This window comes from Nipponia nippon, unplaced genomic scaffold (genome assembly GCF_047370975.1).
Source record: "Nipponia nippon isolate SJK-2023a ecotype South Korea unplaced genomic scaffold, ASM4737097v1 scaffold_4, whole genome shotgun sequence".
Taxonomy (NCBI): Eukaryota; Metazoa; Chordata; class Aves; order Pelecaniformes; family Threskiornithidae; genus Nipponia; species Nipponia nippon.
Genome location: NW_028262358.1, coordinates 62,978,744 through 63,267,101, shown reverse-complemented (window position 1 = coordinate 63,267,101; position 288,358 = coordinate 62,978,744). Strand labels below are relative to the sequence as shown.

Here is a 288,358-nt window from a genome sequence, read left to right as displayed (position 1 = left end):
ATTGTAATACTACATTATTGGCCATAGTGTATTGAAAGAGAAAAAATGCTATTGTGAATACAAACAAAAAATGTGGATGCTGACATGCTGACAATTTCTGTATGGCAGCATTAAATTAGTGCCAGATACAAGGATTTTATGTCTGGAATGTCAGTGGAGTTCACATACATATATAGACTTTATGTAGGAACCAATGATACTTGTTTTGGGCTTCAGTTTAGTAAACCTTTCTCTGGATAACACTTAAGCATATGCTGTCTTGAAGAGGAAAAAAGAAGAATACTTTTTGGGACAATCAGTCTTTAAAAGACTTGCATGTTCTCACAGACAAGAAGTGGTTAAACTGGTTATAGAAAACAAAGAAAGAACCACAAAATTCCTCCCCAGGCTCAAAAGCTTTTCATCTTTTGCAAAGATAGTAAGGAGAGTATTTTTACCTCTGTTTCCAGTGCAAGAATGGGAGGTTTTACATCTATGTAGCTTGGCAGCTCTGTTAAGAGCCTTGCTATGTGAAAGGTGCTTGTTTATTTTGCTGATGTTGAGTTCCATTCTCTTATATTTGTTTTCTTTTTCTTTCTAGGGTGATAGGGTTGAAGCAACAGGATGAGAGATCTCAAGCATGCTGCTGAATGTTGTGGTCTGACAAAACTACATGGCTTCCTTTATCAAGACAGCTGTGTTTTTACACAAATAATCTTAATTTGGCCTGCAGAAGGATTACACCTGATCCTCAAATGTACTACCTTGAAAGGTCACCTTGACTTCCCCAAGGAGTTTACTTCAAGGCATTCAGGATGCCAGACCAGAAAGCCTCAGAGATGAAGGTATGTTTATTGTTTACTACTTAAGAAAATAATACTGGAATGAAAAGGACACCTTCCAAAATAGCAAAGAAAGTTATTGCTACTCACAAAATCACTTTGAAATAAAGATTGCTGAATGGGCTGCTTCATTTTCACAGTCGTACCTAGCATGGATCACAGGGAATAGTTAAACTGTGCTAAATTAGGCTCCTGTTAAATAGATTTTTATCTCTATTAACTGGCCTCCCATAGATGTCATTAGGATTGTTCATAGAAGCAAGACAAGACTGGGACGATGAGTAATTCACAGCAGTTATATATGCAACACTGCAATTTGCAGCAATTAAAGAAATTGGTCTTTTATTTTAATAACCACTGATGATAGATAATTTGGCCAATGCTCAGAAAAACTCATTATAAAGAATGTCAAAGATGAGCTCAAAGACGCCGCCCTGTTTATTAAAAAACAGTTACACGAAAATCATTATTTTATACTTCCATATCAAGCTGTATGTTCATCACATAATATAAAAAGGGGAGATTTAAGAGAAGAATGGACCTATTGCTATATATGGACATATTATGTGATTTTCTTTGTGATTCTATGTTGATCAATATGTATAAATGACCTTTTATGTCATGAAAATTTTGAAGATGTTTTCGTAGGTCTAAACCCTGAAAAATTAAATATGTTCCTGTCTCCTGTAACTACAGACTTCCATACCCTATCAATTGGCTGGGTAAGATCCACACAAATCATATGCTTTAGTAGCAGAATTCATAGCTGATCATGAGATCAGTAATATTGAGCCTTGGGCTTTTATGTGATTTGAAATCTGTCTGAGGCTGAGGCTTTAACTTCAGAGTGAAGAGTGCCAAAACCTAAGACATGTTTTTAATTTAGTGACCTTATGCAGAGTGGAGAGGCTCACGGTAGCCCATTCATGTCCCACTTTTGTTATTTCCAGTTTTTGGCTTGTTTTTTTCACACTGCCCAAATGTTAACATACAAAGAAAACAGCAATCTCTATAAATAGTAATTGGACACTAAAGCAGTAGTTCTGAAACATTCTAGTCTGTTTTTTCTTCTCAATGTACACACCATCTATAAGAAACAACCCATGTTTTTACATTCAGATGCATACCTATTATGTGGAGCAAATTGCTAATCCACTTGATGAAAGAGTCTTTTTCGTCAGCTTTATTGTTTCACATCTCCTTAAATATGGTATTTGTGTGGCAAGAAGTAGAAGGGAAGCTGTTTTGTGATGTAACTTGTAAACTTTTCAGTATCTTATCCTTTTTTTGTGTGCAATTAAACATAGAAAAAAATGTCCTGAAAGAACTTTATGAAGTCATGGTTAATATCCCAGGCACAAAATGCTGAAATTAAGATGTCCAGAGCAACTAGTATGGTATCATGTAATATTTCCAAAATTTTAGGCAGTCAGATATACCAGGGTAGACATAGGGGTTTGTAGAAATCTCTTTAGCACTGGTTTGTTTTGTGCACCATCGCTTATGTCACCTGATATACCTCTGCAGCCCTCCTGTTTGGGTAAGGTTTTGTTTGCTTGTATCCTTACACACATACAGGGTTTGGTCGGTGCCTCTGTTGTACAGAGTTTTACAGTCTGCGATCAGGAACCCCTGAAAGGAAGCCTTGCTGATCTTGGCTGTGCATCTCCTTAGACTGATGAGCATTGTGTAGAATCAGATATGTGATGACAGAACTGAAGATTATGTAGTATTCATTTATGCCTAAAAGCAGAAGTAATGTAGCATATCCAGTATTACATGTTTTATTATTGTTTCTTGTCAGTAAATATTCAACAACACAGAGCAGGGATCTCTTTCTATAGCACCCAAAGATTGACTGAAATGAAATCTAAAACGTTTCCAGAGACTCATTGTAATGAATGTTGATTTCAGAAAAAGAGGGAGTAATTTGTGTCTGAACTGAAGCTTGTGATGAAACCTACATCATTTAGTAAAAATTATTAATATACTTTTGACCATATGGCTAATTTATTCTTCATGTGAATATACATACTGGAATGTGAACAATGAACAATCTATCTTTTTTCTTCTTCAAAATAGTGTCCCAAATTTGTTACGCGTATGATTATCGTTGTAATATTTGTCATGAAGTCTCACATCAATTTTCAAAAACTTGCAGCTAGGTGAAATGGAAAAAGTGTTCTCTTGGATATTCAAAGGTACACCTGTATGCCAAGTTAAATTTTTCAGTCTTCAGCCACAGGGCTTTTATTCTTAAAATCAAAAGAATTACTTCATGTATAACTAGCTGCTTGTCTATGAGAAGAGAAAAAGATGAACCATTTGTTCTCAAACTTTCAAGTATTTCTATTTGTCCTACAAGGAGAAATCATGTACGGATAATCTCAACACAAGAACTGAAATTTTCAGAGAGATATAAATGGTTGACAGAATGAATTTTAAATGGAAATACTTAATCTGTCTTAGTTATATCTGTCAGTAGTACTTCAGCTAGAGCTACAATCAGTGGTTCAGCTCAATGTTTTTCTGTAACACCCTCTACCACACTATCTAAGTATTGTATAATACCTACATTATGCCCTAAGTATTGTGTAATTTCTAGATTATGTTGAATGGTTGCTTTTAAAATTAGCATGAAATTTGTCAATGTAGAAAAATAACGTAACATTTTGTTTCAAAAATATTGACTATATTATTCATTCTTCATGATGCCTGCTTCCTGATGAATATTTTAAACAATCAGGATAGACAGTAACTACATCAGAGGAATGGGTAGATAGGGGCCGAGGAAGAGAACAGTGAAGAAAAGATTATTTTTATACACATATACAAACTAAATTAATTTTTAAATATAATTTGTGTGTTCATTTTTAGCCAATTTAAAAATGGTTTTACCAGGACAGATACTGAACTGTGAATGAGGAGACAGTAGCTAATTAAATCACTCAAGAGGCATTGGCTTTTTATTGGTGTATGTACTCGATTGCATGGTGTTTCTATAACAGACAAACAAGATGCAATTCCAAAATGCTTAATTTTTCTGTGAGGTGTTGGTAACATAGAATTACATTGGAAATGTTTTGGACAATGTCAGTTAAATCACAAAATCATCATATAAAATATCTTCACTGAAGAGACAGAAATAGAGATCCACTGTCACTGTTCAGCATTCTGGACTAACTCATGTAAAATTAAATCTTCATTATAGTGAATACTAAAAGACAGTTAAGTGACCTGAAAACTCTCTTTCAATCTCCTAATGTTACATATACTTCCATTAGAATAGAATGTAATATAAATTGTTCATAATCAACCATCAAGTTGTCTTGTCAATGGAAACAGAAGTGATTCTCACCTAAACGATAAGATTATAAGTAATGGCCACTGTTCATTTAGGAAACTGGTAATTTTCTTAACCTTACACCATATAGCACCAAGCAGCACCAAGTCCCATCACAGCGAGCAGAAAATATGACCATAGCCCAACAATTTTCCTCTATATTTTGCATTCTTCCTTAGGAAGACTGGGCTATGAAACCATAGACCATTTAAAGTCTTGTGTAGCCCTCCTTTCCTAGAATCAGCCCCTGCAAGACTTAACATTGATCTTTCTCAGCTCATCAATGACCAAATTATCTGTAAAGTAAAACTTTCACCTTATGTTAAGTACGGTGTTATCAACTGTCACCCTGATTAGGATGTAAATTTGGGCACTTGCCTTCATATTCATATTTGAGACAGAACTAACATGCAGCAGTTTTCTGAAGCATTTTCACTGAAAAGCAAGCAGCTTCTTAATGTTCCGTTTCTTTAAAGTACCTCTACCATACATACATTAAAATGTTGACAGCAAGTGACTGGTGAAGTTTCAATTTATGTTTCATGGGAAAACCTCTGCTTCTTCAGATGTGACTGAATCTTACAATACTAGAAATTAAGAACTCAGCTCAATGTTGAGCTTCTAAGCTCTTCTAAGCTACTAAGGTGGCTAGTATACCTTTTAATTTAGGTATTTGCGGCAGAGATATCTGAAGTGCTCCTAGTATTCCACTATCATATTCAATTTAGATAAAAGTATCTTAGTTGTTATCCTTATCAGTGTCATTTGATGGAATATCTTTGAACTAATTGCTTTTTTCCTACAACTGCATTGAGAAAATTTTTTCATCTCGACTTGCTGGAACCTGATCCAGTCACTATCACAAATTTTACATACATAAACTGGTAACCCTGCTTCTGGTTTCCATCATCAGCTTTCTTCTAAATAATGGAGCTAGTGATGCTGTGCAATCAGATCTAACACTTTTCTTCTAGTTATTACTAGATGTGAGTCCACATTACAAAAATGCCATCATAGTTAATGCAAGTCAAACATGGCAAAACCAAAATCTTACTACCTCTAAATTGCTATACTGCTGGACAGTGTTAAAATCTTTTACCCCCTCTTTGCAAATAGTCACAAAAACAGAGTTGGTTTCACACACTGTTTAGACATTTCTTTGGCAAATATCTGTGTTTATGTAATAGAAAAGGAAATTGGAATATGAATAAGTGAATTCATTTCTCATTATTTACCTCTCTAGTGCCGGACAGCTTGAAATTTTTCAGATATTTATCTGGGATTTAGAAGGAGATAAACAACAATTCACATAAAATGAATAGTTACTGCTTGTCGGCACCTCAGGGCAGATCTTTGTTAATATGTCACTTTAAGAATACATGTAAATATATTTTTGAAGACTGGAATAGCTTCTGAGTGCTTTATACAATGATAGAACTGAATGTCAGATATAACTACTTGCCTCCTCAGTAGTCATGATATGATTTAATTTTTGCCAAATGTCAAGGAATTAATTGACACTAATCCCTGATTCTGTTTTTGTTAAGGGCTGTCAGCTCTGTTGGGAATATTTTAGCAACATGGAAAGGCATAAATAGTTGTGATATGGCTAAATAGAGGCTATTTATTTCCCAGTACTTTCATTTCAGTTCTTACCTGGTCAGTAAGTTGTTTCAAGGTATTTTTTTAAATTAAGAAAAAAAACTGCTCTAAAGCCCATTTTTGTATTCTGCTGTGGCTTGCATTATACTGATGAGTCACTGCTGCTAGTTATGTCTGTGGAAATTTATTTTTCAGCAATTAAAAGGCACATGCAAAGAGATAAGATTGTGGTACAGCATAGCTGATTTTAATGTTCTAAGAACACTTTTCAGACTGAAAAATTTACCATAAAATCAATGTGGTCACTAAGCCACATAATGCAGAAGTGCAAATCAATGGTCTGGAAATACAGAAGAAATCATGCACAGGCACAAAGTAATCATAGCCTTCCTAGAAGATACATGGTGAGATCCAGTTAGCTTAAATCACATACTAACTGGGCTTAGGCTAACGGAATTGCTTCCAGTGATGCTGAAAAACATCTTCTTGTCCTGACTGTAGAGAAAATTAAATGCCTCATTTACAAAGACTACTTCATTATACACCCAAAATATAGCTATCCGTACAGGGGGGAGAATGGACAGCCATTTGTTTCTTGGTCTACACAAAGCTAAGAGACTGGGTACTTAGAGGCAAAACAGGTGATGTATGATCTCACCAACAGTCATGAAGGCTGACACTAAAGCAGAACCCATCACAAAGGAATGTAAAGAAGTCAGACAGTGTGAATGTCGAAGAAGTTAGCAGAGTCAGAAGTGGAAAAGTCAGTCAAGTTTTAAAACAGAATTTCAGCAGGATCTCCATACAGTGCTGTTATCTCATACAGGACTGTTATCTTATTTGTAATAAGCCATGCAGGGTTTGGGAATTTAAAAAACAAAACTGAGAACATATACTAGCAAATAAATGCATGAATAAATAGATTAAGTACCTAAACCAGGGGGAACCTGTTTCCATCTGTATAGAGTGAAGAGGAGGAAATTTAGAATGCAAAAAGAAATGTTTTCTAATCCCTAATTAATTCGATATGCAACTGTTTTTGCTTTCTGAGCTATCAAGATCAGATGCCCTTTTCAACAACATAAAATTAACAGCCTCAGTAAAGAAATCCCCAATGAGAATTCTTATCCTGCGATTTATAGGATCACATGAAATGGTCTAATGATCTCTTTTGTCCTTAATCTAAAAGTGTCATAAATTTCATTAGCTATATCTCCCATTTTGTTTGAATCATGGTTTGTTTCCTTATCCCTTTTCATTTTAATATTTTGTGTATCTATATTTGCATTATTTATATTTGTTATTGTTATTTCAGTGGTATCCAGTGAACACACAAATGGCAGTGGGCACAAATTGAAACACAAGAAATTACATTTAAACATAAGAAAAAACTTTTTTACAGTGCGGGTGGTCAAACACTGAAAGAGGTTGCCCAGAGACGCTGTGAGTCTTCATCTTTGGAGATATTCAAAACCCATCTGGACATGGCTCTGAGCACCCTGCTGTAGTTGTCCTTGCTTTGAGTAGGGGTGTTGTACTATATGATCTCTAGAGGTGCCTTCCAATCTCAGCTATTCTGTGAACTATTCTGTGACTATGTTTAGTTGATATTAGTATTAGTATTATGGGGGAGTTGTATTTCTATTTATAGATCTGCTTAGAATTAATTGCAAGAAAGGTGGAAACTCAGGATAATGCAGTTTTCATGTTAGACTTCAGAAATATCCCATATTATAGTACCCACAGTAGGTCGTTCAGAATTTGAATGCATTACAGATGTATACGTTAATGAGGCCCAGTTTATTTTGTACCTTGATGTCCTGGTTTCAGCTGGGATAGAGTTGATTTTTTCTTCCTAGTAGCTGGTATAGTGCTGTGTTTTGGATTTAGTATGAGAATAATGTTGATAACACACTGATATTTTAGTTGTTGCTAAGTAATGCTTACAGTAGTCAAGGACTTTTTAGCTTCCCATGCTCTGCCCGGAGCATGAGAAGCTGGGAGGGGGCACAGCCAGGACAGCTGACCCAGACTGGCCACGGGCTATGCCATACCGTATGGCGTCACGCTCAGTATATAAACTTGGGGGAGTTGGCCGGGGGGCAGCGATCGCTGCTTGGGAACACGCTGGACATCGGTTGGTGGGTGGTGAGCAATTTTATTGTGTATCACTCGCTTTGTATATTATTATTGTATTATATTATTATTATTATTATTATTATTATTATTATTATTATTATTATTATTATTACTACTCCTACTCCTACTACTCTATTTCATTTTACTTCAATTATTAAACTGTTCTTATCTCAACCGACAAGTTTGCTGACTTTCACCCTTCCAATTCTCTCCCCCATCCCACTGGGGTGGGGGGATTGAGCAAGCCGCTGTGTGGTGCTTAGTTGCCGGCTGGGGTTAAACCACGACACTTGATTAGAAACCCCTCCCTTGTATTGATGTGCCAGACAGCAAAATCAAATTTCGCATGTAAGTAGGGATAACCAATGAAAATGCAGTATATACCTGCATCAAAAAATACTGCAGAACAAAAGGGACAGGAAGCACGTAGTCTAGAGCAAGTATGGTCTTGGCATAGCTGGTATCTGGATAATGTGAGCAAGTGATTTTTCTCAAGATAGATTTGCAGACTAATTAGTCCCATTTCCAGCATTTGTACCCAAGGTCAACATTTCTAATTTTTCAAGAATGCTCAGTTTTGGGTAGGATGGGAGAATGCAATGCAATCTTGATGGCCCGCCAGTCGGAAGCTGCTGCGGTGTCTGAGAGCCTGTCAGTTCCCGTCATGCTCTTCCACTGCAGCTCTTGGCTGTCTGTCTGCGGCTGTCGAAGAGTCGAACGTTTCCTGCTCGGCGGCCGGATGGAAGGGAAGTCCCATCTGCTTCCTGGTGCTGGAGGTGTCACGGAGGGCAGGGTGGCCAGCAAAAGCAAATGTACAAAGTGAGATAGGATTTGGTGACCTCTCAGAGCGAAGCTTTGTGTCGTCCCGCCTGAAAGCAATCTCCGTTCCTGTGTATAATTAATTGTATGACTAAAACCATATCCACAGCCCCAAAACAAAGAGGATTAGAGGGTTTAAAGGTTTAGAGATTCTTGATTCTTGTTTCCTCTTTCTTTCTTAAACGTGTCTTACGATACATTTCTGGACTCACATATCACCTCAGAAAACAAGACTTTTACTGATTGTTTCAGATAATTTAATGCTTATGAAACATGCCAGACAAGTTGACAGCCTTAAAGCCTTCCTCTTCTGGAATGATTCTCCTCTGAATTATATGCAGTGCCTCCAGATACTGCTTGAAACCTGTTTCCTGCATCTTAAATCTGTTTTTCTCTGTTCTCTGACTGGTCTTGGACCCTATACTAGTTGGTATAAATCATCATAGTATCCTAAAATTAATTTATAGTGTGCTGGCTTGCAGGATGTAAGGCTTTTGCCCAGAAACTGTAGGAATGTGGAATGCCTCTTGGTATTATAGAAACAGCAGATCTGTTTAAACTAACTTGGAGGTGGTGCATTCAACAAGGGCCATTCCTACTATTTAAATACTTCCTCAGGCACTTTATATTATCAGAAGACAGCTTTTCAGTTAGTCCAGGTAGCTTAGCCAAGAGCCATATCAAGCCAGATCCACGTGACCACATGCATGCAGGTGCTGTACTGGTCTGCATCCTGCATTGGAAGAACATCCCACAGTTATCGGTTGTGCGGTGATTCTCTCCCTGACTGTGGGACATGCACTAAGGTACTTGCATTTTCTTATGAGTTTGCCAGCCTTGGCACCACTGCCTGTGTCGATGACACGAAAACATTTTTTTTAATATAAACAATTTCCAAGTGGAGTTACTCATCAGTAATGGAGGCAGATCTGACAATAAAATAAAAAAAACCACTAAATTGAAAGCAAGAGCTTTTAATGCAAATTTTCTTCAGGACTTGAGGTTATAAGCTATGGATTGATCTGTAGTGCAAATGATAAATCTATCTGCATTTCCATTGTTTAGTTTTTATTTTCTGTGTTAGCCCCAATTTTATGGACTTTGCTGATACTGCACTACAGAATTTATGGGAGACTGGTAGCAATGTCAGTATCTGGATGTCTGAAAAACATAAACATAGAAATTTTTTTGGATTACATCTTGGCTTACATACTATGAAAGAGCAGTAGAAGTAGACTGATTTTTGGCAGTCTTCAGGTAGGTGATCTGCTTCAATGCTCTGCATTTGCTGTTAGCTTCAGTTCATTCCTTTTAAATGCTAGAGGTTTGGGGGTTTTTTCCTTTTTTTTTTTTTTTTGGTAGCCTTATCACTCCTTTTTGTATTTGAAGAGAAATTTTCACCATTTTATTTGCCTTCACTGGTATTCTCAGCAGTACAGGCAATATAGAATGCCAACGGAAAGTTATCTTATGCCTATATTAGGAAGCTCTTTTTTCCTTTTCCCAGAAAAAAGAAACAGCTGAGTTGGTACTATGAATAGTTTTTAAACTAGAAATTTTAGGGGGTTAGTGTTTTTACTCACTTTCTCATAAAAAACAGATTCCACATACAAAATCAATGCTCTCAGTCTGTTAAAATCTAGATCGCCTGAACACTATCATAGTCATTACTTTTCCATAACAAGCAGTTTATCTTAATATAATGTTTATTTTACCTGGTGCCACTGCACCAGGTGCCATCTCTGCTCTCCCCCTGGATACTACCCTGTTTAGCAAATGGCACTCATATGGTCATCCATTTTGGTAGCCAGCACTGATGCCAGGCACGGTGTCTCTGATTTAGGCTAACCGTGGTTTTGCAGACATAGCAAGGAGTGAAGAGAGTCATCACAAGATTGTGAAACTAGTTCGTTGTTATTCACTGCTTTTAGATTTTCTTCAAATGTTGCTGAGTTGCAATTTGACAATACTGAGAAGCAGGATTATTTGCTTTTCCTTGTCCTCCAGTTGTCTTGTTTGATACACATTTGGAAGAAAAATAAATCTCCATTTAATAAACAAATTCAGTTTATTGAACTAGGTTATTAGTCCTTTCACTTGCATATAATTTTTCTGTTTAGCATCTGATTCTTTGACCTCTCCAGAAGGGGACTCAGCAAGACATAGTGAGATAATTGCCTGGCCTAACACCTGAGTCCATCCCATAGAGAAAAATGAAGGCACGAGGTATGTAAGCTTCAGCTCCCATTAAGTATTACTTGAAATTGAAATAAATCTGGTTTTCATTTGAAATTTTTCAGTATTTGAAATTCTGCCATAAGGTTCATCAGACTTGCCTGTAGAAGATAAAATATAGTTTTACTGGCTGTACTCAAGGTGCAATAATCTAGTTCCAGCAGAAAATATCTTGTTTCAGTATGTCCAATCCTTTTTCTCCAGTGTTTCTGCTCTCAACGCAGCAGCAGTTCATCTGCAGCAGCTAGGACATGGGCAGTAGTAATAGGAGAGAATTTGGGAGAAGACGAGGAGGGGGAGAAAGTTATGTGACCCAGATGTTTTGCACTGCAGTATTTAACAATACAAGCAATAAGCAGTGGGGAAGAAATATGGATTCTAGCTGCAGTATGTTCTGTATTTGTGCAAATACAGGGAGCAGGACAACTTAGTAGAAAAGAATACCCAGAAAAATCCATCAATAGGGCATAGGCAATGATAAGCAATATTCTAAGGGGATAAGACACCATATAATTGCTATACCTTAGGGAGGACTTGGAGTGGAAGACATGGTCCAATACCCCTTACCTCTTCAGTTTGCATAATGGTATGATGTTCTTCAAGGACATGTCCCAGGCCTCCACGAGATATTCAGGAGGTCAGGGATATTGATAAGAGAAGGCAGGCATCTACATTCTTTTGGAATTCTAGAAACCACTTTATTAACAACATTTAATAATATCAAAATACTTGGTGGTATCATACTTTTTGGTATCAGTGTTGTGGAAGATTGAAATGACACTGCCTATCATTTGATGGGGCAATCACTGAAGATGTCCAATAGCAGTTTCTGAAGCTGTGTGTGGGAAGATACAGTCATGGCCAAATTGCTTCGCAGGTCACTCTCAGTTAGTCTCCAAAAACTGATCTTGCTGAGGTCAAGATCAGAAAAGAGAAACTATTAGAAAGACAGGACTTAAAGATGTCCCTGAAAACAGAAGCGATGATTGACACTGGACTGACTGATAGATACTTTTGTCCTCAGAGCTGGTGCCAGTTTGAACACCTGAACCAGTTTTGTCACAGACTTCTCTGTAATGCCTAACTGAGGACCAAACAGCCATGGAGATTTTATATCAGGGGTATGCAGTTCCTTTTTACTGAGGTATGGGGTATTTCTTGGTGAGGTCACTGTCTGAACCTGAATCCATTTGAATTGTGCTGCCCTAGGCTTCTTGATCTGAAATGGCTTACAAAGCATTGAAGTGTTTCCATTCTTAAAACCTGAAGTGCTCAGGTTTAAAAGTAATTTCTATTATTCACAGTACTTTCTCATTTACAATGATTGAAATAAAGTAGTTTGCAATGATTCTGAGTGTTTGGACATTTGTTTACAAAGTAACTTTTCTTGTAGTTTCTGAGAGAGAGAAATTTCTTAGAAGTTAACTGGAACCTATTCATATTTTCTTATTAACATTTGCTTCAGCAGATGATTAAATTGAGGTTTAGGATGGAGAGTGAAACAGAGCTATGTGTAATATTGTCTCATCTCTACAAGCAATTATGTACAACAAAGATATATTAAAAAAATAAAACTATGAGATGAGGCTATGAAATGTTAAAATTTAAGATGGCAGTTAGTCTTATCTCAAATCTCTCAAGCTCCTTGTCCAAGCCTGTCTTTACTTCATCAGTTATGATTACACTGACAATCCTTATCCTTCCCCTTTGTACCCTGCTTTCACATCCTATCTATCCCATCTGCTATTTCCATCCCACTCAGTAGTACTCCGTGACTTACTCCCATCACAATTTACTCCCTTCCCTCTCCCCAAGTTCTTTTCCCCTCTACTTTTAATTCCCTAAATCAGACGTATCACTGGGAGACCCAAAGAAGTGTTTGCTGACCTCATTTTAGGTGCTCAGACTCAGTTATAAGAATATCATGTTCAGTCCTTTGGGGATGAAATCTTTGGGGAATTAAACTGTTAAAATGTTAATCTATTGAACATGTGTGAACTTCCTCCCCCGGCCCCCCAGCAGTATGAAATTTAATCAACTCGGGTCAGATTTCAGAGGGTTGGCAAAAGGCACATCCTTGATACAAAGTGTGCTTACTCCTCCCTTTCTCCCTCCCTCCATCTCAGGTTTTAATCTGAAACTTGGAACACTCAGTTTAAGGTCATTGGAGTTAGTTCACATGGACAAAACTTATTTTTCCATAGCCTTGTCCTTGAAAGCAGCTGAACTATTTTTGCTGTAATAATCCCAAAACAAACAAAAAAATCAAAACTGGTCCAATGGAGACACCCAAGATGGAAAATTTTATCCCAAATGATTGAAGCTTGGCAACGCAACAAGCACCTGAAAAAGGGCCATTAAACAGGAGGTGTCAGGGAATCTAAATAGGTTTTACTATTAGCTTTGGCTTTAAAGCATGTATTAAAACTATTATTTTACAGTTCCCAAGGTGTTAATCAAATGCATTCATTTTCCTTCACAGTTGTCTACAGATACAGTAACCTAGGCAGCAACTCTATAACAGATAATAGTGATTAAATATAGATGCTAAAACAGAGCCTGTGCTTTGGTCTTCTAGTTCTCTGTAAGAAGCCCAGCACTATTCATATGCTTTGATGACCCATATGATCCATATGAGTCTGGGAAGTATATGGTGAACTGAACTTTTCCTGTTCAAATGCTTGCTTGTTAAGTTGGCCAGGTGATGGAGAAGTAGAAGGCATAGGCAAAGCAATCAAAAGTGCCTGCTGTTGCCACTGAAGTTCACTAATAAGAAGAGAACCTGTGTGCTACTGATAATGTTCTTGAACAGATTCATATCCATGGAGGTGGGTTCTTCAGACATCCCTTCGTCCAACATATGGCATGAAGGGTTAAATTCCAGTAAGATCAGTGGAAATGGTCAGTGCTGAGTTTTAACTTAGTATTGCCCATGTTAAATGTCACAGCTCTGCAGCTATTGCCTATTTTCAGATCTCTCAGGCTTTGAACATCTTTTGAATCGTTCTTTCCAAAATGTTTCCAAAAACATTGAAAGGATCATTTTTCATTCCAAAGTTAAAAAAAAAAAAAAAAAAAAGGAAAAAAGAAAAAAAGAGAATAAACAAAGCCATTATTTCCAAGAAAAAAAAAAATCAGGTTCTGGTCTAAGTTACTTTGGTGGAAGGGAAGCTGCACCAGTATATTAGGAGCAGAATTTGATTTGTCCTTTGAAATAAAATTACAGTATTTTTGTTGTGAAAAATATTATTACTTTTTTTTTTGTTGTATTTGAGAAACTCATGGGCATAGGAAGTTATCATTTGCTCATGGGACCCCAGCATGTGCTATTCCAATTAAACCATCCAGATGTAAATGAACTGCTGCTTCAAAGTTCACAGGATGTTCACATTGGCTCAATTTCTTTAAGACAGGATCCATACCACTTTTTGTTTTGCCTTAGTTAGCACAGTTGATATCTCAAAAGTACTGCACAGGATTACTTTTGGGGGTTTTTTGACATTTTTAGGTTTTTTCCCTGTAGAATGGCCATCTGTATATATATCATGGTAACATTACTTTTCTTGAGAAAGAAAGCAAAGATACTGAAGGTTCCCTTTGTTAGCAAAACAAAGAAAAGCAGTCCAAATAAAAGATTTTCTTAACTCTGAAGGAGCACTGTCTGCCTCTGCAAAAATGTTGAAAAATCAGCCGCCGTGGCTTAGTATTGCCTTTTGCTGTGTCACCTCTCCCCGTGAAATGCTGGACAGAAATGGTCCCTGAAGTGCGTAAATAGGGGCAATGTTTTCTGATGGCTCTTTGTGGACATCAGCACAGAATTTATTTGTATCCCAAGATAATTTGCTAGAAACTGCAGAGAAATAAGCATACTACCCGAATTATGCCATTCTTAAACCATTTAAAGCCAGTTCAACTATTGGCTAAATTAGTGTTAGTAACAACAAGGAGTGTGTATACTTTGTATACTAAAGCTTTAGGCCCTGATGGTGTCAGGTGGTTGGGAAGGTCCTAACTGTTTGCCGGATGCTTGTGGTTTTGCTTTCCATCAATATTCCATCACAGGGATCACAAAAACATTTGAGTTGACTACATTCAACCCTAATGCAGACAGTGCCTCATGATCTCACTTACCACATGATCACTGCGACCATTTCACATACCCTGTCATCATATAACATTCCTCTGGCAGGAATGAAATTTTTTACATGGGAAACACCTCATGTATTTCAGGTTTTTTTTTTTTCATGTGATATAGCAGGGGAAAACAAGTAAAACAGTCAATTTGCAAAGAGAAGTAATGACATTCACCAAGTAGCCCTTTAGAAATAATTTTTCTAGCTTCAATACCATCAGAAATGTTTACTTTGGATTTTGGGACATTTGAAAACAGATCTCCGCTTTGCAGCAAGAAATCTGAGAGTGGCATATACAATCGTGCCAATAGCCGGTAGTTCAGCGTGCCGTCTCTGACATGGACCTCTATCAACTGCTTCAGAAAATGTTACAGAATCAACTGGCCACAGAAATGTTCTTCTTAACCCATGGTAGTTAGATATTGATATCTGCCCTGAAGCCTAACTCCCTCCATAAACTCCTGTGGGCTTTCAGAAATGCTTATTTTGGATGTTCTTATTGTCCACACAAGTCCAAGACTTTTTTTGAGTCCTGCTGGACTCTTGACCTAAATGATACTTCATGGCATGAATCCCAGGCTGATTGCATGTTCTGGGTAATTATTTCATTCATATTCCATTCCCCACACCACAATTTGGAAGCAAAGTTTAGGTTAAGCAGCTAGCTATGTATGCCAGCTCTACACTGATTCATATTTTTTTTAATGGAAAAGACAACCACTGAGGTCAGCAGTACAAAGAAGATTAACCTGATAAAGAAGAGATCTCATGCAATGGTGAATAAAACTAGCAATATTTCTTCTTTGAATGAAAGCGTGCCTTGGACAACATTCTAGCATTAAGACTGAATGCAGCAAAAGAAAGATCAGGCCAAATACAGAAAGTGATATATTTTGGTTATGAATGTGATACAGAAGCAAAATATGATGTCTCTTTGTTACTTGTTTTGCACTAGCAGTGTAAGTATCTGATATTTAATGTTTGCTTTATGTCACTTGATTTAAAAGAAAAAAGGTCCTTGCCTACCATCAGTGCACAAACCCCTTCTGTTCTGGAGGCTTTGAAACCTTCTTGAACGAGTCCAATGTTTTACACCCACACTGAGTCTCTTAAAGTCTTAGGAACTGAAGTATTGTACAAAGCTGTAAATGAAATACCTAGTGGTAAATATGTACATTGTAGTTAATCAATATAAATATAAGATTTTATTGTGCCTTTAGCCTGAAGATTTTTGCAAATGTTAATTATGAATCTTTCTTTTTAGCAAGTGTTGAATATCACTGAATCAGAATGATAGTAATTTACACTACATCTGCATTTCTTAGAGTAATACAAACACGACGCAGAGCACAGCAGAACTGCACTTACTATAGTGATCTTCTGTATCCACATATTTATTTCCTATTTGATTTGGAGACTGATGCTGCCTCAACATGTGCAGAATGAAAACTTCTTATATGGCTACTGCCATACTAAGGCTGGGGGCTGAGGGCGGGGGGGGCATTTGCACTAGAGACATTGAGGCCCGTGTGGCATTTCCTCAGTGCTGCACAAATGGGTAGATTTTTCATGGGTCAAAAATGCAGCTGGAACCTACCAGTGACTCAGTGTGGCCAAGCAGCTGCAGAAAATACTCCTTTCTGGAGCACTCATCTGATAGTGCCTGTCTTCTCTGATGCCTGACTGCTTATTCCAGCTCCTGCACCTGCTTATCCACTCCTCCCACCTTTCCTGGCTCTCCTCTCCCTTATTTTTTTCAAACTTATGCCCTTCTAAAAGAACCCCATTGAAAACATTTTGTAAAGCCTGAGATGGCTGAGGTAACCTGGATTTTGCAAGGAATCTAATATTCTCTCTCTTATTTTGTTCTCTTCCTTTTTTTCTGTTTTTTGTTTTTCATAAGGGCTTCAGGATAAGGACTGTATTATTTCAATGTTTGCAAATTATCTAGCATAACATGATAAAGTCCACATTTCTGTCAGTCTTAAAAAGTAAGATGTTGTTCAGACACTACAATTCACCACCATTGTCTGTGACTACTGAAACGTGGGACAGGACACATTAACTGCTCAAAAATGCAGAAGAGCAGCATGTATCCCTAAGTTTTTGTTAATTATTCATCTGGATTGTAATTTAATTAAAAATTGCATATAAAAATGCTGTTGTATCTTCACTAACTAGTGTTAGTCAGGGTAGTGCTTCAGTGTTTAATATACTGTCTTACTTTGTTGGCTGAATGTTATAAGCTAACATTCATCTGAGGCAGTGCAGTGTACCCTTCCGCAGTTTGCAGCTGCACCAATATGAGGAGGCTGGCTGTACAGCCGAGGATTTCCACTCTGCGACTGTGAATTCTCACCGAGTACTGTGAGGCATTTCAGAGAGACGAGGAAAAGACCAGTTCAGGAAACAATGCTGGTCACACGGCATTGACCCAGAGCATCCCAAAGAAATGCTCCTCAAACAGAGAGGGCACCTTCAAAGTAAGAGCGAAGAATGAATGTCCTGGCAGAGAGAAGGGACCACTGTGCTCACACCAGTACAAAGTCCATCCTTCTTTTCACACAACAGGGACTGAAAGCAGGCTGTGAATCGTAGTGGATGCTGCCTCCAGCCATCTGTAGGGTTGACCTGGAGACTGCAAGCACTGGGGTTTGGGTGTGGGAAGTGTTAACCTAGAAGAGGTTATCCTCCCCCAAGACTACTCATCCTGAATTTCTTGGCAGCTTCCTTTTCTCCTACAATGTCTTAGTTTGTGGGATCTTTTTTCATGAAGTCTGTGTATCACCTTTGATGCAGAGACAGAGAAGGAATGGGAGCTGTGGGCATGACCAGACAGCTGAAGATGCAGTCACACATCTCCCTGTAAGACTGCGGGCTGGCTCCTGTGCTGCCAGCCTGTCTGGAAAACCATGGCTGCATGTGAAGGGAGAGGAGGGGGTTGGCATCAGCATTTCTGTGCATGAGAAAGGAGGGAAAGTAGGAGCAGAGTCCCCGTGTTGGGACAGGAACCTGGGGTCCAGCTGGGAAGCAGGAAGGAAGGTGGTAATGCAACTACAAAATTAAAAGGGAATAGTGTCCTAATAAGAAAAAAAGAGAGTGTTCCAGGGGTGTGATTCTTATCGTATATATTGTGGGGAGAGTAATGGGCATCTAAAGTATTAGGCATGATCTTTAAGGTAGCGGAAACTGCAAAAGTGCCCAAAGAAAATGTCAGTGCTGCCTGAGTTTTTGCCCTTGTTCCGTTTTGCGTTGCTCACCACTGGAATGCAGATAATTAAATCAAAAGAGGCTCAATAAAGGCTCTTTCAAAGAACCAAGCTTGAAAAAAAGTGATGATGTATCTCAAACAGTTTCAGATAATTCAGCTTCAAAGCAACTAAGAGTGGGCAGCTCCCTCCCAGCTAGGATAATAGTGTAGGTCCAGGCAGTAGAAGGAAGAGAGTTAATTTAGGGTGAGCTAAATGCTAGGCTAAATACATAATAAGAGAGTGAAAGTCTGATTCAAATCACTGGACGTTTTTTCCCAGTGATTTCAATAGGACCAACATTTCACATAATTTGTTTTGTTTCAACTATTTATTTTTCCTTGAAAACGTTTGTATTAATATAGCATTCGGGAAATATGCTGGTTTGATCTCCAGGACACTAAAGAGGTCTACTCCCAGCACAAATACCTCAAGGGCAGCAAGAGATCAAAATGCTTCATACTGCCCTACTTAGGCTCTATAGTCAGAATCTGTTGTCCTTCTTTTGACAAATATTCCGTTTTTCAGGTAATCTTTTTGAAGTCATGGGGCTACCCATTGTTTGAGGGATTCAAAGTCTGGTAACGGAGGAGTCCCTTCTAAGGGAGAAATGCTGATTCTTTGTTCCACACTTGGTATTTTGGATAGCATACCTCACAGCCACGCTAACTGTGATGACTGTTATTTTCATGATGTTGAAATTGTTGGCTAAAGCGTTCATCTGCATAATTCAGTATTTGATTTTTCATCTGGAGGAAGGAGAGGAAGGAAGAAAGGGCAGTCTAATTTTTTTCTTCAATTGAAGTTTTGTTTTCACAAATAATAACAAGCACATTAGCTAAAGAACTAAAAAAATAATTAGCTATTAAGGTTACTTTCAGAATTCTTTAATAGTATAGTGTCATTAAAAGCAAGGAAGATTTGATATAGCCAGTGCACAAAATTAGTCTAGTCTGTGCTTGATATAAACATACATGATATAAGTAGGAATTCTTTTTATATACGAAAGGAAAAACAAATCTCTCAGTTTATATATACTAGGAAAATATTTGTTTGCTGAGTACATGCTGAGCATCTTTCCTGCCTTTTCTCAGAATAGGCCCTTGTCTCTCTGTGGTTAGCCAAACTGGATACATGGTTCATGTAGTTTAAGGATTGCTTAATTTAACAAACCTCTGTCCTTTGTACTTTTCATTTATGCTGGTGGCACATCACGCCAATGGCCGGATGTGCATTACTAATACAGTCTTTTTCATTTTGATTTTGCCAGCTTCATCTGAACCATATGTGCAGCACGGGATTGTTACTAAGGCTGTAGGGTTAGGACATTTAGAAGGAAAACTTCCTTTCATTCCTTTTAGTGAAGAGAGTAGTGGTGAAAATAGTGCCAAAGTAGTTTAGCAGTGACAGAAACATGGTAGAGTCTGATCATCGCCCCCAAGTTCTGCCTTTTTGGTCTAGCACCAGGTGGTGGAACTGAGCTGGCTGACAGGAGCTGCAAAACTTGGCCAACAAGTTCATGTCTCCTAAGGTATGTGGCAAGGCAAGACCTACACGCCTAAGGGTGGCAGAAGAGAATAAGTGGTTGAAGTTGTTTTTTGTTTACTCTAGCCATTTTCATGATGCAGTTTATGGATTGACACCAAAACAAGTTGTGTATCAGTACTATTTCAGTAGGTATGAATTGCTATGTGAAGGAAGGAACAAGCAGGCTGGGATAATGGCAGTAGATAGCCTCTTAATGTAGCTTCGTTATCAGAAAAACTGTACCTGGAACCAAACCCTAAGTCTCAGATTCATCTTCCTTTGTCTTATTCCTCACCCTCGACTCTCCTGTCCCCAAACAACTAAATTCTGTATATATCTGGACTTCAGCATAGAAAAATGTTTATGACACAGCTGTTTAAGTTACCTCTCTTGTATATGTGCTGTATACATATCGAGTCCACTTTGCTATCTCTATTCATGTTTCAGTTGTTCTTACTCAGCAAATTCATAATCCACAGCCCAGACACCTGAGGAGCCATTCCTTATAGTTTACAGACCCAGTTCAGCCATGCACACAAATTAAAAGTGAGATTCATTTAAGAACGAGAACAAAGGCTCATCCATCGATACAAAAGCCACAGGGCTTCCATTTATTCAGCTCTTAACTTTCTTGTTAGCCAGGTAGGGAATGAGCCAAGAGGCAGACACAAGTAAAAAAAATTATTTACTCAGAGCAACTGGAATTAGATTAGCTGTTAGGAAACATTGTACTGGGACAACAGCAAGTTTAATGAAAGTGCTATGGGAACATAAGTACATTGATAGGGGCATTTGAGGGAAGTAAGAAAAGACTTTTAAAAGGATGTGAAAGTGGTTAGATGAAGAGCAAATATTGTTGCAGGTATTCAGAGAGTGGATTGTTCTGCTGACTGGGTTTGACAGTAGCCATGTCTTCATACCCCACTGTTTGGAAAGGTAGGGACAGGAAAAGGCTGCCAGGTCCCCGAGCTGGATGTATTCAACCCATGAACTGTATTTATACATCTCATTTGTGAGGTCTTTCTAAGCAACATTTCTTCCATAAAGGGACTCACCACATAACTTTTTGGCAAGTTCTTCCCGGAGTGTGTCATGCCGGTGATCATATCCTGTGATCAACCGTCTGAACTCAGGGCAGTTTCAGAATGAGTCTGAGCCTTCACAGGCAGTCAGCAGCCTTCGCCCTCCAGAAACCCGAGGAAGTTTCTGGGGACGTGCTGCTTATCCACCTCCCTGGTTATCATGTTGCTCAAGGGCACGGCAGTTCAGAGGAGGACTATACATGGACCAGCCCTCTAGGGACACTAGGGAACAAGAAGAGAATATTAATATCAGGAAACCCAATACTGATTTGCAGATCATCAACTGCCATGTACCTATGCATGAACTCACATGATGGCATCTGTGATGCTAATCCTGAAAGTTACAGAAGTTACAGATATCTGACCTAATTTCCTAAGACCGGTGTTCATTACCACTGTCTGACTAAACGTCTGGAGAATGCTATTACCTTCAGGAAAGATAAACCACAGGGATGGGAAGGGGAATGGAAAAGGCAAAGCTGCCTGCAGTGAAAAAAGATGAAGGGGATGGTTAAGAGGCCTTCGCCACTAAGGGGGCAAGATACAGCTGAGACTAGTCCTGGTCTGTCTAAGGAAACCAATCCAGGAACACACTTTAGAGGAGACATTATGGTTGAATAGGAGGAACACCCTCTATGTGGTGGCTGCCTGCTGTACAAGAAGTTAATGAGAATAACTTTTCAGGGAGAAGGGAGAAAGATTTTTCAGGTGAATAAAAGACTAACAAACTGGTAAGTATGTTTAGAAAAGACACACTGACTTATTATGAAAATGATTATTTAAATGGGATGAAGATTAAGATTTAATAAGAATATCGTGGTTGCCCTAAAACTTTCCAAGAGGAAGCTCTGGTCGTCAAACTAGATTGTTAATACTTGCTACTTTTGCTACCTTCAGTGCTGACCAATTTACTTTGAAATTACTGACACCTGTCCCACCAGGTTTTTACATTAGCAGAACTCAAGAGGCAAAGTTAGTGTTCTTTATTACTAGAATCAAAGCTGTCATGGTATCAGCATTGCGGTAGCCGTGATGGTGCAAGGATATGTGAGAGGCCAAGCTAACAGGGAAAGACACGTAGTTTCCTTGGATAGCTGAGAAAAATAGACAAGCTTTACAGTTCACATGCCTTTCCCAGTCAGCACTCCAATAGTCAAGTTGGGTGAGGGTGGCTCAAGCATTCAGTTCATATCGATGCCTGAAATTGCTAAGCAGAATTCGAGAGCCTGGTTGCTTGCAGCACTGGCTCCCTCCACCTGCTGTTTGCTCTGTCTCCTGCAATGACAAGATAAGCCACCACTGAAGTGTACATGCACATGAGCAGGGGGCAAATTTGGCAGCCAGTGCTTGTCTTTCATTGCAGAACACTTTCAAATCCATGAAAGAAGATCACTATAAAAGATGTTGGTATTTATTTTATGGTATTACTAGTGCAGCAGCTGCTAGATGGTATGTGGCATCATTTGAAATGTTCTCAGTGAAATTTGCTATTTGTTCTAGGCACTGATTGCTTGGATAAACCTTGTGAAAAGTTGGGGTATGCAGTATGATCCCGGGCAAAAATACTTGTTTTATCAAAAATGCTATTAGTTTGAATAGAGCTATAAAGTATGTTAAAAATATTTTCTTAAAGATTTCAGCTCTAATAAATTGGCCAGGCTGTTAGCCTTGAAATTAAACCCAGGTGAATCATAAATCTTGAATAATTTGAATGTTGCTTCTTTTTCTCCTCACAGGATAACCAAAACATATCCACTTTCCTCAATTGCTTTTCAGAAGAATTCAAACATCCTATGATACAATTAAACTTTAAATTTTATGTGGGCATGTGGTATTTATTCCAGTATGTTGTTTCATTTCTAATGATGTCAGATGTCATATGGATTTGTTTTCATTTCAAACAGGTTAAGTATAAAAACAATTTATTGCAAAAAATATTGTGCTATGTGATTTTAAAACCCAACAGCTGTCAACACTAGCACATTTAATGTAATATTTTGTTTTCAATAAATGTTTAAACCACATCATCCTAACTTTGATATCCATGGATAGCATCAAAAACAAGGGGCATAAACATGAATAAAGCTTGTAATGGGAATTATTGCAGAACCAGTGTCAGTGGTTGAAGACTTTTTTGTAGTATTCAGTTTTCTCTGCTGGATTGTTTGATTTAATCTTTTGTCCATCATTTTAGCAAAAAAATGTCACTACAGTCTGTGTTCTGCATGAAAACATCCTTGATAGCTGGAATTTAGATTTTGTGCCCTTCCTGTCCTACCTTCTTTTCTCCCAGAAGCTTCTACAATTGGTGACAATTTAGAAAAACAGGTCCTAACCTGAAGTTGGATTTTCCCAGTTAGTGTCTCTTACATACTTTCAGATAGCAATCTGAAAAAAGATGTTGCCATCATGTGGGATAACAGACTTGCAACTTCATGAGACCTGAGATGAAATATTTCCTTTGAGTCCTTTGGAGTACCGTTTCTCAGGTCTCATGAAGTTGCAAGTCTGTAAAATTCCCCATTTCTATGGGTCAGTTGAGGAATTTTATTTTTCCAGTGCTTGATGAGAGTATTTTGTACACAAACTGTCAGATTCTGCCACCATTTGCTTTGCCATTAACCAAAGGCTGTGCTAGAGCAGTGTTTGCAAATCCCATTCACTACAAATTGCAACGTTATGTTCTGCATAGCTGCACACTTGTGGGGCAAGATTCGCCCTGGCCCATAGTGTCCACAGGGAGCAAAATTGTGTGTATGTTTTGATTCTTATGTATTTCCCTGGACTGCAATCAACTGAAGGAAAGGGCTAGCCATTAAAAGTTAAATACTGCAGAGATGAGCAACCTGCATATAGATGGTAGATATAAAGTGCAGCTTTCAAACTTCTCATAAGATTGGATGGGTCAGCATTGACTTGTTTCTGGTTTGTACACATTTGCCATAATATACTTAAAGAGTGTAGCACTGTTCATAGTGGAGCAGATGTATGCAAACTGTACACTCCATAAAGTGAGGTGAAATAAGGTAAAATAATAGCATGTCTACTTTGAGTTATTGTCTATGTTTAGTACCCATTTTAGGAAGGTGCTTTTCAGAAACTAGGACCTGAAAAAGTGCACTTATTTTATAAGCACATTTTATAAATCTGCTCCAGGAGCTGATGTATATAAGAGCTCCAATAGGCCCTCTTCTTTGCCTGTTACAGGCTTTCTGAGCTCTCAGGCTAAGCACAGGCAGCACATATGAGGGCAGGGGCCTTGGGACCTACTGTAGGTCTCACTGCTGTCAGCTCAGAAAGGCCAATGGGGGCTACAGTCTCGTCAGTATTCCAATAAATCTGTGAGTGCTTGGGGAAGGATAGTGAGCTTTAAAGGGCGTCTATTAATGCTGGCTTTAGGAAGGAGCCTCTGCTGTTTAAAGGGTTCCTGTGTTCTACAGCTGGCCTTATAGTGGCTGAGCTGAGACATGCAGAGGTTCTGACAAGTGAACCATGGAGGAGAGAAGTTGTGGAACAGAAAACCTGGTTGGGAGAACAGGGGTGACAGGGCTGTGAATGAGGTCAGAAAGTGGCCTTCAGAAGAGCAGTATAAACGTAGCTATTGAATACACTGTGCTGGTGTTCATTCCTTCTCCTTGAGAAGGAAGGATGGCCTTAGATTCAGGGTTGCCTTATCACAACCCTGGCCCAAAATCAGTTTCTAAATTTCTGTAAAGACTATAGAATATTACCCAAATATTTGGAAGGTAGAGATGGTAGTAGATGTTAATAATTCATCAGACAAAATGTGTAAATCCCTCCTATAGTGTGAGAGGTCTCTTTAGGCAATCACAAAAACTTGCAAAAGATGCTGACTAACTTCTGCATGTTCATTCTGGCAGATGTGGCTCTTCAGTTCCTACAGGACCCAGGAGAGGTGGTAGCATTCCTCTAGAGTAAGGAAGTTAATCCTGAATATGCTCTCTAGGGAAATTACAAGAAGAGCCTGGATTAGGCAGGCAGCTTTCGCTGGTATGTGTTGTAGTTCTACACACTGTGAATTCAGCGAAATAAAAAAGTTAGATTTAGGTTTTGTGATGAGGGTCCAGGTGCTTTTTTGGAGGAGGCAATTTCATTTGTCATGAGCTGACACAAGTGGAGCTTTGGCTTTGTAAGCTCTGCTCAAAGCATGATGGAAACTCCACAAGCCCAAAGTATGTGACCCTGAATTCAATAGGTGCTCTGCTGGTGGGAGGGCTTGCTGCACTGGACTCTGGCCATCACCGTCAGTCTGTGGGTGTCATCATTAATTGCTAACCTTAATAAAACCAAAAATATATTCTCACTCTCCTTTTCTTAGAAACCCAAATACAAGAGGGACTGACTTTCATAAAGTGCTTTGGCAATACGCATTCTCTAGTTTATCCCATCAGATTGGACTACAGCTGTGCGGGACATGCTGTACTTCCTCAAGGGCACTCTTTTAAATGAGCCAACAATATCAAAACCTCGTGGGCAATGCGAGCCAGGCCTGCACATGCTTTTAGACTTCACATCCATTTAAGCAGCCGTTAACCATTTATCCCATTAAAAATGATAAATGTCAAGCCTCTTCTGTTTTGGGTTTTTTTTATGTAGAAGCTTTGATTTCTTGAACTTCATGTCAGGGCCCTCCCTGCGTGTGCTAAGGGGCCTTCCTGACCCCGACAAGCTGTACGGAGGAGTGCACCTCACCGCTGCCTGTGGTCCTAGAAGCCCCCTTTCAGGTCATCCCTGGGCCTGAGCAGTAGTAACCTCTGTGTAATCTCACATGTAAGATCCTGATTTATCTAATTTCTGTCAGATGCTGCTGTCTGGAAAGAGTATCTTCCTTCTTTAGGCAGCAGTCCTGAAATCTGAACGGCCTGAGAAAAATCAGGATTACTGGTTAATCTGCTAATCTTCCTCCCTGAAGGCATCTTCTAGACAGATTCAGGAAGCACAGGTATTTCAGGACGAGGGCAGTAAGTATTAAACTAGTGCCTTTGAGATTATCACAAAGAAGTTATTCTGTATGATAGACAAACCTAAGAGGTGTTTAGGACTTTCAACTTGAGCACTCTTGATGGAACGGCTGCTGACCTCAGAGTGATAATACCCCTTTGGCCTCCTGAATTTTACACATTTAAAAGTACTCTTGAGGATAACTTCTTAAGCCCGGTAATAGACAGCCCTACCAGAGGGGCTGCGATACTGGACCTGTTGGTCACCAATGCAAGTGAGCTAATTGATGACGTCAGGATTGGAGGCAGCCTGGGCTGCAGTGATCATGCACTGGTGGAGTTCGCAGTCCTGAGGGATATGGGTCAGGCAAAGAATAAAGTCAGGACCCTGAATTTTAGGAAAGCAGAATTCCAGCACTTCAAAGAATTAGTCAACAGGATCCCCTGGGAAACTGCCCTCAGGGTCAAGAGAGCAGAACAGAGCTGGCAGATCTTTAAGAACTCTTTCCATAGAGCGTAAGAGCTGGCGATACCCAGGTGTAAGAAATCAGGAAAGGAAGGCAAGAGACCGGCATGGATGAGCCAAGACCTGCTGGTCAAACTAAAGGGCAAGAAGGCAATGCACAGGCAGTGCAAGCAGGGACAGGTATCCTGGGAAGAGTATAGGGACGCTGCCCAGTTGGGTAGGGATGGGGTCAGGAAGGCCAAGGCGCAGCTGGAGAGGGACACAAAGAATAATAAGAGGGGCTTCTACAGGTATGTCAGCCAGAAAAGGAAGGTCAAAGAAAGCATGCCCCCCCTGATGAGCAAGACTGGCAAACTGGTAGTAATGGATGAGGAGAAGGCTGAGGTACTCAACAACTTCTTTGCCTCAGTCTTCACTAGCAACTTCTCTTTCCACACCTCTCAAGTGGATGGACCACAAGACAGAGACTGGGGGAGCAAAGCCACTCTCCATGGTATTTGAAAAGTCATGGCAGTCAGATGAAGTCCCTGGTGACTGGAAAAAGAGAAACATTGCACCCGTTTTCAAAAAGGGTAGAAAGGAGGATGCTCAGAACTACCAACCTGTCAGCCTCACCTCTGTGCCTGGGAAGGTCATGGAACAGATCCTCCTAGAAGCTATGCTAAGGCACATGGAGGACAGGGAGGTGATTCGAGACAGCCAGCGTGGCTTCACCAAGGGCAAGTCCTGCCTGACCAACCTAGTGGCCTTCTATGATGGAGTGACTACATCAGTGGACTAGAGAAGTGCTACAGATGTCCTCTAGCTGGACTTCTGCAAGGCCTTTGACACGGTCCCCCACAACATCCTTCTCTCTAAATTGCAGAGATATGGGTTTGATGGGTGGACTGTTCGGTGGATGAGGAATTGGTTGGATGGTCCTATCCAGAGGGTAGTGGTCAATGGCTCAATGTCCAGATGGAGACTGGCAACAAGTGCTGTCCCTCAGGGGTCTGTACTGGGACCAGTACAGTTTAATATCTTCATCAGTGACATAGACAGTGGGACCAAGTGCACCCTGAGCAAGTTTGCAGACAACACCAAGCTGAGTGGTGCAGTTGACACACCTGAGGGACAGGATGTCATCCAGAGGGACCTGGACAAGCTTGAGAAGTGGGCCCATGTGAACCTCATGAAGTTCAACAAGGCCAAGGGCAAGGTCCTGCACCTGGGTCAGGGCAATCCCCAGTATCAATACAGGCTGGGGGATGAAGGGATTGAGAGCAGCCCTGCGGAGAAGGACTTGGGGGTACTGGTGGATGAAAAGCTGGTCATGAGCCAGCAACGTGCACTTGCAGCCCAGAAGGCCAACCGCATCCTGGGCTGCATCAAAAGAAGTGCGGCCAGCAGGTTAAGGGAGGTGCTTCTGCCCCTCTACTCTGCTCTGGTGAGATCCCACCTGGAGTGCTGCATCCAGCTGTGGAGCCCCCAGCACAGGAAGGACATGGGCCTGTTGGAGGGGGTCCAGAGGAGGGCTACAAAAATGATCAGAGGGATGGAACACCTCTCCTGCGAGGAAAGGCTGAGAAAGTTGGGGTTGTTCAGCCTGGAGAAGAGAAGGCTGCAGGGAGACCTTATTGTGGCCTTTCAGTACTTAAAGGGGGCCTTTCTTATAAGAAAGATGGGGACAAACTTTTTAGCAGGCCCTGCTGCAATAGGACAAGGGGTAATGGTTTTAAACAAAAAGAGGGTAGATTTAGACTAGGTATAAGGAAGAAATTTTGTACAATGAGGGTGGTGAAACACTGGAACGGGTTGCCCAGAGAGGTGGTAGATGCCCCATCCCTGGAAACATTCAAGGTCAAGTTGAATGGGGCTCTGAGCAACCTGATCTAGTTGTGGAAGTCCCTGCTCATTGCAGGGGGATTGGACTAGAAGGTCCCTTCCAACCCAAACTATTCTATGATTCTATGATTCTAATAAATTGCTTCTTTTAAAAAAAGATAAAAAACTTTTAATTCAGACTTCATAGCTGTTTAAAAAATGCACAATGACTTGTTCATCAAAAAGCTGTTTAGTTTCCTTTTAGATGGAAAGCTGATAAAATGCAGTCACAGTAGAGAAAGAAAGTGGCAAGCTACAGATTAACATGCTGTAGGATGTGTAACATATTGCAAGTTACACAAGCAGTAAGTGGGAAAATACCAAGCTTTTATATGACATGTTCCAAGAAGGATATAACTCACGAAGGAATAGATTAAACATATAATTGAGTTGACAAAATACACTGAATAAATTTACCAAGTGGTATCATGTTCAGTAGAATAAAGAAAACAGAATATAATGGGTGCCAAGCATACTGAACAGGATAAAATTCTTCATGAAACTGATATATAACTCACTGCACCAATCAAACCTAATGAGTCAATAAACAAAGCAATGAATGACACTTGTAACAAGCATGTGAAAGATACTGAATCAGAGGGACCACAGGGACAGATGAACTGTGCAGTAATAGATTTTGCATTGCAAGCACTATAGGTACCAACACATCAGCAGAGGTACAGGTAAGAAACAGAAGCAGAAATAAATACCAACATATCAGCAGAGGAATATGTTAGGTTCCTTTGCCATAGAATGTAAAGAGATGGGAAATTATAACAGTAAAATTATATCATAACACATTATCATTATCACATTTCAACTGCTAAGTACTTTTCTGTAATTACTTATAGATTGTTTTGCTTTCTGTATGACTTGCAATTTTCTGTAGCTTTTATAAACACAAAGAGACTAAGAGATGAACTAAAGTTCTAATTTAGATTCATCATCATCATAGGAATATACTAGATTGCTTTGCCATAGAATATAAAGAGATGGGAAATTATAACAGTAAAGTTATCGATTGTTTTGGTTTATGCATGAGTTGCAATTTTTTGTAGCTTTTATAAATACAAAGAGGTGAAGAGATTAAATAAAATTCCAATTTAGATCCTGAAATTGAAAAATTATATTTTTTCAGCAGGGTAAAGGGTTGTGATCTGGTGCCAATGAGGACAGAAGTTGGATTTTGAAGTCTAAATTATTTTGTCATGTCTAAAATTAGCATATTTGAATATATTTACAATGGGATGGTACTACACAGTAAGGTTCGATGGGATTTACAGTGCTTTTGCTACTTTCGTTCACTCTTCTTGAAAGCTTACTCTGTAATCAGGAGGCAACTATCTTACCTTTAGTGAGTAGTGATGTTGAGAATAATCTCACTTTATGAGAAATATCTGAACTCTAGTCACCTGGTCTAAGCTAGGTTTCTTTCATAATCAATGGATAGCAATGAGGTATTCCAAAGGGCACTTCTGCCTATTCTAAAGATGCATAAATGGAACCTTGTTGAGTCAGATGAGAATACTACTAATAAATGAAGTTCAATGTGTAAATTCACAAACTAGCTCACTGTGCAGGAATTTCCCCACATAGACAAGTATACAGATAGTCCTCTTGACTGCCTTGTGAGTTTAATGGAGTATATTCCTTTCAAGGAATGCTAGTGTCCACTATATCCTTACATCACAAGATATAACCAAGAGAGAAGAGCGCAATTAACTTCTATTAAAATCTATTGATTATTTTTATTCAATGATTTCCATAATCTGGATAGTTTTCCCTTGCCTAAAATTTCTGTAACTGCAGTTTCTTCCCTCCTTTCTTCACAGTCTTCACTCCTCTGCCACACTTTTGTTACTCTGCCATGGCAATAAAAGATATGGCTTTAACCACAGTCCTAGATGAGGATTCTTACAAGCTAGGGTGGTGACAGTTTTGAAGAGGAGTTTGTCTCCTACACAGTCTTGCCTGAGAAGAGTCTGAAGGGAGGAGTGGATTCAAAGTTCACAGAACTTAAAAGTAATTCAGTGACCATTTTTCTTTCCATCTTGTTATGCTGTTAATCTTGCAGCAATTTCTTTTTGTTCTCCTTACCCTCAGGATTCCCTTTCCATCCCCAGTTTGTTTATATTTCTACTCCTTGTAGGCTATTTGTCTTTACAACATTCTAACAAGAATATCTGACAGGAAAATACCTGGTCAGGGCTGGTATTCATTTCCTGAAGATGGCCAAAAGATGTGCCTCTGTTAGACAAGCAATTTTTTTCCCATTCATTTTAGAGCTATTGTTACAATACTTACTTTGTCCATCTAGATTTTTCAAATACTGTTGAACAAACCTTATCAATGTCCAGCCTTTGGTAACAAGGCAGGGTTCTGGAGGGTAGAACCTGGCCCTGGGAAACAGAGAGCCTATCTCCACCTTCAGCACTGATTCTTGTGAACCTAGGGAGAAGGTTTAATTGTGCTGTGCCTCAGTTTCCCCACCTTTAAAACTTAAAAATCAAATTATCAACAGTTTTCTTAACATTTGAGATAGCTAACACAGATAAAAATGCTGGAGACAGAGAAGGAGATGTTCAAGTCTAATACAACAGTATAATTCCAGTATGTTGGGGAGACTGACTTTCCTAAACATCCTTAAAAATTCTGAATAATTTTCCAGAGGGAGGCTGTATGACACATAGAAACTGATTATTCAAATTAATTTTATTTTTCCTCTCCCTGTTGACCATTTCTGTACTTTCATTCTTTGTCAACATAGTTCATTGTACTTGGTGTGAAGACTTAACTTTATTGTCAGTACTGTACAGTATACTATATAGTGTCCTGGCATATAATCATTATTGAAAATAATCTGGAGGAAAGATTTTGCTACATTAATTGTTTGCTTTATACCTAGGTGTGCATTTTAACAAGGTTCAGTCATGAAAGACTTCTGAAACTTGAAAAAATTTTCCTAAGGACAATATACTACAATGTAGACTCCCGGAGGAGAATTAAACTTAAATGGCTCAGAATTAATATAGTCCTTAAATAGTTGTGGGAAGGGCCACTACAAAAACCAGAACACTTTCATATCAGTGATATTTGACTGTTATCTTGTTTACTGCAGAAGAAGCTTAGAGTGAGAAGGTTGGCTGAATGAGTGAGATGTGCTTTTGCTACATTTATACAATTAAATTTCAGGTCACAGCAGACCTAGATCTAGAATTTCTGGCACAGTGTCTTACAGGCTAGAAAGCTGCTAAAAGCTTAAGACCTCCTACCATGATCTGATTTCAGAGAGCTGTGTTAGTTTAACACTTCATTATTTTTTGTTGTGGAATGTGATAAAATAGAGGTGGTGTTCTGAATTTTCTCCTTACAAGAACTTTGTACCACAGAAAAACTACTCAAGTTTAGGTATTTGCAGATAAAAACAGTATATTATATGTGAAAACACAGTTACATATTTAAGTAAGTATTTGCCTCTGGATTTTTGTCCACTGTATTTGCACATAATCTTTGCTCTAGGATGTTTAAACCTTACAGAGTGTTCATCTTTGCCAGGATTCATGTTTGAAGTCATTAATAAATAGTTCATAACAGTAAGAACTCTGTCTTGATAGAAAATTTTTCCTTTGTCTCATGATTAAATCCATGAGATAACTCTATATGACAGAGAAATGAAACAAAAGAAGACTTACTTTTAAAAAAACCATCATTTCTCTTCTCCCACAGAGGGCCGGAGGCTAAAGTGTTTGTCAGGTTTAAAACTCAGGGCCTGAAGCAGGTCTGGAGCAGATTAGGAAGAGTGTCAAAGAGGAGCAAAACCAAACACAATTGCTTCTTGTTTGAAGAATGGTAGCTCTTCAGCTGAAGTTTTTGTGTAGCTCCTGACAGTTTGTGTATGAAGAAACATTTTGCGAATAAACAAATTATACTAAGAAATTACTTATGATTGCTCATAAATGATTTCTTCTCTGAATGCAAAATGGGTCTGTTTCTTTTTCAAAATAGCCATGCTATTATTGCAAGCTTTCTTGCTTCCGTATTCATTACTGCTTACTTTCTTTCCTTGTTAAAGTCACGTACTTTCAAGATCATCCACTGGATGCCTGGTCTTCCTTGCAACTTTTTCTTGTAAAGCACTAAAAGATGAGTTGCCTTTCATTCTCCTTTTTATCTCAATTGTTAATTAACCTATGGAGGAAGCAGAAGGAAAAAGAATAGTGTCTTGGCCCTATTGATGAGGCAGAAAAATAGATTTTAACTGATAATTTCAAATACATAATACATGACAACTCATCGATCAAATTTTGACTAGATTTAACTGAGGTTAGATTTCTACTTTACTTTCTAAAGGAGTTGAAGTAACTTTGAAATAAAAACTGTAATATGTGAAGTTAAATAAAAACTGGTCTCACAATAACTTTTAAATAATTTCTCATTTCATAATGTTCTTTCTAGTGATAAAGGCTCCTGTCTGCTTTCATGGGCAATGAGAAAACAAAAGAGAGAGAGCATAGGGTAGGATCTGCTGCAGCCCATATTGGAGTCTGTAATAAATCCTTCCACTGACAGGCATGAGAAAGGGCTATGTGGGGACCTGCACCTTTTGAGGCTCCAGCAGAAGCTGATCAGATGTGGTTGTCTTGTGGAGGCTCACATTAAATAACACTGATTTCTTAAAAGTCAAACAGTGAGTAGGACATAGCCTTGGTTGTGTCTTTGCCTTGAAGTCCCTGCCTTCAGGTCACGTCTCGACTGCATAGACTAGAGTGCAAGGCAGATACAAAGTTCTCTAGAAATGTAGAGGATAACTAAAGAAAACATAAGTATCACTTTACTCTTCATATAGAAAACATTAAAAAATGAAAACAGTAATAAAATAGTCTTGCTTTTTATAGTAGTTTGTTCTTGATGTGCTCATTCAGTCACTCAAGAGGGAAACCTGAGGACTACTGCACTTCATAAGCTTGAAACAAGCTATATTACTATAATATATATTACTATATTTGTAACATAATCTATTACTATATTTGTAACATAAGCACTGGTGAAAGAATAAAGAGTCATGCACAATATGCTACTATGAAAAGTCATAAGTCAACTTATAACACATGAAAGTAAGGGGTTTATTGGACTGGTAGATAACTGAGAATAATTACTGGAGAATTCTCAACAAAAAAGATAGAAATATGCTTAGGTAAAGAAGTCATCATATTTGGAATAAAAGTGAATAAAGATTAAACATGATGGACAGTGCTTGATGTATTACAGAAAATGCAAAATACCGCAGGTACAGAGTACGTGGTCAGAATGGCGTAGTGAGCTCTGCATCCCAGTCCGTAAGGTACAGCTGTATGTATTTTCTGCAGGCCAAAACTAGTCTGCCTAGGAACTCTTCCAGTGGTCAATGGCCAACATGGAAGCAGAAGATGAAGATGTTATCAGCCTAAACAATCAGGAATCATTAATTTTAAACTTGACACTGGGGTATGAGCAAACATGATATATGAAACAATGATTTATCAAGGAAAGTAAATCAACAGGTTGTAGAAGCTAAATGGTTAAAACCTAGGGCACACAGATATAGCAGTTTTCCATTAAGGGATTATTTGAACTAAATATATAGATAAATAGCAAACTAGAATATATTCAGTAGAACAAGGGCAAAATATAGATTTTATTAGGTTAAAATGACTTATTTACATGCAGACTCAACTGTCCCATATTCATACCCCTGGAAAGTTCTTTAGTTGTATAGGAGAAAGTGCTGGAAATGCTGAACTTTATGTGAACAAAAATAATTTAAGTTGCTTTGTAAAAATTTTCTTCCATCTACAAAAAGAGGAATTTTTATACAGATATATAAGTATTTTACAATTTATCAGCAAGACTCAGGAATGTGCCCTTAAAAGTAACAAACAAACAAACAAAGAAAATGCACATTTATGTACAACTAAAAACCTTTCTAGGGACATAATGTTTCATCTTACTACCATTTAATTTTTTTTTTTCTAGGCCCAAGGGTTTTCACAGGAAAATGCAACAAATTTAAGAAGGAGTTCTTAGTACTTCCTGGAATTTTATTAAAGGTTCTCATGCAATTCCACATGGTCTACAAAAAAACCATAAAAGAAGCATATGCAAGGATTTTTCTTAGAATTAAGAATCCATGATAGGGACAAGAAGTACTTTCTAGAAGGCTCAGATAGCAATATTGCAGAATCTTGATTTGTCACACATGCAGAATGAATAATCAGGAGACTTCTCCTGTTGGTGACAGAGGAAAAAGTGGCCCTCTTGCAAATTAGGCATAGATTTGGTTATGCTTACTGAAAATATAAGCTAGAGAGAAGAAACATCCTATGTGTTCAACACGATTATCCACATTCCCCTGTGGAAGTTCTAACATGCACAGTGGCTTGTACTGGAAAAAAAAATTTTTTTGGATATCCACACCTGGCATAGTAAACACTGACAGACATCTGTGTATTATGCCATGACATTAAATGGTCTATAGTGAAGTAGAGGCTTCTACATGTAACCACTGGGTTCTGCTGTCCCTTCATCTAAATAACAGAAAAAACCTATCAAAGTAATAGAGAGCTTTCAGAAAAAGGATGCAAAATTTGATATCAACCTATGTTTAGCATGATTATTTTATAGAATAACACCAATGAATCATGAACTGTAAGCAGACATGATTTTCAGTTCAGAGTAAGAATACCTTCACTTACAGAAAATAATATCAGAGTCACCAGCGCAAGATGTTGATGTAAATTCCTCATCCAGCGTGGTTTGTGCTATATATTTCATGTTCAATGGTATGAACAAAAGCCTTTCTGCAATATCTAGTAAACATAAAAGTAGGAAAGGGGGAAAAAAAAGATTAAAAAAGGGACATTAAAATTGTTCCTTTTCTCCAAACTTTAATTCCTGGAATCAGTCTTCTTACTAAGATATACCAACATGCTGATCAACATTCTTTTCAGATCTCGCAGCCAGAAGTGCAGTCACTCATCAGAGAATAATGTTTTAGGACATCATGCAACAATTCTCAGTCACTAACTACTTTGTTACTTAAAGCCATTTGACTTCCATGGGTTTTGGGTTATACACATATTTACATGGGAGTAGAAAGGAAGAAAAAAATTTTGGAGGCTTCCAAATTTTAATGCAGGAACTAGACAAATGAGACCAGAATTCCCCTTCATGTCTAGCTTTATGAAGAATATTCTCTGTCAGCCCAAGTAATTTAAAAAATGTGAATATAAGACAAATACAAAAATAATACGATTTAAGCACAGGAAACAGCAAGTTTTAAATCCTGAATGATGTTTCTAATACTATCTTTGATGTCAAGTCACTCAACTTCCCTACTTCACTTTCTCTGTAGTCTTTTATATTAATGCAGGGTTTTTAAATAAACATTAAGGAAGAATTAGATTAATTTGAAATGGAATGAAATTTAGTAGTAGAAAGTACTGATTTTGTTATTAATGAGAATGTCCTCTGTGAGATGGATATTCAATATCTGGTAATAAGAAAGGAGAGAAAAAATGTCAGCATAGGTTAGTTAATTGGAAAATGATGACAAGTCCCCTACTTGTGGCTGCGAAGAAAAGGCAAACACAATTGCAAGATGTATCCAGAGAGGTATTTTCTAGAAAAGATCAGGTAGCTCATGAAAGCCTTCATCTAGAAAATTGTATGTAGTTCTACTGGCTTATTTTTTGGGTGCATTTGTTGAAATGAAATACAGATCTAAAGGAGGCCTGCAGTGACAATCAAGGAAATGGAGAGACTGTTATACTAAATGAGAAAAAGAGCTTGGTTTGTTTACCCTAGCAAAGTGAAGGCTGAGAAGAAATAACAGTTGTTCCCTATAAATGCACTGAGGAGGTGCATTTATACCAGAAAAAGAGAATAACTATTAAACTTGTCATAAATAAACTTAGGTGGGAGATTAGAATAATGCTTCTAACCACCAAAGGTATGAGACTCTAAAAGAAGATCCCAGTAGGAGTAGTGTAGGTAGGCATCTTAGCCACTTTTTGATTCCTTCATGAAAAGGACTATGAGACATGGAACAGCAAGAGATTGATAGGCTTTTATGTTGTCAGATATGCAAATTCAACATTATAATTCCACCTAAGTTTCAGTTATGAAAATTACTTTTTAGTGAGAGACAAGAATATCCATGCTTGGGTAATGGAGGAAAATTCAAGAATGCACATGGTTTTAAGGGGGAAATATGCAGCTTGTTGCTTTTGTGTATTTTCAGTGAGAAAGACATTATGAAGTAATGAACTGGCTGAAGACCATTTTTATTGTTTTACCTAGGATTTGTCTGGAATTGGATTTAAGGTAGCAAGAAATTAGCTCAATGCCACTATTTGTCTGTAATATTTGAGAGTGATTGTATCTGTCCTTGAAAACAAATTGTGCATGGATATTAGCTAATTGACTACCATTCAGTCCAGTTAGCCTCTGGTAATCTTGGTAAACTATAGGAGGTAATTGGATCTATGTAGAGACCATACCTGTTCCTCTTATTGAATGTTTCTGGTTTTCATAACTCATGTTTACCAAATACTGTAGTGTTGATGCCAGGTTGCTGTAAAATAATCACATTCCAGTATTGCTGAGGAAAGCTATTCCCCATCTTTGGTTTGTAAACAGCTTTGGTCTGCTTTGAACTCAGACCAGGGCTTTTTCCATTTTGAGATTAGATCATTTGCACGTATTATGAGGGACTGGGCTTTAAATCAATCCGAAACCATAGCTGGTACAGAATGTGACACCTGACACTTAAACACTGCGTTTTGGCAGCATATGGGCCAAACTGAATTCTTACAAATGTCTGTGCGAGTTTCCAGATTGCAGTTGAAGATACGGATTATTTTGCAAAAATGATGTAGAACCTACATGTTTCAGAAACAGTTTTATTCCCTATATCGTTCTGCCACAGCTCTGCTCAGTGGAAGCATTTGAGCTGGATCAAGAAATTAGAAGCAGAAATGAGTAAAAAAATAAGAGAAAGAACAACAAAGATAAGGATTTTTTCTTTTAGGGACCTTCAGCTTTGCATCTATTTTTTTCTGTCTCTTGTTTGGTCTTATATTACCAAAATTTAATCTTCTCGTGTGTTCAAGATACCATTAACCTCTTTACCCAGACTGTGAAAAAAAAAAGCAAAACAGAAGAAAATGGCATTTGTAGGAGAGGACAATGTTGTTGGATTTTGTTTTTATTGTAGAGTTGTTCTGTTGGTATGAGGGCATAGAAGCAACCTTTAAAGATCAGGTTAAAGATTGGGACACGTACTCTCCTTTTATATGTTAGATTTTACAACATAAAGACATGTAGTTGCTTGCATTTCATTAAGTAATGCGTGACTGAATCCCTTGGAGACACCAACTATCACTTCTGTTCTCCAGAAGACAACTTCAGTCATGACTTCTTTTCCTCAAGATCCCAGCCATCAGTACTTAAAACATCTATTTATTACACTCAGGATATGAAAGTTATGTATAAAAATCAAATGTCAAGGTTTCTTCTGTTTGTTTTTAATTCCAAAGAAAGGCTCTCATTCTTTCTTGCGTGGGGATTTTGAGGAAGATGACAAATAAATTACAAAGCTTGAGAAAATTGCTTCCAGACAACACTAGAAAAGAACAAAAAGCCACTGAAACCATTTGACTCAGCCTTGGTTTCTTCCAATGAAAAAAAAAAAAAGATCCATCTGGTCTCAGAAGCAGAACTATTAAACTTTAGAATGAACAGAGATTGTGATGAGTAAAATACAGGCTAAATGAAAAAGCTTTATGTGCATACATGTGAAAAACAGAGATGTTCCAATGGAATATTTCCACCTTGGGAAGCAAAAAGTTGTGTTCATTTTTTTTTTAAAGTTTTTACAATCAGCTCTTATAAGAAAAATATATAGAAAAAATATAAAAATACCACGGTGGTACACTCTTCTGTATGCGAAGAGCTCTATTACTATCTCCCACAATTGTCTCTTCGTATGATGAGTGTTGCCAGCTCTGTGTTGCAAAACATACAAAGTGCATCAGGGCATCATTAGATCATGTAATGAATGTACCAAAACAAGTAACAGGGGAAGGGCTGCACATCTCCCTGCTGCGTTACTGTCCCTTGGCTTCTTCCTGCTGTGGCCTGAAATACTAGATTCATCTGGTTAACAGGTTGTTTGGCCAACTGTTTCTAGCAGATGTGAGTCAGAACACTCCAGAGATACTTCAGAACTGCACAGCATTATGGTAACATACAGATCTGGTTGGGAGAGTATTTGTGGGAGACCATTGTGAGAGCCTCACACCCCGTGCACGAGACCTGACATGAGGCTTCCACTAAATGGGCTTCTTTGCAAGAGCATGATCATATCAAGAAAGGTATTAGTATGTTCAATATTTCAATTATGGCCTCTTCAGAGAAATTATACCATTATTTAGTATAAAAATATCGATACATTTTAACTGTAACCATGCTGAACAGTACAAGACGTAGATCTAAGAGAAAGTGTGCACCCTGCCCAATCCACAGTATAACTTCAGAGAGAAATGCGTATTTCTTGGAAGGTGGATGCACAATGAAGTGAAAAGACTTGCCCAAGCAGGTGGTCAGTGATACCACCAGGAATACAGCTGCCTCATGCCACTCTCTAATGCCCCAGCTGCTGAAATACTGGACCAACGGAAGTGCTAAAATGTGTTCTCACTTATTAATGAAATTGTAAGAAGCTGTCTTATGCAAAACATGTTCCAGTTTATGAAAGCATTGATTTGGCTTGGGGGATTTAACTGCAATTTTCAAGCATAAAATTCAAACTATGGCTATATTTAAAATAAGTGAAGTTGCAAATGAAAAATACATGTTCTCTCCTTACTAAGCTACAAAGACAACTGAAAAGTGGAAGGTTTTCCTTTCAGCCAAGTCTTCTCAAACCAGGAATGAGTCCCAAAGAGAAACAGCAGGGCTGGCTCCTTCAAAACCAAGGGCCTGAGGCAAAGCGAGAGCCTGGTAGTGCTGCTTTCATCTGGTTCCGCTCAAGCAAACAGACACACTTCTCAGCTGAGGAATGTGAGGCCGTCGCCACCGGGTCAAGTCCTGGGAGGGGTGCGTGGGCAGTGCCCTTTCACTCCACTTTCACAGTGCAGTGGAAAAAAAGACATCCACCAATGTACTTGCACACACATGCCCGCTCACACATGTGCACAAACAGTATGTGCATGTACACCTTTTTTTCAGTATTTGCCAAGCTACCTGGCCCGCTTAAATTTCCTCTTATTTTTTTCGTAATCCAGCTGAGGCAGACTTCTCTGAGCTGGAAAGGAAATATCAATAACAAGAGTTTCTGTCTCACTGGAGCAACACCTGACTGCTTTGTACACATTGCCTGTGCTGCTGGGTAGCCACTCCTACTTCACAAGCACATTCTTCTAGCACTATTTCCATTGTTATGAATTTTTACCATCCTTCATCACTATCTGAAAGGAACTGACATTAGTTTTGGCAGAAATAAAAAAAAGGGGGGCAGAAAAAAGCAGTTCAAATAAACCTATCTGAGCCTTCAAAAACATTTGATGCATTATCAAAACAGAAAAACAGCTGTAAGAAAGTTTTTATAGTTTACTGTGTAATCACAGAGACACCCATTCTATAAATCACTGAAACTGCAACGGGAATGTGGCAAGGGCAGTGCCAAATGACATTGGGATGCTGTTAATCTCAATTCTCATCTAAGTCTATGGTTATTTTTAAGCTGCGTGATTTACCCTGAAACAGTCCTTAAATCAGGTTATGTACCTGAATTCCTTGAGGTGAGCTACTGCAACGGGGCACTTAGAAACATGGTCTCACATTTTGCTGCAAAGCCTCATTGCTGTTTGACCAAGAATTCTTAGGGGAAAACCCTGAAGCAGCACATGAGGACTCTGTTTCTGGTTATCTGTGGAAGTAAATCAGCAAATGAAAGGTCGTGATTCCTCAGTGAAGAAGAAATTTGAGTTGGGTGACATTGATAGTTGATTCTCTGAAATCATCTTGTTTCCCAAGCCAAATACACACACTTATTTCCTTAGACAGAAGAGTCGTACCCTCTCAGGCCATCTTCTTTATTTCACCAGCTGTTCTCCCTGTGCTTGTGTTGTCTCAGCAGTGCATACTACATCCCTTCATTACTTTGACTCTCTCTAAACCATGAAAGCTTTTCCTTATTTCAGTTATTAAACTCCTGAAAAGCCACAGAGTACAGAACTGATGCTGTCTGGCAGTGCTTTGGTTTACCACTCCATTCAGATGCTGTACCAGACCAGCTGTGCTAGAATGCAATGCTCACTCCCACCGCAGCTCACTAGAGCTGGAAGCAAACTGTCAATCACACTTTCCGTTGCCTGCCCTTCATCACTCGAAGTATGCTTTGGTATCAGCACAGAGCCATTTTGACTGAAGGAGAGATGGAGTCACCATTAATGATATTCGCAAGAGGATATTGCTGTGGACTTCCTGGGTCTCCTGGTATTTGGTGTTAATGCACATTTCTGTAGCCCTCACTTTCCCTTTGGCTTGTGCAGTTCTCATTGATTTCAAGTGAATGGATAATCACATCTAAAAATCAGTGTTAAGTCTAGGACAAAGTGTATACCATTCCAAAACAGAGACATATGTCTGTAATTAATTCTGTTAGGATGACAGAGAAGTCCATAGACTTTTAGAAGTAGCTGAATTTAGGTTTTGCATATAATCACTGGCTTATCAAATGACTCTAACAAAGCTTGAGAGCATTTTCCAGGCTCTGAACAAAGTTGGTTTTCATGTCATCACATTATAGCAGCCAGCACACTGATTACTACCTTCTGATAAAATGTAACCTGTAGGTATCTTTTACTTCTGATTTGCATTTAACAATTTTTTAAGCCAGCTAGTGCCATTAAGTCATCTTGCTTGACTTCCTGCATAAGCCATACAACTTCATTCTCTAACAGAAGAAGTAACACTTAAAAATCACTTTCAAGTTCTTTGAGACAGAATGTGTCTGTGTTTGGATGCAGTATAGGTGGAAAAAAAGAGAAAATCAAACAAAGCAGCAATGTACATATCCTTTGTTCACATTTCAACACCCATACATTGTACACTACAAGCACTTTTATCTCTTCTACACAACAAACTCTGTATTTTAAATATATAGTCAGCCACAGCCCACTCATCTGCTGTTAATATTTCTCAGGTCTGACTTCATTGCTACATATGTGAGTTATTTCATGACTGTTATATTAGCTTTTGCAAATTGAGATAAGACTACAGTGAAAAGTGGAGTTTGTAGGAATGACAGATTTTCTTCGTAACTTTAAAAAATACTGGGAAGATTTTCTTAGGCAAAAAAAGCTTGGTATCATTTGAATGTGGCAAAAAAAGACTAATATGTTCTCGGGAGAATTAATAAATTAAATACTTAGACTACACCGTTATTAAAGTTTCAAAGAAAAATGTGTATATTATGCAGGTAAAATGAGAGCTTTATGTGAATTGGGAACAAACCAGATTTTTAGCAGATTTTCACACGTTCAGGATTTTCCATTACAAAACAGAATGAAATAAGTGAAATTTAGAATTTTCTCAGAAGGAAAGTTGTAAAAAGTATTTAATTGATTAGGCCATTTCCTTTAGATAAAATGGAAATTTTCTGATTTCAGTTTGTGTGGTTTTGTATAAAGGCTACTAAAAATAAAACAAGAGAACTCGAAAAAATTTGTGGAAAGGATCAACCATTTTATTTTTCTTCTTTTGAGATTATTGTCTTTGTATGAAGCATCTTGCTTGTGATAAATTTGCCAAACAGAAAAAAAAAAATCCTTATAAGATTTCTAGTGAGCTTGAGATACTAGACAAATATGTTAGAAGTGAAGCCTATGACACACTAAGCTTTAAAAGAATGTCCACTTCCAGCTCAGCTCTACCTGACAGCATAGGTTAGTGGCAACTGACCAGAGAACAGCAGCAACTTTATGAGCAAGTTCCAATGATAGACACAAGATAAATTGATTTGAGCAATAATGTGACCTGGCACAAGCATAAGAACAGTGTTTTGAAATATCTCCTATGTCCTTAATGGGAGCGTAGGAAGGGGGTAATTTCCAGGACTATCAGTGCCACAGAGAAGAGTTTTATTGTGCTGTCAAATAACTAAATAAGATTTCTTACTGCACAACCTCACACTGAAATGATATGACATCATGCATTTGCCACAAAAACATGGTGTGGTCCAGTATGTTCTCCAGATCGTTTCCTTAAGATACAATGACAGGTTTTTAGTTAAACATTTTCAAAAAACCAGGTGTGTAATAGTAGTATTTAATTATAGCTGAATTTCTGTAAAGAGTTTGAAGTAAAACTGGCTGTCATAGTCATTCTGTAATCATGAAACCATGAAAACATAAAGCTGGAAAGGACATCAAGAGGTCATCCAGTCCAGCATCCTCCACTGAGCAGCATCCAGTATTCATAGGCAAACATACAAATACAGAGGCAAGTAAGACCACGATGTTGCATGTACTCTCTGGAGTTATTGTTTGACTTCCCAGCCACGCTAGACATGCACTCCTGCAGAACTTCCAGCATTTGGGTCCTCTCCTGCTGGTTGGTGCATAGGTCTGTTTTATTCTTTTTTTTTTTCTCTAATTTCTGGACTTCAAATGTATGCTATCAAAGAAAATTACAATTTAGATATAGTGAAGGGTAATTGCAATGGAAACCTCTAAACAAAAGAGGTTTTGCTTTTTCATCTCTTATCTGGAACTTGGAGCTCTTCCAGCTTTGCCTTTCAGCATTGGTCCTATTAAATATTGGCCCAGAATGGTTCAACAAACTTGTTTCAAGACCTGTTTCTAGCTTTGAATAACCTAGATTTTAAAACTTCTGAATGTTTGGTGTAAAAATGAAATCAAGTTTCTGTGTGGGTTATTGTGAAAGAAAAATTTTGCCAAATGCCTGCTCTTTTTCTCATTCAGTTACTTAATTTGTGTTTTTTTGATCAGTGCCATGGCCTGCCCTCAACCTTCTCTTTGCTTTGAATTTTCAGAAGAATGGATTTAGTTGTGTGGTAATGCCTGCTGAATGGGAAGCAATTACTGCTGGAGATCTGAATTAGCAAAGCTTTAAATCCTATTGGAGCAAGACTATAGCCAAGAACATTTACATTAGGAAATAGTTACTAAGGTTTTTTTAAGAATAAGTGTCATTTTTAGAACAGACTTCAGCACTTAAAAGTCTAAGTCGTGCTGAAAGTTAGGCTTAGATGGACATATTTTGTCAGTCAAATTGGAAATGTTCCATAAGCCCCCTCAGCTGAAACATGCAAAGTAAAACACTTCTCTTTTGAGTGTTGTCTACGTGCATATTCACATTATGATGTGTTTTTATGTTGCAGATGCCTAAGTCAGGCTCTGTTTTGCCTTAGATACACCTGGAAGGTGTTCTTCCTGCACATGCCCATGTCCTTTACATTGTCTCAGCTACTCAGCTGAATCAGAACACTTAACCAGTGAAAAGAAACATTTTTGCCAAAACAAAACCCTTTTTATATTATTTTATTCACAGCTTTTGGGAGAGAGTTCCTTTATTTTGTTCTGTTTCATTTTCATTTCTCCAGCTCTGTAAAACAATAGGAAAGTTGCACTCAGCTCTGACCACACAGTACCTTTTGTGCCCTTTGTCCCTTGTGTTACCTTGGAATTTCCATTCCAGTTAACTAATATTTTACCTTCATATTTCTGTCATGACCTTGCCATTTTCTGCAGGTAGTTTCATAGCCTGTCCATCTTTCAGCAAGCATGTTTTTGCCATAGGCACCTATGGTTATGTTTCGAACAGATATTGAAGTTGCTCTTCTTTTAATTCCTGGGCACAAGCAGAGTGCAAATTGTACCTGCATAAGTGTTTCTTGGCTAGACAGAGGCTTCCTTTTGAATCCAGGTGGTCAAAGGCTTTCGAACAGTCAAGAGGCATTGGCACTCATACTGACTACTAATCCATCTTTATTGTCGATGCAGAGGAAACTGATGACCCCAGCTCTGAGAGGATCAGGTCTTCTAAACTGACATTGAAAATACTCTTGCACCTTCACTATGTTAAGTTGGAAACGTTAAGATCTTTGGTCCCTGATAGTCACTAGCAAGGCTCAATAAAGCCAGGATTCTCAAGTTCTAGTTTGGTTTAATCATAGAACAAATGCACTTTGGTATTTTCTAATATCTGTGTGCTTCAACTGCCAGGAAATTAAATGGCAATAGCCACCTCTATGAAGAGATTGCCCAGATGGATAATATGTTATGTTAGGAATAGTTATGAGACCACCAAAGTAGTTTCACTCTATAGGAGATAAAGATGTGCACCACCAGAGTTTAAGCAACAATTGCAACATGAATTGCAGTTGCAACATCTGCAGTGCACATACAGGGAAGCTGTCTAGAAACTACAAGCTTATATTAGTGCCATTGCACATATGGTGAAATAAGAACGTAACAGAGAAAAGTTTTGTAGTGAGGGGTAACATCTTCTATTAAAGCAGCACATACATTTTGTCCTCACATTGCTGGGAGGGCACTCGCATTCCCTCTCCTTCTGTTTGCCAGGTGGATAAGAGGGCAGTTCCCTTTGACCACAGGAGCACCTGCAGGAGAGGCTTGGACAGAGTGCTGAAGAAGAACGCAGAAGAACTACAGTAATTGGAAGTAACTTTTCTTTCTCCTTCAGTACTCATCCATATGCATTAATACTGTGGGTGATCCCATGCACTTCATATACTCACCAATTACCTAAAGTTAAAACTCCTGTTATAGCTTCTTCTGAAAGACAGGGTGGGAGGAGTGGAGTCAACACAGTCATTATTGTGTAGATCCAGAAGCGATTCCTACGCAATAACAATGGCAGAGAAGAGAAAGAGGGGCAATGTTCTGTTCTGAGTAAAGGGAGAAAATAAATCACAAAAGTCTTCGATGAACTCTAGCAGTCTGGGAACTGTTCAGATCTTCAAACTACTGCTAATCCGTATGATGAGCAGTAGCATGGATGGGCATGGAGTGGTATGAGCTGAAGCTGTTCCTTCAGTGAGAATGTTTTCATCATCCCTCAAGGCACAAGGTATAATACTGCCAAGTATAATTTATAATTATATTTTGTTGGTTTCCTTCACTTTTGTAACTTTTCCAGTCTTGAAATCAAGAACTTAACCTTTTGCTTTCCTTGATTAAACTTTTGTTTTCACTTTTAAGCTTGCCTGGTGGAAAGACTGAGTCTGGATTCAAACAAGATTCAAAGAAAAGGACTTGTCTGGAGAGTCACTAATCCAGTAAAACTGTTTGTGCAGGCAACAGCCTTCCTCCCTGCTGGAAGCTGAGATATGTCTTTTGCCAAGTATAAGGACTAATTTGAAAGTGGTATGAGCAAGTATTAGGGTTTAGTGGCAGAAAGATCATTTATAGCTGCATGTACACCTCAGATTATCAACATGGTGATTTTTAAAATTAAATAACTTAGATGCCGTTGAAAATGTCACCCCAAATCTTCAATAATTCTAAAAGAAAAAATCTGTTAAATCTCATGGTTTTGGAAAACAGAAACAAACTTTAGAATCAGATGATGATTTACCAGAAAGATTATGTAGTTATTCTTCTGAAAAATGCCCTGGTAACAAGTTCTGGTCTTGTTTTTTAATTGCTAAATGGTTTGTTTTCCTTCACAACTCCAGTATCATCTCACTACAACTCTTCCTAAGATCATCTGTCATCACGAATGCAAATGAGCTGAATCATGAATTTTAATCTCTTATGTTCTGTGGTCCTTCAAGACAGAATTTAGTAGAACATATAGCTGTGAACACATTACTACTCTGATTATAGGACTTGTTCCTATACTCTTATTAGGATTAAACATTTTGCCAGACTGAGGCCACAAGTGATCTGATTCCTATGACCATCCAATTAAAGGTCAACTTGGAAAGCCGGGATCAAATCTCTTTCCTCATAGGCTACTTCAGAAATCTGTGAAAGTGTTGTGCATGTTCATTAATGTCTGTTGCACAGGATTTTTTAATTTGCTTGATAATGCAGACATAATGTCTAACTTTTTTCTCTTGGTTGACACGTACAGATTAAATTAAATTCAGCAAATCAGACTGAAAATCCTTAATTTAGTAGTTTTGTCTATGGCCTGATTGGAACAAAAAATGGAGTAGCTAGTGAAAATAAAGAAGAGCTAATAAAAAATAATCAATCTTTTCTCTTTTACCTCTTTTCCCAAGGAAACAAATGTAAATCTGGCATCTTTTAAAATTTAGGCTAATGATCCATCGGAATGGAATGCTTGTAAACCTAATGGCTTGATCATGCACAGATACTAAATATTGGGCAACCCAGAAATTCTAGTGGAAAATATTCTGTTTTCAAGAACCCTTTCCAAGGTCCAGTCAACCACTGCAACACTGAATATGACAAAAATGGCTTTGAGCACTGCACAGATGAGTTAGTCATAAGAATTACAGATTTCAAGCCTTTTGATGATAGGCAGCCTTCAGTAGAGTCTGTGATACCTGCTGTTTGATGCAGTTGCCCTTTGAACTGCTTAGTGTCATCGTTTCCTATTCCCCTAATCCTGTAATCCTTGTCAGGTGAAGAGCAGCTTAATAACAAATGTGTTAGCAGACAACAGTGGATATCTGGGTCCTGACATTCCAGCCTGGGGTTACTTGGTACTTATGTCTCTCTGCTCTCTGCGCACTAAATTTGCCAAACTCTTGAAGCAGAACAACTCCACTATCTTCCTGTCACCCTTTTATGTAAGCTACGAAAGACTCCAAACTCTAATGCTGCTTGTGATGTTAGAACAAAAGCAAACACGTTGAAGAAGGTGACTTAGGAAGTAGGGAACACCAGACCTACTGGATGAGGGAAGAATGAAAAAATCAGTCCCGACCAATGTTTCTTGCAGGATGGGTGTCCTTTCTTCAAGTCCTACCAAGGTTACCAGCTGGCAGTGACTTTGAGGATTGAAATCAACATTGAAGTCTTCTCTGCATTCTTAGGAATGGTTCTCTCTTCTGTTTCCTCCAGAGCTCAGCTTTGAGTCAGTACCACACTGTAGGCAAGCAGCTTGGTCCTCTCAGGAATATCCCAGTCTGTACTCATGCTGCTTACTGTTTCTCTCAGTGCCTTTTCCACCCTGCATTCGAAAATTTCTGCAAAGCTGAGCTTGCCCTTGTGGAAAGGAGCAGTTCCCCCCTTCCGTCTCCTTTCCAGAAGTTTCAATCTGACTCAAAGTATAGGAGCCAGAGTGAGGTAAACACACAACCTTCTTCTTGGTTGTCACCCATGCAACCTCTTTAACATAACAGGAAATATACACTGGATTTATCCAACAAACTGGAAACAATCTATCATTTGTAATCACAACACTATAGGAGCAAAGCGCTCCAAAGTAAGGCACTTTTTAGTAACAACTTGGATTTAAGAAGAATTTATTGCATTATACAGAAGTTGAGTTTTGTCCACTATTATTTCACCTGTTCTGGGAAAGATTGGTTTGTGCCTTTGAGCATGCAGGACACACGTTCTTATATCTAAATACTTTCTTCTCAGGTTTCACAATGGACAGAGCTTACTATCAAATAAAATCCTTTCCATGTAGATTCTCCACAGCACCACTGGTCTTCAACAAGATGCTATGAGTCATATGAGCTTATTTTAAATGGGTTGGGCTAAACCTGTTCTCTGATGTGGGCAACTCCTTGAATACAGAACTAGCAATATACATCTGAACAATTTTTCTTTAATAATGCTTCTCTAATTATTTTAAATCACTTGGGGATTATAAAGCCTAAGGAATTCCTATTCCTGCCATTGGACAAATAAGATAGGGAAATTGTTCTTCCAGTCTTTGTCTGTGACACTCTCTGCTAGTCTGTAAATTCTTTGTCTCAGATTGTGTCACTTTGCATGTGCTTCTACAGTATCTGGCTCCTGCTTTCATTAGGGTGTTTAAATACCAAGATAATACAATAAAAATGAATATAGTTTGAAGTATCTTATCCTGCAACTGCAGAATCTTGACAGAAGGACTATGATTTCTTTTGTTTATAAATCTGGATTTTAGGGAGCAGAAAATAATGTTTGTTTTTCCCAACCAACTTGGGAAGCAGGAAAGTGTGTGCAGCTGTTGTTATTAATTTTAACTTCAGTAGCCAGTGGTAAGAAATTTTTAGGCAGAAGATTCTCCCATATTTAGGCAGAATCTTATGTATCTCTGTAAAGAAGTGACTAAAATGAACTATTCACACCTATTTCTGTAGTGGATATATTAATATGACTACTAGTATGTTCCAATATGAAATAAGTACTCACAAAAGCTCTTAGAGCAGCAGTTTTATAATCCCACAATGCCAGTAATTTTTGGAACTAAATGCAAAACTAATTTCTTAAAATTAACTTCCCCTCAATAAGTATATTAGCAAAGGTCCAATTTAACTACGAAACTGATGAGACAACATTGGTGGCAAAAGTGAGTTCTTTCCCAATATACAAACATGTTTCCCAATATACAAACATTTCCGTACGTTTCCATGTGAAATGCCAAACCAAAAAGAAAAATCTGTTTCCATGTCATTCTCTTATTAAATTGTGTTGAAATTATTAAATGAAATAGAAGTTATTAGTATGCGAGGGTTGTTTCTTTTTTATTGAATAGGAAAACAGTTAATATAACCTACAAAACTCTACATTTCCTTTCAACCAAACATGAGAAGTGTAGCCTTTTCAATACCCTGTCATAATGTACAGGTGAAATGGAAAAACCTAGATAAAAATGAACCAGGGCAAGAGAGAGAGAATGCTTTCAAGAAATTGTTTTATCTTGAACACCCCTGGTCATCCAATGTACCTGAAAATTAAGGATAGGCAAGCAAACGGTTCAGCTAGTCAGCACTAGTTTGCAGCTATTTTGTCCCAGTCAGCTCTCTCTTTACTTGCTGGGTGAGGAAGGAGGCACGTTCATGGATCAGAGCTATGAATCCTCACTGGACAGCTGGTTGCTGCCTGTCAGCTGATGGCTGGCTACACAAATGAGTCTGGAGCAGTGTACAAGCTTCAGGCAATATTTTGTATGGGCCTGGCTCAGATTAAGTCTGTTCTTATCTTCAGAATCTTTTGACTCCTCCAATACTATTGATTACCCAAACAGCGTGAGAGTAAGAATAAATAAATATAAATAAACGAAAAATACGCTTAAAGTTGTCTCAAATATTTCTCCATTTATTCTCTCAAATATATTTTGGGGTTAAAAAAGCAACCCTCTCAAATATATCCAATACATGTTACTGGAGAAATCTATATGCTTGCGGCACTGAAACCTGCAGCCCCTTGTTACATAAACGTACTTATACTGCTCTCCAAAATCAGCTCCTGGTCTCCTTAGCAACACAGACTGCAAAGAGCTCACCAGCCTGGTGTTCTGCTGCATGTACAAGCTCCCAAGTCAACTGGAAGATTTTTGGTTTAGGATTCAGAACTTCCCTTAGATCAGGTCAAGCTACTGGTGAAGGAGATTCTTCTTTTGCAGACAGTCTCATAAAAGCTATAGTTCATTGAAACATATAAGCAATGAACCAACAGGTGCTTCTGAGAAAAAGAGAATTTTCATGGCAGAATACTGAGCAATTTAATCCCTTCCTCCTCCCCATCCCATGCCTCATGACCATAGAACAAAATATTTTAATACTGAAACTCATTTCTTTAACATAGCTCCCCTTAATAACTTATTCACATAAGGGTGCAAGAACATATACAAGAATAATCCCATGTCTTTCCCAAAGCTTCTAGAAATTAATTCATTTTTCTTGTATTGTAAGACAGAAATGTGAGAAATCTTTTTATTATTACACCTGTCAGTGCTTGTGAGATGCTATTATAAGACTAATGGTTACCTAATACTATCATGCCTCACTTTAGCCACTGAAGATTTAAATTGGTTCTGGAAATGAAAATCTCCTTTTAAATAATTCCTTTCCCAGTCCCTTCTAGTTAGCTTGAGGGTTTTTTGGGGGGTTTTGTCTTGTTTTTAAACTTAATTTTCATGCTAGTTCTTTACACACACATATAACAGTAACTTCATTTAGATTTAAGACTGAGATTGTTCCATTTCATCAGTTGTCACTGCACTCCACTGCATTCCCTGATATCACCAAATTGACAAGGAAATCACTAATTAAGGCAACATCGCATGCATTAACATTCAAATACTATGTTACTCAAAACATTTACCGGCTTCTTGAGGCATTTGCACTGTGCTGAGAACCGAGAGAGGGAACACAAGGATGATCAGTCTCTTAGGTCCGGTGGCTTTGAGCTGCAAGCCCCGGGATCCTGCCTTTGCCTCCAGAATGGGCTGATGGGAAAAGTAATACAGCAATGAGATCACTCTGTACTTCTAGACAATTTCCTTTTTCCTATGTATTTAAATACACAGGGAATAAGCCCTCTATTAAAGTGAGGCCCACTACGTGAAGATGGGCAAAGGTTCAACTGAAGGGAAAGAAAAATATGGTTTTGTACCAGGAGATTTTCCTGCCTGAACAAGCAGGGAATAGCTTTGTGGCTCGTTTGCTGGAAAGCTCTGGGACCTGGAAGAATGGGTAAGCATGTGTCAAACAGACGTACCCAAATCACAAACATCCCTCCACAAAGGAAGTCAGGATGGTTTTGTTTTCCTTCATGGGTTTAAATTATAGGAATAAACCTTAAGGGTCTGTGATTGAAGCCTTCAAGCGGAGAAGTTACACTGCCCGACTGTGCTGGTAATGCCAGGTTACACACGTCTCCCCGGCCGAGGTCTGGGACCATGTTGTGTTTGTACTCTCTGTACTCTGACTCCTCAGCAGCAAACCACGGCTGGGTCTATCACTGCTTTATTAGCATTTCTGCTCGAGAGCAACGCAAAACCACCGGCCCCAGAAAAAAAAACTATTTAATTAGATTTTCCCACCACATCAACTTAGATCCAAGGGACTTGCTGGACATTGTGCTGCCTCCAGGTAATATAGCAGAAGGGTTTCTCCAGCCTGTAACGAACTCCTGCCAGGAGGGCTTTACTCATGTTACTGTAATTCTTTGTAAAATAAAATTTAGTCTGACAAAAAGCAGCTGCAAGTGAACAACAATACTGGTTTCTGATGAAAACTTGAATGACTGGGTTGTATGCTGGGTATGATTTTAAACAAAAATATTTCTTGTGTGTATCTTGTGACTACCTTCAGTTGTCTTATAGCAAAACTGTAGACAAAATAAATGTAAATGATTTTACAAATAGATTTTATAGCTGTGTCACTTACAGGACATGTACTACCTTGAACCTAGCAGGACACGTATCATTTTTCATTGTTAATCTGTAAATAAATCCTAATTAGTAAGAATATCTCAAATTGAAACAAGTAGGATCTCTGATTCTCGTTTTTTCCTCTGTTCGTCAGAATGAATTCAGAGTAGAACTGGTTTCCAGATCTGTCATTGCAAGCAAAATAAAAACCAGAAATAAGACATATAGAAAGACTTTCCCTTCTGTATATTGTTTGTTTCCCAGTCTCTTTTACCAGCCTCTTGACCCGAAAGTAGTTTAGTTTATAGTGAGAAGCTGCGCCAGTCAAAAACATGGAGAAATTTTGAAATGCAGAAAGACAAATGTTTAATCAGCATTGCCTTATTGATTATTTTTTGACAATGATAGTGCATTAGAGAGATCTGCTCGTTTTCATTTTATGTTTTGTGTTTGTACGAGTGATTGTAACTCATCCTTCATTCACGTCAGGCAGTTATGTGGTTATGGAGTGAGGCGAGTCCTGATTTAATTGTCCTTTGCTTATGCAAAATACTAGTTATGAATAGTTATTTGACTTGGTAGTAAGTGGTGGCTAAATATAATATTCTACAAAATAATTTATTAATTAAAGATCAGAGTATTCATACAATTCAAATTGACTTTGTGTGTTCAGTCTGTTTATGAATTAATTTAATTTGCATCTTATGTTTATAGATGGGCTAGTTTCAATAACAAAAAGCAGAAAAACACCTGAAATTATTTTGGAGGGTTTAATATAGAGAATAGGTTCAGACGAATACTTACCTTTGGCTAACCATACTGAAAACTACCTGAATTTGAGAGCACTCCTAAACCAAGTAGAAAAATAATTAGGTTTTCCTCCATAAAATTAAAATCTTCGCTGTAAGTGCATACACACATGGGATTAGAGTCCATGTGAAAATTTACCTCTGGCGTTTCCTAACTTTTGGGTACTTAACTGTGCAGTCTTCATGTTTTCTTAACTTGGTGTTTTTACATTTTTTGAATGGAATGTTTATTTGTGCTGGAGACAGATAATGATCAAACATCTGCCTGTGAATACACACAACATGTACCAGCCAACTGCTTCCAGGCTTCACCAAGGGAGGAACACCCAGGTTTTGGGTCCAGAAACACCAGCCCCTACTCAACCACTGTCTACTTTTTCATGAATAGGCTATAGGATATGTTCCTTCCAGCAGAGGGCAGTGGAATGGTAGATGTACATATATAAAACAGTATTTTAATGTAATTTAAGAGACAAAATTCAAATATTCATTGAAAAAATTGAAATTAAATAGACGATAGCAAGAGATATCATTTGCATTGCCCTTCAGGCATAATGTGATTTTGCTTTGGCTTTATTCCAAGAAATACAGAGGAGACCTTTTGATTAACAATGGTATGCCATTATGAAAAACACTCTAGTGCTTAAGAATTAATAAAATGTGAATTTCTGAACTAGAAAAAAATGTATGCTGCATGCCTTAATCACAAAAAGCCTGATTTTTGCGTGGCCTCGTTTAAGGTGCATCTTTTTGACAAATATTTTTTCTCTGGAGGGAAAGACTAGATTACTATTTTCTGTCAAAAGAATAGAACCCATTAAGATCTTGGACACGGTATTGTTTCTAATGAAAAACTATGCAGCCACATAAAGGAGGCCTGTCTTTAAATACTTATTGTGAGACATGATGTTCCATTTCAGATTTTTGACCTTTGCAAAGCTGAAAATGCTCTCAAAATTGGAAGACCCTGTGGCAGGTTGGAAATCACACGGCTTGAGACTGCAGTTGCGTGGTTGTGAATAAGTAAGACTCAAAGCCTTTATTGATAGCTATGAATTAGCTTTTTTCATTGCATTTTTGTGTAGAATATCCATTCTGAGGGTTCGATGCTCGATGTCTGCAGCTTAGCAGCTTTGGTGGTATATGCCTAAAGCCAGAGGCAAATGCGAAATGAACATGCTTCTTACTCTCATGCAGACTGATCTGTTCTCTTAGAGCTTCCTCTAGAAATCCGTTAAATGAAACTGCTCCTTCTTATAGCTACCTTCATTTAAAGCAAAAGAACAGCAGAATTTTCAGGGCAATTGAGAGCCGCATTCAAATAAAGCGGTGCCGCAACCAATACCAGTATTTGATGGGAATGCTTGAAAAGAAAATAAATGTAATAGCTGATTGAATCCTCGTTTTCTGGTCTGTCTTCTAGATTACAGGAGCCTGATTTAATGTCCATTTAACATAGTTTCAAAAACCAGAATTTGCTTTTCTTAAGTGCTTTTTATTGTCTAAATTTAATCCAAGAAGTTTGTACAGTAAAATCTTCTAGATAATACAATCATCCTGGAAAAAAGCAAACAAACAAAAAAAACCCAAACAAACAAAAAAAACCAAACAAAAACACCTGAAGAAGGCAGAGAGGTAGCAAAAAATGAGAACTTTTAATCTGAAGTTAAAAGATATATTGGCATGATATTGAATTGTCTGTTTTTTCCCTAGGTCAGTATCATATGGAATAACTGTATTCCACATCCTCATTACTGCTCAGCTGAATCAGTTGCTAGTTTTGGGCGATACACAGTGTTGGTCTATTCCTGAAATGGTATAACTCCAAAGACTACTTTCTAAATGTGCTATGATGTCATTTAATACTATAATTTCCTCTAGAATTAACCAACATGAAACTGTTTTTCATGGTTTTGCATGGTTGTCTCTTGCACTTTTTTTAAAGTGTGTGAATGCATTTTACATTTTCATAATATTTTATAACCTTTTTTTATTTCCTTTGCATTTGTGTGAAAGAGAGGGATGGCGATGAATACTCAGGGTCAGGAGAAAGATACTGAGTTCTAGATGTGAATGTAAAATTCTAGCCATGTATAAGCCAGGTTCTGAGCTAAACTCATGAAATGCATTTCAGATTTGAGGTATTACCGGTAAGCAAAGAATCAAATTTCCAATTCCAGCTATTTACTTTATATAAACATCCTGGCTGCAAATTAACCACAAAAATGTTGGATGAAATCATGTTCTTCGTCTAAGTCTACAATGAATATCTAGCCAAAAGAAGTATGTTGTTCTTTACCAGTACATCTCAAAACTCTTGGTGAGTTTTCAGTCTGTTTTGTTTTGTTTTGTTTGCCTTATATTTTCGGCTATCCATAAACATCAGCCTTTGATGTATATCAGCCTTTCTATTAAGGTAGCTCTGGAGCAATAGATTGAGCCTTCTATTAAGTAAATAAATCTGCTCTTAACTTCCAGAATTATAAATAACATGAGGAATGTCAGGGCAACCTTGGGGGTAAGCCAAGTCTCAGCACAGCTGCTATGACCTTGCACGTCAGCATCTTAGCCTTTATCAGTGTTTGATTTGTGTACAGCATGGAATTTCTTGGGTTTTACATGAATTTAAATTTATTTCTTTTTGCTACATATTAGGAAAATTTTAAAAATAGCAAATATTTCCAGGCTGCCTAAGGTTTCTTAGGAAGCTTTCTTGGTAGGTCTCTGACACATAATTCATAATAAAGAGAATTACATCAATTTACTCTGGTACAAGTAAACACTGTAGCCATATTGTAAGCTTCCATGAGCTGAAGCCACTGGGCTCCCTATAAAAGTTTATCTTCTCTGACCTACCACATAGGACACAGAGCCAGAAAAGAAGCTTTGCTTATATGCAGAGCAGTGAATAATGACAGTTTTGTAGGAACTAATCCTCTTCCCACTGCAGTTCTGTACTTCAATTAAGTGTTCTTTAATGAATGTCTAATTTTAAACATGCAATTAGTCAGAGTGAGAACAATAGACCTACCTGTGCTTAATTTCCTTAACGTGTCAAAACTGTACTGACTTCAACAGAAGTATAATCAAGTTCCTACAGTTCAGAAGTTACTGGATAAAAGCTAACTTAGGTCCTCAATGAAAGACTGAATTCAACTTTTCTTTTACAGTTTACTAAGATTTTCTGAATATGTTTTATTAGGTATGTGTTCACTCACATTGCCGCTGGACTTTCTTAAAAACTGGGCCAGCAGCACCATGATGCTTCTCCTAATATCTCTACTGGGTTCAATTATTCCAAGTAGAAAAAATCACACTGCTTTAATTTTACAGCTCTTGAGGTTTTTCTGAACCAAGGCACTAATTTTTGAGGCAAGTATATCAGTAGTATTAAAAAACCTCACAGCTAAGACGTATATAACATCATTCTGTCTTTTATTTTTATCGTTGTTGATTTAATTTCCATCACTTCTGATAGTATATAAGGTTTTTTTACCTGCTGTATTCACTTTATGATTACAACATAGGTACTCTTGCTCAGAACAAATATCTAGCTGTTACATAACAACTGGAAATACTGCCCAATCATCAAATTCTTGTGTGTCAACAGCAATATGAATTCGAGGTGACATCCAAAGAAGTTCAAGAAGCTATTCAGAGAATGCTTTGGTTTCAATGTCAAAACTCTGACTTGTGAAGAGGATAATTTTTTCTTCAGTTACTTTAAGTAACAATACCTGCTTCACATACTGCATTCCAGTCTAGACCTCTGGTTGTACCATATTTGCCAAAATTCATGGTCTGAGTCTCAAGTTTACATTTCTAAACCCTACTAAGGGTACTTACATAATTAACCTATGGATGCCAAGAATTTATGGATGCGTAGAAACCTGGTTTTTAATAAACTTCCCTCTCATGACTGCTGAAGGACTCATTAAAGAAAGACAAGTCTTAATTCAACATGACTGGCATATCTATAATGTGATAGATCCTAAAGTAGTAGATCCTAAATCTATAGAACAAATTTCTATAGACTGTTGTGTAAAGATACATTAGCCTCTGAAAATTTAGCCATGCAATGGCTCTGCTGTTGTTTCCTGGGAGCACAGTGATGCTATTTACCAAAGTGTTTTCTGACACTATGTGCATAAGCTAAAGAATGCTTATGTTTTGAATTATACACATGCACTTTAGCTTTACCTTTGTTTTTTCTGATTGTCATAGGTCCAATTAACACAAGGGAAAATGCTGCTTATATTCTTTTCAAGATATTATACTTTCTACCATTTTAGCTCAGATGGGAACCAGAGGAAATGTTATGTTCCATTATCTTTTAATTTTATGCAAATTCACTGAAGTTAAAATTGTAGGAGGCTTCATTACAATGCACACTTTTCCAGTACTTTCACTGCATTTTCTTTTCTCAGGCTCTGCCTGAAGGTGGATTTGTGTAGAATCCATTTAGCTATACACACTCTGAGTTATCAAAATGCAAAAAGCATGTTTCCTTCAATGAGGGAAGTTTTCCTTTGCTTATCTCTCTGTCACTCGTTCCCCCATCCCTTATTTCTTCAACACACACATTCAGGGAGTAACTTGAAATGTTTGTGTGTCCTATACACAATATTTACTCAGAAATATATGTTTTCAGCTGTGTGAAAGAGAAAAGGTGGAAAACCTTGGAAGTTACCAAGAGTAAGAATGTATCAAATGGTATTCATATCTGTGTGGGCAAGCAACCAAGAGAAGATGTATTTTCTGTGAATATTTGTACTAGTAAAACATAAATGCACAAATATTTGCCTAAAGGTATGCTTAAAAAGTGCATTACTATGAATGAAGTAAATGTACTTAACATTTCAGGCTGTTCTTTTAGGCTGTTCCCCAAGGAGTATGTAGGTCTCTCTTAGTTTGCACTTGGCTCCCAGCCATAGCACTACTCAAGGAAGATGCCAAGATAGACATTAGATTGAGTGGCAAATATTTTTACAGGTTGTCCTAGGGTCTTGGTCCCATTCAAATCCAGATGCCTGAGTTTTCCTCCTGTAGAAAACAATACTGCTAAAGACAGTTGCTGAACACCTCACTATCACACCACTCTGGGACCAGGATACGACTAGGGCATACACCAAGATCTGAGATCTTCTCAGTTGTGCAGCACAAGCTACACTCAGGCCTCCATTCACATTTCTGCCTTGGCTTTGGCACTTGGTCTCTGATAGGGCATGTTCAGTAAAGCACAGATTTCCAAATTTACCTCAGTGTATTTGGCTTCCCAAAGCAGCACAAGGCTTTCCCAATCTCCAACAAGATGTACGTGAATGAAGAAAGTGCATTGCTTTGCCTTGTAGGTGGTTGTTCAGCTATAAGTAAAGCAAGGGTGAGATTCAATCAGATCTGAAATGTAGCATTTTATGCTAGTTTTACATATACTCGTCTGACTATACCTGGTCATGCCAAGCAGCCATTTATTCACTTAATCCAGTTGTTTTTTTCCCCACGTTTTGATTTTGCCACCTAGCTCACCAAAATGACAGAAATGGCAAAGAAAGAAGAAAGAGAAAACAATGCAAAGTGTTACTTTGCAACACGCCCTTCCCCTAGGAAGATGAGAAGCTGCATTTCAGCCACTGTTTGCTGTGGAGAAAGAACAAGCAGGGTGCAGAGGTTCAGTGCCAGCGCATCGACTAACAGGGCAAAACATGCACACAATAGGTGTCAAGCCCCAGAAGCGCAATCAGTCGTGTGTGCTGTTGCTGCATGCGCTGAAGTGGTGATGAGGTTCGTTCTTCTTCAGCCGGATGCTTCAAACAGTGTTGCTAATTCAGCACCGGCAGAGCAGCTGAACATGAAGCAACATCCTTAGTGCATTGTGGCCTAGTAGATTAATTGTACAGCAAACTAGGTTATTTGCCCACCTGCTTTTCCTGCATATTAAATGGGAGATAATGAGTAATTAGCTGTGGTCTGTTTGGAAAAAGTGAGTGGTTTGTTCAGCACTTTGAAATCATAAATCAATATGTGCTGCAAATGTGACGTGCCACCTACAGCTTCATTCAACAGAGAGCAGCATTGGACAGGAAAAAAAGGTGTCTCTCCCTGGCTCTCACATGCTGCCCTCTGCAGAACCTGGTAAGGGGGGTGATTCCTTGGTCTTTGTTTTGAGAACAAATATGATGCAGGGGGGCTTATTCACCACTTTCTGTGGACAAAGTGAGCAAAAACTAAATGAAGCAAGAGGAAGATAGAAACTATGGTTGCCTGGATCACTTTGACTTCCGTGGAGATGCCTATTCTGTTACCTATCAAGTGACACAAGTATTTCCTTTGGCACTCCAAGGTTCTCTCCAGGCACATCATCCTGATGTTTTCAGACAAGCCTTCAAAAAAAAAATTTGTCTCTTTATGGAGCTCTTTCTTAGGGTTTCTTCAAATGCTGGTTTTAGAATCTGAGGCTGAGGACTCCAAGTGAGATTCATTTCTCTAGCTTACACTGATGGACCAAATAAGCCAGTGTATTCCCTGAGGCAGCTTACAGCAGCTTTCAGGGCTCCCCGATTCAGTGGTTTCCTTGAGCCTTTTTAGAGGTACAGCGTTTCTGAGCTCTGTTCAGCCCCGCACTACTCCCTGTTTCTAGTCGTCTCCTTTTCCTCCACTCCAAGGATCTTCCCAGGGATGCTCTGGAAACAGGGAAGATTTACTACTTGTAAGATTGCAGCTGCTTTCAAAAAGCTGCAGAAAAAAGAGGTGAATTACATTCCCTGCTTTCACTATTTACCAGCACTGTCTAACTGTATACTGGTGTAAAAAATTCTGTTCAACAACTGATAAATCCTAACGAATCCATGCATCGGTATTTTATATAGATATAGTCACAAGAAGCTGTGGTTAGGTTTCCATTTTCAGGATTGATTCTGCCTTTTTGTTTTCTGCTTATGCCATATGCATAACACTCCAACTCAAGGAGTTAAACCAGTCTTTACAGTGAATATAGAATCACTGATCTATGTGATTTTATAATTATAATTCTGATTTTTTTTTCTCTTCAGCTTGCAGTAATGTATGTGCTTGGAGGGAGGGTGACCGAGATGGAAATTCACCTACATTCAGTCCACCACACCTTGCCCAAAATACATGGATGACTGTTACAATACTGTAGTTATCCATAACGGAGACAGAAAGAGGGAGAGAGAGAGAGAGTGCTTTTTTTCTTGGAATGAATATTAGGCATTTTACTTCCAAAAATTCCTTGTGAGTTCAATAGACATAGTTTTATTTATAGTTTATTTTAGCTTTATCTTCTATACCATGTGACCTACAGTAAGGGGACACCAGCAATCTTCACAGCAAAATGGAAGGAATAAGGAGAGACTGGTTATGCAGGAACAGCTGCTTGTTTTCAGCAGCATCACTTGAGAGTTTTTCACATTCTCCTTCTCCGCCTCTCCCCAAATGTTCAGCTTGCTGTGTGCAAGCTGGGTGTTTACAGTTCAGGACTATGGAGGAGGAGGAAATATTTTGCCTGTTGTTCAGTGACGTCAATGGCTTCGCTCCCAGTCACTTGAGGGACGCTGGTGCTTAGCAAATGTCAGTACACTGCTGCTACTGCATGTGCCTTACAGTCTGCTTGCAGGAATTTAAGGTCTCTCCTTCAAGATAGATCCAGTTGGTAGATGAGATGGGTGTGAAAGACAAAGAGCAATAGCCATGGGAAGCTGTTCTGTTGCTTTTTGCATGGGAAAACAATACATGTTAGTTTTTATTGTGGCATTAATACGGCATATTCATTAGCATTAAATGCTGAATTTAGTATAAAACTGTCCTTTGTCCTGCACCAAGTTCTTCTCTCTCACACTCTCTTTCTCTGTATTAAATCAAGGTTCTAAAAATAACACAGAAGATACTGACAATTTTATAATTAATCAGGATAAACAGTAAACTCAACATCTGACCATATTCAGTCTTTCTCTGATGTGCTCTTGTCATGTATTTTTTTACCAGATATTGATAACTGAATTCCAAATGTATTTTGCTGAAGATTTTTTAAGCTCAGGGCTGACATTTTTTTTTAATGCATGTTTTGTGAAAGTATGCTACAGTCGATGTTCCTAAAGGGGCTGCAATTGGAAAGCCACACTTCAACCACTTTATTTGCATTACAAGATATTTGAAATTATTTTTGGCAAACTTTGCTGTCTATATTTGTGATTGAAAAATTGATATCTGCAGCCTTTGTGTATGTGTGCAGGAAACTGGGTTTTTAGAAAACACTGAGAAGTTTTTCCTTGGTGCCAGTGCTTTATGTTAATTTTTTGTAACTGAAATTGAAGAGGTTGGTTTCAAAAAAAATTATCCATAATATGTCTTAACAGAGCTGTGACTCTGGATGGGACCAAAAGCTCAGCCTACTAATTATCATCTTGATGTGAGACCCCGGATTTGTTTCATATGAATGAAATAAGCACTGTGAAAACGTCAAGCATTTTGAGGGTTTATTAAAGCTTACAGCATAGTGTAGTACTATACCAGTACTTTCAGATAAAGGGAGAACATAAATTGATACTTCCATTTTGTAGGGAAAAAATGGGAAGACTAAGAACAAATAACAGTGAATACAGATACTAGCACTGGGGTTATAAAGGGAAATAAAAGGGTGAGACAAACTGGTATCAGTGCCTTCTAGGTCTTGACTTTGCCACTGATCATCATCCATTGCCTACAGGGATACACAGAATCACAGAAAAGAGGCCATAAGTAGCCTGGCTTCCTGTGCTGAGAAATAACTTGTAGATGGTTTGAGTTGATATGAATTTAAACCTGCATACTTTACATTTTAAGTTACTCATACGTATGAATCATTCACTGATCAACAGAAGAGGGCCTTACCCCATAACGCTTCCACAGACACATGTAGATGAATGAAGAACGAAAATAATTTTTTTTAATAACATCTATTCAAAAAATGTCAAAAGAACACAAGATTTCAGAAAAGATGCTCAAAAGCAAGGAACAACACTGAAGTAGAGATTTCCCATTATTTGGCTTACCTCTGCATATGATTTATAGTAAGTCTTTAATTATAGGATCACATGATTCCTTTTTTTACTTTTCCTCCAAAGTGGTTAATTTTTCCTCCAACCAGCCTGGACCTCAGCAAGGGGAAGAGGTGAAGAATGCAGCTGTTTCCCTTGACCTCAGTCCTAGAGTTTGGTCCTACAACAGTCTGCAGAAATTCAGGAAAAGTCTGTGTTGCTTTGAGTATGCTCAACGCAGGCAGAAGTTTTAGAAAGAAGCTAAAGAGCTCTGTCAAGTCTATTTTAAACATACATGAACTGCAATTTTTCAGATTTTTACAGCTTGTCCAGTTGAAGTGGTCTCTCTTGAGGAATAAAAAGACAGCAAGAGAATTAATCTACCATCTTCATTTCAAAGTGGGGAGGCCAAAAAGATTCTGAACAAAGCTGTTGTAAGAAGTTTTAGATACAGGAAAGAGACCATTTGGTTTCCCACATAATTTTATTACTTAAAAACTTGGCCCAGAGATGATACTCAGCGGGGAAAATTTCATCCCAAACAAAGAAAGTGTTAAAAAGCCAGACTGCACAGACTAAAGTTAGGGTTTAAGAGGCTGAGATACGAGCACAGATGATGTAGAGCAAGGGAGGAGAGTTTAGAGGCTCTCTTTAGAGTTTAGATATAAATCAGGATGGAATGTAAGGAAGGGTTTTTTCCTGTCCTCTTGGTTAGGATAATACTTTCAGAATGGTAAATGATAGAATAACTAAGAACAAGTGTTTGGACAAGTTTTCTTCTCAGTTTCTGGATGTTCAAATATTGCCTAAAACATCACTTCTAAAAAAAAATAGTCTCCTGAGGTCTTTATTATCTGGGTACAGAGTTTAACATTTTTGTTCAGCTGTAGGAGTCATGTTTTGTTTATACAGCAATTTTGTGCTCAAGATAGGGGAAAAGAAGGCAGAGGGAGGGGGCATGGTTGTTTCATTTTTATGCCAGAATCCTTGCAAAAGATCAGAATTGCAATATTGTTTTCTTTTGTCAAACAACATCTTTTCCCCTAAGATTTACAGCTCCAGTTACATGTAGTAGATAGTATGACTGAGGTATTTTATACACATGAATTTATAGGAGCAAATATTTTCTGGAAAAAATATATATACCTGCTTTATTTGTTTGCTTGCACAATCTAAATCACCACACTTTTGACCTCCTCAGATCCCAGGTGTTTTGGTTTTGCTTCATTAATGTATACTGTGTTTTTAAGTAGCACACAACTGCAGAATATGGCCCAACAGACAACTGTCAGAAAAGAGGGTGTCAAGGCACCAAGACTAGGATCCTTCTTCAAGAGGAGGATAATCAAAAGATCAAATACAATTTATTTTTTCTGATTTACTGCTCTGGGTGTGGTCACGATGATAAATACCTGGCAAGATTTCCAAGTATTCTGGGAAATCTGTTTAAAATCAGTGTCGAATGTTGGCTTCACCATCCAAATACAGAGTAAGGGAAGCCTCTCATACTTCCACTGCTGTTATTCCAATCACTCTGTAATCTTTCAAAATGAAAACAACTGTTAAAGGCAGATTTGTCAGCATCTATCGAGGTGGTGTCACCACCACCTCTCTTTCAAGGAAGAAGCTACTGAATTCAATGAGTAGATTATTCCTGATGAAGAATGTTTGGTATATCTTCTGCAAAGTATTGCCAATTTATTTGTGAATCCTCCATCAGCTTTTCTACCAAAAGCAATAAGTCCTAGAATTCTGCTGTATCTGTTAATTACAGAACACCCTGGCACTTCACTTAAGAAGCATTTTTTATAATATAAACTCAAAACAAATAATCTTTTTGTAGACCAAAGGCTCACCTTTCTTTTTTCTGTATAGTCATCTTACCTCATGGATAGTCCTCAGTTTTGGACAGAAATAGGAGATTAAAAGGCTTTCTGAATTTGAATTACAACTGAATTACCATTACCACAGTCCCCCAGTAATTGTTTCCTGATTTTTCAAGAAGTTTTCAGGAACAGCTCATCATCTAATGAGAAGGAATGTAGTGTTAAAGATTACGTAACATAATATAGAGCAGGAAATTTAATACTTAGTCCTCCCTAGAGGCTTTTACATAGATGCACATACATATAAATATTAAATTAATGTAAAATATAGCATGCCAAATTAACATAAAATACTGCTATGATATATCTAGTTATAATTATCTTCTTCTTACAGGCAGGGACTATAAGTTCCAAGAAACCAAACCCCAAACTATGCTTTGCATTTAGAAATCTTTTCACAACAGACATGTACAAAGACATTTTGAAAATTATTAGTATAAATAGGGAACAGGTGAATGTTGAAATACTCTTCACTTAACCTTGATTTGTTGTCCCCCACTAACCTGTAAACAGACATCTTTCTGCCTTTCACCTTCTAAAGGAGTTTCTAAATCAGGCTTACATTTCCTTTACTTGTCTTAAAGATTTTTTTCTAACAGCATCAAATGGCTGTTTGCCAGATCTCAACTGTAATGGGGAGGAGACCTGTCATCACCCATAGGAAAACAATGAATTGTGTCTAGCCAGAAAATAAAGTGAGCACTTTCTTCACATAATAAACTAGTTCTTGGCAGAGCTAGTTTTTCAAATAAACAATATAGAAAGAAGAGTGTGTCATGAATTCTGTTGTTATGATAACACTGTTCCCTGTATACCAGGTATACGAGTTTTTTTGAAGGAAAATCTATTGCAAGTCTTTTGGGAAAAAAAAAAAAAAAAAAGAGAAAAAAAAGTGTTACATCACTTTCTGCTTCAGTGGGGGTGGGTAGGGACAGAAATGAAGTGAGGGAGTTTCGTTTCCTCCCTCCTTCCCTCCCTCCCTCTGCCTCCTTCACCTCCTTCCTTTTCCTTCCCTTCCTTTTTGCCTTCCCTTCCTTTTTGCCTTCCCTTCCTTTTTGCCTTTTCTTCCTTTTTGCCTTCCTTTTTGCCTTCCTTTTTCCCTTCCCTTCCCTTCCCTTCCCTTCCCTTCCCTTCCCTTCTCCCCTCCCTCCCCTTCCAGCACGACACCTGTCTAGTGCTGTTCCTCTGTGTGCTGTGGCTCCTTCATTTTAACCTACTGCAAAATCATTAAGAAAACCCATTTTAAAATAACATATAATGGCTAGCTCAATTAGTTGTTAAGACAATATTCATATTGTTAGAAAAATAATTTTGAAGTACATGAAATGTATGAAATGTGAAAATCTCATCTGTTGGCAACACAGGTGGTTGCTTTGGTGGTTCCTGTGATTGTAGACCATGTTTTGGAGAAAATCTGAGAGCGTGACGTTATATTCTTTATAGTGTTTATCTATACTCACCTCTTAAACCTGTTGTAATGGCCTGGGCTTTACTCGCCAGGCCCCTCGAGAATTGCTTCAGGGTAGTTGTTTCTGAGACGATTTTTTGTGAGCTCCACTGCACCACGTGTAGTGATGGCTCACAGACTGGAGTTGCCAGGAAAGCAAAGGATCATTCTAAGGTGGGCATTTCTCTCACTTGGGCTCAAACTGAAGACAAACTTTGCCATTCAGGCATAAAGCATATTGTTACACAACAATTTCTTCAGTGAGAGAGTGGTCGCTAAGGAATAAGCAGCTAGCTGTTTTCATGAAAATCAAATGGAACTGAAATAAAAAAATAGTGAACCTCTTCAAATGAAGAAGAGTACAGTCCTTATGGACAGAAATAATGCCACTATTTAATGTCATATATGATTCCTAAACAAATATTATCATAGGTTATTAACATTAAATATATTTATAATAGTGTCTCAGATCTTCTGGGAGTCCCACTGTATTTTACTGACTATTTCTCAATCACAACTGCAATGCAGTGGGTGGAACATTACAGCTTTCTGCATCCAAAAAGGTATGCAGAAGCTTTCAGCAGAATGCTGTGTGCAAGAAGATCAAAAAACCAAGCTAGCAATCAAATTGGAAGCTGGCAAGGAAATATGGAGGGGGAAGGGAATAAAATATGCTTTTTAATTTCTAAATAGTAAGATGTAGCTTCATTTCTCCTCTACAAGATAGCAGCATGTCAACATGACATGCAAGTTTCATGTCAGCATACTAGCCAGGGGATCTTCAAGTAGCTGGGTTATTTGAGGGGGAAGAAAAGGGAAAGAGATAAAAGGAGACTGGCGGAAGGGAAATTTGGCATATTGTTAATCCGGAAAAAAGTTTGTGAGAATGGTGCACGTTGGAAAGTACCTCCCCCCCTTTCCAGCATAGCGTGGGGAATGAGATAAACACCAGATGCAACAGAGAGGAGGAAAAATGCCTGGAGGGAAAGGTGTCACTTGATACTTGAGGGTGTAACTGATCCAGAAGGGAGAGACCAGGGAGGAATAAGATACAATGCCATATACAAGAGAGAAGCTATTAGAGTTTGGGTCTACCACTTGGTGAGAAGACTTGCTAGAGTGTAGGGACAGGGAAGGATCTCATGCCACAGGTAGGGAAGTTTATCATAAGAAAGGGTGTGACTCCAGACTCGGCATGGGAAATGTCCCCTAATACAGAAATGGGTGCTGACATTTGTGTCCAGGCTGAGCCTGGTTTGAATGATGAGACCACTGTCAGCATGATGGAAACTCAACTTTGGAGGGACAAAAAGTTACCCCAATTTTGTGACTGGTTGCAATTTTGCTCTATCAATTGTGGCATGAGTGACCAATGACAGGCTGCAATGCTGAACCGCTTGGAGATGCTGGAAACCCAAGAAGTGGAATGATGACATGCTAAAGAGCAGATATCCATACAGTCCCAAAGCTGGGGCACCTTTTTGCCTCCCACTCCCAAGGCTGCATGCAAGGCTAAAGGGAAGACACTAGGATTGCACTGGGAATTGTGAGGTGGCTATGCTATCTATGCCAGATGTAGCACATTAGCCTGGGCTGAAGAGATCTCTACTGGCCATCATTTAACCTCTTTCCATCAAAAAACAGATCATAGAATCATAGAATCATACAATCATAGAATCGTCAAGGTTGGAAAAGACCCTTAAGATCATCGAGTCCAACCGTTAACCTAACACTGCCAAGTCCATCTATACCATCTCCTCGAGCACCACATCTATCCGTTCTTTAAATACCTCCAGGGATGGAGACTCAACCACTTCCCTGGGCAGCCTGTTCCAATGCTTGACTACCCTCTCGGTGAAGAAGTTTTTCCTAATGTCTAACCTAAACCTCCCCTGGCGCAGCTTGAGGCAGTTTCCTCTCATCCTATCACTCGTTACTAGGGAGAAGAGACCGACCCCCACCTCGCTACAACCTCCTTGCAGGTGGTTGTAGACAGCAACTAGATGATGCAGCTCTCATGTTTACAGGGTCAAAATTTTATGTCAGGCCCCTTACCTGCCATTGTAAGCTTAATTCAGCAATGGTCCAAAGGAGAGAGGAACCATAAACTGCCAAGTGCTGTGATCTCAGTAATTTACATACATTTTTTAATTTTATTTTTCTTTACAGAATTTTTTATCAGTTTTCTTCTTCTTATAAATGTTTTTGCAGCATTTACTACCATAGAAGTAGTACTAGCAGCAATAATATTTGCATTATACTGGTGCCCAGAAACTCCAGTGGGGGTTGGGATATGTGTAAATACCAAAAAAAAAAACCCAAATGATCTTTGCCCTGAGGAATTTACAGACTGAATCTTGTTGCAGCTAAATTATGTTTCATCCATTCTCCTAAATCAAAATGCTTAATAACAAGTAAAGGAGTTATCCTGTAATTACAATGGGATTCCTGTAGTGCTTCGCTCTCTTCTTCAACTCTTTTTCTCCTGTTCATTTATTGTCTGCATTTGAATTACATTGCTTTTTCACTCCATCCCAAGAACAGGTAGGATTCTCTTGCCACATATAATCAGATCAGCACAGAAAAGCATTTTTTTTTCTGTATGAAAGCTCTTTTCCCTAAGTGATGAATGAAAAAAATTCTTAGACTTAAACAGCACTTTGAATTTCTTTCCTGCACATATGACACACTGCTGTATCTTGATAGTCTAACACGGGAATTGGCACAGGAATACTTTGTTCTGTTCCCTTTGGCAAGTTATTGTCTTTGAATATTATCTTGTTTTCCTACGGAAGGATGGCTAGGTATGATGCACCCCCAAAGCAGAAACTGTAACAAAACATTATTTCACACAGGATCTTTATGCGGGTTTTTTGTGTGGGAAGCCAGGCTGTGGTGTATACGCCTGTCAGACTCTCACAGAGGATTAGCATGGCTGTCACACTGTGTGGAAAAGATTGCTGAACTATGTCTACATGAACAGTACATCAGTCCTCCTGCCCCCTAAATTGCCATATAATCAATATTCTCCCAGTACCCTCTTCCTTTTCTGACGGCCATTTAAGGCAGCACTGTCTGCTCAGCTAAGATGTCTGCAGCTTCCCTTTGGTGACTTTAACAAGGTGCATCAGGATGATTTTCTCTGGATAATTGAACTCTTACCTTACTGTATCTACTTGTGGTGAATGTATGAGTGGCACAATTTTTCTGCATCTCCCATCAGTATTTGTGATTGAAGAAAGGACAAGAATGAGGCAGGATAAAGATGAAATTTCACAGACCTATAATGAGTACAGGAGTGTCCAAGAAAGGGAGAAGAATCTCTGCCATTTCACTTCATTTCTCTTGCTGCTCTGAAGGGGCAGTAGAGGTGAATGATGCTGGTGGGCAAATATCCATCTGAGTGCATCCACATGCAGGAATTTCTTACACTAAAATACATCCATTGAAACAGTGACCAAACATAATCAAACTGAAGACAGGACTAGCATCAGTTAGCAAAGGGACTGAAAGATGAGGAGGAACTGGTATTAAGGATGGAGGGCAACACAGGGAAGCAAAGAGCAGCTCTGAGGTGAGGCTGTGAACAAAGCAGCAAAGTTGACTGGGTTAATGAGGTGTTTATTTTGCAAATAAACTCTTAGTTAAACTTAAAAACAAGGAAGAAAGATGTATGCAAGATCAGTCACACCTCAGTAAACATATGTGTGCCGTTAATGATAATGACATAACTGTTGGGCTGAAAAGGTTAGGCTCAGTGTCCTGGTGAGCCTGATGAACTGGTTTGGACAAACAGAGGCAAAACCTGAGAATGAACCAGAGCAGAGGAACTTTAGCTGGGTGAATATAATCTCTTTACTGAGGAACTGCTCAGAGAAATCTAACAAATAAATTTATTTAAGTAAGTAGGGTGTTTGTAGATGGAATAAAACCAGCATGCTATTAGTTTATTGTCTTCCTGTAAATACTTTGGCTTTAATTTTAGAAATTAACCATATTTGAGCAACACTGAACAATAAGACTGTCACCTTCTTCATTCCTCCCAAAACCAGATAGAAAGAGCAGAACCCAGCAGGCGTACTAGTTAAGTGTAGTGGATGGGTGCTGCAGTCTAACCTTAAGCTGTACGAGAACTGCACTATTCCAGCTCTGGGAAAGGCACAAGGCTGGCAAGCAGAGAGGTTCTCATAGCAAGACCAGCCAAAGGAGGGAGGAAAAGCTACACCTATAGCAGATGAACTAAATGGATGAGTTCTATAGCCGTTACATTTTAAAGAGGATCATGTACTTAAATTTTCTTTGAATGCCCATCCAAAAATTAGCATGCCCTTGGCAGTACCTTGCAGCAGGATTTGTTTCTGAAAACACCCTTAATCCCTAGTGAGCTTGACTTGATTCTGAATTAAATATAAAGGGTCCTAGGATCATAGAAAATACTTTGGCTGTTGAATAAAATTAGGATTTTCTGCGCTGCTTCAGCTGGATATGTTTTTCTGTATTTTTGATTTTACTTTTGATTTTACGTGGTAGGTAGACTTTCTGACACCATTAATTCAATGGCTTTCTCTAATCCTACAAGCATACATATTACATTTCCAAAACAAGTAAAGTATTTCTACATGTATGCACTAATAGTGAATTTTTTAAGTTTCTCTCTGAAATATGTGTGGATAGACTATAGTCATAGCTGTCTTTATTACAAATCTTTCTTGACAGCAAGAGTCTGAAGGAAGTATGACTGGACAACACTTTGTCTTGTTAGGCATGTATAAATTTGTTTGGTTGCTATGACGAATGCTCCAAAGCCACATGTGATGCTGAGCTCTCATAGTACAAATGATAGAGGGCAAGGTTGAATAAAATGAAGGAAGCGTTTATTGGTCTTCAGTGTCTTTCCAGAGCAGCCTATCCTCACTTTGCCTGTTTTCTCCATCCTCTAAGATTTCTTCATCTGACCACTGTGGAACAAAACTGGAAAATGTCTAGTGTGTAATACAGAATGAGCCAATATAAATTTAAGTTAATGCATAAAACCAGGCGTGCTGTCCTTTCTCTCCCCACAACCTGCTGCTTTTTCTTTCCAGTACTGCTGGAGGAAGAGTATTTTTTGTTCGTCTGAAACACTTTTTGGGTTATTTGCTTTTCAAAGTACTGAGTGTATCTTTTCTAATAGTCAAGTGAGTCAACTAAGAAATTTTAGAAAGAGACTGAAGACCAATTTACGTATTCACATTCTCAGTAAACACAAGGTTGTTATATTAATAGAAGCTGGAGAAAAAATCCAGTAGCTTCATTTAGAAAGAAGGCGGCCCATGACTTCAAATGAAAGTAAGTTGAGGAAAATTGGCTTTCTAGGAGGCAAAGTTAAGTATGCAGTAGAAATCCTTCACAGTGAGCAGATATTCATAGCATTTGTGTGTAAAAAGCATGGTGCTAAGGAAAACAAACCAAAAAACCAACAAGTCATCAGGTCTATATGGTTCAAATATTCCAAAACTTGCAGACCGAGTTGGCAGTTGCTGCTCATGAGGTAATTCAAGAGTGGAATATCATATGGTGTTAACTGTCAGGACTGAAGTGCTTTGGTAGCAATGTGTGTGGGAAGCCTGCACAGAGCCGGCTTGCAATGTGCCTAACAACGAAAATTGTTTTGCATTACATTCACCCGCAAATTGAAAATATATGCAATATTTATTCTAGTATAGTTTTTGGCATAGTTTACACCTCTAACACTTTGAACAATTTAAGCAAGCCTGGGGATCTTATCGAGGGCAGTAAATTAGAACATTTTGTTTGTAGAAAAAGGATTTGCTGTACTCCACTGCAAAAGCCAAGCCAAAGTTGAACTATGTCCTTTAAAAAACAAAATAAAACCTTTTCATAAGATAAACTGTCTCCATCTAGAAAATAGTTAAATAATGACCTTATTGACCGCACCTGAACAAACTTGCCATAGAAAAATGTATAATTTTCAGTGCATTTGGATTAAGGTTTTTCCCCCATTTTATTACATTATATAAATATATTTCTATAATGTATACAGACCCTCACTGGTGTTTGAAAAAACAAACACAAATCTTGGAAACATTTTATAATGATTTCAAGTTTTTCAAAAGTTTACTTTTACAAAATCCTGAAGTGCATATGAACATTTCTGTCCTTTTAAAATAATATGTATATGGAGGTATGGACTATGTTTTAGACTGTGAAACTAAAAAAAGATGTTTGCATGACTGAAACCTTCTTGCAGTTTGGGTGGACATGGCCACTTGAAACTATTGACAACAAGCACTGCAAGCTACAGAAATCCTCAGTGAGGCTTTTTAAAACAAGGAAATTAAGTTCAACCTACTTCTGAATATAATTCACTGAGGCCCTTTGGCGCTATCGCAGAAATAGCTTTTTTCTCCTCTACTTTTTGTCCAAGCTGTTGTCTCTCTTCTCTCTACTGTAATTTACATTACCACTGTTCTTTGATGTGTTGATTTTTATGAAGCCCCTGTGAGATAGAGAAATACTTTTATAATCTCATTATAAGGGAACAGAAGCATTGTTGAGCCAGGCTACTTGCTGAGTTTTTACAGTATGTTTTGTAGTAGATCAGCAAGTTCACTCAGCATCAGCTAAATCCCAAATGGAGTAAGTCAGTCAAACATTGCACAATTTAGGGTAATTTAAAGGAAAAAGCCCTGGTTTTTTTCAGGAATACACAAAACTTTCTCATTCAAAACCTTGTTTGGCAAAAGCTACTATGATTTTGTAGTAAAAAAACAAAAAAAAAACCAAAAAACAACAACAAAAAAACCCCTAAAAACTGCAGCTCAAACATAAATTACCACATTTGTAGTATAAACTGGTCATCCATAATGTTACAATTCAGAGGAGAAGTTGGGCAAGCAGAGTCTTGAGTGGATCCCAAAGCAGATCAAACCATCAGCATTTGTTCCTGGCAAAGAGGCCTTCTGAAGTGGAAGCAGAAACCCAACAGAAGATGTAGTCTTTAATATTTTTATCCTGACCTAAGGCTGTGTTAAGCCTACATTCCATGAAAGGAAAAGTTAAGTAATGTAAGAGAAAAAGGCTAGCATGTTCTGGCTTCGTATTCAATTTAAGGAAACATTGTCCACAGAGTTTAGCTTCTATCTCTACTTCATGCGATTCTAGATATTAATGTAAAGATTTCTATTTTCTGCATTTGCTTTCTGGTAAACATCTGGTGATATCCAGTGGCAGAAACTGGGGGGAGGGGCCGGGGGGGATGCTCTCTGTAGCACCCAGCAAGAGCCTTCATTTTCTCCAGATGTTCCTTCCTCTTTTAAATTAAGTTCAGTCAGAAGCAGCAAATGGCAGTGTTTCTCTCCAACAATATGGAAATCAGGCTGAATATTTCAAATGCATTTGGATTTATTAGACTGTATTTGATTTATTTGGTTGAACAGCAATTTCACGTAGAAAAACCAGCAGGACATCACACAGCTCAAAACTGTGGTACTTCCTTCTGAAGCTAGTTTTTGCTACTACCATTCAGCCATAGGGAAACCTAGACAGAATAAGAAAAGAAAAATGGGGAAATTGCTAGCAGCAAATTAAACTTGATTTGTCTTTGCATGTTTCAAACAAAAGTACCACAGAGAAAAAATAACTCACTCATTCTTGTTTAGTTGTTCTTTTTCTATGTTTTCAAACATTTGTAAAACATTGTTTGTCTCTATGTTATTACTATGATTAAACGTGTTAATTAAAAAATAAGTTTAAAGTGCATAGTAAGGAGTGACAGACATTTTGAAACTGCTAGAGTCAGTATCTATCATTAAACTGACATGTTTTGAGATTTAGAATTGTTTGAATCATTTATTGTAAATGGTTTATTTAGACAAGACAGCAGCAACTTGGAGAAGTACCCAAGCTAGCTTGATGTGACATAGCTTGAAGACCAGTGGCAGCTCAGCTGTGGAACTACAGTGCTCTGCATGGGCTAATTTATCTTGTTCGTGGCTGCTTTTTTCTTTGCCATCTTCTGCAATGATCCAGATTTTGTTTTAATGTTCTTGTTAGTCATAATTATTCACCAAATAATTTATGCAAACAAATTTCAGCTTTTGGATAGCTTTTGCTCTGCTCACTTACATGAAATATGGTATCACTCACTGAGTCACATTATTGTTTTTGTCCTCTGAGTCGATACATGACATTGCTACAAGAAAGCCTTAATAAATAATGAATAATAAGACAAAATGCAACCAATGTTCATTTGTGTAAACTTTTGAATTAGTTTTGGGACTCACAACTCTTCTATGAATAAACTACCAAGTCTCTGAATAGCACTACACTATAAATAAATAATAAATACTAAATAAATAACAACAAAATATTCTGTTTCAGTGAAACCTTGTCACATTGAATGGTAAAATTCTCACTGATTTCACTGAAGTCGGGCTTTTAGTGTTATTGATAAAATATTCACTAGGGTTTTTTTGTACCATTCTGCCAATTTATTGACATCATGATTCACTGGATTTTTATGGTTTGATGGTATAGCACTGTGACATTAGCTGTAATATTTTTACTTTTAATGAAAATTAAGAATATGCTAAGAGTCTTTATTTTTCCAAAAATTTCAAGTCTTGTTAATAATACATAGGACTGGATCCTCTAAAAGGCAATCTGGAGCTGTGGCTTTGTAGGCTTTTTTGCTTGCTTAACTATCTTTTATTGACAACAATGACAAAATCACAATGTAAAGAAAGATCTAACCGGAGACTCTCTTTCAAAACCCCAGCAAAACCCTATGAGGAATGCTCAGCTGTTTTGTTATGTATTATTGCAGATATAGGATTACCAGAACTAAGCATTAGTTATCAGAGCTAGAAAAAAAACTCTCTTCTTTTTGCATTTTATAAGGTTCCCATTTCAGCTGTAAAATCATAAGCCAAAGTGAGAACCTTTTTTTTTAGCAATGTAAGACTAATTACCAAAGTGCTAGGCCTTAACTAACATTTAAGCTAAATCAAAATGCCAGGGCTTTCCTATCAGCAGTGCAAGGCCAAGGATGGAAAAGTGGCTTATACTGAACAGTAGGATGTCAAGCTCTGCTTTGGAGTCAAGCTCAGTCCTCCTGAATACTGTAAATGCTGACAGTTCTGCCCCTTTCCATTATGTGGTTTGGGGACAGCCAAGATGGGATTCCACTCCCTCTGCAGAAACAAACACTTCCTATAGAGACAGGAGTCACCATGTCCTTGCTCCCTAGCATCAGGAGCCAGTTTTGTCTTTGAGTGTTGTGTCTCCACTTAATTAGCAAAGTCAGAAAGGCCCGGTGATATCTGTATCACCACAGACTTCCAGGTGAGAATCCAGAAGATGTGGTTAGCTGATGAACCATAATCCCCTTTATTTTCCAGTGCTCTGTCAGGAGGATGTCTAAATAGTCGTTTAGGAGTCTAAACAAGATGACTGAGTAGCAGATACATGCCAGGAGGTGTTCTGCCCAACTGTACACAAAATGAAAGGTTTACACATAGTGGAAGAGATCTCTGAAGGTACAGATATGTCTCTGAATGTCTAAATCAGTGGTCTTCATTAGATGGATACATAAAACTTCTTTATGCTTTGTAAGTTTGCAGGAGTTAAAACTAGCCAAAGTTAGAGAACCACAGCATATGGCAAAATGTTATTTTTTTTTTTTCAATGGCAAATACGGTTCACATACTTGCATTTTCTTAAATTATGGAAAAACATCTGTAGATATAATCTATCTGCGACACCAGTGGTTATCTATATTCTGAGTATTAGGTTTCAATGACACCAGTTGAAATGGTTGGTTGCATGACAACGGCAGTCTGATTTCAGTGCAAACAGAAGCAGTCTAATTTCTGAGTAGTAAGCAGCAGTTAGAGTGGTGAGAGAGCTGGATTCTGCCTGGATCTCGGTCTTTGTGATCCTTCCTCACAGATCCTACTTTCCAGGAGAACACCTTCATGCTTAGTCTATGGGGTAGCTTGCTACTCCTTCTGAATTGTGCCGTGGTGCAGCCAGAACTGCAGATCTGGCAGGGAAGTGGCTGATGTCAAAGCCTGACACCAGTCTTGCAGTCTGAGCACACAGCTGGCAAGGAAAGAGTCCTGGGATCCTCATCCCTCCTTTAGTATGTGGAAGACCATCACAGTCATCACACATTTTTAACTGAATTCAATGCTAGACTGAGGCATGTTCTGAGCATAGTCGGTAAACTGAACTCTTCAGGAAACTTGGGCAGAGAGATACCTGGATTTTTTTTGTTTACCAGAGATTTTTGTTTGAAATTCTTAGCACCTAAGGCATTTTTTTCTGACTTGCTCCTCTGGACAACACTCTTAGTCATATGGTTTATTTTTAGGTAGTTCTGCAAGGAGCAGGGAGTTGGACGCTGTGATCCTTATGGATCCCTTCCAACTCAAGATATTCTATGATTCTATGACTTCAGATGTCTAAAATGGCATTTTAGCTCCCCAACTTACTGTTGGATCTGTCCGTAATGTCTAATTTGATCATACAATGGCAGGTTCTCACATCTAAGATTGCAATATACTTAGCATGTTGGCTTGACAATAGGTCAAGAAGACACGACTTCTGTAAGAAGCTTGGGAAAAGAGAAGATATAACTGAAAAAGTCCTTAGGTGATTTGGCTTCAGCATAACTTACTGATTATAGTCAAATAAGCAAGAAGTTAACTCATTATTAGTGTAACATAGTAAAAGATAAGCAGGGAAGTTATAATCAGCCTACAAATATTCTTAAATATAAAGTGTTTGGAAAGAGTTTGGAAAGTCTCTGATGTTACAAGTTAATTAGTCATTGCTTATTAAAATATGCAAATTAAATGTTAAAATAATTATTTTAAATCACATGTTAGGAACAGAAGGTGAAGCTACAGAGCATATTTCATCTGCAAAGTCTCTTCAATGGATGAAAAATACTGCAGCAAGGCTTACTCACTGTCTAAAAATCAGTTTGAAAGAAATAGACTGACAAGTATGTGAAATTAAAATCTTCTCAAGTTAACTCGAGGCAGATCTACCAGATCAGTCTAGACCAAAACAAGGGTAGCACTAATCCTCTTCTCTCCAGCTCTGTAGACATCACCACAGCAAGCCTTTCTCCTGCCAAGTCTGTGGTGCAGAAATGACACTCGGAGCTTGAAAATATTCCCTTACTTGTTCAAGCCAAAAGTGCCTCAGGAGCCACTGTGACATTCAGAGTGAAGCATCTTGCCTGTGCACAAGTTTGACTGCACAAGCTGTGAGTCAGGCGTAACCAGTTTTTAATGGTATAGCTTGCATTTTGCCCCAGGCACCTGAAAAAACCTTGAAGCTCACACTGTCCAGGTCAAACCTTTAAGCCTGGGAAGACTTTTTCACCTGTCTGAACTGTTAGCAATAGCTATGGTATAAATACTTTTAATTGGGGAAAATATCTGGCAAGAAATCGTTTTAATGAGGGAGTTTGAAAAGAGTACTAATGCTTTTGAGGGCTTTGATCTACTCCTCTTATTAGGTTACTAATAGATTAATTGAGGACAAAGAAAGTGACTGGAAAAGTTGTAATTGATTAAATGTGATAAATATAATTTGCTATAAATTGTGAACCCACATCATTTAAACTTTTGGTGTTTTATTAGGTAACCCAGTTTATTCCCATTTTCACTGCAGAATTCCCTTAAAACTCATGTTTTTTAGTGCTTTGTCCAGTCCATCTTTCTTAAGGGTGCAGTGACATACTATGAACTGGGTATAGAGAGTGTTCCAGAGTAAAATAAGAGAGGTTTATCATGATGTTCAGCAGACACCTGTCTTTAAATGTAAGCTTCATTCTCTCCTTTTATCTCTGAACAATTCCTCTTGTTGATGGTCTCTATTCCCTTCTATTGCTTTTATTAAATAATGCTTCCAAAGATTTGGCACTCAGGGTTACTATCTGCCCTAAGTCCTATATCTTCTTTGATGTCTCTGCCTATAGTTTCTAAGTTCTTGTCATAGCAGACTTCATAGTTTTCTCAAAGTCTAGAAGGCTTTTGATTGCAGCAATATAAATCTGGGATAACTTCACTAACATTATATGTAGTCTAAATTCTCCTGCAGGAGCAGGCTAACCTGAGGCATGCAACTGTCAGGAAGACTGATAGATTGAAGAGAGGCATCAGGTACTGCACAGTTTCCCTTCTCATCCTGTTACATGTGCCATGAAATTTCAGGGGACGGTTGGCATTTGCATTGATCCTTTGCATATAAAAGCTATAGGATTTCTTTCCAAAGGATGAAGATATGTTGTACACACACGCACACATGTTTTCTTGTTCGGAAATTTGCTGGCCTGATTTGTAATTTGACTAGCATTTTTGTATTAGAGCAAACTTGGAAGGAGAGAAAAGTATTTGCTTGGTTTTTAGAGCAAAAACATTCAGTGACTTTGTCCAGTTATATCCTGTTAACCTAAGTCTTCTTTCAGCTTTTTGTACCGAAACACATGCTTTTCTGTCTGTCTCACCCCAGAGCCCAGTGACATCAGTAGAACTGTTCTGAATTTACGGCAGTATAACTAAGAACAGAACTTGGATCTGTATCTAGTTCATTCAGTTTTTCATTGTAACAAACTTCCAAGTTCATAAATAATCACTGTTCTTCAAATCCTCTTTTGCTAATCCTCACTGCTCTGTTTATTGAAATATCCAGAACTATACTTAAAGCAAAATTAATGGGTGGAATATTACGGGCTGTAAATGCAACTGAATGAATTAAACCATGTGGAATTATTCAGATACTTAAAATGAAGCAGTGTTTAAGTAAGCCGGTGTGTTAAATAGTTTGACTTTGCATGCATGATTATTTTAAAGGAATGTTGAGTATTAATACTACTTAAGTTATTGGAAAATAAGATCCTCAACACTTCTATTTATTGGAGCAGTGGATTCAGATACTTTGTTGTATCTTTGACCCCAGTACCTAACATGTGAAGTCAAGCTGGAGATTTTTAATAAGACCAGTTTCACAGTATCTGTCGATTAATCTAGATCATCTGTTCACTTATGATTAACAGCAGCACAGAAATACGAAGCCATACAGTTCTTGTTGTTCATTGCTATATTAATTTCTACCATACTGTTGGTTACATTCTCAACAGTTGTATTTCATGTTTCTCTCTCTGTTCTATGTGGCAAGATACTCTTCTCTTCTCAAAATTTTATTGTATTTTCTTCTTTGCATTGATGTATTTCTAATTACTCTGCCCCTATATATTACTTATCTGTCCTTGTAATAATCATAGTAGTTGAGTGTCCACTGTAAGAAATTTTGCTTTATCTTTTCTGTCACCAAAATCACTTTTGACTTATTTTTATGCTAATTTTATTTTAACGTCACTTTTCTATTTCAAACATCCTTATTTGAGTTTAAATAAATAAGAACATAACAGTTGCCCTACTGGGTCAGATCAATGATCCATCTATCCTACTACTCTAATGGCAGTAGGAGATGCTGCTTAGGGAGAACACCTCAGCCTGGCCACTTTCAGCCATCCACTCCCCTTCTACTCCACCATTACCCTCAGTTGTTGTATTAGGGATGTTAGAGGGCACAAGTTTGCCTCTTCCTGATATTGTTTACAGATCTGTTGTCCATGAATTTGTCTAATCCTTTCTTATACCTGCTGAAAGTGTCTGCCTCTGCAACCTGATTATGTGGCTTCTTGAAATAAATGTTATTTACTACTTGATCTTGTGAGAAAAGCATAGATCTGTGATTTACTGTTGGTCTCAATCTTGCTGATTTGACAAGAAGTGACGTGACCACTTAAAGCAGGATCCCAACGAGTGACAAGTAATATTTGGCCCTTACATATGAAAGTTATCTTGACATTAATTCCAACAACAGAGACAAACAATGATATCAAAAATGTGAAGTATGATTTCACAAAAGCAGAAACATAGTGAGTTTGAAGAGTGATTATGTGAGCATGAGACTCTAAATAATACCAGTGTGACTAGCCAAAGTATATTATTAATAACAATCTTGCCTTGTTTCAAGACTTGCTCCATTGTGAAAGCCTCAATCTAATTAGATTATTAACCAGTAAATTTTAAAATCATCAGCATATGTGTATTCCTTCTCCAGCCTTTAAAAATTACCCAGCCTTTACACTCATGTACAGAATTCAAATGGCAAAAGGAATCGAAATCTTACAGTACGTAGAACAGGAAAAAAGGCAACTATTGTGTCTATTTCTGACATTTAACTTCACTTCTGCAGCCCTTCCAGTATAGATTCTGCCATTATATGCTCATTTAATCTGGTGGTGTGTCAAAACTAATCAGGATTTCATATATTTGACAATATAATCCTGTCACCTCTTGACACTTCATTAATGGGACTTTATTTACAAAGCCCAGCATTAATAGTTCATAAACCAGTTTTACAGGCACTCTACAATTCCATATGCATTCCTAATCATTACTGTTATACTTTGCTTGGCGTATGTTGTAAACATAGTGGCGTATCAACCCCTTGGTAATTGTGTAGCCTGTTGGCCTTTCCACTGCAAACCGACACTTGCAGTTTTTTGTCATACTGCCTTTTTAATAGTTTTGGAAATGGACCCTTATAATTTCCAATTACAATGAAGATAAAATCCTTGCTCCATGTTCTTTGGGCACTTAGTTCAGAGGCCAGAATTATATTCATTGAATAACTAGTTAAACGCAAGGTAGAGAGTTAAAGACAAGCAAGGTACATTCACCAAAAAATAAAAAAAAAAATGGAGTCAATCTAGACAGAAGGGAATAGCATGAATTCAAACATCGAAGCAACATTGCAAAAATTTCTATAGATAAATTCATGCTTCTCCAGCCACAATAAATGATTACTGCAACCAAAATGAACTGCAATCTCTTCCTCCAATATTAGAGGTCATTTATTTTTATTATTCATTTTATTAAGCGTCTTCTAATAGTACATGGTTCACACAGATATTCTGACAGTCAGTCCTCAGAGCTAATAGGACATTCTGGGATGTGAGTCCCTTCAAAAAGGGACAGTTTGGTAGATATGGCTCAAGGGTCTACCTAAGATGAACAGTTCCTAGGAGTGGAGCATTAGATTAATCTCTTCTTTGTCTCTAAAGTACTGTGATTATTAATAACACTGTGAGAGTAAGTCTGAAGAGAGACAATAAACAACAAAGTTATCCAGTGCATACATTTTTTCTGTCTAGTTTTACCTCAGAGACAAAAAAAATGTTTGTATGTTGCACTGAAAAAATATCACTTTCATAGTACGTTCTGATTTCCAAGAACAGCAGTCACTGTGTTTCCTTCCCTGAAGTGTTTACTAAATGTTTGGATGTGTGGACCAATACCTGGTTCCTAGAATATCCAGAGCAACTTCTGTTTTCAGTGTTAGAATAAAGAGGTAGGGACAGGGGCAGTGACTCATTTCTGTGCTTATGGGAGCCGATATCAATGGCAGCAGAGGAAAAAGAGAAAGAAGTGTTAAGGAAAAGAACATTATTTTCACCAGTGGGGAAGGGAGCCTGAACCTTTTATGTCACTTTGTGTTGCTGATGGAATGGAAACATCCAACTTTTTCATTACTGTTGTTGATGGTAATTTCCAGCTGTCTCCGTTAGTGTCCCGACAGAGCAAAGAATAATCAGAAAAGGCTGGTCACAGGCTGCAAGAGGCCCTTGCAGACACCAACAAAGAGAATCTAGAGCTTGTCTTGGAATGCTACAACACCCCAACAAGGCAGGAAGAAAAATGAAGCCAGCATTTAAAGGAGCGAAAAAACTAATTCAGGCAATAATAGGTCTGGCAGACTAACATCAATCCTGGGAAAAACAGTGGAAAAGCTTATGAAAAACTCAATTAAAAGGGGCTTATATAAATGATACGCATGTAAAATGATATAAAATTTATAAATTATATAAATGATACAAAAAATTTATAAAAAGAGTATCTGGACAATAGGACTTGTCAAACTATGTCTTTTAATGAGCTGTTAAGTTTAGCTCATAAAGGTAATGCTGTTGATTGAGTACACTTAGGTTTCTGTGAAACATGAGACCTGATGCAGAATAGCACTTTCTGCTAAGAAGCTACGATGATACAAAATCAATGTTTTACATATTAAATGCATTAAAACTGGCTAATAGGTGTGTATTAAAATGGAGTTGTAAAACCTGTCTTTTCCATACACCAATTTAAAAAAAATTCTGATTCAAAAACCATGCATGAATTTAAAGAGCAAAAGGACCGTATGTCAAAATCACCACAGATATGTGGCCTGGAGTTTCTGCTTTTGATTATATGTCTATAACAGTACATCAGGCACCCTTCCAGTCAGATGTATGTCAGATGTGTCCAAAACATACATCTAAAATCATGCAGCTCTGCGTAAGAGATGAAAAAGAAATGACCGTATTTTAGTTAATGCATGCAAGGAGTGCTGCAAAATAGTTTGGTCCAGTCCTAATGTTGCTCATCCCTGGGTTTTTCTGTTTCAGAGAAAGGAGACACCATAGTTACTGCTTAAGATGGCAGCTAAACACATATACTGAAGTATCTGAAAATGGCCTTGTCTCTCAGTCCTTATGAACTTTCCTCCAATAGTATTACAGGCTGATGAATATATAATATGGTTTTAAGGAGATATGATTAAATAAGTTAAAGAAATGGGATTGAAGCAGAAAACCATCCTCATAATGGTCCTTTACTGTCAGTGGGTTCAACTTATTGAAGTGCTATTTTTTTCTGAAACCACAGCATAAAAAAAAGAAACTCCAGAAGGCAATTCCAAGAAGCACAAGCGAGGCAAGAACAAATTTGGTCTTGGAAAATTTGCAAATAATCCTTTTTCAGTGAAAGCAAAAGGCTGCAACTGTCTTTTAGCAGTAACAGAAATCACAATAGATAGTAGGGAATACAAATATTAAATCAATTTTAAGATGCCTGTGTGCAAGTGCACTTGACTGTGCCTTACATAGCATGATATTCAAAAAGATTTACACATTGCACAGCACAGAATGCAGCAAATACTGATATTTAGCCAGTGATGGTGGTGAAGCCAAAGGTAAATCACACCAGATCTAAGCCAGGTTTTGTATGGTGCCTGGCTTTGCATTAAGTCTGTGTTTGTGAAGCACTATGATTGTTCTGGCATTACAGCTTGGCAGTTGCAGTAACTTTATGTATCACATTACGTATTTGCTTTTTCTTATATGTGCAGTTGGTTCCATTGGGCTGGATTTGCCTTTTTCATCCTTTACGATTCAGCCAAGCCAGACCCTTGCTTTTGCTCACTCTTTAGTTTACTTTGACTACAGAGATCTTTATCACCCTGATCAGGTAGCTGGCTTGCATTACCTAAGGGAATGGTGACTTCTAAAGTAACAGCCTGTAATCATTGCTGGGACAAATGTGAAAGAAGCCACCCAAGCCACAGCAAGGGCACAAGGACTGGTTGTGGTTCTGTCACGACCTACATGGCTGGCTTGTAAAGATCATATAGGAGTGAACATCTGTGTACCAGTACTTATGATATAAGAACAGTTTGCATTTTTTATATAAACCAAATTATAGATCAACTTGAAAGGTTAGGGTTGTTTGTTGTTGTGGTTTTTGTTATTTTGGGGGGGCGGTGTTGTTTGTTTGTTTGTTTACAGAAAAAAGGTCCACTTTATGTATACAGAAGGGCGATACAGATAAAACTAAGCTATGATGTAGAAGTCATGCTAGAGAATTTAAGGACCATCAAATTATAAATACTAGAAATAAGTAGCAATCCTAATGTTAATAATTACATTGCTGATTTATTCGGAACAAGAATATAGCACCCGCCACAGACTGCCAGATGTTATTTGATGAGCTATCAGTTAAAGAGTTTAAAATGCAGCTCTTTAGTCAGAAAGGTCCAAATTTATGAAGAGTAGAGAAGTTCAAACATGAAGAGATTAAATACATTCCTTTGTTCTGAATTGCTTAAATAGAAGGGGCTGCAAAATTCCCAGTTTGCCTTCAGTGCATGTCTATAACCTTGAATATATTGACATGTCACCTAGCACATAACTAAGGGAAGTAACCCCGTATTTCTCCCAAGATAGTGATGGTGTAGTTGTTCTAGACTCATCTGCACCAAGGCTCAATTTGGCTCCGAAAGGTATTGGGCAGGAAAAGAAATTGAGGTGGAGAATTAAGCTGTCAGGACAGTGATGGACTCCCTCTTCTTTTGGTCTGGCTGAGCCAGTTCCAGGTCTCAGACTGCTGAGCAATCCCCTATGTTATTCATAGGTCAGCTTTGCAATGCTACATCTACCACAGCCCTTACCGAAGAGGATGGGAAGGGGTAGTTGGTGCACTATTGTCAGCCGGCCAGGCGAGCCTGGCTGCTCCGTTCAGCTGGAAAGGCACCGAGTTCCCTTTGCAGAGCAGGGAGCAGGTACAGCACCTCCCATGGCGACCAGCACCCTAACTGCCCAAGCTCCTGAGAAGGTGGCAGAGGGAATTTGTGCCTAGTCTGCTTTGGCTGTCTATGGAAAATAGACAAGAAACCAGCAACAGTTAACACATTTTGAAAGCTGGGTCTTATTTCTTTAGAAGAACTTAAAAATAAATACATTTAAAAAAAAAATTCTCCTTTTACTGTATGTTATTAAAAGCCTCTCTCATATGAGCAGTTCTCAGAGCGCGTTGCATAAGTTTTCATATTGTACTTCCCATCTGTTCTTACATGCTTTCTGTAACAAAATAGTTAAGAGAGCTGATATTGTAAAATGCTATTTACATGAGGTAAGAGTCTTGCAATGAATGGGGCTGTTCACGCCTCAGACCATGGTTTCTTTTTTAATATCTCTGCATATTCAAGAAATTAGTTATGTTGAATACACTTGGATCACACTGGAAGTATTTAATTTGAAGACCCAAGAGGTACAAGCTTTTTCTTTATTAGTAAAAGCTGAAACAATAGAGAATAATGAAGAGGTTTGTATATGTAATCATTCTCTCCTTTGCCAAACAACCTTCCTTACCCCTTACATGGGGTACTGCGATAATACTGCAAGTTGAGAAAAGTTTGTCAAAAAAACAAAACCAAACCCAAAACAAACACCAAATTAAGTGAAGGCTATCTGTACATTTTTCTGATACAGAAATATATTCATAGATGCCAGGAGATCATCTGCAGATTGTTAACCAGCCATTTTATGCATTTGATTTCTATCTATTACAGTTTAGCAACTAATCCAAAAGTCATCATTCTCAGCTACAGTTCAGGAAGAGCTGAAGAGCAATCCTGCCTGCCAAATCAAAACAACAGGAACACTAAATCCTTGCCTCTCCACCAGGAAGCAAAGCAGCACTCATACAGAGCTCTGATGCCCAGCCAAGTTACTTATATCGAGATTTTATCTGGTAGACAGGTAATGGAGGAATGTTCAGATGTAATCAAAGACATTTGCTCAATTCATAAGCTTGTCTTAGTACTGCTGGTTCTGCTCTTAAGTAAGCAAGGTTATTTTTCAGTTCAGAAAACTGTTTCTCCATCAGAAAGACTTAACACTATTGACAATATTTATAACGTAGCTGCCAGACTGAACGGAAAAATAAAACCAGTGCTGGGATACCCCTGCTGGTTACGTTGGAAAACATTACCTAGAGAGACTGACCCATAAAAAGGTATCATGAACTTTATACTGAAAATGTGGTGTTTGAAACCAACTATAATTATTCTGAAATATTTGTCAGAATAAATTGCAAGGTAATACAAAGCAGGGAAAAAATGCTTTAAAAATAGGGTAGTACTGTACTGTTACAGAGAGTTTGTGGTCTTAAGCAGTATGGATGATTAGGCAGCCTGGAAAAAATAATTACTTTTTTTGCGCAAATCTTTTTTAAAGATAAGCATATAGTCCATAAATTTTATTTAAACCTGAATCTGTGGCTGAAGTGACATATGTGGCATGGAACAGCATATTAGAGCTATTACTTCTAGTAGAATATCTTTTAAAACAATTAACATAATACATATTGCCAAAATATTATATCCTTTATCAATCACAATTTGTTTACAGTAGTAAGTAATGGAAAAAATGCCTTTTGTCCGTAAAGAGTGCAAGAAGAATAAGGTAGGCTTGTTGGCTGACAAGGTGTTATCAAGCACTTGATGACTGAAAGTTTCTGGAACTTACACAGTTAGTAAAAGAAGCAATAATGGTAGAATTTTACTTTCCTCTGAGAAATAACAGTATCTAGCATTATGATATAATGGGAGTATGGGGGGGGGTTAGGGGGAGAAATGGTATTATGCAGTCAGAAAGTAGCCTTATTATTTCTCCTATGAGGCTGCGTGTCTGGAATGTTGATATCTGAATAGAAATATTCAAAACAAAGAATTAAACAAAGTAAGTAGTAACTTCATGCTGCACATGTAGTAACTTATGCTACACAAAAGCATAATATAAAAATTAGCCTACAGAAATTTTCTTTAAAAAATTGTTTATGACAAATTAGCAGATTAATATAATTTAAAGCTGCATTAAGCCATATAAACCAGTCCAACAATTCCTGGTATGTCTTTTTCTGTAAACAGCTTTATATTTCTGCTGTCCCCAGAATAACAGATTATTCTCAGTCTCTGTGCTAAGTAATCTATTTATGTTCCATTTGGTTAATTAACATACAAAGCACCTAGGCTGAAGTCAGAATTGAGAATGCTGTTCTGCCTATATTGGGATTTACTAGATATTTGACAATATAATAAAGTACACAGTTAAGCAAAAGCATCAGATTTAATTTAAGATGATACATTTTGTTTCATTTATTATGCAAATAGCAGACATAAGGAAAACTTTTTTTTTTCCTAAGAACAGCTGTTCTAGGTTAGACCAAAGGGCCATCCATCTAAATTAGTATTTTGAAATATAGCAAAAAGTAGCCCATTGACTGATGCAGGAGAAACAGTGACCAAGTTACATAGTGGGTCTGTAGACATTAGGAAACAAGAAAGTTCTCCCTCACTTGAGCAGCTGTATACATTTTGCCCAGTCAAAATCTTTTTTGTTAAGAAAACAAAAACCAAAGGCAATACCCAGTAGCACATGTATAATATTACTTCAAGTGTCAAGTTACTTACATCTTTAAAATAATGTGTACTGATTTGCCTGACATAAACTTACTAATTTATAAACTCCCCCCCAAACCACCCCTAAAACCACTTCATTAAATAGTCACCATACTGGTTACCTTCCAGTCATCAGGCACAAAGCAGTTCTAGGCAGGAGGTTACACATCACAGTTAGTTTCAGCTGTTTCTTGAGTTTCTTTAAAACTCTCAAGCAGTACCACCTGGGTCTTCTGATTTGACAAAATAAACATTAATAGTTTGCTCTGTAATCTCCTTCAATGAGTTTTCAATTTGCATCAGATAATCTGATGTGTCTACCATATAGAAGCCCTGCAGCATAGGAACTCTCTCAAGCTCCTCCACAGTGCACCCAGAAGCAAAAATTTACTTAAGCTTTTTTTTTTTTGCTACAGCTTCATTTTTTGTGAGCACTTTAGGAAGCTTTATAAAAAGCAATTATTAACTGTATGTCTTTTGCAAGCTGCTTTTCAAACTGCATTTTGGCTTGATCATCTCACAGCTCAACATGATATAGTCGCTCCCAAAAATATACAGGTATGTGGTCTTTTCAACAAATAGCACATTCATCTAAAGCTTCTTGGATATTTATACAACTGTTGTTTAAATTCCATATATTAATACATGCTAAGGATTTCATGCGCTATCAACAAGAGGATTTTTTTCAGGGTATGTGCCCATTTACAAAACATTGGAAAAATTTAAAAACTGCATTCTGATAGTACAGAGAACAGTTACCATAGCTTTTGATGTTTCACTCTCTTCAGAAAATGATACCTGGCTGAAAACAAGGTTAACTGACAAGCTAAAACACTTGAACATTGATGGACTTTCTGACTGCCCAAGGTTATTTTTTTGTGCAGACTGAATATTATTCTGTGCTGGACTCCTACTAATCAGTGACCAGCCAGGATGCATCTTGTCTGACCTTGTGTCACAGCATGGCTGGGGGCCAGTGTAGGGCCACTAACAAGCCTCATAATCAAAAAAGCCAACAGGAAACCAAGACTTTTTCCTTTTCTTTGTTTTTGTTTTGTGGTTTGTTTTTTTGGGGGAGGGTTTGTTTTTTAAGAACAAAGCCTAGCTAGTTCCTCTTCCCTGGAACTTCTCCATTGTTGCTTTTCTGATGAATAAGGATGGGCCATCCCTGTTTGAAGTCACTGGCATCACCAATGAGCTCCACTTTAATCACTTTTGCATGTAAGAAAAAAGTCACAGTTTTCCTCTGTCTGAAATTCTAGTAATCTGGGGCACAGAAAGTATTTATATCCCAAAATATATCCAGACAGTGAGCCAGCATATCTGTAAGAATTTGGGACATTTGGAAGGTCATGAGGAGGAGCATCACTGATGTTCTCCCAGACAGCATTAAGTCCCACCTAAAGAAGTTTTAAATAATGCAAGGCTAGCAAAGATTAACCCTGCAATAAGAAGTAAAGACCAATCCTATATTCATTTCCAAATAGGCACAGACTTAGTTCCTTACTCTTTGGTTTTGTCCATTGATATTCAGAAGCTCCATTTGTTCAGAAAAACATGTTATATTTTTTAACTCTAAAGAGGGAAATAAATATTTTCTTCCTGAAATTACAGTTTCGTGTTGGCATTGTGTCCCATAAAGGCCCATATATGATCAAACACCACTTTGACCGTTTAAAAAGGTCTTCCTAAATGAAACTGGTAGAGAGATAAAGGTGAAACTCTCAAAGATGAGCATGATACACAGCATGGAGTAGCCTATTCTAACTCTTGCTATTAAACCTACCTTAAAATCACCATGTCTTCATCCTATCATCCACAAGAGAAGTTTCACATTTAAAAGTATTTTTCACCGGTTTGTATTACTACTTGTATTGTTACAGAATGCAGGGCTACAGCTGTTCTGATAAATTTAACAGGGGCAGGGCTCAAGCCTAGGAATATCTGTGCTATTTACCTGAATGCACGCTCCCCAGCATGATTTGATCCACGACAGCTATTGCTCTCATTGACGATACACAGACACAGTTAAGGAGACAGAACTGACCACAGCTTGTTTCCATGAACTACCATGTTGTGGTATTTAACAGGGCAAAGAAGGCAGAAGAGTGTTGCTGTTGGCGGATGCTGTGCTTGCTGCCTGCACTAGGGAATGGGCTCTGGCCTTGCTTGGTCTACAAGAATACTAGTAGCCCAGGGGTGTTAATCTCAAACCAGTATCTTTACACATTGAATGTAAAGATGGTTTCTCCATCATAGAGCTACATTTTAGAACCGTGCTCATCGTCTACTAAAAACTGCTATATAACAGAGCAACAGAAGTTGAAGTAGCACTCTTCCATCACTTCTGTCTGACCTATGATATTTCTTTGAGAAAACCCATCTAATACCTATTTGAAGACTTCCGATGATAGAGAATCTTATATGTATCTAGCTAACTACCTATCTAGATGGGAAGCTGAATCTAGATAACCACTAAATTTAATTTTCTCTGAAGCAGTTCAGGCATTTACTTTCAGAAAAGTCTCTCCTGTGGAGATAATTAACCAATCAAGAACAAATTGTATATTAACCCAGTTAGTTGATATAGGGAAGACTAGGCTTTTTCAGCCATGACTTCCAGACCTGAAATAATTCTTGTAGAACTATTCTGAATTCTTTTCAATTTGTGAGACTTTTATTTCAGTTAAAGGCTGAAAGCCTTTGCATAATACACAATAACAAGACAATCCAAGAGATTAAATGTGTTCTCAGACTATCTGAGTAAACCAGAAGGGTTTGACCAATATATGCTACTTCAATAACTACAAATAATTTGTATTTCTATTCATCTGCTAGTCCCTTTGGTGAAATGGTTGAAATTTGATAAATTTCTTTTCACTTAATTTGAAATATCTTTTCCGCAGTCTCCCCACAGATTCCAATTTAGCAAAGCATTTACACTGTATTTAGGGGTAGGCCTTGTATTCAGATGTTTTGGGGATTTTATTCATTTTCATATGTGTTAGTCTGTTTTTTTTAATAACGGTGTTTTGGCTTTGTAGTATTTCATAGACAGATTGATTTCTGACTTCAGTATTTTTGTTTGTGAAATGTATCACTTTGTGCCTGTGTGTTGCAAACAACATAATTTCCTGGACAGAATGCTCATCTGTATGTCTCACCTCGTTCACTGTTTCAGATAAATCACTGCAGAACTGTGCCTCTTTCCCAATCTGTAAAACACAAAGATAGTAAGAAAGATAATGTTTAGATACAAGCATCGCTGAATAGCTTGGAATAAAAGCAGTATATAAAAACTAGCTATGATGTGTGTTGGGGAAAAGAGCATAGGCTTATTTAAAAACAGGGATTTAAAACAGAACCAGGGTAGTCAAAACACCACAGAGCACCTCAAATTTAGGGATGATCTATGAACATCCATGAGTTCCTAGTTGAACTGCCTTTCTTTCTATAACAAAGTTGAAACCGGAACTTTTGGCATTAAGAATGCATTCTTTTTGTAGTTATCTCTCTAATATGCTGTTTTTCACGAGGAGCCTTGCTGATTTAATGAAAATGAATTGACTATTTCTCATTATAAAGATCAGCTCAGTTCAGCATCTGATAAATCTAATTTCTATAAGAGCATGTCTCATCATCAGGAGCCATAACCTCCCGAATTGCAGGCTGACTGGATGGCTTAGGCTGTGAGATAAAGAAAAGAAAACTTTCCCCTGTGATTTTCCTCAGAGACAGGATAAAATCACAAGGTTTGCAGCTGTATTCTACAAGCTGTGTTCAGAGTTGCTAATTACAAGGAAGGATTCCTCTGGTGCTGTGGGGATATTTGCAAATGCAACTCTAAACTAAAAACACTTGTATAAAAACCTCTAGATTTGGTTTTGGCAATCTGGGGGTGATTGCTGTATGTTGGGGCAGCCAGTGCATTAGATATAAAGGGAAGGATTTATTCACTTTGCCTAGAGGGGAGTGGGTGAGATTTTTCTTGATTTTTCTTTTTTTTCTTTTTTTTCCCCAGAGGTTTTACTGAGTGTTTGGCTTAGTTATGCCTATTAACTTAGCCAGCACTTAGACATCTCCAGTCTGCCCTGCCCAGTCCATGATATGTATGGTATTATGTTCAGAGAGAGTGTTATATACAAAAGCAGCAAGCTTTCTGCTGCCTCATTTGAAAAAAAAAAAGATTTAAATTCTCAGTTATGGTCTTCCTGCTTCATTGCTCCTTTCTTGAAAATGACTGCTCAGGATGCTCACAGAAAGCAGGTTTCGTGCTCAGATAATATCACTAACTGCCATGATGCCTGACCCAGATACAGGGTTTACAAGGGGCATGGGAAGATCTCCGTGTGCTCTCTGCTTTGCTCACCTGTGCAAGGGAGGAATTTGTTTTGCACATGTGTAATTATTAGATCTAGTCAGATACATCATAAGAAAGGGACAGAAAGAAAAGCTGTAGTTATTATCTGACTTTGTTGATTGATCTACTTAGAGCTTTCAGTTGCATTCCTGACATGTCATGTTAAGAAAAGTACCTGATTCGGGTACAAAGCACAGTGAAAATAGGTCTGTTTCTAGTTAGCTTGAAGATCCTACCCTTAGTGTAAAAACATTGAGTTTATATTAATAGTGTACATTAATTAGCAAGTCCATCTCAGAAATTTGATTGCATTTGTTGGAGAAAAACAGCTGATCTAATCAGATAGTGTCAAAAACCCCCAAAACCAACAGGAAGGAAGGTTGGTTGACTGTATTCTTTGCTCTGTCTACAGGCTGCCAAGTGTGAGTCATGGCACCCATGAAGTTGGGTGCATTGCATTTGAAAATTAAGCTGCTGTCGGGTGAATCATGCGCTAGCTTGGTACTAACAAACTTCTGCTAAGCGTTCATACAACATTCAGTTTAAAACCGGACAGTCTCTCTAGACAGTACCTAAGGCGTAATATGAGCGCTCGATATGAGCTCCATGAACATACTGCAGTCACACATAGAAAAGGGAAAGAGAAAGGACACCATTCCACTATCTGTGTTTCTTTCCTTACAAAACATGTTTGGAATCTGCATCTTGCAGTTTCCCCTGGCAACTCTCTACTATCACAGAATACAATGTCCCAAGGCTACACTCCATTACACTTCACCATCTTTTCCTTTTCTCTTGCTCCACAAGCTTTAATGAAGCCCATCAAATTTGCACAAGTGCCCTATTTACTGTACAGAGATTACGTCAAAAGAAACTATGTTGGCTTCCTATTAATGCCTGAAGACTGGCAACAATCATGAAAGTCAATTGCTGTTCAGCTTGCTAAGTAATGGCATGCATTGCTGCCTTGCCTAATTACAGCAAATCAGATGTTTCCTGTTGTGGAAAACAATACTAACAAATTACTAACTTTTGGTGTTTGGGAACAGTATATATTGAGACTCAATTGAAACAGAGCATTGGAACATTAATTTCTGTTGATGCTTTATCATCAGTTTATTTTAACGTGTATTTATGGATAGGTAAAGCAGAATTCAGGTGAAATATTCAATCTTTTAAATATACATGACTGATCAACTGCACAGTAGTAGTTTTTCTCAACTGATTCAGAGCTGAACTATATTCAGAACTGAATTTGTACACTGTTTTTTTCATAAGCTTTTCTCCAAGAATGGTCTGTTGATGAGTTACAAGGAAAAACGAACATGTGGTAAGCAGTGCAGTAAGCATTAGTATGAAGAATGGTAGAGATAATCTAGAAATAATTTGCTGGGTGCACACAGATAAAAGGAATTGACATTGCCACAAGAAAACCAGCAGGAACTTACTTCTATCTGAGATCTTAGTGCTCCTTTTAAAGACAGTAAGAATATAGGCATTTCTGTGCGCATGCGTATTCTGTTTCTGAGCCAGTAGTTCCCTAACATATTCTTACACTGACAGATTATTAGGACATCATGGTAACTCCTACACACACTTTTTGCCTAACTTCTGCATGTAATTTCAATGGCTCTAGCTTTACATCTAACAAAACTGTGGTTAGTGTGACAGCCTTTGGCTCTTTATAAAGGATGTAACTGATTTCCTTCACTTGTCACTTAGCTGAGAGGAAGGCTGGATCAATCAATCAAATCTTCACAGAGTAACATTAAAGAAAATAACTGCTGTTTAAGCCTCATTTGCAGTGTAGAATTCCACCTGAAGAAGTGCCTTCTAACAAAAATCTAACTGGAAAACTAAAAGAAAAAAAAAATCTCCTGCTTTTTATTTTCCTGAGACTGAACTGAATTGAGTAAGTGAAATAAAAATCATTCCTGTGACTGCATGCTTGAGAAATTTCCTATTAAATCATGACTTTGCCCACACAGCTCTGATTTTGGTCTTGAAGCTCAGGGAAGGAAACAGAATTCCATGAAGAAAACTTCAAGGAATTTTCTTTAATACATATGCCAGCAGCAAATCATTGCTACTTACGAATGTAGTGAATACTGTTTTCAGGATGTATCAAAATACATATCCCCTCCTGCTGGAAGTTTCTAGGCAGAGGCATTCCCCAGCCTCTCTGGAAATTTCCAGCCGAATGCAGCAGTGGGTGAGTTGAGGAGAACCTCGGTATGTCCGGCTCAGCGCTGTACTGAGCTTCTGCTGTGCTCTGCTGATCACAAACTGCTGAGGGAGGAGGGGGACCTTCAGGCCTGTTTGGGAAAACTGCAAAAGAAAAGGATTCCCTTTGAGCCCAAGGGGAGGATTGAGTAAGGTTTTGTTGGAGCACATCAAGGAAGATTCCTCTAACTGCGGAGCATGCTCATTTATAGCCAGACTGATGCAAAGTCCCTGGAAGGGCTGAGAGATATAATATGTATATCCATTCAGAGGGATTTGTAGTGACAAAATCGGCCCTGTTCATTTCATTTTGTTCCCATCGGTTTCCCATTCTGTCATCTTCTTCATGATCTAGTCCTATGTGTCTGATCTCAAACATCTGTGGTTTACTCTAAACCCAAATTATTGTAAGAGTCTTTACAAACTTCATACATAAATTATTTCAGTACCATCGAAATGGAAAAAGTCTGAAATATCTTCCTGGCTGCTCTTATTTAAGGCAGTTTTGACGTAAATGATACGGACTCGCCTTCTTTTCACTCTGTCTCACGTTTCCTTCCTTTGCACTCCCCTTTAACTTTTTCTCCCGTCTCTTTCTGTATCCCTGTCCTCCATCCAGAGAAGTCATAGTGTCTCATATCCTGTTCTCTGAACGATGTCCATTTGCATGACCTCTACCACTCTTGATTACTGTAATGAGTGTCTTTAGTAATTATCATCATTCTGTTCTATTTTTCCAGAGCAATATCCACTTTACTGAGTTTCAGATTTATAAAACACGTGTTGTACTAGCAAAAGCTTAAATACTTCCTCTCTTCCTGAGTAATGCTTGTACACATCTCCTAATAAATCAGTAGCTTTCTCCAATGGTCCTGAATAAACTTACAGTTGACCTGATGGAAGTGACTCAGCTGAACTGAGCACATCAGCCAAAGTGAAGTGTGTCTTACCATCAAACTGGCTCACACTTTTGTTGAGCTGAGGTATAAGGAATTTCTCTCTGCCTTGCAGCCACTGAATTTCATGAGCACCTCTGCTTTACTTAATAGGTATATTCAGTAAAATGTTCAACAACAAAAGAATTAATAGTGTTGAATGTGCATGCCTATTATACTTTCAAATGCTGTGTAACTACTAATTGTCGAAGAAATCCTCATCCTCACAGAAAGCTCATACTGCAATAAGAGAATGCAATAGGGAAGTGCAAGAAGAGATTTCTGCTTGTTACTGGTGGTGTTTTGTGAGTCATGGACCAGGATTTTACAGTGATAGGTGCTGAGCAAACACAAGTAAAATGTGTGACCCTCTTCTTGAGACAGCAAACGGTTTCATGTTGTTGGTAGTGCCAATGGGACATAGTTTTGTTTTAAAACTATTTTCCAGTATTTTAGTACAATACAGACAAAAAATTATAATTCAGTTCCAGCCTTTGCCAGTACACACTGAGTGTAGTTATTGCTGGGTCCAATAGTTCTTTCTGGAAATCAGTTATCTACAGCAATGTGGATGCATTGTCTGCAAGAACTTCAAAGGAGCCACTGATTCCCCAGCTGAATCCTGCCTCTCTGGAAGATGGTGGCTCCTGCCAAGCTGCAGCTAGTGCCATCATTCAGAAAAACAGCCACTCACTCTATAGGCAGCTATATGGTCAAAGATCTAAGTGGCTTTATGACTTACCCCAGTAACTCATAAAGTCCCACTTCAGGTGTTGCGTATAGTTTTTGTCTACCTGGACACATTTCTGTGATTCTCATGTCTAAGCTGGTTCATTCAGCAGCAGCACAAAACATGGGCAAAACCATTGTGGGCAGTCTGAATCTGTCTGAGTTGACATGGCCTAGCACACAGCACAGCATTCCCTTTTCAAACTGTGGGGACTTGTAAATTCCTCTTTTCTCTAGATTGGGAGTCAGAGAGAACCAGAAAACATTATGTCTCTGTTGGAGAAGGAGACAGCAAGCCCCATGTTTGGCAAACTGATGATTTGGAAACCTTGTCTCTGGTTCTTGAGACACTTCCAGGAACTATTTGTATTTCAGATAGCTGAGGATAGCTCTGATTTCTGATCTGTACAGAGATCAGGGAGACCTGAATGTCCACTTCTTCCCACCATACTTTGCTATTTGCCCTAGAATTCCTTTCCACCCAAATCCATTTCCTATAGAGCTCTGGATCTGAAGGTGGAAAGGCAATTACAAAGCAATGCAGAGAAGTGTGATCAGCAGGCCCTTGAGGGCTTGGGAGGTGTCCCACCAGTTGTTCTACAGTGCGTGGGAAGCCCGGGAAAGCACCATAGCATCCAAAGAAACAGAACCAAGCAGTGGTATGAATAGATTCATCTGGTAGGAGTAGGGGAAAAGCGGCACAGTGAGCCAACAAGGTGGGATCTTCCTGTAGTCATGTAATGGACAAATTCAAGTCCTAGGCTGAATCCAACACATTAGCCAGATTTTGCTTCCTCTGCCTACTGCTTGCTCTTATTGCTCCTCTCCTTTGTCCATTCACTAGGATAAGCAAAGACACTTTTATTCTCCCAGAACAGCAACTACATAAGAGATTCATTGTATGCAATGCAAGTAAAAAGTTCAATACATGAGCACAACTTCTGATACAGGGATGGTGGCAAACCCTGGACAGGTTCTTTTGCTCCTATAGCTCTTTAGTGGGGTAGAGGTGAATGTGGCAAACCTCAGAATTCAGCACTGTTTCTTGGACATATGCTCATTATTTATGATGCTGTATCCAAGTTCAGCAAGGCAAGTCTCTTGAGCTTTTCATGTTTGGGTAGAAGATGCTTTCTCAGGAGATTTCTAGTGCTTCCGCACCCAGTCACAGTGGAAAATCTTTCTCATAACTTTTCAGTCCCAACAAGTAATAAACACAAACTGTCTAGTTTTGCTTCATGTTGTGACTAAAATGTAAGGCTCTGAGTCAGAATTCCTACTTTTTATACCAACCCAATCTTCAGCTGTCTTCTCTAATGTCAGTGTTTCATCCAGTACCACTTCCATTCCTTAATACTAGTTCGAATAATAATTGCAATTGCTTATTGCCTCTATCAACGTTTATCTGGTAATTACAAATGACTCTAAGCAAGACAGCAGTGAAAACAGAAGGTGCAGATAAAGACATGTTGTCATACAAAGTGTAACAGTTTCTTGTTTTAAAGAATTGCTCCGTCAGTCAATGTCAAATATTTTTAAAGGAAGTTTAATTTTTAACTAATTCTCTTTAAACTTGTGCTAACTTTGTAAGAAATTATCCTGCTGTCCTGTGACCTTGAAATGCCAGGGACAGGATGGTGTAGCTGACTGAAAAATAAACAAGGAGAAAAATCCATGAAATGATGTTTCCACAGGGTGACTAACCTATGTAAAAAAGAATAGATACTTTCATCTGTGCCTAACATATTGTCCTCTCTTTGGAATATGTGAAGATCACTTGGATTTTATAATGGTAAATACTGACCTTTTAAACAAGAGTAAGAAATACATGGATGTATGTGTTTGTGTGTCTGTGAGTATACAGAGTGGACTTTGTCCAGAGAGGACTTTGTGTGTAGGTAGGGAAATCTAAATTGGGACTTCAGAAATAAAAATCACTGTTCATGTTAAAAGATCAGCCAGACTGATTAGACCAAAGTGTGTTTCACAATCCTGATCAGACAACTGGATATTTCAGTGCGTGAGAGTGGTCTGTAATGCTGCTGTTGTTTTAACAAGGCATCAGCTATCAAATCTCTCCAGATCCTCATCGTGTAGCTGTGTTAATCTCTGAGCATCGTTGAGCTCATCTCATTCTGTGTGTCAGTGCAGGCCACGTGCTTGCTTTTGCCCTTAATCTGGGTCATGTTTAGCCTGTTTATGTATCTCATGGGTGAGACATTTTGCCTTTAGGATTTAAAGTTAAGCACACTGGAAAGATTTAGAACCATGTAAAGATATGTCTCTCTTCTCCTTAATGCTTGTGGTTGGTAAAACTTTCTCTCTTTTCTGCTAATTTTTGTTCTTTAGTAGTTTCCATTTATGTCAGGGTTGCCCTTGTTAGAGATTGGTTTGTTTCGCAGTACCGAGTGATCTTAGTCATCACAGAAAAATATCACTTAGAAAAATATCTTAGATAAAGGGCAATTGCACTTCAGTGTGAGTGGCTGGGGTTCTTTAAGCATGACAGCTGCAATTTTGCATTCTCTGTTTTCTCATTGCTACACAATAACCTGGAGTTTCAGATGCAAACGAAACTGTAGAAGCACAGGATATGTAGCCGTACCTGACAATTGCATAGAACAGAAATTACTTTTAATAGTCTTTATTTAGCTACTATTTTAATATGTATATATTGACCTTCAGGAGATGGATTCAATCCCCTAGCTTGGCTTGACCTTGATTCCTAATAGTTACTCCTGAATAATAGTCAGAAAAATGTATTTCCACATGTTTAGCAAACCTTGTGACTCTGAAAATGAAATTCAGACAGAAGGACCATGAGAGGCAGAAATCAGAGAGCTACACTGTACGTACCTTGGCATTGCAAGCATATGGGAAGGGGACTGCATATTTTAAGAGTGCAAAGCAGGGACACCAAGTGCCTGGTTTGCGGGCTGGATCTGCAGAGGTCACAGGGAACGAGTTCTGCTCATAAAACAAAAGTGTGTGTGCAGGAAGAGGGTGAGTCAGATGCAGTGACAAGGAGTGTTAATTGAGGTCCTGTTTGATGTCATTAAAAATTCAGCCTAAACCACTCTAAAGGAGAGCCCTTTACTCCAAAATCTAGGGGGCCTTGGTAGTTATGTCCTATCTTTAATGTAGTTCAGTGGCTGGATGCCACAGTAACTTTATAATTACTGCTGTGGTAAAAAACACCTCTGATGCTAGTTACCAGAAATATTCATATTGTCAGATCAGTGTGTTACTGTTGTAATTGTTATTCTGTCTTACTTGGGACCACATTTGTGTCATCAGAAGTTTATGCTGAATGCATAATGCACCGCATATAGTCCCAAAGAAAGCATGCTTGTTATTTCTTACATCTAATGCTATATACTGCCTTTAAATTATTTGAGTTTACTTTTCCAGTCTCCTACCAGAATTATCCACTGATAACATTTCTACATGAAAAAAATGGAAAAGATGGATCCTAAGATTTATAGCATTTTATAGGAAAGGATCCTTCAAATCATCATTTACATGTGTTTGCAAGTCTGGAATATATGTATAAATAAGATAGCATCAAATATAAATAAAATCTAAGCATTATGTAAACTAATCTGTGCCTACGAAAGACCACTGACAGATTAAAACATTTCTATATGCAATATTATATGCAGTACCCCATAATTTCCAGTAACCTAGGTTCTTATATGTCCTGAGTTTTAAATCACATGATGTACTGATGCATGGAAGAGATTAAGCCAGATTGCTGGAGGAGATGCTTCTCCTGGAGGTCACTGTTGTCACGTCAAGAGCAACTGACCTGTACGTGAAGCAGCTCCAAAAAGCACATCAGTGCAAGGGAGGCAGCCTCCAGGTGATAGGTAGGCTGAGGAGCTAAGGGAATAATGACTTCCATCACCCAACTTCATCTATTGCCTACAAAGCCGGGGGAAGCTATGGTCTTGGTTAAGGTCTGTGAAGATGTGGATTGGAGATGCTTGGAATTAGAGGACTGAAAAAGGAGGAAGGCAACTGACAGAAAATCAATGGCTTGTCCTCTGTCAATGTTGCCAAGGCAAGTTGTCTCAAAATGTTACTGTATTCTGTAATTTACAAAATTGCAGATGCTTGGCACAACATCAAAGCAACCTGTATTTGTCCTTAATGAGTCTGCCTTCACAAGAGGAGATGAGCATGTACATGTTTTGTGTCTTACATAACTATTTTGCCTGTTTATCAAGATTCTGAATATATGTAAAGAAAATGTGAAGATTAGCATGCTTGAAGTATCTCTACACTGTTAACACTGACTATATTCTCCATAAGTATATGAGCAAAAAGTATAGCAGGTATAATCCATTAAAGTAAATGGTGAACTTCCATTGACTTCAATCAAACAAAGATTTTATCCGTTGTATATCTTCAACACATTTCCTCTGTTTTCATGACTCTTACCTACCTTACCTAGCATTCACATCTTCAGCATTTGAATGAATTTCAACTTCCTCTTTTAAAAAGTTTATAATTTTGATTCCTTTAAAGGTTCAAACTGCATAGAACCACTGCAAATCATTACTGTTCTTTTAAAGCAACCTGTATATTACTGTGTAAATGTTACTGATTGTACATTGCTACATATGCTTTAACTTTGCAGACTGTTTTACATGTATGTGATGGTAGAGTAATTAGGGATGTTTTTGTGTAAGATGCTAAGGAAATGGAATTTTGTGACCCCAACAATGTCCTTCCTCTTCTATGGAAAGAAGTTATGTTTTGGTTTGCATTTCAGACAGCATAGCATTGAGATGATTTAAACAAGATAGGTAAAAACAAAAGGTGAAAAATTGAGACTCAAACCTTGCAGTCTGGGAGAGATTAACATTGAGAGCTTAGATCTGCTGAGAATTTATGACTCTTGCATGTTTGTAAGAGAATTTGTCCATTTGCCTGGCTTGGGAGTGTTTTTCTCTTTCATCTGACTATACTACTTTTACCACTACATTGGCTAATTTCAAGTACTGAAACAAAATAATGAAATGCTTGAAGACTTCAGTGAGTTAGGATTACTACTCAGTCTGTGTAGTGACAATGCTGGGGAAGGGCACCAGCCATGGCAATGGCGCTTTACACTGTACACTTACTCTTCCTTCACTTTTTCTGATAAGCACATAAAAGAGAGGAATGATTTGTGTTCAATTCTGTATATTAAAGACATAACATATCATGAAATAAGTACAACTTTGTGGAGTACACAGGTTGTTCAAAGAGAGCCCATTTATGTTTGCAGACTCTATGGGAATCTCAAAACATAGGGGTGATTCAGGCTATGGATCAAGGAGGTGAAGAGGAATAAAGTAGGTGGACAGCTATACAACTGACTGGCCAAATCATCATTCACGTGCAAGTACTAGTTGCTGAGCAAAACCAAATAATTTTCACTAATTTTCATTTGCACACCTCAATGTACTTTTCATCTTAAAGGCCTGTACCTGCTGGCTCACACTACCACATTTCAATTCAACAGGATAAGAAAGTACATCATTATTAGCTTCATGAGAAATCTAAAATTCCTTTTGATAGATGAAATAATCTTCTTCCAAAAATATTGGCCTCAGTTTCATTTCAAGTAATGCCTATTTCATGGAAAATAAAATGGAAATAAAAAAATCTTCAAATTCTGAAAAACATCATAAAATGCCTAAGTGGTAAAATTGTTAAAATAGATTGAAATTCACTTTATTCTAAAAAATCCACTCGACACCCTAATTCCAACTCTTGCTCAAAGATTTTCTTAAGCAACAATCAAGCGCTTCTGCACTTAAATTTTATAGAAGGCAGGAAAAAACAGACAAAAAGCAAGAATGAAGCTCTTTGTAGTTTATGTATGTTGAAACGAAAATCTAGGAATTGTGTAGCATTTTCCTCAGCATTTTTCAAGAAAAATTTACCTGTGTGTTTATCTGTGTAGAACAGTGATGCAGTACAAATTTTTAACTATTAAAAAAGAGGTTTTGAATTGGAAACCAACATGTCATTATTTTTCCTACCTCTCCTTACTTTTGTTGGCCATAGCATATAAGATAGTCAATTGAACAAACAAGGATTTTTATTTTTTTCTTGCAATACTTTTTCACTTTTACAGTTTCACTGGTTGATATACTAACCTTTCTGACACTGCTTTTAACCCTTCAATGCAGAATTGCATCTGGTTTGTTTTTCTGCTGTTTCAACTTCCTTTGTGGCATAGAAAAACATTGCTTTTGGTTTATCTCTTCTTTTTCAACTGTCTTAAACACCAGGAGCCCCATAAAAGAATCTGCTGGCTGAAAAGAAGAGATAAACAAAAAATTGTTTGCACGAATTAGGGCTGGATGAATTTGGAGAAGTATCAGCAACAGTAGTATTAAAAAGATAAATTTTTGGCTTTGCTGATCTTGCTGCTTTTTAAGACTGAAAATTTCCTCTGAACATGTTTGGATTTTAGAGGGAAGTTCTGCCACCCGCCTATGACTGATCAGAGTGAAGACAAAAGTATTCAGCACTGGCCAAAATAAAAGAAAATTTGTCATCTTTCAGGTAAGGGAAAACACTAAACTTTTCACCTTTCTGTTCTGAATTTTCCTAGGTTTGAAATCAAATGTCATATTAGGAAGCAAACAAATGTTTTTGTATACGATCTGATCACTAAAACGAATACGAGTAATTCATAATAATGTTTTCTCACCCTTCTTTTTCCATGCCTGGGAACCGAGTGTCAGCTTCTTTGTTGCAGATAGTGAAGTCCTTTGTGCCTACATACAGCGTTTGCAGTAGCAGCACAAATTACGCTTCTGCCAATATGGCTTTACTCTGGGGGATTTACCACTGCTCTGCGCACTACTGGCCAGGAAGCCTGACAAGCCGTGCTGTGGTCCTTTTCACTAGTAATCCAACTGACACCCTTTGAAACTCATGTAAACGCTGTAAAACAGAAATCAGACTATGACTGGACTCTAAATTAGTTCATAATATTCTGGTATGCAGTTATTTTTTCCGGGACTTGTGTCTGCTGAAAATCAAGGTCCACCCTATATTCTATACCAGTGCCCCAAGTTAATGGGCATTTGAAACTCTCTTCATGATGCTTTCATCATCCTACATGATGCTTGTTGAGCTTATCCAATGCTGTTTATGCGAACTACCTAATCCATAGATGAGAAATTATTTCTATGCTCTTACGGTAGAAAAAAATCCATTTTATTAGGGATCTTTCCCATCACTACAATCTATGAATAATTATGTAGAAGTAAGTAGAGATGTTTTCTAAAAATCTAGTCACATTATATAACTCTAAATGTTCTTAGGTTAAATCAAACCAAGTTAAAGTTCTGGAACTTTACTCCTTTTCTATAGATTTTAATATACTGGCTAATACAAATTTTGTAGACCAGTAATGTGACGTATTAAATCTTGATAAACCACACAAGTAGCCTTCTATCTAGGTGCTTTCTCCCTGGCCTTGATAGAAAAGTATTACCACTAATACATAGACAGTCATACCTAATTAATCTATTGTTATTTAGGGATTTTCATGCCCCCAAATCAGAAAGCACTCTTTACCTCTCCAGCCGTGTAAATTTCTTTCTTCCTTCAGCACACTGCTTGCCTAAATCCTGAGGGTACCTATGCATGGGCATCTAAAAGCTCTGTAGATGCCTGGTTTTCCCTTTCTGCCCTGTGAAATAGGAGGCTGTTCACAAATCCACAGTGCTGACCCTCTGCCCAAATGCCCTTGTGTTCTCCCTTGCCAGGGAAATGTCTAAGGTTAGCCCAAATTTCCTAGGAATCCACTATTATAGCTGGGCTCAGATTACAAATGTTTTCCACAACTGTTTGCCAAACTGAGACTCCTGAACTGTATTTCAGTAGCAACACATATTATAAGAGAGGGACCTTTCTCCCTTGCATATGTCCTTGGCTTTGCACTGTCCAGGGAGAGAGAAAGCTAAAAGAAACAGAGTAATATACAGAAAGACTTTGTTTTGTTTTGTTTTGTTTTTTAACTCAGCATTTCAGCTTAGAGCAGATGTTGAATAGAAAGGAGATTGGGAACTCTGATAGGGCATGAAGGACAGTTAGGGGAAAGTTACTCACCAGAAACAGCTGAATTTCTAGATCATATTGGAAAAGAGGTCTGACAATAGGTAGGTCAGGTCAAGGCTAGAAAGCCAGACAGAATAATGCACAGATAAGTTTGTGGGAACTGGAGACTGTCCCCTTGTTGCAGACACTTTTCTCAGGAGCAGCGTAATCTTGTTATGACAGCACTTTGTCAGATGAAGACAAGCCCCAAAGTCTAAACCATACACCAACACACCAGCTTTTTGGCTTAGATAAATGAGGTGTACAGTCATATCAGCAATCTGTGTCCTCCTTTGGGGACCACCTCACTTTGAATAACATCATGCCCTTACCTATCTCCATGCTTGTCTGGGTCATACTGCCCTCTGCATCCTAGCCTTGGGTCATCCCAGGCGCCTCTGAACCTCAGCTAATCACCAGCCAACAGCATCTTCTGACAGTTCACACAGGCTGTCTGTAAATACACTGAAAACATTGCACAGATCCCAGGTGAAGAAGAGAACCGTAAGGGTTCTGTTCCACAGGTGGTGCACCAAGGGTGCTTCCAGCCATTCATTGCATCTGTAACAAGATTAAAAAGCTAACTGAGGGCATTAATTTGTAAATAAACAGGCATAAGACATCTACATCTAGTAGCTATCCAGCCATTTCACATGATTCAGCCTGGAGAAATCTGCCTTTAAATGTTTCCCAACAGCAATATATCCAGTGTGACATACACTACTCCTGAAGGTGAGTTTGTATCTGTCATCCTGGGGTGAGATGAGCATAAACTTCCTTGACACTATGCTTCTTTGACTGTGATTGTCCACTCTCTCCTTCCTTTCTTTTCACGACTGCAGAAGACTGCGCCTCTGCACTAGTTCTTCACCTTTATTGTCCTCCAACAAAGAAAGATGCAACAAACTTAGCAAAGGACAAGTTTCATCACAGTCTTCAGCATCCTCAGACTTACACGTTCATGCCATAAGGAAAAGTAACAATACCTTTGGGAATTACTGTATCATCTACAATCTTGCATTTCAGAGCAATTTCAGGGGGAGCTGAGGGATATGGAAAGGAAGAGTCAGGCATGAACTCATTCAGCAGTGGCAGCAGCTTACAAAGGATGCATCTTTTTCCACTCCTTATTCCCACACTCTAAAACTGCTATAGTGCCTCAGATGTCATTGACAGTAATGTGAAGAGCAGTATGCGGTCCCATGCTAGAGCCCTTCCTAAAGATGACCAGGGTAGAAATAAAGAGGTGGGAAGAAAGTGGAAGGTACCTTAGGAAGGAGGCATCTTTTTGCTTGTTCATGCACTGTGCCTGCTATTCTATCATGTACAAACACAATTTTTACTGGCACTCAGATGAATTTTTTTTAGGTTTCTGGGTATAAGGAGTGTGGTTTGGGTGAGGCAGATCAAGCACGCTCTCTAATATCCAAGTTCCTTTCCAAAGACCACAATGGAAGGGTTGAAGATTTGAGAAGAGGAATGTCATCCCATGGTAGAAGACAGCATGCCTTGGCCTGCCACCTGTGTTGAGAAGGGAGAATAGCTAAAGACGAATATTAAAGTGCCTCCAGTGCTGAGCCAGGACTATAAAAGGAAGTCAGATGAATTACTTAGTCAAGCAGGACTGCTCAGAAAGGCAGGCTCATAAATTTGAGGGATTCCCAAATGTACTCTGGATGCTTATTCTGGAGAGAATGAACTAAGGTGTCTGAGTCCAGCTCATCTCTTTTTCCAAGAGCTGCATGATTAAAATCTCCCATTATGGCCAAGTTCTGTGCTTCAGACAATCCTGCTAATTGCTAACGAAAAGAGTTATCCACTTGATCTGCCTGGATCTGCAGCAGATCCCCCAACAATGCCTATATTCTTTTCCTTTCTATTATCATTCAGACTTTCAATACATGTTTTCTGCTGCATTCTGGACATCTGAGCGAGATATGTGGCATAATCTCCTTCACCTTTTTCCCTTCTGTTTTTCCTGAACGAGCTGTGCTCTTCGGTATTAGTATTCCAGTCACATATTCACATGACTGTACCCTACCAGGTTTCTGTTATGTCAATTAAGTTGCAATTTTGATCTTGCATTAAGTTTTCCAGCTCCTTCTATTATTTTTGACATATTTTATATCAGTATAGAGACATCTAGGCTGAGCATCACTTGGTTTGCTTTCTTCTTCTTCATCCAATGACATTTTTTAAAGAATCATAGTTCTCATTTTTTCAGCTTTTTTGTCTAGGCCACTGTGGGTCATGTTTATTTGGACACTCATGTCACCAGCCTGACAGGATATTTTAGTGCATATCTGATCAGATTAGCAAATCTATGCTAAAATTTTTCCTTCTTCCTTTGTTAGATGGAGCCCATTTCTTCTCAGCAGTCCTTCCCATCCCATCATGGAAGCATGTGGTTATGCTGAGGAAACCAAGGTCTGCCTTGTAACACTGTGCACAGCCATGCGTTCTCTTTCCCATCCTTACTTGTATGTACTCATTTGAGATTGCAGTTTCTGCTTAGACAAGATAATCACCCTCATCTTTTCACCCAAGAAGCATCTACATCGCAAAAACCACAGTGACCACTTGTTGTCAGAGGGCCACGTGATTCCCAGAGGCTGAAGTAACCTCTAGCTTCTTTAGGAGAGAGCCGATACCTATCTAAGACTTTGTGCAGAACTTGAATGTACCAGGACTCTAATTCATGAAACACAGTGTAATATTATTAGGAAGACTGATACTAAAATGCAGAAAACGGAAGAAATGGGATCAGAACAGACATTAAGAAATCCCCTACTCTTACCTCTATACACCAAAGTAGGATCACCTATATCAAAAGTGCTCATGAATGATGGTTGCCTAACCATACTTCTAAAAATAGCCAGTAACAGGACACTGCGGACTATCACAGCCTATCTATTTCAGTTCTTCACTCTCCTACCTTTAGTTTTTTCTATGTCAAACAGCTTCCCTCTGCTGCAGTTTACTTGTTCTAATCACAATGAATATGGAGAAGAATTTATTCCCTTCTTCTTTGCAAATTGCTTGTATCTATACTGGTGAAATAAACAGAGCGAGAACACAGGCCCGAAAGGTGGACCTTGATTATCTACAATGTTACGTTCCTATAACAGGCCCTCACAGAGTTTGGGCATTGCCCTAATCACTTCCCAAACACAGTCTGAGACTTATTACCAGCTTAGATGCAGCTATGTCACCATGAAGGCTGTAAAAGAGTTTAAAGGCCCAGTCTCCAGGCCAAAGAATAAACTCTAGTACTGGGTTGCTGGTTTGTTTTTTTTTTTTTTAGATAAATGTACCCTTTATATAGTTAATAATTCCTATCAGTGCTCCTTTTTTGGACTAAACAATGATAATCTCGGCCTTTCTTCACAGACTCCAGATCATTCTCACTGGAACCCATATCGTTTTCAACTGACTTTCCCAAAACTGGTCCCTGAAATGCAATTCCCAAAGTGCAATACTCAGCTTCCCCCTCACCAATGCTGGGTGAAGATGAACATGATGATTTTCTGTGTACTACAAATAATATTCCTATTTATGCATTCCAGATTGCTTCATACAGTTATCTAAGTACAGTCAGATGAACTTAATGAGCTCTAATTGATTTTGTAAATCTCTAATTTATTTAATACTTTTAAATATGTTGTTCCAGCATTTACACCACCATAACCCTTTGCATTTGTTGCTGAAGCTGATTACATTAGCAGTGATAGCACAGGCAGACTTTTCATTGAGAAAAAATTCATTAAATATTTTGGCCTCTCTGGAGTAACATTTCAGTAGCATCAGTTAGTGGTAAAGGAGAAGCTCCTTTTACTTCTACTATTTTTGTACCTGTTCTGTGGATCATTGAGAAATTTCTTTCTCAAGAGGTGTCAGCCCATCCACTTTCAAAAGCACTTATGTGTGTTTTAAAATTAAATGTCAGACTGCTAAGACTTTTTAGGCATGAACTGTGCCTCATAAACCAATCTCTTTGAAATGAATCCCTAGAAGAGCAAATCAGTAAAATTGAAATGATGAAGATAGATAACTAAACAGTTATTGTTGTCAATTGACCTCCTATCAATTATCTTGTGCTGCTGTGGCCTCTGTTGCCCATGCTAATTGACCTTGACATGTTACTTGTTTTTTGAAGCTTCAGCTGCATAGCTTCTCTGTTGACAAAGATGCGGTGCTACAGGAATCCAGGCTTTACCATTGCCTCTTGCCTTTTGACATGGACTTTGGTATGAAATAAAAGCCTGTGCAGTGGTCCACAGCAGAGCTCATAGGCAGGCACAGCTGGGCTGCAATCTGCTGGTGGAATGAGTGTTTTCCCCAGAGCAGCAGACCTTAAGGGTGACTGCATTGGTGACTGACATGGTAATGAAAGAAGTTTGCTAATTTGCAATCTAGCTAGTGCTGACTGATAAAGGGATGTGTACAGTAGTCTCAGTCTTATCTCCTTCGCCAGGTTTACACTGGCGTGACACCACTGAATTTAGAGAAGCAGTTCCTGATTTCCTTCGGGGCAAGGGCAGAATCAGGTCTGATTTTGCACCACAACCCATACAGATAACAGCTCTCACTGGGAAGCATATTGGGTATATTTAAGAGCACGTCAATGTATATAAGCATATTTATAGCCTTTCCGCATTTTATGAGGATATTTTGGATCATTCCGGTACCTCTCATTATAAAATATTTCTAAGCTAAATCCAGGACAGATAAGTCATGACTCTGGTGTCTTTTGAGTAGGGTAGCCTGCCTAAATCACTGCCACATTCTTCCCATAGTAGTCGTTTGAAATTAATAGCACATGCAGAGGAAAAACTAAACCCTTTGACGTCACTCCTGAAATGAGGAAACATAAACAGAAAAGGCTTCACTCCACCGAGCTGACAGTGCCGGCGCGGATTGGTCTGCTCTCCCGCGCCTGTGGCAGTTGACAGCACCTCCCAGCCCTGCACGGCCTTCGGCTCGCTAACACAGGCAGGCAGACTGCAGCAAGCTCAGCTCTACCCCAGCCCTTACACTGGCAGAAAAGTGCACTCTCTTCCCGAGTCTTTTTGCTTCTTAAGGTGGTTTTATTGGCTGGGTTGGGGGACCTGGGGAGGTTTTCTTTTCTTTTTTCTTTTCTTTTTTATTTTATTTTATTTTTATTTTTGTTTGCTGTCGTTACTTAATTCTATTCCTAATCCTGGATGCAGTTACTGGATTCTGCAGTACAAGTCTTCATGAACAAGCTGCACCGCTTAGAGATTTCACGGCATTCAAAGGTCACAGAACTGCCACTATGGTTAAATGTCTTGTTTAATGGTTGAGGTATGTACAGCAAATCTAAAAGAGGCAGCATGATTATTTTTGAAGGGGAACTAAAATTGTGAGGGGGAGAGGGAGATAATACTATTATTTTGTGGAAAAGATTTTTACTGGTGATTGTTACTACAGCAACCGGTTTTTGAATTTCCTCCCTTTTTCTCTTTATTCAAACTAGATGAAAATTTTAACTTATGTTGATTTAACCATTTCATGGCGAAAGAAGATTGCAGAAAGAATCTGTTGTTGTAGTCCTTTCTGACCCCACTGAGGAAAGTGTGATTGCTTTTTCTATATGTTTTCCTACTGCTCTGTGGCAGGAGAGGAGACCTGGGACTTGGCTGGCTTAGATGAAGGGAGAAGAAAGCAGAAACTCGTTCTTATCCTGAGGGGGCTGTGAGTTTGTCTGAGAGTTAGAGCAGAGAGAGAGAGAGTTGGAAATAAACAGATCAAGCAGAAAACAGTATCAGCCTCATTTTTATGAGTATATGTACCACATCATTTTTTCTTACTACATGCTAAGATTGCTTTACTTGATTCGGGTTCAGAAGTTCAAAATTAAGAAGCAGCCTGCACTTTAACTTACAAGCAGATCCTCAGTGGGAAGGGAGGGAGCTGATTGTCTTATATCAACACCAGTTTTCAGATAGCTTTTGCTACTTAAACAGAGAAAAGTGGAAATTTGCTTGGAAGTTGGAGTAATGTAGCCTGTCTGTTTGATGGCATATAGGTTTAATTCATATTTGAGCTAGTAATCTGCCTTGAATGAGTATTGCAGCATTACAGCGGATGGTGTGTGCTGCAGGAAATGAGAGCAACTGCTAGCATAAAACTAACATTGTTTTCAGGAGTGTGATTCTAAAATACAAGAGGAGGAGCCACTTGTCAGAGCTCGTGTGTGTGTGTGTGTGAGTGGTCTTAAAAACAATTTCAGCCAACACAGCCAATTTCTATTGTTATTTGGATTAATATACAGGTATGCTCAATGACTAGCAATCTTCATATTTTCCCAGTCTGTGAAACAAGACTTTTTACAGCTCTGTTTGAGGTGTTGCTGTAGATATAAACCCTCTGCAATTTGAAAATCTTTTAGTTTAACTTTAAAAATTGTACCTGAAAAAAAAATTCCTATAACAAGGAACAGAACAGGAGCACACCCACCTCATGCACTGCACCTCAAAGGGTTACAAAAATTAACTACATTAGGCTGAAGCATGCTAGCTTAAGGACTGCAAAAATACTAGCTCTGAAATGCAGAGGATGTGATATGTGCTGTGAATGGACAATTGCTATTCTGCAGTGCCTAGTGGGAAAACAAGGACTTTGTGTATTGCAAATGCATAACTGCAGCTCCTCCATTTCCTTTGCTGTATCTTCACTGATGACTGCAGAAACAAAGAGGCTTGTCACAGATAAACTCTTTAGTGCCCCATCTCTTCCGAGATACTTGAGGATATTTTTTTCCATATCATCCAACAAACCAAAGTCCAGCTTCGTTAGCTGAACTGTTATTCTCTCCTCCCCAGCCTTCCTCAAAATCTTACTACGTGAACTGTTTTCAAAAACTGCTTCTCTAGCCCCAAGTTTAGAAAGGTTAATATAGTATTCGTTAGATGATTAATTAGTAAATTTGACTAAGGGGAAGCCTCAGTCTATAGCGACTATAGCTTGTTCTGTAAGGAACAGCCCTGTAAATACATGAAGATATCCAAGTTTCCAAAAGACAATCTATAAGACATTTGTTCATAATAATTTCCTAGAATTAGATAATCCACTTGTTTTGATAAACATTTTTTAGAGAAGCTTAGTTTTTAAGCTCTGTAATCTACATTTTGCTGTGTCTGTGTTTCGTAGCAACTACTACTGGTGATACTAATAGTAAATATGCTAACTGGACTTCAGCTGAGGAAATTACACTGGTTTTCTACTTTAGTAAGAAAAGTTTTATCTGCAATGCTTTCTCTGAACATTCTCAATTCAGCATCAAGAACAAAGTAAAATTTAGGGTTGGTCTCTCTGCAGTGGATGAAATGCTTACTGACATTTGCAGTCACATTGTCTCAAAAAAAAAAAAAAGTCTGTATTGCAGAAGTTTCTTGTGATATGAATGGCTGCTCATTCTGAGCTTATCTCCATAGGGTGGACAAGAGTTGTCACCAGTGAAGTTCTAGCAATTCCAGCAGAGTAAGGCATACTCTGCTGAGTCTGATCCAGTGTACTGCAGATCACTTTTTTGAATTATGAAATGTTTAATTCTGTAAACTAGTATATAAGTATTCCATTATAACAGCAGCTGTTTCCTCCCCTTCCTCCTGTTTATGTGCTTTTCCCTTCTGAAATCCAGCCCTCTGCTTGCCCTTACCAGACCTCTAGGTAGGTCATTGAAGCAGACTGATTTTCCAGTGTCTTCATTGCAATTCTCAAGTATAATTGAGATATTCAATCATATGTAATTCCTTTTCACTCACCCCATGGTTCTTCTACCAATAGTTAAAGCATGTTTTAATGAGAAACAGTCTGAAAATTGATATTTTATGACGTATATATGGTTTTCTTCTTATTTTTCAGTCTCATAGGGAAAAAACTTCTCTTGTACTGGTAATTTCCTTTACAGGAGCTGTATGAAGCAGAAATGCCAGCTACTAACCAAGCCATTACTGTCAATAGACTAAAACCTGTCGTCTTTTTATTTAGTCGTAAGATATGTTTAATACCTAATCTGTCCTGTAATCAAGCTGGATATATGGCCAAAATATCTTGATGCAGTTGGGCTAACAGAAAAAGAAGTCATTTGGGGCAGCCAGGAAGACGTCCCATGTAAATGAGCAGTCTTAGCAACTCACTATTGTTCATCTTTTCTCCATTTTTGTGCTTGAAATTATTACAGCGCTCCATGTGTTTGTCACAGGGTGAAAGTGAAAGGGACAGCTGGGGTCCTACCAGCTGCCAGAACAAAATTAAGTGTTTTGTAATGAAATGATGGCTCAGTATTCCTCCTCCCACATCCATATTGGGTGGAAGATGGGACTCTATGTTGGAATTCTAGCATTCATTTTTCTTGTTCCTCAGCCAGAAAGCAGGCTTACCCTTGCAGGGACATCAGTTTTTACCCTTTCAGTGAAACATTGGCTGTACATCTAGTGTGAAAATTGCACTTTTCAGTCACAAGCTTCAGGATGTGGAACTGATATTTAGAGTTCATACCCTGGGGGCGCTGGGACACAGACACGCGGCCTAAGTGTCCAAAAGCAGTTCAGAAGTTCTGGTTTTCTTTCTCTGGCCCACACAAGGTGCATCAATTTAGGCAGCTAAAGATGAACCATGGTAGCTGAAAAGCTGGGCCACAGAGTCGGGCACCAGATATACAATCAGATGAGGGCAGCTGGTAACCTTTTTCTGTGGTTTCACAGTAAATGACTGGAAATCAAATAATGTGTCTTCTGATAGTAGTAGGAAATTGTCAGGTCTGAAGTATTAGCTTTGTGTAAATACTAGAGAGATATAATGTGTTTGTTGTATTTAAGAACATTTATTTAATTAATTTACAGAAATTTAAAATGCAAAGTCAACTTCTGAAAGACTTTTTAGCAAAAAGAATTCTTCCGTATCATCCTGCAAATTGTTTAGAGCGGTTTTTAATTTTATTTTTACTATTATTCTTACTACAGTACCATTCCAAGAAAATTGCATTAAAAAACAATATTTGAACCTCTGAACTTATCATTTCTGTTTTTCTGTAACAGACTGTGGGATTCAGGAGATATATTGCTAGGGTTCACAGTGCTCAGATCTGGGCTAGTGATAGCTATCTGTTTTAAAGCCTCCAGTTTTAAAGTAGAAAATTAACAAATCGGAGCCAGATCAGATAGAAGAGAGAGCAGTTCCAGAAGCCAGACTTCAGTGGCAAAACTGTAAGAGAAAAGTTTGGGGTAGAGACAATTCTCAAAAAAACAACAGTCAAATGATTTAAGCATTTCTTTTGCACACATTTAATAGTGTGGTATCTGCAGTCCATCGATACTGTAACTTTGATATACATTTTTCATTTGTTCTGTTCTTAGAAAGTGAAAAATCTATAGCTATCATTTTCTTATGTAAACAGTGTTGAACTACAGAAATTAAACTAATGAAAGGGCCCTATTGAGTTTGGTTTTCTTGTTCTGTTCTTCCTCCCAGTGGGAGCTGTGAGTGAGGATGGATGAGAACTCAGTTTAGCTACTTATTTAAGCCACATAGTCTTATGGTGGTATATGATACGCTTCTGCTAGCTTACTATCCAGCCAAATAAGACATCCAGGTTGCCTGGATGGATAAACATAGCTGATGATCTCTCCCTCTTAATAGGTGGGAACGAGCAGTTAGGATTCTCCCAGTCACACATGGAGACAAATTTCTTATAGTTTAGCTAAAGAATTGCATGCAGACACAAACAGCAAAATTTATTTCTATTTGAGCAGGTTATTTTAAAAATAAGAAACAAATATTTAGAAGAAGATAGTTGCAGAGGTATTTTTTTCTGTAGCTGGTAGGTTTATACTAGTTACCCACAAAAATTTCTGGTATGAGAAAACTCACCAACTAATATCTCACTATGGTGTGTGTTAATGCCGGCAGTGTAAGGCTTTTAAAAGTAGAGCACAGAATCCCCTGTCACACTAAGTTTAGCTAATTGTCACAGAGGCAAAAAAACACACTTGTGGGGCAACTGCTGTCAGGACCTGTATACAATTTTCTGCATGGTTGTTCATAGCAGAGTCTATGATACTAACCCATCTGTACGGAGGGAAGATGTTTTGGAAAGGACGATTGTTACCTTTCCAAGAATATAGTGGGAGGTAGGCATGTTTTGACTGAATATGCAGCAACTCAGAGATGGCTCAGAGAAATCTGTAAAAGTGAAATTAAGAAACCTCAACTTCAACTAGAGAACTCCTGGAGGATGAAATTGAGCTACCGTGTAATCAGTTCGCTCCCTTCGGAAATTGCCCTTTATTCCTTCTGAAAGAAAGGGTCTGTACTCTCATGTTCTTATTCCCCTTCTTTCCCCCTGCCCAACCTGTTTCCCATAGCAGACTTCCTACAGTGCATGTGAAGACTGGCTAAGCTCTGGGGCTTGTCCTCATATGCGGTGGCATGGCTACCATTAGTGTGCAAGGCCTCATCCCTTGCAAAGAGAGATGATGATTCCCAGGTGGTTGCTGTGCTTTAGAAACGAACACATATTGACATGAAATGCCTTAGTACTTTCTCAAGAATTCAGCTGTCGTCCAAAGTGTGTAGGTATTTTCCCCTTTATGTATGATGATCCTGTTATAGAATGAGAACTGGGACCTCTGCTTAGACAGCCCCAGAGGACAACACCTACTTAATATTTCTGTAGAAGAGCACTGGTTTCCACAAGAAACTGAGGGTGTAACAGTGCTGTGAGCTTCACTTACGTATGCAGCTGCACACTGAAGTACACTAGATATGGGCAACACCTGATGTTTGGTTTTGCCTTTCCCTCAACCTACCACTTACACTTGGCTTTAAACCTCTGGGAAGTTTAGATAGAATGAGTACTTGCTATGTACCAGGCTGCTGGGAAGGAGGAGAGGACCTCACATAGATACCCAGAGAGAGATGAAAGCAGATGCATGAGGTCTTCATGGAGAAAGCACACTTCTGGCTTTGTGTTAACTGACAACCGCGTTGAAACAGGCTACTGCCCCTTTCTGTTTCAAATGTTGGGACACGACTTGGCTCTGTATGATTTATTCATAGGCATTTCTGTTTTGCACACTGCCATAATATCTGAGTGTCTATTAATAACAATGTTCAAGTGGCATCAGAACGGCCATCATAAATTTAATTAGGCAGTGTATCTCCAGTTTAATCAATGTGGTCATTAGAAGACTGTAAGACAGCCAGGAAAACAATAATTAGTCCTGATTAATAAAGGAGAACTTGCACACATCAGCAAAGGAGAGGAGGGAGCTTTGCCTGTTCAAGGCTTGGGAGGACAGTGAGTTGCTTTCTGCTTCAGCAGGTCTGAGGACACTGTTATTAAAAAGCCCTCTTGAAAATGCCCTTACAATACTAAATAAAGTCAAAAATAATATACTGTAGAGAGAGAACTACTATACTAAAAGTATATTTTCCAAATTCTAAAATTCTGTTATTAAAAAATCTTCATCTTCTTGAATAAACTATAAGTGCCAGCTAGAAAGATAAAACTGGAATGTATTTCTCCACCAAGCAAATTCCTCAGGTGCACGGTTGCTTTGTTTTTGTAGAGCTGCTTTAAAAAGCAGAACGACTGAAATAAAAAAAGACGACTCAAATTGGATCGGTGTGTATGAGTGTAAAATGGCATGGTTCCACTGAGATTAATAGGACTCCATCAGTTTATATCTGTGAAAGATCAGACCTGCTGAGCTTTCAGGTCTTATAAGCACTCCTTCTCTTCACCAGTTAGATCAAATTTTAGGCTCATTAGCCTTTTGCCATACCTGTTTCATACCAGCTTTCCACAATTTCCTCAGCATTGTGGTACCGTTGGGCTGCTTTTGATGGCTCCGCAGAAGCTGTGATGCATTCTTTCCCTTCCATCACCCTTTAAACCTCCCTTCTCTCCTTCCCTTTCTCACGGAAAAAAAATGTTTACCAGATTTAATTTGAAATCACAGCCTCACAGTTAATTTTTAGCTTATGTGCTAGCATCTGCAAAAGTGTATATATTTGTAATACAGAGGGGGCTGATCTCGCTTGTTTTCAGTATAGATCATGATCTGCTTCAATGACACAGCTATGTAAGTAATAATTGAAAAAGCTGAGGAATAACAGGGAAATAGTAATTTTGTTCAGGGACCAACATGTACGGCACTGTATGATAAGACATTTTTCATGTAGTAAGGGTGTAACATCCTGTCTCTTTGAACCACGAAACTGTATCTATAATAATAATATCCATTACCAAAATATAACCTCTGTAATAGTATGGTAACAAAAAACAGTGCAACATGAGGATGTTGAATGAAGTTCATGCTATATATCATCATCAAAACTGATAGAATTGGTCAAGCTTTCAGAAAAGCTCGAATTCACTTTAGTCTTTAAATGAAAAGGCCAGATCTGAAAAATTGCTGTGCACGAGAGCTTGCCTTGGAAATGTTTTCCCATTCTACCTCAGAAGTAGCCAACAGCCTGTGGTTAGTGCTCTCCAGAGGGTATGGGAGAAAAACATTCAAGTTCCCTCTCTGCTTGTGTTGGCTTTCCTGGGGTGGATTACCACTGCAGTGTCCCCCCAAGGGTTGAACTCTGTGTTCCCGGGGTCTGGCAGACGGAGCCCACAGCCCACTGCCCCAAGCTGAGCCCTACATGAAACCAGAGCTTCTCCACTGCTGAAGTGGCGGATGGAGGTTGTTTCAGGCAGATCTCCACCTGCAGGTCCAGGAGTTCTGTCCTGAACCTGAGAAACATTTCTAACAGGTATTTTCTCCAAATGAGCACCTCCTCCTGAACAGCTTTTGTTCCAACAAATTGTTGATTTTAAGAGGAAAGCCCGGATATATTTTGAGGGAAAAAAATCTCACCACTACTACAGAATTCCCACCTTGCTTGTGAGGACTGAGGGGCACAGGGACTTTGCTTGCTTTGGGTGCCTGCTAGTGGGCAGAGGTGACTGGAAATCTGATTCCAATCCAGTGACCATTTTGAAAAGTCTGCTTAGATCTTTTTATTTTATAGCACCTGAATTGAAAACTCAAAGGTCACTGAAGCCTTGAATTTCCAAATCTTTCAGCAATCCTCTTCTCACCCTCCTCCCAATAGACCTAGTACTACTTTTGTTTCTTATTTTGGAAATAAGTGAAAAAAAAATAACAGCACTTCATGCTTTATTTATGTGATAACTATATAGTGCTGAAGAGATTATTTCTTCATGTTAAGATTTCCTTGTAGTGGTTACAGTTTTTCATCTGTGAAACACACTTGATTTAAAAAGAGGCTTGCACATGCACCACAGATGTATTCTTCTTCTTCTCATCCTTCCCCCAAATTTAGCCCTTCAGGGCTTCTCTAGCAGAGTAAAGGAGTGTGGGATTTTGTTCGGTTTTTTATTTTTTGTTTAAACACCATAGCAAACATTATTTTAAACCCAATAATATGAGAAAGGGAGGATTATATGTTTAAATATGTCAGCTGGTCAGAAACCCTCTTGGGGGGCAGCCTCATGTTCATCTGGACCACCTAATATGCGACTGCAGCTTGGTCTCACTACATTAGAATTTTTAAATTGTTATTCACGGTTTAGTTTAAAAACCCACAAAGCATCACTTGGCTAATCCTTTTTTAATTTCTAATTGTGTTTACTACTAATGTGAACAAGCCTGAGCTGACTTCTGTTCTTTTCTAAAGTATTAGTAAAAACTATTTCACATTTCATAAAAGAACAAAGCAAAAAGCATTTAATGTCAATCTGTGTTTGGCATTGTACCTTTTTATGATAGCTGATGAAAATTAGTTTGCAAATAAACAAACCATTCTCTAAAAAAGTCTCAAAAGGTCCAGATGTTTAAAGCATAGAAAACAACCAGCAGAGAGGTCTCAGTGCTACATAGCCACCCTTTAACTGTCATGTGTTGACAGTACTTTGACAGTTGACCTTCTTCAGCTCTGATTTTAGGAGAACTTCAAAAGCCTCTGAGCTACTTTCTCAATTTCTAGAGACATTTTTTTGAAATATTATATTAAAGGGCCATTTCTCCTTTTTGACTTTCTGTTACCCTCATTTTCTTCTGAGAACACTTTTCTAAAAATTACCTTTCCACCACACTGATTTATAGGTTCTGGCACAGGAACTAATGCTGTTTCTCCTAGTAGCAAACAGAAAATTAGTCACAATCTGATGTTAACAACATCTTCATTACCTAAACTGTTTTACACTTTATTAAGTTCAACACAAGCAAATCTAATGCCTTTGAACAAGCCAGGGAGTTCTTGTCCATGTTGGAAATATATGAGCAATAATTAATTTATAAAGTCACTATCGTAAGCCAGCCTCTGTGGCAGACTGGGATCTGAATTGTGATACCACTGAATTCTGCAGAGAAGTGCCACTTGAGTGCAGCAGAGAGAAAAAATTGTTTTAGCTAATTTACATTAAAAAGTCAAATATGACTAATACTGTCAACACAGTTGCCCTGGTGGTTCCTGTTGGGAGATGAGATTCAACATATTCTACCTTCACATTTGACACACTACAGATTTGTCTGTGCTGGCAACAAATAATCAGCACCATAGAGAGTGATAGGGTGATTCTGAAGTATAGGATACCTGTAGATTTCAGCAACAAGGAGATCAGGAAAGCTTTTATGAAAAGTCAGTCCACCACTAGATGTTCCTACCAAAATCACCAGTGGTGGTGTAATTTTCAGCTGGTCCCTTAAATCACCCTCACTGCCTTTCAGAGTCAAGTACCTGCTGAGCACAGAGGTGGTTTACTAGTTAATGTTCCTCTGCATCTTGCCTGTGAACCTCAGGCAATGTTCCTGCAGTCCCTCTGGGCTGGAAGAGGAACTCATTGGAAAGTCAGTCATGTAAAAGGGAATGGCCCTGGTCTTAGCCCAGGCAAATTGAGTCAACCTAAGTTGTGACATCATTATTGGTTTAAGAAATGATAAGACATTTTTCATGCTTCATGCATGCAATGGCATTCACTGTTCTAGAAGAGTCTAGTATAAAAGGATATGTTAACAAAAACTATAATTCAGAAAGAGAATGTTTCTGAACACATTGATGAATAAAGAAAAAGTTGGGTTTTTTTAAGAGAGGCTTTACAATTATTATTTTTACAAACAGAAGCATAGAAACAAAGTTTTAGTTTGACTTCGTTACTCCAACACCTTTCCTTTATCAAAGATTCTTTTAAGGACCAAACTCAGAATTTTAAAAATTATCCACTTCTTTAAAATGTTTTGGGGAGCTCATTTTGAAACCTGTGCCTTGATGGAGCACCTAATGCTCCCATTGGCTTCGCTGTATTTGTGAGATCCTCAGAATTTTTTAAAATCAAAATGTCAAATATGTCACATCAGCCATGCTATAATAGAATTCAACAAAATGGTAGGCCAGAGTTTTCAAAAGGGTTGGACATTGTAATACTAGAAATAGCCAAATGGTTACTTATTATAATCTTATTATAATATTAATTTCTATTAAAAATAAAAGTAATGCTATTTGTACTTCACTAGGAGAGGCAGAGTTATCTTCAGCTAACCCTCTACTCTGTAGAAAAACTGGAGGATGCATGCTGGGGCAAACATTTTGCATCCACCACTGTTCAGAAATATAAAATAATTTTCTCTAACTCATAAGCATATGTGTTTTCTTTTTCCTTAAACTCTTGAGCTTTTTGCTCATATTTCCTCTTCTGTCCATATTTTATATTACATTCACAGCAGCTGCTTGCTACTTCTAAAAACTTCCCATTTTTTTCTTTTCTAACTTTTTTTGAAATTCTTCTTTTTTCTTTAGAGAGTAGAAAACCAAAGACCAGAAAAGTAGCTTATCTTATTACTACGTTTAGGGATAAAGAATTTTATACCTGAGTAATTTTTAAAAATTGAAGTATCAAAGGAAAGAGAATCTTTTGTCTTCTGATTGTGGACCATTACAACTACACTGTCCTGAACTCTGAGCAGATCCTTATAGGAAGTCAATGCATCATCTTAAGGCAGACTGTAGGCAGGCATGAGGGGAAGGTATATCTTTGGCTATCATGAAACATCAGAAACATTTCTGATTATGATTGATAACAGAGTGAAAGGGAGAAAGGCAAGCAGAGATTGTCTCAGAGACTTTGAATCCCAAATAGGAACATGATATCATGTTCAGACTCATACCAAATGAAATGCTAACCTAGGAAAAATTGTATTGAGCTAAGAGATTATTTAAGGCTATTGCTCTATGCTGCAAAGTGTGTTGCAGTACCAGCAGAGCATGAAAATGTTGTATGTTACACGTTAGTCAATCAGTAAGACTCATTTAAGTACGACATCTCTATTCCCCAAAGATAGAAACTCAGGAAACACAAATGTATTAAAGATGACTTTTTGGAAATGGCTTCTCTATCTGTGCATAAATATCTTTTAAGAGTTGGAGATTCAAGCTTTTGTCACTTCAGATTTTCTAACTCAGAAAATTAGTTTTTATTAACTCAGAAATTATTTAGCGTTTAAATATAATATTTAGGTCTTCTATTCTCTGTGTATGAATCTAGTTATTTGACTGCAGAACAACCAAACATCTATATAAGCAGTTTATGTTGACAAAGTCTTCTCCTATAGAAGTTTGCCATTTCATAAAACAAATAATTTGTTATGGAAAATTGCTCTGTATCCTAGGGATTTGGAGTTCTTCCTAAACTGAGGATAGAATGACTTCAACCATCTATTTGATTTTTTTTTTTTTAAATGATAAAAATTAAGGCTTCAGTTCACCTACCACATGCACACTGAGTGCAAACTGTACCCACCTCCTGCTGAACCCAAAGCACAGACTCATTTCAGCAGGCAGGGTCAAAACCTTACATACCTGGAGCTATGTTGCCTATAGGCACCCCCACAGCAGAGACTGCTAAATTGTCTGAACCCGTAGCTCTGCTAACAGTGCACCTTTCCTTAGCATCACTGGCCACATCCAAGGCTGCGTGGCTCCTACCAGAATCTCCCTCAGAGCATTTATTTCTCTGACCCAAAATCCCCGGCTCTGCTTCGCATTGTGCAGCCAGAGCATGGGCAGATTGTGAGTGAAAGGGTGGAGGAGGAAGAAACGAGAAAGGGTGGATACAGAGAACGACGGGGAAAAATTGCACTGTATCTTGCTATCTTAAACGTCTGTAATAATGCACATTCCTCCATCCAATACTGACTATAAAATTGCTGATATTAAGTCTATTTCATCACTATTTCTCCTGGTTTCCGTCAAGTCTTGATCTTTTGACTTCCAGTATTTCTACATTGGCTGCCCATAGAAGTATTTAATCTGTTCAAAATCATGGTACTCAGGGGCTTGGGTCCAGCTTTACACAGATTTCTTTATGATGGTTGACCACACAATGCTGGTGACATAAAGGCTGTCTCCAGCATCAGGATAAAGATTGTTTGTATAGGAGACAGCTCTGCAAAATTTCAAAATGAGCTGCTAAGAAATGGAGGATTATCATATTCCTCAACACTTCCCTTTCCGAGTGCAAGATATATTTCTTCCAATTTTTCAAAGAAATCGTCACGTGTTTAAAAGAGAATAATTGAGACAACAAATCATATTTAACAGATACTATAGTCCTAGTTTATGCAGTACTGGAAAGTACTCACCCTTGAGGATAAGGCATAAAATAGAAAAAATCTGAGAAGAGTGTTGGAAACCTAAAGATTTGAGTTTTAGAAACAAGAAGCAATGAGGATCATTATTTATTTACTACAGAACATTTATTAATCTCACTGGTTCACCCTGTGACATCTCATTACGTGTGAATATCCGGACCATTCACACATTCTTTGAGAATTTATTATGTCAATTTTACTTAATATGTGAAAGAAAAATCATGATGGCAGTACCTGCAAATAATTTGTTCCACAACAACAATATGACCATGCATTGTTTTTCATATGGAGAACGGGGATTTTAAATACTCTGAATGTTTTAGATCTCTAACAATGTATTTAATCATGTGAATAGTTTTGCATATAGGAATGTTTGAATACTGAGCAAATTCCAATGTCTCTGCAGGTCTTGACAATACCAGTTCAGAGTACCAGCAGTTGATTACTCAATTATTATAACATTTTTAGAAATCCTATAAAATACTTATTCACTGGAAAAATGACAGAATATATCGGTGGATTTGAAATATTTGTATATCCTCCTAAAATTTGTAACTATAAAAATTTCTACTTCTGAGTTGTTTGTGAGTTATTAAATACAGATGTGGAAAAAAAAATTAGAATCTAACAGAAACTCACAAGATGAAAGATCAGACTTATGACTGGATGTTTAACCTGTCAAGGGGTCCTGAAAAACTGCACGGTACAGAAAACTTAGCAGATATAAAGGAAATTCCCTTCTTATACATGCAAGGAGAAGTCTGCTTGGCTTTGTGGTAATCTTCCATGTACGGAAGAGGGTTGTACATGTTACATAAAGAAAGTAGTAGTGTTTCCAGTTTTTGTATTCAGTTTATATCTGAGTTTGATAACAAGAAAAATCCTGCTCTCCTGTTTTATCAGCCTGGCCTTGCTGGTTTATGTGTTTTACGTAAGTTCTATGTTAATATTCTGGCAACTAATCTCTACTGCATTTTATTTTGAAGAGACAAACCATCTAACAGTTCAAGTCTCTCTGGGATCTGCCTCATTCTTAATGTCTTCCCTTGCTATCTTTTATTCTAACAAGGTTAACACTGCAGTTATGTAGCCTTCACCATATCTCCCAACAAACAATTGTTCATAAACCAATGAGTTTGGCAAAATTATCTCATCTTTTTGTCACTAGCACATCAGCAAATCAGGCTACACCTCTGTCTAGATTCCAGCTTCTTAATAATTCTGAAGAAATCAGTACAAATTTAAAATAAATTTGCCTACAGGCACCTGAAGTTATTGTAACTAATGAAATAAGTTCTAGAAACTGCAGTGGTTGCTTTGCAATTGTCGCTGAGCTCTCACTTGAAATACATATATTCCTCTCTCACTGTTGCTGTAGTCTTTTTGTGCTTGCGCTAAATCCTCTGACGGTATCTTTCCCTTTAAGTAATTGCCCTTTGCATCTTCTTGGCATCAAGTTATTTTCAGCAAGCTGTACTCACAGTGCTGGCAGCCATCCCAGGGAAGCTGCTCTGCCTCAGTGGCATTTGGTACCTGGGAATTCCAGAGTAAGGAATGGGCAAAGGTTACCCTGTGTTTTACATCACTCTCAAAAACATCAAACTAGACTATTAGTGTTTGACAACAAACAACGCATGAGGCCTCTAGGCTTTGCGGTGTGTCTCATTCTTTATTTTCCCTATTCTTGTACCTCCACTCATACCAGCCACATTGAAATATTACCTGTGAGCTATTCTTGTAAAATGACCCTGTGACGTAGGAAGTCTCGATAAAAGATGCAGTTTGACACAGAATAGTTTAAATGCTAGGAAATAGTTTAACTGTTAGGAAACAAACCAAGCACTTAGTAAGATTCATATATTTGTAGTCTCAGATTTTTCCAGGCCTTTTCTGTTCTAGTGTCTTAAGAGACTGATTTCAGCCTGGAAATTACTCTCACTCTCTGTTCCAAAAGCAGACAAGCAGTACCTTTTTTTGCACAGCAAAACTTGTCATTCTTCATAAACAGAAATATCCTATCAAGAAGCAACAAATACACAGAATTAATCTATCTATCTATCTATCTATCTGTTGCTAAAAAAAAAAAAGAAGGCAACACAAGTTTCTACAATTTCATTTTTATAGTGAAGTTCTAATTGTACTTCCGCGTGCTAGAAGTTTAGTCTACAGACCTGTTTAGCTATGTCTTCCACAGACTTCTGAAGGCTGTTTGTGAATCATGTGTGCTCCCTGATTTGCCTGCCTTGAGACCATTACTTGATGAGAAGCCTGCCTGGCTGTGCCTCACAGTGTAGGCAACAAGTCACCAAGCATGCCAAGTGGTGCCATTGGTGGCCTTCGTTAGCCCTTGCTGGCTATCCCTTGGGACTGTTCTGCCCATGATATGGGTGACTGAGGTCTTCTGATACACCAGGGTATATCACTGCTCTTTATTAGCAGTGTGTACGTAATATTATTGAGAGGCGTTTTTTTTTTTTTTTCCTGATGGGGCAGATCCTGTACTAGTGAGTTAGGATGGTCAGTTGAATAACATTGTTTGCTGGGTAACCTCAGATATTAATGTTCACTAAAATGAGGATGGAGAAAGGAATCAATAAATCAAATGCCAGGGGTAAATACAGAAAACTGAAGTGGTGCCATTAAGTCAGACCGTACTGGTGATTCTTCTTAGTGCTAACTCAGTAGACTTTGACTCATACTTGATCCTTCGATATTGATCCTTAATACTAATATGTAGAAAATCACAGAGCACAATCTTAATTTTCTGTCTTTTAAATGTGGAAAAAAATTATGCTCCTTTTATTTCACAACAATACCTGGAAAAGATTTTGTTCCTTAAAACATAAGGTTTTCTAAAAATTGTATGAAATTATCTGTAAGAAGTAAAGATTTAGAGCAAGTACATTAATATAAAAATACTGTAATTTAAAATATATATATATTCAAGTCAATACTATGATTAGCTAGGCTAGCCTTCCAGACCTACTTAGAGATACTCTTATTAAATATTTATAAATGGATTTGTTAATTACAGCAGAAAGATAATTTAGAATGCAAATGGGAATTTTTACATGAATGAACTGAGCAGAACTCTTGTAAAAACGAGTATCTCTAGGCATAGGTTCAATACTACAAGAAAAAAATCACTGATCCATAACATCCTTTTCTAGTACAACCTGTAGGAAGCCTAAAGTGATGATTTTCAAGTACAGAGCAAAAAAGCTTACAAAATCAGATGTATCCATAATATCTTGTTACCTTTGGTTTTCTTATACATCATAATCATGTCAAATTAGCATTTCCCATAGCAATTCAAGAACACTGTTTCTCTTAATTCAAATACAAATGTCAGATGGCCACACGGCAGTTAGCAGCAGCTTGCTACAAGACCAGTCCACAGGAGCCATCTATTTCAAAGCTGCAATGCTTCCCTGTAGGATCTGGGTTCTGCAGAGAGCGTCTTTGTCTTGCTTCATTCGCGTCATTATCTTTAAGGTGAGGAAGTTCATCTTACTGTGAACAAAGTATTTTTTTATATAGTGTTCTTTTAAGTGAAGGATGGACTTCAGAACTAACAGAAAAGGGTATAAAGTCCAAGTAATTATCATCTGAAGGCATGTTTGCTACTAGAAATGAGTGAGAAGGAAGCTGTAATACATTTGTCATGTTTGCAAAAGGTAAGGATAGCATATGCACATTTGAAAGTATGAATTTGTGTTCCACAGGATCAGGAAGAAATTTTGCATCACCAGCACCAACAAGTATGGCATCAAGATATAAATAGATGTTTTATATCTTTATGTGAATAAGTCAAAATCACCTATTCCTGGTAATCAGATATCTGATTTTCTCATCTGGTATGGCTTCTCTTAAAGCAAAGTTATTTCTCTACTGGACAGCTTAATTCTGTCATAGAGAACTATTTGTCAGATAAACTGATTCTACTCCTATATTCATCAGTAAAAATCAAATAACAGAAACAATCTGATCAACACTTTAGTAGACCAGTGAACCTTTCTATTGTGACAAAATGTGTTTTCCTTTTTTACACCAAATTTTGTCAAAGATGCTCTCTAAATTGTTTCATGATATCATAACAAAGTCTGGCTTTCCTTTAAAATACAAAACTAAAGACAGACCTGCATGAAAGACAAGGGAATATTTGTTTTCATTAAACATTTTTTTCCTATGTTTTTACTCTCTATGTGTTTACTTGTTATGCTTGTTTCCCTCTGCCATCTCCATTGTGCTAGCTGCTGTGTAATCAAGGTGACACACAAACAGAGAAAGACATCAGTTTGGTCATTTAGTTTGAAACAACAGTCAAGTGTAGCAAATGAAAAAGGAGAAGCAATGTAAGCATATAAAAATAAGGTTAGATATTTGCATTGGTTAACTGTTGCATAAGTTGATATCTCAATTTTTGTACATTAAAATGAGCTAAGGAAGTGCAGAACTTTTTCAGATGTCACGTTTTTATCAGTGATTTAGATGTTATCCTTTATATTTACTTCATAGCAAAAATATAACTGAAATTATTGGTCTTTTTGAGGAATTCAAACTGTACCTTCATTAGAAGTTACTCTTTTTGGTGCATGCTTGCTGAGTTAGATTAAGTTGTGAACCTACCTTTGAATCCGCCTTCATTTGATTTAATAAAAACTTTGTAGGACTTCTTAATACGCAATCTGTAATGACAACTTCTACTGAGGTAATTAGAGGTTAATAATTTATTAACAATCCATGCTATGAAGCCACGTCTGGAGCACTGCATCCAGTTCTGGGCTCCCCAGTATAAGACAGACATGGAGTTACTGGAGTGAGTCCAGTGAGGCATCACAAAGATGAATAAGGACTTGGAGGATCTGTCATGCAGGGAGAGGCTGAGAGAGCTGGGACTGTTCAGCCTGGAGAAGAGAAGGCTCGGCAAAGATCTTATCACTGTGTATACTATAAATAGCTGATGGAGGGTGTTAGGAAGACAGAGCCAGACTATGGACCAGGTGACCTCCAGAGGTCTCTTCCAACCTCAACCATTCTGTGCCTCTGAGCAGCAGGCATGACACACATAAGATTGGTAGAGTGCCAAGCCCCACAGATGTGATAGGAGCTGGCACGCACCAGCTGCAAACATAAATACCAAAAATATCATTTAGGAAGAGGACAGGAGGAACATCCCTCTATTAACAAGTTTTCTGTAACAGGGAGATCCTAGCTGACAAATGATTTCAAGGAAATGTAAAAATTACTATCTTTAGTTCTTTATCAAAACAATGCAGATAATTTAAACTTTGTTTCTATTACATTTCAGAATATTTTGAGGATATTCTGTGATACTGCTGTTGCTGCTTTTATTAGTTGGATCAAATTCTATTTCAGTGCATCTTATCCATTTATTCACATTCAATAAGGTACCCTTTTGCCAGTGGGCATTCTAGGTTGTCTATGCTTTGATATTTTTCTGGCACATCCATTAGTATACTGTTAGAGTTCAAAAGGAACACAATAGTGAATGTTTCAAATCTAACATATGCCTTCATTTAGTATTTATGCTTTTAGAAGATGAATAGGAGTTCCATTTCTTCTGATGTTCCAAGTAATTTCTACTACAGGTAATTTGAAGGCCGGATTTTGTTTACATATATGTATGTGTGTGCACATGCCCAAGCATTGCTACTTGTATCTCTTTCAAAGACAGTGAAATCCACGGGGAAGCCACCTTGCAATTTGCACATCATTTACCTTTACAACTTCTAGGGTTTTTTTAGCATGTCTGCTGCCTGTGTTTGCTAGATTTATTCACAAGGGAGAATATTTCTGAACCCATTGATTAATAGCTTGTATTAGAGGAACAGGATTATATAAAAGAGAGAGAAAGAAGCATCAGCTGCATGTCCTCTGCTCTAATAGCCTACTGCTGCATATTTTTTTATAACTAATAATGAATCATAACTCATAATTCAGAGATTTACATCCCTGAAAATTTCTAGGACTCTTAACCAATACAAATTGAAATTTACTACAAGTAAGGCAAAAAGCCCAAATAGTTCTCAATTTAGGAACAACCTTGGAAAACCCAGTATGTTGTCTCCATCAACAGATAAAGTAGAAAGCCTACTTTTGTGTGGCAGCCCTGCTTAAAAGTCTACATTTGAAGATGAGAAGCAACATGTCATTCTGTGAAACTGATCTCACACAACACATTCCAGGTCCCTTGTTACTGTTATCTTTAATTAATACTTTAATTAAAGTGTATCAAGTTAATGTAATGAGCTCTGTAATAAATCTCCTGTGAACTACAACAGAGCCAGAATATCACAATATCCATGAGGAACTAGCACAACAATAGGAACCAAAACTCCACAGAACTTATTAAATCTCCTGACATGTCCCAGTCTGCCCTGTTTGATTAATACAATTGCCCATGTGATTTATCTTGATCAAGACAGGGCAAGGAATCTTTCAACAAGATTATTTTACACTCCAGTAATGTGGAGCTCTGCATCTATTATCTCAGCATACCTGAGTGGGATTTGTTCTGTTCTCAAGCAAAAATTTTTCTTCTATTTAGACAGTTTCTCTTTTCTAAGCTGATTGCTATACTGTGCTTATTCCCATTGTTAGGAACCTCTTCATTTGACTTCAGTGTGACTAGTCAGCCCAGAAACTTCTTACTAGCATACGAAATTGAGAATCTGGATGCAGAACTACAAATAGGTCTGTGGAAATTGTCAAAATGTGGCATTCTGATGCTTCTGTGTTGTGGCATAGTCATTTTTGGTAGCTATACACTAAAAATATACCTACATGAAACATCTGAAAAGAAATCACACATCTAGGTGATGAACTGACTGCTTAACTTACTTAAACTTCATTAGAAGATACAGATTAATTGCATTTGCCAATTCTTGGCCACCTGCTGGCAATAATTATCTTGGGTTTGGTGTTGAACTTGAGCGAGTATTTTTTGTTTGTAACACTGTTAGGGGATGCAGCTGATCAGAAGCTGTAAAAGTGTTTCTTTTCCATTTAGCAACCAAAATTGGTTCAGCATTCAATATAGTGGAAGTGGATGAGGATGTTTCAATTCACATGTTGTCTCTATGTATATAGTCTGCTGAAATTTTAATTTAACACAGGCATACATTGGAACCTCATCACATTAATATCAGCAACAATCAAGATTTTGTTATAAAGTTACATGGCTTACTTACATTTTCTCTCCAAGATTTTACAGTGTGTTTTTAGCAACAGAATATTTGAACCTTCCAACTGTGACTGCGTATTCTAGTTATAAAATAATTCATAAATCACAAGGCTGCATTGTTTGTACAAGGTGCCGTGTAAATAGTGTTTTCTGGAATAGTCAACAGATTAGTTGGATGCTGATTTTGTGAAGTGTTTCAGTTTGACAAACTCAAAATACTCTAAATGTGTTGATCAAGCCTCTCAGTACATGTGTATGACAGAAATTTTTTTCTTCATTTTTCTAGTGCAAATTTTAGCTGTAATAACACAGTAGCAGCAGGCCTGTAGTCATACTAGGTTGGGGAAAGAGAAATCAGTGAATATTTGATGTCAGACTTGACACTAACAGTGATAGACTTACTAGTTCTTAATGAGCCAGACTTTTAATACTAGAGCTGTAAAAAGCTTTCAAGTCCTACATATCACATTTGTGGTCCTTGCACAGCTGTGTTTGTCATCTTGAAGAATCTCTAATTATACTACACTTGTAAACTCCTATTTGGCTCCTGGTTAGTTAGAGAAATCTGCTGTGATGAATATCAGTATAGCAGTACCTCCTTTATTTGCCAGAAACAGAAGAATACGGTAATGCTACAAAATAGACAAAATCATTCCATAACAAGAAAATGCATTTTGTAATTTTCAAGTCAATAATTTTTAGTGCATTATTCTATGAACTGTTCTTATTTCTTTAGGGTAAGGTTCTTATTCTCAGCTGCACGTTATTTGCAATTTAAGTGCAGATCCAATGCCTATTAAAATACAAGGGAAGTCTCTCTTTGACTTCAGTAAACTTTGAATTAAGTCGCTTGTCTAGCATTTCTCACAGGTTCCTGGTAGGGAAAAAGTACCTGCTCAGTGTTTATATTGCTTCTTACTAATAGTTGTCTTTTGTAAATGACATGTAAATATTGTCATTTACCATATTTGCACAACTTAGTAATAACATTTTATGCTAGGCACACCCATTTCATTTGCCACATGTGGCTGCATTAACACTGATGGTTGCCACGTAACATTTTTATATTTCCGTGTAAGAAGTGTAAAGAGTGCCCACGCAAAAACGAATGGACCCTTTACCTATTGCTTGGGCCCCAAAGGTCTTACTGTCTTTGTTGTACATTCTTCCTTCGGTCACGTTTCAATATCACTGTTTATTTGAAGTAAGGCTTGCAAAAGGGCCGAAGGAAGGATCTCTATTGCTATATCAGAAGTGCTTGGCAGTGTTCGAAATTTTGCGTGTATGTTTATACGTCTTGCTTTAAATAGGAACAAGAACTTTGTTTGGTAGGGATTCATGGTCCCACATTTTATCAGAATTAATTATTTCATCTTCTTGGACTTCTCTGTTTCTGTGTGCTTTAGAGTTCTTTGAGAATGTGCATATTTTATATACATTTACTAGCTACTTAATGCTAACAGCAGGGCTGTTACCCTGATATATGCCCAGACACATTCAAATGTGAGCTAGTACTGTGGATTCTTGTTCTGTATAACAAATACTTCTACATGGCAATCAGTACGTGTCAGCTGTCCATGCTTCCATTTCCTTCATGCTATTAATAGCTATAACATTTAACAATTTATCCTCTTTTTGGATTTTATGAAAGTATTCTCCCATGTTTTCTCTGAGATTTCAATTTGTTGTTCAGCATTGTTACCATCGTATTTTGCTTGCTGAGCAGGCAAAATTCCTTTGTCTTCCTGGTTTTTATTGTGAAATTGTTGTTCTCCTACTTCATCTCCCATTTCTTAGCCATGTAAGTAGTCAGTTTTTATTCACCTAACCTGGCTTGTAGCTTCCTGAGACAGGTTAGGTTCAAGGGTAAACAGATCAGCTAATCAGTAGTATAACATCATTTGCAAAATCTGAATCAAAGTTGAATCCTTCTAAGATTCAAGAGGCATAATCTTCACAGATGACAAATAATCATGTTCCCTAAACTTGAGCATCCTCTAGTCTGGTTTTCCTGGTTTTAAATGCCTGGGACTTAAATTTCTGAATAACATGTATTATTTAGAAATTGATATGTTAAAGAAACAATCCCCGTTGATTTCTACTCTAGAAGAAAATACTTAGATTTCTTAAATGAGAGCCCATCAGCTGAATTTGGGCCCTGAGAAAGTAATGAATATAAATTCATAACCAACTTTAAAAAATATGTTTGAGGCATTTGTAAAGCTAATGTATATCTCATCTTGAAATCCCTGTTGGTGCCTATTTGCATCTTTATGAAACAAAGTAACAATCTGTCCCTAAATTACAAAGCGTAACCCAGGAACACTGTGGGAGCAGCAGGGACCGAATGATGGTTAATCCTCAGCGTCGTCACTTTCCTGATAAATCCGGCATAGGTCCAGTGGGAAAAAGACAGGAGGTTGTGGAGTTAGATTTTACTCAGAATACAGACTCACAGGAGAGTGTGGGGATTTTTATTTTTGTTTTAACTGAAGTAAACTGACCATTGTTTTTTTTTTCTCTTTTAAATGCTTGGTAGTACGGTCGTAATGTTTTTTTAACAGAGAAAGAAGGAGAGATTTCTGCATTTTTAAAGGAAAAAAAAAAACAAACTTAAGAAAGAGTGTTTCTATCTGTTATGGATGCGATTCAGCAAGACAGCAGTATCCAGGTTTCCAATACAACCAACAGAATAGCTTCTCATCTTGCATGGAAATCACCTCCAGACAAAAACAAAAGTAATTTTCAGAAGGCTTCGAAGATACTTGTTGATAGCAGGATCAAAAATGTAAGGGGGCCTCATAATTCCACAAGGGGAACCTGAAAGCGGACACCTTCAGCTCATAATTCTAGTTTTACTAGCTGCAGCTCACAGAGCAACAGCTGCATCTACATTGCAAAATACCTCCCACACATACATACACACACAGTGTTTGCACACAATACTTATTTTTTTCCTTTAATGTGTGGGAATAAATTAGAATCTAAGATCTTACTGCAGAGAAAGTGTGTACTGTTTAGTTTAAAGGGGTAAAGATAATACAGCTCCCATAATTTGATCATGCATGTTGCAAATGGAAGAGGGAATCCTGCAAAAAGAACGATTCCAGCAAGTCCAGGTAGAGTTTTACTGAAATTGTTGGGTCTACATGATTCTCTTCATAAGATTATCTTCTTCGTATGTTGCCTGGTGGTATCCGTTAATTAGGAAGGAGGCTGCATAAGCGGAATTGGATGCTATGAGTGAGTACAAATGCTTATATATCATCATTAAAAAAAAGTACGCAAAAAAGCAGCATCTGAACATACCTGTAGCTAAGCTTTGTTAAGAACTCAGAAGTATGGGATCTTGCTTGCTGTCTTTGCTGTTTGAAGAACTGGTCTAGAAATTTCTCAAGGCAATAGGATTTATTAATAGTATCTGATTTTTTAAGCTGGAAACACTTTGAAAATGTATGTTGACATTCTCTCATCAAAGTCATTAGCCAAGTATTTTTCCAAGAATGGCTCGAGTCTAATTCACTCTTATTTAATTAGTTCATCCATTGCTGCTATCTGAGCACGTAATGACTCTAGAGGATGGCTGGACTTTCCACTCTTTCTAGCTATGGTACTCATTACTGTAGCGTATTTACAAATCCAGTGCAAAATCATGTCTCACAGACTACTGTGTTTTTATTTCTACTGAAGCAATTGTTCTCTTCCTCAAATCTGACAGGTTTTCTTTACAAATTTTTGTTGTGGCAATGGGACAAAGTACGTGCAGTCTGCAATGTTTGTTGGAGAACTCTGTGAATAATATTTTATTACAACAGTTTCAGTGCTAGTAGGATGTTCCCTAAGGATCTTCCAGTATGAAATTTCTGAAGAAGTAAAGAAACCCTTTCAAATGAGTGGCAGGCAATGCTTCTTCAGATGCCAGGGAAAACATTTCCTTCTTGATTTTATGAATGCTGTATGGCTGTTTTAAGTAGCCTCTAAACAATGTCCATTGTGGATTTAGACTGATAACAGCTTTATGAACTCACCCAGTTCAAAGCAGCAGATCAGAGACGGTTATTATTGATTTGCAGGATCCTGGCAAGCATAAATGATTCATGTTCAGTGGTACCTGTCCCACTGTAGACTGAACAAACAGAATGAAATGTACACCTTCTTAAAGGTATAAGTTAACACTTCTGGCAGCCCACTGTGTCAATCAGTGTGACTGGCAACCTTAAATATACATTGAAGGTACTTCGCTTTTGTCTGTTGAAGGAAATGTTGTCACCTTCATTGTTTGTGACAGAGTGAAAAGACAGGGTACTTGGATACAGGAATGGAAAGTCAGGTACTGCAGTTTAACCGCACCTCTAAGTGACACAAAGAGACTTAGTAATGAGATAGGCATAGCTCTGTAGAAACAAGAAAAGTTCCTGCTCTTTTAGGGGAAAGAAATAACACAGAACAAGGTGGAATAATCTGGGAACACACGTATTATTCATTGTTCAACTCGGGACAAAGACATCTTTTCCTCTGGAAATCAACCAGAGAACTGGAAACAAATTCCTCTGAAAAGGATCTGTTGTACATATCACCGCATTCTTAATTGGAAGGCAGACTTAATTGGAAGAAGCGTTGGAGAATTTGTTTTGGTTCCTAACATCTTAGACTATAACACTTCCTATAGCTGAGAGAGATTCTGTTCTGCCAGCTCAGCCTTAGCCATGCTGAAGTTGACTGTCATTAACCATGCAGGAATGTGTCTACTCAAAGACAGAGTATCTATACTGCCCATCATGGTGACCTCAGCTGCCTGTGCCATTAGTAGGTACTCAACATTTTTTGGCCAGTAATAGGTACTCAACATTTTTTGGTTAAAAGCTTGGAGGTCTTCACAACATCATATCAGAAATACAATTCTCTTCTCACTGAAAAAAAAAAAATATTAACAATAACAACAAAAAATTATGTAAATACCCTACTCTTCTCCATTTATCCACTGAGATCCTAATGCACTGTTTCAGGAGAACAGTTAGGCTATAATTAAAAGCAAATCATGTCCTACATGCCACTCAGTCATTTCAAATTAGAAAGAATTATAATATAGCATAATCCTTGCTTACTTTAAGACTGAAATAACATGTGGTGGGAAATACAGTAGCATGAAGGATTTGAAGAGCCTCTCTGTTCAATTTAATTTTCTATCATCTCCATCATTTAGAAATGATCTGTCATTGAATGAGGCAGCAAAGATGATAGTAAGTGAATGGGTAGGTGAAATGTCAACTTCTTGCAGCATACGGAAGTTTTGCACTCATCTTTAGAACTGAAATGGCATTGATTGCATTAGCAGATAAGGTTCTCCTAGCAATGACGAAAATGAGTGTCATTTCCTAAACTGATTTGACAGAAGCTCTAAATGTCTGATTATGACCAGTTTCTTTACTAGAGAAGGAATGTTTCTTCTTGCCAAAATACCTTCAGAGAGTCATAGGGGGATATTTTCTTCTGTGAGGGACATTATAACGTAAAGTTATTCAGGGTCCATCTTGTCATCCTTTCTGTTCAGCACGTGCTGGGATCCTTAAGGTGGTTGTTTGAGAAGGTAGTCTAAAGTGTAACGGGTGAGTGACATCCAGCACTGTATTTCTATTTTGTCTTCTTATCCAGTTTACGTCTTGATTGTCTAGCCTAATGCTTAAGGTCTTCATGACAACTAGCTCACTGAAGCACAGCTGAGTGAGGCTGAAGTGATGTTGGTGCAGTATACGGGGGACAGATGCAGGTGATAAGGTGAAGCTAACATTTTCTGACTCAGGCTGTGCATTTAGTTGTTACTCACATGTTCACAAATCAGGGATATTGAGTCCTCTTACTGATAGGGGTTGAAAGAAATCTTTTGCCATCTGTGTATGACCGGATATTTATGACTTTCCTCTTGGTGTGTTGATCTGATTCCTATGGGTGATATTTTGCCACTCCAAGGCTACAGTCTAAGGCCAAATTAAATAGTGAAAGTAGTGTAGAAGGGTATGGATTTATGCTTTGCCATAAATTTGCTTTGAAGTTGACATAACTTCAAATTATTTTAGCTGGATTGAATTCTTAGGTCTTCATTTTGGCCTTTTTTCATATAAACCTATTGCCTCCACTGTCTAGAGAATTCAAACAGAAAACAACTCTAATTTACACTAAGGAATTATTTTCATTCTGGTTTAAGTAGGAAATTTGTCTTTGGATGTCTGAAGCTTATCTGATTTTTCCAGTGATTAAGCTGGAACTTTTGGAGTTATTTCTATTGTTTGTTTTTTTTTTTTTTCCAACGGGGGCAAACAATTCATTCCATATAGGATGAACATTCACATCCGCTGAATTTAATGAATTGCACCATGAATTTTATGATTGAAACTGATGTTCAACAGTGGCTATGCTACATCTTCAGATATATTTAAATTAGAATTTCCAAACCTCAAATGATAAATTTCATCACACAATTAAATTAATTCAGCTGTTAATTAATTAAACTATTTTAAGTGGACAAAATTTTACATAACTAGTAGACAGATTTCTGAAGCTAAATTCTTGTGATGACAAAAGACAAAAAAAGAAGGTCAGAAATTACAAGAAAGAAAGTTAAAAATAAATTATGTTTCTCTAAATAATCTTGAGGTACTCTAGTTGAAGTACTTTTAGCAACAGAGGAATTAAACACAAATTCTGGGTATGTGTTTAGCAGCATAGTTTATGATAGTTGTAAGGTTAATCTCCACCACTTTTTGAGTTTCCTTGTAAAGTTGCCTTTCTCTTTCATTCATCGCTGTCCTATTGTTTTCAAGGCCAGTATTTGTATGACTGCACTGCAGATTGCCTTAGGTTCGTTGTGTTTCTTCCCGGATTCATCATCTTCTACTTTCCAGCAGCTACAGGTGACTGCCAATCAGATTTTCTGAGAAATGCAGGGAGTTCCTCTTTTCTGATTCCTCTTTTCCAATTCTCGTCTAAGAACTACCTCCTCTTTTACTTCCTTTCATGTAGAATTTATGATGATTCTGCAGCAGCCTCAAATTTACCCACATTCCTGTTTCCCATTTTCTGTGTCAGATACCAACCTTATCTGCTTTGTATAGTCAGTACGTGTTCTTGCTACTGCATCGGGTTCTTCCTCTCTGTTAGATTGGTATTCTCAAATTCAGCAAATTTCAACAGACATTATGCTTAAGCTTTTGAAACAGTTCTTTCCATTTGTTTGGCACCATTTCCCCTTCACACTAATTCTTGTTCACGTTTCTTCCATATCTTCACTTCTTGTACTAAATTTTGTTTCATGATCTCAGTATTTTCTTCTTTATCTTCTTTTTCTGTATTCTACATCAGTGAGATGTCATGTCCGTGTATTTTGCAGTGTATTAAGCTGATGATGTGTGCTTGAAGCAGAAGGTGGGGAGTTTCATCTGCTTCTCTTCCAGGTTTCTGCATTTTTAGTATCACAGCAGAAAGCTCCTAAAGCTTGGCTCACAGCAGCCTGTCTCTCAACCCTGAGTAGTGCTACAATTAGTTCCAGGAAAACATTTAGTTTCCGCATCCATATCTACTTTAGTGTAGCTTTCTTTAAAGTTGATGACAGAAACAGTTGATAATTACTTAGCTCAGGTTTTTTGCAACCAGAAAGAAATGGCTTCGAGATTTGTACTTGTTGACAATTTCACCCTCTTTCCTGAGAACACATGTTTCAGAGACGTCAGTAATATAAATGAAACATGGACTGTGGCAGAGAAAGTGCTTAAGAAGTTGGTTGTACCTTTTCATATCAGGCTTAGCGATTAATGCATTTCTCTCAAGAGACTCACAAACAGGCCGTATTCGTTTGTCTTCCGTTCTGTTGCAGCTGTGTGTTGACAGGGGGGGTGAAAGTTCTGTAAATAAACCGGTTTTATGGTGCACTTGTATAGCTGATGCCAGAAATGTCATGTAAATCCAGAGACAAATATTGGTTACAGAAAATCATTTCAAGCCTATATAAATGAACTGCCACGGTAATTCCAAACAAAGCTACAATAGTGACTTACCAGGAAGACTTCTTTTCCCCAGAATAAAAAGGGAAGAAACTCCCCTTCCCCCAGCCACCAAATTAGGCACTGACTAGGAGTTTGTAACTTTGTGGACATCGAAAGATATTATTAAAGTATAACTGAGGATGGAATTTGGCCTTGTTTTTTTAGAGATTGTCTTCCCTGTCTTATAATTTGGTAACATGTTAAAGAAAGGGAGGGAAAGGTAATGCTTGGTATCCCTCCAAATTGTAGAGTAAAAATAAAGGCGAAGTAGTTTCCAAGGTCCAAACTGCACTCTAGTACTGAAATGTGAAACCCTTTCTATATGAAAGCTCCTTTGCGAAGAGAAATGGTGGTGGACGTTGGCATTCTAGTATCTCAGAGAAAAGCTTGTTAAATAACATATCCGTCCTAGCCACATTCCTTATTGCCATGACAAGGTAAAGCAGCCAGTCCAGCCAGAAGGCAGCCAACCTTCTCTGGTTGCAGTAGGGTTTGTTGACCATTACTGCGTAAATGGATTCAGATTCCAGTTTGGAGAAAGTGATGGAGGGCGAGAGGAATGATAAGCGAGAAAGGGAAGGATTCAAGAGAGATCTAGAAGTTTCAAAAGGTATGGAAGTTCACTATTTTTCATAACACGGGAATTAGGGAACACAAAATGAGAACATCAGGCAGCAGAGTTAAGCGAAAGGGAAGTACTTTTTCACACAATGCATAATTAAATTGTGGAACTCATTTCCACAGGATGTTGAGGAGGCCAAAAGTACAAATGAGTTCAAAGAGGGACGAGGCAAATTCATGCTGAATAGATCTATTAAATGCTGCTAAACAAGACGGCCCAGCTGCAAGCTGCTCAGGAAATCCCAGTATTGCTGAATTCCAGAAACGGGACAGCTACTTACCAGGGGAGGTTCACTCTCCCTGTTCTCTGTTTCTTACAGTCTTTACCTCAATATCGGTTGCTGGCCATTGTTAAAATAAGTTACAAAGCAGAAGGATCCCATTTGGTTTTATTTTTGTTAATTGTGAACAGAATCTGATTCAGATACTGCTGTACCTTCAGTGCAAAGATAGGCAGGGATGAATTGCCATGCAGAACAAATGTAAACTTCAAGGACCCCCAAACATGCCCGCCCTATTAGCTTTGTCCTAAACTCCTGTCCAGAGCAGCCCTGCTACCGTCGCGTTCTGCCCTTAGCTAAACTCTGTGTCTAAGGGAACGTGTCGGGAACAACTCTTACTTTCCTTTCCTAAAGCCGTTCCTGGCTTTACCTTTTTATAGGGGCAGCCCAGAAGAATATGATAATATCCTATGACTATTTACATATCTGCTTGGGTTGACACTTTACATATATGGCATTATTTAAAGAATTTTCCATTACTGGTTTTTTAATAAAAGGCAAACCCTTTAAAAAAAAAAAATCACCTACTTTTTGTTATTTTTGTGTGGTCTGCGTGAAGAAGGTGGACAGAAGTAGAAAAAGGCAAAGGATCCTGTCTGTGGCCCATGCATAGTGTAGCCACTGCTCAGTCTAGAAGCAGACTAAGAGATTAGCTGCTAGTTCACAGGACTGCGTATAATGACATGCTATAGATAGTCACTAAATGTTCTAAATGTTCACGTTTATTTCTACAGCTAAATAGTTAACTTCATGTAACACAAAAAAAAAAAGTTGCTGAAGGCACTTCCAATAGAAGTATATCATTTTCACACAGCACAACTGCTCACAGTTATATTTTGATGAAAGATTTACTGGAAAGGGTCTGTTTTCTTTAACTGGTTTGGTTTTTTTTTTTCTTCATCAGAAAACCAAAAATTAAAACATTTTCTGTCACAGGTGGGGACCAAACTAGTTTTGGCTCTTCTAAAGGAAAGCTCAGAGGAGTGCTGTAATTGAACTGTCCAAATACAGAAACGATGGCAAACTCCACCTTTGTTTGAAGCCTGATTGTTGTAGTTAATAGGAACTCTTCGGATGCAGATATATTTAGATATGGCGTAAGTGGTTGCAATTCCTTGGAACTCCATGGAGCTGCAGCTGCTTGGAGCAGTTCTGAGCTGGTCAGTACCCTCCAGCATAGCCTACCGCCATACCTTCCAAAAACTCATTAACTCTTTGGTCACCAGATTTACAAAGAAGAGACCAACTAAATAAAATATTCGCGCAAAAGAATGTACAGCTATTATTTCCAAATAAGAAAAGGAGACAACTGTCAAGGGATGTTATTAAGAGCGGCTGATGTTTTCCAATATTTCTTTCAAAATCATGATTTTGGCTGATGATGTTTTTCACACAAGACTCATTCTAAAAAAAAAATATACTATTTTGGAACAAAACATTGCCTGTAAAGATGTTTTTAAATTTTCAAGACACTATTTATTTTTCCTAATCTCTCCCCTTTGCCACTTTGCTATCTGGAAGGAGAAAAAAGCAAAGTGTGATAAACCAAGAAAAATTATTGAAATAATGGTCTCACATGCACAGTTCTGTTTGGAAGAAGATGGGAAAAAATAATTTTTCTGCTTGCTTAAATTTGTGAAAGAAATACTGATGGCAATTCTTAAAAAATCTTTTTTTTTTTTTTAATTGAGAAAAGCTTTTAGTCAATAAGTAACATGTTACAAAACAGGTGATAGATCAAAAAATGCAAAACATTTTTATATTAAATTATTTTCTTCAAGAAAATAAAGAATTTCAAAACTTTGGGGGGAAGGAATAATTTTAACACATTTAAATCATCTTCATTTATAATTTGTTGGTGGAATAGATGGAAAAATCTTAATAGTTTGACAAGCTCTGGATGTTAGGTTGCTAACACAGCTTGTTTTTCTGTTTATAAATCAACTTTGAAATATTACATTTTATTTAATCATTTTGATTTTTAACAATTCAGCAGATTTGTACAGGGATGAAACCAAGCATAACACTTTGTGCTACTGGAGCAGAACCAGAAAGTCAAAGATCCAAAATAGAAACCAGTACCACTTTGTTACAGTTGTTTAACTATCAAAGCCTAGCGTGGCACTTCCTGACAGAATTTCCGTAATATCAAAAAAATCCTGGAGGTTACAGTAATAACAATTACTTACATATTAAACTAAAGAGCAGCATTGATTCTGTTTTTCTCTCAACTGTATTACTTTAAAAATTCTGTACATTTTTTGTATTACTTTATAGATTTGCCATATATTGTCATATTCAGACTCACAATGGGATGTTGTGTATCTATACAAAAAGATAGTGTGTATGTGTAATATTGATACAGATAAATAGTGTCTGAAAATGGTATGCAAATGTGATCAAAATTCTTTGTTTATAGGCCTGACTGGATAGCTGTCAGCTGGATTGTGTTTCCACCCTTTTCTGGACTGAAGTTAAGTGGGGTCATTTTGCTATTTTCCCGATTAACAAAGGAATAGTGACACCAAAGAATACTGCTGCTTTGCACAAGAGCTCCAATTGTTTCCTCTTTTCAGTTTTTTTCCCCCCTATTGTATTTTGTAGAATATATTTTGCATTGACTTTTCCGCCACTGAGTTGGAGTTTATAAATTCCGGTGTTTTTAATTAGAGAAAGTTCTCCATCTATAGATATACGCGGCAGAATTCTTTTCACACAAACTCTTAAACAGCAAGTAGTTACATGAAAGCTCTTGAATCACTTGGCCTGTTACAGTCTGGATGATTTTCTCTCATGCCTACCCAACCTGTCCATGAATATCTGATAACAGCACCTACAACTCCCTTCCTTGGAATTCTGATTGACTGACAGATCTTTTGACTGCAGAGCACTTCTTCCTGCTTTTACCCTACTTTTCTCAGCTGCTGTAAATAGTGGGTTTCTGCACAGAGCCCGTTTCCCCTGACTTCAGGGATTTGGCAGAGGTCTGGTGCTATGAAGTGTTTCCCTTCTTGTGGTTCCATCACATAAACTAAATGTTGTTAGATGACTAGAATAAGCACCATTTTATGCCTCTGATAAATAGCCATACTCAGCAGCATTATTTTGGTATACTCAAACAAGATTTTACTGTCATTTTCATAGTGGGCAGGCACATATTTTTGGATACTTCATATAGATGAAAAGCTGGACATGAGCCGGCAACGTCCTCTCACAGCCCAGAAGGCCAACTGTATCCTGGGCTGCATCAAAAGAAGTGTGGCCAGCAGGTCAAGGGAGGTGATTCTGCCCTTCTACTCTGCTCTGGTGAGACCCCACCTGGAGTGCTGCATCCAGCTCTGGGGTCCTCAGTACAAGAAGAACATATACCTGTTGGAGAGGGTCCAGAGAAGGGCCACAAAAATGATCAGAGGGCTGGAGCACCTCTCTTATGAGGAAGGGCTGAAAGAGCTGGGGTTTTTCAGCCTGGAGAAGAGAAGGCTGCAGGGAAACCTTATTGCAGCCTTTCAGTACTTAAAGGGGGCTTATAAGAAAGACGGGGACAGACTTTTTAGCAGGGCCAGTAGAGATAAGACAAGGGGTAATGGTTTTAAACTAAAAGAGGGTAGTTTAAGACTGGATATAAGGAAGAAATTTTGTACAATGAGGGTGGTGAAACACTGGAACGGGTTGCCCAGAGAGGTGGTAGATGCCTTATCCGTGGAAACATTCAAGGACAGGCTGGATGGGGCTCTGAGCAACCTGATCTAGTTGAAGATGTCCCTGCCAATGGCAGGGGGGATGGACTAGGTGACCTTTAAAGGACCCTTCCATCCCAAAGCATTCTGTGATTCTATGATTCTATGATCTCTAAGAAATGTTTCACACAGACCTACTTCCATCCAGCATGTCTGTGGTCGAACAGTGAGAAAAACAGGCAGTCTTACTTGGCTGAAAAATGTTAACGTCGGAAATACCTAGAATACACGTATCTTTGTTACCATCAGTTCTTTGTCAGAACATTCATCACAAAGAAGGAAAGTCTATTGCATCAGACATTTAAAATGGAAAACACACCGGAGCATGTCTTGTAGCAAACAGTCTAATGTTAAATGGAAAAGAAACAGGTTTTTACTATTTCTCAATTTACACATTTCAAAATTAACTGCACAGTTCACATTTTTACCATACCAGTTATGCTGCTTGAGGACTTCTGCTGTATTTTGACACTTGCCTATCAAGATGCCTAAAAGAAATGCTCAGTAACTCTTTCCCAAAGTTTTATAGTTAGTGGTTGTCTTCTGCACAGACAGTGCTTTTTTTGCATGAAGGTTTACAAGTTTGCATTTAATCTATGTACAAGTTAATGAGATTCTTCATCAATATTTTATTTTTTTATTAAGATTGCACTTTATGGTAAACAATCAGTTCCCACATATAAAATGTAAGTACTATACACTTACCAAGGCCTCCCCATGTTCTTTCTTTAACATGGAAACACCGTCTCTCTAGCATACTATTTCTGCTATTACCAGGAGAAAATAATCTATGTCAAGGTTCGCAGCCAAGAAAAAATGACAAATCAGATTTGAAGTCACATGCTATGATTGCTTCTGCTTGAAACTAGATGGGGTATGTCCAAGCTGTACTACATCTAGGTGGGAAGTGGATATGTTGAAATGTTGAATAATTTTTCTGGCAGGCTTTATACTTTCTTCTGCAAATATTTACTAGAGAAACTTTGTAGAGCTGAAAAAGCAACATTGACCAATTTATAACAAACCAAAAGTGTTCCTCTGACAACAAGAAAACACTAGAATTGGAAAACATGCAGGACAGCCATCTGTGGGAGTATTTCTTGTAAAGCAAGACTGGGAGCAGTTCTTTTTGTAAGGTTATTGGAAACCTAGCAAAATTCTTCTGAAAAGATTATGGGGACAAAACTTACTCCTCTAGATCACCTTTCTGTCTCTGTCATACTTTAGCTATCACAGATCTTCATAACAAAGAGCAGAAGAGTAATTTATTCTTTCACCAAAAATGAAACTATGACAAGTAATGGGGTTACCTGATACTGATAGACATAATATCCCACTTACAAGTTTGCCCTATTTATTGTACTGTTGGGCTCTATAAACTTCTGAGATTATCTGAGTTTAGAACATTTTAAAATTGTGCTGTATACATCTATTCATATTTAAAATGGATGTAAATGATGCAAGTTGTTTCTGTTAAGGCACTATGTTGGAGAATTAATTAGTTTGCAAATGCCAGGTGGATAAAATCTTAGTATGTTTATATACTGAATATTCAGGGAGGATGTTCTGAAAATTGGGTTGTCAAGTATCACTGTTCTTTTTAATTGAATGAATAGGATTTTCTTTAAATTTGATTGACAGCTTTCAATGCCTCCATCTACACCAAGCAAAGAGTTTTATTAGGGACAATGGGGAAGGTATTATCGTAGGACCACAAGTCAAGATTAGGACTGCTATTTTAAATAGGTGTGGCAGATAAGGTATGCTGTGGTAATTAAGTCCACAGCCACATTCTGTGCAATACCCTGATGATTTCTCTTACAAAGCATCACTCTGGCAACTTGGCCAGCCAGATAAGGAAATCTCTGGTTCTCCTAGATGGGTGAGATCTTGCAAGAAGGAATCTGGAGGCTCTGCTAGAGATAGAACACAAGTATCAAATGTACAGTGCATGTCATTTTATATGGTGTAGCTTGTTTAAAGATAACACAAGTGCTTTACCTTCACTGTGATAAAGTAAATTAATTGTTTATCTTACAACTTTGACTGATAATCAGTGTGGTCATGATCTGAAGCTGTTACACCCATAGTGCAATTTGTTCTTCCAAGTTATAAACAGGCAGAGAAATATACAGCCTAGACATACTTGGGAGGGTTCTGGAGTGGTGTCATGGGCCTCATACTGCAATGTAAAACCTAGTTTGGAGATTGGTGATGACACCATCACAGCTGAGGAGATCGGTTTATTTTAGCAGGTGATAACAAATACCTCACTGAGGTGTACTTTGGAGGACAGGGGTGAATGGTTTGTGAATCACTAAAATCATGCCTTCTTCGGACAGAGTCTATCTCTAAAGGAAAAATTCTTCCTGATTAATTCAAATATCGTGAGATCAATAGTAAACTGAAATGCAAACTAAAATGTTTTCAGAAATCCAGCTGTGATTTAAATGAAAGTCAGCCCCTTTACCACACCTTTTTTTTTCTTCAAAGTTTCATTTTGATTTTGAATCTTGAAGTCCATTTGTGCCTCAGTCCAGACAGAAAAAAGTCTGTAAGTAAAAGACAGATACATGGTAGCAGGCATAAACTCATATGCAGAAGAAAAACGATAGACCACATCATACTATGTGGATAGAGATTTGATTCCCTGTCATAAAGACCTCACTGTAAAATAGTCCAGGCAGTAGCAATAGTACAGAGCAGCCTGAACAAAAAAACAAAATAACAAAAAAAAAATAGCCATAAGATTTACAACTGGTAAATTTACATCTAGAGGCTAGTTGCTTCTCTAATCATATCACGTGTACTGTCTTTTTGGTTGATCCAATATGGTGTGCATTTCTTCTATATACCGTTGCAGTAAACCCTCAGTGATTAGAGGCCCCTGACGATGAAGCAAATAAGGCTTTTTGAATCTACAAAGTATCTTTCATCTAAGATTTGTGGTGTTTGTATATCAATAATTAATTAAGACTGAGAACATTTTTGGGAGAAGTTTCATCCCAAATGTGTAGACGTGAGAACAGAATCAATAACTAGCAGAGCCTCCTGCTTTTAGATTTAGAAGTATAACAGTACTGCCTTTGCTTTTACATGTTCTGATTATATTTAAATAGTTGTAGCACCACAGCTCCAATTAACATTGCCATCAACTGAGTCCAGAAGCTATACACACATCTATACTTCCATACATAACTTTTTTACATTCTTCCTGTTACCATATTTTTTTTTAAATTCCATGTGTCATTAGATGTTTTTTAAATCAGGTTAAGAAACATTTAAGTCATAAAGGCAAAGATTCAAACTTGGTGGAAATGACAAACTTGACAAGCTTGATAGCAATGACATTTCCTTAAAAAAATAATAAAGTTTAAGGTTGCCTTAATGCCATCATGGATATGTATTACACAGTCTTTAATGGCATTACATACTTTTTGACATTATTTTAGCAAAGATTTATTATATACTTTTATCTCAGTTTTTATAGAAGAAACAAAAATTCCAGCCTAAACTGGAATCTGTATGGTCTGCTGGCAGGGCTGGGACCTGTAATGAGTTGGGGTAAAGGTACCACTGGTGAACTTAGGTCATCTATGCAAAATAGCCACAAAAGTTGCATGAAATATTTTGCCAAAGGTTTTTACAGCTAGTTTTCTTACATTTTAGGGATGTGTTCCAAGTCAATTCTTAAAAGGCAATGTATTATAAGGCCTATATGCTCTCCCTCTTCCAAGATTGCGTCTCGGTTTTTGACCTGCATTTGTTCCTATTGTGTACAACTTAAATACATTGAATCTGATTCCAAGCATCTGTGTCTTCCCTCTGTCTTTCTTCCCCCTCTTTATAATCCCTTTATAATGAAACAAATTAGGTTGCTTCTTCCTTGTCCTCTGCAATATGTTCACTTCTGCCTGGATGATTTCTTTATGGACACGTTTAAACACATAACACCTGAGCAACTGACATTTCTGTGGGGAAAAAGAAAGCCTTTATCTCCTTATTTAGTAAGTAGCTAAAATTTACCTGTACAAGAATACAATGTGTCCTTGAGGTGAGCATCTCTTTCACTGCCTTTTGCTAAGAAAATCATGCATGTTGTTTGAAACCATCCCAGAAAGCCATGGCAAGAAACTTCGATCAGCAAGAGTCTGATGAGATGTGGGATTTCTATTGAACTTTATGCTCTAATAAACAAATCTGTGGTGCTAGTAGCCACAGGATAAGAGTTTTTCTAAAAAACATTACATAAATGGCCCATGTAACTACTTTTCCATTGTTAGGCTTTGATGCCAAACAGTGGATGAAATGAGCAACAGCATAAGTTTGCATTCAGCTGAGAAATAATTTTAAAAGTTCCAATGATTTTCATAGAGAAAAGAACAAGTGCTGAGCAGGAAGCACCGGGCCTAGCTAGGTCTCGTTTTTTGCGAAATCGCACTGGTGACCAAAAGCAGCTTGTTCCTTCCCCACAGCTTGCTTGGAACTCCACAACTTTCAGTTAGCTGTTACTTATTTGTATTCATTTCTTTTGATCAATAAATCAGGTCAACTGTTGCGGTAAGAATGAGCAAACACTACTGTGGGAATGAAATTGTTAACTACAATTGCAGAAAAATTACATAGCAGAAGCTTGCAAAGTCTTTGTGGTTTATCCCAACAACATAACAGCCTCATGGTTATTGGCATACCTCCCAACTTCCAAGATGTTGTTAGCAGCAAACAAAAGTACAGTACAGCTTTATTTTGTGGAGCATCTGCTATGCAAACATATTCTCACATGCTTTAGCCAGTAACACATATGCAGTATGGGAAATGCAAGTAAAATAAGCAGTAACATTTTAGTTTTATTGAAGAGAGTTTCTTACAGCATCTTTCCAGAGAATAACAGGGTTGATTTGACCAACAGGATCAGCTGCTGAATACTTCAAAATATCAGCATTCACCATTACTCTACAGTTGTTTTGTACAAAGCCTATTTCATATGGATTGTGGTGCTTATAGGAACTGAGTGCCCATCTATTGTGCAACCGTTCTTTCCCATTATTAATAAACAAACATTCAGGGCTTTTATATTCTAGTGACCTCTTGTTTATTTCTTTCTAAATTATGCATCTATCTGCACCACCAAACTCTTCCTTAAACCATTTCCCCAGATGCGGCTGCTTAAAGTTGCTAAGTAGCTGTTAAAATGCCCGTGCTGCCCATAGCTCTAATGACTACTTCTGCCTTCTCTTTATGCTATATAATAATTTTGCATCTGAATCTTCCCAGAGCATGAACTTCTAGCAGAAAAATATCTGAAAGCATTTCAATATGCTAGTAAAAACGGCTGATTCTCTTCAAATAGTTTTTTTGAGGCTTACATAAACTGAGCCAATTATGTAAACTGAGACAACAGCACTTCCAGATAGCAAATAGGATAAGTAACAATAAAAATGTCTTTTGAACATCACCCTTTCCTAGGCTTATGTACATACGTCTGTCCACGTGCAACCCCTTTTACTTGTTAGTTGATCCTGTCTCTGTTGAGAAACTGAATAACCATATTTTTATACAAGCAGTGACAGACATTACAACAGCATCGCTGCTATATTTTGCTACTTTTTTCAATGCTCTATACAGCAATGTTTCCTTTATGCTGAATGTATTCTTCATAATACTTTTCTTATTCTTAAAACAAAATTCAGTTTTGCAAATAGAAATTCTGTGTATCCTTTAATTTTTAAGAATGCATGTTTCCTAGGAATAAGCTATTTTTTCATGCTTTCAAACTTTTCAGAGATGTTTTATCTTTATCTATACTCTTTATGTCTTCCTTTCACATCACGTTCATTCTATCACATTAATATCTATCCCTTCATTATGGACAGTTCATTCTAACTGTAAATATGAAATAGTAACATAGATATCTTTGCAGATTTCAGTAATTACACAAAAGTTTTTATGAACAGTCCACCATCTTAACTTTAAAAACTGTGATATCCATAGCCAGTAAAAATAATTAATATTCAAGGACCCTTGATGGTTTTTCAGGGCAGAAGCAGGATGTACATGACAGGTGAGATGGTTAACACTATAACCTAAGAATAGATAAAGAGAAAGCGAGCTGGGCAGATGAAATGCTTTCTAGAGTTTGCGTCAACTTTTATAGACACTATTCATAGAAAGTCAAATGAAATTCGTATTGGTGCAATTCTGTTGATTCAGGGATGTTAAATCCAGCATGAATTTAGCCTCTCTTTTGTGCCTTATTAGCTACCATCAACAGCTGGCGCCATCCTAAACTCTCAAAGGAGTCATAAATCCTTCTCTTTTGAAGCACTTGGCAATGCAGGGAGGCTTCTCCCTCTTGGCCCTCGCTGTAACCCTGAGTGTAACGCTACGCTGATTTCCACCTTGAAACTTGGCTATGAGGTACTGCTCTCCCACCAGCTAAAACCACTTTGGCTTTCATGAGTCTCTGCCAATGGAAATGGTACGCTGGATTTAAACAACAGGAGTCAGCCATCTCCTGGAGAGTCACCTGGCCATGCTTACTGGTTTTAAAGCACAGAAGTCATATCATAGCAGCATGTGTAACAAGAAGTAACAGAGAAGGCTGCCTAGAGTGAGTATTAATGAAATGAGGAAGGAGAGCTCACACCTTCTGGACTGCATACTTTCAAATTGGATTTGGACCAGTCTTATGTTCCTGTGCTGATAGCATTTTGCAAATGCTCAAATGCCAGCAACAGGCTAGCTTTTTCTGAGATTCATAGAGCCAAATGGCCTAAATGGGAGATACACATAGATTATAACTACGTGTCTGCCTGCTTAGACTCTCAGGATTCAAAAGCCAGAGACCCGCTTTCTACAGTTCCAGCTCTTTTAACGCATTTGAGCCAACATAGAGAAGATAAAATGAGCTTTAAATTGTAGTATATTTTTGTTTTCTGGAGGGAATGGTTAAGGCAACTGAATTTTCTTGTCTCGCAGCTCTCACTGTTCCCCAGGGAGGAGCAGGGTTTGCCGCTGCTTAATAGGCGTAGATTTTTCTTGCTGGCCTCTTTCAAAACTGTCAGACAGAAGTGTGCGGTCAGTGGACCATGATGCCCCTCTAAGACTTCCTCCCAGCTGTCTGTAACAGTAGCAATATTGTACCCTGCTTAAACAGCCACCATTCATGCTAGATGCTCTGGCTTTCCGCGATTGCTGTGAGCCCACAGTGAATTCCTCCACACATGTGCATAAATATCACTATGGTAGTCACTAGTAAGGATTGTAACAATTCAGATAGGTATTATTTCCCTTAATAGTGCTGTTTACACACACACATTTCCTAAGCAGCTTCCTTGGGAGCTAAAACTGTCCAGAGTCGGCACTGACCAGAAAATCTGTGGCACTCTGTGTACAAATGCAGTAGCTATGCCAGGACTTAACATGCAGTAGAAAACAGCAGCAACTTGTAAGCTATCTGTAAACAGTAGTCTTATACAGGAGCCCTCAATACAGTTTATACCGAGAAAATAATTAATTAATTGCAAGGCTGAGCTATCTAAATGTCTGCAGCCACGGTGCAAAAGCTGCCAGAGGAGTGAACAACAATGTAGAACAACAATCCAGAGCTCGATCGCCTGTTCTGTCTCCACCTCGGTGCCTGGCTCACCTTCCTACTTTTCATATACCATACAGTGCTCTCCAAACATTACTTTGCAAACATTATGTAGGTGGGCCTCACAACATCTCTGTGAGGTAATTAAACACACAAACCTCACACTGCAAACAGGGAAAGGGAGGCTCAGAACTTGGCTTTCTTGTCAGGCTTACAGGGAGAAGCAGTCTCACAGTATTTCAGACAGTTTCAGGCGTTGCTTACTAGTCCTTTATTTTAGTAGTTGTGAGGACTGTGCTAATCTGTAGCGTTTGATTTGATTCACAGCAGTATAATCTTCAGGTGGGCTTGGTCTCACTCAGCTTGTCACTGTGGGCCGCTTTTAATCTGCAGAGAGAAACAGACGCTTGTAGGGCGCTCCATTTCATCCTTAAATGGTCCCCTGAAGTATGCACTACAAACAAAACCACCGCTGACTCTAATAAAGCGAGACTGCAGTAACTACCCAGCTGCAGACACCTACAGTTGGGTGAGATAAACCCCACTTTTTGGCTATGCCTATACTAATAAAGTAGTGCTAGAGAAAGCCCTGGGGTTTGTCAACTATATCATTAAATCATTAGCAATAACTGGGTGCAGTTTTGGCCAGGGCTGGCTAGGACTTTTCCAAAGAATTCATGGTACGATTTGAGGAGTTCGCACTGGCCAGGGACCCAGTAGCAGCCACTGTTTTGGATACTAACAGAATTTAATATGATGGATGCGAACTGTTCTGTGCCAGTTGGCCTTAAAGAACAGTCCCTGATACCTTTAATTTGCTAGTATAGACAAAGCCTTTATGTCCAAACTGGAAAGTTCAGAAAATAATGTTTTACTAAAATCTGTGCAAAGAACGATTTTCCAGGTAACACTTTGTCTCTGATAAAAGCACTGATCATCTCCTAGAAACTGATGTAAAAAGACTATATAGGAAAGTATTCATTATTTGTGATTATGTGAGATTTGAAAGTACTTTTCACAAAAGCATGAATTTAAATTCCTGTTTCAAATCCTTGTACTTATTATAAATTCTCTCCACAGACTGATCTGATCTGCTGTTCTCTAATTCTGCTGTATTGCAGAGCTGGTGCTATCAATCACTTGTTTTGCTCTTCAGAAAGATGGTTACACATTATGAACTGAAGAACTGAGGGTGTAGCTTGTTTGTGTGCTCACATGTAAATTTGCACTTGTTCGTGTATATCCTGTATACTAGGCTAAACATTTTCATTCCATTTTGAATGAGGTGTAATGAGGTTTGAAAATATGTTAACCCTTTCTGATTTGGAAGAAGGTCAACATATTTGCTAATTTAAGTGTTCTGGAAGCACAGTCCCTTGATGTGGACTGGTCAATGAGAAGTGTTTCTTCAGAGGTTTGCTGATGCTCTCTCTTCTGTGGGAGTAAAGCTGCTTTGTTGTGATGTTGCATGGGATAAAGAGTGTTTCTGGAAGACTTTGAAAGTATCAGTGTTTCAGTACAAAGCTATTGGTGTTCTTGGTTAATTTTCCCTGCAGGCAAGGTAAGTGTCCTGATTTCCGCTGGGATAGAGTTAATTTTCTTCCTAGTAGCTGGTATAGTGCTGTGTTTTAGATTTAGGATGAGAATAATGTTGATAACACATTGATGTTTTAGTTGTTGCTGAGCAGTGCTTATACTAAGTCAAGGACTTTTCAGCTTCTCATACTGCCCGGCCAGTAAGGAGGATGGATGTGCACAAGAAAGTGGGAGGGGAGACAGCCAGGACAGCTGACCCAAACTAGCCAAAGGGATATTCCATACCATATGATGTCATGCTGAAAAAAAAAACTGGAGAGGTTGGGCAGGGGAGCGTGGCCGCTGCTCAGGAACTGGCTGGGCATCAGTCAGCAAGTTGTGAGCAATTGCATTGTGTATCTCTTGTTTTGTATATTCTTTTATCATTATTATTATTATTTTCCCTTCCTTTTTTGTCCTATTATATTGTCTTTATCTCAACCCACAATTTTTACCTTTTTTCTGATTCTCTCCCCCATCCCACTGAGGGGGAAGTGAGCGAACGGCTATGTGGTGTTTAGCTGCCTGCTGGGTTAAACCAGGACAGTATGATAGTTCATTTCTTTTTGTTGAGTGACAGACATCAGGTTGCCCAGGTGTCAGATGTAAGATACAGGTTGCCAGGAATCAAAACTATGGTTAGGCAAAATTCTCAAAGGCGGTTAGAAAAAGCTTTAGAGATATACTTTTGTGACTACTGCACAGTGCCTGGTCTGGCTACAGGGTGCTGAGAACTTTTTAATAACTGCTCTTCTTTATAAAAGAAGCCTTGAGTTTTCACTGTGTCCTGTGTTTTTGGTAAAGATTGTTGGAGAACATCCTAACAGCACTCTTTCCCCATTTTCTCTTCTTATGGGCTCTCAAGCAGTTCTTGCACACTCCTGATTTTGCCTTTAAAAATACCATATTAATCCTTTATGTAGCTGGCTGGTGGGTGGAGATACTCATGTCCTGGACACTTGTGGTGAAGGTCAACTGAGTAGACAAGGTTGCGGTATTTTGTGTTTGTTTTGTGAAAATGTTCAGGAACAAAACTGTAAAATATTTATTTTATGTATTGTTTCAAGTATTACGCAAAACCAATAAAAGTAAGTTGAAAGAAAACATCAGCATTTCTGATTTTAAATATCAAAGGACAGGAAATTCTCCATCCTTGATTTCCCATTGGGATTATAGCGATTTACTGTTTTGAATTTCCCTGCTTTAGTGTGATATAACGTGTAAAGGATAAGCAGGATGACATTGAATTTCAGCTTTGTTTGGTTCCAGTCAGACCCTTCATAGTTATCACACCATTGTAAGGTGACATCCGTAAGCTTCCAAAGATATCACAGCCTAAACACTTTTTGATACTGGATTAACATCCTTTCCATGGGAAAGACACATTTTTAATCTTTTTCCAGGCTTCTGTGTTATTACAATAGGCTTTTTTAATCCCTTCTATATAGTCTCCAGATGAAAATAAATGTGTGATCAAGCAATGTCGAATCTCCATGTTGAGAAGGGAGGTGGACTTAGGACAGAGCTTTCTCTCATAAAGCAATATAACTGTGGGAAAACCAATATACTGCAAAATACTAACCAGGCTGGCCCATGTCGTATTTAAAGATGCTGTTGTTAGTGAGTATCACTAGAGCAGTTCAATAGTAGCTAAACAGCTAGTGCCTAGTAGAGGTGAATATACAGCCTTGAATGAGGGGTTATGTCATCACAGTAATGTCCAGAATGCCACCGATGTGTGATGGCTTCAATTTCTGGTGGACATTCAGTGATGAACAGGACCTGTTATTTAACTTGTATGTGGTTAAAACAATAGAAGAGAGTAGTTTTATTCAATGATGGTGGCTTAGGAGTTAGGCGTAGAGAGGAAAGCTGTCCTTCTGCTATTCAGAAAGGCAGAGTTGAGTTTTGCTTGGGATCTGGGTTGATGGCTACCACCTGATTTCTCTGCACATGAGGGATGCTGAGTGTTGTCCACATCAGTCCCCAGGGCAATTACTGTCTGTGAAAGCTGGAATTTCTAAGCAGCATTAGCCTGGTGTCAGCTGGGGCATCTTTCCAGTGGCCAAAGATGGCTGTCTGTCATCTATAGATTAATTTAGCAATGGCTGGAAACTGAGCTACTCAAAGAGCCAACTTCTTATGTTACAGGAGTTAGACTTCTGGCAAACTATCATTTTTTTTTCATTTATAGAATCTAAGATTGCAGTGCATGTTTCCCAACATACTGAGGAAGGAGGCCCCAGTCAGTTATGAAATACCACACTGAACACAAGAAAAACATTGAAAAACCCACACAATAACTTTGTTATCCTTCTCTTGGATTACTGTACATCCTGTACATCCATTACTGTACACCTAGAGATTTTTTAACTTAAGAAGTTTTTGTTTGGTGATTGTTTTCAAAATTAGAATCTCTTTGGGTTTAGTTTTATGATTTTTTTACCAAGTCTGATTATTCTGAAACAGACATTTCATTAGGATAAACCCTTCTATGCTTCCCCATGAAGGGAAGTCCTGAGAAGGCAGTCTTCATCCCTGTCCTCATTCACATTTTTGTACAAATCCAGTTAGCTTCATGCAAGATGAATGTGTCAATAGTAAACACAAAACAGACCATCTGATATGCAGAGCTGGCAATGCTCGCCCTCTCCTTTAGATGTGTCCTCACGGTTCCTGTTGCTGTCAGTGTGTGATGCTCTCTGATGCTCCAGGGATTCATCCAGTGGCTTCCAGATGGGGAGGGAGAAGTGGGGGTGGTGGTGATCAGCTTTAGCTAAAGAATCACTGTTGTACCAGCCAGGGTCTTTACTCCCTCTGCAGATCAGAGACAAACAGAGCCTCTCATATGCTCGCCAACGCATTACCTGTATGCGCTGGATTTACTTATGTACAGGTTCATAAGGAAAAACCAAATGGTCAACAAGCACAGGGCTGATTTAATAACTGTGTTCTTAAGTCACCGAGGTGCCTTTCGGAAATAAAATCTTTACAGTGTTTCTAATCTAATGTGACACTTGTTTTCAAAATATCTCCCCTCAAAGCTGATTTTTCTGGCCTAAGTTGCTCAGTTGACTTTATGAGGTGAGTGTGCTCATCAGTCTGCAGTATTAGTTCCTGTATTTACTCATCCATTACTCAACAAGATAAACGTAGTCATACTGTTAATGTAGGAAATAATAGTACACAGAATTAGAGGTAACTGGAATGTTACTCCCTGCTCTTTCAGTGGGTTGGTGACCTTTAGCAACTTTGTGTAACCAGTCCTTTCCTCCATTTGCCATCTGTACAGTATCTAACTGTAAAACTTAGCCTGCCTCAAGGGTAATGTTAAATAATATTGTAAAAAATAACTAACATCAAAATGGAAAGAACTTAAAAAAAAAAAAATCAGAGAGAGGTACCAAATGTTTTCCACATGCAGAGACCTATTAAAAACTCATTACATTTTTTGTATCAGTCTCAGCATGAGATCTACTGCAGTCACTTCAGGCTAGCATTCAGGCTAGCACTTCAGGTTAGCATTGCATTGCCAGCATTCAAATAATAGAAATGCATCTGCATCCATAGTACGGCTGTGTCTGAGCAACAAGAGTTTAGATCCAAATGCAAATTTCATGTGTTTTCATAAAAACAGGAGGTACTTCAAAACCTCTTTTAATTGGAACACAGCACATTTCCACTGAAAAACTTGTTTGCACTGAACAGCATTTCCACCTGGGTTATTAATTAGGATCATGTGGCATAAAATGAACAGTACCTTTCAGTTTTAAAATAAAGTCAGCCAAGATAATTAGATATAGCTTCATTATTTATGTATTATGTAAATTGTGTTTTAAAATAATTTCTGTAAATGCTAGGAAAATAAGTTTAAACAAAGTTTCTAATTGCTGCTGTAAAAAAATTCATTGTTCTCTCTTTGTAAAATAATACGGATATATCACTTGTAATATGCGCAGCTTTATCAGTCATGTGGCTCAGGTATATTGCAATATATAGGAAACCATTACTCATTTGTGAAGAATGACAAGTGCCATAGTACTACAGACACCATAATAATGTATTAATGTTTTTAAAAGAGAATTTTTAATAAGAGGTGCTTTCAGATTCTGACAAGGGAAGTGCTTCTGCTCCTTTTTCGCAATCACTGCACTGCACAACTTCTAAATGTACCACTGCTTCCCACAAAGTATAATTAACTCAGCAATCTTTACCCCCAACAAATTATGACTGTATTTTTACACTTCATTATAAGCGTTACATGCTATATACAAAGGTGTAAAACAAAATAAAACAGGAAAACTGGAAACATTCTTTTCCCTACTGCTTTCTCATTTCTTTAAAGCTAAGAGGAAATAACAGGATTTACCCATAGCTTCAGAAAAGATGTTCTGCTTACTGTGAAGAAAATGAACCTCTAGAAATTTCCATCTCTCTTCCTTTACGAACTTAAAAATCTAGAGGTCAGTTCCCTCAAGTGAGATTCAAAAAAGTCCACCATAGTTTTAAATATGATGTAGATGTTAATTGTTCTGGAGTTTTATAAAACAGGTGTTCTACCAAAACAGAGACTTAATTTAAAGAAATAACTAGGTAAGACATTCAGTATTTTAGCAATTGTCTGAAAATATACAGGGAGAATGGTTTTTCTTGAAGCCTATCATGTAAAAATTGGGAATGCAAGAAAAAATTAAAAAACAGTAGATCTTAGGAGTTGTTTTTCAATCCCATCTTTAACATAAATACATAACAACAGTCACACTTAAATAGCGCAAGACAAAAACAAACACATCCAAAAATAAAATCTTTTGAGAAGAAAATGCTTATATTGTACACCCAGTTTTCCCCTTGGGGGACCAGATAAAGAACAAACTATATATGGCAAACATTAGTCACATTACTTAATATGCCTACTGCAACAAATTCAGACGTATGGTGATAAGGTTGGTAACAGACACTAAATAGAAATGATGCTGTGCATATTAGTCAGAATCAAATTGGTTGACACTAAATATCAAAGGCATTGTCTGGTTTCGTACAGATGGGTAGGGGATATATGATAGAAACTGCACTGGTAATATGTTCACTGTGTTGACTTTGGCAGCTAAGAATGGAAGATATGAGCAAAACCAGGCCAAAAGGCAACGTAGGATTATTCCCATGACAACAAGAGGTGAACAGGTTAACATTTTTTTCTTCTATAGATGAAATACATTTCTCAGTTTCCCCCCAGAAAAGCAGTATCTAGTTGAATCGGGAGTAACCAGAGACATGGCCTTGCTATTTTTGCAAAATGCTTGAGGTTTACTACATACAACAGGAGGACATGTCTCTTCAAAAGAATTTATATTCAGAAGGTAAATCCAGATGAAGGGAGGGAACCACATTCAACCAAATCCTTTTCTAACCTTCATTTAGATCCCACAAATAGGAGGTGTTGTCTCTTCCTAGCAATGCCTGAAAGAATAGTAACTATTTCCTTTTTTTTGTTTCTATTACAAAGAAAGCTGGTTTAGTACAGAGGCATTCTATGAAATTAATTTGTACCCTGCTTTTTACTAAATATTACCTTTCTTATATAACATGCTTTACTGTATGTCATAGTTATTTAAAGTGTGAGATACATGATCTTTTTTCTTCTGCAAAAATACAGTTCTTCATAATCAAGTCTAAAATACTTTCATGTTCCCTAGTGAAGAAAACTTATTAAGAAAACGAAGTATGGCAGGTAAAGTGTTTGCAGTAGGGTGACTTAAGAGGTCTTTTACCCTCCAATATGCTCAGGATCTTATTTGGATTACACATGGTAATGAAATCTATAATATCATTTCAGACTTGTTTGAATACCTGTTTGCAAAATAGGATTATGACAGTCACAGATAGCTATGAAACTATGATGGCTTTATTTTCTGTAGACTGGTGATTGACGGCTCAAGAAGACTTTGGGTGCAGATCTAGGGGACATTTTGTTCCCATGGAGTCTTTTTGCTGCTTTTTATTCCAGTTGTTTCTGCAATCTAAAATAAGCCTCTTTAGAATGAAATGTTTTTACAGTTTTTGTATGGGGAATCAGGATGCACATCACTTGGGAAGGCCTTGGGCCTGCAAGAGAAGAAGGAAGCTACCTGGGCAATTCATTCCTTGTGTAAACTCCCATGATGAGTTTTACCACAAGTAAAAGAAACATTTGCAGGAGCTTTGTCCTTTTCTTTTACCATCTCAAGGATAGGCATAGATGTAGTCTTGGCTAAGAGATTATAACCAGAATCTGTTGAGAAGTGAGAAAAGAGAAAAGAGCATCTCTGTGCAGCACTTGCCAACAATATACCTGTTTTGAACTGATGCCTTCACACGTTAAAAAAAAAAAATATAAAAAAGACTCTAAAAGAAAGTCTCTGTTTCTGGGAATTATTTTCAGGGAGAAAATTAGTCTTTTTAGCATTGCTCCAAAAGACTGCAACCTTGGAAACTGTAACTAATATGTCAAAAAAAAATGGATTTCCCTGTATCTGAAAAATGTTCATAGTGATTACTGCAGTAGCATCTAAATGTTGCCTGACAATAATGGCATTTGTATGGCTCCAGATATGTTATTAATCCCACTTTGAAAGTTGTCAAAAAGATATGTTAGTATCAATGACACTTTCTTTTAATGCAGAAGATGCTCTTCCCCAATGTCTAATATGACAATTTTTGAAATGCAAATTTTTCCTGTCAAAACAACACTTGCTGTTTTTTAGCTCCATATGTTCTGCATGTAGAAACATGATGTATGCTGGCTGTACTTGAAGTTCTGAAAGTCATTTTTGCAATGCTAAGTTTACTTAGGTTTTTTGTTTGATATCCTTTTCTAAACTGCACTAATATAAGAATACTTCTAATTGATAGTTATGACTGTAGAAGCATGTGTTAACAGGCTAAAATACCACCGTAGATGCCCATTTTTACGGTATGTGTTTGGTAACATGCTGGACACATGCCCACAAAATTTTGTATCGGGCCATTGGTACAGAACAATTGAAGATAATGCTTATATATTAAGATTTCTTATTATATTATTAAGATTGCAAGAGAGTTTAAAAATAAGTAGAAGGCAGGAGGGCTCAAAATGTTTGAGAAGGATAACCAGAATCAGATTTGGGAGTAAAGCTGTAAGTGATTGGTGATAAGCTCAGGAGATACAGTCTGAAGTGAGGACTTCATGTCGTGACACACTGAAATCATCTACACAGCTAATGAAAACGAGGCATGGTTGTGCCCTCTTTGCACAGCAGTTGGGCCCAGGTTTCCTTAGGGCATTGTGTGACAACACAGCATTGCAGAAAGGGTTTTGTTTATATAAAGTTTTACTTGCAGTCCCTCATGGGTGGCAGACATCAAACACAAAGTTACCTTAGGGAAAGAGCAAGGAGAGAAAGAGAGCGAGAAAAGAGAAAGGGAAAAGCTCGCTTTTAACAGGATGACCAGTTTTGCAGTCATTGTATAGCTATCCATGGGACCCTACTACCTTCAGACCCAAGCAGTGTGTGGTGCACAAGTGAGAAGCTAGGGAATAGTAGTTTCCTGCCTTCTGCCTCTAAGTGCTCTATTTTCACTTCTGCTGAAGCTGTCTGCTTGACCAGACCTTCCACATGTATGTTTTCAGGTTTGTTTGACGATCTGGGGGATGGACTAGATGACATTTAAAGGTCCCTTTCATCCCAAAGCATTCTATGATTCTATGATTTCTAACTCTCTCCTACCTGGTTTGTTGGTCCAGTGCTAGTTCTGTTACCGAAGTCTGTGTCTAAGCCAGAAGATGAGTGAAAGCAGTGGACTAGTGAATATATTACCTAGTTGTTGGTATGCTTTTGGCATGGGTTGTTCTCATCAACTCCCATTCCTTAAAAATGAAGTCCTGGAAAGGATGAAACAGGACTGCCTCAGTGCGTGCCAATGTTTTAGGGAGCCAAGAACACCCAGCTCTTGAGAAGCGGGTGGCCACCGACGCTTGGTACCGCTCAGAAAGTGGTCATGGAGACAGTCTTAATAGGCAGGAGGAACCCAATGCCTGTGTCAGCTTACCAGCACTCAGTCTTCTTGTCCTTCCTGAGACTATGCTTTTGTATGCAAAGTGTATGGTATGCAGTGGGCACACACAAATAAGCAGGTGCCAAAATTCATCCCACATTGCTCTGAACAGCCTGAGGAGACTCTTCAGGAGATTCGTCCTCCCACAGACCTTTGATTTGCTTCTTGGAAAGAGTGGTGTGTCAGTTGGTACTTCTGAGGCTTTGACCCTTCCTTTGATCCAGTAGATCAGTGGGAAATATGTGAGGAAAACGTGGTTGAAGTTGAGACCTAAATTTTCACAAATTAATCCTATGTTTTCCTCCCATTAGACATTTCAATAGAAAGTGAAAGTTAAAATGGCAGTGGCCATAGAAAGCAGCTAGGAGAACAGCCCAGCTCTGCAACTCAGAGGAGGAAGAAAGACAATTATGTGGTCCAGAAAATGTTTAAATACAGAGAACTTTGATGTTTCACATCAGAGCAACAATAGAGACAACGAATTTGCCTTTTCCCTAGTATTGATATTTTCCTCCCATGTTCCCTCCCACTTAGAAGTGTTTTTGTGGTGGGAGGATCCATTACGTAATCTACAGATGGTTTACATTCTCTAAAATGTAAACTAGAAAATGAACTGTAATACAGATTCATCCCATGAGGGTAAAAAATTAATCTGCTCTTTAACATTTCTTGGATGATGGCACCCCCTCAGAACATGCCTACAAGTTGTGCCTCGCCTGCTAATGCACACTCAACTGTGACTTATTGCTCATTAAAACCCAACATTTTTATTGCTTAGTAATTCTAGATTTGGCTCCCAGTGCCCATGTTATAAACACTTAAAAATAGGGATGCCATACTGAAACACTGACAGATCCTCAGGGGGGTCAGGGCTACTGGCGCCTCCCTAATGAAGTCACACACTGTTAGACTTCTTTTTTCTTAACTGAAGAAGAAAACAAAGCAGTTAAACTGCTATATCTATTTTCCAGCGACATTAATCCATTTCAAACCACTCTTAACCATAGTAAATCACAGGTTGTGAGGAAATGAACTGCCTAAAGGTTCACCTCAGGCTATTTAGCCCACAAACAAGTTGCTGACTACTGGCAACAATGGTTGGTTGGGAATTATTGCTCAATTTAGTTGTAATTACTTATTTTGCTGTGTCTTCTGTTCAGACTAGCTGAGGGTCTACAGCATGGTAAATTCTGGAACGAAATGCATTGCCAAGGTGCTGCTGGAGATTGACACTGACAGTGTTGAAAGGTTATTTGAGCAATGTGTTTTAACTTCCTGGAGGCAAGGGAAACCTTCTCTTTCACTGGGAAACCTTGGGAAGGGAGGAACTCTTGAAACAAGTCTGCCGAGACATAGCTATTCTACTCTGCAGAAAACAATCCAGATGTTAATAGAACCTGAATTTTCAGTTTAAGTATGCCTCAATTCTGATACTAAATTTAGAAGCTGTAAACTTTACCCATGAAATATGGTATAGCTGCAACATAATAGTTGCAATGTATAATAGTAATTTGAAGAGCAGCAAATGTAGCATTCTGGCTGCTAATAGTATTTTAAAGGCAATTCTCGGTGTGCTGTGATTACACCACATTTATAAATGGGTGGGCATACACACAATACATACCAGTTCAAGATAAGCGTGCTTTTTTGCAGCCCAATTTAGTGGAACACTTAACTTCCCAAATGTAGGTCTAAATTTTCAGGTAAGTATAAGATTTTATCTATAATCATTATGGGAACTGTTAATAAGGCCTGGGGAGGTAATACATAAACAATCATCATTTTTACAGATCTTGGGCAATTTCATTAGCTGAAAGATTCTAGTATTTGCTACCAATGGGAACGTTTATATATGCAATTCTCAAGTTGTATTCATTATACACATATTTTCATGTAAGAAAGGCTAAGTAAAGTTCTTGAAGAATTCAGAGTTGGCAATTCAGTCATATGAATAGGGTGAGCTTTTTGCAATCATTCACTCCAGAGAAAATTGATCAAATGTGGGCCTGTTAAATTTAAAATAAGGTGTGATATAGACAAAAGAAGCTTTTGTCTCTAAACAAATTAAAACAATGGCTTAATTTCCTTTGCTAAGGCCAACAAAGGCCATGGGTAAAGATTCAGCAAAATTCAGAAGTATTTGACATCTAAGTGCATCTCAAGATTATGCAGAGTATTGGTAGGGAACTTCCTTGTTTTACATAAACGTTGATTTAATCACTAACAGATATTATTACAACACTTACATTTTGGGGGAGGTGCTTGTGAAAAGGCTGCAGGCAGGACAGATTACATATGTCAGTCTGCTCTGGTAGTTCCTGTACTTTCTTTTGTCCCTATCAGAGAGGAGATAGATACAGAACTGGAAATACCACAAGTGTAACAAGGCATTGGAAATCCTACAGTTCCTACACTCTGATATTTCATCAGCATTTGGGATGAATCCACCTTAGATCTCCTCCCAGGCAACCTGAAGACGAACAGTATGTGGCCTGACTCCTTGTGAAATATTGCCCTTAATTTTCAGCTATTTATATGAGTGGCCAGTTGTTTTTATAAAAGATTGCTAAGACTTACGAAGTAGTGTTGCTTTTCACACTAATAGACTTTACATCTATAAATCCTTAGGCAATTAGAATGATGCTTTTACATACTAGAGGACTTTATTCAAGTACTTTTTAAAGGTGATGAAGAAAGGAACATAATAGGAAAACAGAAATATGAATAACAGTAGCATTTTTTTGCCTCTGAGATCATCTGTTTTTTCATAGAAGCATAGAAGCTGTTTGCTCTGCCTTAAATTCTGTTAATCAGTTGTGTTTATGAGTATATCTTTTAACTTTGATTTCTAAAGGAATGAGAAATTATATGCAGTACTCTGGGGAAAAAAAGAAAAAAAAAAAAAAGGAAAGAAAAAACTCTTTTACCAAACACTGTTGTTATGTAGAATCCACTTCTTTCTACTATTGGTAAGAGCAAAGCATACTAACTTAAGGTTACTTTAAAAAATGAAATCAGATGGATTCTTAAAAAATATTTGGCATGCAATCAATGTGCAATTAACACATCTCCTCTATTTGGAGGTATAATAATCCCTGTCACCTCCTGCAAAAATAAAATTATCCAATCTTTATTGTCATGTTTGGCGGATCGTGTACATCAAGTACCTCATTGATTACTGCAATGTTGGAAGAGACATATGTGTTGAACACCATACTCAGGACATGCAGAACAGAACAGAACGGAGTGAAGAAGCCTATAAATATGGTTCCTACTCCAATAACCTTTTAACTGACTAAGCTGGCTTTTCAAAACTTGGTTGTCTGCAGCTTAAAAAGGTCAAAATTGTGCATGCTCAAATTTCATGCCAGAAAAACTCTTATTATATTTTTAAAACACTATACTCTCTAAAATTATTAAAATAGTTAAATGTTAATTATATGCATTTAATAAGTAGAAAATTAACATGCCACTTACTGCAATTCTTATGACAAACACTTTCAGATCTTTACTTGCTGAATTTTGTCATAGGTAAGAATTCAGCCCTATTTATCTCAACTACTTGATTTGCATCTCTCTTCTTAAATCATGTAATGCTTTAATTTACCATACAGATAGAAGTTGAATAGAATGACTTCAAAAACATTTTTTTCATAGATAAAGTTTTCTCCACAACAAAAAAAAAAAGCCCAACAACTAAGAGCATATTCTGTCGGGGGTATATACACCCTGTTTATTGCTACATATCTCAAATCCTCAAATGCAGGTGGTGTGAGCCCAGGCATGCTGGAAATGGAAACCCAACTATGAATGATCACATAATACCAGAGAATTAATATGAGATACATTACTGCATTAGTACAACTCACTAGAGTAGATTTTCCATCTGCTCTCTGCATGAACTTTTTTCTGCCAGTTGTGCCCTACTTTTCTGCAGTTTTACTTACACTGCTTTGGCACAGGCTCCTTGCAGAAGGCTTCCTATTTTCCTATGTACTCCTCATAGTATCTTGCAAAGAGATCATCTTGCCTGAGAGCACCCTCCTCCAGCAGAGTCTTTCGCTATGGTGGATGGTGCCTGTGTAATATGGTATTTCCCTTTTCCGACAGGTGGTACCGGGCCATCAGAGCCAGCCAGGCTGGCTTCAAGCTCTCCAATTTACTTATCAAAGGACCTGAGTTCATGTCACATTTCTTCTGAATATCATGTCCTTTCATCCCTATTCTCTAACAGCAACTCTCTCATTTTTTTGTCTTTGTTTTTTTAAGCTCCACTTTCAGCTGCTCTGTGATTCGGTCTCTTTCCATGGGGGACGTGTAAGTCCCATTCTAGTTTACCACGTTTCAGCCTGTGTAAGACTCAACATCATGACATGCATCTGATCTCCAAAAAGGGAGTTGAGAGTAGATAATTTATTAATTTATTTTCTTATATAAATATAAATATTTTCTCACATGCATAATGAATTGCAGGCTGCAATCCTATGTGGCAATACATCTGTATTACTGAAAATATTATTAACTGAAAGTAACTATACTTTCCTCTTCTCCAGAAAGAGAAAAAAGACACAGTCTAGTCCAGAATTTAGTGATTCAAGAGATATGAAGGTATAATGAAGATTTGGAGGGGTGAATTTTACTTGTATTTACTGCCGCCTTTGTTAAATCTGACCACTTCCAAACACAGCAGTGTTTTAAGATTTTCAACAACAAATCCTCTCTCACTTCAGGGGAAGTGAAAACCAGTGGTATTATTTTCAGCAGGGCTGTCTCTGTAAACTCACCAGCCCACATCCAGGACTACATATAGGCAGAGACAGTCCTACCAGTGCTCTAGTAGTCCTAACCATGAAGCGCAAACTGAGATTTAAAATATCCCAAACTCAAGGATCATTGAAATCCAAGAAAATGATTTATCATATTTTTAGAGAGTGAAATCTTGGAACTTTATGAGCTTTAAATATAGGTCAAGTCTATGAATCCAACATCATCGTAGACTTCAAGAAACGAAGTTCAGAGGCAGGTCTCCTGTTTGAGTTCATCGCTTTTCCTAACAGGATGGTATGTTTGGTCTTTACAGCTCACCATTGATATTCTTACTTCTCTAAAATGGGAACAGAAAACTGATATTTTCTTCCAGACCTGCCTCCTATGAATACGGCTAGTGCTGCTTATAAGCAGCAGCTTCTAGAGGCTCTTTAGCCAGTCTTTAAAACAGATGTCATATTTCTTTCTCAGCTTCCCCAACAGACATATATGGTGATCTACACGTGTGCAATAGGTCTGCATAAGTACAGCAGATATGTCCAGGGTTATTCTTCCTCCTCTCTCTGCTTTGTGACTGATTGAAATCAAAAAGCAGAAAAACCAGCATCTAATGTCAAATTCTTATTCCTACTCTCTGATGGATCCACTACTGACTCTGTAGCCAACTTAGAAATTTTCAGGAGAAAATGAGCAGCTGCTTTGGGACTAGTTTGGAAATGGATTGGGACTGGAGAGACTCTTGGCCTCATCTCTCAGTATCAGCCCGGATATAAAAGCAGGCGGAACAAACCCAAACCAGAAAGGGAAGTAAGCCGGGCCAGGAAAAGGACAGGAGAAGCTTATCCAGCCCTGGCAGGAATTCATAGCAGTGGTGGAAAAGTCTCAGTCTAATCCTCACGATTAAATCCTGAAGTCATTCCTTATTTCTTGTTCATGGAAAACATTTGCTAACAGCAAAAATGCCCAAAGAACTCTATTTTTTGGATGAGCAAAAATGAGTCCCTGCTGCATTTCTGTGTCGCTTTACACATTCAGGATCCAACTAAGTCTTTTTCAGATGCTCTGAGCAGTTTGGTAACAGCTTATTTTTCATCCCATTGATGTGTACCTATGAGCTTTTACTGGCATCAGGAATTAAATTTCTGCAGAAGCTTTTTCTCCTGATATTTCCAGCTGCAGTGGTAGTAGCGAAAAATCTCCCAGGCTGACTGTTGTAGCATGATTTTCAGCCAGTTCTGTGTGTTGCAGGGGTTAAGGGAATTCAGATAAGGCTATGAACTTGTATACAGTTATCTGAATCTTACTTGCAAAGTTTTCAAAGTTTGTCCATCATCATAATGGATCCTGTGGGATGCTAGTGGACTCTGGGGAACATTAGCCATTTTCCCAATTTCGTAACACTAGGACTTGTGAGTATTGTTAGATATTGTAAGACATCGTTTGCCAGCCTGAAATGTGATGTTTATATAAATATGTCTGGAACATTCAATATGTCTGAGGGGCTACATCAAAAATAACCAAAGGTTTCAAAGAGCAGCATAAATTCAGGAGTGAGGCAGGTAATGAATTTTGACGTGCTTTCTTACATCTGTGTTTGTCTAAGTATACTTATGGTCATGAAGAAGAAGCTGAGAGATTTCTGTGAAAAGATGCCCATATCTTAACATTCTTCCTAGAAGAATAAATAGCAAATTTCTGTGTCTCCTGACAGGGAGCTAGTATAAGAGCATTTGTAAAATTAACTTTGAAATGCTGCGTGTTGTTTTTCTTTTGCAATCTTTCAGTAGTATGTGCTCCCACCTAGGAAGGTTAATACAGGCATCTGTTTACGCTTTTTAGATGTACTGATATATGAAAAGATGCTGTGTGGGAGATGGGCTTTTGTTTGTTTGTTTGTGTTTATTTCAGTGTGAGGGAGGTGAAGGCTATTTTAAAAATAGTGAGTTCCAAATGTGTTGTTCATTTATGAAACTGTTGCTGTGTTTCATCTTTTTTGAAGCGCTGCGGTTTTTTACTTACCTGATTCTTTGTACATTTTAATATTTGCTGCAAATGTCACTTTTATTAACAAAAAAAAAACAGGAAAAGACAGTACTAACCACTTTGTCTTACATAAGAGAGAAAGCCATAGATGCTGAAAAGGGGAAACTGCATAAGAAAGAGAGAGAAAGGAAGAGGAAGGGAAATGGATAGCTCTCAGTGATTTTTCCAAACTTGAACCACTGTGCTTTTGTTCCCATTTGGTCATAGATACCAAAACCATAAATATTTAGGTAAGGAAGTACGGATCATTTTTACCTATAAAATATGAGGCTGTCCTGAGGCCCCTATCATGAGCTTTGAGTGTAGTGATACAAAATTGAATCTTTTTTGTAGCACCTGAAGCAACCACTACTGAAGTGAGTGGGATCTGTACACTGACTGACTTTAATCAGAGCTGGATCAGACCCATGAACCACACCAATTATGTTTCTCCTGGCAGCTAAACTGACATGCCTGTCTGCATAAAGGACTCAAAAATGATGTCTTACCTTTGAAAACAACCCAACACTTTTGTGTTCTGATCCTACCTCTAATGATGTTCCTTCACTGGGTTTGTATAGGGACAAAACATCAGCCCTCATAATGTATCTGTACATGTGAATATTATTTTTCATTAACAAAACATTTTAGCATAGAGATGTAAATTATTTGCACTTTACAAAAAACTATTTCACTCATAGGTATTATGGAGAGTTCAAATTTTGTGAAGTGACAGTTTTCCTTAATAAATGAGATCTCAAGTTGTGCATTTTTTAAAATAAGTTTGTTTTACAGAAATACAAATTATTGAATCAGCATTGCTGTTTGTTTTGTTTTCAATTGAAACATTTTGCAGATCCTGTTTAGGGTGCAGCCATGTGACAACTAAATCAGTATACTGGAGAGGGCTGCAATGTCTACCAGTGGTAAATGAGGCCTCCTGTATAACTGGGTCTGATGCTAACAAACAGTAACATGGATCAGGCAGTTGCTTAAGCCATAGATACAAAGCTAACAGGTGTTACCCTAAGTTTTTCTTGGTGAACACCTTGGAATACAGTGTTGACCCATCTTTGCATGTTAACAATGTCCATTCTTCCTCATACTTTGGCTATTTGAAAATCTTTTGATGTTTTTAACAATGTGTCTCTGAACATCTGTAGTGCCAAACATAAACAGAGGTACCAGAGGACAAGGACAGTGATACTATCACAGAGTCTTTAACTAAATATATATATTTTTTTTTTCAGAGGTGCGGAGAAATCTCATTGGATAGTCCTGACCAGAATGCCAAATGCGTTCGCATGCTAGGTAAGGGTAAGAGTCTTTTCCCCTTTTGATACAAATATGTCAAAATATGTTTAATTGGGGATTTCTTCTCAAAAGTACATGATAATGGCTGTGGTGATCCATAATGGCATTTAGATAGCTCATCCACATGCAGTCCTTATTAATTTATCCTTTATGGTGAATTTTCAGTTACTTAAAGTATATATGTATTCCAGTAGTGCCCATCTACGTAGATGAAAATATAGCTGTACCAGCACTATAATTATAATCTCTGAGATACTCAAGTCCAGAACTCTTATTCAAAATCTCTGTAATCAAGCCAGATTTTTAAAATCATCCTGGGAAAAATGTGAATTTTTGTAGACTGCACACCTTTAACGTAAAGGAGCATTCATGTGCTTTGAAAAAGAGTAATCATTTCACAAATATATATACCAAATGCCTCTAGGTCAGACCTCAAGCTGCATCAATCAGCAACATTTCAATCATTGTGATTTTACAGATTTGCACCAGCATAGCACTTTGCCCATCATTTGTAAAAATTAATATTAAGTGGAAGCATCTATTCTTTGGAAAAAATACAGGAATGTTCTGCTATATGTTTCATTAATTTCTGTGACCAATTTTATTGTATTTGCTTGTTTCATCTTCAATGCTAGTACTGAAACATTAACAGCACAATTAGTATCACAGTGAAAGACAGGGAGTAAGTGTCTAAAAGATAATGTTTACTCAGAAAAAAATGAAATCATGGAACACTAGCAGGATTAGGATTTAAATGCTGAAGACCTTTCACTTGCCAGGGTTGAGATAAATGTATGCTGTAAATTAGAGCGTTGCATCTAATAACACGAAGACTGAATAGTCACAATTTTAAAAACTGCAACTGGCAATGTCTAGGAACTTAATTCCCATCTGGGTGCATATCTGTGTTCTGTAATAACAGATTATGTGGTTTGTTGTTTATATTCATTAAATCCTATTGTCACAATAGACTATAATTGCTGCAGAGGAAATCTGTCATGCTTATAGTGCACAGATCCCAACAGATGAACTGACACAATAGGCCGTAATGATCTGTTACATCAATGATCCATGGTTAGAGGTTCTTAATGGAACAAGCTCACAAAAAAGATATACTTGTGATCCTTTATCATGCCAATTATAATCTACAGCTTAAATACCACTGAGTTCATAATGCTATGGTTCTAGGGAAGTTATATCCATGCAAATGTTATTATCCATTAGGCAAAAAAAAGCAGGGGTGCAGGGTGGAGGGTAGTTGAGAACAAATGTGTAGATGGAGTTCTTAGGGACATGGTTTAGTGGTGGACTTGGCAGTGCTAGGTTAATGGTTGGACTCAATGACCTTGAAGGTCTTTTCCAACCTAGATGATTCTATGAAAAAAATTACATGAAGATGAAAGTCTTCTGCACAGGTTGGTTCATCATTTGGTTTGGCATTTTCATAACAAGTCAGTCCAAAACTGGGAGTTTGTCATCATCCTTAATGCAAATGATTCTTTAGGAGCAGTGAGCAGAACAAGATCTTGTTTCCATTACATATATTCTTATCTATGTCTTGTAGTATATGCACGTGCAAGAATGAGAATACGTGCTGTGCTCTGTAAGGAAACTGCTGGGAATGTAAAAATGACTCCAAGGGGTCATGCCAAAGGTGTGACTGACTCTCAGAGGTTACATCTCTTGTATTTAAAAATATTTCACCTGCTATTATTCTCCAGTGTCTCTAACAAATTAAGGACTGTACTGTCATATATAATATAGGATATTACATTTCACTCCAAGGTCTCCCAAATCATGTTCAGAGCTGAGGTTAGTCTAAGTGCAAGTGGATATCCCACAACTGGCTCTGTAAGAGGTATGGGAAGTAGAAACTAGCATTATACAGTTGCTCTGAGGGTAACTACTGGAGACCATCTCCACTGTCTTGACTTATCACAGAAATATGTGTGGTTCTGGTAGTGCTGTAAAGCCAAAGGGTGTCCATTCTGGTACCTCTCCTTTCACACTGAACTCTGTACAGAAGAGCAGGAGCCAGAAATCATGCAACCTAAAAGGTCTAAGTCTTTGTGCTGAATGTGTCATGTACTGTCCAATTTCAGATTTTACAAGGGAATTGAATTTCCAAGAGAATGAAACACAAAGTTTGTCAGTGATCAATGCAAAGCTGCCATTATAATGTCTGTGGGTGTAACTAGTGAACAAAGCACAACGTGCCTTCAGAGAGGGACATCTTTCTTGACTGCATGGTCTTTGAAATGTGCTGAAACAGTCACACTGTCATTTACTGTAACAGTGACACAGTGATGACAGAAATCTAGAGGGCAAGTCCCAGCAACTGCAAGAGGATAATTACTTAATAAGAAAAGAAACACAGGATTCTGGAGTACTGACTGTATTTCTTCAGGAATCTTTGACGCAAGCCCAGTCCCTACTTGGAACTGTACATTATTGAGCAGTACTCTAAAATGGTAACAGCTGGTTTTGTCAGAAAAGGTCTGTATCTAGGCTATGCTACTGGTTCTCGGTTAGCTTCAAACTTAAAGGTTTTTACGAGTAACTCTAGGCTGGCTACTGTGAGTCCACATTCCTTGAGGTAACATGGATCATGTGGACAAGGTTCTTTTTCTATAAAGGCTGAGGAAGAGAGGTTTGCAATGAAAATCTTATCCTATTCCTGTCTTCCTGCTGGAAAGCAGAAAATAAAGAAATGCCTAAACACTTACAATGGCTATAGTGAAAGTAGGTAACTTTTCAATGGACTGACTAGATATCGCTCAACCTGAGGTTAAGAGCAAAAGAATCAGATTAATGCCTCATCTTTCAGCATTGGAGTGATGGATATTTATGATCCAAGTGTGAAAAATAACTTGAACAACTAAATTAAATGGTCACTTAGCAGTGCTTCCTGAGGATATAATAGATAATAACTACATTCTCTGCCTAGGATAGGCTTATTATCAGTGCAATTATGTGTACTAAAGTTCTTAGAGAAAATTATGTTCTCCCTCTTATGCTTTATATTGTGCTTGTTTCTTTACACTTCTGTATGTTATACTAGTTGAAGCAATACAGCTTTTGTAACTGTCACAAAAGAAAGTCGGTCAGTGGCTCACCTTAGCCTTTTGAAGACCAGTGTTCAGATCCTAAATCTATCACAGATTTCTTGAGCCTGTCATTGGCTAAGGCTTTAAACATCCCTGCACATCCATTGTCCTTTGAAAAATGGGAAGAAAAATGCTTCCTCGCTTCTTAGAATCATAGAATCATTAAGGTTGGAAAAGACCCTCAAGATCATCGAGTCCAACCGTTAACCTAGCACTACCAAGTCCACGACTAAACCATGTCCTCAAGCACCACGTGTACCCTTCTTTTAAATACCTCCAGGGATGGAGACTCAACCACTTCCCTGGGCAGCCTGTTCCAATGCCTGACTACCCTCTCGGTGAAGAAGTTTTTCCTAATATCCAACCTAAACTTCCCCTGGCGCAACTTGAGGCCATTTCCTCTTGTCCTATCCCTCGTTACTAGGGAGAAGAGGCCGACCCCCACCTCGCTACAACCTCCTTTCAGGCAGTTGTAGAGAGCAATAAGGTCTCCCCTCAGCCTCCTCTTCTCCAGACTAAACAACTCCAGCTCCCTCAGCCGCTCCTCATCAGACTTGTGCTCCAGACCCTTCACCAACTTCGTTGCCCTCCTCTGGACACGCTCCAGCACCTCGACGTCCTTCTTGTAGTGAGGGGCCCAAAACTGAACACAGTACTCAAGTTGCGGCCTCACCAGTGCCGAGTACAGGGGCACTATCCCCACCCTGCTGGCCACGCTATTCCTGATACAAGCAAGGATGCCATTGGCCCTCTTGGCCACCTGGGCACACTGCTGGCTCATGTTCAGGCAGCTGTCAACCAACACCCCCAGGTCCTTTTCAGCCAGGCAGCTCTCCAGCCACTCCTTCCCCAGCCTGTAGCGTTGCATGGGGTTGTTGTGAGCAAAGTGCAGGAGCCGGCACTTAGCCTTGTTGAATCTCATACAGTTGGTCCTGGCCCAACGATCCAGCCTGTCCACGTCCCTCTGCAGGGCCTTCCTACCCTCCAGCAGATCAACACTTCCACCCAACTTGGTGTCATCTGACTGTTCTTAGGAACAACAAGAATAAATTTATAAGTACGATGAGAAGCTGAGGTACTATAGTAATGCAGGTCATAAAAACACCCCACTGTGAATACAAGTGTGTTGTCAGAGGTTTCCCTTGAATCTCCAAGTCCCGCCAGAGCCACCAGTAGCTCATCAGCACTTCTAGTGAAAGGTAGACAATCTGCACTGTTCTGCTTAAATTGGAGCTGTTATCAAGTTAGTGAGGGCACTCGACCGTGGCAAAATTGCTAGATAATGCTGAACTGGATGTCAAAAAGCTTTTGATTTATGCTACATTCTGAAAGTCAGAACCCTGGGCTCCTCATGGCTTTTACTTATAATGATTTTGACTTAAAAAAAATGATAGTTGGCACAAAAATTGAGCATGTAGCAGGGTACTCACTATGTGGTTATTAGTCCAGATATTCATATGATGAAGGGCAGAAGGGAACTATCCCTCTCCCTAGAGCACTCACTGCTATTTTCAATGGCACAACCTGTGGTTAATTTTTCCCATATGTAGACAGACAAATTCTGGGCTCAGACATGACACAATGTCATATCATGCAGAGATAATTGGGTTAGTTTGCTGTGAAAATTGCTGGTTGGATGCCTGAGCTAATTAACTCTGCTAGGAAGAATTGCATACTAGCTTGGAAGAGTACAAAGTTAAGGCAACTTAACCGGTTCTTATATCTTAACTATCTCATCCAACGTTAACTCAGTAACCTCTACATGGCAGAGCACTGAGTTTTATGAATTTATCCTGGAAAGAATAATGTTCCCATATCAGGCTCTAGGAGTAGTACAGAAGGAAAAAGGTCTGTCGACTAGAAGAGAAATTTGAGTGTATCAACAAATACCAGTTTATACAGAATAAACAGTTATCCTTATATTTGCTGCATAGAAAGTAGGCAGCTGCACTCATCATAACACATACAAAATTAAATCACCCCATCAGTTTTAATCTGTTCAATCTTACTGATGACAGTGGAGTAAGAGGGATGGATGATAAAAGCAAATTATTGAGTTTGTTACTCTAGTAACCAGTCTTCCACCACTAGATTTGGTCTTTACTCCTTACTGAAATGCTGGGTAGATTTTGAAGAGGTCACATCTCTTGCTGGCCAACTCTGCTGTCTGCAGAGGTTTTTCCAGGGGAAATGCGAATTGCCCTCCTTAAGGAGCTAGTTAGTAAGATGAAAACACAAGCTTTCCAGACGCCCCATGGCAAATGGCTGAGGTGCTTTCTTTTCATTATTGTAAATTCCACGCAGACAGGAATAATGTGGGTGAGTTTTGTTTCCCTTTTGGTGTAGACTTAATCCCTGCAGAAGCAGACAGATGAATCCTTGTTTGGAATAAAAGTAGTTTCCTCACAAATAGCCATTTAAAATTCATCCAAGAAAAAAGCAATCAAAAAAAAAAAAAAAAAGGTGGGGGTGGCACCTTTTTTTCTTCCCCAGCCTACTAGAACATAACTTTGTTGCTTTGGGGCAACAAACTTTTTCATATTCCATCACAGAGAGGTGCTTACCTCCCTCTCCCCACCAAAAAGCTGCTTTGTGGCATCCTTGCACCATTTATTACCTATGGAGAGTTATGGTTAAAGGAATCGGCATTTGGCCATGAAATGAGTTTCGTGGATCCAGCTTCAGTCTTGGTGGCTCTTTGCCCACAGCAGAAAACCACCACACATTTGAACAGAGTTGGCAGCTGCAGCTTAAGAGAGAGAGACATTACTGGAATAACAACTGTGTTGAAAGCCAGGACTGAGGGGTACTGGCAAGGCTCTGGCTGGCTGGCCTCTGCCTTACATAACCGTTGAACTCACCTTCGCTGGGAAAGAAAGAAAAAAAATCTATTAAAATTTACTTTGAGAAACATAATCAGGTAAATAACCATACAACTTAGTGGGAAAAATAAATATTGAAGAATAGTTAAATGTGTCAATTTGCCCTGAAGTGGAGGGAGAAAAAGAAATGAGGCAGCTAGTCAAATGGTTCTGCACTGGTCAAGCTTTGCAGCTTTGCAAAGCTTTCTGGAGCCCTCACTGACATCATTTGAAATGTGACCCTATATCTCTTGCTCACGCAAAACTTCTGCTGAAACTGATAGGCATGCATGAGCAATGGTGTTCTAAACAGCCAAATATACAGACTATTTATATCCCGGTCATTCAAAGACTTACACGTGCACTTGACCTTATGCACATTAAGTATTCTATCTGTGCAAATGACATGAAAATAAGCACATGAATTAATCTTTGTAAAATTAAGCAATATGTTTATGGGAAAAGGGCCTAAAATCTACAGCGACTAGCAAGAAATCTACGCTCATCGCTATGCTCCCTGTCACGATTACTCAGAACTTTACAGCGGTGGGAGGGGGCAGGCTTAGGATGTCTCCTACAAAAAGATAGGCTTCTATTCCATGAGCAGCTTGCAACACAGGATGAAGGGAAGCAGTTTTTTTTCCCCTATAAAGCAATGGTGTGAATGCATTATGTCTCTTTTTGATATCTTGTTAATGTAGATAAATTCAAACCTAAACATACAAGCCCACACTATAAGCTTTTCATTTATATTTCATACTGTAACTGCCAATGAAAGTCTCTCTACCAACGATTTATTCTGATGAGAACAGTATGATGTAGATAAGATTTCTGGAACTGCAGTTGTTCTACCCAATTGAGCAGACAAAAGGTAGAGATTTTCAAATAACTTCTAATACTTTTTCCTTTTTTTTCCTAAAATATCATTCCAGTATATGAACACAATTTAAAAATAAGACTTAACTCCTGATATTGCAACTATGCTTGTAAACGCATTAAAAAAAGTGGTATCTCTGTGACCTTACCACTGTCAAAATAGAGGCTTATTGCTCCTTCATGTCACTTAAGACCTCCTCCACCAGTTGACTGTCTCTTCCTGAAATGCAATACTTTCTAAATGTCACTTACTTTCTCCAGGAACGCTCATGATTTGTTCGCTGTAGTGGTACAGAGAAGGCTAAAGACTTGGTGCATTGCCCCATGCTTTATCTGGAAGGCCCCAGTCGAGAGGCCAGGCTGCCTACATTTGAGTGTAGCTGGGAGACAGAAAGTGGCAAACCAGTGGGCACGAGGCTGCAACAGGGACTCCTTTGTAAAGGAGTTTACAGTGTACGCACGCCATCGTTGTGCCACTTCATCGCTGTGTTATGGTTTCATGCTAAACAAGCAGGAACTCTTTGTCTTTACTGTCATGAGATTTGTGCCCAAGAACAAAAAGAACATAAATATCAAATCCATCTTCTACTTTCATGACTATTTGATTAATTTGGTTAAGAAACTATAAAACAGATAAAACAAATTGAAAATTCTAATGCCCTTAGTATATTTTAAAGAGCAGTTCTCTAATACCTTCTTATTATTGCAGTAATTTTGATTTAATTACTGTTTTAGGTAATTATATAGCCTGGAAGCTGAGTGACAGTGACCACCTGTTTATCCTGTTCTGTCCTGTAAATCAGGTCAGACTGAAACCACTTGTCTTGCAGTATTCTACCTTTCAGAAGGGTGCTGAAGGAGACAAAGACTGGCCTCAGCATTTTGAGTAGGCATATAAAACACTTTTCTAAATGTAATTTCTGGTTGTTTTTTTTCTATTGCTTAAACGTTAACTTAACCAGATATAGTTTTATCCTATGTCTGAGCCTGGCACAGGAGAGAAATGGGAGTGTCAGGGGACTTGGAGGTAACGCAATAATGAGGATTTGATACCATCTGTATGATGTAAACACACCACGATGGCTTTCTCTAGAAGGGAAAGTTACTGTGTTGCCCACATCTACAAAAGCCATTCATTGGGACCACAGGATGCAGTCGAGATACCAAATCTCAAGAGATGATTAAAAAGCCCCCACCCCCCCTAAAAATACCGCAAACCCCGACTCTTCTATCAAGCTTCTCTTTCTATCAAAAAGGCTTTTTGACTTGGCTGAGAATCTCACCACATATCACATTTAAAAAAAAAAAACAAACAGGTTTGTAAGTCCTATCCAGCAGTTGCATTCAAAGCATGGCTACAAATACTAGCAAATTTAGTGTAGTGCAAAGCCAAGAAGTATCTCCCTTTTTGTCCAAAGCATGCTGCAGACAGAAGGATTGCATTTTGCTGCCCATTTATGTAATCATCTAGTGAAAGTTTTAACTTTGAATTCTGGGCTTTCATCGCCTTTAAGTAGTTAAAACCCACAGCACCCACTTTTTTCTTACCCACCAAACTAAAGGCAACACAAGCTGGGGTTAGGTGCTCTCTGTTCCACCTATCGATCCTGCACAAGGAGAAATGCTGGGTATGGCTCCAGAAGGATAACAAATAGGCCTATGACCTGCACCCCATCTGGGGGAGCACACACATGTAAGACAAGGAGAATCCTGAGTTTTGTTTCCCAGACCTTTCCTTTTATTCCTTTTTTATTTTTTTAACTAGGCATTTCTTAGATAAAGCAGAGAAACAGTTGCTTCATTGATTTACTGAAGATGATCTCATATCTGATTTCATGGCATTTGTCACATGAGCTATTGCTGATCCCCTGTTGGAAAAAAGATTTCAAGTGCCTATTCAGCTGCTTCCTCACAGTTTGATTTTTCCTCGTGCCTAACCTTGTGCCTAAACATGGCCTGCATTCACGTAATTTCCCATCTCCTTTGTCCAAACTGTTATGAGTGGGATGTGTTCACCCAAAGTACTTGCTGTACAGAAAATTGCTGTGACTAACCCTACTGCTGTAATAATGCTCTCTCAAAAAATGGGAAGGGGGGGAAAGGAGCAATTATTAGATCTATTAATGGGACCAAACTGGAGAAGAAAACATTTATCCACAGTTTTACAGCCAGCCATCCCTTCATGATAGCATAAGTATAATAAAATCTCCGGATGTAAAATTTCCAAACTTAGATTTAAATAGTTCAAATTTATATTTTGTGGTTTGAGCTCATCACTACAATTAATCTTTGTTTCTTTAATTATTACTTGGTGATACCTTGCAATTTCACAGTCTCTGCAATTTCCTATAGATTACTGTGTAGCTGCCCTTAGTAAGAGTGATTTATGTCTGAGAAAGCCATGGAATTCCTGTGCTTTCGAACACTCAGTTCCTGGCTGTAAATGTTCATAAACTTCTCAGTGTAAGAATGAATTTTCCTATATTCTTCTCTGCTCTGTGTTGTAAAGGATGTCTCATTGTAATCTGGAGCTAAAAATTTTTGCTGTTCTGAAATGTTAATAATTTCACCATTCTTACTGAGAATTGGGAGTATATTATTTGTCAGATTTTTTTTCACCTTTAGTATAAAAAAGAAAAACACACAAAATTAAACACCTGCTGTTCTTTGGCTTTGGTAGCTGGGTAGCTAGCTTTCCTTGATGGCCTTAGCTTCCTTTTTCCTTTTTTTTTTTTTTTTTAGAAATTATAATTTCTAATGATAACCTGTTGTTTTCTTATACGTCTCATACTTCTTAAAGCATTAAGTTGATCTCTTAGATCACCCCTTGATCATCAAACTACTTCAGCACGTATTTACGTATTCTCACTAGAGCCAAAAAATGCGTAGGCTGAAATATGTTCCTATGCCAGGGTCGGTCACAGTGTCTAGCACTGTGCATGCTCAAGTCCTGATCTGATCCAAACACTTGAGGCTCTGGGCTTACGAAATCATGGAGTGTGACTATGAATATTCGTAGTAAATTACAGGAACTCAATTTAGCAACAAGAAATGGAATTTCTGAATCTCCAATAGCCATGTCAAGAGATTACTGTATTTCTTACAGAAAAATTCAGGGAGTGCTCTTACTGGATTTCCCTTATAGGGAATTCCTCTCCCTCTGCAGATGAAATAATGCTGAAGATAGCTGGGATGCAATTCATCCAACAGAATGTCTGTAAACATCTGTAAAAAAAAAAAAAAATTCAAGTCTACAGCCATGATCTAATCTTCCCTTTTGTAGCTGAAAAGAATGAGAAAGAGGTACTTCCTTAAGACTCAGATCATTGCAAAATAGACGTCTAAAACTGGTCCGAGGAACCCAGCTCAGAGAGTGCCTGTTTCTCCCTGCTGACTGCTAAGGAAGCTGAAGTGTGGATGTGAGCAGTTGGAGGAAATTAATCTTACTCCTGGAGTACAGGCATTGTTTTTCATGGTGTTCAAAGCTCTAAACTTTAAAGTATGGGGGATAATAGAAAATCAGGCTAATCAACTCATCTGTAAGATAATTTATTATTTTTAATATAAGAGCAATTTCTAAGTTTTCAGCATATTTGTAGTAATGTAGATAACAAATTGGTTTTATTAATTGAATTCTTTTCCTCATTGCCTTTCTGAAGTCTTAATTTCTCTCTCTCACCCTGTGACATAGCCGCAGGACCCTTTCTGACATCTAAATAGCTCCTGAATTTTAGATTAATAAAGTAAATTGAAAGCATGATAAAAAATTTTTCAGATGCTTAAAGGGTCCAGATTGGCCTAATGATCACACTGTCCCATGGGTATAAAATTTGACTGTATCATGAAATGTTTGGATATGAAGACTAAATTCAGCCATTAATATGTGAAGTATGGTTTTGATTTTCGTAACATTTTAAATACGCATTTCATCCCATGGTAAAATTTTTAAGGAGGGTACTCTATAGCCTCTCCTTGTAAAGAGTATATCTACATTAGTGTTTTAGATCAGGAGCGCGGTTTTGAGATGCTATCCCAAGTTACTGCAAACTTCGGTTTGCATTATGGAGCAGTCTCAGAACAGACAGACTGGATTACTTTCACATGAAATAGAGCAAGCCATGTGCTCTGGGAGCACCTCTAGTACATTTTAGCTGCTAGTAGACATTTAGTCCACGGAAACAGATGAGAAGTAGTCCAAAACAAATCCTCCAAAGCATATACAGCGCAGACACTGGGGCCTCAGCTGTGGCTGTTCAACTCAACCAATCTGCTGTTCTTGTGCTACCTGCTTCTGTGAACCTTGCTAGCGAGTCAACACCGGTTGTGACTTCAACCCAACAGCTGCTCTAACACGCAGATTTCTGTACCCGCACGTTGCCTTCAGGATCATTCAGCTCAGTTAAGGTTTAACTGAGGATGCACAGGATGTAGATAAACTGTAATTTATGGTAGGTTGTAAGCGTGTGTTTTCCTGGATAATGTTTGCCTTCTTCCAGTACACGTGCCATCAATTTGTGCATGCAACCTAAAACTTTATCAGGCATTGGTCTTATACTCTTGAAATGAGGATAGATTTATGGGGAATGGCAAATGCGATTTAGTCCGATGTGAAATACTATCCTTTCTGAAACTTAAGGTAAAATGCCTTTTAACTCTAGCTCAGGATTTCACACGGAGTTTACAGATTAATACAGAGCAAATTTAATTTAACACTTAATTCAAAGGAATTATTAATATTCCAGAGTTTTGTTTAGTGAGATCCTCACATTTTGCATATACAAGACAAATTAATACTGTAATATCTTTCCATTTTATAACAGAGAGTGTTAATGAAAGGAACTCGGAAATACTGGCATCATACACTTTACTAGTAGACATTTCTTAGAAGAAAGCAAGGACTAGTGACCTAGAATTGACTTCTCCATCTGAAAATAGTGTAATAAACTGACATCAGAATTGTATAACATTATCATAACAAGAAACATATTACCATGCTGACAGAAGAAGAGAGAGTTATTTTCAGTGTCTTTCAGCCAGTACTTTTGTCTTATTGTTGTTTTTTTTTACTAAATACTGTATGAAATCTTGAACATCATCTTAAAAAGAAGGCTGTGCATTTTCACTCTGTGACCTGTATTTCAAGTTCATACAACAGTAGGAAGACAAATTTATAGTTAAGGTACATGACTGGGCACTTTGTCAAGTCCCAGAATGTGCTCTGGCACTTTGATCATTGAGACAGGCGTTTGTCAAGAGACAGGTCATTTCTTGTCTAAGAAAAAGACAGAAATTTTACCTCCCTCAGCTCTAACGACCCTGCAAAGATTTTCTAAGGGAACTTAATTTCTTTACCTATTGGTTTCCAGCATTTTATATTTACAGACTCGGGTCAGTAGCTACCGTACAACAAAATCATTGTTAAACTGGTATTATTTTGCTTTGCTTCAGAAACCTCAAATAGAGTTGCCAATACACCCAACCATTCTGTGAATATTCAACTAAAATTGCCACAAGACTGCTCTTATGGAAGGAGTTGTGAGGATGTGAAAGTAAGCTAAGTGGTAGCATAAATTATTCAAGTCCCTGGTTAGTAGCTACATGATGTAGCAACAACAGCAGTCACTGACAGAGCTCTGCTGGAAAGGGAAGATGAATGGCAGAGGCTCCATTGTAATTTCTTGCTATCAGCAGAGAGCGTAACAACAGGCATTAATCCACTGGTTTAATCAGAGGTAATAATATGTCCAGGGAGCTACCACTTCCAAGGCGCAAGTGCAATTGGTGTCATTGTACATTTGTCCTAGAGGGCTCTTTAGGCAAGTGCACGTCATAATATTTTAGGAGCGAAAAGAATCCGAGTTCATGTGACTTTAATTATTAACATATTTCCCTTTTCTTAAAAAGAAGGAATGGAAGCATCATAAATCATGATGTTTAATCTCATTTATTTTCTCTTGTTTGAGAACAGCACTCAGGGCTTTTGAAGACCATGTATTATTTGTTTCACGGGGAAAGATGACATTATAATAAGCCTCAGAACAGCTTAGAAAATTCTGTTGGTTTTGGATATTTTTATTTTAATCCAATCTAGTTTCTCTGTGCCATGAAGGAATCTGTGTTTGGTTTAGGCAGAACCATCTTAGATACCACAGTTGCTTCAAATTGTGCAGCTCATTGAGACAAAACAAAAAGTCTCTTGATAATTGATGACTGAATAAACAAAAAGAAAACTGGAGGCAGATGTGTGCTGGAAAGCTTTTTGAAATCCTACAATGGGATGGGGGAGAGTTTGATTTTGATTTTAATCAGAAGCACCAGAATTCTCTCTTCACCCTGAACATTTCCTACTTGACATTTTTTGTTCTTAATCTTTGTTGGAAGAGGGTGTCACTAATGTTTAATTTTAAGTGAATTTCCAGTAGTAAATCTAGAAAGGTTTTAGGCTGGCAGCTGTGCAGCCTCAAGCCCTCCCTCTGCAAAACAGGCTCTGAAGAGGGAACAGCATAAATCCCTCTAACACTGTCCTGCCAGAAAGCTTCTTCCTCGACATGGAAAGATCATCTGCAGGAATTACAAAGCTACTAGCACCTTTGTCCATCTGTTTTTTATATTCTTGCTGAAGCTGCCTCAAGAGTAACAAGATGTGCTGCAGGATCTCATATTATGGACACATTTAACTCCTCGGTAGGAGCTACACCAGAAGGACAGGTTCACATAGGCAGGGCCCATCAGTCAGTTCCTGTCTTTATTTCTCCCGCTGCTACACCTGCTTCTCTTCTACTCAAAAACTTGCCTGCCTTTGATAACAAGTATGCATCTAATCTGGCTGAAGGAAGAGTTTCTTCAGAAATGTTTGACAGAAATTGTCTTCCTGAAATTAGATCCTGTAATTACATTTCAGTAAAAGATGAAAACTTGAGACCCAAATCCAATAATTTTTAGTGGAAATCCTTTGGCCGGTAACAAGCTTTAGATTCAGAAAAGTTGCTGCGGCATTTTGTAGGCACGGTTGTTGAAGGTCTGTACACTTCAGTCTTTTATGTGGGATGTGCATCACTGTGTCTCTCGCTGAGTTACTCCAGCATATGACAGGAGTCCCTGGTGACACCTCACAGCAGGTTCAGCTTGGCTGAGTAACCTCAGTCACAGAGGAAAATGGGATAATGAGACTGACATGCTAAGGCTCACCTGAGGTATTCCTACGGCATCTCGGAATCCAACATTTCCAGATGGAAACTGAAATTTTGTTTGTGGGAGAAAATGAGCACTAAATTGCTCTGACAAATAGAAACAATCCCTGTAAAATTCAGAAACTTTTTGATAAAAATATTTTGTAGCCAAAAGTCCAGTTTGCTATCATGTTTCTCGATTGAGATTATTCACTTAGAGCTAGTAACATCTCTACCCAAATGCAGCAACCCTGCTTTGTGGTAGTAACTTATATGACAATGTAAGACGGAGTTGGGTTAACACATGGACGTGGATGACATAATGGGAGTGATAGAGCTGATGTAGAAAGTGCCTATGTCAACTGTAGATCAGTGCTATTGTGTAGCTTGTGAGAGTGTCCTGCTGATGGAAGAGCTGTCTGCTTAACAAGATATAAAACTCTGCTCTTAATGCCCTCTGCTCACTGACGATCCTGTGGCATCTCTTTCATAAGAGCAGTTATTACAGTACTCCAAAAAAGGACGACTTCTGTTATAAAATAAGTCAGTCGGTCTTTTATTCCCTTTAATTGTTGGCGCAATGTGTAGCAACACATCGCTCTAAATTGGATTTAATTGGGCAAGGGATGAGAACGAAAGAGGGTTTTAGTCATCCTCCCTCCGTTTCAGGTTGGCCACTGCAACACCTGCTCCCACGTTCCAGGCTGCTTTCTCCCATGAGTGCTGGTGCACAAACACTTGCCAGTTACCCTTTGACTATAACAACAACAACAAAAAGCTATTTTTAATCAAGTTTCCCAAAGCCAGGCCATCAAAATGAGTGCATCTGTCTTGGTAAAACAGTTTTTTGTCTACATTTTCCCTGTCTTCATAAAGCTACCCTAAAGTGTTGGCTGGTGTATAATGCAAGGCTTTGCAGCAAGTTATTTGTAATTTCTCCTAGGCAAAATATCACAGCAATTTGTGTCTGAGTCTCAGAGTGCCTGAGAAGTGCAAATGTCAGTTCAAAGGGGGAACTCAAATATGTATTCACTAAATAAAGTAGCAACACTGGAACAGGGAATTGGCAGATTCTGTCTTCTATAGTTATTAAGTATTGAAACAGTCACTCCAGTCCCAGTGGGGCTTTGAAAGCATCTGGATATAGCTTACCGGCCAATTAGAAAAAGAATATGAACAAACTAATGACAAACAGTCCCTGTTCACTTGAGGACTCTCACCCCTGCATTTAATTTGGCTCACAAGCACCTGACCAACTGTTAAACCACAGAGAGCTACCGTAAAGCTAGTTTAAATTTAAAAAAAAAAAAAAATCTTAAATAAAAAAATACTGACTTTAAAAGCCAAAAATAAATTAAATTTTAAAATTACAGCATAATCTGCTCCAATTAAAATCCCACACTACTGAAGAAGCGTTCCTACACTGTGGTCTCTGAACCAGAAGCCCTCATGAAAGTCATGTAAGAAAATCCAAGAGCAGACTGTGAAGCATAGACAAGATCCCTGTTCTGCCTCATCCTAGGTGCATGTCATAACCATTACACTACACAGCCATTTCATTCTTGCACACACATACACAATGAACCTTGAATTCTTCTTTGCATAGACAGGCTGTTCCTGCTCAGCATACCTAATACTGCAGGCAAGGTGCCCTGCTGGGACCTACAAACTGTGGAAGAAGCATTCCCCCTGGCAGACAATGAAATTTAATCTGTCCCCCCCTAGATTTTATGGATAAGCCATGTAAATGCTAAACTGCTATATAAATTCCATGCACTGTTTTATTGTTACATAAAGAAAAGGCATCTCTTTTTTTCCTGGTCCTATTTTGTAATGGTGACCACTAGAGCTTGTGATGAGCTGCACCCTGTACCCAGCACGTGCTGAGAACGCTGACTGGAGTGAACACTCCAGTAGATGAATGCTTCATATCTGGATGCAAATAGGATGGAAACATGAAAGCAGCAGTGGCTTCTGAGCTCTGCCCCAATCTCAGGTGCTTTTGAGCATGCTCACACTCAGATCTTTCAGACACCAATTGGGTTTTAAGGTTAAAAAACAAGCAAGCAAAGCAAGAAATTTGCACCAGGCACAGTGTTGAAGCATTTTCAATGTCAAACAAAAGCTAAGTGGGAGTTTTCAGGGCCTTACCCTTGGATTTAAGCACAAAATCCTATTTGGAATTCCTAAATCTCGTTTCAGAAACATTTTTTGGATCTAGTCCTTAACATCTTGATGACCTATGCCATGTTCTCACATTCAGTAAGAAAGAGAGACTGAGAGGTCTCATCTGTAATATCCAAGCATAGCAGCTGTAGGCTGCTTCTAATCATCAGCATTCTTTAATTATTAATAAAAGTTTTATTAGCCATGAGTCAAAAGCTTCTCTTTTTCTGGCAAAGGGCTGGGAAGATAATTTTTCTTTCTAACAGTAGATGTTTTTAAAGCAATAACCCAAAATTTAAACCAGATTTAAATATATTAAATCCAAATCCCCAGATAATTAGCACATTATATAGCTAAGTTGCTAAATACATAATATATCAAATAGCTATTTCTATTAAAGAATATCCCAAACAATTCTGTAATGAAATTCATGCCTTGTTTTTCTGCTTTATAGAGACTGTTCTTATTCTAACATAGTACAAGATGTTACTGTACAAACTTCATTCATGTTACCTTCTAATCTATTCTTAGGAAGCATTTTAATGATAACACCTGTTGTTCTAATAACAATTTTCAGTCTTTATTGCTTATGGGATCTAAGGCTAATCAGAAATGTAACGCTTCACTGTGTTTGAGAGTGATTGATCCCAGTATATAAAAGACATTTTTTTTCCCAATGAAAGACATTTCTGTCTTTGTACTTTGCAACTACTGGCATTAACAAGAACCTGGAATGAAATCAGTGCAAATCAGAAATATGCACTGAAGATTTCCTGTATGTATTTGCTGCTTTGTCTCTCACAGGAGAGAGACTGCCCCTGCATTCCCCAGCTACATTATCACAGGGAAGTGCAATGAATGCAGTTGGTTTATTCCCCCCAGGAGTTCCCTCTGGTAGAGTATGTCAAAGTACTCCCAGCCATCAGTCTGTCAGGTCTGCTCGGATGTTTTGGAAGACAGCGTGCTCTGAATGGGAATGTAACAATAGCAGGCTGATTTTTCAGCAGCCAGCACTGATAACTCTGATAAACAGTCTTCTTGAGGTAAGACGTGACGCATATCAGAGGTTCCTTCCTTAGACGCCAAGGTTATTCGTCATGTAATTGGATATTGTTGGAGAAAACCATAATTATCCCAGATTTAAAGGCATAAGGCCATCTAGTTGATAATATGTGGTCAAAGATAATCATTCGCTGATGAATCCACTTTAATCTTTCCTATTCATTTACTTTTAAGAGATGTGACCTAACCAGGTCTTACTTAAACAAAGCTGTGACTTACTGGCTTCATTATTATTGTTAAATTATAGACCTGGCACTCTTGGAATTTCATTGCTATGGTAGGGTAAAACTTAGACTTTCCTAATTCAGAAGTCCAGGAACTTATCAGCTGACAAAAGTGAGGAACATGTACATCCCCCAGCAGATGTGGAGGTCTAGTTCTAGTTCCAGCCAGCAGAGAGCAGCTGTAGTGAATACGTGCTATTGCCATCAAGTTCTGCCTACATATTGGCCTATTTCACCCTACAAGTGCAATAAAAATTCCAGCTGATGTACAGGTGGGGTCCATCGTTAACTGTGTGTGAACTGGCTGCTTTCAGCTGACCCTGGGCTGCCCAAATGATGGGAAGCCTCACAAGACGTAGGCAGTCTGCTACTCCTGTCCTCACCTACCTCTTGTCCCTGCTTCTGCTCTCTGGCTGCTCAGCCGTCCCTCTGCTGAAATTGTGTTAGAGCTGGGTCCCAGCAGTCCTAATTGTCCCCTTGGAACTGTAGTGGGAGTTTTTATCATATCACCCATTGACTGACCCAGGAGATTCCAGGAAGTAGCTGGCTTGGCTGCCCCAGTGTGCTGAGGCCATTAGTCATCCGGTGGGCTATCTCCTGCTTCCAGGAAGTCAAGGACTATCACATCACAACAGGTTTTAGCTCCTGCCCCCAGGGAAACAAACACATGAAAGCTCACAAAGTTATACCAAACAAAGTAATTCCTCTGGCTCGGGCCAGCTGCAGATCCCAGCAGCCTTCTCCCTCGCATCCCCTGGCAGCAGAAAACTGATATACCTCTTCTCCTTCGATGCTTTGCTCAATCATGTGATAGGAAGTCAGATTCCCTACCACGCTCGCTCTCTCTTTCATATGCTAACGCACACTTTTGTGTTTCTCATTATAAACATCCGCAAACCATCCACGTAAGCATTACAAAACCTTCATTGTATACAAATCCTACAAATCCTATATGCTACCTTTAAAGACAGATTTTTTGTTTGAACAGCCTCTTGGTTGCTCATTTGCTTTTTCAAATTCCTAGCACAGCAACCATACATTACAATACTTTCTTCCCTAAAAGCTGCACAAATAAATGAGGCTTTGGCTTTTCTCCAGATATTTTCCCATTGTTAACAGGAATATCTGTTTTTAGACCCTTTCCCGTTTTTCCGTAAAGGTAGCCTTATCTTCTTGATCCATCAGTAACAGTTCGTTACTGATGTGGAACTCGGGCTCTTTGAGGTAGCCTTTCCTGTCATTACTGTTTCTGTCATTAATTGTCCCCTGAAACTTGAGCTATCTAAATGGGATTTGATGTAATTCCTTACGCTTATATAGGGAAAAAAAATTCTACCAGAGTTCTTTGGAGGTATTTAATTTTGTTGTCTCATCATTATAGAGTAGCTGTTAATGTTTTTAAGCTCTTTTCCCATCTCAGGCTGCATATGGAAATAGATAACCCTGGCTGAAGCTCTAGATTGTTTTTGGTGAGTGAAGTGGGAAAAAGTTTGTAAGAGACTGGTACTGAGCCAAAATATCAAGACTCATATAGATCCTAGGCTTGTTTAGTCATGTTTTATGCATAGATCAAACATATTTTCATGCATAATTTTTCGTGCATAGATCCAACATATTTAATAAATTTACAAAAGACTTTATGGAACTTTATCATAAATAAATCTCCTAGTTCTGAAGCCTTTGACTATAGTCTCTTACTCCATTAAATTACTGCTTAAGAAGGAGTTTCATCTTGGAAAAGGAAAGAAGGCAAGAGGCAATAAGTAATAGAAAGGCGTTGGAAGAAGTAGCCGAAGAGTAAAAATGAGGGATCTCAGCTCTAAGCAAGGAATTTATATTGTACAATACCGAGAGTGGTAAATTCTCTTCACAGATAGCACATAGCATTGCCAGGGGAGCAGCGTGCTTTCTCCTTACCTCTTTTGTACCTTTATATGTCCACAATAAGAATGTTTATATCTGAGGCTTCCCGACAGTCAACAGAAAGACACAGGCATTTTGAGAGCTCTTTTCAGCTCACAGTATAGCAATGTAAATACTTCACATTAATCAAATGAGCTGTTTCTGTTGGTTAACTAGAAGGGACCCAAGGATGACTAGCTCAAGAGTTTCCTCCTGTGTGAGGAGGAATAACAATAAGAGAGGTTAATAAGACTTTGAAAGGCCTCACATGTATGAAGAATCAGACACCCATGACACTTACCACTTGTCTGCTCAAAACCTTCTGATGCCCTTCTATGGAGGAGTCATGTTTAAAAACAGCCAGTTCTGATTACAGAATAATTAGGGAAATTTTAAAACACTTGATTGCAACTGGTGTCCAATCTTTATTTTTTAAAAATTATCACAGGTAATTTAGCCAGAGGTGTAGAGAGGGAGTTGCACATTGCCTGATATTTATGGTTTTAATTCTCAATGTCCCACATGTGCATGTGTGGGAGTGGGTTTGTTTGCCTTGTCTTTCTATGTCTGTACACATACCTACTCCACATACATGAGCATTAGTGGGAGCGGATGTTTTCTAGAAACCATACAATGCTCATTGTACAGTACTAAGCAAATGCAAGGTACTATATTGTGTACGTAAAAGGCAGTTTACATGGTATAATAGAGAAAAATCACTAAATTGGACATGCTCTGTGAATGCAGATAATGTTCCATGACATGGGATTAATTAACCAAGAAACATGATACCACATACTTAAAAAGGAAATTTGGCTCTTTAAGGAACAATGATACCTTTTCCTCAGCTATCTTTTCCATCATAACTTAAAACCTCAGGCTATGCTTTTATGATACCAACGTGCAACATATTAAAAAGATATCCCTCTTAGTCAGATGATACTTACTCGTTATTTCCTGAAAATCAATTCATTTTGGATGCTTCTAACTGAATTGTCTGGAATCAGGACACCCAGATCAGCAGCCCTCTTAGAAACCTGCCACTTCAAGGCTTTAAAATCTACTGATTCATAACAAAAAGGGATTTAATACATTTAAATGTTTTTTAGTGTGCCACAATTGGAGTTTTATGTAAATTCTTAGCAAAATTTAACAACAAAATGAACCAAGTATCTTCTGTAATGTGGAAAATAGCATATGTGAAAGAAATGCATGGAAATTACTTACAGATATTCAGAAAGACAACTTTCCAAATTCTATTACTGCACATCAGTTCTGCTCAGGAACGAGACACCGTTACTTTCAAGTGGGACAGGAAGGTCTTCTTCCCACCCAAGGCCACATACAGCTGGAGCACAAAAATCACACACAGGAATTCTGCCTCCCTGTCTTATTGTTTCACAGCTCTTCATACAGTTTAGCTCATGTTGAAAAGCATTTAAGTGCTAGCTCCTCTCAGAGACGCACATCTCTTCCCTTATGACGCAGAGCAAACTGGCTTGCCTCAACATCAACAGTACTTTTTCAGTATTTAGGCGGGAAGGCAAGGATCTGTTGCAGCTGATTTCAGTGCTGCAGCATGCAGTGCTGGCAACAGGCCAGGCAGGGCAATTTCTGAGCATGTCTCGCTTCCAGAGCATCTGAGACTCCAGCCGGGCCCACGGCTTTGCCCAACATGGGCCAGGCTGCAAGTGTGGGCTGTGGCTGCCAGCTGTAACCATTCAGTTGATCCATCAGTTGCGGCGGGGCTGAAATAAAAGACGAGTTAGGTAAGCACTCTTCCCTGTGTTAAATTAAGGGAAATTACTTGTCCCAAACAATATAGGGGATAAAGTAACTGAGGCATTTGTTACTTGTGGCTATGAAAGATGATTCTTAAAATTGGTCTTTATCCCACTTTTCTGACCAAAATATTGCTTTGCCCACAACGCTATTCTAAATTTTTCCTCATAATATATTCAAGTTACATAGATACAAATAGCATTTATATCCAACCCTTTTCAGTAGTGTTCAGACTTCAGCTATGGGTGAAGAGCAGAACTTATAGCTATTACCATAGTTTGCAACTGTCCCCTCGCCTAATAATCCAGATATTATTGGCAAGACAACGCAAATAATAAAAGAAAAAAACATGTTCAAATGTGGATGGACAAAAAAATATCTTTTAAATACTTCTTCAGAATAAAAGCAACTACAGATGCAAGACACTTTTTGTCAATAATAAGTGGACTGGACAATAAGATAGCTGGACATATCTAACATCTCTTGAACACTGCACCTGCTGAGGACTTCAGGTGCTTCAAGTACTCCATCCTTGCCCACACCTGGCCCAGGGGAAGGCTGCTCACATGTCCTGCAAACCAAGACGCTCAGGCCTGGAGGTTAGCTGGGGAGACAGCACTTTGCAAGGTCATGCAGGGCTGCCAGTGCTACCTGGCATGACTCATAGGCGTTGCAAAGTGATGAACTCCTACTCGACTCCCTGAAAAAAACACCACCATTTCTGAACCTGGCTAAGAGTGTTACATTTCAACATGTATTTGTTATTTGTACTGTCTTGCCAATTGCACTTGAACCCTGAGGGTGACCAGATAGCTATAAATCTTGATAGTCCAGAATAACTATGTTTGAGACAGATCCTTAGAAATACACGTAAGTATCTAAGAAGAGGTATAAGGCCTCTGTTACTACACTGTGCTAGAGGTTCATGATTCCTAACATTTATGTTTTCTTTCCACCTTTGAAGAAAGGTAACACTATTCCCATATAAGCCATAAGAAAACAGTTAAAGCTATACAATGTGGCAGGTATAAGACAGGACAAGCCACTTAGTTCTGGTTTCCTAATCAACCAACATTATCCAGTGCAGCACGGTGCTTTTGCAGTTTACATCCCTGGACTTCTTCCTAGAGAAATCCGGGGGCAAGAGAGAAGGAGAAGTAGGCTCCAGATCTCATCCCAGCCCTGAGTTGTCTCGCATCACCAACTCTGGAACCAGGAGGAACTCCTGAATTTAGGTAGCTTAGATATAGCCAAAGTGATTAAAACTAATTTCTTAGTATCACACAGGCAATGTGATAGACCAGGGAGCTGAACTCGTATCTGCTCGGAAAAGAAGCACATTACTTTTTAAGAGTATGTGTAATGTGTCCCAGATCTTTTGGATACTCTTGAGCTGACATCTGTAGAGATGTAAGACCATTACAAAAGCACAGCTCATTTTCCTTTATTTTCCCATAAGGACTGTATAAAGGAGAGTGGAAGGGAGAGAATACCATTAATACAGTGAAACCCCATAAATAAGAAGAGATATTGTGAAAACTGCTGAAAACAAGACTGCTTTGGTTATTCTCTGAAGTTATGAATATTCATACTAACACACTACCATTGCTGTTTTCTCAAGCTTCAAAGTCTGAATTTGCAAAATCTCTACTTTTCAAATAATACTGCTGATATGTTTAAGTAGGTAACAGGCAAACCTCAAAAGCTTTGGTGAGTCCATTTTATTAGAAAATAGATAAATAAATAAAATTCTGAATGTTTGTTTCAATTTATCTCAGCATCTTGGAATTGAGACAGAAAACCAAAGATCAGAATTTTCTCATGAGATTCTCCTCCCTGGCAACAACTGAAGGGTAGCACTTTCCACAAAGTTCTCATCCTTCCACTCCTGTCTCAGCAGAAACTAAGGCACACAGCTGACTCCAATATTTATTTATTTAGAAAGCAATGGAACATTTTGAACCTCAAAACAAAAAGAAGAGAAGTTTGGTTGTTTGGATTTCTGCCAAAGATGTGATGAATTCTACTAAACAATTGTTAAACAGCAATTGTTATAATTTAGGGCATTTGGTCTGTGCCAAATGCTATTCCACTGTGCATTATTGTAATTTAAGGTGCAAGCAGCCTACCCAAATATCAGCACAAATCTTGGCTGGTTAAATTATCTAGCTGATTTCCCATGACGACTCCTTGAGTCGAAGGGAAGACACAGACTCTGTGATACAGTAATTCAGAGTAGAAGGCTAATATGGATACTTTGAATTGTACCCTTGGTGACTGTCCCATTCTCTATTTAAGTTAGTGGCCAAGTTGGGTATCTAAAGTCAGCATTGTAAAAGTCTCCCTGTTTCTTACACTGACCTTTGAATGATAATTAGGACCTATCAGTATAACATCTAGTGAAACAAGACTCTGACCACACAGACATCTGTTACCAAATTGATCTAATTCAAACTGATTTGTACTCCCGTATACACACTGAGGTATATTGGCATTTAGTAATAAAGGAAAAAAATAATTAGGAGAGTTATATTTGGCTTTATGCTGCAGGGAAATGATAAAAATAACCTAAAATTGATATACATATTAAATAAAACTTCTATTTGCCTTTAAGATTTAAATATGTAGTCTACGAAGTCAGTATTTTTCATCTTATCTAGACCAATTATCACCCACTTAATAAATGTCTGTTCCTTCCATTATCTTTTTTATAAAATAAAAATAATTAACTGTAGTAAACAGCTACCAATCGCTGAATGCATATAGTTCTCTTTTACCATTCGTTCCCTCCTGTTTATCTCTCCACAGTTTAACATTGCTTCAACAGGGAACTTTCTGCCAGTTCCTCTTACCACAGTACATCATGTCCCATCAGTCCGAACCACAGGAAAGGGCAAAAATTGTAGAGTTTATAAGGCTGGTTTTTTACCACTGTTGGTTCAAAGATATTTCAAAGTGCTTAAGAGATGCTATCAGGTCTTTCTATTTCTTCTGTGCCCCACACAAGACACCTGAAAGACATTGAGCTCTTTACTCAAATGCATCCTCATTCTTGCATTCACATTGTCCAGTGCTTGCTCTTGCTTCCACACACTTTCAGATAGAAAAAGCTCAATAAGATAGCTACAGCAAGCTGAAATTTTTTCAGTGGAATAATTTTGCCTCAAAAAAGGCAGTCTTATTTTTTTTTTCTGAAAAAATTACTTTTATTAACATTTTTTCAATGAAGGAAAGTTGCTTCTCATTCTTCATTTTGTTATGAAAACAACCAGAATTACATTCTGACCTTTTCTGGTAATTTTCCCTCGTTATTGTTTTGTTAATTTATTTAGACTTTAATATTCTAACACGTTTATTCAAATGTTATTCAAATACCAGGTTAAATGTTATTCAAATATCAGGTTATAGGACCTGTTATTCTAATGCAATGTTTTGAAGTTATCTCAACATAATACTTGCTACATCAGAATGAAAAAGATATTTTCTCAGAAGCAACTTACTGCAAATTTTTAAATTCTGCCTGACGGACATTTGGGTTTAACTTCTAATTTCTAATAAAAATGAAGTCTGACATTTTCATAAAACAAATTCTGCTTTCCAACTTGCTACTGTGAACATTATTTTTATTATATTAGCAATTGTACTCTGAACTAAGGAACCGTGTCTTTTAAAAGAAAATAGTAAGGAACCAGCAGGCAGTCCTTGATGAGTGTGCACTTCTGTTTATGCTGTGACTAGAAAAGGAAGTTTATGTTCATGCAAAAATGAGACTTAAATAAGTATTTCCTATTGGACTTATACAAGCACATGCAATGGCATAGTTGGAAACCTGAGATTTAGCCATTAAAAAAACAGCTGATGTAGATGGCAAATGTCAGCAAAGGAGATGCAGTTCATTTTCCAATTCATTGGCATAGGAAACTAGTGGTTTAATAGGGTGATAGGCCAACTGATGTTTGATTTTTTTTCCACACAGTCACACAATCTGGTAAAAGTTACATCACTTCCTTGCACACTAGCCCCGCTAAATTGTTTCCTGTGCCAATGTTCCAGCTGAAGTTGGAAATATTGGAGGATTTCTTTCCCTTTCTGAAAAGCCAAAGTTAATGGTGGCTGAAACCAGCTTCATCTGGTATTACTTGAACATTGATATTACACTTTAAAAATAACAGCAAAAACTATGTAATGGGCTTCATTGAAGTGCATAAGTTGCTCCTGATAAAAATAACAGAAACCATTTTACTTATTTAGTATATGCATAATATTCCATTAAAAACAAGCCAGCATTAGCAAGAAGATGGACTAGACCATTATTTAGACCTTTTGTTTAAACTCTGGTTTTAGGACACAGCAACAAACACTCTGTAACATCTCCACTTTTCAAAGCCCTCAGGATCATGAACAGAGCTCTATGGAAAGTGAACGCAGAACTGGGGAGCACAGCTGTCCCTGGCAGTTCAGTGCTCCCTTGAGCACTGAAATTTTCTTTCCTTTGCTAAGAGAGACACACAGCAATCTCCCTCAGTCGGCTTCTCCGAGCATGATCAGTACTTTGCAGACTTCAAAAAAAGGATGACACTTTGCCAAGCCTGTGTTTATAGAGAGAAGATGGTGCCTGTCATTCTAAGGATCTGAGCTCAGTTTCTGAATTAAGCATCTTCAGACTGCCACTGCAGGTGGCAGAAAATGTTGGTGGGAGCAATCACTCTTATGTTTAGCTCTCTCTCTTGTCCCACCCAAAGGTGGCTGAAAAGGAGGAGGGGTTGTTGTTGTTTCTAGAGGAACTCTGTCAGCAGAAGGCAAGCTAAGGAGAATAACCCAAATGTCTTAAAATGGTGAGAATAAGTAACTGATGATGTCTTGTAATTGACTTGGCATATAATATTGCAGACCTCAGAAAAATAGATCAAGCATAGGCAAATATAGTCCCTGGGCTGGAAAGTGCTGAACAGATAGTGAAAGGGAGACAGAAATTTTGTCCTGACTATCCCGCCTGAAAACTTCTGAAATCACATTGCTACTGATGGAAAGAGGTGTTTATGGATGTGAATACCATGACCAAAGCTCACATTTTGATGTGTGGCTAAGGTCTGGGAAAAAAACTGTGTACAGGACAGTATTTGCATGACCATCTTATCAAAATAATCTGAATGCTTTCCTCTTTTACTAAGCTTTTGATCAATTAGAGTTGTTGTTTTTTTTAAGTCTTACAAGTACTGTGTATCTAAATGAATATTGCTATCATAAGAACTGTGCAGATCCCTGCAAAATGATGTGTGTTTGCCTGTATTGGGAAAAAAAAAAAAATCATAACAGATATCTTAGGAAACATTGGAAAACATTTATGGTTTTACATATGGTCAGGATATCTTGGAAAGCATACTGCAGCTGGAACTGCATTACTGAGAGCAGCCTGGCCAAATAAGCCTGAGAGAAATAGCTTTTACAGAAAGCCTTCCCTCCATCTGCAGATCTAGCGGATGCCTTTAACCAGTTATAGATAGCTTTTCCTCCTAGGCTATCTACTCGGAGTTTTTTTCTTTCTGCAGCATTATCATCAAGACTACATTTCGAGTGGAAGCTGTAGTGAAGAAAAAGAACCGACATGTGTTTGCGTGATTATCAATGGGGCTTGATAGCATGGTAATAAAATGCCAGCGCAGGGGTGACAGCAGAGCTCCAAAGCTGCTGACACTGGTGGAGCTACATTTACACAAATGCATTTGTAAGAAATGCAAAGAGCTTGATTACAGTAAATATGGCCTGATTTTGCAGTCATGAGAAACTAGGTCAGAGGGAGCTTAGTTTATCACTAGGATGTTTGTGCATCGTTAGACCTTTCCCACGACTTCCCAGCTGTACCTCCTGTCCATCCCCGCAGCAAACTGCACTCGCTGCTGTCATGCAAGACACAAAGAGGGAAATGAAGCTGTAGCACTTGTGTGAGAGGGCAAAAATAACCCCAACTTTGGGGTATGCACATCATTGGAAAGCTGATGTGCCGGCAGAATAAAGACAGACAAAGTATGATTACAGCATAAGCATAAATGTAGAAATGGTACTCGAGTACCATAAATATTTCATCTGAAATACACATCCGTATTTGTTCCGCTATAATTTAGTGGCCTAGGTATCGAGCTTATTTAGTCACTGCTAGTAACAACTGCACCATCAGAATGTACACAGCATCAGGCAAAATCCAATTCAGTTGTATTACTTTACTCTTGCATTGCAAATAATAGGAATATATTTGCACAGGTCTGCAGAAGGCCTACCCTTAACCTATGCCATCCTAATGCTCATTATAGGGTCCAAATGGGATTACGCACAGAGATAAATTCACCATTAAAGTCACTGGACAAAACCTGAAGAATAACAAGGAGTAGATACTCTGCAATACCCATACGAGTGGTGTTCCCCAGAGCTCAGTACTGGGGCCAGTCCTGTTCAATATCTTCACTGATGATCTGGATGAGGGGATCGAGTGCACCCTCAGTAAGTTTGCAGATGACACCAAGTTGCGTGGAAGTGTCGATCTGCTGGAGGATAGGAAGGCCCTGCAGAGGGACCTGGACAGGCTGGACCGATGGGCCAGGGCCAACTGCATAAGGCTCAACAAGGCCAAGTGCTGGGTCCTGCACTTGGGTCACAACAACCCCATGCAACGCTACAGGCTTGGGGAGGAGTGGCTGGAGAGCTGCCTGGCTGAAAAGGACCTGGGGGAGTTGGTTGACAGTTGCCTGAACATGAGCCAGCAGTGTGCTCAGGTGGCCAAGAGGGCCAATGGCATCCTGGCCTGTATCAAGAATAATGTGGCCAGCAGGACCAGGGAGGTGATAGTGCCCCTGTACTCGGCACTGGTGAGGCCGCACCTCGAGTACCGTGTTCAGTTTTGGGCCCCTCACTACAAGAAGGACATTGAGGCGCTGGAGCGTGTCCAGAGGAGGGCAACGAAGTTGGTGAAGGGTCTGGAGCACAAGTCTTATGAGGAGCGGCTGAGGGAACTGGGGTTGTTTAGCCTGGAGAAGAGGAGGCTCAGGGGAGACGTTATGGCACTCTACAACTGCCTGAAAGGAGGTTGTAGCGAGGTGGGGGTCGGCCTCTTCTCCCTAGTAACGAGTGATAGGAGAAGAGGAAATGGCCTCAAGCTGCGCCAGGGGAGGTTTAGGTTAGACATTAGGAAAAACTTCTTCACCGAGAGGGTAGTCAGGCATTGGAACAGGCTGCCCAGGGAAGTGGTTGAGTCTCCATCCCTGGAGGTATTTAAAGAACGGATAGATATGGTGCTCGAGGACATGGTATAGATGGACTTGGCAGTGATAGGTTGACGGTTGGACTCAATGATCTTAAGGGTCTTTTCCAACCTTGACGATTCTATGATTGATTCTATGATTCTATGATATGTGCAGCCATCAAATACCTAACAAGTTTTAAAAGTTAAGAAATACATATTAATTTTATTTTAAATAGTGCTTCTTTTCCCAGTCAAATATTATTTCCTCTCCATTTTGAAAGCTAAAAAGAAAAATCAAGTTATCAGATCTTGTGATATCTAATTTACAAGTGAAGGAGCAAGCCCTATTATTCCTCTATATTTATCATGATATTTATGTCCCATTTATTCTTACTGTACTAGGCTTTCTTTGACAAAAATTTAAACTAGATATCACTTAATCCAGATTTTTTGGCTACTCACTTTATTTTTATAATTTCAAAAGACAGGAAAAGACAAAATCATAGTTGCGAGTCTTTTCCATATACCGTAAGGGGCAAGGACACCATAGACTATACAGCCACTAATGCCATCTCATTAAGGTTATAGGTAAAAGAAGAAACATTTCAAATGTGGCACATCTCTCATCTTTCAAACTGCTGCCATAATTTTTAGATACTTATGTCCCAACTGAGAAAATACGTATGCACACGCTCAGCTTTAAAGACGGCAGTAATACGTTTGAATTCACTGAGACTATCCAGTTACTTAATATTAGTTATATATTTAAGGGATATGCATGTCTCATCTGGTTAGTCCCTTTTTCTACTCAGTCTTTTTTTACCTGTTCACAAAAAGGGATCCTGCAGGATGCTGCAGTTATTCTTGTCGTAGGATTATTACATAAAGATGATGACTAGCATTTCCACTGTCTCGTATAATAGGTTATTATTTTCTGCCTACCTGATTTCTACCTACATTTTCAATTAGATGCAGTGTTCTTAACCTCCCACTCCATTACCCTAGTTCATTATTAAGCATCTGTTGCAAAACAGTTGCAATGATCACTGTGTAACAGCTGCCTTTTGGGATGGCAATGAGTTTTCTTAAATCTCTTGACTTTACCTTGGCTCAGGTAAATCTCACTTGTATGTAAGAATTGAGGGAGGATATTAGCTAATGGAGTCTCTCAGACACATTGTGCAACACAGTTAAATATAGTGCTGGCAATTCCCTTCTTCTCCTTCAGCTTATCATTATTATTTTCTTATTATGGTTTATTAAGGTGAGATGACTCTATTACCTGTTATTTCCTTTACAGCCACATAGAATTTCACCGTGTACTGTGGCAGATTTTAAGCATCAGACTCAGTATGCTGAACTTTTAATTTTCCAAAGCAGGCAATGGAAAAATTACACAACCTCACTGTTTCCAATTAGTTATGGACTTCTGTTTATTCCTTTACCACAAGCATTTTTGTTTAGTTAGTAGTACAAATTGTTAATCATAAAAATGTGCTATCTCACATATGCGAAGAATGAAAAAGGAATTGGCTCCTTGCCCTACAGAACTCAAGCAATCCTCACTCCTCTGTTTCCAGAACCTTTTTCCAAGGAGTCTGATTGACTGACGACAACAACCAAAAGATTACTGTGAACTCATAGAACACCCCTGCCTGTCTTCAACATTTCCCAGTAGGTGAGGCTCTCCAGGAGTGATGCTGTGTGCAGCTCAGGCAATACCAAATAGTGCATCCTACCGTTCTCTTAGAAATTCATTTCACTACTCTTGACAGTGAGATGGTAGCAGATAAAAAAAAATCTCCTACTATGTACCTTGAGTATGCATCAAAAAAAAGTTAGTAAATTGTTGAGAATTCGTAGTGAAAATATTAAAATAACTTCAGGGTTGGGAGAAAAGTTCTGAGACAGAGTTTATAGAATTTAGTATGTCCAATCTAGAGCAAACACATAGTAACTGTCCCCAAATAAATACAAAATTATTCATATTTAATAAAGGAATGGCAATGATAGAGATAACTAAGGGTAATTGTTCTTATTAGTAAGAATGAAATTAAAAATAATAGACATCTGGAATGAGACAAATGTGGGGCAAAGAATAAGAAAATTACACTAAGATTTTTAAAGCAATGAAAGAAACCTTCAGGAGGTCATTAGAAAAATTCTTGCAAGCTCTGCATAACTCTGCCTGCTTATGTTTCTTCTGTCATATTCTCCAAGCCTCTTAGGCACTCTGTTCCCTTGTCCCTTCTAAAAGTTACTCACTCCCATTCTTGTTTTCTCTGTTGTTCCATTTGGGCTGTCCTGAAAATGTGCAGCACCTTTTTTTTTTTTTACTTTATGTGTAAGGACTGTGCCCCAGCATTTGCAATCTTCTCTTTTATCTTAAACTCACATCACACCCCTGAAGCCTTCTAAAACTTGATCCCAGTGACGGTGTCATCACTTGGTTCTGACCCGAGGCAACAGCCTAGCCTATTGTCTCTGCATGACTCTGCGACCCCTAGGACAGAGGCAAAGGCATACTTTTCGTAAATGACTACTGATTTAAGATGATTCCGCTAGTAAGTACCGTCTAAAGACACGTGCTTTACACTTTCTAAAAATCAGTATCTGATAGTCTTTGAAACTAGTCTCTACATTTGGAGTGCTTAATGTTTGCTAATCACTTTAAAAATTTGGTAGTCTTTTTCCAATTATTTTTTTAATAACGTACTGTATAAATAGACAATATCAAATCTTTTCAGGCGTCTGTTTGGGAACGTACTCTTAGTAAGTTGTGACACCATGCAGCGGTGTGGGTTAGCTGAAAGAATAGACAAAGTTTCCAATAGTAACGAATCTGCCACTCTACTAATTTATGAGCCATTTTTTGGCTCAAACATTGGCTATCAGATATAAGTGAGAGGAATAATAGACTATAACTTCTTCTTTACAATGCTCTGTTAATACAGAAAGGCAAAGACGCCTGTACTCTAAGGAAGCTGTCAGCAACGTTGCAGGCTGGAGGTCCCAGGATCACTTACAGTACTGGCAAGCAGGAGGTCATTGCTGAGGAATGGAGCTTGGGGAGGGCAGCACAAGGAAAAGGTTGGGGGGGGTGGAGGGGGAGAATCAAGGATCTTTCTTCACCATTCTTTTTTTACAGCTTTTGTGTGTCTGGACTGATTTGTTGTGGGAGAGCTGCTGGAGACAGTATATTTGGCACAGGACAGGGTAGCTCAAAGCCAAAAGGATGGTGCTATTGCCAGTTTAAACCATGGCTTTTCTTTTTTTTTTTTTTTTCTCTTTCCCCCTCCCTCCTTTTTCTTTGAAGGAAGGAAAAAGAAAGAAGGGGAAGAAAGGGACTTGCAATGAAAACCAGAGCAGTGGGTTAACGAGGGCCCTGCAGGCTTCAGTAGACTGGAAAGACACACGAGGCACTTCCTCTACCATCTGGCGTGCAACTCTGCTGCTGCTGCTCTTAGTACACAACTTTGGAGTGAATAAGCAAACAAGTAAAACTTTTTAAGAGACACCAATTATGAAACACCAGCTATTAATCTGTCAGCTTACTCCCTTCGCTTTTCTCCCACCCCAGTATTCTTTGCTCAAGTCTTCTCCAGTTCTCATGTCTACCTGTGAAAATACGCACTGCCTTGTCAGGTTTTCAGATCTGACTCCGTTTGTCTTTTCATTGGCATTCCTTCTCAGGATGAATGAGGGCCAGAGCTAATACATTTATACTTCTCTTGTAATCACTTAAGCTTCTTTGACTCGGAGTCAGAGAGAAATGCAGTTGTTAGCAATAAAGCCATCCCCCTCTGTTGAAAGACTTCCTTCAAGTCTGGCTGGAAGTGAGAAGGCAAAAGAGAAGATTTAGGTGAGCCAAGCTTGCTCAAGGACTGTTTAAAAAGCAGTCACGAATGACTGGGTACGTTGCTGTGTAGGAGTATGTTATGTTTTAATTCTGATGGCTTTTCTCAAGTGCAATGAGAAGCATTATGTTGAGGTCACATCTTCAGGTTGGGTAAATCATCACGGCAAAACTGAAGTCAGAGAACTTGCAAAATCTGAGCATTTTGTCTCTTAGAAGTCTCTGAGAGTGATCCTACAGCTGATTTTTGATGCTGAAAATCTCATAACCAAACATATATCTTCCAGGCTTTCCTGTGAACATCTCTTATCTGGCTCCATTCTTATAACAAAAAAGACAAAAGGAAAGTCAATCAGTAATAAACAAAATCTTGGATGAATTAAGGATAAGTAATCACTGAACTGTAGTACAACTGTGAAGCACAAGTTCAGTAAAAATAAGACATATTAATTTACAGACATTTCCATTAATGCCGGGCAACATTTTTTACACTATTTTTTTCATTTGTAACCGCTGATCCTTAAACTGGCCAGAAAACAGGAAAAAAAAGAAACTCCAGACTATCTAAAGCAGTTGCTTTCATTTGACACTGATTTTCCCAGAAAAAAGTACATACTATTAGATTTATTACATAGCTTCTTGAAACACTAAAACTGTAACAACAACAAATCACAGTTTCAGTTTGTTTTTTGACTGCCCTCCTGCTTTGCACCTGTAGAACTGTAAGGGAAAACAAATACAACAATTAATGCTTCGATTCTGACTGCCTGATCCTGTCCACAAGGCAGGTACATACTCAAGCGTTGGCACAAAACTCTTCACAGCTGTAAGGATATAAAAAGGTAGCGTAGATTTTGAAAACTCAGAAGATTGCTATTGCTGCTATCAAGAGCTTTGGTGGCTAAGTTCTGTTCAGATGTTCATCTAAAAATTGGGCTGGACATCTGTGAATCTATTCTCTTCCAAGCTACCTGGTGCATTTTGCATCCAGTGTAGCTGGAGGTGCCATGAGGACAGCCTTTCTTTCACACCAGTGGCGCTTCTCCTCTTTGCCCAACGGGGAGCAGGAAGCGCAGAGGGAAACAGAGGAAAAACAAGAACGGAAAAAAGAAGTTACTGCAACTCCTTGTAGCTCAGAACCAAAAGGAAGTAGCTGGGGTGTAAGGCTTAACTCGCCCAGTAGGCAAGTCTTCGTCTTCTAAGTCTTTTGGACTTCAGTTGCCTAGTATATCCCTCTCTAACAGGAACAGCATCGCTTTAAAAAGTAATTGCACGACACGCACTAAGATGAAAAACCTAAAATATCACAAGAAGCCATATGAACTTAAAAACAATAAAATTTGCCTTTTCACAAAATTATAACCATACATTGTATGAATGTGTTAATGCTTGTGGTACTGTACTGCACATCACCTATTTGTTTTCTTTGTTCTTAACCCCTTTGTTCCAAGAGTCAGGAAATCCTGATGCTAAGGACTCTGCAAAATAACAGTCCAACAACAATAGTATACTACTTTGGAAGCACTTCACGATTTTCAAGACAGAGCCACCTGAAAGTGTAGCATGCTAATAGCATGGCACTACAGCCTGCAGTCAAAACGGGGCTAGCTTTTGACAAGCATTAGGGTCATCAGTTTGAGGTGGGAACATTAAGGTAAGCATGGCAGAGGATCCTAGGACAGGGGAACCACCACGCTGCCCCTGCCAATGTTGGCATGAAGAGGAAAAGCTTGTGCACCCTTTTTTCTACATGTAAGGGTGTTTGTTAACTTTCAGTCCGTTCTCTTGGCTCCTCTTCCTCTGTGAAGGAAGATCCTGCTTGTTTGACAGTTTATTTTTCCATCTGGAGAAAAGGCAGAACATTGAATGCAACTTGAATGTAATGAATGTATTAACTATGCCTGCTAGAAAATATTATAATACCTCCAGGGATGGGGACTCAACCACTTCCCTGGGCAGCCTGCTCCAGTGCCCGACTACCCTTTCGGTGAAGAAGTTTTTCCTAATGTCCAACCTAAACCTCTGCTGGTGCAACTTGAGGCCATTTCCTCTCATCCTATCGCTTGTTACTAGGGAGAAGAGATCGACCCCCACCTCGCTACAACCTCCTTTCAGGTAGTTGTAGAGAGCAATAAAGTCCCAAATAATGCCCACTAAAATCCTATTAAATAAGTCTTCTGCAATTTTACCGAAAACTGAGTGCTGGTGCAGGAGCCCGCGCTCCACCCCTCTGCTGTACACTCTGGAAACTAAGGGCTAAAGGACACACCAGAACCAACAGCAGGCTAAAAGGGATATATTGTGTAAAGGCAACAGAAAAATTCTGACAAGCGCAAGGCGCCTCCCGGTCAGGGATCCCAGGGATGGGACGGGTGCTGCTGCTGCGGGGCCCGGCCAAAGGCAGCGAGGAGGCTCGGGGAAGCGCTGGCCACCTCCCTTCGGCATGAGGCAGCACTGCCCGGGAGGCTTTGCCTTGTTTTTAACGATTAGCGACGGGTAATTGTCTTCTCGTTGGAGTCTGAGAGCGATCGCTGCCACCGGGCAGTGTCCCAACGTAACCCGTTCAGGTGGAGCTTTGCAGCCAAAGCGGTGAGGACGCAGAGCAGACCCCGCGCCCTCCCCAAAACCGTACTTTCAGCAACTGGTTCCTCTCCGACCCGTCAGGCGCCGGCACCCTCGCCGCCCTCCTCCACGCTCATTTGGGTGCTTTCCCTCGGGTTGGCGTCCGAAAGCGGAGCAGGCGGGGGCACCGCACGCCGCCGGCGGACTCCTGCCCCGCTCCCGGCCCTCGCAGCGAGCGGCGGGCCGTGAATCACCGCCCTTCCTCCCGGCCGAAGGGCAGCCGAGGTTACCGCGGGGTTTGACTAAGAGGCCAAAACCCCCAGCGGCTCCGTAGCCAGCCCGGCGAGGGCGAGGAGGAAGGCGGGGGGGGTGGGGGTGGGGGCTCCCCCACGGCATCACGGCGCGGATAAAGTCAAAACGCCTCCTCCCTTCCCTCCTCCTTAGTGCACAGAGGGGCGTGAGGGGCGGCTCTGCTCGCCCAGCCCCGCTGCCCCGACCGCCGCTGCCGGGCCGCCCCAGCCCCCGCCGCCGCCGGCAGCAGCAGCCCGAGCCCCCGCCCCCGCCCCCGGGGCTCGGCGCTGCGCCGCGCCGGCATGAGCGGCGGCTCCGCGCCTGCCCGCCAGCCGCTTCGCCCCGGCTGCCGGCGCCTGGCGGCGGGCTGAGGGCGCGCAGAGGGCGGGCGGCGAGCGCGGCGGCCGGAGCCCGGCGCTGCTTCCTTCCGCGCCCGCAGCGCGGGGCCGGGCCGGGCCGGGGCCGGGGCCGGGGCCGGGGCCGGGGCCGGGGCGCGCCCCCTGCGCGGGGCAGCGGCGGTGGGCGGCCGGGCGCCCCCGCCCCGCTCTGGATGCCCATCGCGGCTGCTCGGGCCGGGGGGTGGCTGCGGCTCCCCGGCGCGGGGCGCGGGGCAGGATGCCGGTGCTGGAGCGCTTCTTCCCCGCGGCAGAGCCGGGCAGGCGGAGGAGGACGGGGGAAGAGCCGATGCCCTTTCCCATGGGCAGCCTGCCCGGTTATCAGCAGGGGACCCTGGCCTGGGACTTGCCCGAGATGATCAAGATGGTAAAGCTCGTTTGGAAATCCAAGGGGGAGCTCCGCGGGGCGAAGCACAGAGCAGTTCTGGAGAGCGAGGATGCCCTGGGCGGTTCGGCAGGTAGGTTTCCCCTGCCCCGCTGCTCGGGGGAGCCGGGGGTAAACGCGGCTGGGGGCCGGGGCTGGCGGGGAGCCGCGGCCGGAGCCGGCTCGTCCCGTCGTGGGGCAGAGCCGCTGGGGCCCGGGGCTGCTGCCGCCGGAGCGGGGCGCGGTGGAAGGCGCGGGGCCGGGGAGCGCTGCCCGACGGGCGCCCGGGTTTAAAAACGTGCTTTTGGCGGCTCTCGCCCTCTCCCCCCCCCGGACGCACACGCACACGCGCACACACACGCACACACACGCACAGAGCCACGCACACGCATCGCGGAGTTTGTGCCGGCTCTGGAAGCCAGGTCGATTTGCTGATGGCACTCTCCCGTGCAATCTGTTGCCCGCTTTTATAAGCGGGGGGGGGATAAAAGCTCAGCTGAGAACTAGAGCAAGTAGCTCCGCGGCGTTGAGGCTGCCCTCAGCCAGGGCAGCCGGGCTTGGTGCCGGCGCGGGGGAGCCTCTCCCCGGCCCGCAGGGAGCTCCGCAGCGACGGCCCCGCCGCCAAGGTGACGGGAGGCGGCGATGCGGGGCCGGGGCGGCGGCGGGGGGCCCCGGCCCTGCCGGGCAGCTCGGCCGCTGCGGGAGCGGGGGTGGCCGCGGCCCCCCCAGCGCCGAGGGCTTCCCCGGTTGTTCTCGGCGTGGGTTTCTAAGCGCACGGCCTCTCCTCTTAGGCCGCCAAACTTCACCCTCATCTTTGAGCATGCTTGGCTCATTTCACATGATCTTCCCGTGCTTCCCATCTGCAAAGCAGCACGACACCCTTAGGACTTGTGTGGTGTTAGCTACCAGTATTAAAAACTTGAGACCCGTTCTTGGACTAGCACTGCCCCATCCCACTACTTTCTCTTTGAATGCGGTATATTACTGGCTAAAGAGCACATGCGTTTTTATTAACTGTATAAATCTTGCATGTCAGTTTTTGTCCTAACTCACTTAACAGTCATGGAGCCATATGGCACCATATCAAATGCTTTATTGAAGTCCAGGTTAGACTTCTTGCATTTTCATGGTGTAGAAATGAGTTGTTGTGTTAGCACGGTACTTCCTAGTTCTGATTAGTTGATACCGCATCTTATCCCATGCTCCACATCGCTTATGGTTCAAAACCTCTTGCCTTCTCTTGGGAGGCAACCTCTTGCCTCCCTCAAAACCTCTTGACTTCTGTTGAGGTCAGGCTCATAGGCCTACGATTGTCTCAGTATCAGTTGATAATTTTTTTATTCTCCTGTCATCATACTACCGTGACTTAATAGACTTACTGAAACTGTGTGGATCGTTCCTTCAGAACTCTGGATTATCTCATCTCTGCAACCTGGTCACTGAACCCTTCCGGTGCATTCAGTCTTCAAAGATTATGCCTTCATCTTCCTCTGCTGTACCCTTTATCGGGACCTATAATTTACAGTATTTTGTACCAGAATAATTTGATTTCTTATGTAGCATAACCTCATTGCAGGTATTTCAAAATGCATGAGTGTGTATGTATGTATGTATTCTCTGTGTGTAACTGTATATATAAACTTGAATAGTAACTAAGTATGTGTGTATCACTTTTGGATGCTCACCAAGGTTGGCTGGTTGGTCACCCTATGTCCATTATTTCAGATGTTTGCAGTTAAACTAAGAAATGCATGGTTCGCTTCTGTTTTGAAAAGGGGAAGATAAGTTCTCAGGTTCCGAGGAAAATGTACAACCTGCCACCCCACACTTTGGGAGCCACTTCAGTTTAAAAGAATAATGAGTAAGAGTGTTGTGGATAAAGAAAGGGGAGGTCAAATTGCTCTTTAAGACTTGGAGCAAATCACTGGGAATGTACCGTAGCCAACCAGGGAGATTGAGGTTGGTGTGGTGAATGGTGAATGTTCAGCGATGGACCCTAATCAGACAGAACTTAAGAAATGCTGCATTGGTTACACCTCATGTATGAGTAATAGTGGTTTTTCAGTATGCTTGTGTTATATCTGGTGAAATTAGTTTCATTAGGTAACAAATGAGATTCGCCTTCAGATTCCTGGAGGCAACTAAAACTGTGCATGAATGTACAGAGACAGATTAGTCCACTAGCAGGATATGAGTAACTTGCATTTACTCAAGTGGCTATTACTCGTATCCTGTGAAGGGACAGTCCTCTGTGTGGTGCCAGATGCTATTTCATAAGCTCAGTTGACTTGCACCGGTACAGATCAGAGCAGAAGATGATTCTAACTCTCAACACTTTAAATGCGAATCATCAGACAGTTTGAGTGAACCAGACCTGGGTTGCTGGTTTTTCTTCCTCAGCAACAGTCATCCTGGTAGTTTTCCCTCTTGTGGTTTCATTTTAGTCACTTTAAGTACATTGGAGTATGTGGGAAAACCAGTAAATGCTGAAATCTAGTATACTTAAATAAGTGCAAAATCAAAGAATGCAGAAATGGGAAGAAAAGATAATCGTTTGGAAGGATCAGTAGTATGAGGTACTTTGGTACTATGAGGTAGTATTTGGTAGTATGAGGTACTGTGGTGTTTTTTACACGTTTGGCTCCTTTAAGAAAAAACCCTATATAACTTACATCTTATAAAAAGGCAGTACTTCAATAGGAAATCAGGTTTTCTTCAGGTGAAGCTAAAGCAAATAACTTCTGCTCAAGGTACTGCTAGCTAGGCAAATAAGGGTTGGTTGTTCAGTAGTAGAGTTCACAGCACTTTCCACATCAAGGGCTTTTTCATTTAAATTTGTAAGTGTTCATGTGATAACTCATGTTCTGTTATCCCATCCTCATCAAACTACTTTGCTTGCAGTAGAAGAGGAGGAAATAGATATGGATTCTGGAAGGAAACTGTCAGGATTTCTGCCTTGCTTGATCTTGTTAATAGAGATATAGCTAAGCAAATTCCCTTGTCCTAGCCTGAGTGATTGCACTCGGCTTTGGGCTGGCTTTCTAGAAGGGAACAACCCTCTTAACCATAGGTAGTGAGGGGGAAGGAGAGCTATATCTGGACATGATGTCAGTTCTGTGGATGGCAACGTCTTGGGGATCCATATAGCTGTAATTCATACCGCATTCCTCTTTCCTGAGGTAGAAGTAGAGAGCTGCTACGGAGCAAAGCTGTCTATGTGTCCTGGGCTCTCAAATAAAAGAGCTATATCTGGGTCTTTCATCTTCTTGTTCAGTACTGAGAATAAGCTACTCAATCTCTCCACAAAAAAGTGTTTGCAATACATCGTGCAGCATATAGTTGGGATGAACGAAGAACCCAGATCTCACAGAGGCTGCCTGCCTGGGGTTTCTAGTGATTTTGTTTTCCTTCCAAAGCAGTAAAATTCACATCTTGAGCCCTCTCTTATTGCTGCAGTGCTTTTTAAAGTTAGTATCACTTAAGACTGCGGACCTTTCTCCTGCTCCTGGCCTGCTGTTGCTTAGTAACTCTTTTTTTTTCCCTGTTTCAATGCCTGACCAAATCAGCACAAAACTGTGGTTTGGTGAAGACTCTCTCGGCTGTGCCAGAAGCCATTTCACATACTCAAACTGGCCATGTGATAGTAAAAAAGTGCAATAATGGAACAGAATTAATTTGAAAAGCATTGGGTGGGAAATGGGTATAATTCAGTGTCATTCCTTACAGCCTTTCTAATAGATTATTCGCAAGCCAATTCTTTTTACTTGAATAAAATAACAGCATGTGTTGATATTATTACAATTGAATTATTCAAATAATTCTTAACTGAAACCATGTTGATCTCTAGGAGGGAACTCTGTTCTGTTTATGACCCTAACTTTCTCTCCTGGAGTTCAGCAGCAGCTTTGCAGATTAAACAAACCTGATGGGGGAACGGGTGTAGGTCTGCCTCCAAGAGTCTCCCTTGTGAGCATTAGCAACCTCTTAAGTTTACAGTGATCATCCCAGATAACTCCAGTGACACTTTCTGTACTGTTTGAGTCTTGCAGACACGCAAGACTTTCAGAGAAGGTGCAGTAGTACTTAGAATTATTAAGGTCCTTTGAGACACTGATCTCTGTGGGTTTTTTGAAATAACTCTGAATGTTTTTTTCCACCTATCTCTTTCTATCTGTAGATGTTTTCTCAGAAGTGTAGGTTCTGATTCATGCATGCATCACGCTCATTGTTAACTGATGAGTCCCTTTGCCATGAGGAGGGAAAACAAGCAGTACCACACATCACTCCTATCACAGTTTGCTGCTGGGAAAATTTCCCCCAGTTATTGGTATGTCCATTTACTTCTCCCTTCAACCAACTGCCTCCTTTCCAACTCAGCAATTTATTCAGACTTCTTGCCGTCATCCAAACTGACCTTGCTCTTTTGAACCTTACAGCTGCGTGCCGAGCAATCTTCTGGTATACCTGTTAGAGAGGTCAGCGTTAAATCATCTGTGTGCTTCTTCAGTGGTTGCTTGAAGGTGTTCCCTAAAGTTATTCACAAGACCTCCCAAAACCACAGTTCTTCCATGATATCCAAGGAAACATGCCTTCTACTTCATTTTCTGTCGCGATGAACAGCTTTTATCATGCTGTGCAGTAGCTTTGCTGAGCATGTTAAAATAAATTTCATCCTTCCCCTTCCCATCATTACTTACAGAATCACAGAATGATTTGGGTCAGAAGGGACCTTTAAAGATCATCTAGTCCAACCACCCTGCCGCAGGCAGGAAATCCTTTCACTAGATGAGGTTGATCAAAGCCCCATCCAGCCTGACCTTGAACACTTCCAGTGATGGGGCATCCACAACTTCTCTGGGCAACCTGTTCTGGTGTGTACTTGCTGAATCATATTAAGTTGTGACGTCTTGAAACTCATGCATGCTTTTGTAGTCCCACTGCAATAATTAATAATCATAAAATGCTTAAACTCTGAATCTGTGAGTTACTGAGAACCAAACGGGGGTTTGACTAACAGCTTAGAAAGCTGGTCATTTTGTGTAGTTGATGTTGAACATGTAGGTGCCACAGCTGTAGATCCCAGCAATAATAAAACACAGGAAGTATCAAATGGCATTGTCTTTAGCATCTGACCAGATGTGGCAACCTTGATTGCTCTCTGACTGGTGTGTCGAAAGTCCAGCCCCTGAGAATAGGAAATACGCTCTTCTGTATTCTTGTGAAGAGCTGGTTAAACCAGTGGGACTGTGTGTGATGGTCTCATTAAGAACAGTGAAATTAGATTGTATGCAGTACCACTTCTATAGTGTGTCTATGTAGACCAAGTGATAAAAGGCTTAGAAATTCAGACCACATCTGTAGGTAGTGCTGTTCGAACATAACTCTCCAGCTTACTGGCTGAACACAAGTTAGTAATACATGTGATTTGGAGTTATTTTTTTCTGAAATACTTTACTAATTAGAGAATTGGCCTCAAAGAGCAAAAAAATCATTTTGAGACATTAAATCATGGTCACTGTTAGAATTCTGGTCCTTTTTTAGCACCTAACTCTTTAGAAGTATTTGAAAAATGTAGTGTAGAATGAGAAGTTGAACTGATACTAAAAGTCTTTGAATGTGTCAAAATGGACTGATGTGTTTGTCAAACAAACTCTCTGTTTATTTTGGGGGTGAAAATTTTCAAACTCTACCTTTAAGTGTTTAACCACTCTCTTCTACATCATTCTTATGTTAATTTTCCATTGTGGATTTGTTAGGGTTTTGGGATATTTGGAAATAAGAGGTAGACCAGGGATGAACATTAGAGAATAAACTATCTGAAAATCTCAACAATTTCTGAATGGTCTTTCAGTTCAGCCTTGCTGGCACATTTTTTGTTTGCTTTATTGTGAATGTTGGAAAACAAAATTTGTTTGCAGAAATACTTGGAGAAGCTCTTCCAGCAGCTGTTCAACTATGCACAGACACAACAGAAAGAAAAAGATTACAATATGGAGTTAAGACTTCAGGATAAAGTTAGCAGATAAAATGTAATTGCCCAGGTTGGGGGTCAGCCAGCATGCAGAAGGTAAGGCTGCTGGTGTGCTAGAAAAGTGACTGAGGTTTTATTGATATGTCGACTCACAGACAAATCAACAGTCTGCTAAAAACTATAAGCACAAATGGAGCAAATTCTGGTGAGTTGTTATAAAATGGTGGCGAGATCTGTTGCTTTCAGTGAAGCTCTTCTAAATATCAGGAGCCAAAGATGTGGCTTTATGTATAAAAATAGTGTTTCTAAAGGAAAAGCTACTGCACTGTAATACAAACAGGCTTTTGATGGGGGTTTTTTTGTATGCTTGTTTGTTTCATTAAGGTTAAAGCTGATAGTTTTATCTTTGGTAAATTGACTCTTAAGTGCTTTATACTCTGTGAAGAATTAAACTGATAAACAGCCACCAATAGAAAGCAGTAGTGGTATTGGCCATGCCTGCCTAGCGGTGATAATTTTCTCTATTGCTTAAATGTTGTGAGAGAAACGTTTAAAGTGCACTGTGGGAGGCTTGATACTGCATCTAAAGTCCAATGCTTCTAAAGTAGGAGTAGAGCATTGTACGCAAGGTGTTTGCTATTTCAGCGCTCCATCATAACAAACTTACAGCTTGTGGTCTATCGTACTTCTTAAAACTGTTTGCTTGGAGACATGCATCCCAGACAGCTTTGTGGAGTCCTGCTTTATGAAGTGTGATTTTGGCTTTCCAGGTAACACAAGGAAAAGGGTGCCCATGTCACCGTTTTCTCCACTATGATCTATTCTGACCCCCTCCCCAGAGCTCTGCATTCAGAATAAGCTAAACCGTGTTGCTTAGGATTGCTCACATGCTGCTTAGCTGCTGTCACATTTCCAAGGGGCATCTTTACGAATGGGCAAACTTGTGTGAATCAGAGTCGTACTGCAGGAACTCCCCGTGTCAGCTTCTTTAGGTTGACTGAAAAAACTCAGTTGACCTCAGGCTGTTTCTTCACAGCAATTATGGCCGTGCTGGTTCTGGCCGTGATGCTGTAAAACATGCTAGTCCTCCTGTCTTCCCTTGGTCTGGACTAAAATGTGCAAAGACTTAAAAGAAACCCTCTTGAGACTTCCAGCTTGAAACATGCTTTGACATCTGTTAAAAACTTTTTGTAAGTCATTCTAACCTTGTTCAAAAAGAGCAGTTTAGCCTGCTTAATTATGGGATAAATTACAGTAACTTTTAAGTACTTGACTCGTTCTTGGTGTAGATTTGCAAACACAAGACAAAAATGTCTCAGCTCTTCATTTTTTCCTCAGCTTGCGACATAAAATTGCTTCTGTCACTGTTATGGCTACAAACAAACTGTATGAGAGAAGGAATAAATGCTTCCTATTAACCTCCTGGATAAAGCATTCTTTCGTCTCTTCTGTGGACAGCCAACTATGGTTTTCCCTCACCCCTCCTCAAATCACTGCAAGATCATAGAAGTTCCTTGTCTTAACCTGTCACCTGCTAGGGAGAGGCATCATCCTGTGAAAGTTCCTGATGCTGCACAGCTGAACGTAATGTGGTCTAAGGTGTGTACGAAGAGGAAGGTCAAACATAACAAGGGTTTAGCAGGCTCATCATCGAGAGTGTTGCTGTCAGATCTGCCCCGTATTACAGTAGCAATAAAGGGGCCAAACCCTTCCATTGCTTTTTGAACAGAATATCCTGAAATTCAGGTATCCTCCAAAGTTCTCTCAGAAAATGGAATTTTTTAAATCAGTTAGCAGAGGTTGCTGGCAATCCTCGTGAGTGCTGCCCTGGGGGAGCACTCCCCAGTCTGGAGAGACGAGGACCTGGTTCAAATTGCACTGAAGCCAGGGAGACTCTTTCCATGGGCATGAGTGGGCTTTGTTCTAAATGGGGATGTTCAGTGGTACTTCTGGGTGAAACTCTGTGGCAGGTGTGCTCTTAAGCATCTCGTTATACACAGGATACCATTTGGAGAAACTGCTGTAAACTTCCCCAGCTCTGATCCCTTCTGAATGGGAAGCGCTTCCCTTGGGAGAGTATGAAATCCTTTCCTCTAGCCAGCTCCGGCTTGTGTGGAGGTGATGCCCTTCAGATATTGTTATCTTAGTGTTCTCCTGCTATCCCTGACCTAAGATAAGGGCAGAGTATTAACTCTAAGGCCTACTCAACAGATGCTCTGTGCAGGTGCAGTTAGAAATGAAGCGGTATCCTGGAGGGTTTTCAGAACGCACTGTGCTGTGGCAGGCATTGCTTCATTCTCCGTTGCTTAAGCACTACCTTGAGATCAAATGTTTTGTTTTCAGCTGCTGGAATTACAGATCAGCCTGAATAACTCTAAACTAAGTACTCCACAGTAGTGTTTGAACACTTCTCTTGAAAGTTAAATTGTAAAGTAGGTTCATCTAAGTAGAAGGAATTAGTTTTAAGCTTGGTGGAGCTATGTTCCAAAATAGTCAAAAACAAGCATGCTGCACAGATGTGCCAGGTGAATATTCAATTAAAAATCATACAGAAAAATTGGAAAATGCAAGCACAGAACGTTTCTTAAGCCATCAAAACTTTGACAGGTGCAGAAAACACCTAAGTACACAGTCCACTAGTCTGTTTTTAATAGCTGTTGGCTAAGTTCTTCCTTGCTAATAAGAAGTGCTTCTGTGAACAAGCTTTCTGTTAGTTAAGGTTAGCAGCAGTTAGTCCTTGGGGGGTTATCTATGCGTGTATCTTGTTTATCAGGAGACCTGGTTCAGTGAAGCACCCAGGTGCTTATTCAAATAGCTGTGCCTTCCAAACTTTGCTTAGCCAAACATCTTCCAAATAGTTCATGTGTGCAAAACTTAAGCTGGAAATCTTGTAATTACAGGCTTTCATGGAAGATTTCTTGCTTCCTGCTTCCAGCCTGAGTGGATATACTGCAGGAACAGCTGCCTTCACAGTAATTGGCAATTGCATTTTTAATTCCAAATGGAACTGGGAGAATAAAGGGGTGAGAGAGACTGGGCTCCTGTGAACTACCGAAAAGAGTGATTTGATCCAGCTTGGGTTGTGCATGCAGGTCTGTCTCATAAAAAGAAGGGGACGGGGATGGAAGAATTCTGTACACCTTGCTTGCAGATTACTTTAGTGATTCAGATGATGTTCAAGCACATTAACAGCGAGAAGCAGAAAACCACGTGTGAGAGATTCTGAACTTTATACATGCCGCACAGCTATTAGACTTGCTTTCTCGTCTTCCTGGCAGCACTAGTGAGCATACATTTCATGCTCTCATTTGGGAACTAAAGCTAACTGAATAAATTAGTACTGGCAATAGCTCAGGGCCTTTCTTGAACTCCAGTTCAGTGTGTGTAAAAGAGGTGTGTTGCTTTCCATGACCACTGGAAAAGAGACTAAGCAGAGAAGAATTTACTGCACAGCTGAGAACTACAGCCTTAAAATGGCAGAGGAGCAAGGCTTCGAGGTGAGACAGTGTCAGCATACGCTTCCAAGGGAGGTGAGTTTGAACATCCTGCTAAGAGGCAGCAAGCTGAAAGCTCTGAAGAAAGCAGAGCAGCGAGGAACAGTGGGCACTTACAGGAGACTGGCAAAGGATAGGGGTTGGAAGGAGAAAAGAAAAATTTTTTAGTGCTGTTCAGTGCACTAGCATGTCTCACTTAAGTTTCATCCTGAGTTCCCTCCTTGTAAGTCATGAATAAGGCAATGATCACAGCTGTGTATCCGCACTGGCACAGCTTTTCCCCCCCATTTTTTCTGTCAAGTAGTCCAGCTCTCTTATTGGAAACGATAATTGCAGCTGTGGATCAAGGGCATGGTGACACAGATAAGCTGGGCTTGATGTATTTAGTGAGTTGTGAATTATCAGCTTTTTCTAGCTTCATGCATCTCAGCCAAAGTGAGAGAAAATAGCAAGGGTAGCAACTCAAGTTATGGCGCTGTGGGGGCTCATGTTGAAGGCATGCTGCAGGCATGAGGGCAGAGGAGCTGTTACAGGACTACACTAGCTCAGCTTCATGAGTAATCAGAAGGTTTCGGTATGATATCTTCTGTTCCTTCCTCAATGCTAGCTAACTTACCCATGGTAGAAGTGAAAGGGATAGTAGGACTTAACTGGCTAGCGCAGATAACATACTGCATGCAAGGTGAAGTTCAGCAAATGGTATTAAGCAGCTTAAGACAGAAGTGTGCTTTAAGACCCTATTTTGCCTGGAGAGAAAATAAGAGAATCAGGAGGAAGGGATTTTCCTGTCTTCACTAGAATGGGCTGTGTTCATTGGGTCATCTGCATGGCTTACCCACTTGGCGTACTCATGAGAAATGTATGATCTTTGACAAGATTTCACAGGTCCTTGGTAGGACCGGGATGCTCAGATCTTCACTAATAATTAGGTCTGAAGTTCTGGTTCAATAAGATACAAGTCTGACTTTAAGTGTCTAAGAAGCTACCTGATTAATGTCAAATAAATGCTCCAGTTACCTACAGAATCCAGTGTTTTGGTTTTCTGAGTTGTAAGATGGGATCTGTAAAACGTGATCATCTACTGAAGGTGCGTAGCTATTAAATCATAATTACATTAAAGAGATGGAATTCTGAGTAAAGCTATAACCTCTAACTAGGCAGACTCTGCAAGCTCATTTAATTTCCCAGTGGAATAGCAACAGAATAGATCTTCCCTTCCCCCATTACCAGCAATGCACATCATTAAATATGTACTTAGGAGCTGGCAAAGCAGACTAAAAGTTAAACTAACTTTGCTAATAATGGGCTGGAATTCTCATAATGAAAATGCAAGGTACCTTATTTAAATGTTGGCCCCTTGACAGCATCTGCAACACAAGCCTCACAAGATTGTCACTAATCTTTTTGTAGGTGCCCTGTAGTCAAAAATGTGCTGATGTCTGGCTTTGCACAGACTGGAGACCTGGGAGATTATATGTTTTGAATAGGATCAAATGACAAGAAGGGGAAAGCACTCTATACTTAGCTGTCTTGTCATACAGACAGAAAAATGGTTTGCATGTGGCCTTGTTAACAGCGTGAGTTAAGAGCAACACTACAAAGTGGAGGCAGAGCTACTGAAGCTTAGATCATAATTGAGAATCTGTGTTTTTCTGGTCATCTGCTGAACTTTTTTTCCCCGCCTGTTGTCCCATTTGACTTAGTGACTTCCATTTAAATGCTAATTCTAGATCAGATGAAGAGATGAGGGTGAGAAAATGTAAGACAGTGAGAAGATCAGTCTCCTGTTCCAGTTCTCCTCCATGTTTGAAAGGCAGAGCACTAGATTGATACAGGATTTCTTTTTCACGATCACTGTCAAGTCCTACTTTTCTCTTAACAGTCATTTGTTCTTCTTTTCTACTGCAAAGTCTATCCTGGCATACTCCTCAGCCGTCATGCCTTTGAGCATCTTTCCAAATTACTATGACCAGGCTGACTGCCTCACTAGAAATGAATTCTCTTCTGTTGCAATAGAATCATAGAATCATAAAATCATTTAGGTGGGAAAAGACCTTCAAGGTCATCAAGTCCAACTGTTAACCTAGTACTGCCAAGTCCACCACTAAACCATGTCCCTAAGCACCACATCTACCCTTCTTTTAAATACCTCCAGGGATGGGGACTCAACCACTTCCCTGGGCAGCCTGTTCCAGTGCCTGACTACCCTTTCAGTGAAGAAATTCTTCCTAATGTCCAATCTAAACCTCCCCTGGCACAACTTGAGGCCATTTCTTCTTGTCCTATCGCTTGTTGCTTGGGAGAAGAGACCAACCCCCACCTCGCTACAACCTCCGTTCAGGCAGTTGTAGAGAGTGATAAGGTCTCCCCTCAGCCTCCTCTTCTCCAGGCTAAACAACCCCAGTTCCCTCAGCCGCTCCTCATAAGACTTGTGCTCCAGACCCTTCACCAGCTTTGTTGCCCTTCTTTGGACACGCTCCAGCACCTCGATGTCCTTCTTGTAGTGAGGGGCCCAAAACTGAACACAATATTCAAGGTGTGGCCTCACCAGTGCCGAGTACAGGGGGACGATCACCTCCCTGGTCCTGCTGGCCACACTGTTTCTGATACTGGCGAGGATGCTATTGGCCATCTCTGTCTTCAACTTAACTGACTCCCACACCTCCAGTCTTATTTGCCTCTTCTCTATTTTAGATAGCCTTTTACATGTTCTCATCCTGCAGCCTCCACCTCTCTGCACCTCAGATTTTCACTAATGCTTCTTTCAAGAGAAGATTGACATCCCCTATTCCCCACCGTCCTTCCTCCTTGTTACAGGCAGAATTTTATTTACTGCTCCTTTCCTTTACCAAAGGACAGCACGTGGTAGAGAAGACTGTGTCCTGTTGGAGTCTGCAGTGACTCCAATCTCCCCTACAAATACAGCTTTCACTGTCGCTGTATGAATGGCTTGTGAAATGCCTCATAAATATCTAGTCCCCAGCTCAAGTCAACAGAACTCCTATTTTGCCCTGGATATCACCCCACACCTTCTTTTAGTTGGGGTAGATAAAGCTACTGGGACAACTGTCGCCATGCAAAAGCACGCATGCTACCAAGCAGCAACTATTTAAATTAGGTGTCTCAGCCAGGAGGATATATTCTTTGCCCTGGGGAAGCTTCTCTTCCAGCTTTGTCCAGAAGGAGAGTGTAGGTACCGAAACTTAATTTTCTATGAAAACCTCATTATATTCTGGATCTTGAACATTGCAACCACCAAAACCATATGGCTTGTAGGAGTCAGCAGCTTTCCCAGGTGAACTGGTAAGGTGCTGCCAGTAGAAGCTTGTTTGGCTTTAATGCTGTTGCTCAAAAGCTCTGTTCCTGTTCCCAGAAACATCTTTTTATCAAGTGAAGGGCCTCAGCCTCTTGTGAGCGAGCACAAGTAGGAAATACAACTGGAAAACTTTCTATCTGTCCCACGTTGCTCTTGCAGTTGGAGGCTGATAAAATAACACAGGACCGTCTGAGCCACACACAGAGGCAGAAGTGGAAGGAGCAGAGATCAAATAATACGAAGCAGCATGATAGTAAAAAGAAAAGCATGTAAAAATATGAATGCCAGACAGATGGTTTGGGGGGGGAGTGCAACTAATCCATGGGAAATCAGAACAGTTGGATGACTGTTTTAAAATCTTTTAAAGGGGGAAACCAGCAATTTAACTGGACCGGATAAGGAGAAAGCAAAGATAAGCTGCACTAAAATGAAGAAAGAATGGCTTCTTAGACATTACTTATGTAGTGCTATAGGACATCACAAATTAAGTAACCCATTCTACTTGAGTGCTATATAAATCAAAAACTTCTTTGAAAGCAAGGGTGTATATCACCTCCACTGCAGGCTGTCATCCTTGAGGATGAAATAAGAAAATGCTTTCTTTAAGGCTTGATATAGGTGAATAGATGTCTGTGGACAAACTTGTTATAGAAACAGGGGCTGATGGAAGGTGGCCAGTGAACAGGAGGCAGCAATGCACAAATGAGGTGGCATTCTGTCCTTTGGGGACAGGAGTACTTGGTTTTTGGAGAGGAAAGGGAGGCAGAAGAATTAAAACTGTTTTCTTTGTTACTTCTCTCCCTCTGTTATCAAATGTAAAATCTGCAAACATAGAAGTTACAATGGAACCAGGGAAGAGCTGGCCAAATATTTAATTTTGCTGTCTCTGTTTACAGGATGTTTCCACAAATTAAGAAACTTGGGGGAAATTATGGGGAAAAAAAAAAAAAGTTGCCTAGGAGCTGCCTGCCAGCTCCTGTTCTCGCGCCTGGAGGGGTGTATCTTCCCACTTGCTTTGAGTGGAAAGCCACACCTGAAAGCATGACCAGCTGAGAGAGGCAAGGAGTCAAGCTGGTGGAGCCACAGATTGTGATTATCCTAAATCACCAGTGACAGGCTCTGAAAACGCAACCTGCAAACTGTTACCACAAGAGATGACTTCCAAAGAGCGGTCTCCACTGCTTGAAAAGATACCTAGGAGAGGTGGGAGGAGGATGGGTGACCACTGCCATGGGTTTTCTGTACGAGTCTGTTATAAGATGCAGGGTGGGGGAGGGAACTGACTTTCTTCTATTTCCTTTTTAGCTACTGAAGGCACGAACTGGTTTACAGGAAAGGTGCTAGTTTTTTTTTTTTTTTTTTTTTGGGGGGGTGGGTGGAGAACAAAGACTCTGTGTGTAACTTAATGCCTTCTGGGGGAAGTCAGCTGGCATTTAGAGCTCTTAGATTCCAGTGTGCAACAGATCAGAAATGAGCTTGGAGTGTCAGCCGTCAAAATACACACAGAAACCACTTTAAGGAAGCATGAATTATGCATGAGGCGCTCCGAAGCTGCTCAGGGCTAACGGTGTTGACGTGTCACAGGTGAGCTAGCTGTGCATGGGATCAGCGGTGGTCTGGTGGTGCCTTCTTGCTGTGTGGCAGGGGGTTGTGTTTCCTGGGCTGCAGGAAGACGCGGAGATTGAAAGCAGACCTGCGTCTCTGGTTCAGGCTGCTCAGCACATTGCGAATATAGTTGTACAGAGCTAAGCAGGGCCACAAATGTGGAATTAAAAGGAGCGGTCTTCTTTCCATACAGATGCAGACCTCTTTGTACAGCAGAGTTTGAGCAACTTCAGGAAGGAGAGATTTTGAGCTGCTGTGGCACCTTTCCAGGAGCTAATAAGAACTTGAAATAGAGCCCAAGCCCTAAATGCACTTTATTTAGGCTGAGAGTGGCAGCTTTTCTTACTGCTGTAATTCAGCAAGAAAAAGCTTATAATCTTGTCTTTGAGTTTCCAGCTTTGAAACTGGACGGACATAGAGAACCTTCATGTTAGTTAACAGGTAAGATGAGGGCCAAACCCTCTTCTCATTCTGAATTTACTTTGCCATCAGTGCTGATGTCCAGTACAGAGATTATTATGCCTACTAGTGAGGTGAAAACAGTTTGTCTCATAGTATCCTATACAGTTCACCTCTAAAACCAGCCTGCAGAATGTGGGTACAGATGAATGATAACTTTGGAAACCACGGTGGTAGGTTCAAGTTACTGCCCCACAAGTTCATTAGTCAGGTTAAATAGCTTATTTTGCATTGAGGGAGGCTAGGGGTGTTTGCATGCTCCTCTAACATAACAGAGCTAGAGGGAGGGTACCTTCAGCAGCATGGCAGTTACTTCATAAACCAATATACGCTTCGAGTACCATCACTTAATCTTCTTTATACTTGAAGGCTGGTGACTGCTTGGAAGGCTTTGCGTTGTTGAAAGCAATGGCCTATTAGCAAGACCAGCTACCAGTATGGTTGTTGTAACAGAACAGATTGGGCCCCGTATTCTGCAACTGACTTAACCCTTCCCAATTTCCCAGACTGGCAAGTGAACCAGAAGGGAAAGTTTTTCACCATCTGACCCCATTTTGGCTGCTTGAGGCCCAGTAAATCATAAAGTGAAGACAACATTGTAAGAATCACTCAGCTGAAGCTCTGATCCTTCCTCAGAAACAGTTAATTTACTGCTTTATAGCTTTCGTTTTTTAAAATATATATTTTCCTTTTGCAAATTTGAAAACAAGGAAGGGTAAAATGGCAGTTGGCCAGCAAAGCTGACTTCTCAGGTAAAACAACACAAAAATCAGTTTTGACGTGCTATTGAAGGAATTAAATGGTGCTCATCCCCACAAGTTCATAAGTATGTCTAATTTAACTCATCAAACACTTATTTAAAATGTCTCTAGACTGCTGGTCTGTAATTTATGATGCATGTTATTCTATGAGTTCAGAAAAAGTGATCACAGTTTAAGATACTTCTTCCTTTCATGTTTATCCTGATGATAATCAAAATCTTTCAAGTGTGACTTTACTAAAGCTTTCTCCCTTCTTTCCAGTAAGGCCCACTCTGCTCCAGTTCGTGCTAGCACATGAATGGGCGAGAGGAGCTGAGCCTGCCAGGGCCTCTTGGAGTTTCATGAGGAGCTGAGGCATGATTAGAAACTGGAAAAAGGAGAGACCAGGAACTTCTATGTGTCAGTGAGAAACGACGGGAGTTTTAGAAACAGCATGTGTGGAACTTGAGCCAAAAAAAAAGGGGTTTAAACTTTTGAAGATCTAGCTTCTGTTCCTAGGCATGATAGAAATAAAGAACTAATTGAGCAATAAAACGTGCTTATTGGAGTTGGCTAGGGTGTGATCACTTGTAGAGAATTACTAACAACTACTAACAACAGGATGAGGGTTTTTTCCTCTGCAGGGAAGAGAAATTAAGGAATATAAAATACATGGCATAAAATAGTCACGAGCATTTGAAATGCATATATGTATAATGTCCTTTAGGTTCCTTCTGACTTTCGTGTTCATATAACATTTCCACAGTTCTGGTGAGGAAGGGAGGAAGAAAACGTCAGCACTGCGAATGAGCGGAGTGTGCGTCAGTGCTGCTGTGGGTATTTTAAATCTGTGGGGTCTTGTTTCTGAAGTGCGGGTAAGCTGTGTCAGGCAGGGCGTTCTGCTCAGGGATAGTCTTGATAGCTCAGGATAACTCCCAAAATAAACAGTGCTCCCCATCCTTTACTGTTCATACTGTTGTAAAACCCAGTCTTGGACGTTGCCCTATTGTGCAACCTAGGTAGCTGTGCCCTATTATGCTAGGCACTGTACAGGTGAAAAAAAGCCCCACAGTTATTAGGTTCCAGAAAACTGAAAAGAAAATCTAAATAAACAAATGCAATCAATGGATGTGTTTGGAACTGTTCTCAAGTAACGACTATGATTTGTAAGACTAACCACTTGCTCAGCAGTAAGTAGTTGTAGAACTGGATTTTAAGGAAAGACTGAAGGAAACCAAATTGCTCAACTGCCACAAATATCCTGCTCTGTTCCTGTAGGAGAACATAAACCAACAACTAGTAAAAAAAAAAGAAAAAAAAGTTTTATTAACTGTTGGAAGAATTATTTCTATCAGCATTTCCCAGTAAAATTGAAGTGACTTAATTCCCAAACTTTCTTTCAAAAAAGGCGTTTTTTCAGGCTGTTGGAAGTTGGCCACTAAATGTGTCTGTTACACATTAGGCACTGTTTTTCAAAACACCTTGTGGACTGCTAATTGGGGTTTGCATAATACCGCAAAATTGCAGGCATTCCTTTGAAATAAGTAGGAATGAAAACTGCTTTTCTGGGGTAAAAGAAAAAGGAATTTTTTATTTTTAACAAAAAGCCCTAACAAAAATCCTTTGTTTGAATATGTTATAATTATTGTTTGCCTTTTTTTCCTGAAGAAATTAGAATCATTTGAGGAAAAGTTTCTAAGCAGTTTTGAGTTACACAAGTTCAAGGGGGCCTCGTACATACAGTACTACTGTTCAGGCCAAGACGTAAACAATTATGAAATGCCTTTGAAATGCAGGCTTGGTAAGGCTTTTCAAGGTTATGTATTTTGACACTGAACACAACAGTAAGTTGTTGGGAGCAGCAGTGAGTGATACTTGTGCACAGATGTGCAGATGCAAAAGTTACTAAATTTAATAGCTCAGGGTCCAAATCCTTAGTTATAAGACCCTATTTTATTATATTTTTTTTAAATTAAATACACTCGCTTGGTCAAAATTCAGACTTATTCTGCTCTTTGACTGGTGAGTTCATATGCATTTCAGGCCTGTCCGTCCTGCAGATCTGGGGCTGTACTGGGTTTGGGCCTGAAGGTGTTTTTAGGGGAGAGCGGGATCGAACCGGGGCTGGCACAGAAAAGCATTAGGCTGCATTCCCTGCTTCTGTCCTTTCTAACCGTTGGATTTTGATTGTTTCCTAAGTGTCCAGCAATTTACCATGACTGGATGTGTGTAGCAACTCTTACGAAGGAAAAGCTGGAGAAAGCCAATTTCAGAGAGTGTCTGACTGCACCAGAGAGCCAGTCCTATCCAATTAACTCTTGTTTCTGTCCTGAAATTCTGAAAGTGCAGTTGTAACGTCTCATCATGCTCTGGGTGACGTACCCAGCCTGAAAGCATGAACATGCTATTTCCAAATCGGCTTCACCTCACTGCAGGACTCTGTGTTTAATGAAATACAGCAAAAGGAAAGCTTTTAGGCAAGCAGATGTGCTGGATGCTAATCGAGTTGGAAACTTACACCGTATTTACCAACAAGAACAGTCTCTCATGGTCAGAAGCTCAGTACAGCAAATAATACTGTAGCTTGGAGACCAGAGAGGTGTTGGGGAAAGGAGAATTTTTTGTTTCGAGTGTCAGGTTTGACAGTACTTTTGTTTATATCTACTAAATATCTAATGCTTATATCTAAGACATGATATTTCAGGCTTGTATAAAGAAGGCTTTAAATGAAAGGTACATGTCCTTCACGTTAATGAATTACACAAAAATAAGGAAAGAAAATTACCTTTTGTTATCTTTGAAGCACAGGAGGAGGCGGCAAGGGCAGATTAGCAGTGCCTGTGTAATGAAATAAACAACTTTTGACAGGAAGATTACAAAAACTGAAATCATGAAGAGAGAAAAGCTGTTGCTAAATGGTAAGCGTGAATGTGCTTTATTTACCCACCTTTTTCCTTCTGCTTAAGCAGAGATATATTCCAGGGTCTTGGAGATTTTAATCATCCCTGAGCTGTTGAAAACTTTGTCACCTGCACAGTAAACACACGTTTGCACAACTGGGAGAAGCCCCCTGCCTTCTCATGCGATACCCCATGGGCTCCACCGTGCTGCTAACGCTGGGGTGCAGAGTTTGTGCGCAACAGTGGCTGGCAGCGCTAAATAGGCTGCAAAAAGAAAAAGTGTCCAGTGCTGTATATTTTTAACTTTATACATGTATCATGAAAAGACAGGCAGGTGAACGAAGGAAATACAGGAGGCCAGCAGCAGAAAAACAGCCTGATGAAAGAAAAAATTCCTTCTTTTAATGCGAGGTTTTGTCCACAAATGAGCCACAATGTTCAGAAAATAATGATGAGTGGTCATAGGTATCTACTAAGCATAGAATTTGCTTTAGATTGAAAACAAGAGCAGGAAGAGTAAAAAAGTCTCTCCAGAAGAGCTCAGCAGGCACCTGTCTCTCTTTGCAGCAGTAATGAGAGTATCATCATCCTCTCCATAGAGTTCTTGTGAGTGCAAAGGTGAGGATCACAGAAAATAGTCACGTAATGACTTAAGCTTTCCTTCCTTACAGCTCTGACTTATTTTCTCTCATCCTGATACACTATATAAAGAATGAAATCTGTAATAAAAATACTCATCAGTTAAAGTACTTTTGTTCATTTGCTTACTATTTCCATAGAAATTTATCGACTCAGAATTACAAGCAGCAGACATGCTAGTGATTGTAATTAACTGGAGATAACATGTCAGTACGTCAGCACTTTTTAAAACGTGCCATTTCTGTCACAGAGTTTCAGAAAAATCTAGAAAAGCAAGGAATGTAATTGTTTGCTGTCACAAGAGCTGCCTTTGCAAAATTTGCACTGAAATGCAGTTTCCTGTTGCAGGCGCACCCATGGTTCAAATGTATTCTGCTCTAGTGTTTCTTATTTTAGACCCACTTCTTAGAAATTGAAGGGGGGGACCCCAAAAGACAGATAAACCACACACTGAGAACAGTGTCTTCTGAGACCTGGGAGAAAGTTCTCTTTGCTTTTTGGTTTTTCTAGCGCCTTATTTCCCCTGCAGTTTCTGGGTTTGGCCCACACTAGTTGAAACACATGCTTACACAAAAGCCTGCAAAGAAGTCTTATCTCAATATTATTTTCAGGACATGAAGGCTGTGAATCATACAAGGCTTGTTTATGTGATCCTTGCCTGGATTTGGACCAAAATAAGTGGTCTGCCTTAGCAGTCTACCTTACATATGTGGAATAGTTATAGCCATAGATGTTAATTTGTGTGCTTGTAGAGAAATGTCTTAAGGTAATTTTGCTCCTGACCTGAAGATGGTAGGTTGTTTAATTTTTATCATAGCCCATTAAAGTTCTTTACCTAAAGTGTATTGGAAACTGAGCAAAAATACTGTGAGATTGGACTATTCCCTCAGTATTTCCAATCCAGCAAAAACGTGATTTAACTTTCTTTGTGACCTTTTGCTGAGACCAAAAATGTTGCCTTTCCATTAGCCTGCTCCACCTAAAAGCAAGAAATTAAAGCCAAACCGTATCTCCAGCAATGAAAGCTGTTCATTCTAGCACTAATTCCATTAAGCAAGCAGAACTTCATCTGTATATGAAAATGCACTGAACATCATCTAGGCGATGATAGCATTCCTCAGTTAGCTGTGAACTGTCATATTGACTCAAACTGCACTTCCCCCCCCCCCCCCCCCCCCATTTCGAAGATCCTTTTGTTACTCCCTTATTATTGAAAATCTTCATTTTCTCTTTTTGCATATAGCCGCTGTGCGGGTGCCGTAAAGTAGGAGTATTAGATACTTTACAAGAGTGGTGATTTTAACATTTACATTGTCGGACTGAATTTGGAAAGACAACAGGAGCCTTTAAATTAGTGTTCATTTGTTTCAGACAGCAAAGATTTATAGATTTAGGCAAGCTGACAAAGGATGTTTTCCTGTCTTACAATGGGTTTGTACAGCCTGAAAGCATCTCACATACTGCTACTCAAGAATATATGAGACGGTAGTTAATGAACTGTGGTAAGCTATAAGTTAGTAAATACTCAGATATGGGCACCATACTGTGTAGCTCAATGAATTTGACCACAATTATTATATAATTACTGTGGTCATGACTGGTTTCTGAGTTTTGACTTCACAAAGCATAGTTGTGTACTGTTAGTAGTTAGTTGCTAGAGGTTTAGTTTAATTAGTCAAGTTTAAACATAGCTTGCTATGAAAAGCAAATGTTTTAGTATGTTACGGTTTTCCTGAGTTAAGACTGGGAAAGTATGAATTTACAATGAGAAAGCATAGTGAAAGCTAAAGCGTTCTTGGGTAACATCCAGAAAATAGGTTTCTGCTGAAAACCTGTTTAGATGTCTTTTTTTTCCCTTGGTACTGTTGAACTAATAGCCTTTAAATCCAATTAGTTTTATGTCAGATAACATCTGAAAATATTTTGTCGCATCCCTAACACAAAAAATAAGGTGAATCTAATAGAATTTTATACTTTATTCTAAATCACCCCTAGCGTTTAACATAGTTATCTCCTTTCTGTACAGGTTGTCCTGGAGTTGCCCTTCTAGAGAATTTTGTTCTTGGTCACTAGGGGTCAGTGATTCAGCTCCAAGTTAAGGTGCTTCAAGTTATTGAAGTTATATATTCAAGTTCCTGCTGTACCTAAGTTCTTGCTGTAGCCAGTGGAAATCGGGTCAAATGAATGCTTCTCTAGGCTTCACTGACTTTTGGCTTTGACTGTAATTGGAGCTGAGACATGTAGCTCACATGCAAATGCTTACATTTAAGTATTTGATGTAGGGAAATAAGTTTCTCTCAGCCTTCAGGTTCTGCTACGCTCCGATGAGGTTAGTTTGTGATGGTCTGATCTAGAGCCAGCTCAAGGTTTCTCGGTGGAGAAAGCAAAACTGGATTTGGCCACTCCAGGAACAAAGACACAGGAATGCGTATTTTATCCTTACGTTTGATGGCAGCAAAGCTCAGTATTTTGGTGCCAGTAAAAGAAATTCAGGACAGGGGAGGCTGAGAAAGGCTGGTGGGACTTGCCAGGCCATGCAGAGGGGTGGAAGCTCTGGGAGAAGCAGATGGGTATGTGGAGAAGCAGGCTGGGAGAGCTCAGAGGGATGTAGGGGCTGTGAGTGGGAGTTTCTCTGTTCCCCAAATTGACCTCCCCAGAGGTTTTATTGGAAGGCTGGGATGGGTCCCTGGGGGCTCTCACCTTGGGGGCAGTATGAGGCGTGGATCAGACGCACAAGAGAGACCTACATCTTAGCTTCTAAGTCCCCTCCCTTCCCAAAGCTGCCTTTATTTCTTACGTTGCCAGAGTAAGAGCAGCCAGGAGTGCTCTCATACACACAGACGCAACAGGCATGGCAGGCCTGGCCCTCAGCCTGCCTGCCTGCTCTGCCGCCAGCGCCCGGCAGCTCCGAAAGCATAAACGAACCAGGCAGAGGGCAAGCAAATACAGCTCTTGCTGCTTACCCTGATCCCTTCCCATTGCAGTCACAGGGAAAGGGAACAGTCCTTCCCCCTCCATCATCCTGCCTGAGTCCTGGAGAAGTAGGTGCAGCAGTACCCTACACTCAGTGGGACGCAACACGCTACACAGCTACTTCGCCTGGATGGACCTTAAGTGGCTTGCCCCACTTCTGCCTAAAAGCTTACAAAGTATTTTTTAAGAATTTTTGCCAAAATAATTTTTGGTAAAGTTCACAGGATCTGGAGATTTGCTGTTTGGCCAATGCTCTTCTCTCTGAACTTGTGCAACTGCCCTTCCTTTGGTGTGATGTTAAAAAGTAAGAATAGAAAAAAGGAAAAGAAAGAACAGAAGGAAATTTCCTCTCACCTGAGTTATGTCTGTCTATCACTTAACTTCTCTTGAAGTAATCATTAGCAATTAAAGCATGATTTTGATGTCTCTCCTAAATACTTAATGTGTGTAACTGTTGACCATGATTTTGTAGTTTCCTGATTCTGGATAAATGGTATTCTCCTTCCACATGCTAAAGCATTAAGGAAATATCTCTACCATGTTGGAGGTTTATAAGGGGGGGGGGCTGTTGTTTTGTTTTAATCTGTAATGAATTACATTTTAAACCAATTCTAGCCTTCTGCTTTTCTCTTGGTCTCCCTCCTCAGCACAGAATAGTATCACAGTATTTTCCCCACCGTGGTCGTTAGGGATAAACAATGTTTTATGTACTCTGAAGCCTCCAAGAACTGTTTCTTTAATTTTATTTGAAAAATTACTACTTGACAGATTCTTTACCTTTTTCCCAAGGAGGATGTGCTACTCTTGATAGGTCATTATGGTCAGCGTGGAGCCCTTAGGAGTGAAGTGCTCTGTTCAGTCACAGCATGGTCAGTGGTGGCTGCAGCTGCCCCCTTTTAGCTCCCTCTGCGTGATTCTGTCCTGATCCGCACTGCGATCCTCATGAATAACAGAGCGCGGCATCCTCTGGGCCAGCAGAGCCCTCAAAACTGCCTACTCATCTCCCTGAGAAGTTCACCCAGTAGTGTAAATGGTAGCAGTTGTTTTATGACATGGAGACTTGGCTACAGAGAGGTGAGCGCAAACCAACTTATTCTTAATTACTTTTTAAAAGAAAGCAGGTTTCCTCCATAGTGATAATCAATGGGACTTGTGTTTGGAAGAAAGATGGATTATTCAAAATGAAACCAAATCTGCCCAGGGCAGATTTCCAGTGGATCTGACTCCTTCTTAAGTTCACTTATGCTTTCATAAGTAGTTCTTGAATAATCTTTAGTAAGTGTAAATTAAAGAGCCACCCATACTAAAAAAATCAGCCAAGGTCTAAATCTGATTTAGGAACAATTTTAAAAGCAGTAGTCCAATTGTGTCAGCCAATGCATTCTTCTTACCTTTTATGATCTTCCAAACTGTTCAGTTTCCATATCTAAATGGCATTATAAAGCACTGTCTTTTGTATTTCTTTCAGAATCTTAATCTTCCTGATCAGAAGGCAGTGCTGTCTTTGACTACACTTGTAATACAGGACATAACTTGGGTGCCTAGGCTTTGAGAAGACACTCTTAACAAATCTGTGGCAAACACCACCATAATCAACTGCATCAGTCGCACCCACCAGAAGCTGTACTTGCAGCCTGGGTTCTTGTACCAACCAAGTTCAAATCTATCGCACTTAATCTAGAACAGCTCCTTTGATGAGAGGATGCTTATCCTATATCTTTTTTGGGTCTGGTGTCTTGCAGACATGTAGAGCCAGGATGTTTTAGCTCCATGCTGCTCTGCCAGCTTACCGTGTCATGGACCAGCGTGCCTCGCTCCCGCGACAGCGGGACTGGTGTGGGAGGCAGCCTACATTTCCAGCGCCTGCTTCTTCTCCAGGCTTGCAGCTGGGAATTGGAGGCAACGCATGGCCTGTACTACTCCTGGCAGTTTTCAGGCCTGCAGAACTTAAACCCGGTTTTGGCATGTAATCCTCAGAAGTGCCTTTTATGAAAATAAACTTGGAGTTTTTGAGAAGCACTGAAGCCCCATGAATTAAAAACATCACGTTACTGACTTTCCAAATGGAGTGACAGATTGTTCCACCCTGTCCTGGTGCCATTGTCAGATAAGAAAACGGAATTCTTCACTCCTCACAGTGTTTCCTGGGGTGCAAAAAGAAATACAAAGTCTTCATAGCTAGAACTGATTAATGTCAATTCTGTAATGACAAGATATTTCAAAATTACTGTCTCATGTCCTTTAGGGTTTTTTTTCTCTTTAGCAGTCTCCTCTGTTAGAACATGTTTACAGTAGGTACTCTTTTAAACTAGAATTTCTAAAAGGATTCAAAGAAAGAAAACAGGGAAATTACCTTGACATTCGGTGACAGCTGTAATATCATGTAAATCATTTCTAATGGAGAACAATTATGGAGGCTCAGAGTCGACTGTAATAGATTTTTCACACAAAGGAGGAAGGATGTTGGACCTACTGTAGAGCTGTGAAAAAGTAATTACATATCATCTTTCGTACCTAACAAATGAGATATTTTAAAAGATGTCACACTAGCCGTGACACGCTCAAGAACATCGTGTTCTAAGCAGTGGGGTGTTTTGTTTGCATTTACATCTTTTAGAGCAGCCATCTGTACTGCAGCATTTTTGTGCCTGCTACATATTTTGGGTGTGCATGTACGTTACCATTTTAATTTTGCGCAGTTGTTCGGTAACTGGGTACGTTGCAGCCGTTTAGGATCCATGCTGTATATACTGACTGCTGCACGCTGTCTTGCCTCAGCGAACATGCAAGTTCTTTTTCAAAGTGACTTCTTTTCTACTTGGCAATGTGACCTCCTCAGGACTTATACCTCCCGTAGAGGAAAGACATCGTATTTCTACAGTGGTATTTATACTGAGGTCTGAGAAGGTTTAATGAAATTTAGTAATTTGAGGTTCAAAACTCTAGTGAGAGATAATTATCCATAGCTTATGAAGATGGAATAGATGCTATTTGAATGCTCCCTTGCTTCAAGGACATAATGCCATTTGCTTCTAGCTATTCTATTAATTTTCATCTGATTTTTCAGTTCTCTGTATGAGCACTTCCCTTAGTTATGGGTGGTTTTTTGCCACTTGTCTCCTGCCTCTGCCTTACAGATTGTGAAAAATTACTATAGGGCAGTGTGCATTGACCTGGTAGATGGAAGGTTTCAATTGCGCCTGCAATTAGACTCACCTTTTATGGCATCCAAGTGGAGAGTGGCACTAGGACATGGCACTTACTCTGCCCATTTGTGGACTGAAGCCCAGAACCAGGACCTGCCTCTCCATTGGGCTGCATTAGGAGAATCCCAAAACTCGAGTCCAGCCCTGGACCTTGCTCTGTATGTTGTAGTGACATTTTGTGTTGTGCAAACTCCGAGCTATGTTGTAGGACCATTTAGTGACCTGAGTATAAATACAGAACCTTTTTCAATTTCAACATTAATTTACTTTAAAACAAGTCATATTTGGGGATCATGATGTTTTTCATTTGTTTGTCTGTTGCAGTCATTTGGGCACATCGCTTATCTGCCTGTTGTAGGGATGATGGGTACTGAAAACCTGAGGTGCCACCCTGTTCTCCATCTCTGTCCTGCAGTGCAGAAGTCTCTTGGAGACCAAAACATCTTAGCTTAAGCTAAATCTTTTGATTAATAGTTGGGTAAAGGATGAGCGATGTTTGGTATGAAGGAGTTTGGACTTGATCGTTTAAAAACCTTGGATTCTCAGAAGTCAGTTTCAGTTTCCAACATCAGTTTCCCACCTGTGAAATGGATTTCATATTTAACAGCTACATGAGAAGGAACTGAGCCTAGATTACATTTGTGCCTTGCTTGCATTAACTGGAAAAGGCTGGTGTTCTTCCTGTATTTTGGACTGGCCAGGATCCATCTGACCATTTGTAGAAGACTTTGCAAAGGAAAGCAACCCCTAACAATACTAGTTGAAAAAATTACGTATTTTGTGATCTTAATCACTAGTCACATAAAAAATCTTCAGTATTTCTTGAAGACATAACAGGTTCAGGGCGTATGTGTTTTCTTTCAGTTTATCCCCAAACATCTGTTTTTCCAGTGAACAGAAGTGTAAACAAGAGTGAGAGGACAGTTTATTTTCCTCACTTCAATTTTTTTGTCAAAAAGTCTTTCATCTCAGAATCACACTGTAAAAGAAAACTTTGGGAAAGGGGCATGTTCCTGAAATATTTGCAGTGTTTAAACCTTTGTTTCCCATCATAAAAAATTTACACTGAAATAATTTTGAATAGCTCATCAATTCAGTGCTGTGAGAGACATCAGATCTTAAAAATCTGTAAAATGTGTCTGTATATTTATATTTCATTTTTCCTTGTGCTCTGCTTTTCTTCCCATTGGGGGGGTGTTCAGGCACCTGGCTGCTCAAATGCTACACCAGTCTGATTTAATTCATGGCCAACTTTGCCACTTGTTGCTTTGCCAATATAGCCTTTAGAGAAGTTCTGGATCATTGCCATGCATTAGTAGTTTGTCGTTAGAATAATTAATGAGAATAATTAATGTGTGCGATCTGTCCTGTGGTTTCAAAAAAAACAAGGATAGAATACTTCAGTTTTACTCCTGGGCAGAATTGTCATGTAAATGTTTCTAGTGGCAATGTTCACTTCACTGGTTCTCATCGCTGTGCTGATGCCAAGTGACAATTGGGAAACTGATGTAGCTCAGAGAAACAACTTTGTACTGGACTGCTTTTGCTTTTTTTTTTTTTCAGATGAGTCAGTTTTCATCATGGCTGACACACAAATATTTGCAGCAGTAAAGCACTGGAGGCAGTTTAGGGGCAGGAGCTTTCTGATAATATAGAGAAGAGTAGACATGACTTGGCCAAGCTGCTTAGAATACATGTTAGTTCAGCACTGTTCTCTCCAGCTGCTACCTTGAATTGTCTTTGACTTCTAGCCTATGATGAGCCTAGTGTGCTCGTCTTTACTGGTCTTGCTATATCGGATACATCGCACATATTATCTATTTCAGGGTTTTAAAGCATGTATTTTTAACTGTGGGAGTTAAAAAAAAAAATGATCACATGCTCTGAAGCAACTGCATTCTAAAAATCACTTAATGCATGGGAGACTTCACAGATCAAAGCATGGTGTAATGTCTTAGGACAGCATGTTGTCTGAAAGATGCCAGATGCCCAAGTGGAACCTGAGAATGTTTTATTTTTCAAAGTCTTATAAATTACTGGTGTATATCTGCCTAGCTGAATAGCTCCAGTTACAAAGTATTGATTCGGTGTCATGCAGCTGAGAGGAGGGAGTAGGAGAAGGAACTTTTCTCACAAGATGTGAATTATTTCTGCAAACTTCTGTAGTGGATTTCAGTAGTTGTGTTGGTTAGGGAAACTGTTGCTCAAAACTTTGTCCCACTGGTGACTAGTTGCTCTTTAGACACCTCTAGGTGAGAAATATCTGGGAAACAAGATATATGCATCCTATATAGCAAGATTTTGCATGTGCCTCAGCAGTTTAATGAGTGCATGCAAGAGGCTGTGGGAAAACTACTACAAAATCAAAACATAAATAAAATCTGAACAATTAGAGAGTGACAGGGGCTGAGACTTGGAACACCATCACCCACCCACCTGCACTTTGCTGAAGGCCTAGCACCTCGCAGGGCCAAAAAAGACGTTAATTGGCTCAGAGAACATGAGGCTAAATTGTGGTGTGAAACGTCTCCCCAAAACTAGCAATTACAGAACTTCAAGTAAGATCTTGTAGATGAGAAGATAGGGTTTTAATAACAACCATGGTCTCGTCAGGAATTTGGCAGCCTAACTGTTCAGTGGCTGTGAACAGAGGTTAACACTTAAACACAGGATTTCTGTCCTATTCCATTCCTGATGCAGCTGGATCAATATTAAAGTGGCATTTTTTGATACTGTCTGAACCCAGAACATACAAGGAAGCATCAACAAACAAAAAAAAAACGAACGGTGGGGGAAGAGAAGAAGGGTGTTGAATTTTTCGATGAGGACAAAATCTACAACAGGTTGCAAATGGCTGCCTGGACCTTGACCTCCACTGGACTGGATGGTGCAGAGCGCTGCACCTGGGCTGTCGGCAACCTGCTGACCTGCCTGTGCTGCCTGTTTGCGTGGAATGATGACCAGAGGAGGGGACAGTTTGAAAAGCATTTCTTCCCCGAAAGAAATTCAGAGAGGAGACCATTAACTTAGAGCAGGGAAGGTTTGCAGGCTTCAAGATGTTCTGCTTCCTGCAAAAGCAAAGATGAGAAATAAATTGACATTGCTGCCAGAGATAGTCTTGATAGGTTAATCTCAGAAATGATCTCTTCCAAAAACTTCAGTGGAAATGAGATTTGGTGGGATTAGATGTGATGTAGAAAGAATGATTAGTGGGGTCAGTGACCTGGAGAATGTGGATAAACATTGGGAGCAGAACTCTCAGAGAATATGGTGGGTATACAGATTCCTGAAAGAAAGTAGTAACTTAAAAATCTCCCAAAGTGGAGAAGGAAGATCCTGTTAAATGTTTAAATCAAGGTGTTTTTTCCTTTCCAGAAGCAGGAACAGCTGCAGCAGTAAAGAATCGCACAGAGCTGCCTGCAACTGTCATCCTCTACTCTCAAACAAGCCCAGAGTCACAACATCAAGTTAAAATCCCCAGAACCACACAGGTGGAAGGGCCTTTTGCAGGTCTCCAGTCCAACCTGCTGCTCCAAGCAGGCTCAGCTGTGAGCTCAGACCCAGTTGCTCAGGGCATTACCCAGCCAGGTCTTAGGAACCTCTGAGGATGGAGACTGCACAGCCTCAGTGGGCAACCTTTTCTTGAATTCAAGAAAATTCAAGAGAGAGCTAGCATCTTCTGACTTGTGTGGGAGGACATAAGAGTGTTTCAGGCACTGTCCCAGGCTACTTTAGTGAAAAGTAGTCTCTGGCAAGCATAGTACAACGCTGGTCTCTCAGAGTAGTTGCCCAAAACCATCTGAAAAGGAGACCGCTGCTTGGCTGAGAAGAGGTTAAACATATTTGTCACCAAGCTAGGCTGAATTTCCACATGTTAGGGAAAGAAGGGAAAAAAAGAAAAGAGGAAAGGATCAGGTGGGTGAGATGTACAACTGAATGGTGAACAAAGGTGGGACCTGACTGGGCCTTCCTTGCTGTAGTACATTTTAAGGTGAAAACATAAAGGAGAGGTAAAATAAGATAAGGCCGTATTGAAAAGACTGGAAAAGTAACTTGGGTGATGATTCCCTCTTATGTCAGAGAAATAAAGGCAGTTTTCATCACTGAACTTCCAACTGTAGTTGGTGATATTCAACAGGTTTATAAAAGCATTGGCCGGGTTTATGTTTATGAGTGGATTTATGTCCTGAAGACAAAGAGAATAAAAGAGTAGAGGCTTAGTAAATTACGGTGGAAAAGAACAGCCAATAAAAATTATTTCAGTAACTGTTAAAGGGATGAAAACCCCTTTTTTATATGAAGCAAAGACAGACAGATGTATTATTGTACCATTATAAGGCATGCATTTATAGAGTGGTCTGAAGGAGATACGTGAGAACGTGAGGACTGCTGCTGTGTGCAGTCCCCTCTCCCCCAGATATTAGGGGAAATATTTCCTGAGCAGTCTGTGTTGGGGGAAAAGGCAGCAGGCAGGTTACAAGTCTAGCCCTTGATCAGTCGAGATGACTGATAGCTACACTAAGTAGCATACAGAAAATTTAGCAAACTCATTACAAGGCTTGTTTAATCAATGCTCTTAAGGACAAGAAACTCCTTCCTCCTGGAAGAACGCAAAGGTATTTGTAATACCATTAAAGAAAACAAGAGACTGCTTGTGATCTATACGTGTTTCATTCATGCCAATTGACTAGTTCTCGCTCCCCCCGTATTGACAGGCTAATAACATGTTAGGTATGTATACCCAGAGCAGTATGGATTCATGGTAGGGGGACAAATCTCATAGAAGAATAGAAAAGCTCTACTATGAGCTATACAATGCAGAATAATAACAGGAAAGTTATCTGAGGGTCTCCTGACAAAGAAAATGCCACTGAGCAGCTAGAAGTGATATTTAGAAACACTGCGTATAGGAAAACGTGGCTTTGGAGGTAAGGTAAGACCTTTCATTTCTGCTGTGCATAAGGGTTTTTAGGCTTTTGAACTAGGGAAAAGAACATCTTTAAGCTGGTTAATTTACGTGGAAGGAGCCTCCATGGTGTCTACAGCTACAGCAGGAGAACATCTGTCTCCAGCAACTAGGCAGGAACTTCCAAACTAAAAGGCCGCTCGCAGATGGAGAGGATAGCTTGCCAGGCAGATGATGTAGGGCTGTTTATACAAACCCACTTTTCCTCTTAAAAGCAATAGAATAGCAAACACATATTGTTGGCAGTCTTTGGGTATAAAATTAATTACAATAAATCTGAAATTTTAAGTGCCTGCTATTTTGAAAAAATTACACTGGGAAGGGAAAAAACCCTCAAATTCATTAAGTAGGGTAACAATTCATACTAACGTGGCAGAAAAACACAAGGTCTTATTGAAAGTTTATTATACTGTATAAAATAATAAAAGCCTTTGAAGAATGGGTAGAGATGAAGCTTTCTCGGATGTGCAGAATAGCTTTCAGTAAAATGAATATATTTCTGCCACCTGTCCTGTTTATTACTTTTGTTAAGATTAGAGAATTAAGATTGTTAAAGAATTTCTTCTCAGAATCTATCAAATGTTTAAGCCTGTTTTGGTCAGGGAATATATTGCCCTGCAAGGAGTAGGATATGAAATCTTCTGAAGATATTCAAAGATACCCTATGGTGTAGGAGGGTTTTTTCAGTATGTTTATTTTTACTGTATGTAATGTTAATATTTATAGGAAACTTCTCATAATACTATGTGCTCCACTACTGGTTAGATGACAGGATTTCATGAGAGCTAAAATCTATTTGATTTCAACAGAAAATATGGTAAGATTTAGCATGTAAAATCTTGGAGGAAAAAATCAAGGAAAGAAGTTTGAACTAAATAGTAGGCAAAGATGTAGAATAGTTGCCTTTGGTCTCCCCCCACTCCCTCCACCCTCTCCTAAATGTAGTGTAAAGAAGACATTTGTACTCTATGGCTACTATTTCTCTTTATAATCATGCACATTTTCTGACGATGGTAAGTAGTGCTACAGAGGTTGTTGGCAAAGGTGCTTCTTTTTCCAGTACCTTGTAGTTGTGGAAGAAACTCAAATAACAGCCTCTGTACTGGTTTAGTTACCTATGCTTTTCTCTGAGAAACTCATTTTATAGAGAAAGAAAATCCAATATCCAACCTTTTACAACTGCTAGACAAGGTATTGCTCAAAGCAATAATTTCCTACCCTACCAAACCCCATGATTTGCTAAAACATAGTTCAGTTTCTCCATCACGTATCTCATCAGATTAGACCCATTAAAAAAAAAGGGGGGGAGGGGGGGAGGTCCATACCTGAAGGACAAACATCCTGTAGCCAGAGTCTTCTGAATTCCAATAGATATTAGTGTACAATATCGTATTTTTACTTTGTATGTGTTAGTATGTTGAGGATGGATACAAGGCTTACTTCTTACTAACAGTTACATATATTCCATTTTAGAAAGCAAATATTAACCTCAATTTCTTGCAATTTCTGTCTGTTCCACTCCAGATTTTTACCTGACTGGGAAAAAAATTGATAGCAAGTGAATTTTGGATCTGTTTTTTGCGAAGTGTATTGGTCTCTGAATTGTCCATGCAGCCTGACATGACTGCCCTAGGAATGCAGGGTGTTACTGCTTGTTTTCAGGAGATGGAGTTCTGTGGCTGCTGGATCAAGGTCTTGAATGCATGTAATTTTTTTCAAGTTGTAATTTCCAACTCAGTTTCTGATCTGAAATGTCAAGACTCCTCAGTAATAGGCAAACAGAATAGCGTGTCTTTATAATTACGATAGGAGCCTGTTTGCCTGAAGTTGTTTCCACCCCCCACCCTCCCCAACAACTTTTGTTCTTTCACTGACCCCAGCGGTTCCTGCAGCATCTGCAGACTCTGCAGCATCCGAATGCAGATGCAGCCGCTCAGTTTCTGAAAAAGAAAGATTTGGGAACAGTGACTGCTGCCCCTGCCTCAGGGGCCTGGGGGACCACTGGTTGAGCTGCTCCTTCCATGAAAGGCTCAGTGCAACCTGGCCCTTTCTTCTTGTTACTCCCAACACCACCCCAGACCAACACATTTACTTTTCCAGGAGCCCCAGTGCTGATGTCAGTTACTGAGATAGGAAAATGAGGTCACAGAGAAGAGCAAGCATTGGGAAGGCGACTGGGTCACCTCCAGAACCCCATTCTGTTTTCCAGAGAGTTGAAATCTTTTCCCCTTTTATATACAAACGGAAAGCCAGTTCAGGTAAATGAGGTTTGTCTTTTCAGGTGAAAAAGCAGGACAGGCTGTTCAGCTCCCTTGTGGGGAGTAACCACTTGTAGCCACTGCCACTGGCCCCTGTGCACATGAGATCTCTCTGCCCAGCAGCCATCTGTGTCCAAGGCTGCTGAGACACCTGGCGATGGGCCAGCAGATCTCAGAGCAACTGCAGAAGCCAGCACAAGGACTGAATGCACCAGTACTTGATACCTTGAGATCCAGGAAAAAACGTCCTTCCTAGATCTAGGAAAAAAAAACATTTGCTGAGCTTCATTTCATAAAAATGGAGAGACTAGAAACATCTCATAGTGAAAAAACAAACCTGAGGTATGAGCTCACAGCTGCAGTATACTTGCCACACAAATAAGATGGTGCTGGAAGAAGTGATTTATTTTTCTCTATAAGAATCCCTTCATGCTGTGATGGATCCTGTTGCATTCTGGAGAGAGAACTACTCGGCCATTAGGTTTTGGGGAGGAATAAAATAGGAAGCTTACTTTAAGGTGAACTGGAATATACATCCTTTGTTAGGATTTTGGGTGCACTTCTGTCTGCTGGTAGAATTTTAATCAATGTTTTTCTCCATGTAGTTGACGTAGGATCTGTGTTTGAATACCCATGAATACAGTGTACATTACCTTGCTACACTTACATGGGAACTAACAGAGTACAATGTTTTTCCCAGTGATATACATCTGGTATTAGAGCCTGGTCCAAAATGTTAGTCAGTTTTACAGAGAGAGTTAGACAGAATTTTATCACATTCTTCAGTAATGTGATAATGATAAGCTGATTCTTACAAATCTTCGTGGACTTTCTCTTCAGTGTAGAACCAAATTAAAATTTAAATTTTTCAAAATTTTCAAGTGTTTGGGTGTTTCACTGGTTCAGTGAGACCCAGCCAAGTATCTGGGGAGAGAAGGTTCTTGTGAGTTTTCTAGCACAGTTTCTGAATTGCTTTTCTGTAATAAATTCAAAAGCTAATTTGCAGAAACTTTGCATTAGATAACATTTGTAAGTAGAGTCTAACTAGTTAAGATTAATTTTCATACAGCTCTTGATTTTTCTTTGGTAACCATTAGTAACTGAATATACTGTTAAGGTAGAGTCTAGGAAAAACACAACTTTTTTCTGGATGTTACTTTAAGATATACTCAATGTTTTTTCCAGCTGATCTGTTTTGAAGAAAAAGACAATAATGTTACTGCTTTTCGGTGTTATGGCTTGCAATTCCCAGAACAAACAAAAAAAATCTCCGCTTAGTATGAATTGCACAAGAGTATGATGAGTCGAGAAATACTTTTTATATGCCTTCACATGCACATGCCAAAAAAGTCTCTGCCAGAATTATTCTCTATTGGAATTTACAGGGGTCTGTGAAAAGCAAATACTGAAGTGGTCTTGCTCTTTCTCCTTTAAAATACTGTTTGAGGAGGAGCCTGAGGAGCTGGATTGCTCAGAAAAGGTTCTGCTCAATGAATATCTAAGACAGAACTCTTGGGTTGCTAAGCTGTAATTTAAAGGTAAATTTTGAGACAAAATAAAATTAAATTATTGTTTGTCAGTTTATTGTTCCTTTGGGAGTTATAAAAACATCTCCAGTATTTTTTGCCTCCACCCAGAAAAGTCTGTTTGTTTGTTGTATTAGAAGTTTTAGGTCACAGTTTCCTCCTCTTTCTGAAAGCCTTTAGCAATTATCTGAATTCCCTAAGAACATGTTAAAACACAGGAGACAAAAGCCTCAGCTTCTGTATTCAGCCCTAGTTGTGGAGAAAGGCAGTGTTGCAGCGTACGCTGTCAGTAAGATAAACTGGCATTTCTCATGTAAAATTGTTTGAAATATTCATAATATTTTTGTTGCTGGTTTGGTTTTGTTGGTTTCCTGTATTTCAAAAAATAGTCGGAAAACACGCAGGGAGTTTAGTTAACTTCAAATAAAAACTAATGTAGATAGCACAATTAAATACATTTACCGGTGACGCTTCTTAAATGATGAAGGAATTGGAAGACATTAAATAGGAAGTTCTTATGGGGTCTCTTGGCCTCCGGAAGGGGTGTGATGCTGGCACGCTCTGGACCGCCAGCGTCCCCAGGAAGGTGCCTCGCTGGCTCCCTTGGGCGTGGGGTGCCTGCCGGTAGCGTTCCTGGCGCTGATGCAGTAGAGGTAAAGCTTTAGCAACGTTTATGCCAGCAGTGGGCCCAAATTGCAGACCTGGCTTCTAGGTGTAGCTCCAGTGTAGTGGTTCATGAATGTAGACTTTTGGGTTAGGCCAGTTAGCCGATTAATTAGTAGTACAGTTTTTACAATGTTGGTTCATGTTTCTGTCCCTTCACGGTGGTTTTGGAAGATTATTAAACAAACACGTATTGATGCAAAGGTTGAGCAGTGAGTATTTCGCTGTCTGAAAACCAGGTTTTTTCCCCACTTCTTGTGGAAGGGTGTACAGAGTAGGAGGAAGGAGAAAAATACTTTCCCTCCCCTGCTCTGTCCATCCTTCTCAGCAAGGGGCCAAGCACGATCCATTTCTGTTTCCAGGGCAAGACGAGGTTCCCCTCCCTTCAGGTACTCCTGGCCTTTCCTCCCAAAGCGTAGTGTCTGGTGCAGGTCCCTTGTGTGACGTTGCCATTCGTAACTTCAGTGTCAAAGTGAAATCAAGACTAGGTGTACATAATTATGGGATGAGGGAAGAAGATCGTGATGTAAAGGATCATTGAAAGGGGCTCTGGTTACAGTGAGCTGTGTTTAACCCTCTCTGCATAACTTGCTAGTCACTCTTCCTTTCGGATTTTAAGGTTTTCCAGTTGCTGGAATAAGGAGCTGGGATAGAAACCCATATTCGCCAGAACAAGTAAGGCAGAGGCTACCTGGCAGCAGCTTGCACATTTGATGGGCTCAGCGAAGCCATGGTTGCCAGCACATCTGCTGGGGAAGAAGCCCGAGCGCCAGCTGCTCCTGCCGCTGCTTGGCGTCCCGGTCGGTGCTCAGCCGTCTCAGCCGAGGGGAAACAAGAAACCAGATTCTGGGGAAATACCAGTCTTTGCCAATGGCAAGAACCTAATCAGATTTGTTTATCAACAGTTTTGTAATTACAGAAATATGTAGCTAATTCCTTTTCTTTGAGCCAGCTCATGCTCACCTCTCTTAAGAATGTGCAATGAATAACAAAGGTAAACTGCTATTTAATTGTACTTTAGACAGTAAATATTTAATGCAACTGAACCATAACAAAGAATGGGGCACAGAGAGTAGGGTAGTGTTTGAATAATGTGAGGCTGATCCAGAACTTTATCTTGTGACACACTTTTCTAAAGTTTTAAATTTTAAATGCATAGTACACAGCAAAGACAGTTCAGATCAGTGATCTGTTTAGGTGCAAGAGGTAGCTTATTTGCTAAGTTCTAGCCAGGTTAGGGTTCTGGATTTGGTGGTTTGTCTTTTTTTTTTTTTTCTTAAGATCGTTTGGTTTTTTTAAGATTTTTTTTTTAAGTCGTTTGTAAAATACAGTGTAAAAAACAGGAAGAGAAAAACACTTTCTAAGCTGTAGAACTGTCAAGCTCAGCTTCTACTTTATGCAGCTTTATTCCTGTGTCTAGCATCAAAATGAAAAAGGTTCCACTCCAAATATTTATATTATCTACATATGTCATTTTAATTTTTTTTCTAAACAGAAAAACATCCTTATAAGAAAAAGGGTTTTTTATCACAATAATATTTTCTGATGAAGAAATATTGCATGATAAAATGTGTGCTCGCTCAGGAAATACTCATCTTGAATAAGCAAATAATACTAAGGTTACCTGTGCTTATTTTGGACAAAGTTTGCTTGCCTTATTGTTCAATAATTCACGGAGTTATGGAGGTATTTATATGTTCCACAGAGAAACTAAACCAGATTCAAAACCAATAAGAAAGAAGGTTCCCAGCTATTGGCCATAGATATTGCTTTTGAATACAAAAAAGAATTTATTGCAATATACGATGTACAAACAAAAGGCAAATCATTAATACCTCAAACATTTGTTCCTGCAGTCTCGTGTGTAGTTAAAGCTCTTAATGAGAGCAAAGCTTCAGGTGGTGAGTAAAGTTTTCTCCTGCAAGATATTACAGGCACCTTCTTGTGCTGCCGAGCCCACGCTCAGCGCTTCCTTCTCCTCCTTCCCCCTTTCGTTGCTCTCTCCCAGCCATGAAGACTCTGGGGGCATCCCCATCGGGAGGAGTAAGTGGCCGATACTGCCGGGCTTGCTGGTACAAAGCCGCACAGTACTCCAGCCTCAGGAGAAGGCAGTGAGTACAGGGGAGGCTGAATTACCAGTGAGTCAAAGAGAAGGGGAGGAAGAAGAGGGGTCACACCCAAGTTAGGAATATATACATATATATGTACAGTGCAGAGGGGAGCTGGAAAACAGGAGGTGAAGAATGTGCAGAGACTGATGAGGAAGGATCATCCTGTGGTTAATGCACAAGATGATTGAGACTTATTTACTTCATTGTGTCTCACTTACCTCTAAAGTTGACTCTGTACTGATGTACCTTAAAGGGTTGTGCAAGCATCTGACAAAAGTGTTAGATACAGGGAGACAGGCTGAATCAGCAGAGACTGAATCTCCTCTTGTGTGAGGCGAATGGCAGCGATGCAATTCTAGCACAGAATGAAAAGGGAGTAAATCCCAAAGGTCTTGCACTTCTCCTACTCGGCTCCTCCACAGACAAAACTACTGTTGCATAAAAACTGTTGACAGACTTTAGGTTTTGGCTGATGTTAAGCGTTTCAGAAGTAGGCGATGTGTTGCTATAATGGCAATTGCTGTATTACTACTAAGAGCTTGGAACACGTAGCTTTTGTAGTTTCATTGGAAAGGGAGGGTGTAGAAATCTCGTGGGCAAAGCTGTAGAAATAGAGGGAAATTTTCTTAAGTGTCCTGTTAAGAGCTGAAAGCAAATTTTGGTTTGATGGCATGAGTAAACCCCTCTGCATTCATTTTCTGTGAATGTTGTGACTTAACTGTTGCTAGTACAAAAAGCAGAGATCATTAGTGCTTGTATTATGGCAATGTAGAAACCATGACCAGGACTGCAGATAGAAGATGCTGTTGAACCCCTGAGGCCCTGCACTAGAGAACTCCCTGTCTACGCAGGACAAACAGAAAACACAGAAGTGGAAAACTGAGGCATGGAAAGGAAACAATTTGTTCCATAGGAATCCAGGAAGTGAGCACAGGGCTTATGATTGCCATCCCACATTTTAATTCCAAGAGTCCTCTCTCAGAAATAAAAATGTTAATCTCAAATTATTGAACATTTCCCAAAGCAAGCTCCATTTGTTTTATTCCACTTAGGAATTACCAGCATTTCTATGTCATTATATCAATTGTTATTTTACATAAATTAATTATATATAATATATCAAATTTTAATCATTGGCTATGTTAGATACATGTGGATTGTAGTATCAAGCAGTTTCAGGTTGTCTACATAATAGTGTCTGAACAGAAAATGAGGATGATGTCTTGTGGCTCAGGTAACTTGTCAATGCAACCCATAAAATGCAAACAATACTTGCAAACAATGGTTCTTGAGGAAATTGTAGAACAAAAAATTAATGAACTAAAATTAGTTAATAAAAAAGATCACTTAACAAATATTATAGGTAAGTGAGAAATGAGAATGCAGAACAGTAAAGCAAACGTGGTTGACTAAATGCTCGACAAGTACCTCAACCTTCTGCAGAAAAAGAATCTGTTCTTCAACTGCAAAACCCGCACTGGCGGATTCAAGGAGTCCACTTGTGTTCTCACGTTGGAAGCATTGAAAGCGTTGATAATGCTCAAATCAGAAATCCATGTAGTAGAATAAGATGTAGATGTTTGAGATAATTCAGTTTGAAGTTGCAACGCATAGGCAAATGCAACGGGGTCTCTGAAAGAGCAGCTATATCTAGAACATTATTGCAGTTAAGAAAATATAATTTATAATTTATAGTTTGGATAACTTAGGGTCTGTGTGTAACTATGAGTGAAGAAAATCGTATCTTCTGGGCACTGGCAATAGAAGTAACTTGACATAATGCACTATGCATAGAGATCTGAACTCTGTACCTCTTTTTGGCATTGGTCTTGGACAAAACACAGATTCTTTGTGCTTTCCCTTTTACACAAAATGAAAGTCATTATATTAAACTACTTAACCTATTTTGGAAATTTGTGTATATGGAATTGGAAGCATAAAAGTCTTACTAGTTTGTTATTAAATACATGTTTATTTGAATAGTTGGGAGTCTAGCAGAAGACTAGAATCCAAAAAGTACAATTTAAATAACTAATAATGTGTTTTTATTTATGCTGTAATTTATTTGGGAGAGGGATGGGAGTAGCATGACGGTAAGATATTATCTTCAAAGTTGCCATGGTAACTACCTGTTGCTAAGAACATGCTGTAGCTGTTATTACGTTTATTACAGCTCTTAACATTTCAGGATGTATTCTTTACTTTTTAAGGTGTTATTTTAGATTCAGTTTCACACGTGAGAAAACCAGTAAGTGTTCTCACTTCCCAGCAGGGCTCTAGAGCAATTGCAATGCTCTAGAGCAATAGCAATGATAGCAGTTCTGCTGATTCTCCTAACATAGCTCCCATCCTCTAATGCAGAGTAATTTGCAAGCTACCTGACCATTTAGGAAGACAAGAATTATCAAGACAGTTCAGTGCCCTATCTATATTAATATCCACTTGCACTGGAATGTCAGTGATCAATATTTGGAGACAGAAAAGACTAAAGCCCCAATAACGATGCAGTATAAAAACTTCAAAATACAGACAGGTGGTTCTTAGCACTAGAAATGGTAATACCCAGTTTACCAAGAGGATCCTGTGCACTGCAAGTCTGGGTTCCTGATCCAGCGAAGTGCCTTGGGACCTCTTTTACTACCCTGAACCCTGCTGAGCAGCAGCAGTGTGATAAGCCTCAGGTCAAAAGTGCTGCCGTTCAGGACCACAGCAGCAGTGAGACTCTCAAGATGCCATCAGTCATATGTTACTGCTTGTGAGGAGTATAAACTGCAGGCAAGAATGGGAGTTATAACTGGATCACTCAAAAAAAAGCAGAATCACGTCTTCTCCTAGCTGCCTGTTCTCCCAGGCTTTCATTTTAATCTTTTACTAGTGAGTTCAGCCCCCTAGATAGTAGATGGCTAGCTTGTTACAGTATGGTTCAAGCAAAATATTTACCAAAGTCAAGATGGTTGTCTAAACTGTTCCTTTCAGGTATGGAGGTGGTGATAGATGACTTTTGTCTTCTGCACTTATAATGCTGTATTTATACAAGTCTCCGTGCTTTCTCGTTGGATTCTTTTTTCCAAGACCTGTCTCCTGCTTTTAGTTCAATAACTCTCTATTCTTTGCTACTGGATACCAACATTTGTCTATCTTTTCTTCTGCATAGGAAAGCCATTGGCTGAATTTTGCAAAATTCATGCCGGCAAACTCCTATATCTGAATTTCTCATGTCTCCAAAATGAAAAGTTTGTATGTGAATAAGCAGTCTGTGTAATTTGCCCATGTTCTTATGCCCCCTATGTCTTTACGTCCTGTGCTTTAGCACTTTATGTAAACTTTTAGATAAACTTTGGTATTTTTGGCTAGAAAATACTGATAGTTGAGTAATTATCACACAGTTGTATCAAGGAGCTGTTATTTCTTTCTATAGAGAACAGTAGTCCAATTACTATTGCATAACAAGTGCTGATTTTTGTTTAACTGTGCTGTGGGATAATACTGCAGTGTACGAGCATACACAGTATGTGCTTGAGGGCATGCCCACATTGGTGTGAACTGCAGGTGTATGCGTCTATTGTATTGATTTCAAAATAAATAGTAACAGTCACAGGGATTATCACAGTGAAAAGCATACTTATAGATAAAAGATGTTTGTTGTGCTCTCAGCTGTCTGAATATGATCCTCACAGGCAAGGTCTTGGATTCTTCCCCCAGCTCATAACCGTGACACCTAATTTAGGAACAGAGGTGTCTTAGGCTCGATCTGCAGTCAAAGTCAAAAACATGCAACTCTGAAAGGCAATTCAGTCTCTGTAAGTGTTAGTCACTGGGCGGAGGCACCTACACCTCTCCACTGACTTACACCTACGAGTACCTGAAATACATCTGACCTTAAAACAATAATTTAAAGCCCATTATCAAACTCAGAAACAACTGAAAGCATTTCTGGGGCAATATAATGTATCGACATTCTGGAAAGCTACCTCCTTCAGAATATGAAGGATTGGCTGTCCTAATCGACTCTGACCATTTTTTCGGTTGGAGGTAGCTACTTAGTTTTGCAGGCTCTGTGTTTGCTCATGCAAGAGTAAACAGGTCTGTGAAGAGGCTAATATGGGTGCTGCTTCAGTATCTGAATTTCTGATGACTGCTGTTGCCTGGTTCTCTATGGCAGTTTTCTCATCCTCTTGGATTTCAGTTGTCTGCAAGCACTTTTTCCAAAGTCTGCATGTTGTAATAGCTTTGCCTCAAGATATTTCAGTTCAAAATCTTTTCTCCAGAGTTACTGATGTGATCTGATACGGTTTAAGGGAGGATTTCAGGAGCAACTGTAAAATATTCCTTTACCTTTGCTCTAGATGTTCATTTGTCAGAATGGACCAGCTGTGAAAGGTGTGCCTGTGGATCCTAGGGTCTTCCTCTGGCTGGACATCCAGATAGGCTATGCATCAGTGCAAAAGCAAACTTACCAGGAGACCTTTAGCATTGAGGAGGCTTTTATGAACAGATTGTCAGCTTCTGGTTCTTGCATTTTACTGACTGGCACAAGCAGTGCTGATAATATTGTTAAAGAGATTAAGATACAGCAGTTGTATGGATTTTGGTCAGTAAAGGAGGGCAGAAATTACAGCTGGTGGGTACGGTCAGGCAGTGCCACTAGTTTATGTTGAGCATAAGAACCACCATTCACTCCAAAATACAGGTTTGTAAGAAAACAGAGGAGGAGTGAAATGCTTCATGTGCAGCTGTTGCTGGTCTGGAGATGGGATTTTGAATAGCTGAAAATCAAGTAATTGACTGGTAAAAAAAATAAATAAAAATAATTCATTCACGGGGTAGGACCACTGCAGGGGAAATTAAGTGATTTTCTGTGTAAAAAAAATCTATAAAACCAAATGATGGTTTCTACACCATCATTTTATCCCTTTGTTGTAGAAAAGGAGTACCAACAGTTACCTTCCTTTGCAGAGCATTCTGAAATGAAATTGCAGAACGCATTGGATGAAATCACTACTTATGAGCTCATTAGGACTATTACCAGAAATAGTAGAACAATGCATCGTATGGCGCAGAAAACCTCACGTTTTGGAATATTTACATGCTTAAAAATTCAATACTTAGAAATGGCTGAAGTGAGGTGGCTGTCCCAGTTTCTCCTTCTGGAAAGGAGAGTTGTCCTGTCTCTAACCTCTAACATCAGTCTTGCCAGGCCTGTTCAGAGGAGATGTTCTTGTTCACTGAAGATCTTACGCACATGAGGAAATCTGCATAAAATGCTTTCTGCAGACAAGAATTTATGGTAACCTTTCTAACACTAATGCAACAGAATGAAAATAATCCAAACAAGCACAAATCACGATGAACAAGCATTAGAAGTCTTCAAATCAAAAATAATTCCAGTAATTCTGCTACTTGTTTTTAACCTAACTTTTCATCTGAGTTTGCTACTTTTACACAGCAACACTTCCCTCTTTCAGAAAGCTTTCCACCAAAACCAGAAAGATGCCTAAAACATCAACAACTCATCTTCCTTCACCTCAGAAATCCCAAGCCTTTTCATAACTGAAATATTGAAGGAGCCAGGGGCTCCATGGAGTCCACGAGAGGCCTTACTGCTGCCACTTGGTTTTCCATGGAAAGTGCTCAGCCACTGCAGTATGTGTCCTAAAACAGTCAGCTTAAGAAATATTTGGATGAAAATTGTAGAAAAGCTTGACTAGAATAAATACTTGTAACCTCTTGTGAATTTGCTGTGGTATTCCTGACTTACCACACGGAGCTGTGTACTAAGTAAAATCAATAATTTGGTGGCTGGTCCTAACTTCTGCTGCCTGAAGCTGCTCTGTTGTTTTGTCACAGCCATGGCTCTGTTTTCGCTCCTAATTTGTTGTGCTTGCTCAGTGAAATTGAATCCCACGTCATTTCAGGCAAGTCTTGGAGGAGTTGTTTTCCTCGGTCCAGATGGCTCTTTCCTCCAGATGTGACAGGCAGCTAAGAGCTGCCTCATTTTTTCCTTAACCCTTCTGCCCATCTTGAAATCAGGCTGATGCTACGGCCACAGTAGTACCATGGTTCTTGCCCCATATACGATTTTCCCGTGACTATAAGCTGTCGTGTGTGTCAGTCACAGCATATGCCGCACAGGCTCCTGTTACCTAATGTAGGTTGCTTTGGTTTGTTTTCTTGTCTGTTTTAATGAGGACAAAGTAAAATTCAAGAGCGCGGCAGCCCCTGGGAGATATCCCCGCTGGAAGCTCTCGTGGCAACTTGGCTCTGGCGAGGGTGCAGCCCTTTTGTGTTTGCGGCTGCAAATGTTCCAGCCTTGCATCTTCAGCCCAATGCAGCCAAGGAGAACCTGTACCCTTGCCGTTTCCCTTCACCCTGTTTGTTTCACTTGGGAACACAATGAGCTGTCAAAGTTTCCTGCCCTGTTTCCACAGAATCCTTCCTTTCGCTCCAAAAAGGATTATTTATCTAAAACTGCTAATTGCATAAATTGTCAGAACAATTGTTTAGCTTGATTTTAAGGTGGAGAGCAAAGAGGTGTAAAGGTCTGGTGGACTTAGGAAAGTCGCCCTCAAAGTCCTCTGTCAAAGCAAAACAGAGAGCCTGGTGTGTTGCCATTAATGGCCTTTGTCTCTCAGAAATTAAAAATCATGTGGTATGGTGTACATCTGGTGCAATCCCTATTTTTAGTATCTCTGTTGAGTGTACTTAGAGGTAATTAAAAGTAATAGGGAAGAATAGAAATGTTTTCCAAATAAGTAAGCCAAAAAGAAATAAGGGAAGGCAGGTGTGGTTGATTTAGCCCACCACCACTTCCTAACTAATCTTTCTCTAATGATGTAGAAAGAGACTAGGTGGCACCTGGCGAAGTATTTTGAAATAACAGATTCATGAGGCAGAGCTACTCGATAACATCTTTGACTCATCAGAAACTTGCCTTCCCTGAGGGTAAAGTTAATAATCCTCGAATATAAGGATTTTAGTGCCTTTTACTAAGTCAGTGGGGATGTAGGTTTATTCTGGATATAGATGCCTATAGTGCTAGAGACAGCCCAAACTTTTATTATCTGTAAAAAATGTAAAGTGGCACAAATAGCCAATCCAAATCATCAGTAATTTTCCACAACTTCAGGTCCTCGGTTTTGCTGCTTAAATAAAACTCATTCACATTTTCTTAGTTTGAAGAACATAGAACTGGTAGTAAGTTTATCGATCATCATGCGTAGTCCTTAACTATTTCAGATGCTCTTTCAGTGCCATCAGCTGCTTCAGTTGTTTTTGTCTCCTTCAGAATGATAGCTTTCTGATCACTTAAACAATTCTTTTCCCACTCTGCTGCTAACCCATTTCGGGTATTACTCCAGGGTGATTTTCCTTTTATGAAATTGCTCTTTAGTGCCCTGATCATCTTCCTAGAGATCCTTCTCTGCACTTCTTCCAGGAGGAATTCAGCTTTCTCAGAGACAGTATTTCAGATGAGCTTACACCAGGTGCTTTGACTAATGGCATCAACACCTCCCTTGCTTTCCCTCTCTTTACTGGAGTTACCTTGCCTGAATAGTGTACATATGTGTCTGAGTTGGGTAGTCTTTAGTTCTGTAGGAGGCACCAGCAGCACCATGAGAGGAAGCTGGACTACCAGTAAAATGAAAGTGGAAGTTGCAGGTAGCTGGACTATAGAGCAGTTGGGGCGGAGAAGGTGTCGGGAGCAGTGCAGTTTATTTAAAATAGCTCTAGCTGTATATACCTGGTATCTCCTAGCTTTGTGTTATCATCACATCTCCTTAGTGCTCTCCTAATTCTATACCAAGATCATCAATAAAAAAATTTAAGACCATTCCCAGTATGAATCTTCTAAAGATCATGCAGTAATTGTTCCCAAGGAGAAGTTTCCTTTCAGTGCACTTTGTTATCTTCTTAACTTTATTTGAAGTAATTCAGTATCAGGTGTTATCTTGTATGGCCTACTTTTGGTAAGCCCATGCTGTGTTTTCTTTTGTGTTTCAGTTGCCCACCTACCTTTAGTATTCTCCACATCAAAATTCAGGGTTATACTATTAAGATCAGAGTTAGGCAATTTCTTCCATATGTAACTGTGTATGATTTTGTTATTCTCTAGTACTCTGGTACTTTTCTTGATCTGATAGGTTTATTCTTTTATGTCCAGAAAGAAAATCAGTCTTTCTGGGTTTACAGGATTGTAGGTCTTGGGTTTTTTTCAGATTTTTGGAGTTTGAATGTCTCTCTTTTTTTTTTTCAAAGTATCTGTTGATTTAGTTATGAGTGACATGTTTATCAGTGTTTTAATGCAGGGGATTATTTGCAGTTTCCTGTCAGTTCATTGGTGCGTACAGCAAAACAAAAGCCTCAATCAAGGCATGCTCTGAATTTCCACCCGTTCTTAATTTGCTGATGCTTGTATTAGTGACAGGCTCAAGCCTGTCTGATTTTTTCGGGTTTATATAACGTGTACCATATGCTCGCCATTCTTACTCTTTCTGCACGAATCAGCCAATCTGATGGGTCTACCTGTGGCAGAGAGCAGTGCTTTTAAGTCAAGGTGCTGCCTTATGAGCTCTGACTCACGGGTGCTGATAAATCTTGCTTTGGTGTTTTACAAACTCCAGCTATTTGCTCCACCCTTCTGCCCGTTAACAGAAGGATCACAGGGGAATAGGTTTATATACCGCCGTTGCCACAACTTACGCGTGATTTTAAACTGCTGATGAAGGTATACCCACGCTATTATACCTTTGAAGTGCAGCAGCTGAAGAGCAGAGAGAGGTTTGCACCTCCTGCCCCTGCTATCAGGAGGGGTAAGTGGGGTCAACAACAGCTTGAGTTGTTTTGGGCTGGTTCCTTAGAGCCGGCGGCTGGCAAGCGGGAGCTGAGTACAGGGAACACGTGTTCTGTCTCTGGAAACAGAAAAGCAAAGTGAAAGTAAGGATGAGAGAAAATAGATTTTTATATATATAATCAAAAGTGACTGTGTTTGAAATATTCTTAATTTGAGTGCATGCTCCTGTGTCCTTCGTACCTCTAAGGACCCCTAGAGGGCACGAAGTTTTTCTCCATCTCGAATATTTAACGTAATAGTTCTCCTTGGCTTTCTTCCCTTAAACATAATTGTAAGCACATTCTCAGTGAACATTAGATGGAGAAAAATAACAGCATCTAACTAGGTCCTTCTTTTATGCTGCAATATGTTTTCTTGTTTTTAAACACAGGCAGTAGAAGCTAGCACTAGCAGCCAAATTCTTAAATTATTTTTGTTTAGATTAGTCAGATGCTATATTCGTATCCCAGAGGAAGCACAATTCAAACTAACTAATAATTCATAATTATATTGCGAACTTTGAGAGGCCTGCAGTGTGAGCTGCCTGAGGAAGTGCAGTGGGTATGCTGTCAGCACTATGGCCTGTGTTTCTGTAGAGGAGGAATTGATATTGTGAAGAGCTAGAGTACTCTAACCTGAACCTCTAAAATCTCCAAACTTCGTCTTATCTAAGATTTTTTTAATATTTTGGTCTTGTTATTTGCCTATAAAGTAATTCTTAACTATGGTACAAGATATTTAAAGCTATGGAAATGTAAAAACGACATCTGCTTCCCACTGCTTCCTATCTACTTAGAGTGAGTTTTTGTAACTCATTCATCCCGAGTAGTATTTTTCTTCTTAAATGAGTTTTGCCTATTTCATTCATGTTACACGGTAAGTCAGGTACTAATCAATGTGAATTACACAGCGATACTAATTCTTAGTATTGTGTTGTCACTTTATGATATGTAAATTTACATTCTAAAGCTGTGGAGTAATGCTTATCTGAGAACATCAGGTTTTGCTTAAATAAAGTAGCTTCGGTGTTTTGAGGAGAAGGCTGACATTTTCTAGAATGCTCAAAGAGCAGTAAGGAAAACAAAAACAAACAAACAAACAAAAAAAGCCCTTTAAAAAAATCTTCATTTGGGGGGGGTGGGGTGGTCATCAACTCAGGATTTTGAGACCAGTCCCACAGCTTTGGAGGTCAGTTGGACTGTGAGCCTAGTCCAAGGTTGAGAGCTTTGTGTGTGATGCCATGACAGTCAGAATCCAACTGGTGTTGCCTGGGAAAAAAAATGGACCTCTACACTACTCCTGAAGCAGTGGGAGTCTACTTACTGGGCGAGAAGCTGTTCAATAAAATAAACAGGGAGGGTTTGTGCCTTTGTTCTGATAAGGGGATCAGCTGTATTGCTTTACCCAATTACCCAGGGATGTTATGGGAGATGATTTTTTGGACCTTAGTTTTTCCACTGGAGGAGTGTAATGTCATCACTTTGAATAGAGAATAGATCTAGATGTAAACAGCAGAGAAAGGCAGCTGCCCCTTCTAACGTCTCTGGGGATTTTGTGTTTTGCAGGAGATGCACGGGTGAGAGGTCAGACAGGGGTTCTCTCTGAGCGCCGTGGCTCCTACCCGTTTATAGACTTCCGTCTTCTTAACAGTAAGTGTGACCCTTCCTTCAGGTCTGTATATATAAAAAAAAAATAATAATCTGTATGGAAAGTATACGAACCAAAGTATCTCACTTCATACATATCTGTAGTTCAGCTGTCTTCATACAGTCAGCATTAATAATTCTATTATTCCCACCCAGTGTTTGACTGTGAAATGTTTTGATGGTATGAATACTGTCCATAATGCTGAGTCTGTCAAGTAAATACAGTGGTGCCATAGGGTGTGCTGGGGGGGCAGGGGGCGCTTCAGAATTAAAAAGATAAACCTCTGTGTCCTTTAGCCTCTTGGCCAACAGTTGGAACAGATTTATGTGATACTGTTATCCGGTCATATAGAATTGGCACAGAAGGGGAGCATGTGACAGCACTGACCAGTGGTTTACAATAACATTAATTTTTCCAACAATTAGAACCCAATCCAAAGCCCCATGGAGTCTTCGCATTGACGTCAATGGATTTCGGGTCAGGCCAGCAGTGAACATCTGTTAAAAATAATCTTAACCTCATTTCGATTGAAGTTATTTGCCACTGTTGTAAATAAAGGAGGGCAAATCTAAAAGAAAAAAGAAACAAGAAACATCAAGATCCTGGGTTTTTTTTTCACCTGATGGATTCTCTGTACTGATGCAAACCCATTAGCCAGTGTGTAAAAAATAAAATAAAAAACCAGAGAACTCTTAGTCTTTGGCCCTGTAGCGTTCAGTCTGGATGCTGTATTAACTCCAGTGTTCAGACACAGGCACATCTCGATGTGCCCTTGTGTACTGCACAGACTGCTCCATGTAACCTTTGAAACAAAAATTAATTCACTGCCTTCATCAAAACAGACTGAAACTCTTGACAGTTTGTTTAGTGATGACACTTTTAAGCTTCTAGCGATGATGCTTTTTATTAAAAAGCAATTATCAGACCAAAGTTTTATGTCTCCTTTTTGTAACTGCTTTCCCGAGTGCCTGGGAAAGGGGAAGGGAGGTAGGTGGCAGGGAGCGGGGGAAGAAGCCCGGCTGCAAAGGGTGAGGTCTGGCTGGGAGTCAGGAGAAAAGAGGGGCTAATAGGAAGGGGAGCACTTGGCCTCTGATCGGCTGCATTCGCCCAAGCTGGCACAGTTCCTGCTGCCTGGCAAAGTGCTGGCTTTCAGCCTTGCTGATAAAAGGTATTTTCTAGGTCCTAAGTCCATCGGAGTGCTTGCTATGGCCGAGGTAGAAAGACATAAGGGGTAAGATGGGTCCAGCAGTTTTCCTGGGACAAAGGGAATAACGTACCAGTTGAACAGAGCTCTCAGGATAATTTAGTCCTGGCTTGCCAATGAAAAATATGAAGAAAAACCTGTTTTAGGCTAGCTGGAAATATTACTGTTGATGCCCTTATAACGACTGAGAGAAAATAAAACACTTCTTTTCATTCCTGAAGTAGAAGTGAATACATATTCACATTTGAGTGTGACTAAATTCATTATTTCCTTTTTATTTTGAATACATACTCGTTATTTAAAATTCTCATCGTATGTTCTTTCCCCTGCCTGGTTAAAGAAACCGAAAACTTTTCAGCTCTTTTTTCCCGGCGATAGGGCTTTCGCTTCTATCCCCTGGAGATGAATCCTGGCATCCTTCAGATCCTTCTGGGAAGGATCCTTCTTCCTCAGCTTCTGGGAAATGCTGGTGCTGTCCGTGGGCTGTCTATGGAGAGATCCATGGCGAGAGATGTACCGGTGAATACTCAGCCTTTGATTATACAAGGAGCAGGGCACCCCGCCTAACCCTTCTCCTGTAACTGCTGAACTTGAAAGCGATGCCCCTCTCTGCAGGCACCTCTGGTCCCACAGAGGTGGGGCACCTGGGGGTTTTATGTTCCTGTGCTCTCTGTCCCAGGGACTTTTGACTTTTAGTCTTTTTTTCCTGCTTTTCCTTAATCTGAAAGAAGTCGCTATGGCTGGTCATGATCTCTGTGTAAGGAAAAGCAGCGATCCTGATTTTGGTTTTTCCATTGTTTTCAGTTTTTTATGTATTTACTGCTTTCTGCCTGGGGAGTGGTGTTGGCTTAATTTTTCAGCGCAAAATTAAGTGAGATCTCTAGACACTTCACTACTAATTTTGTAGATGGCAAGTGCACTGGGCCTGGCTCACTCAGTGACCTACAGGTAAATGAAGATGCTCGGTGTCAGAGCACACAGATGTGTGTTTTGCCAGGAAATAAACAGACTTTTATATTATTTGTTCACATACACCTATCTGTCAAATCCCTTTCTGCTCTGCATACCATATAAGCAGCAAAACCCATGGTGCTGCACATCCTATCAAAAAAGAAACATCTATAAATGTCAGTACTGCAAACTTTTTTGAAACGTGCCTGACTAATACTTGCAGTAAAATTCTGGCACTGTGTTACATTTGTTTGGGGGCAATAACTGACAGGCAGCAACTGTATACTGAAAGCTGTTACAGTAAGGGAGGGAGAGAGGCAGAGAAAATTTTATAGCAAATATCCTCAGAAGTTATAAAGAAATGCATCATAAGCATCAGTCCAGCTTCTCACTAATTCAGACAAACTGAGCTTACATAGTGATAGTTCCCTCTACCATCTGAAATACTGTTCCAAATAACAGTACCACCCTTGTTGTAAAGTAAGGGAAAACACTGAAGCTCATTCTTGAACAGAGTTGACATTCATTTTGAAAACTGACATTTAAAAAAAAAAATTCAGGGCATTGCTATTTAATGTCAAACTAAAGGTTACTTAAATGTAACTTTTTTAACATACTTACAGATTCAGTCAAGCTAGTGGATTTTTCCCTCCCACGGCTATTAAGGGTTAACACCGAGTAGAGCATATCTTTTGTTTTTTCTGGAGTCCTGCAGTAAAGTCGCTGTGTAATTTAAGACACGATAAAGTCTTTTTGGATAGGAAAACTTCCTGCTCTCTGAAAATGGGATCTTCTGTAGCCCTAATCAAAGCCAACTGGATTAACGTTGGCTTCTTGCTGTTTGAGCTAACGTCTGTGATGCCATCTACAGATTCCTCCGGTGCCTCTGTGCGATATATAGAAACTTAGTGAGTGTTATTTCACCTCGTCAGTGCCAGGCTGTCAGGACTGTGAGGATTTTGCAGGATCCTGCCTGGAGGAGATGCAAGGCTTTAGCATCTTCCTGTCTTTTCTCTGCCTAGTTGCAAGCCTTCCTTGAGGCGTAGTTGCACTGGTGGGTTTTGGGACTCTTAAGATGACTCTGGCATACAAAACTGAATGTAAAATATCCGTGTGTCACCAAGAACTCCTCAGTTCTGCATTGCAAGGAGCATATGTTTGCCTCGGCCTCTTGAGTCAGTCCCTACAACTTGTGGAGACCTGCATGGCCAACCAGATACTCGTTTGTGTTGACAGTATCGAGCCAGAAGGTTGAGGGGAAGCTACGTAGCAGCTCCTCTCCCCAAGGAAGCTGTGGCAGCCGATACTTGTTAGCCAGCCTGGTGTGAAGACCACCAGGAGGCAAGCTGACCATCCGTTTTTCCATCCTGCCATAATAAGGCAAGGGGACCACCTGCTCCTGATGGCCACAGATATACCCCAGAAAAAAATTAGCTGGGCATGGCAGACTTGAGGCTCCACATTCACTAGGGTGCTTATGAACAAATATTCAGACTTTACAAATTCCTAAACTAAAATATACAAGTTTTGTACAGCCCTATAGGCTTATAGGAAAACGGGGAGAGGGTTTTCTCTGTATGCAAATAAGGCATTCCTTAAAACGGGAGCAGCAGAAGGAAAAAAGGCTTAGCATTAGAAACTTATTTTCCAGAAGGAGTAATGGGATGGAATAGGCAATTCCTAGGTGCCATCAAGCAGCTGAATATAATGTGTAAATGATGTAAGATGATTGATTCCAAACCAAACCTCACAAATTTTAGGAAAGTTTGACTCTGAACTCAGTAGCTCTAGCTTGTAACTGGACCTAATGCAAGTTGAAATTAATGATGGCAGTTTATTGGCACTTCTGCATTTCTGTGAATTAAATGAACCTTTTTGTGTCCACGGGACAGAAAAGGGGTTAAGCGGAATATATGCAGTGTAATAATTTAGAATTTGAAACACTTCTGCAGTGAAAATTAACTTGATCCAATTTTCCTTTAAGTGAAGCATAGTTTGGATTTGAGAAATAAAGGACCGTAGGGTAAAGCAGCACTAATTTAGTTCTCTGATTGACAAAGTTGCCCAGTGAGTCATTGAACCAGATCCCTCCAGTGACTAATACGCATTGATTAAGATAGATTTCATTATGCCATGATGAGTTGTGCTGGTGACTGTGATGGTACATTTCTTCATTGCATTAACCAAAAGTTTGAGGGAATTCCTTGTGCCAAATCTAGAACTGTAGGCAGGCGTGCAGCAATAACCAAGAAGAACTCACCCTGTTCCCGTTATATTAGATAGTTTGTTTTATTGCCTGATGAAATTACGTAGAGTACCAAAATAACATAGTTTACATTTGAGAGGAGTAACTTTTTATTTGCAAATTTGCTTGTCCAGCTTTAAGTCAGAAAACAAGGACGTTCTTAAGACTTAAAGAGTGGTTCTCCATTTCCCATATTGTTTATGCTAAGCTTTTCTCTGGATTGAATTTTTGCTTCCAAATGACAAAATTGTTAGCCTCTAATTGACTATATTTAAATATGTCTTTCATGGAGGAATATAATTAAAATTGTTTCTGCTTGCATTTTTAACTTTTCCTGAAAAAAATCTCCATTAGGGACACTTTGGTTTTGCCACAGTATCAGTCATACCATTGCTTTCATTATCTTGCACCCACTTGTTTTCAGTAAGCCATCCACAGTGTCTGATAGAATTCACTTCTCTATATATTGATCTAGGAGGGATAACAAAGAAAGGGAAAGGAGGTAGTATGCAAAGTGGAGTCTCTGTACCAAAACGGTGTTACCCAAAGAGATTTCTGTTTCCTTACAGCTTGCACAACAGGAACATGGAGTGAGATCTGAGAATACCTAAAAGGTCAAAACATGTCTGTAGACACTTCAAAGGTATATCTGCGTATTACGTAGGATCTTGGTATTGTCATGCAGGCAGAAGTTGAGTCCGAAAGAACTCCACCTGCTTTCAGCTTAGCTTAGCAAATTAAGTTCGTATAGATGATGTACTTTTAGTACCAGATGGTGATAAACAGTGATATTAGGTACTATTCAGTCTCTGTCCTTGATTTGCTGTCTGAGTTGAGTCAAGGAAAATCCTCTGGTTTTCAGTTTGTTTGCGAATAAAGCGATGCTTTGCAGGCATGTGATGAATTAGGTACCACGGGAATGAAAAGTGTTGTCAGGGTTAGTAAGGGAAGATACGAACTCATGAAAAAGTCTCCATCTCAAAGAACCCAAGTCTGTGGATGTTTGAATCTGTGGTTTCTGCCTGTCTACAGAAGGGTCCATTTGCAAAATTTACATTCATTTTTGGTTTTGGATTTTGAACAACTCCAGGGCTTTCAGGTAGGGCCTATCTCCAGGGAAAATAAAACTTAACCACAGTCACCAACCCAAAACTGAACCATCAAGTAACCTGAACCCAAATGAGTGAGGTTGAAAAGAGTTTGGTTAACTGTCTTGTTTTGTTGCCTTTGGCTAGAAAAAGAAGTGGGAGTGAGAGATGCCTTTTTAGATATTTCTGACCCAGGTTAAATTAGGACACTAAAAGTCTTGTGAGGAAGTTTTAAGGGCTGATTGGATTACTCAGATCCCAACCCAGCCCCTGGAGATGAGTCCAAAGTTCCAGATGGTTATTAAATTAGGAAGGGAGAGATCTTACGAGGTCTGCATCATTTCTGCATAATACCTCCTTTAGTTCCTCATGGATAAGCACGTCCAAAAGATACTCATCAACATCCTGAAGGCACATGGGCTTCTTAATCTGGTTAGCTTGTGTCTGGTTTGAATGGGAAGAACATTTCCAGACCTGAAGACAGCCTATGGCCTTGCTTTCAGTTTCCTGTTCAAGGAAGAGGAATTGGGATTCTCTTAAAAATGTTTCATCACAGAGATTGTTCTGTTTTCTAGTAACACTTTACTATATTCAAAAATTCTTCCTGTCATTAGAAGTCAGTCTGGTTCCCCCTTTTCATCAAATAACAGCAAGGTTTTTTTGGTTCGGGGTGTTGTTTGCATTTTTAAGTGTTTTTAAGAGTTGTTATCTGCAAAATTTAATAACAAGGTAGATTGAAAAGTGTATTCTACTTCCTGACATTCATGCTCCTTGTTTAGCTTTTACGCTACATTTGTAGAAAATAAAAGCCAGAATGTAAAACTGATTGATGCATGTGCCCTCATATGCTAACAAAATGCAGCAGTTTGGGTTATGAATGCTTCAGGAGAACTCATGGGAGCAAGGAGAGCAAACAAAACCTAGATGTGCTTCACACACAAAGTCTTAGTGAACACTGACCTGATTATGCAGATAACTTATTTTTTTAATACAGATTTGGGATTCAGTTCAACTGAGAATGTCCCTTTAAAAGTTTCCAAATGATGCGTGACCCATTCTGCCACCCCACCTTCTTTTCCCTGATTAGAAAAGGGAAAGGGTGTACTGAAGATAACACTGAGGATACTTTCCAAATGACCAGAGGAAAAGAAAGAACAAGGAGAAGGGATCATTAAGATGATAAATGAAAGTTGGGTTTGCTGTTATTACAGGTTATGTTGCTTTTTCTCAAGGGGAGTGAAGGGGGAGGGGATGTACCATTTCCTGTCGGAGAAACTACAATCAGCTATAGAACATTTGCAGTTTTAGGAAAAAAAGGTCCTGACTGTGCTACTGTACGAAGATTGAAGTGGGAAAGTGAAGGTTCATATTGAAATGATAACGACTTTGTGGTGAAACAGAACACAACATGCCGTTTCCTAAAAACTTGTAGGAGACTTAATAAAAGATGCCAAGATGTTTGTTTGCATAAAGATGATTGATGACCCCCATAAAGGCTGCAAATTGTGAAGAGAAACACATATATATTCATCTTAAATTTGGATTTGATCTATTCCTCTTCCTGTTATTAAGGCTAATACTCTGTTACCTAACTGGCCTTTGAAACCCTAGTTTGTCCAGAACTTGGTGTAATGGGATAATTCGGTGTATAAGTGGAAGAATCTGCATAGTTCTCAAGTTCTGTAGTCTCTTTCAAACAGTACCAAAAGGAATATATTGGGGGGGGGGGGGGGGGCGGGAATTAGTGTTCTTCAAGATGCCAACAATTGTGCAGGAACTTCATGATTCGAAAACTAAGTTGTTACAAACCACCATCACCTCAAGTGTAATGTTAAAAGAGGAGGAAACCCTATAGCAAGGTGACCTAGAAAGTTGGTGTCCCAGAACCTCTCACATTTCATTAACTACATTAGCCAAAGAATCATACAAGCACCTCTTCTGTAAACAGGGCTCTGCATTAATTTTGTGCACTTGTGCAGGTGGGTGAAGAATGGAATCTTGACTCAAAGTGGAAAATTTGAAACGTCTTTTGTTGTACTTGTTCTATTTTTCTGCTTTTCCCTGATGCGTTCAGAGTCCCCCTCTGTTTCCCACAGCCTTTTCCTAATTGAAAAAATATGTTTACCCACTCAAAGAGAAATAATAGAGTTGTAACCCTTGTGAACAATGGCAGCTAACAGAAGGCACTTGACCTCTAAAATTGAATTTTATCAAAAGTCAAGGAACAAATAATTTTTTAATACATTAGAGAAGCAAGTGAAAACAAAATGTTTATAACACAACTTTCTTGGATTCTCATATAGTTTGAGGAAGTCTCATGAGGATTTCTACATGTACAAGATTTCAGTACAACACTTTTTTATCTGTAGATATTATGTAGTGCCAGGTGTTCATCTCTTGTTTTAGTTAGGGTGACCAATGTATATTCGCATGATAAGCTTGGTATTGGCACAGTCTTACTATTTTTGAATCAAACCTGTTTGTCAGTTTCTCACGCCAGCCGCAGAAGATTGAGAAATACTACTGGGATATTCCTCTGAGCCTCTTGGTCCCTCTACACTAGACTTAAAGCTTTCAGACAATAATTCTTTTACGTAGGTTTCTGGTGCTTTGTGCATATTCTCAGGCCTTTCTTCAAAACTGCAGTGTTGCCTTTCCAAAGGATTTTTGAACTGCAGGGTGCAGGATAACAGGAAAGCCTAGACAGTGCAGAGAGAAGAGGTTATCTGTCTGTCTTCTAGTTTACCAGTGCCTTCTCTAAAATTAAAATTTGAAATGTTAAGTTTGGAATTAATTTTTAGATTACCTGTGCCAGTTCAGCGATCCCTACTCATGCTGCTGTCGCTTTTTGGTTCAAAATCCATAATGTAAGGAGAGAGTAAGAAGGCACAGCAATTTTTTTTCCTATCATCAGTGCTATGCAGTCTTCCTTATAAGAAAAATATAGCAACCAAGTCATGCAATGAGTATGCCAAACAACACTTCAGTAAAGGTGATCTAAATGCCTGGCATGATTTGACACACAAAAAAATGGACAAACACTGATTACTCCTTATAATTCAGTTACAACTCTCTTGAGCTCTCAAATGAAAGCATTCTAATCAGCTGTCAAACTGGGAACCGGTGCAGGAAATTGCCTCCGTAATGTATAGGACCAGAGACAAATTGTTTCCCAGAGTCCTCGCTGTTTGCAAACTGTCTGGACAGTAAATTGCTGGTCTGATCTTCTTGCCTTATCTTCCAGATATTCCAGCACTTTTCTACCAGTCCTGCTTGACTCTTTGGGCATACAGTTGTAGAGCAGTGGCTGAGTACGGAATGTATTTACATCCTTGGAAGGGGGGAAAGGGTATTATAAACCTTATATGAGTCAAAGGCAGGTGCTTGATGACGTGATTTATATATGTTGGTTTTATTCTGCATCCTTTTGGAAAGAAGAGGAAAAACATTTTCTGTTTCTTAGTCAGTTGGCTTTTGAAAATTAATAAACCTGTTGTTATCCACTCATGCTGCTGAGTGACCTGTTTTTATTGTACGCTGAGGTGCAGTAAAGTAAAAAAAGGCGATACTGTGGAGGAAAACTCACAGGCCTTATTTGAATGCATAACCAAATTTGTTTACTTTGAAAGAACAATAACAATGTAATGAATGTCTGGTGCAGAGTTAAGTACATCCTTGTCCAAATTTGATTTATGTGATCGTTTCTGGATGTTAACTCAACCATTGTTAACATAACCTCTGTCATTTTTATATTCACGCTGCCTGTGGGCACACGCTAGCGCAGCAATGTGAAAGAAATATAAAAGAAAACTGGTAGCAGTTGCTAGTGCAGGAAACCTCTTTCCCTGAAATAACAGAGGTTGGGGTGTAGCAGGCTGTAGGTCATGTTAAGGCGAGCAGATCTGTGTAACTGGAGGAACTTTGTTAGGAGAGAGAAGGCAACCATTGATTCCTGTAGCTTATTAACCTCTTGAGGGCCACGTGCAGTATCCAGACATCATCCATGGTCTGATAGTGTGTCTACGTGCCGTGGCTATCAAATGACCCAAGGAAAAATGCAACTACTTTTGCTGCCAGCTGAAACATGTCAGGCGATATGCTGTGAGCTCAGGCCGCCTGTGTTTTTGAAGGTAGAAGTTAAGCTTTGTGAGGAATGCTTATATGGACGCTTCTGTAAATGTGCATGTAATTCGTACAATATGTGTATGTAATTCATACAATAACTTTGTTCACTATTCAAAGAAGGGATTCTCCAACCACTGTGCTAGGCGGTAACTCCACCGGCTATGAGAATGTGCATCTGTTGAGAGATACAGATGATGCTTTTTTTAGGTAAACAAAACATTCGGAAGTTGCCACAATGATTAAAGATAAACCCTGTTCTCAAGGGAAGTTTTATGTGCATAAACAAAAGACATTCTTGTTCGTCATCCACGTTCATTTCAAAATTGCACATAATTCCTAAATCCTTCCCATGTGAGCCTTGCCGCTTGTGTTCTTTAACTAGACGACATAGCGTATGTTTTGGTACCCATGGTTCCATGGTTGAAGCTCAGTGATATCTGCAACGATGTTTTTGATTCATTCACTTGTAAGTCAATTTAACCTAATTAGAAATAGCTATCAATAACTCTTTATGTTTCAAAGTCATTGTATGACTTACATCAGGTGTCATCATCGAAATTTTATATTTACAATTTAAATTGAAATTTACAGTTGTCAATAAAGGAGTGGTATGTTCAGCGTATTACTGTAAATCATTCACATAAACCCTTAATTTCATCTTAAAACTGCATCATGATTTTGTGTCAGCTGGTGGCTCCCATACGCTAGGAATTGCGCCTCGCCGCTGGGAGATTCAGGTACGACTGCTGAGCTGAGGACAGAATTTCGGCATTCACTCTCAGCTGCTTCACTTCTTGCTCTTCTTTTTGAACTGTCCTTTTCCTCTCAGTTGCATATGGCTGTGCTTTTCTTTTTTGTTTGACGCTGATCTTGGGAGGGGAAAGAGAAAACACCGGTGAGATTATAATAGTTGAGGGTGCATTGTGCTCGGAGAAGGGCATAGTCTTAGTCCAATTTTATGCAAGACACCGTCACAATAAGGTACGTTATTGTGGATGGCATAGTAATCTGTTAAGGGTCATAGCAATCATCTGACAAGTCCTGATTCATGGACAAGTCGATTATTACTGAAATGACCTAAAGGATGTGATTTTAACATGGTATCCAGAGTTGGCATGTGGATAGACTGCAGTGCAGGATTCGGGCTGTTCTGTCAAGAGCCCAATTTTGAAAATACATTTCCTAATGTTCTTTATCAATATTATGAACTCCTTCCCTTATGAATGAAAATACAGGGCAACAGATTATTGTGGGTAATCTTTTTTGCGTAATATATTGTAATACAGTGCTCATCTGAAGCAGCAGGTCGTGTTTCAGAGGCGCTGTCTGATGATGATTAAATTTCAGTTGAGACCCGTGACAACCATACGGAACAGTGTGACAAAGTAGTGGCAACAAGTTTGATGGTTCAATTCAGAAAATACATTTCACAATAAGAAATTTTTTATTTCAACCTGATGTGTTTGTGGTTTGGTAAGTATGATTTATGCTACTTGAAATAATCTGGTAATCCAAAGGATAAAATAACCACTTCTTGATAATCCAACGTACAGCTGCTTGTTGGGACTCGTGCCAAACCTTCACCTTCAGATCATCCACAGCAACTCTACGTGTGAGTTTTAAAGACGGTTTAGGGGAACATAGGTGGTAATTTCAGTCATCTGTCTTTAACTGAAAAAACAGATATTAACTTAGATAAAAATCAGTTGGAGCAACTACTCATTTTTAATGTACAAAAGGGAAGTTTTCCATGCATTAAAATTTAAACTTGTTACCTGAAAGCAGTGACAGTTTCAGGGCAAAGATGGATTTAGGAAAGTTGGGAAGTCGAGAAACAGCTGACACAAGTTTAAAAAGTGAATGAATTTTAAGACTGTTTTGTTATCCAGGAATTAAACTGCATGCCAGCCACTTCTTAGCAGCACTATATAAATGAAATGAAATGCAAAAACAAGCCTACCAGTTCCTCCATGTGTTGCTGTCACTGGGTAACTGTTAGCACCTACGTTAGTCACTCCTTCAATGGGCCATGAAATTGTTCCAGCTTTTAAAATGTGTGAGAGAATTAAGGCAGGTGCTGGCACATCATAAATGAAAATCTAACCTTCAGGCTGGTACAGTAGTGACATTGTTACTGTTTGCATTCTTGAAAACACACGGTTTGTCAAGTTGCAGTAAAATTATTTGGTGCTTTTATATTATTAAAACTCACTGGGGTCTTTGGGCTGCCCGTGAGAAGTGTGAGACTTACAGGTCTAAGAAAATATATTAATTATTGATACTCACGATGTAAGTATGTATTTTTTGTTGTTGTTACTGACTTTGTGTCGCTCAATAGCTGTTGGATTACTTAAGGAAGAAACTTGCTACAGAAGGTGCTTGCACATCTGCTGTTGGAGAAATCAAATACCAAACCAGCTATGATCCAAAAACAGCCCTAACGACTTCTCTGAAAAGCCTCTCAGAATAATAATACTCGTAAAAACAGCATACTAAGTCATATTTTAATTTCAGAGCAGAACAAACGCTCGGCATTTTTGCATAAAAAGAAATAGCAGAGTAGAGAGAGTCATCTTCAGCCCATGGATATTTTTCCTGAGCTCTTATTTAAACCTGAAATCCAGTGAATTGCTATGCAGCTTCTTATCTCAAGCAATCATTACTGTTCTCTAAAAGGAGTGCTTAATCTTCAGTTTCTTACAAGGTTCCTCTTACGAATAAAACTGTGTTGAATCTTACTGCCTTCAAACAACTGTCCAGTTTCTGTCCTCCCTTTTTCCAAAACTTATACCAGACTGCAAAATGAAAACGTCACTGCTGTACGTGAGGTTCTGTTAAAAGTTCAGGTGAAGTTACCTAAGTCATTATGAGTTTTAGGAAGCCTGCATATTATTCTTACTAACAATAAGGTAATTTAATTACTCTAATTACTGATTTAATCACTGTATAAAAGCTGCCTCGTTTTTTTGTGTCACATTTAGCCCTATATGAAAATCTCCTAATACAGCATTAGGGAATTAGAATTATCCTGGTACTGAGTGAAAAGAACATATTCTGTTGTGTAACCAGAAATGCATGTGTTGCCTGAATATACTTGCTTTCCTAATTGTAGAACTAAAATATTTTCTTCATTTATAATTTGCCTTAATATGTAGGAAGGACAGCAGACAACACAATAGGATTATTAACCTACTCTTACTTCTTCCTCTCTTTTTTCTGATTTTCAAACTGTATTTTGGAGTCTCTTTTGGTCTCACTTTTTTGGTTTTATATCCAAGATCACCTTGTATGCTAGTGCTATGCAATTTTAATATATTCCAGTGACACTCTTGTGAGGTAGCAAGGTGATGCTATTTTCAATTGTCTGAGTAGGGAACAGGGGCACAGAAGGGTAAGAGCAGCTTTCCAGTACCTAACTCTGCCTGGTCATTTAGGCCCCCTCTAGACATCTACAGTTAGGTGATATATCACCCCCCAGTGACTTAGCCTGGATCACATTAAAGTCTGTGGCAGGCAGTGTACTGAACTCAGATCTTCCAAGTCCAATGTTAGTACTCTTTTTTACTGGAACGTATTTCCTTTCTGAAATAAACAACTATATTATGCTGAGGTATAGGGATTTGAATACTGCTCCTTCATGTGGATTGGCAAGAAGCATGAACTTTATGATTTTTGTATCACTATCCCAAAGTTTTTGCTATTTCTCTTATTGAATAATTGAAAATGTCATCCTTCATCTCGGGTTTCATGGTTTCTGTACTGATTGATTTTCACAGATACTACACTCTCAGGGGAAATCGGCACCAAGAAAAAAGTGAAAAGACTGTTAAGTTTCCAGAGGTATTTCCATGCATCCCGGTTACTGCGTGGAATTGTACCACAAACCTCTCTGTACCTACTGGATGAGGACTACCTTGGGCAAGCAAGGGTAAGACGAGTCTCCAGATCTCCGCTTCTTTTAATAATATTCCAGAGACTGTCAGTTTTCTTTCAGTGTTCAGATAAACAAATGTATGGCTGATCTTTCTTGAATGACCCGCGTTACTTGCCTGCCTCACAGCAAACAGGCTGTCCATTCCTCTTTTATGGTTACAGCTTTAAAGGCTTAGTCTCAAAACAGCAAGAAAATGTCTAAATCTATTCAGCATTTTCAGATTCTGTCAGCTGAAATTATAATCTGGATTTATTAAAGGATGAAGGGTCCCTGGCTGAGTTACTGATTTAAGTAAGTGCAGCCTCAACACAGGATTTAGTTCATCTGCTTGAAAAAAGACAGCTGTCTCTCAGCTGGCAGGGAGCAGCTCTTAGGCAACCCACAATAGCTCTCTGTAATGGCAAAGGCTAGGAAACAGGGAACATTCACTGCAAAGAACTTCACAATAATCAAAATATAATTCTCTTATTTTGCAGCTCTTATACTTGCTTTGAATGGTATTTTCCAAGAAAACTTGCACAACTGATGGCATTGGGATTATGTGCCTAGGCAATTTTTATTCTCTGCAAGAGAAGATTAAGTGCCAGGTGTTAGAAAGTAATTAAGAATCCAGAACTGGTTTGAATATAGACTTAAGCGATGGGAGTGAACGCATATTTCATTCACACATATGCCATTGTAGGTCATACAGTTAGTCCAGACTCAGTCTATTGACTGAACTGATGTAGCTGTAAAAACACTGTGTATGGTGGCAATGATGGATTCCTCTGCGTGGGCTTCACAGAAGCACTCTATCTTAAGTTTATAAAAGCTATTCCTGTGTATTGGTTTGTTTAGCAAAATGTAATTCATATTCATCATGAGACCTAAGGTTGTGTTTTACTGTAATAAAAACCTAAGAGAAGAGCTAAGATTGTGTTTTACTGTAATAAAAACCTAAGAGAATTTGTACTGAATTGATTTTGGGACATGAAAGAACAACAAAAAAGCTGTGCAGTAAAAGGGAATGTTTCCATAATATTTTGTTTTATATTGTTCCATGTTTTGAGCTCCATTTAGAAGGTATGTGTAGTGTCAAGTTCAAAACCTCCTCAGTTAAACGTGCAAGTGATATTTTATGCAGTATAGCTAAATTTGGTTCCCGATGTCTGATATTTCAAATACATCTCTCTAGCTTTCCCAAACAAAAACTTTAAAGCTGCAGCAACCAATCCTGTGATTGATTAGTGTGGAACAATAATTTAAATCTGCTTTACACTTTGACATACCAGTCATTTGCCTTTTCATATTTGTTTTTTCTAGCATATGCTATCCAAAGTGGGAATGTGGGATTTTGACATTTTCTTGTTTGACCGCTTGACAAATGGTAAGTAATTTTTAAAAAGTTTTGATTTTAGTATCTCTCATATATGACTATTCTAAAAATCCCTAATTAATTAATTGCTAAACATTTCCAGTTTAGATTACTGAAGAGAAACTGGACACAGTTAACTTCTCTTAAAATCATATCCTTGAACATTTTCAGGCTTTTCCCAGAATGTTCACAACTATAGGATAATGTTTAAAGTGTGTTTTTGTATTAATCTCATCTCCTACATTTGTTACGGTCACCTTTTCAAGGAGGTGTTTCTGTTTCCTTTACCCGGGAAATTCCAAAAGGACTTTAAACGTACCTGTTAGATACATCGGTCAGTAAGTCCAGACCTCCATAATCAGTCGATTTCTATCAACATGAAATACCTTTAACTGAAGATACCCTTGCTTCTGTTCAGCAGCAAAAATTAGGAAATTCATTAAGACAGTAAAAATCTGTGCAGTGTTTTGTCTAAACATAGACCTGTAACACCACACACACACGCACTAACCTCTAGGCAATACCCCTTGATCAGGTAACTGCTGAAGAGGCTCATGATCGCACCTTGCTCCTTTCTGTATTGCTCATAGGAATGAGATCCCTCATTCCTCACCCCCAATCTAATTAGGTTTGGCTGGGGCAGAAGGTGTCGAAAAAAGCTGGTTTAGAGGGTAATTCAGCTGAGTGACTGGCAGTGAAGAGTGGAAAGGACTGCAAATGGCAAGGGAAGCAAAAGCATAACTCTTCTAAATTACCTTTCTGCGCCCCTGCTCAGTAGTCAAGGCCAAATAAGTTTCCATGTCCTCTTCGTACGTATATTTATTTTCTTTCCTGAGTTACATTAAATAAGAAAAGACTCCCTTCAAACATTGTTTATGTGTCATATGGGTTGGTTGGTTTTGGGGGTTTTTTTCTAACTTGTCTGGAAACATTGCTGCTGAATTATGCAGTGCAAACTTTTTTAAATACTGTGTGTATGTATAGTTGATCGTGTAATACTAGTTAGGCTCAATTTTGCAGTGTTCCCAGTATTGGATTCACAGTAAGGTCAGCATAACATTACAGTGGGATTTGAGACTGTAAATGCTGCAACTCATTTTTTCCTGTCTGCATCATCATCATGAGATGCAGTTGTAGCTGAGCTAGGTACGTGGGTTAATTACATGTTTGTACAGCCATGTGTAAAATAAAAAATTTAATTACAAACTGCTGATTTCTCAGTAATTAATTAATTAGTACAGTATGGGAAACTGAAGTGGCAGAAAAGCCGTTCTTCTTTCTGTTGTTTCTGGAGGTAGACCTGGATTATGAAGATGAACTTAACTACATGTTAAGGCAATCTAAGAGTTGTTCCTTTCTGCTTTTAGGAAACAGTCTCGTAACACTGCTTTGTCACCTCTTCAATGTGCATGGACTTATTCACCATTTCCAGTTAGATATGGTTACATTACACAGGTTTTTAGGTAAGTGCTCACCTCAAAGCCATCTTTAAATGCAGTTTACAGCTTAAGTAGGGCATCAAAGAAGGCACTGGCTTGGTCTGCATACCTATGTAAAATCATGATGTTGCAAATATTTCAGGAAAACATTTCTGTGATATATATTAGCATATAATTTACAGGCACTCCGGTACTTGATTCAGTACCTATTAAATCAATAGAGGGACTTCAAAAGGTTCTGCCTTGGGCTGAAGCATCCCAGCACCACAATTGCACCAGTGATTTAATAAAAAGTATACCATGCAGAGATGTGGCTGGCCGAGTAGGCCCACACAGACAGACAGACATTGCAGAACCTACCCGTGCACAGTACAGTTGTGGTGCAGTGTCATTATTTTAGTGACTAATAGACCACTGAGACCCAGGGCAGTTAAAAGCTGATGTGCAAAATTTAACAAATTATATCAAGCTGTCTGCACTGAATAGTGTTGATGAAAGCCCCTGCTGCTGTTACTGCCAACAGAAATATTAGCCCCATGCTGTCAGCGAACCAAAAGAAGAAATTGGCCAAAATCAATTACTTTTTGCATCATGTTTTGAATGCAGCTGAATGCCAGTTTGTGAGGCTGTCAGACGGAGTTTCAAAGGCAAGGTCTCTTCTTTAACACTGCGTAATCGTTGCTTCTGGAAAGCATTCCTCTGGTGTGGAGACAGACAAAATCTCCCTGCCGTTTCTGACTCCTGTGGGCGGCCGTGAAGTGGACGCTCAGATAATTAGAGCTAGCGGTATCCAGGGTTTAAAGGATTACCTGCTGTAACTTCAAATGCTTGTGGAGCTCGAAACAAACTGAAGGCTAGGACTTTCTTTGGCATTCCCCGTGCTGGAGACAAGTGCCATGGGAAATTTGCCCGTTCCCTTTCTGTTTGATTAATTTGATAGTGTCTAGGAGAGCGCTTTGGGCAAGATCACATGCAGCTTCCACTGTTTATGTGGTGTTGCCCCGAGACCACCTAATGGTGCAGGCACTGCTGCAAGGAACAGACGAGTGTGAAGCACACACCTTGATGATTTTCTGTGCGAGTGAAAGCTGAGAGTTGTAAGGTTGATGCTCAGTCTTCCAGCTGGACCAGTTCCAGTACTGCACACTAAAACAAGAGGGACTGGTATTTTAAAATGGACGCCTAGACGTGACTAAAATTATCACAGGAGATTTTGCTCTGAATACCCCAATGCTTTATCTTTTGATTCTCTGTCTGGAGGATGCAGGAATGCCTTTGACCATTGCTAGTCACTCAAATAACAAATGATGCCAGCGTATCAGGGCCTCACCCCCTGCTGCTGTAAAATAGGTGGTACTGCCTTAATGACATTACTCCCCTATGACAGCAGCGTTAATAATTATACTCCGTTGAGGATAAATCTGCCTCTCTTCCTTATTTATTTTACTCCTGAATGAGAGCCTTCACTAAGGCAAGAAAGAGTTGATTTATGAACTAGACGCAGTATATCCCCTTGGGCCTCACAAATCCTTTCATGCATTTTTTCTCTAAAGGTATCCCAATAAGAGCACCAGTCTAAGTAAGCTACAGATATTTGAAGAAACTCCTTAGGCAGCTGACTGTGAAACCTCAAATTGTATTTTAAATCCAGTTCCCACTTGTGGCCATGGCATTCAGAGACAAAAGGATCTTTATTTTCTGTTTTGGTTCCCAGTTATGGTTCAAGAAGATTACCATAGCCAAAACCCGTACCACAATGCTGTCCATGCTGCCGATGTCACACAAGCTATGCACTGCTATCTGAGGGAGCCCAAGGTAATGACAACCTTTCACACTGATGTTGCTTTCAGATAATTCTCGAATTTTTTTTCCCACGATTGAAAAAAAAACCCAAAAAATGTTTTTAGATAGCACAAAATGATTGCGTACTTGAAGTCAGCAACGAGGCGGTAGCAGAGTCAGCTGCAGATTACAGACACTTTAAACAAGCTACTGGAGTCACTTGTCGTCAGGCGGGTGAGATATCAAAGTGCTGTCATATGAGTTTCGGCAAGTTTTACCATGACCGTGTGTACCAGCCATCTGTGAGTGGCTGCGGTCCCCCCAGCAAAGCCAGTAGAAGGCAGCACATGCCCGTGCCTCAGTCCCTTCAGGGCATAAGCCCCTCACGTCGATATTTCAAAATACCAAATTAGGCAGTGCAACACCAGAAAACGGGGAAGATGTTCCCTTTGACGGGGTCTGTTGCAAGGGTGTCCTCTGCACGAGTGAACAGCAGCTTTTGACTGCTGCAGCAAGCCCTCACAACATGAGGGTGTGACGTTGCTTTATGTGTTACTGGAAGGCACTGTAATACTGCAATGCTGAGCGACAGCGTAAGAATATAACTAATCTTTCCTGGCTTGATCTAAATGAAGGGAAGTTCTTCTAGAATAAGCAAATTGATAGAGCAAAAGATAGTAATGGTAAGTGAGGAGAGGAGCAGGCCTCAGCTTTCCCATATTTCCATCTCCTGCAAGATCTGCAAGTCCCTGCTGTCAAAAAGTGCAGAGGACAGCCAGTATCCAGAATCTGTACCATACCGCTCTTCATTTCTCGTCGCCCGATGCTTCTTTCCGCTCCTAGACCTGTGCTCTGTACAGAGTCATCAGGCCAGTAATAACTACCTCACACTCAGAAACAGAAAATGCTAAGACTTCAATTTTTTTTCCCAATGATAACAAAATTTGCTTCTGAATGATAAGCTGTATAGTAGAAAAAAAATCTCACCAGGTTTTCAAATTTGGATGTCTGAAGCTAGCAAGGTACATTATGTTCTCTAATAAAATACCTATATTTCAACTGAGAGATCTAACAGCCAAGTCTGACATTTCAAAAGTTTATAAACTCTGCATTTTATAGCACAGTGCTGTGCTAGAAAAATTAAGCCTGATGTATTGTTGGTATTACTAAATACTCTGTGAGGCAGAGCCCTTGTCGTGTATGCTAACGTATGCCAACCCGCTAGTATACTTATTTACTTTTTAAAACTGATTCTTTTAGGCTAAGCTCAAGCAGTTCTATAACAACAATCCTTTTATTGCCATAAACCATAAAGAGATAAGAAGTACAAACTGTAATAAAATATGAGTGTATATAGTCTGATATCTTTATAGATCTTTGTTCAACAGTCACCTTAAAAACATTGTTCACAAAATTTATTTTATATTTGACATTTGTGTACTGTCCCACAAACCTGAGCAATGCCACGATGTTAGCCGATTCCTTTATTTGCCAAAAGGAGGAAAAAAAAAAGTGTTTACTGTTCATGTTCTTGTTGTGATTAACGTGTGTGATTCAGCTTGCCAACTTCCTCACCCCGTCGGACATCATGCTCGGACTGCTAGCTGCTGCGGCTCATGATGTGGATCATCCAGGGGTCAACCAGCCCTTTCTGATCAAAACTAAACACCACCTTGCCAGCCTCTACCAGGTAAAACTGCTCATTGAGTTGATAATATGTAAAGTGGTGTCAAAGAGGGTCTAAGCGATTTGCAGTGAACTTCCATGGCAAACTCTGGCAGTGGGGGGGATGTTGATCAAATCGACCTTTACTTTAGAGTCTGGACAATTTCAGTGAAGCTCCTCACTGGGTGTCTCTTCTTACGGCAAAGCTGATACACATGAGAAAGAAGGGGCAAATGTCAGATTTTGTTGAGGACATTTAAGCCAAATCAGTTTCCTGGGTTATTTCTGCTGTAGATCATCTGGGGTAGGGAACTGTGGGTAGGAGACTTAAAATCACAGAGAGACAATTTGTACTTCATCTTCCTGCAGTGAGCAAGCAAGCAGCAGGCATGTTCTAAATCGGCATTGCATTAAAAGAAACTTTTGCTTCATGTGGCTCTAGTAAAATTAAACACCGAATACTCCAATTAAAAAAAAAAAGAGGAAACCAAGGGAAAAGTTGTAGATATTTACCCAAGCGTGCCTAGAGATATAAAGAAAGAAGTTAAAACAGGCACTGTAGGTCACACCACAGGCTGTCTAGACGAGTATCCTGTTTCTAAGAGCAGCCAGCAAAAGATCTCAGAGAGAAACATAAACCTGGGATAAGTACAGAGTTGCCCTTCACCTGGTATACATCCTCCCAGCTCTGGCAAGCAGTAGTAGAAGACTTCCCGAAAGAACAACACAGACCCTCTTGTTCAATAACTATCGATGAATCTATCCTGCCCTGATTTTTGTGGTCCTTTTTGAATATATTTGTAGTTTTGGCCCATGGCAATCACTGTAGCTCTGGCTTTTATATACAGCTGTCCTATGAGTATAATCTTAGCATGCATGTATACATGATGATCTATGCACATCTCTACTCTTTACATTATACTTATGTATACACACTGGAGCGATGCCGTAAATCATTTTGGTTGCACTAACCGTAATTCATAGCTAATAAATGAAGACGGTGTTGTTTTGTAGCCTTCAGAAGAGTCAACTTCAGCATTTGTAATAAGGTATCAGAAACAGAACATCCCAAGTTAAAAATGAATCCAACTGAAGAAGACTCACTGATAGCTATGTAGCTTTCTACACATACTTAGCAAACCGAGAGTTGTCATACCCATATGTGTGTGGTGCATTTTGCTCCAGTCTTTTCTTAATGTCAGGCCAGCTGAGTGGGGAGGGAGAAAAGCCAGGGGACTAAGCCGGGGGGGGGTATGTTAAGAATCTTTTGAAGAGGAGTGGGTAGAGCCATTCCACAAAAGCCCTGGCCCTATGAAAAGGTATAAACAACTCCTTCTCAAATTAATAGTGGGAAACAGTAATATATAATTAGGTTGAAAATTCAGGCTAATCTAAAAGAGATGTAGCTAAAATAAAATATTACTATCTTGAAGAGATGGTTTCTGCTCAGCCAACTGAGCTTGAATATACTTGCAAATGTTGGTTAGAAAAGGCAGTGACAATACAGCAAATGCAATCTTTCAACAGCAAATGTGATTTTTAAGTATCCTGTTTAGGGATGTTCACTGGCAAGTTTCACTTATATTATTTTATCTGAAATTGATCCCAGCTTGTTTCAGATGATTTTAGTACATGAATGCCAATAAAAATAACAGTGCTGGAAAAAAAGTTTTGCTGAAGAGATTTTTAGTGAAAAATTTAGATTCAGTGAATAGTCTTTAGAACAATAAATTATATTCTTCTCAAGATTAGTACTTTAACATGTGCTTGAAACTGAAACAAAAACGTTCTAGGGGTTTTGGTTTTTAAATAGCAGAGCCACAGAACTGCTGGGACTAATCAGAAAAATAATCAAGCAAAAGTACGTAAGTTTTAACATAGTTGGCAGTCATCTGTCACTGAGACAGTAGTAACTGAGACTTAGGGTTATCTGTTTATGGCGTCTCTTTTCTCTTGATTGTAAATTTAAATTAGAGCTTTACATTTGAATGATCCGGAAAAAAAGGTTTTGCAAGATGAGGTCAGTCAGTATTTGACAAAGATGCAACGTGTTTGACAGCTTCTGAAGGGCACATATGAGCAGAATCATGTTTCAGGAAGGTAGGTGTCATCACCAAGGAGTTCAGAACTTTCAATATTCATTTTCAAATTAAATCCATATTTTATGATGCAAGACATTTTTTTGTAATCTATAGGGTAATTTCCACAAGAGTCTATTGCATGTGAGGCACCATAATTTTCCACAAAAATAAAAGTGCCTCCTTTAAGCTTCTAGCATTACAAAGACGGTTGAGAGTGTAAAAGGTGAAAGTAGGGACGTGGAGGTCACTTAGCCTCCTGTGAGGAGCACAACAGCATTCCTTGTTATGTGATGCAGGCTTCGCTTCTAACTTTCATTGGCCATTAAAATGAAAACTAAAAGTTTTATTCTTGCTTGATAATCATTGTCTTAGGTCTCTGTAGCCTTAAATGTCACAAATAACTGAAATTGTCGTTGATACGTTTGGCTTATCCAACGTTATTTCTGCTTCTTTTGACTGAAAGCAGCATACAATTCAAGATTGCTCCTTGATTGATCCTGGCTGGTATTTATCCAAAACTCAACATCAAACCTAACACCAGAAAAAGTCATACTGCCTTTTTTTTAAAAAAAAGAAACTGTATTTTACTGAAAATTATTTACGAATTTCCTAAAAAAACATAGCATTGTTATAAATAAAGTGTTATTTTATAACTTCAGTAATAGAGAGTTGAGATCTATCTTTGTCTGGCTCAAATGATGGGTAATAGTTTAGAAGTCTGCAATGATCACATACTACATCTGTAGTACAAAACAGGTTTCAGAGATCTTTGAAAGAACGCTTTACAACTTCAATATACATGTATAGAAACTAGAAATAGGAAAATATGTTTTGGGCACCAGTTATCACAGTTCTACTTTGCAGTCTTCCTTAAAAGCACCATTTCTAATTAAAGTATCGTTTTCAGGTATTTAACACTGTGTAGTTAAACCAATTGCTCAATGACTAAGAATGGATGACCAGATTGAAAGAAATTTAGATCGCCTTCCACTCTGAATTAAAATGGAAGTTTTCTCTGCACCTACTTAAGAGCAAGTCTTCCTCTCTTCAAGTTATTATTCTTTTCCAAATGCATGTATCAAGTGTGGTGGTTTGAATGGCTCAGGGAAAGTCATAGATTGGAAATTTTGTGATAGTCTAGGTGAAAAAACAGGTTTTTTCCCTACAGTCCTGAAGTCTGTGTTACAGCAATCCACTCGTTTGGGGCAGTAGATGTGACAGAGGCTTCCTAGCATGCAGCCTTTAAAACAAACCTGTGCTACTCAGTTTTTAAAAAAATAAGAAGTTAGGGGAACCTCTTTGGAGGTCAGAGCTGAGAACCCCAGTCTGCAAGGCAGCACATAGACTTTTCCCTGCATGGGTTATCTCCCCACCAGCCTAGGCAATCAGATAGCTCATAGCAATTAGTCTTAATAAGGCAGTAGAGTGTTCCTAGATGGAATAACTGACTCTACTAATTGTTGGCAGCAGCTTCAAGGGTTCTGGCTGCTTGCATTTAACAGGGGAGTCGTATGACTTCATGCTCAGTTGTCACTTGTTAACTTGACCTTTCCTTTTCCCTCCTCCGTGTGCTTTAAGTGTGGGAAAATCAGACAGTGCAGCAGCTTCGGTTTAAGTTCTTCCTATAGCAGCAGGCAAAGAGCAGAAACTTACAGAAGTGGAAATACTCTGGGATGGATACCCAAGTTTGCTTTTTCCTTTGAGTAACTATTAATTGGCTGCAAGAAAGTTCTTAGATACCTACTGACTCAGCCCTGTTCTGGCTGGCCTTCAGCGTGGCCAAGAGCAACTGCATCCATGGAATGTAATTCCCTGGTTGAGGTGGGTGTTGCCGAAGCAGCTCCTCCCAGCGAGTAACACCACCGTGCTGGAAGGGACGTGGGGGCACAGGGTGCTCCGAGGGGGATCTCCCCAGTTGGGATGTTTCAGGGGTGCACTCAGACCAGGGCCACAGGAACTGTGCACACAGGCACTATCTTAAACGAGTGTAAGCCTTCCCAAAAGCCAAAGGTGACAGTCAGCTGGGGTTTGTCTAACTTACCTTAGGGTAGGAAGATGGCAGCCTGTGGACTTGGGGTGACTGTTGGGACCAGGATGCAGCTCTGAGACTAGGGAGGTGAAAGAAGCAAAAAAAATTGTTGTTATGTCCTATTACATTCCCTTATTTTTCTTGGTCAGAGTGTAGGGTTGCAAAAGTCCATCCTGATGTATTTAAGCAAAAAGAGAAGAGGGATATTTAAGTTGGCTAATGGACAGAATTGCTGTCAAAAGTAATTTAGATACTGCATAGCTGATCCTGAGTTCTGAGTCTGTCAGCTCTTCCAAGGAAAAGGACTTAGTCTTTGCATGGCTGGAAACTTTTGGGATTGGTTTTGTTTTGTTTTTTTCCCCCAGTATCCGTGATTTCTATTAGGGAAACAAAAAAACCCCACCAAAACAACCCCTCCCCCCAAAAAAAACAAACCCAAAAAACCCCTAAAGAAATACCAAAGCAACATATCAGTGATTGTGTGAATTAAAAAGCAACAGAACATACTGCAGAAAATATTGTAATAGGAAATCAATCCAATTTGCGCCCTCACCTTTGCACTAATTCTGAGCATGAAATCTCAGGAAAAATACTAAGATGATCAAAATGCAAATTGGATCTTGGTTACTGGCAATGTTTAGTGTTTCAACAGTCATTAGATATGACAGGATTACGAAGGAGGATGGGGAAGCCTTAAGGAGAAAGCACTGTTCAGTCCCTCTTGGAGAAGTGGAAGCTGTGCATCACATCCAACAGGAAAGGCAGCACTAAAGCAGCTACACCTCAGAGCTGCGGGTCTGGGCAGAAGGGAGCCAGAGGTTAACAGTAGCTGGAGAGAGGGATTCTGACTCTGGTTTCCCAGTTGGCAGTGACGGGGTGGAGTCCTCGCTCTGCTACCTGCCCAAGAGGTTTGGTTCTGTTTGGGGTTTTTTTAATCCAGTGCTCATCTACTGCAAAAGCCCTAAACTGACCAAAACAGGGATCAGATGCCCTAACTCCCCCAAGAGTGTCCCCATTGCTAGGTGACAGTCATCTTCGTTCACACTGTGCACGTTTTTGCACTTAACTGGGGACTGTGGCATTCGCTGGAGGGGTGTTCCGCCAGGCTGCTTCTCTGCAGCAAGCAGGTGCTTTTGTGAATTAGAAGAATTGTGTTAGAGGTTTCTGAACAAGTGACATTTCTGAGGTGTGCAGTGGTAGAAAGTACTCTGTGAACTAAATGAGTGATGACTGGCAAATGCATTGTGAGTTAGGATAGTAATAGAAAGTCATCAGACACAAGGTACCTAATTTGTTGTAATTTACAGACAACCTAGAAAGCTGGGTTTCTGTTCCCTAAGAATTTTTTCCGACCTAACTTTGGTTCCACTTAGTTGGAAGAAAACAAACAAAAAAGGACTCAAAATTTGTTGCAGACTAAGTTGCTGAAGCCTGCAGATGCTCAGTGATACTGATACTCCTCTTGCTTTCACCAAGCAGCTGCAGGCCGCTTCCAGTTCCCTGACTCCAAGGGAAACTTGGCAGTTTAGTTTTCTTTCTCGTGTCCGCTCTGCATTCAAACAGTAGAAGCTGAGAAGTCAACCTGGGATCAGTAGGAGGTAAAAATATGATTTCACACTCATGCTTTAATTCATTTGTTAATAAATCTGTTAGAATGCAAGCTGCCTCCCACTCAGATGAGATTAGCTCCTCTGTTCACAGCAGGACTCAAAAACTGTAGAACAACATGACTCTAGGGCTGACCTTAGCTGGGAAACCTAGAAGCACAAGGTCGTTAACTCTAGAGATCCAGACCAATTCCTCAAATCCAAAAGGTGGCTAAAAAGCACACATTTTAGGGTCATGTTACAGCCCTTGCAACCAGCTCTAGGCATCATGTGATATGGCAAATCTGTATCTGTACCATGGATACCTGCCTAATCCTTGAATTGATTCCTTTTATTCCTCCCTAGAACGTTTCAGTGCTAGAAAATCATCACTGGCGATCTACGATAGGCATGCTTCGAGAGTCACGGCTCCTCGCCCATCTGCCCAAGGAGGTGACGTAAGTGTCTGCCGGAGGAAATGCATCACTGAAACTAGTCCATGGCTGCCATCACTCTTCTTAAAAGGAGAGTGGCAAAGAGGCCCAGGCTTCAGAGTAGGCTGAACTTCCTGCCCTCTCTTGGTGCCAGTATGAAATCATGAGACAAAGTTATACAGCAGAAGTATTTTCTAAGACTTTGCCACTTCTGCAGCACAGGAATGGCCGCTGTGAGTGCCGGGAGCATTGGGAGTCCCAGCAGGAATGAACCTTTTCGGCTCCATAGTTGGCATTTTTTGTTTTACATACCACCAACCAAATCTGTAAAGATTTAGTGATTAAAAAAGCATGAAACAGAGAGAAAAATGAAGGAGTTGGTTGAGTAGCATCAAGATTGCTCAGGACTTCCACACCTGACTGAGGAGGTGTGGTTCAGTCTTCACTGTCTTTTGGGGTGTAGCAAAAAAAACAAACCCTGCAACATGAGCACCTTGGCCAAGTTGATGCTAACTTTTTATGTGCTGGTTTTGTGCAGCATTACTCCCACCAAGGAATGGAGATTGAGCCAATGAACAGCCTGCAATACTACGTTTTAATCACAGGTGACCTTACCAAGAATATAAACAAGTTACCCGGAAGCAATAAGCTCCCTATCCCTCCAGAAATCCTTTGCATCAGACCAACAATTTCAGTCCTACTTCAAAGGACTTCAGTCCTTTACAACTTCAACTTCAGCTTTAAAGTTGCTGTATTCAGCACCCAGCTCTGAGCAGCTGAAGTAAGATGTGAACATTTTTCTAGACGCATCATGCTGTTGTTTTGGGTTTTTTTACTTTCCTAGCACTTTTCAGAAGCTTTCAGAACCACCTGTGCCAACAAGCATTTTCCTTCTACATTATCTATTCCTCCTGAACACATTTAAGCAGCTAGAACAGTTGTACCCTGCAAACCCCAGCAGAGACTGACCAAACAGATCAGGCTGGATCCATAAAGAAAGAGGGAGCTTTATGCTATGATCCGTAGCAGGTTGTTTTGAGCTATTAATGTTCAATAGTTCCATGACTGAAGGGGCTTATTTTCCTTATTCCAGACAGGACATCGAGCAGCAGTTGGGCTCCCTGATCTTGGCAACAGACATCAACAGGCAGAATGAGTTTTTGATCCGTCTGAAATCTCACCTTGACAATCAGGATTTGAGGCTGGAGGATGCACAAGACAGACATTTTATGCTTCAGGTAACTTCAAAAATTATTTTTGCACTATTCTATTTTATTCATTTTCCAAGTCACGGTATTTCCTAGTATATGTTAGAATAGCATACGATAGTGTGTCTGGGCATCAGTGTCTCCTTCCCTCTCACCATAAAGACTTTGCTTCAGCCACCTGGTGTGTCAGGCAAGCATAAGGTATTTCCAGTATATCCTTGAGTTAAAAAGCTGTGAATGCAACAGATACAGGGGAGTGTGAAATGCCGATAAATTAAGATAAGCTATTGATTACTTTATTTCCAGACCACTGCGTCTCTTGCCAGGTAATGCTTCGATTATGTTTTCTCTTTTGGCAAACATCGCTTCACTGGTGTTGTTTCCTAGCAGCATGCAGGAGAGCCCCCTTGTCGCTGTTCTTTCCAAGACAGCCTGACATCAGGTGCCCAAGTCCCGTTCCTGTGATGGATGTTCAGAAGCTGCCTCTGCAGAGACAGCTGTTGCCATGGCAGCAGGTGCTTCTCTAGTGGATCAGCCCAGCTAATGAAGAAACCATGTTTTATTTAAAAATCAAATAGATTCAAACTGGTTCTTCCAGCTAAGCTGCAGTCATTTACAGGCTCTTCAGAATAAACCTCTACCTATTAAAGCATTATTGTGATTAAAGTAGCTGCAGATACATGCTTCTCTGGAGAAATGACATCAATTTCACTCTTAAATACATAAAGGAGTTTAAATAATCGTTATCGTCAATAAAACAAACATCTACATGTTATCACTTTGTTGAGGTTACAGGAAAGGTGACAGCTGTAAGGCAAGAAGTGCTGATCTGTTAATTCTTCCCCCTCCACCAGCGTGGGAAATGTAGTAATCTGCTCGCCTGTCCTCCATCAGATGCAGGCTTCTGTCAGATTCCTGCATGGACCTTGCAGGGCAGGGCGATGGGTTTATCATATTTCCGGACAGATTAGGCAAGAAAATTGTGCAAATGCCAAAGGCACAGGGATTACAGATCTCAACTATGGCAAAAAGTTTCTTATGCACTTTCTGGAAGATAGGAACTAGGGCACAGACATGGTGAGATTTATTTATCTACCTGGTGGATTAGCTGTGGAAGAAGAAAAGAAAAAAAAAATCAAGAAATATTGATTGATCAGGATAAGTGAAAGAATGTTTGAAAGGTCTTTGTAATAGACAGTAATCAATTTAATCCAGAGAGAAAAGTGACTTGGAGACTTCCCTCAGTTCACAGGTCTGAATTCATACCAGAAATACTTATGTTTTCCTCCTGGGTGCCAGAATGATTTTTGACCTCTGTCAGGCTAACTTGACTGTGTTCAATCTGTGAAGAAATGAGGCACATGACATCTTGTTCCAAGGCAGTAAGACAGGCAGACATTACATGGTTTACTTTTCTGAAGCAGTTCCTTGATTTTTAAAAACCTTTTGCCCTCCTGTACTCATTCCCCTGCAAAGCACTTAAAAGTACTAGTTAACTAAGTGAAACCAAGCCAGGGGCAGTGCGGAGAGCCCTGTGCTTAGCTTTGTAAATATGCAGACATTAAGATGAAGTGTAATTGAAGTGAGATGCAAGGTCACTCCCTGAGACCGCAGAGAAATGATGCCCAAATAGTCTTACACCGTCTTGGCTCTTCCCTTCCTTGTCATCAGCCACGGATGCTGAGCCAGGCAGTCAGCAGGAGCCAGCCTGAGGCTTTTGTTGGCTTATTCCTTGCAAGGAATATCCAAAAGACTTTGCAGCCTTGGAATTTGGCCCTCCTCTTGTTCTCACTACGGTAAAGCGGAGGGCTGAATGAAAGTTTTGTTTGCAGCTTAAATAAATGCTCTTTCCTCAGAAGGCATATTTGGGTGAGGCTCTCTAAAAGGTGATCTTAACCCTTCCCAACATCGCTGGTGAGGCCTGGGCATTTCATGGCTGCAGATTTGCTGCTGAAACAGTTGTAGACAATAATTTCTTTTCTCACCGCTACTTTTCTTCTTTGCTTTCAGATTGCACTCAAGTGCGCTGACATTTGCAACCCTTGCCGGCTCTGGGATCTGAGCAAACAGTGGAGCGAACGGGTCTGTGAAGAGTTTTACCGGCAAGGTCAGCCCCTTCACGCACGGTGGTCCCCTTTCACCTCAGCCTTCCAGGCTTGTTGTGCGGCGAGACAGGGGCGGCATTCAGCCTACCCAGTTTGCCTTGAAATCTCCATCAAGAACGAGCTATTGAAGAGATACCCTGCCTCATTCGAAAAGCAGGAACGGGTAGAAGAGCAGCAAGCATTTCTTTGCCCTTGCTGCTCCCATGGCAGCGTCAGGCAGTAGGGAGGGCTCTGCTGTGCCTCAGCGCTTGAATGCGGCTGGAGGGCCCGCGGCTGGATTCTTCTCTGAGAGCCCTCCAGTCACCATTAGCTCTTCTGAGCTGGAACGGCGCCAGGGCTACACTGCACCAAAATCTTACCGCTGTCCACTGTCTTTTATCTCGCTTTTCATGCTCCCACTACAACTCTGACGGGAGCCTTACCCTCACCATTCCCCAAATATGACACATTCTTCTGCCTACAAATGCAGAGAAAGGGTTCAAACGCACTTCCCAGCACGCCGTTGAAAGGGCCAAAGCAGGCAAGCCAAAGCTCGGCTAGGACTTACTGCAAATGTTTTCAGACCCCTGCAGAGAGTGCAGTCAGGCAGGGTTTTTTTTTTTTTTTTTTGAAACACAGTAATTACACCATTTGGCTCTATCTGCATAGGCGAGGTCATGCTGTGCTACAACACAGGGTGCAGCAGAGTTTAATCACTGCTAAATTCTTTGTTCAGAGCATCCTGAGAGCCAAAGGCAAGTGTTACAAACACTGGAAGAGCACACAATGAAGTTCTCGATTCATTTAAAATTCTGCACTACAAAATTAAGCCACATCTGAGCTGGTACCTGGTACAGTTAGTCCCTAACAAGGACAAATAGGTCAGCAAGTCAATTTTCAGCCAGCGTCAGTTTAAGCTCGTGAAATGTCTTTGATGCTTTTGAAGTGACATAAGCAACTTCTCAGATGTATAGTCAAGGCATAATCAATATCCAACTCATGAGGACAGGGGCCCAGTTGCGCGGTAGCTCACCTTTAGTGTATTGAGGGACCACGCTGAGAAAGACAGCACTTTCAACTCTTATAAATGTAAGCTTTTCCCCCAAGACTCAAGATTTATTAGTATAACATCTGAAATATACCTCTGAAAGGGGACACTGGAGCATACGAGACCAGTTAGAAGCATAACAGGGAGAAAAATAGCATTTCATGTGGGAGAATATACAGAGACTGCAGTCTGACTGTCACTGCTAGCTGTGTAATTCTAGTAAGTGATACAAAAACCAATATTAAATAGCATGTATTTAGATACCATTATTACTTTAAAATGTTATTGTAGACCTCTCTACCCCATTACACACAATGCTGGGGCTTGAAGCTATTTTTTGTTTAGCATATCTCTCGTTTTGATTTTTAACTATAAATGAGGCAGATAGATAGTACCACAATTCGTGCCTTGTTTAATCTTCCTACTGGACCACATACAAAGTTCGAACATTTGTGGACCAAACATTTCTAATGCCATTTGCGGAGATGCAGCTCTTGATCTTCCAGTCATCTGGTGCATCTACACTACATCTGTTAGCAAATAAAACATACAACTCAGGTACGTTTCAGGGAGCACCTGATGCGTACAGCAGCTCCTAACATGAACCTTTCCTAGAAAAATACTTTAACTTGTTCTCAAATGGGCGTTTTAAAAGTCAAATAGGAACACAGGATAAATAATGCAACTTGATTTGTTTATATAAAACTGGAACTGGCAAGAAACAAGTTTCAAGAAAATGGCTAATGTTTAAGTAACATTAATGATCTGTTTCTCTGGTGAGGTTTTAAAATTGCTTGGAAGGTTTTCCCCAGTGTGAAAGTTCTCAGCAATTAATTCATGCAGTTACTTTTATAGCAGCTTGAAACATATTAAAATTGACAATCATTTAAGTTCTTACTATGCCAAGGAAAATCTTGTTTTTGTCAATCAAATGACTTGTCAAAGATAAGATGTTGATACACTTCAAGCCAGACAGGTCGACCATTTTGAACCCAGAATACCTGCAGAGGGGACACCACTGGAGTTAGACACTCCTTTTCGGTCAAAGATTTTTGGAGGGTATGGGGGAAGAAGAGGACAGACGAATCACATGTTTGGAAACATGAAAAACTGTTATTTTTTTCCTCAGTTTTGCTGAATTGTTCCTTTTGATTGTTTGTGGAGCTAAAAACATTTCCCTTGTATTTTGTAAATATCTAATTAAAACTGAAAATACTCCCATCGCTTACATCTAAGAAGCCGTTGTATGCTGCAGAGAGAAGAAAGGCAAGGCTTAAAAATGCAAATGGTATTTTATATGGGGCTATAGAGCCCGAGTGGCACAACAGCAGTTAAGTCAAAACAGTCTGTTAGGGGGGAGGAAAGAACTTTTAAACAAAAACAGTGGATTTAAAGCAAAATGATTCTTTTTGGGTTGAATACAATGTTTTTTCTGATCTAGCAGGTCAGTCTTATTTATGGGAACATTTCTGGTAACCAGCCCTGGCTGCATCCTTATTAGTAAGTCAAATGGACAAAGTGTTATTATTGCCTGAGGGCAAAATAGCTTGCCCACAGCTAGTTTCCCTTCCCTCCCATACTGTAGATAGGAAAGGTTCTCTATCTCATGCAGTAACCAAGACTGTACCCTGGCAGTGCCTCAGAGAAGGCTAAAAAATCACGAAGGATGAACGTGCTGCTCCCACAGAGTGTTTGTTTAAAAAAAAAAGGAAAAAACCCAACCCACCTTAACTCATTTACAGCAATCTTTGCATGGTGTACTGATTGCATGGGGAAATGCAATCTCTCCAGCAGGACAAGCGTTTGCTGTCTGGATGGCAACGGGCGAATGAGACTCCCTGAGCTGTTTTTCTGCTGAATTCTTATATCCAGCTGGCCTGTGGTCCTCTGTGACCACTCCAGCATACACATGACCATTGCTATTGATTACCTTCAACTACATAAAAAACATCTCCTGTCTTACCTATGTACAGAAGACTGTCTTGCATGACCATTTCTGCATCTGCAGGAATAACTTCTACTGACTGTTTCTAAGCATCTTCTCAATGCTGAATTTGGTCAGTTCTGCAGCAGGAGCAGTCTGAGGTGGCATCTGGAGTGAGCAGATCCCCTACCCAGGCTGTTCTTCAACAAGTTGAAACAAACGCCGGGGCCAGCCTCAGCAGGAGCTGCCTTGTAGAAGTCTTCAGGGCAGTCCCAGTTTCACACCTGGCGACCTCCTGTTCCAATTAGTCACATACTGTGCTATGAAGCTGGCTAGGAGTTTGGTCAACCACTTTGTTTCAGGTCTGTCTGCTGTCTCGAGTCAGTCCTGTGCAGATGACTCTGGGGACTTGCTGGGCCACCCAGGGAATTAGTGAAGTAAGTTCAGCGCAGCAGCACAGGCATAGCCCTGATACCAGCTATACCACAATTATAAGACAAATTTTTAATTTAATCCTTTTTCCACATTTACAACTTGAATTCCATAGCTCTTGACACATGAACACACATTGCCCAAGCCCATGCTCTGGCCCTTTTTGTTAGTTAGTGCAGACACAGCTGCAGACTGCCAGGCTCCATCACGCTGCCCTTTAACAGCAATTTCCAGAATTGCACAGTAGCAACTCACACTACAGTATTAATGGAGATGCATTTTTTCTAAAATACATAGTCTGCGTTTTTCTGACAGGAAGACATTTGAACACTGAGTAAATGAACTAGAATGTCCCAAAAATCTTTCATGTGAGAGAATCTATTTTAAAAATTAAGGTCCTCAGAACATGTAAGTGCTCAGATTTAATGTTCGTTCAAAAGTCACCTTTCCTGAGAGAGATTTTTCTTTGTATGCATACTCAGTTTCTCTGATACCTAAAAAACAAAGTCCAAAAAATGAAGGTATTTAGACATGTAACATGGTCGTCATTGGTGCAAGATTCCACCTGCCCAAATCCACACAGTTGCAGTCACTGTAATGGTCTGACGTAGGTATGGAGAAGAGAGATAAGTGTCAGCAAATTATTTTCTCTTCTGTTTTTTTGCAGGTGACCTGGAACAAAAATTTGAACTGGAAATAAGCCCCCTTTGTAATCAGCAGAAGGATACAATACCAAGCATACAGATTGGTAAGTATTAGTTTCATTCTCTTCTCTCCATGTTTATCTCAGTATGGCACAAGCTTAAAGAGAAACTTCTCCCCCCGCCCCACCAATCTAGTTGCTTTAACATTAAGAACTGTAGGTACCATAAGAGTCATGATTCACATTGTAAATAAAAATGTTCAAAAAGACACCTATCCAAGCCAAATATTCAATAGAAAGACAAAGGAGTCATTGCATAGGGGAAAAAAGTGGTCATTCTAATATCTGCAGAGAAAAATCGCAGCCAACACATGGGATTACGCACCCGTTACTTTCTAGTTTGAAATCTCCTCAGAGAAGGATGCCGTCTCTCACAGATTTTACTGTTACCCACACAGATAGAGCCACATCTTGTCACGTGCGCTGGTCAAAAGCTGTGCATTTCAAAAGGAGTTGATGGCTGCTTGAGGCGTTACTGTTATTTCTCGTCAGGGTTTTTGCCACTTACATTGCTGCATTCTCTCCAGGCACTCTTTGGGGTAATACACTCATGGAATGAATTTGTTCCTCACCTGCTGTCCTTCGTGTGTTTCCCCAGGGTTCATGACGTACATCGTAGAGCCACTCTTTGAGAGGTGGGCCCAGTTTACAGGCGATACCCCCCTATCTGAAAATATGCTAAACCATCTCAGGAGGAACAAGGCCAAGTGGAGGAGTTTGCTCCACAAGCAACACAGCAGTAGTAGGAGCAATGACCACTCAGGTCAAGTGACTGGCAGCCAAGAACAGACTTTAAATGAAGAAGAGACTCCTTAGTGGCAGCTTTGCACTTTTCCTTATAGCACTGCTATCTCTGTCTTGACCACAGCAGCAAACAAAATCCCGGGGAGCTAGGAGCCTGTTGTCAGGACCGTGGAAAGGCAAGAAATGGCAAAGCAGAAGCTGTAAGGGTCCTCACGAACAAGCCCGCGGTTCTGCTGGGTTCTTTTCTGGATCTCCTTCACGTTCCCCTCCCCTCTCTTCGTTCTGCGCATGCCTGATGCCATTCGTCACTTCTGATCATGAACTGCCTGAATGCCAAGTCCCAGTCAGCAGTACTGAAGCCGGGCCAGTTACAGCTGCCATGAAGCAGGGAGGATTACTGAGAGAACAGGGGAGACAGGGACACTCTTGGTTATATATTCATTTACCACGAGTCATACTGTGACATATGTATATAGGGCCCAGAGCGCCATACGCTTTCCAGGCTGGCAGCTGGGCTGCACATTAAACCACCAGCATCTTCAGCATCCAGAGGACACTGGCTGAGTGAGACAGCACTCACAGAGGGCAGAGAGAGTCTGGTTATTTTAGTAATTAAAACAAAAACCTTTTTAACGTTTGTATTCTGTGCACTAAACAACAGATCTATAAACCTTGGACCGAAGTTACTCTCCGTATACACAACTCCAGTGTAACAAGGCTCATTTTGGTAATCATTTTTATGCCACTTTGGATAAAAGACGGGCATCTTCTCATTGCAAGGAACAGTATTCCCTCGCAAACGAAAGGGAAGGTATTGTACAGTCTAAACCTTTGAAACATGAACAGATCTATCTTTTGAGTACTGTTTCAAGTAACATGTTTATATTCATATGTGTACATTTTCTGTAAATAGAAAGCGCTACTGATTCCCATGCCAAAATACTGGAGTACTGTGGGATTGCTACCTGTAAAAACATTGGCACTGTGAACAGAATACTGTTAGTTTTAATACAAGAGAAAGCATTTGTAAATATGGTATAGAGTTTATTAATATACACCATTGTTTGTGGATAAAAGCCTTAACTTTTAGCATCCTTCATCTTCTGAGAGCTGCCAAAATCATATGATCACAAGATACGATTCTGAACTGCCTTTCCACTGTCCAAGGTGTATCAAAGGTCATTAAGGAATGAAGTCTGGCAGGATAACAACTTCTTGAAAACTTCAAACACATTCCATATGGGTCCGTGTTGTTAATCCATGGCACCTTGCACATTCGGTCTAGGCAAATGCTTCACAGAGCCTGAAGTTTAGGTTGAAAAAAAACCCAAAACCCGCAGCAACACCACATAATTTGACAGTTCAACCTGATTACCATTTATTCAAGAGTGTGGATTTTTATGAAATAGCTTAGTGATCTACAAAGCACGACATTCTAATAGTTCTGGAGTCCAATTGTTTTCTCGAGTGATGTTGCAGTGTAGCTGATTTTTCCCCACATTCCCTCCTTAGATAGCCAGCACTGAAATGCATTTGTATTTTTCTTTTCATTAAAAAAAAATTCTTCAACTGACTTTTAGACACTCAATGAAGGAAAAAAAAATGTGTTGTAGTCAGACTGTTAAGAAAAATCCTCTTAACTATCATAGCAGCTGAGGAATTTTCTATGGTCTCATGTTTGTGAAAGATACATGGCCTTACCTATGCCACAAACAACCTCAGTTTGGATAGTCTTTATAAAACTTAAGCTTCCATCATTTCAATGAGATTGTATTCTCAGACACTACTGCGTTGCACCAAAGTGATTGTCCCCTTCTCCTCTACCCCCAGAAAAATTAACTAACTGCATTCAGGTAAAGTATAGTATTGTTGTAAACCCTCAGTACATCAAATCTGTATAGCTGTTTTCCAAAAGAACTAGCAGATATGGCCATATAATCATGTTTGGACATGCATACCTTGGAGAGGCCAACAAAGAAAGAGCTATTTAAATTGGTGTTTGAGAAAGATAATATTTACTCATAAAAGTGCAAGGGAAAATACAATAGAATTTTTCTCAATTACAGGGAATATTGACTTGATTAGACAAAGCGTTCATGCTCATAAGGTGACTAATAAGTTTAAAGGAAAATAAAAAGCATAAGTTTTAGCAAAGGATGTTTTACTCTACTAGTTCATTGGACATGTATCTTCAGAGAAAGAGACTGAAACCCAGTGAAGCAGGAAGGTGGAAATCACTGGGAGAACACAAAGCATCCCGAGAACGATGTTATTCTTCTCCTCTACTCTTTTGTAAACTATAAAGCAGTAGAAAATATTCTTCTTCCTCCCTCTTCTAAATGGGACTCACATATTAGAAATAGCATAACAAGCAAAGAGAGAGAGTTGTAGTAGAATAAAATTATTTCTAACTACAGGACGTAACTGTCGTCTTGACCACCTGATGGTGGGGGTGGGAGCGTCACCACTTTGCAGTTTTTTAGGCGTATCTTTCCTTCTCCTGATGGATTTAGGACAATTATTAGGACATTATGTGAGCAGCGTAATATGCTGCTTAGAAGCACTTAAGTACATACAAAAGGATATAATCTCCCTTGTTTTGTCTTTTTACTAAGAAATGGAAGCCATTTTCCATCTAGTTCAAAGAATTTTTTAAAACTGTTCTGAAGTTTACTTAAGCAAACCGGGTGTCTAGCAGCATAAAAAGCTCTTGACAGATACATTGTTGAGCTGTTTCTGAGGAGCTTCCAGAAAATAGGTCCAACAGGAAAGCTTAGGTACAAATCAAGTTCTGTTACACCTACAATAAACCCAAGACCTTTTCTGTAATTAGAGCCTACAGGGTCCATTACAAGTCTGCTCTTACCAGGTTAAAACTTCCCAACTTTGAAAAGCTGCTCTTAAAATGAACAGGTTGTGGGGGTTTTGGTGCACTGAACATACTTGCTAGATTTCAATCACCTGTCTAATGAAACAATGCTTGAAATAGGTTCAGGGTGCCTCCAGAAATGCTTCTGTACTCGTGAGCCAAACCCATTACACAAGATGGGGTCTGGGCCAGTTTGCCGCAGGTGCTCTAGACAAAAGCGCGCTGGAAAGTTAGGCTCTGGCAGCAGATGCCTGGCAGCCAGATTCACCAGGGTCTGTAATGCAAAACGCTACCGTTGGATTTCCCATAGAAGAAACCAAACTGTACCCGATAACAGCCAATCCAACAGCACCAGTGCTCAGTATATGCGGTTGTGATATGTATATTTGGTACTACCTAGTTTGGAGGACATTTCTGTACTGGGATTTCTCCCCAGGATGCAAACAGAATGCTTGATGCACAGAACAGAAAAACATCTATGCAGATAACGCAGACTTTTGTCTTGTTAGCCCTATTAGCCACTTTACAGAAACCCCTTGTAAATTATTTTTCTTTCTTATTGGGCCAGTGCAGCTAAAAGATTCTGAAGTTTTAAAATGGGGTTAGGTTTTTCATATAAGGAAAGAAGCAGAAAACTGCTAAAAGCAGGAGCTTAAAACACTTTTATGCCCCACAAATACAATTCATTTGATTAAAACCTAGTTTCTTTAAATGCAGATTTCATACCATCAAAGAGACAAATTCTGTATCAATAACAATAATAAAAGGAAGTGGTGGTAAGTGAAGCTTTTAGGCTGGTTAAAATAGTGCATACATATGCATTTTCATTAAGTAAAGATTTTTACCTACCTTTGGGTTTTTAAGGGTCAATGTTCCAGTCACCAGCCAAAAGGGGAAAAAAAGGACTATTGAAAATGTGTACCTTTGAAATACAGAAACAGAGAGAGGAGTAGCTGAGATTAAGTAGAGTCTATGGAGAAAAAAACCCACATAATCTGCAGTTCTAGCTAACCTAATCTACAACATGGATCAACTATTTTTGTATAAACTATTGGTTTTAATTAAGAAAATCAAAGTCTCCCCAAATGATCAGTGAGAAGGCTGCTACCACAGTAACCGAGATAAGCCCATTTTCACACTGCATAGCTATCTCACCAGCTTTTCCAGTCTGTGGTTGAAATTTCTTTTAAAGGTTTCCAACAAAACAGAGACAGCATACATACTAGTCCTTCCTCAGAAAGAAGAAACACTCAAGTAGTTATAATTTTATTTTCAGGTATCAATCAGGGTACCAGCCATAATTTATAGCCTTATATTTTAAGTCACTCAGCTGAGTTGTCCATGAAGTACTCCCATTCCCCTCCTGACACCACCATGCCCCGCTCATGGCCCACAAAAATCAATACTTACGTTTGAATTAAGATCCTGCAAATCCAAAAAAAGCCACCCAAAACCACAAAAAACCCGAAAAACCCAAGGCAAGCTTCATGCCATGAATATATATTCAAATTACTTTGATTGGTGCAAACTATTATTCTGTTATTTGTTTCTATTATCCATCCAATATTTTAGGTACATAAACTTCAAGTGCACAGCATAAGTTTGACTTGGATGTAAAATATATTCTGCTTATCTTTGAATTCAAGATTGTATATGTCATGTTTATTGTAAAGCATTTTATATATACATATTCACATATCTTATACAACTCTATGGGCCAAACACTGGTCCCGCCAACTTCACTGGGACCAAGAATCAGCCCCCATATGTGCGTATATATGCCATATGCATCATTCTGAAAGGAAGCACTAGATTGTGTGAAAATGCTGTGACTGCTATGCAGTGATGCCAAGAGACTTAACTGTATCTTTTTTAACATACTGCTGTAAGTATTCATCATGTCAAAGAATGACAACTAATAAAAAAATTTAAAAAATAAAAAAAAAAAAAGAAGAATGTAGTGTCCAAAGTTCTTTGGTAGAGCCAGTTGATTGAAAGCATCTCCTTAGTTTGCAGAAGACGTCCTGGTTTGACAAGGCAGAAAAAGGCCTGCTGCATCCATCCTCCCACTGCCGCTCCTTCCTACCAACAAAATAATCACTTTCCTAGTGCACTGTTTCTGAGAAGAACTTTTCTCTAAATTTACCCTTAGTGCTGCTGTAGGAATTTAAACGGAGTTACCATGAAGGAAAGTCTTTCCATTTCTTTCTCCTAAGCATATAGTAGAAGGATTTTCCAACCCCAGGGAAAATGTTTCCCTGTTTAAGTATTTAAAGAAGAGGGAGTTGTCTTTTACTATTGTTTACTATTGTTTCAGTTCCAGTAACTAGTTCTCCTTAGTGTCATTGGTCAGTTTTAATCTCCGTTTTCTCATTTCTCAGTTGTGGACAATGTTATATATATGTGCAACATGACAGAGGCTTGTGAAGTTTAATTGAAAATATGGGAAATATTGACATTCCACACCGATAAGTATTTCTAAGTGAGAAATACCTGTCATCGCTGATTGACTTCTGCCACTGCAGGGACTCTTCTTCTTGACTTTGATACATTTCTAAAGCCAGACTTTATTTGTACCTCAAAGTCTTCAGTAACAACACTCACATAGTTTGTGCAGAGCAAACGCTACAATTGAACTGAATATAAGAGCTGGAAATAGATTTGGTTTCAGTGTTATTTAGCCAATATTTTAAATTCCCTTTCTTAAAATTAAAAAAAACTTCAGAACCATAACAAAAAGTGTTTTCATGTGTCCCCTGGATGCAAGCTGAATTGCAGAATGTATTCTAGACTGAAGCCCCTTAGAGATCTGTCCTATATATGGATGGAGTTGTGATGGTTTCTCCAGAAGTTTTACATAGTCAGCATTGGAAAACCACTCACAATTTTCCACAACGGATTTAGCAGTGTTATTTTCAAGAACAGCTAAGTCAATACATCTTCCTACTCTGCACAGGCACTGCCTGTATGGATGCTGATGTTTAATGGTTCAAAACAAATAATGTAGACTAGCATGCTGAAATGAATCACTGAACAGCAAAAGAAAAATTACTAATATGGCAATTTTTTTGTCCTGTCCA

General features: G+C 39.3%; 1 protein-coding gene across 10 annotated transcripts; it reads left to right on the top strand.

Annotated features, from left to right (window-relative positions):
- Positions 1-107,262: 107,262 nt before the first annotated feature.
- On the top strand, positions 107,263-287,226 carry PDE7B (phosphodiesterase 7B). 10 transcript variants are annotated; one of them, XM_087774705.1, is made up of 15 exons: positions 107,263-107,367; positions 107,497-107,611; positions 165,131-165,191; positions 248,268-248,351; positions 249,932-250,072; positions 261,739-261,890; positions 263,199-263,262; positions 264,618-264,713; positions 266,404-266,504; positions 268,030-268,161; positions 274,199-274,290; positions 275,360-275,504; positions 277,485-277,581; positions 281,630-281,710; positions 282,264-287,226. In XM_087774705.1, exons 2-15 carry the CDS (start codon positions 107,591-107,593, stop codon positions 282,479-282,481), a joined length of 1,485 nt encoding a protein of 494 aa, XP_087630831.1. In that variant the 5' UTR covers positions 107,263-107,367; positions 107,497-107,590; the 3' UTR covers positions 282,482-287,226. The 10 variants fall into 10 exon arrangements, with proteins under 10 accessions (XP_087630831.1, XP_009459005.1, XP_087630832.1 ...); XM_009460730.2 differs by lacking the exon at positions 249,932-250,072; XM_087774706.1 differs by lacking the exon at positions 107,263-107,367 and having other exon boundaries at positions 107,437-107,611.
- Positions 287,227-288,358: the final 1,132 nt, after the last annotated feature.

Coding starts and splice junctions, on each gene's coding strand:
- PDE7B (XM_087774702.1), top strand. CDS start 200,902: ATGCCGGTGCTGGAGCGCTTCTTCCCCGCGGCAGAGCCGGGCAGGCGG. Junction 261,891..263,198: donor ACTACCTTGGGCAAGCAAGG/GTAAGACGAGTC, acceptor TGTTTTTTCTAG/CATATGCTATCCAAAGTGGG. Junction 266,505..268,029: donor GCTATCTGAGGGAGCCCAAG/GTAATGACAACC, acceptor TGTGTGATTCAG/CTTGCCAACTTCCTCACCCC.